This window comes from Phacochoerus africanus, chromosome 9, assembly GCF_016906955.1.
Source record: "Phacochoerus africanus isolate WHEZ1 chromosome 9, ROS_Pafr_v1, whole genome shotgun sequence".
Classification (NCBI taxonomy): Eukaryota; Metazoa; Chordata; class Mammalia; order Artiodactyla; family Suidae; genus Phacochoerus; species Phacochoerus africanus.
The window spans coordinates 119,528,593-119,816,950 of NC_062552.1; the positions used below are offsets into that span (position 1 = coordinate 119,528,593).

Sequence of the window (288,358 nt, forward strand, 5' to 3'; positions counted from 1 at the left end):
CTAATAAAGAATGAGTATTACTCTGGGGACTTGAGAGCTACTGTTGGCTCATTGTGGGTTTTCTATTTTCTCTTTCTGCTTCCTTTCTTCCTCGTGCACCTGCTCAGAATGGTCGTGTTGAGAAGGGTGGAAGGTGGGGGAGAGAGGTGATAGAAACAGGACTTTTCCAGGGAACTTGTTCACAACACAGAAACAGACTCGAAGATTTCAAAACCAAATCTATGGTTCCCAAAGGGGAACTGTTGGGGGGAGGAATTAAATGGGAGGTTGGGATTGACACAGACACACTACTATGTATGGAATGGATGACTAACAAGGACCTACTGCATAGTGGGGAAATCTACTCAATACTCTGTAGTGACCTCTATGGGAAAAGACTCTGAAAATAGAACAGATACATGTATATGTCTAACTGATTCACTTTGCTGAACACCAGAAACGAACACAACTTTGTAAGTCAACTAACTGATAAAATTGAAAAAACCAAAAAACCTATGACAACACCCCCCCCCCCGCAACAATAACACAAAAGGAGGGGATGCATGGGAGATAATCCATAAACCAAAGAAAAGTAGTAGATGCTGGAACTTGAAGCAAGAGGTGATGGGCAGATGTGTTAGACCTCACGAAATCCCCGGAGAGACAGCGACCTGTGATACGGAGGTGCTGGGGCTGGGGGGCGGGGTCACACCAAATTAAATCTCGTTTAAAAGGAGTGCGCCAGCTGACAAACAGAGCACAGCGAATACAGAGGATTTCACGATGATCCAGATGGGGTTATCAAATTATAATCAGAGCCTAACTGTTCTTCGGTAAAATGTGCTAAATCTGTGTGTGTCCCTTCCAGGATGAAGATTTACTCTGGTCATCCGTGATCCTCAGGAGTCCGAGGAGCAGTAGGAACGTCACCGAGCAGGACCCTGGGAGGCCTTCCCAGACTCATGCCCTCCACCTGCCTTTTCATCTATAGAAAAACTTTAGTCCAAGAACCAATTTCATCTGAGAAGTGAAAAAAAAAATGGAGAGAAAAAATAAAACATAATTCAGTCATTCGACAATGTCAAGGACCTTCAGTTCTTCAGACTATAGATCATATTCTGAGCCCTGTCCTTGGAGCTGTTTGGCAGGTGCTGAAGCCCCATCAGGTGGAAGAAGTCACAACTGAATGCTGCCCACAAGCACGCAGACCCCAGACCGGATGGAACCAGGTTGATGACCCTGGCTCCCAGTGACCTCACCACCCAACAATCACAAAAACTGATCACGAGGTGATCACGCCCTGCTCCTCAAACACGTTAGGACGCACTACCCCCTCTAAGGGGGGGCACAGCCCTCGAGGCACTGGCCCGCTGTGTTCCCCTCTTTGCCTGGCAATGAAAGCTACTTTTTCTGTTTTCTTCAACTCTGTCTCCGCACTTCTATCTGGCATCAGTGCACAGAAGCAGCTGATAATCCGGCAACAAGACTAAGACACTCAGATACTTAACCCAGTACAATCCAACCAAAAAGGTGGTGAAGTGGACACGGCTTCTCGGTGTGCTTGGTTGGTGGGCTGATGAGGCTGTTGTTGAGGGGAGGCACCAAGAGATCAAGACAACACCAACCAACTTCCCTAGATTTTAGGGTTTTGGGCTCTCCAAGCCCACGGGCCCAGGTAAGAGGCACCTTAACCAGTGAACCTGCTGTATAAAGTCCCTATCATCTGGAACAGATTCCAAAATTCAGCTTTATACGTTTGATTAACTGAGAAGCACAAAGAGCTCTCCTCCATTATTGAGATGTTCAGTTTAGTATTTTCAAAGGACTATTGATTTTTCATCTCAAAACTATGAATGATCATTACAGTAAAGCATTCGTGAGAGCATTTTTGTTGGGAAAATTTCTCACTTCAATTTGTAAATTGTGCCATAGGAGGTTTGGTCACCTAAACTAGGAGGATTCAGTCAATGACAATGACTTGACTAGTTCAGGTTAACCTGTTTGGTATAAAAAGATGAGGAAGAGGGGTTCCCATCATGGCTCAGTGGTAATGAACCTGATTAGTATCCATGAGGATAGGGGTTCCATCCCTGGCCTCGCTCAGTGGGTAAAGGATCTGGGATTGCTGTGTCTGTGGTGCAGGCCGGCAGCTGTAGTGACAATCTGACCCCTAGCCTGGGAACTTCTATATGCTGTGAGTGAGGCCCTAAAAAGAAAAAAAAAAAAAGAGAAAGAGAAAGAATCTTTTAGGATGAGTATAGTTCTAAAGGCATGTCCCCTTTGTATATAAAGTTGTTTTGTAAGCAAAATACAGTGACACTGACAAAGTAGCCTGAAAACACAATAAGGACGAGGGCGATTTGGTAACAGTGCCATTGTTTCCTTGTCCCCTCAAAACCCTTCATAAAAACCAGCAGAACAAGTGGGACGGAAGAAGAAAAAGTGTAAAAGGAGAAAAAAGTCAGTAGAAGAACAAAGACCAAAAGGATTTCAAGTGGAAGTGACAGTTATAAAGGACAGGCAAAGAAGATGCAACATATGCATAATAAAAGTGTCTCCTCCTCCCCCTGCCCCCCCATCTCAGAAAATTAAGATCATGGAAAAGAACAAATGTAAGAAACTTTTTTTAAAAAAAACTTCCAGAAAATAAAAACAAACACCCCCCCCCAGCCCCAAACCCACTTGAGCTGATGTGTTTATTTTACTTATTTATTTATTTTTAAGGGGCATATAGAAGTTTCCTGCCGGCTCGGGGTCGAATTGGAGCTATAGCTGCAGGCTTATGCCACAGCCATAGCAGCTCAGGATCCAAGTCCACACGGCTGGATCCTTAACCCACTGAGCAGGGCCTGGGATGGAGCCCACATCCTCATGGATACTAATCAGGCTCATCACCGCTGAGCCACAACAGGAACTCCTATCCAATCATTTGTGATGGAACATGATGGAAGATTATGTGAGAAAAGAATGTGTATATATATACACACATATACATGATAAATCAACAATAAAAAATTTTTAAAAATTTAAAAAATAAGGTACTTCAGCCAAAAAACAAAACCAAAACCCTTTGTGTGTGTTGGGGGTAGGGCAATGGAACAAGACTGGCGTGATATCGGGTTGGCTACAGTTCTTTGTCAGATGCCAACATCCCATTTGCGCCCCCAGGTCCATTCTTGCAGCTTCCACGAGAACGATGGTCCTTTGACCATGGCTCTCGGCTCTGCCTCATCCACTTGTCCTTTCTGCTGACACTTCCCTTCAGCAGCAGAGGCCCCTCACCTCCCACTGACTCCCCGCCCTGCCCGCCCCACTCCTCCAGCTCCCTCTGCAGCAAAGCTCCCAGTGATGGCTGCCCCTCCTCACAGCACCCCCCCCCCCCCACGCCCACCCAACTGGGCCTTGCCTCTCACAGCAAACTCTTCCTGATGACGATGCCACCACCAGCTCATGTCTGGCCAAACCCAGTGACCGCCTCCCTCTAGTCAGCCTCTCACCTGTGTGCTCCTTGGTCGGCCACGGCCCCCCTCTGGAAACCCTTTCTTCCCCCGTGTCAAAGACACCACCATCTCTCCACAACCTGCCACCATCAGGCCCCTGGCTTTCATTGCCATTTATATGTATATGTTTTTTAATTTACTTTTTATTATTATAGTTGATTTAGCCTTCTGTCAATTTCTGCCCTATGGCAAAGTGACCCAGTCACGCACACATATATTCTGTTTCTCCCACTATCCTCCATCACGTTCCATCACGTTCCATCACAAGTAATTTGATAAATGGTTCCCTTGCTGCCCAGCAGGATCCCGCCATTTATATTCGAACGGCTCGGACATTGACATCTTTATTTTTTGAAGAGTCTTATTTTTTCCACTAGAGTGGATTTGCCATGTTCTGGCAGTTTCTGCTGCACAAAAAAGTGGCCCAGTCACAGACATCAACATTTTCAGTCCTGACCTGACTTCCAGCTCCAGAGTCAATCAACAGCCTATCGACCCTCTGGCCGGAGGTTATCACAAGCAACTCAGGCCCAAAGCGGGTAAATCGGAAGGGTTCTGCCCTGAGCTCTCACCTCCCGCACTGCGACAGTCCCCCTATCCCCCTGGCTGTCCCAGCCACAACCCCAAAGCCATTCTTGTGGAAAACTGAGATTCTGCATCGAATTTATAGTTATTTTACTAGGGCCACTTATTCTCATTAAAGAGCATTTCTGTGAGGGAGAAGAAACCCTTTTACTGTTCTAATTTCCATAGCAAATTCAACCCGCCAGATAGGACTTGCTATCTCCTCAGTCTGGAACACTCATCCCTGATTTAAGAATCTGGTTCCCTCTTTTTCAAGGTGCGATCTTTTTCTTCCTTCCCTTCTTCCTTCTTTTCTTTTTCCTTTTTTTAGGGCTGCACCCAAGGCATATGGAAGTTCCCAGGCTAGGGGATGAATCAAAGCTGTAGCTGCTGGCCAACACCACAGTCACAGCAATGCCAGATCTGAGCAGCATCTGCAACTTACACTGCAGCTCACAGCAATGCTGGACCCTTCACCCACTGAGTGAGGCCAGCGATCAAACCTGTGTCCTCCAAGACAACCTCGGGTCTTTAACCCTCTGAGCCACAGATGGGAGCCCCGCTCTTCCTCTTCTTATAAAGGCACTCATTCCATCATGAGAGCCCCCATCCTCAAATCTCTTCTAACCCTAATCACCTCCCAAAGGTCCCACCTCCAAATAAACACATTGGCCATTACAGCATCAACAGAATTGGGGGTGGGGGGGGGACGACACAAAATGTAGCCCCAAATGAGGACTTTCTTCTTCCTGGGCTGTTCCTAAAACGAGGCAACGGGCTCATCTCTGATGATCCCTCCTGCTCTGAGGTGCTGATGCTCCGACAGCCCAAGCTCAGTCTGCCCAGCACTGCACAAGGCGCTAGGGTTATAAGGATAAGAGACGCAGACCCTGTCGCGGGTGGTACCCGATGCTTGTCCGTCTGGTGCCAGGGACACAGACTGGGATCAGAGAACAGAAGAGGAAAAGTGGCATTCTTCGTAGCTAATTCTCACAGTAGAGACCTAACTGCTTGAACGTGTCCTTACCCCGACAGGGCTCTGTGATGAAGAACCAGGGACTAAAGTCACACGGGGGGGTGGGGTGGGGAAGGGGCAGTCTTCCACACACAATGGATTCCTCTCACCCGAAGGCCTCCCTTTGTAACACCTGAGGCCCCGCCCACCTGCTCAGCCGGCAGAGGAGGGGTAGCGGATCTAGAGAAGGAAGCCGTAGGCTTCCGGTGCTGGTCCGTGTCCGTGACTCCAGGGCGTGGGAAGTAGGCAAGGGACTCTGGGTGGGTGGCTGGGGACAGCTCCAGGGCGGAGGGACCCCTGCTGGGCTGGGAACGACCTATCTAAGGACAGAGCCTGGTGGGCACCAAGGCAGGGAGTAGACAGGAGGTGAGGGGGACAGGGGATGGGGGCCATCCTGAAAACCGGGAGATGCTGACTGAGACTTAGAGTCACTTACGCCAGTTATGCCTCCAAGAACACTGGGGTTTTGAGCATTTGGATTATATGAAAAATTTAAAAAATTCCAGCCAATCTCCATAGCAAACAAAACAAAACCCTAAATTCATGAGTATTCTTTCCTCTTCAGTCTTTTTTTTTTTCTTTTTTAGGGCCGCATCTGTGGCATATGGAAGTTCCTCGCCAAATCCAAGCGGAGCTGCAGCTGCCGGCCACAGCCACAGTGGATGCACCACAGTTTATGGCAAGGCTCCTTAACCCACTTAGCGAGGCCAGGAATCAAACCCGCATCCTCACAGACATCACGCTGGGTTCTTAATCAGCTGAGCCACAATGGAAACTCCCTGTTTCAAACAGTCTTACTGGCAACTGTCTGTCCTTGCTTCTCTCTGCTAGAATCTAGGTCAAGGATAGAGTCTGGTTCTGCACAAACGTAGATGAATCGTCTTACATTTAATCAATCAACATTACGAAGCATTCAGACTACATACAACTTCATAACTTCCAGGTCTGCAGGCACCTGTAACACGGGGGACCTCCAACTTCTATTCCCCTACAGGTGGGCAACCTGAGGGCCGGGCCACAGCGCTCCCTTGCCCGGCCTTCTGCCATGTCCCGGGCTGGGGACTGCTGACCAGCAGGCTTCTAAGTCCTGAGCTTGTCCTGGTGACTGTCTCCAAGGCCGCTCAACAGGGGGCGCTTTTGTAGGCCTGCTGTCTAGGGCTCAGGGACCAGGCTCAGGGGAGCAGGCCCAGCCCCTGCAGACAGAAGGGTACAGAGCTGAGGGGACAGAATGGGAAGCAGCCCTGGGCGTGCAGGACAGGACACTGGGTGCTGGGAGGGACAGAACAGAGAGAGAGGCTGGGGACCAGGCAGCTGGAGGCACAGGGATGGGGGGGCAGCGGGGGAGGGGGCGCTGCAGGGAGGTCGAGCAGGTCCCAGGAAGGCTCATCCTCTGCCCATCCGTGCCCTCTGGACCCCAGGTGTGGCAGAACAGAACACACAGGGTTGGTACATGAAGGCGAACATCCCTGCCCCAGGCTCGGTGTGCGGGGGGCGGGGGGCGGGAGGCGATGGAGCTGCAGGACCTGGGCCAAAGAGAAAACAGGGTCAAGGGCAAAGGGAAGTAAGAAGGCGTGGGGTGCGGGACGGGTGGGCGTGGAGCTGCTGGGGCGCGTCTGGATTGCGGAGCTTGGTGGCCTGCTGGTCCCCAGAGCCTCGGCCGCATGCCTGAGCCAGGACCGACTGCGAGCAGAGGGAGTGACTTGGGGCCAGAAGACCCGGATGTGAAACCTAGCTCTGTGACTGGACACTTCAGTCGCTGGGCTGCCGAAAACTCATCTTTCTAACCTGTCAAGTTAAATACCACCCAGGTCGGCGGACGCGATGATAAGGAACTGGCCACTGCTGCGGAGCTCGGTACCGAGGGGCGCCCCCAATACGAAGGGGGCTTAAAAGGGATGGGCTCCCGAGCTGTCAAAGGAGGGGGCACGGGTCGCCAGTGCCAGGAACGTGGGACGGCGGCGCAGTCGGGTCGGGGTCTGCCCGGCCGTCGTGGGGGAGGGGACGTTCCCTCTTCCTGACCCGCCCCGCGGGGGGTGCTCACCTGGTCACTCATCCTCCGGGTCCGGCAGCTGCTCCAGAAGCATGTCCTCCATGCCGCTGAACTGTGAGAGAGAGGGAGCTGGAGGCCACGGCGGGGCCCAGCTTGAAGCAGCAGCAGGGGGAACCTGCCTTGGTGGGGGGCGGGGGGGAACTCCAGGGCCCCTCCCCCATTAGCCTTCACCCCCGTGACTGCCCCCAGAGAGGCCCTCCTATCCCCGAGGAGGCTTCTGGGAGACCTCGGAGGGTGGCAGGTCATTGTTTCCAATGTCTCTCCAATCCAGTCCTTTAAAACCTGCAGTTGTAAAAGTCCCAATGCTCTTTTGGGGGCCACACCTGCAGCATATGGAAGTCCCCAGGGTAAGGGTAGCATCAGAGCTACAGCTGCCAACCTACATCACAGCCACAGCAACGCTGGATCCTTAACCCACTGAGTGGGGCCAGGGATCGAACCGGCATCCTCATGGATAGGAGTTAGATTCTTAACCTGCTGAGCCACAGTGGGAACTCCCCTCCATTGTTCTTTTTTAGCCTCTGGTGTAGAAAAGGAGGGAACAGATAGAGGGCAGAGACTGGACATGGGGGAGGGGGCAGGGCCACTCAACGGTGGCCTGATGGGTCCCTGGGAGAAGCCCGCACTTGCCTTGATGTGGTACACTATGCGCCAGAAACTGGAGTCTGAGCCTCGGTACCTTCTGCCGGGGTAGAGCTGCCACATGAGGGGCAGTGGGTACGGGGTCAGCTGGCTGGGGCACAGAGCCTCCCCCAGGGGGACATCTTCCTGACGCATGAGTACTTGCAGGCCGCTTTCTGTCTGAAGAAGAGAGAAGGCCAGGGCACACCTTCAGGCCCCTGTGGGCACAAATATGTGGAGTCCGTCCTGCCCCCTGCCTGACCCAGCCCGCATCTGAGATGCTGGTGTCTCTGTTCCCCTAGGCTCCGTTCCTTAAGCTGGCACGCTCCCCTTAGGGACTCTGGCTGGACCAGGATGACCAGCACTCGAACGGGTCTAGAAATCCAGAGAGCGCCACAAAAGTTCCACTTTGTGAGAAATGTCTGCTTGCCCGGGCATGCCATGGGGCCCTGGAGCTTCTGGAACTCTGCAATTTGGTGCCTATTCCAGCTGATGTGGGATTTTCTCAGATTTTTTCTTTATCATATATTCTCTTTTATTTTATTTATTTTAATTTTTTAATTTTAATTTTTTGTGTTTTCTAGGGCCGCACCCACAGCATATGGAGGTTCCCAGGCTAGGGGACTAATCAGAGCTGTAGCTGCTGGCCTACACCACAGCCTCAGCAACGGAGGCTCCGAACTGCATCTGCGACCTACTTACCACAGCTCACGGCAACGTCAGGGATCGAACCTGAAACCTCATGGTTCCTAATCAGATTCGTTAACCACTGAGCCACGAGAATCAGGTGACGGACCACTTTCTGCCATCTCTGACCCTGCCTCTGTTCCATCACCTCTGGCGAGACCACTGCGACAACCGCCCAGCTTGCTGCCTTGTTGGTCCTACACCCCACCGTGAAGTCTCAGCACTGCAGCCAGAGTGTGCATCTAAGAATCATGTCACTTCCCTCCTGAAGCCCTCCAGTGCCTTCCAAATGCAGGCGGATGAACTGAAATCTTCATGATGGCCCACAGGCCCAGAGAGCCAGGCCCCTTCCTCTCTCACCTCCCACTGTTTCCTCCTTGACCCTCTTTCAATTCCAATCACCGAGGCCTTCTCCTCGCCAGGTCTGGGACATGCACACTCCCAGAAATCTCTCCCATCTGCTACTCTCTTCCTGGAACATTCTCCCCTAGATCCATACAGGACCACACCCTTCTTTTAGGCAGGTCTCTGCTCCAATGTATATCTATAGAAGCAAACATTAGCAAAATCCAACTCTATGATATGCTTAAGAGGCATGCTCAAAACAGACATTCAGGAAGACTTCCAATAAAAGGATGGGTGAAGTGTGGCTGGTACATGCAAATGAAGATTCTCGAAGCCCCCCCCCCCAACTCGTAACGGCTTTTGCCATCCCACTTTAGTTATCCTCCACAGCTTACCACTGGCCTCAATTATTTTGCTGTCCTTCCCCAACAGAATGTCAGCTTCACAAACAGTGGGATTTTGTCACATTCACTGCAAATCCCCACAGCCCAGAATCCTGCCTGGCATATAAACTAGGTGCTTATCTTTAGTCCATGAATTAGAACTAGTTCGATGACTCTTTTCCCAAAGTGCAAATAGCCTTTCAAAATTTTTGCCTATGAACTCAATTAGAACTCCCTGTTAAAAAATAATTTAGATCATCCTGCAAGGTATAAGTGTGGAAATCACCATTCTTGCCCTGTTTGTAAAGGGCCTTCCATATCCTTTAACCCTTTTTAGTTTGCTTATTCATCTTTTGTTGTTGCTATTGACTTAAGTAAATGTTTGCCTATTAAGAAGACCGGTCCTGGACTTCCCGTTGTGGCTCAGGGGTTAACAAATCCAACTAGGAACCATGAGGTTGTGGGTTTGATCCCTGGCCTCGATCAGTGGGTTAAGGATCTGGCATTGCCATGAGCTGTGGTGTAGGTCGTAGACCCAAGTTGCTGTGGCTCTGGCATAGGCCGGCGTCTACAGCTCCAATTTGACCCCTAGCCTGGGAACCTCCATATGCCGCGTGCAGGGTGCGGCCCTAAAAAGAGAGAAAAAAAAAAAAAAAGACTGGTCCTTTAAGTTATGTGGAGCAAACCCTGCCACATGGTTTGCTAAAGGGTGATGTTTTGTTGAGAATTTATAATGATTAGGTGAAAAACTCTACGCTGTAGTTTTGGCACCATGCTGAAGAAAATATTTCTCGACCAGACATTAATAAATAAAAATACATTCATTTAAATTTTCCTCAAATACTTAAAGTGAATATTTAACTTGACTTCTAATATATAAATTATATATACAGACATACATATAAATATATTTCAAAAATTTCAACACCAATAAAGATACACATTTAGATGGGCAGCCATGTCCAAAGCCCAAACTCTGGAGGGCCCTGGAATCCCAATCCTGTGACCTACTAGCAGCACTACTATGAATAGATTTACATTTTATGTCTGTTTCCTCATCTATAAAATGGGAACAGTCACTCTCAATAACTTTTTGCTGTTTTGCTATTATACACATATTTTAATTTTTAAATTTTTTAAATTTTTTGCTTTTAAGGGCCGCACCCGTGGGATATGGAAGCTCCCAGGCTAGGGGTCAAATCAGAACTGCAGCTGCCGGCCTACACCACAGCCATAGCAACGTGGGATCCAAGCCATGTCTGCAACCTACACCATACCTCACGACAATGCCAGATCCTTAACCCACTGAGCAGGACCAAGGATGGAACCTGCATCCTCATGGATACTAGTCAGGTTCATTTCCACTGAGTCACAATGGGAACTCCTAATATTATAGATTTTAGTTTTGCTTTTGTACTTTTTCAGTTTACATATGGACAGTTTCAACATTTTCTACCTCTGTTTCTTTGAGGAAACCCAAGCTCTGAGAGTGCTTGTAAGAGAATTGTATTTCTTTAAAAAAAAAAAAAGTTAACATTAACTGAAGATCTATCTTAAGGCGTCACATATAAAACAAAGGCAATATCTATTCAATACTGGCTTTTATACTATATTATTTTTGAAGCTCATTTCTTCCAAAACTACAGGAAGTATGAAACTCAGTTGATCATATTCTGTTGAGGGTCCTTTCAAAATACAGATTTCTGGGGCTCGCCTGTGGAGTTCTGATAATCGGCCATGTGCACAGATCGTTTACTTTAGAGGTACATTATTCCCATTTTATGGATTAGGACCCTGAATCCCAGAAGAGTCCTGTTTTACTCGAGATCCTAGTCATACACTCCAGACCTGCGCGCCTCTGTGTTTCTCTCACCCTCCTTCCTGGCCTGGAGAACTACTCATCCTCGAGCCCAGCTCAAAGTGGTTGCATCTGTGAGTCCTGGCGGCCCCGGGCAGCCCTGGCTTTCTGAGCCCCCCCGGCCACTGCGCTCACCCCGCGGAATCTGAGGGGTTCCTCCAGAGTCAGCACGGCCGGGGCGGGGGATGTCCCTGACTCCAGAGCCCGGGCCATGGGGATGCCCATGCTGCCCCGAACGCCCGGCCCCAAAGCGGCTGTACCTCGGTGATTATGGGCAGCCAGGTGCGCTGGTTCTCGTCCACATACACAGCCTTTGCCCAGATCCACAGGTGGTCCGGGTGCAAGGCCGCGTGCGCCCTGAAGAACGGGACCTCGCCCATGGTGCCTGGAGTCTGGGAATCAAACACTGGAGCCTCTCAGAGCTACTCGCTGGTCCACAGGATGCAAGGCTCGGATGCTTTATAGCAGGATGTGCGCGGGCGCCCCCAAGCGTCAGGGCGGGAGGAGGGCGGGGCGGGAGGAGGGCGGGGCGGGGAGGAGGGCAGGGCGGGAGGAGGGCGGTGCGGGAGGAGGGCGGGGCGGGAGGAGGGCGGGGCGGGAGGAGGGCGGGGCGGGAGAAGGGGATGGGTACAAGGCCCAGATGCAGAGTGCCATGCCCTGTGGGAAGACCACCGGGATCCGGAGCTGGCCCCGCACCCAACCTTGCCTTGTCCACTGAGACCCTGGCCTAGGAGCGCAGACCCAGGACTTCCACCAGACCCCCAGGCGGCCAGCCTCACCCTCCGCGCCCCACTCCCACTGCTGGGGAGGTGCTCAGGTCTGCGGCCTTGGCCTTTCCTTCTGTCAGGCGGCACCGGTGTCTTCCTCTCCGTCTGATGCCTGCACCCCACCGTCGGAGGCAGCCACTCTGGCTGCCCAAGCCACACCCCAGACTGGGACTCTGAGTCTCTGCTTGGAACTCACTCACAGTCGACGACGTTCGGGGACCCAGAGCCAGGGCCCCTCCACATCTGGAATCAGAAGAGACCGGTGCAAGCCTGAACCGGGCCTGGGCTTTCCCAGGTTCAAGGCACCACTTTCCGCCTGAGGATTTGGGTGTCAGAATCAATTTCCTTGGCAAACTGCAACTCTTGAAGCCCCCTCCTCCCCCGCCCCCCATTTTCCAGTCTTTGATGAGGCTGTGGTCACCTAATAGCTGTTGTGAAACACGGTGGTGAAGAAACATGGGTTTTTCCCTTTATAAGCTTTTGAATTAATTAGCGAAGACATCACTCAAAATGAACGCTTAAAAAGAAAGCCCCCCTTTCCGACTCCAAGATCAATGGATTTGAAGTCCCTGGGTTATAGGATCAAACTGGTCCTCTCTGTAAATTACATCCAATAAGGAAAAGAATTTCCCTTCATTTTGCAGTACCGCATGCCCATTAAGGCAATTAAGAAAATAAAATACAATGAGAAACATGTAAAAGGAACTGCAGCCTCCTTGCTCAAACATCAGCAGTGGGCAGGAGTTTGATGCCTCACGTTCAAGCGCTTTCTGACGAGGCACTAAGAAAATGATGTGTGATCTTTCGAAATGTCACAGAAATGAAAATGAGCTCAACACCTGATCCTCTGACAGCAAAGGTGTGTATCTGCTTCTCTGCCCATCTAGACAGCCTAATTCCCAGAAGGTGCTGAGGTGGCCTAAGGTAATAGAGATATAATTGACTTTACCAGGAACACAAAATAAAAGACAAAAGCCAAGTAAAGTTGGGAGTTGGGGGGGGGAGGGGTTGACATGAGCCCAGCAAACCTTTTTCCCACTGCAGCCCCCCTGGTGGTGCTATTTTTTTAATATTCAGGTTTGTGGCTTTCAGGCTGATTTCCTTGTGAATGGTTTTTGTGTGATTTTTTTTTGTCTTTTTTTTTGTCTTTTTTGTTGTTGTTGTTGTTGTTGCTATTTCTTGGGCCGCTCCTGCGGCATATGGAGGTTCCCAGGCTAGGGGTCGAATCGGAGCTGTAGCCACCGGCCTACGCCAGAGCCACAGCAACGCGGGATCCGAGCCGCGTCTGCAACCTACACCACAGCTCACGGCAATGCCGGATCGTTAACCCACTGAGCAAGGGCAGGGACCGAACCCGCAACCTCATGGTTCCGAGTCGGATTCGTTAACCACTGCGCCACGACGGGAACTCCTGTGAATGGTTTTTAATTCTTGGCCCAGGTAGCTACTGGTAGTAAGATAATATAGCCATGTTTTCTGTTGAGGAAGTCTCAGCCCAGGCTTGAGTTTTGAGGTCAAAAATGATAAGTCCAGCTTCCCAGGCCTCGATCAGTGGGTTAAGGATCCAGTGTTACCCTGAGCTGTGGTGTAGGTCACAGACAGGGCTCGGATCTTGCATTTCTGTGGCTGTGGTGTAGGCCAGTGGCTGTAGCTCTGATTTGGCCCCTAGCCTGGGGACTTCCACATGCCACAGGTGTGGCCCTAAAAAGCAAAAAAGAAAAAAAAAAAAAGAAAAAAGGGGTTCCCGTTGTGGCTCAGCACGTTAAGAACCCGACTATTATCCATGGGGACTCGGTTGGATCCCTGGCCTTGCCCAGTGGGTTAAGGATCTGGTGTTGCTGTGAGCTGTGGTGTAGGTCGCAGATGTGGCTCGGACCCCACGTTGCTGTAGTTGGGGTGTAGGCTGGCAGCTGCAGTTCTGATTCTACCCCTAGCCTGGGAACCTTCAGATGCCATGACTATGGCCCTAAAAACACACACACACAAAAAGACAAGCCTAGCTTAAACAGTGTTCCTGGGATGGTTTCTTGTGGCGAGAGAAAAGGATACCCAGGAGCCAGTGTGGCCACTACCCGGCCACAGGGGTGGCTCCATGACCCACAGTGACCCAGGGCCTGCTGACTTCATTAGCACTGGTTCTGCAAAAGGCCACAAAGGCCACCAATGATGGAGCAGGAATTGGACCCATTTGACTGGAGGCTTCTGAAGTTTCTGGGGCTATGACCCTCTTCCCCTACCATTTTGAAAGAATAATCAAATTCTGCAATTTCATATGTCATCTTGCGTAGGATTCAGAAAATCGTTTGAGTCGTCGAATCAGCAGGACTGAGGAGTTCATCGCGCAGCCTCGGTGGCGGCCTGAGCCTTTATAGAAGTTCTGTGAGAGGGGAAACAGCGCTCCTGTGTGGCCTCAGAGACCATGCTGTCTGCCCCATCTTAGGGCTCAGGGCCAGGCAGCCTGGCTTTAGCGCTGTGCATTCCTTTCCAACCCTCGCCTTTATTAGTCTAGCAGCTCCTCGAGGATAATCCAGACAGTGTTTCACATGGAAAGGAACACTAAGCAGTTAGGTTGACTCATCTTTTTAATATCATCCTTAACTGACGCTTTCATGTCCTGACTTGGAGCCAGTTTTGCCTTTGCCTCTATCAAGCCTGTGAACTTGGCCAATCCTTGGCTGCCTTGGCCCCATCGCCACACTTTTGCAGTGAATGGGCCAAGCCTGTTTCTAACACAATGGTCCCTGACCCTCCGATAAAGTTGCCTAATGGGAGGAGGGAATGGCTGAGAGCGGTTTTGAGCAGAGTAGCCCTGGGTACCGGGGATCCCAGTAGCATTCCTTCTTCAGGACTGAGGAAGCCATTCTTCTTGTTTGGGTTCCAAAGAAGGCCTTGGGGGTGAGCCATGACCATTAGTGTGTTCTAGAGCTATGCTACGGGAAGTGTGGTCCTGGACCAGCTGCCTCTCCAGCCCCCAGACCCACTGAGGCAAGAATCTGCATTGGCACGAGGTCCCCAGGGGATTAGCAGGCATGCTAAGCATTGGTCCCCACAGGGGCAGGACCAGGAGGGAGAGATGGCGGGTGTCTGTCTGCTTATGTCAGTTCCCTCTATGGATTCTCTAACTACGACACAAAGTTGGATACGTGGTGGGAGTTCCCATCAGCAGAAACGAATCCGACTAGTGTCTATAAGGATGCAGGTTCAATCCCTGGCCTTGCTCAGTGGGTAGGGGTTCCCTAGTTGCCATGAGTGGTGGTGTAGGTCGCAGAGGTGGCTCGGATCCTGTGTGGCTGTGGCTGTGGCATAGGCCGGCTGCTGTAGCTCTGATTTGATTCCTAGCCTGGGAGCCTCCATATGCTAGAGGTGTGGCCCTAAAAAAAAAAAAAATAATAGTAATAATTTGGATATGTGTTTATCACTTAGTTCTAGGCTCTTTTATTTTTTGTCACAATGACTTCTGACACGTAAAGGGTTTTTCTCTTACAATCCTGCTCATCGGTGGCATCCCATCATCCATGACTGTAGCAACCTGTAAAAAACCTCTTTAGGGCTGCTTAGGATCCAGGCCTCCGGGCCCTACCCTGAAGGCCCCCAGATCACTGAGCTAGTGGATCACAACCCTGGCTGTTTGTTAGCATCACCTGGGATGCTTTCATAAAATACCTGTGCCTGGGCCCCCACTCCAGACCAATTAGGTTAGAATCTCTGAGACGGAGGCTTTGTTTTGGTTTTCGGTAAAGGATTCCTCTGGTGAGTCTAATAGGCAGCCAGCGTTGCAAACTACTTCTCTCGAGATCTGAGTTACTGGTTTTGAGGGATGACCAAAATTTCTCAAACTAAATAACTGTGAAAGTGTGAAGGCTATTCTTTCGGCTATCAGCTCTCATTGCGAACCTCACCCCAAGCCGGCCCTTCGCCTTTTTCCCGAGGCTCTACTTTTCATTTGCTGCTTCCAATCTTTCATGTGCAGGGGACCATAACAGCAAGTTTATTAGGATTGTCAGGGCCTGAGGGCTCATCAATGTGTGAAGCACAGAGGCTGCATCTGTGCCAGTCGCCTAGAGTGTGTTTTTTTTTAATTCTTTTTTTTTTTTTTTTTTGCTTTTTAGGGCCACACCTGTGGTACATGGAAGTTCCAGGCTAGGGGTTGAATTGCAGCTGTAGCTGCCAACCTACGCCACAGCCACAGCAATGCCAGATCCTTAACCCACTGAGCGAGGCCAGGGATCGAACCTGCATCTTCATGGATACTAGTTGGGTTCACTACCACTGAGCTACACATTTTTGTTTTTTTAAAGTCTAACATCTGGCCCATATTTCAGATAATTAGGGCTGATGACCTAGTGAATTCAGGGTAAGAGGGATGTTACAGCCTTTTCCCATAAGGGGTGAAATTTTTTCTCTTGATTAATGGAGAATCTGGGAGAAGGATATTCTGAGTGAAACTCAGGGACCTGCATGGCTACTATCTCTCTTTTCAAACTTAACAGAGTTTTCTTTAAGTCTTAAGCATTTCTCAAACTTTAGTTTAAAAAAATTTTTAAATGATTTTTATTTTTTTCCATTATAGCCAGTTTGCAGTGTTCTGTCAATTTTCTACTGTACAGCAAGGTGACCCAGTCACACATACATTCTTTTTTTCTCACATTATCATGCTGCATCACAAGTGACTAGATATAGTTCCCAGTGCTATACAGCAGGATCTCATTGCTTATCCATTCCAAAGGCCATCGTTTGCATCTATTAACCCCAAATTCCCAGTCCACCCCACTCCCTCCCTCTCCCCCCATTTCTCAAACTTTCAAGTCTATAGGGCCATCTTGGTAAAATGCAGATTCTCATTGGGTAGCGTTGGGGTGGGATTCTGCCTTTCTAACAGCTCCAAGGTGAGGCTGATACTCATGGTCTATGAACTACCCCCAAGGAGCAAGGCCCTATACTCACCCGAGACACACACCACACAAGTGCAAAGGCAGACACGATAACTTCTACTCAAAACATACCAAAGAGCTGACCCTCCCAAACTGGGGGAGGGAGCAGCACGTGGTAGAAACGTAATGGACACTTAGAGCTGGAAATGAGGCTCCCCTTTGCCTGGAGATAAGCTGAGATTTACCAAAACATGTATCAGAAACCCTGGTCAAGCCTGGACTTCCTCTGCACTTGGAGTGTTACAGCTGCCCCCTCTCTGGGGCTGCTCAGTGGCTTGGCTTTTCTTCCTCCATCCTCTGTTCTAATTTAATTTAATTTGATCGCAGTCATTTGACCTCAGAAAAATATTTCACGTATCTCTTTATGCCTCAAAGACAAATGGCCCTTCATTTCATGCTTCTAAGATATCTAAGCTGAGGTAAATATATTAACTACATGGTGCTTTTAGCTTTCGTGCTGACAATGTCCCCCAGTACCATTCACCCAGTTACCTCCTGACCTAGCTTTTCATTTTTAGGATATTTTAAATGGAAATCTCACCAGTTAACAGCATGGGGGACTTATTTTTATATGACGTATATAAATAGAGTATGCTAGGAAGTCCCCATTGTGGCGAAGTGGAAATGAATCCGACTAGTATCCATGAGGGTGTGGGTTCGATCCCTGGCCTTGCTCAGTGGGGTAACGATCCAGCGTTGCCGTGGGCTGTGGTGTAGGTCGCAGATGCGGCTCGGATCCCGCGTTGCTGTGGCTCTGGCCTAGGCCAGCGGCTACAGCTCTGATTCGACCCCTAGCCTGGGAACCTCCATATGCCTCGGGAGTGGCCCAAGAAATGGCAAAAAGACAAAAAAATAAAAATAAAATTAAAAAATAGAGTATACTTTATACTAATATGTATATTTCTTGTGCTAGGTCAGAATCTAGTCGTTTCTTAATTTTTCCAATTTTTTAGCCAATCTCCCAAAGACGGCTGAATAATTTATCCTTCCACACGAGATTTCAGACACAACCACTATGAAATATGACATTTCCATGTACAAATGGGTCTGTTTCTGGGCTCTGTTCTGTCCCATTTGACTGTTGCTATGGTAAAACCACACTTAAACATTATTATGAATTTGAATTTGAAATTCATTTTTTTTTAATCTTTTTGCCTTTTCGAGGGTGGCTCCTGCAGCATAGGGAGGTTCCCAGGCTGGGGGTCTAATCGGAGCTGTAGCCGCCGGCCTACGCCAGAGCCACAGCAATGCGGGATCCAAGCCCAAGCCGTGTCTGAGACCTACACCACAGCTCATGGCAATGCCGGATCTTTAACCCACTGAGCAAGGCCAGGGATCGAACCCGCAACCTCGTGGTGCCTAGTCTGATCCGTTAACCACTGAGCCATGACAGGAGCTCCTGAATTTGAAATTCTTGATGGGAGAAGTCATCTCCCTTTATTTTTTTTTTGTTTTTTTCCAAAATTGTAGTTTTGCATTTCTGTGTGTTTTTCTTCATACTCTTGGGATTTTTGCTTTTTAAGGATACACTCGTGGCATATGGAGCTTCCCAGGCTAGGTGTCACATTGGAGCTACAGCTGCCAGCCACAGTCACAGCCACAGCAACACAGGATCCAAGCCACGTCTGTGACCTACACCACAGCTGTGGCAATGCTGGATCCTTAACCCACTGAGCCAGGCCAGGGATCCAACCTGCATCCTTGTGGTTACTAGTTAGATTTGTTTCTGCTGCGCCGCAACAGGAACTCCCAACATGAATATTTTTAATTTGCTGTAATTTTATTTAGATTTTTTGTATCTGCCTCTTGTCACTATGTACCAAATGAAAACATTCTATTTTCTCTGTGTTTATATCACTTAGATTATATATATAATTATGCCTTAAAAGTTGGAAAAGATACATTTACATTTACATTTTAAGGCATATAATTATGCCTTAAAAGTTGGAAAAGATACATTTACATTTTTTTAATTGATGCATGCATAACATGGCATGAAGGTATGCATGAATGCTATGTTTTTTCTTTTGAGGGCTGTACCTGCAGCATATGGGAGTTCCCAGGCTTGGGGTCTGATCAGAGCTGCAGCTGCAGCCTACACGGCAGTTTGTGGCAACACTGGATCCTTAACCCACTGAGCAAGGCCAGGGGTCAAATGCACATCTTCATGGACACTGTGTTGGGTTCTTAACCCACGGAGCCACCATGGGAAGTCCATGAATGGTATGTTTTATACTACCCTCTAGAATAAAATTTTCATGTTGACATTGCACTCAGCATCCTTGCTAAACTCTTGTATTCGTTTTGATAGTTGGTCTATCTGCAAATGATAAGTTTTTTTTCCTCTTCCTTCCCAATCTTTATTCTTCCTTATGTTTGTCTGTCTGCCTGTCTCTCTCACCGTCTCTCTCTTTCAGTCTCTAATTCTTTCCGTCTCAATGACTTTTTGTTAAAATAAGTTAAATACCAGGAGTGGTGGATGGCAGGTGTTCCTGTCCTGTTCCTGTCTATAGTAAGAATTCTTCTAAAGTCTAACCAGTAAGCATGACATTAGCTGAAAGCTGAGGTAGATATGCTCTTTCAGTTCAAGAATGTCCTACCATTCCTACTTCTTCATTTTTTTTTTTAACCATATGTGTTGAATTTTACTGGATACCTTTTCTGCGTCTATTGGAAGGATCTACATTTGTGGTGAGGCGGTAACTGCAGTGCTGTAGGTTGCCTACCCCACCCTCATTTCTCGTCTTCATGCTGCAGAAAACCTCATTCTGGGCTGGGGGTGGGGTGCTCTGCCTCTTAACTCTTCCTGTAACTGGGAGTAAGGATGACCAGCCTCATGAGTAAATCCTGATTTCTCCAAGGCCATTCTTGGTTTGGGGTGCCTCCGTGCCTTACATGCTTTCTTGCCTATGGAACCAAACTTGTTTTTTCCTTTAGATCTAGCAAGTTCTCAGCGATTAGGTCTTCAAATCTTATCTGTCTCACATTCTCCTAATTTTCTTCTTTTGTAAGGATTATTGAATATGTATTTATATTTCTGTATCCATCTTCCACATCTTAGCTCATTTTTATTCTTTCCTTCTCTTTTAGCTAATAAATCCCGGGAGCTTCCTAAGACTGATTTTTTTTTTAGGTCAGTAATTTACTATTTATTGGTATCCGTTATGTAATTTAGTTTTCCTATGCAGTTTTTCATCCTGGGAATTTTATTTTTATTTCCATAACTTCGTGGGGGTGTAGACAAGAGAAGAATACAATTTAAAATCTTCCTGGTTTCACTTTTTTTTTTCTTTTTACTGTCACACCTGCAGCATATGGAAGTTCCTGGGCTAGGGTCGAATCAGTGCTACAGCTACAGGCCTGTGTCACAGCCACAGGAACAATGGCTCGAAGCTGCATCTGTGACCTGTGCTGCAGCTTGCAGCAATGCCAGATCCTTAACGTAATGAGTGAGGCCAGGAATCAAACCTGCATCTTTATGGAGGCTATGTCATGTTCTTAACCTGCTGAGCCACAGTGGGAACTCCCTGGTTTCACCTTTTTTTTTTTTTTTGGTTTTCGGGGCCACCCCTGCTGCATATGGAGGTTCCCAGGCTAGGGGTCCAGTCAGAGCTACAGCTGCCGGTCTACACCACAGCCACAGCAACATCAGATTCCAGCCGTGTCTGCAACCTGCACCACAGCTCACAGCAACACTGGATCCTTAACCCACTGAGCGAGGCCAGGGATCAAACCTGCAACCTCATGGTTCCTAGTCGGATTCATTTCCACTGTGCCACGATGGGAACTCCTGGTTTCACTTCTTGCATGATTCCTCTGAGAACACTTTAAAGGAGAGCCTTTGGTAAATCTTCTAAGGATGTGCTATCTAATATAAAATGACTATTCACGTGTGATTATTGGGCACTTGAAGCGTGGCTAGTCTATATTGATATGTGTTGTGGTGTAAAATACACACCTGATTTCAGACGTAACACAGACATGCACACACAGTAGGCAATGTTACCCATTTCCACAAATATGCCATCTTCCCTCATTGCACTACATAAATCTTTGCTTTTAGTCTTTGTCAACAAAAAAAGTCATAAATTTCTCAGGATGCTGTGTGTGTACTATGCAAACTCATGGGCTCTGAGCAGGACCTGAGCACTCTGCTAAAGGCAGAAACGTGAGCTGTAAGATGTAGACATTAAACTATCCAAACACCACACAGAGAGCGTTTCACTGACTCTGGAGTTCTGGGAAATCATCTGGATAATCGAGGTTGCTGCTCAAGTGAGCCCTGGGCAGGGGTGATGTCACAGTGCCTCCCTGTAAAGGAGGACATTAATTTTATCTTTAATAAAAGACCTGGGATCAGGATATTTAGAAGGGAATTGGGGTAATAACCATGACGTGAGTGCCTTATGAGTACTCCAGGGTTTCTTTCTCATCTACCTTTTCAATTATTTTTCATTTTTCCATCTGCCTTTCTTCTTCCACCTTAAGCTTCCACTCAGCCAACAGTTCCACACATTGCAAAGAAAAGACAAAACAAACTAAAAAAAAAAAATCCTTCTCCCTAGCAAAACAACATTTGTTCAAGTTAGGAGAACTTCAAGTCATAGGAAAGTGATGCATCAGGTCAGCCCTTTCTTTGAGGAATTCAGAGAAGGGGGCCCGACAGTCACCTAAAAGGAACATCGGGGGCCCTGGGACTTGTTTGACTCCCCGGGTGGGGTATAAATGAGGAAAGAAGGCCAATTTTATGTGTCAACTTGACTGGCACAAGGAATGCCCAGACGGGTGGTTAAATGTTACTTCTGGGAGGTGGGCAGTCTGTGAGGATGGTTTCTGAACGATCGGCATTTGAATTGGTGAAATGTGTAAAGCTGCATCTGCCTCCCTCATTGCCTTTAAAATCCCTGTGTGGGTGAGCATCACCCAATTCATAGAGGGTCTGAATTTTAATGAACCAAACTTGGGTCCACTTGCCTGCATGCAGTAAAGCCAATCTATAGGCACTGTGGTTGTGGAAGAGGAAAGTACAGCATTTACTACAGGATACCAAACAAGGAGAATGGGCAGCTCATGCTCAAAAGGCCCAAATTCCCTGATGGTTTCCAGGGAGGGATTTTTTTTTTTCTTCTTTTTAGGGCCACATCCATGGCGTATGGAGGTTCCCAGGCCAGGGGTCTAATCGGAGCTGTAGCTGCCGGCCTACGCCAGAGCCACAGCAATTTGGGATCTGAGCCAAGTCTGTGAACTACACCAAAGCTCATAGAAATGCCAGATTCTTATCCCACTGAGCGAGGCCAGGGATTGAACCCACAACGTCATGGTTCCTAGTTGGATATGTTAACCACTGAGCCATGACAAGAACTCCTTTTTTGTCTTTTTTAGGGTCACCCCCATGGCATATGGAGAGTTCCAGGCTAGGGGTCAAATTGGAGCCACAGCTGCCAGCCTATACCAGGGCCACAGCAACACCGGATCATTAACTCACTAAGCAAGGCCAAGGACCCAGCCCGCATCCTCATGGATACTAGTCAGATTCATTTCCACTGAGCCATGATAGAACTCCCCAGGAAGGGATTTTAAAGGCAGTGTGAGGGAGGAAGCTGCAGGTGTATGAGCAGCTTGTGCACAGTTCTCAGATTGGTGGACATCTAGATGAAGTTTCAAGCAACATCAGCCTTCTGGTTTCCATAGGTCTAGTGTCTGTTTCTTGTGGTCAGCAGTGTTCACCTGGTGGGGGTCTGCTTCCTGTAAAAACAACTTAGGAATGTGTGTCAGGCCTTTATCTATATCATTCGGGAAACTGTGAGTTTGATGGTTCTGCTGTGTGGCACATTTCATAGCCTGCATATTTACTAGGGTCCAGGCCACCTGCTATTCTTTGTTTCTCCATCTTCATGTTTCCTAATCATGAACTCTTGAGTCAGCCCTTTGAGACTCAAGGGAGGCTTGGGAGACTAAAGCAAGAGCCTTGCATGTCCAAGGACAGGGACACAGGGGCTTGTAGATGGTTTCAGGAATAGAACAAAAAGACTGGTGTTTCCTGCCCTGGGAACTCCCAGTTTTCAGGTCTTCAGAGCTGGACTGAAATCTGCACCTTTGACGCTCTGGCTCTGAGGCCTTTGAGCAAACACCACTGTCTTTCCTGAGTGTCCAGCTTGCAGACTGAAGATCATGGGACTTCTCAGCCCTCAGAAATGCATGAGCCATTTCCTCATAATAAATCTTTTTTTTAATATATATCTGTATCTGTGAATTGATTGATGGATGAGTAGATAGATAGATAGATAGATAGATAGATAGATAGATAATCTCATATTGATTTTGTTTCTTTGGGTACCCTAATACAGATGCAGTAATGGAGGGTGGAGGCAGGATGCAAGAGTTCAACATTCAGGTGCCTCTGGGTAGCAGGCATGCTGGGATCTGGAAAGAGACCTGCAGGATGGAAGGAAGCTGAGGTCAGGCCAGATGTCTCCAGTGGGTGGGGCCTCTGGTGGTACTGAATAAATGAATAAATACTAGTCCTATGTAAATTGCTCAGCAATGAAATAGAGCTGGGGAAGGTTAGCCAAGATCACACTGTATTTATAAACATTGATTGTAAGCATATGATTATGAAAGAGTCTAACTGAAGAGAGGGCTTCCTGGAAGGGTCATTCACTTTGGCAAAGTAGAGCAAAAATAGCAACACTGTTTATTCGTGTTGCTGGGAAATGAGTCAGAGATTGCAAGCTGAAATTCAAAACTAGGCATGAGGGTCCTGGAATGGTAAGCACAATTTGGTTTGTATGGAAATATATGACTTTTTTTTTCTAGGAAGAGGATCCAGACTCTAAAGATTAAAAACTACCAGAGTTCCCTTGTGGTGCAATGGGTTAAGGACCTGACATTGTCACTTCAGAGGCTCAGGTTGCTGCTGTGTTGCAGGTTTGACCCCTGGCTTGGAACCTCAGCCAAAAAAAAAAAAAAGACAGCTACCAAACATGTGATTTGTTTTCTCGATAATTGAAGTTTTCCCTCTCCTTTAGGATAACTTAAAAATGTCATTTTCTGAGGAAAAAATTCTCCGTCCTCCAGAGTGTGGCATTTGTTCTTGAGTTCATAGAGAGGAGACGAAATATAAATAAACTTCCTCTTATTGGCTCACCAGGGCAAGCGATTAATGACATTAGGCTTTGGAAATAATCATGAGAAGTTTTAACACCCGGGTGGACCATCTCCTTAACTGATGGTACTCCCTCTGCTTCTGTGCCTTTTTGGTTCTATTTACTTCTCAAGGCATTTATTTACTTTTTCTTCTCTTTCTGTTTACCACTCCTTTACGATGGCTGCTGTGGCTCTTCATTCTCCTTCTCTGCTGTCTAAATTTACATGACATTATCTGGATGAGGAGCTCAGGATGCCAAAGGCTGCACAGCAACAATTTTTCTTAAAGCTTTACATCCACACTAGTTTTCCTGGTTTGTGTTTATGCCAAAAATCTGACCACTGCATTCATCTGGGCATTGCTGTATTTTGTTAAAGCTAAGCAAACTAGCTGTGGCTGTAACCTTTGGAGCCTGGAATATATTTCTGTAATATCAAGTCAAAGAGTTGCTGTTTTTTTTTTTTTTCCCCCTCATTCTAATTTACAACCCTCCGCTGCTGGTTCTAGCTCTTCCCAGGTTTCTGAGAACTGCTGGAGAAGGTCATAGCTTTTTTTCTGGTTTTATACATTCATCATGTCTGATCCCACGCAGCCCACTCAGCAGTCTTGCTGATTTATTATCTCACTCATATTGAGGATTCCAACTTATCCTTTTTCTAATTCTTCACCGGAACGTAAGCTCCATAAGGGCAGAGGCTTTGTTTTGTTTCCAAATATCCTGAGCACCTAGGAGAGACTAACACCTGGAAGACACTTCAGTGAAGTCAGTCAGAACGAGGAAGACCAATACCACATGATATCACTTATATGTGGAATCTAAAATACGGCACAAAATGAACCTACCTACAGAACAGAAACAGACTCACAGACATGGAGAACAGACTTGTGGTTGCCAAGGGGGATGAGGGAGGGAGTGGGATGGATGAGGATTTTGAGGTTAGTAGATGCAAACTATTACATGTAGAATGGATGAGCTATGAGGTCCTGCTGTTCAGCACAGGGAGCTATGTCTCCTGGGATAGAACATGACGGAAGATAATATGAGAAAAAGAATGTGTATCTATGTATGACTGGGTCACTATGCTGTACAGCAGAAATTGACACACATTGTAAATCAACTATACTCTAATAAAAATTTTTTTTTTTAAGTGCTTGAATGAGCAAGTGGGGTTCAGAAAACTCCTTGTGTTAGGACTTTTCCTACTAAGTAATTGAAACTCATTCTCCCATCGACTGTGGGCTGCCCAGAGTAGGGAGTGGCAGCAGCAAGAAAGTAAAAACCCACAGTATTATATTTATAACATGGACAAACTGTACACACCCAGAAGGCATGAAAAATTCTAACAAATTAATAGAAGAATGGGCAAAAGACCTGAAAAGACCCGTCACAAAAGAGGATATCCAAAAAACCAGTAAACATAGGACAAGGAGCCAAACCTCCTTCCTCAAAAGGGAATTGTAAATTATCCACAGAGAGATCCTGCCCACCGCAGCGGCTAAAATGGAAAATACATCCCAATCCTCCTTCCTAGAAGTGTCCTTTGCTTAAGAATGTGTGGAGTTCCTGCTGTGGCACAGTAGATTAGGGATGCGGAGTTGTCTCTGCTGAGATGCGGATTTAGTCCCCAGCCTGGCACAGTGGGTTCAGGATCTGGCACTGCCACAGCTCAGGTGCAGCTCGGATTCAGATTCAATCCCCTGGAACTTCCATATTCTGCAGTGCAGCCAAAAAAAAAAAAAATTTCTTCCTTATCCTGATGTCATAAACATGTCTACTTATATTTGATTCAAAAATATTAAAGTGTTGGGGGTTTTTTGGTTTTGTTTTTTGGCCGCAGCTGTGGCATGCAGAAATTCCCAGGCCAGGGATCGAACCCATGCCACAGCAGTGACAACGCCGAATCCTTAACCACTAGGGCACCAGGGAACTTAAAAGTTGTTTGTTTTTAATTATTTTTTTTTGTCTTTTTTAAAACCTCCAATGGCATATGGAGGTTCCCAGGCTAGGGGTCCCGGATCAGACCTACAGCCACCGGCTTACACCACAGCCACAGCAATGCCAGATCCAAGCCACCTCTGCGACCTACACCCATAGCTCACGGCAACATTGGATCCTTAACCTGCTGAGTGAGGCCAGGGGTCAAACCTGTGTCTTCATGCATGCTAGTCAGATTTGTTTCAGCTGAGTCACGACAAGAACTCCTAAAGTTTTGATTTTTTTTCCCATTTTTTTTATTAAGTTTTGATTTTTTTAACACTTAGTTTTCAATATGCCTAGAATCCATTTTGGGGGGTTATATAAAGTAAAAATTCAATTTTTTTCACATGACGTTTCTTAATTCCACTAAGCACATAGTGCATTCTCTACCCAGCGCTGTATGATTACTTTTGTCATATACCACGTTCTCATGGGTATGGATGTATTTCTGGGCTATCATATTCCATTTTTCTATTTATTTATTGTTGCATCAATACCACACTTTTATTTCCTATCTATGCATAATTTTAATATCAAACTTACTTTTCCTTTTACCTTACCTATTGCCTTTTGGAAAAAAAATTCTTTTGTTTAGCAGCCAGGGTCTATGCTAAGCTGGGCTTCAACCTCCTCTAGTCTATCCTATTAAATTTTGTTAGGGAGAAATCTAACAAAAGATGTGTGAGAACTAAACACTGGCTACTACAAAGTGTAGCTGAGAGAAATTAAAGAAGGCTGAAAAAATGGAGAGAAATAGAATGTTTATGGGTTAGAAAATTCAGTATTGTTAAGAAGGCAGTCTTCCCCATATTGATCTGTTGATTCAATGAAAACCTAATCAAACTCCTAGAAGACTTTAAAAAAAATTGGCAAGTGGAGTTTCCATTGCAGTTCAGCAGGTTGAGAACTTGACATTGTCTCTGTGAGAATGTGGGTTTGATCCCTGGCCTTGTTCAGTGGGTTAAGGATCCGGTGTTGCGGCAAGCTGTGACATAGATCACAGATATGCCTCAGATTAGGCATTGCTGTGGCTGTGGCATAGGCTGGCAGCTGCAGCTCTGATTTGAACCCTATTTCGGGAACTTCCATGTAGGTGTGGCCTTAAAAAAAAAAGTAAAAAGAAAAAAAAAGAATAAATTTGCACTATATTAAAATTAAAGGAGTTCCCGTCATGGCGCAGTGGTTAACGAATCCGACTAGGAACCATGAGGTTGCGGGTTCGGTCCCTGCCCTTGCTCAGTGGGTTAAGGATCCGGCGTTGCCGTGAGCTGTGGTGTAGGTTGCAGACGCGGCTCGGATCCCGCGTTGCTGTGGCTCTGGCGTAGGCCGGTGGCTACAGCTCCGATTCAACCCCTAGCCTGGGAACCTCCATATGCCGCGGGAGCAGCCCAAGAAATAGCAACAACAACAACAACAAAAGACAAAAGACAAAAAAAAAGAAAAAGAAAAAAAAAGAAAATTAAAGAAGTCTACTTACATGGTATACTATAAAAGAATGGAAAGTCAACTTGCCAAGTAGAAGATGTTTTTAGTACATGTATCTGACACAAGACTCTTATATAACATACATAAAGAACTTCTGCAAATCAATATGAAAACGAGGAAAGCCAGTAGATAAATGGGTAAAATGTTTGAACAGGGACCTCACCACAGAGGTTATCCAAATGGCCAATAGGCATATGAGAATAAGCTCAACATCATTATGCATCAGGGAAATGCAAGTTGAAACCAATATTAGACACCGCTGTGTACTAACCATAATTGATGATAAAAGGAAAAAAGTCAGAAAACATCAAGTGCTGGTAAGGTCGTGAACAACTCGATCTTTCCACCCTATTGGTAGAAATGTAAATTCGTACAATTTGGGAAACTATTTGACAGTTTCTGCAAGTGCTAAAAACACGTATACCTCATGATGCAACAATTCCATTCCTAGGTACACACCCCGCAGAAATGGGAGCATATATCCTCCTGAAGCCCTGGACTAGAATGGTCATTGCAAAGGTGTTCAAACTTGAAACTACTCAAAACCCCATCAGTGGTTGCATGGTATTCCTTCCATCATGGTGTTTCCACCCAGGGGACTACAACTTGGCAATGAGAGTGAACGAATTAGAGTTATGCACAGCCAACTGGATGAATCTCACAAACATAGGGTTAAGGAAAGTCAATCAGCCTTGGGAGAACTTCTGGGCCAAAGAAGCCAGGCTTGAAGGGGTATATACTGCGTAACTCCATTTACAATTGCATTTTTTCCCCCAAAGCTAATCTATACCTTCATGAGTCAGGGTATAGACTGGGTTGAGGAGGTAATGGTTGGGAAGAAGCACAGGGGAGCTCCTAGAGGTCTGGCCACATTCTCTTTTTCGAGCTGGGTTCTGTTTCCCAGCTGGATTCAGTTTGGGAATATGCTGTATGCTCACAATACTTGCCATTTGCTGTATGTACACTATACTCGTTAGACGCTTTCTAATGTTCAAAGGAAAGAGCCATCGAGTGTTAAATGAAGAGAGAAAAGCTGGAGTTCCATTGTGGCACAGCACGTTAAGGATCTGGCATTGTCACTGCAGCAGCTTGGATCATTGCTGTGGCTCAGGTTCCATTCTTGGCCTGGGAATTTCCATATGCCACGGACACAGCCCAAAAAACAAAACAAAACCAAAAAAAGAGAGAGAGAAATTATATGGAATCGTGATAATTAAAAACCAAAGGATCAACACAGGCTTAGATGCTTTAGGAAGTAAGGTGGTTGGTGGGGCCTGGATGGTGCCAGCAGTCTTTGCAGGAGAAGGGGTGCTGGAACGGCCTCAAAAATTTTGACAGGCAGGTTCTGGATGAAAGGGAATAGATCCTTTGGCTCCAGATAAAAAAAATTACCTTTGAAAAGTGGGCTGATGATTATAACCTATTCTTTCCATCCAAAGAAGTCTTTCTGACCAGCTCTTTAAAGGAAAAGATTAAAAGGGACTTTCAGCATGATACAGAGGGGCTGGAGAGAGGCAGACACAACTGCACAGTCTCAGTCAGGTTACTTTGCTTCTCCGAGTCTCAGTTTCTTCATCTGCAAAGTGGAAGAAAAAACTGTCCCTTCAGAGGATTATGGGAGCTAAACATGCTGGTTGACATAAAAGTGTTAGTTTAAAAAAAAAGATGGGCCCTAGATGGCTTCATTTGTCCCTAAAGAAACACTGCATTATAGTTTGGGTTTAAGCATCGACAAGCTTTTCCTGGACCTCCTCCCCATCAGGCGCCTGTAGGTGACCAAGACAAACATATAGACGGAGGACTTCAGACTCCCTGTGCCCCTCACTGGAGCTGCTGTTATTAGCACAGAGGCTGAGGGCATTGGTGCTGGGACGACTCACAGAGAGGGCTAGAGTGCGTCTAGCTGCCTTACGCAGTTTATTAATTTAATTCCCTTTGGCTGCTCCATGCCTGGCCTAGAGATGAAGCAGCACTTTTATTTGAGGACAAGAAGTCAGCTCACAGTGGGTTCTCGAGTCCCCTGATGCCAAATGTGCTTGATTTGTCAGACTCTGTAGAAATGTTCCCTCCCACTGACATCCTGGAGATTCAGTGTCATGAGTTGTGGGACTCCTGGGAAGCAGGAGATGGATGGTGAACTCAAAATGTATCTTGCCCAATCTCCTGCTTCAGGGGACTTTACCACCTCTTGCCTGGGCTTCTTGGGGAGCTTCCTAAATTACCTCCCCAACTCTAGACCCTCCTTAGCAGCCCCCTACCCCCTCATCCTCCCCTACCCCCTCATCCACACACCAGAGTGAGCATAAAGCTCAAACTACTGAGCTGGCTGTACAAGATCTTCTAAGATCTGGCCTTGTTCAGCACTGGAAGCAGGCAGACCACTGAGATTGCTGCTGTGCACGGGGGCAGGGAGGGTGGTGGCCTGCGTGAAGGCAGAGGCAGCTGGATGCTGAGAAACAAGCAGGTGAAGAGGCCTGCAGGAAGTGACATCAACAGGAAGTAAGGAAGAATCAACAGGAAAGAAAGTAAAATCAATAGGTAGGAGGAAGGAATCAACAGGAAGTAAGACAGAATCAACAGGGAGTCAAGTCAAACCAGCAGGTAGTAAAGTAGAATCAATAGAAAGAAAATCTATTTGGGTTGAGATGGGTTTGTGGGGGTGGGGCAGGGTGGGGGATGGGGGAGCAGAGACCCTCTCCCCAGATTCTCTCCTGGAACCTGTGTTGATGGGTGGCCATTCACTATGATGAGAAACACACGGAGAGGGGCCCTCCAGAAATGGACCCTAAGAGAAAGGCTCATGGTGGGCTTATTAATATCAGAGAGCAGGAAGGAGGGCCTGGGAAAGTGAAACGGGGTGAAGCCAATGCAAGGAGAGCTTATTAAGCTGGCCACCGCCTTGAGTGTCTGGTTGCTGGATGGATGCTACAGACCTTCTGAATCACTTTGTGAAACGCTTCTCAGGACCGTGCCCCGAGGGGAAGAAAATGGGCCGCCCCCCCCCATCCCATAGGTCAAGAGCTGCCCTTCGGTGTTGACGCCCCACACTTCCGGTTGTGCAGATGTGACTGCCCAGGAGCATGACACCCATGAGAGAAGCCCTGGGATGTGTGGCCCAAAGCTGAGACCAAAGGACACTTGCCCAGAGCTGGTCACAGCTCAGCAGAATGGCCAGGGCCACAGTGGTTGGAAAAGAGGTGAGACTGAGGGTGAGAGTGTTGTATTCCATCCGAGAGAGGCGTGCGGGGCAGTTCAGTACCCACTGCAAAGGAGGATGTGTTAAAAGAGAAAGGACGTGGCCCTGTGCTTGGGAAACCCAGAATCTCATGGGAAATCTCGTAGGAATGACGCAGACAAATTACCCGCATGGTGCTAAGTGCGCCTCTGCTGCTGGTCTCTGTCAATGTCTGTTTGCTTTGTGTCAGGCACCCTCGGAGTTAAGCGCTTTACCATGGATTGGTTCCTTTAGTTCTTGCTGCAGTCCTGTAGGGAGGTCCTAGTATTATCCCCACCTCCCAGAGAAGTGGGGCATCGTCTAAAGTCATAATCTAGTAAGTGGCAGAGCCAGGATGCGAAGGTTTTCGCCCCTTTGGAGTTATCAGAGGAAGCAGGGGCAGTGTCCGGTGGGTGGGAGGGGGCAGATCAGCCCCGCGTTGGTTGGAATAATATCTCCTTGTATTTTTGCACCCGTGATTTAATCAATGCTAATAATACAAAGCAGGACTCATTGTTATTCTCTTAATTTTACCGAAGGGGAAACAGAGGTGAAATATCTTTCTCCTGGTCACCCAGAGCGTCAGTGCTGAGGTCACTGCGGGATGTCGGCCAGGTGACTGTGGTGTGGCACCTTCCCTGCCTCTGCCCTGTACAGAGTGGGTGGCCTGCTTTGGGAGAGGGATGACCAGCAAGGCCTGGGCCCACTGGCATTCTGGTGCCATCCCCAAGTGATCCAGGCACCAGTAAGCAGACTCAGTTTTACCTCTGTAATTTCCTTCCGCCATAAAGATTTATTTGGGGGTTACATTGAAGAATGGAATCCTCAAAGCCGAGAGCAAATGCCACTTGATTTCACACCTGGGGGGAAATATTTCTTCTCCTTTAGACCCTACCTCCTGGGTCTTTCTTCCCCAATGCCAGCTGTGGGGCTGTGGGCCACCAAGCTTATGGCAGCAGTCGCACTCCAGAGAGCAGAAGCCATGTGGGTCCCCTTTGGTTTAAGTCAAAAGTGAGATGACTAGAGGAGCTTGGATAGTCATTGTCCCCAAGGCAGGTGGGCCAGTTCTGGGGTAAGACCATGAAAGGGACAAGCACAGGGTATATTAAATAGTACCCTCGAGTATCTGTATGAGTATACATAAGTATGTTTGTGTATATACACTCATATATGTGTATGTAGAGTCTCGTGCATATGTAGGATTCGGTATATAGTATCTAATAGAGCTCAGGAGGTGCCAGCCTCCTTATGATCCTCTCAGCTGCCCTTTGAAGCAGGAACAATTTATATCCCCATTTTACAGAGGAGGAAATTGAGTCAAGCAGAGGTTAAATGATCACCCAAAGTCTCACAGGTAAGCAAGAGAACAGGGATTCCAGCCCAGGCAATCTGGCTCCGGGATCATGTAGGTGTGCCGGTCACCTGTCTGGATGAAAGAATTCGGCTGGACATTGGATGGGAGATGGATTGAGCTGGACAAGATGCCCAGGTGCAGCTCATAGCGTGAGACTCCTATTGTTCTAATCCCTCCTCCCCACCCACCCCATCCCCTCAGTTATTCTCTAGGCAATTTGACCCCAAGGGGTACTGTGACCCATTGCTTTGAACCCCTCTTTGCATTTGGAGATGACACATCTGGCTATTTTAGTGACTCAGGTTATTTTCCCTGCAAGTGTTTACCATAAGCCGTACTCAACTCCTTGGTCCAGTCACCTTCTAGCACGACATCAGGCCTTCAGACGAGGACCAAGATCTGCCTCTGGAGGAGCTATGACCCCGCTTGCACTACATCCTGGGGACAGAGGGTGGAAAGATGCCTTCGGAAGAACCCAGGTGCTTTCACCTTAGTGGGGGATGCTTTGAGTGGAGCCTTTAGAACACATTGATCACCAGCTGGTGACCTTGGCCCATCTGACCTTTCCTGGAGCCTCAGCTTCCCCATCTACAACTTGAGATGATCCTCTTAGGTCTTTCTTATTTTAATAGCCTCTGAGCCTAACCACTCTCTTCCTCACAGACCTTCCAGTGGTGCTTAGATCCCTAGGGCTGTCTCTGATCTCTTTTCACAAGCAGGTAGCACGGCCGAGGTGATTCTTCAATGGAATGTGTATTGCTACAGGGAGGACCAAGGCTAATACCTTCTGCTGCTCCAGACAAAACAGCATTACAGTCTTTCATTATATTTTTAAAGAGGAGAATAAAAATGGAGAAGTACCCTGGAAGGATGTTGAATTTGCCTTCCTAACTGAATCTAGGAGAGAATCCTTGCAGAAAAAAATATGTACGTATGAAAATGTATCTTCATATTTTTTAGGTTAGGAGTGAAATGGTGCATTTTCTAAGCAATTGCAGCTTCAAGTCAAGGCTCCTACCTCCCCTGGTGGTCAGATGGCCACCCCAAGCCCCTGCTATCAAAAAGTCTGTGGCAACCACTGTAGGGATGCAAAGAAAACTTAGGGCAGCAAAGTCTTCCAAGTGTTGTGGTAAAGGTCTTTATACATTGTGATGGGGACAAAAGGAGAACTAGTTCCTCTTGAGGGGATGGTCGGCACACCTCTGATATTGTCAGGACAGGTAACACGACCTGCTGTAGAAAATAATGTCCAAAATCTCAGTAGCTTAACACAATATGAATTGACGTCTCCCTCCAGTGGGAGGGATGGTCGCTCGAGGATGGTCTTTCCACAGGCTATGCAGGGACCTGCGCCCTTCCATACTGTGGCTGTGACATTCCCTAGGGCCCCTGAGTCTCCTGCTGGGTCTGTGGTCTCTGGCTTAGAGAGGGGAGAGGAGAGAGGCCAACCAGGGGGTTTCTCGGGGATGAATGTTGCTCCTCACTTCCGGCTCTCATCAGAATGTGGAGACCCAGGCACGCCCAGCTGCAATAGAAACTGGGAAATGGCATCTAGCTGTGTGCACAGGCGGAAAGGAAGTAGGTTTGGAGCTGTCATTCTCCACCACCTGCCTCCACACCAAATCCATCTTGTTTCTCTGCAACTGCTTCTCTGCTGGTATGTGTGCATTCCCATCCGAGTGTGTCGTCCTGGGAGGGGAGGGGTCACATTGCTTCTCATTTGGAATTTCATGCGGGACCAGAAGATCTTGGGCATAAAAGGTGCTCCATACATACATACATTTCTGTTGGCAGGTTGATGAGTGCATAAATGCATGTGTAGGATCTTATTCGAATTTAATATAAGTTCACACTAACACTGTGATTTGCAAATATGATGCTTCCTTGTGTATATGGAGAGCTCTAACTGGCAAAGAAAAAACTCTTTGAACGTGAAGGACCTTTATCCCTCAGAAGCCTACCTGTCCTGACCATCAAATCTAGTCTCAGTGCTGTCATGCATGGGATAGCAGACCAGGTAGATGGCAGACAGTGAGTAGGATGGGTGAAACTAACCTGGATGCTATTTTAGCAGGCGTCTAAAAACCATTGCCGAAAATAGGGTGGTGGGGAGTTCCCACTGTGGCTCAACTGGATAAGAAACTGACGCTGTCACTGTGAGGATGCAGGTTCGATCCCTGGCCTCGCTCAGTGAGTAAAGGATGTGGCATTGCAGCCAGCTGTGGTGCAGGTCACAGAAGCCACTTGGATCTGTTGTTGCTGTGGCTGTGCTATAGATCAGCAGCTGCAGCTCCGATTTGACCCCAACCTGGGAAATTCCATAAGCTGCAGGTCTGGCCGTAAAAAGAAAAACAAATTTAAAAAAATAAAATAAGGTGGCAAACATCATCATTCTATGCACAAAAAGATGATATTCTCTTTGATAATAACTCTCATTTGGGGGATCACAGAGGTAACCATGATTCGTCAGGACCTCCCCCTCAAGGGCCATTTTCCATTAAGTAAATACAGGTGAAGGACAGTGGGACTAATAGCAGCTGCCAAGTGTTTAAGGAGCCCCTGAAATATTATCTAGACCAAAGTTTCTTAACTTCCACGCTATTAACATTCTGGGCTGGACGACTCTTTTTGTGGTGGGGTCTGTCCTGTGCTTTGCAGGGTTTTCAGCTGCATCTCTGGCCTCCAGCCACTAGATGTCAGTAACACACACACACTGTCTCCCTCTCCCTCCCCCTCCCCCTCTCACACAGACACACTCAAGTAGTGACAATTTGAAGTCTCCAGACATTGGAGTTCCCATCGTGGCACAGTGGGAACATTTCCGACTAGGAACCATGAAGTTGCAGGTTCGATCCCTGGCCTCGCTCAGTGGGTTAAGGATCTGGCGTTGCTGTGGCTGTGGTGTAGGTTGGCAGCTATAGCTCCAATTACACCCCTAGCCTGGGAACCCCCATATGCCATGGGTGCGCAACAACAACAACAAAAAAAACCCTTCAGACATTGCAAAAGCCTCTAGACATTGCCAAATGGACTTGGGGATCGGGTAGAGAAACGCTGATCTAGGGAGTGCCTGGTGACGAATGTAGACGTGTTGGCCACATTTCCTAAATCTCTCTGCTGCTCTCTAGAAGAAGGAGAAACACGCCCCAGGCACTATTGTTCCTGTAAGGTATCTGCATGCATCTCAGTTCTATAGGAAAATGTGATTGTGAACTCTGCCTGAGCTGTCACCATCCCTGGCCTCCTGAGCAAAATGTCAGAGTGGAGGGATGGGGCCAGCCGTCCAGGCTGCCTCAGAGGAACCACTCAGCAAGTTTGTTCCATGGGACAGGTCTCACCAGGCCGCATCACAGAGTCCATCCTGATGGAACCGAGAAGGTTCAGTTTCAGGGACCTGGTCAGTTTCCGGGGCCTCAGTCAGTTACAGCTACTCATGGAGAGAACTCCCAGCACCAGGAGGCACAAAAGCCACCTTCCTCCTGATCACTGCAGCTGCTGAGGGGCAGAGCCTTGCTCAGAGTGCATCCCCTAACCTAAATGACAAAGCTCGTCGAGGGGTTTCTGCATGATGACTCTACATCTAGTGTCTTCTTCCCAGCTTCAGCTCAACAGTCTGGGGAGGCTGATAGCGTGAAGAGCGTTAGCCTACCCCCCCCCCCCCATTTTGTCTTTAGAGCTGCACCCTCGGCATATGGAACTTCCCAGGCTCAGGGTCAAATCGGAGCTACAGCTGCCAGCCCACACCACAGCCACAGCAACCCTGGATCCCTGACCCACTGAACGAGGCCAGGGATTGAACTCACATCCTCGTGGATACTTGTCGGATTCATTTCCACTGTGCCACCATGGGAACTCCCAGCATTAGCCCCGTTTTGCAGATGAGGAGACTGAGACCAAGGGAAGGTGAGGACTTTTCCAATAAGGACTAAAACTCCTATCATTTCAATCTCAAATGATGGTTCCTTGAATCCAAGTCCAAGGGCTGTTTCTATTCTTGCAGAGCTGCTGTTTACAGAGTTAGGTGAGAACTGGGGGCTGCTGAGTCCCTGCAGTTATGAGCTCTAGGGGATGTGTAGTCTCTGTCTCTCTCCCTCCCTCTGGCAGATACCCTGGGGTGGGTACACAAGCCCTGCCATCCTGGCTGCGTTCAAGTCTCAGCTCTGCCAGGCCCCAGGCCCACACCTCCTCCCTCGCCTTGTATAAAGGGCTTAACCTGCCAGAGCCTCAGTTTCCCCACCTGCAAAAGGACGATAATAATCGTCCCTCCTCTGCTTGTTGTCAAGGTGACACATGGAGCCATCAGCACTGTGCCCACAACTGTCCTGCCCACTCCCCGTGAGCCGGGATCATTCCTTGACTGTTTTGTTTTCCTGCCACTAAACACAGCTGGCTCTGTTCTCCATAAAACGGGGCAGGGGGAGGGGGTGGTTGAATCCCTCATAGCAGGATGGGTACTGTTTTTGGTTTTAAGAAATGTAATTAAAACCTGGAAAGTGTTCACTAAATTCCAGAGAGAAGATAAGCACTCACAATGTGGCTTGCCCCCTACATCTATTCCCTCAGAGGCTTTTGTGGATGCCATTCATGAAAGGATTTTTTCTCTCCCTCTCTCTCTCTCTTTCTCCCAAATAATTAGCATTCATTAGTTTAGCAATTTTTAATGAGACAGGAGATTAGGGCTCCGTAAGCTGGCAACATAAAGTAAGTAGAGGGTATGGAGGATGGGGGTCCAGCCCAAAGGGAGCCTGCGGGGTCACCCACATCTTTTATTTTTTTTAATTAAAAATTTTTTATTACAGTTGATTTACAATGTTCTGTCAGTTTCTGCTGTACAGCAAAGTGACTCAGTCATACATATATATTCTTTTTCTCATATTACTTTCCTTCTTGTTCCAGCACAAGTGATGGGGTATAGTTCCCTGCGCTGTTCAGTGGGACCTCATTGCTTAGCCACTGCAAATGCAATAGTTTGCATCTACTAAACCCAAACTCCCAGTCCATCCCCCTCCCTCCCCCTCCCCCCAGCAACCACAAGTTTCTTCTCCATGTCCATGAGTTTGTTTCTTTTTTTGAGATAGGTTCATCGTGCCATATATTAGATTCCAGATATGCGATATCATATGGTATTTGTCTTTCTCTTTTCGACTTACTTCCCTTAGTGTGAGAATCTCTAGTTCCATCTGTGTTGCAGCACATGGCATTATTTTGTTCTTTTTTATGACTGAGTAGTATTCCATTGTGTATATGTACCACATCTTCTTAATTCATTCATCTGTCAATGGACATTTAGGTTGTGTCTATGTCTTGGCTGTTGTGAATAGTGCCGGAAAGTACACAGGGGTGTGTGTATCTTTTTGTATGAAAGTTTTGTCTAGATATATTCCCCAGGAGTGGGATTGCTGGATCATACAGTAGTTCTATATGTAGTTTTCTGAGGGACTTCCATACTGTTTTCCATAGCGGTTGTACCAAACCCCACATCTTTTAGATGGTCTTAGAGGTTAAGGATGAGCCGGACACTGGAACATGTGGATGATGGGGAGAGGGAGGGCTGGAAGCCCTGGAATTGAGCTGTAGGAATCACATTCAAGATCATGTTCAAGCCTCACAAACACCTGATGATGAAGAGCTACTGTTCAGGAAGGTTTGAAAACTCAGCCTGTCTTGACTTGACGAATGGATTCATGGGCTTTTTAGTGCTGAGGGCCTTTCACTGGACACTTACCAATGTTGTGCTTTGTAGATTATTATTCCTATTTGGCAGATGGGGAAATTGAGGCCCAGAGAAGTTAAATGTTTCAAACTGAAGTGGCTGTTTACTAGCAGAGTTTTATGGACACTGATGTCTGCCCCTTCCACGGCTCCAAGCTGGGTTTCAACCTCTATCCAAATAAGATGGGACAGCCAGAGATGTGGTAGGCCAGGGCAAAAAGAAAGGTATGTGGACTCTAAAATATGGTGCAAATGATTCTATCTACAAAATAGAAACAGATTACGGACTTGGAAAGCAGACTCATGGTTGCCAGAGGCGGAGGGGGAGGGAGTGGGATGGACGAGGAGTTTGGGGTTAGTAGATGCAAACTCTTACATTTGGAATAGTTAAGAAATGGGGTTCTACTGTACAGCACAGGGAACTATATCCAATCTCTTGGGTTAGAACATGATGGAAGATGGTATGAAAAAAAAGAGAATGTAATACATGCATGACTGGGTCACTTTGCTGTACAACAGAAGTTCAAGGAACATTGTAAATCAACTATAATTTAATTTTAAAAACTTCAAAAGAGGAAAGACAATGGCATCTTGCTGGGGAGAGTGGTTGCTGATGCATTCAATGTAGAAACAGCTTCACGGCATTTAGCATTCAGCATTTTGCATTCCTCCCATCTTGGGCAGTCCAAGGTTAGGGAGACAGAGACTAATTAATTAGATTGATGGGAATCAGAGGGGATGAGTGGAGGTAAAAGAGCAACGAAGCCAACAGTTGGAAGGAGGGCGTGATCCTCAGGGCGTGGGCAACTGAGTGAAACAGGGGGCAGCCAGAATACATTTGGAGAAGGAGGAATAGAAGCTGCAGATGCGGTCTAAGTGCCTCCCTCATTAGAATATAAGCAGAGGGATCGCAGAGAAAATGAGAAATGGGGAGTGACAGTGACTTCGGTAACTCAGACCGCGGTAAAGCTCAAGAACTCGAAATTCAGGCCTCTGAGAAGCCAGGAGAGGGAGCTGTTTGGATTCCTACTTACCTTCTGTTTCTGGGCTCTGTTTGTACCCTTTCTCAGAGCCACAAGGAGACTGTCAGAAGCCATCAGCTGTGTTAATTAGATCAGCAGGCCACAGCTTCCATTTGGCCTTTTTTTTTTTTTTTTTTTGTCTTTTTGCTATTTCTTGGGCCGTTCCTGCGGCATACGGGAGGTTCCCAGGCTAGGGGTCTAATCGGAGCTGTAGCCACCGGCCTACACCAGAGCCACAGCAACGCGGGATCCGAGCCGCGTCTGCGACCTACACCACAGCTCAGGGCAACACCGGATCCTTAGCCCACTGAGCAAGGGCAAGGACCGAACCTGAAACCTCATGGTTCCTAGTCGGATTCGTTAACCACTGCGCCACGAAGGGAACTCCCCTCCATTTGGCCCTTTTGATGCACTTAAATGGCCTATGTCTTGTTATAATTAAGACTCTTATTAACGATGTTTCATGTGAAGGAGAAATCACTTCCTGTCATTCAGGTTTTCTACCTTGGTCTGTAAAATAGAAACTTTTAGAGTTCCTGTGGTGGCTCAGCAGGTTAAGAACCCAACGTGGTTTCTGTGAGGATGAGGGTTCAATCCCTGGCCTTGCTCAGTGGATTAAGGATCCGGTGTTGTCGTGGCTGTGGCATAGCCCTGCAGCTGCGGCTCCAATTTGATCCCTGGCCTGGAAAATCTATATGCCACAAGTAAGGCCGTTAAAAGAAACTTTTAAAATAAAATAGAAACTTTTATTCTTTTGGAAATGTTGGAAAGTGGCCTCTACCCTTTCATCCACTCCTGTCAATTGACTATTTTCAGAAGCAGAAAGAAGGACTTCACTGGATCGGAAGGATGGGTAAAGGCACTGTACAGGTGTGTCTTGGACCCTTCTGGGCTCTGTCTATTGGCATAACCAGACTGTGAAGAAGGTAGCTTCCCTGTCCTCCATGAGATGGCAACCCTGTGTGGGGCCCAGGCCAGTCCTGGCAACTCACCAGATACTTTCTTGGCCCCTCTCTGATGAATAGGGTTTGAGTTGGCCATGACCTCTCCTCCAGCTACTTGACTCCCTCATTGCATGTATTCTGCGACCTAGGCTTCCTGGAAGAGGTGACAACTAGACTGAGATGTCAAGAATTATTAGGAATTAGTAACGTGACGATAAGATAGATGGTCCAAACCAAGGAGACAGCATGAGCAACAGCAAGGAGGTGAGAGACGAGATGGCAAAGGCAGGGTGGCACGTGTGTCTCCTATTCCCACAGCCAAGGAGGTGACGTAGGCGTTAGACTAGAGCTGTCGGTTGGTGGACATCTCAGGACTTTAGATGCGCAGGTCTGGAACTCTATTTTTATTATGTAACCCAATGAGTTCTGAAACATGTTTCTTAGAAAACTAGGCTTGTGACATAATCCTTAGGAAAAAGTCCCGAGGCCAAGATTGCGCGGGAGATGCTTTAGAGATGCCTAACAAATGGAAGGACATTAAGAACCAAAAAATCCTTCCATGAAGAACACTGTTCCATTTATTGACTTGGTAACGATTTGTAACTCTCTGAAAAGCCAGCATTTAAAAAAATCTCTTGGCTAATGCTGTTTACGGGCAATCGAGGGTCTCTGAAAGGTTTTCCAAAGGAGAGTGATACTGTAGGATTTATCTCTAACCGTGTAGAGAATAGTTCTGAAGAAAACAAAGCCATATATATAGGAGACTACCGAGGAGAGGGTTATAGGAATTCAGGGAGAGATGTTAGGGATATGTAACATACTGGGAGAGATTGAAGAAGGAAATGGGTTCAGAGATGTGTAGGCGGTAAAATACGTCAGAATGTGGAGATCTGTTGTATGTGATGGGTCAGGGGAGGGAGCATTGAAGATGACCTCCAGGTTCAACCAGGCAGCTGGTCATGCTGCAAGGAGAGAGAGTACCTTTGGCCATGATGAGCTGGAGAAGCCAGTGATGTGTCAAGGGGGAAGGATCTGGTACACAGACAGGCATGAGTCTGGCTCAATGGAAGACGTTCTCATTGAGGATACAATTTTTGGAATTGTCAGGATTTAGAGTATTTAGTTGGTAATTTGAACAATGGCAGTGCACAAGAGCCCCCAGGCCAGGATATGTGGAAAATTAAAAGAGCCACAGGCTGAAAGTAGAACACTAAGAAACTACATATTAGGTATGGAAGGAGAGGGAGCCTCTGAGGAGGCCTGGGAAAGAATGAAAGTAGGATGAGATAAACCAGAAGCTGTGATGCAGTGGAAGCCTTGGGAACAGGAGATTCAGGAAAATCCAGGGATCAGCTGAGAAAAGTCTAGGAGATAAGCATAGTGAGACCTGGAAGAAACAGGTCCCATTGGTCTTGGAAGCTTGTTGATGACCTTTCTGAGAGCAGTTTTGGGAGGACGATGGAGGTAAAAGTCAGTTTTGATGGGCTGAGAAATGAAGGAAAGTCAGTGAATGGCATTAAAGATAACTTTTGACAAGTTGGGAAGAAAAACACATGGGTGACAGACAGGAGGATAGCTGAAATGAAGGCGATCTGAGCATGGTGGCAGTTGAGAAGAGGAGGTTTAAGGAGCAGGTAAAAGAGGAGAATTTATGGAGCAAGGAGAGAGGAAATGAAGTGGGAGAAGGAGCCTAAAAAAAGGCAAGCAAAAGGTTTTCACAATGACATGGGTGGCCTGATCGAGGGAAAACCATGAATTTTTAGTGGCTTAATCAATGCAGCAGCTTCGTTTTTCTCCTGCTCAGCAATCCAGCCTGGGTGGGGAGAAGGTGGGAATTTGCATTGAGAGACTGATGGAGTTTTGCCAGCTGTGTGCAGTGCAGGGATGGAGGTACAAGGATGTTGACGAAAGAATGGCATCAACAGTCCACCAGGGAGTCAAAGCTGCATAGGGATGAAAAATGGGCACAAGGGAGCCCAAAGCCTAGGAAAAAGTGGAGAGGTTGAGGGCGTGCCAATGAGGCGTCCGTAGAATTGGGGGATCAGGACATGGGAAGATTGTTCCCCATTAGAGTGGGAAATACTAGAATTTATGACTTCAGAAGGAGGAAGTTCCCAGAGACTGAAAATAAAGGGAGCGGTCCTGTGGGTGGGTGTCGGAAGGTCAGTGGCTGTAAGGGAGTCAATGAATTGGAGGCTAAAATGTTGCTGTGTCTGCTGCAGGGCTGATAGGGTGGGAATGGATTGTCTCCAAAGCCCCCGCTGGGTCTGTACTGGGATGTGCCAAGACCTGCTGGACCAGCATCTCCAGTGCTTGACACTTACTGTCACCTGCCTCTGGGTGTTCCCCCTGGATGGCTCATGGGCACCTCAAATTCAACTGGACAGAAGTTGATCTCAGCAGGCCTTCTCCCCCTGGGTTCTCTCTCTCCACGGGTGGCCCCACCGTCTACTTAGTGACTCAGATCAGAAATCTCATTTCCAGCATATCTCATGTTCCAATGCTTTCCTCCTCTTATCCTCCTCTTCACTTTATCAACAGCTTTGGCCGAGCTCTTGGCATGAGGAAGTTCCTGGGCCAGGGATCAAACCCAAGCCATAGCTGCCCCTGGAACCACAGCAATGGCAACACTAGGTCCTTAACCTGCTGCACCACCAGGGAACTCCTGAGAGGTTTTCTTAGTCTATTGGAGCATGTCACCCCCCTGTTCAAGGACAGAAATTAAAATCCTTAGCTAAGCATCCAAGGCTTTTCAACATCTGTTTAACCTCATTTCCAGCATCATTTTCTGTCTTCTGCTCATATATCCAGCCAAATGAATCTGTCTCCTCTTCATGGCTCTTGAGTGTTCTACCTGTTTTCTTTCCTCAGGTTGTTACTTCTGCCTAGAGTCCCCTCCATTTCTTCTCCCCACCAATATGACTCTTAAAATCCCATCCTAGGAGTTTCCATTGTGGCTCAGCAGTAACAAACCCGACTAGGATCCATGAGGATGTGGGTTTGATCCCTGACCTTACTCCATGCGTTAAGGATCTGGCATTGCTTTGAGCTGTTGTGTAGGTCACAGATGCTGTTTGGATCCCAGGTTGCTGTGGCTATGGTGTAGGCTTGCAGCTGCAGCTCTGATTCGACCCTGAACCTGGGAACTTCCATAGGCTGGGAACTTCCTCTTCCATTGATTTGATTCCCCTTTGGCTTCCTCCAAGTGTCATGCTCCTTCTGTGACTCCTCAAAGAACTTAAATCTTCTTTTACCATTTGCATTTTTTCTGGGCTTCAGATCAATCCCATGTGTATCTAACCATTCCTGTCCAACTGTGAGCAATTGGAGAGTAAGGGTCTAGTCTTAATCTTGTTCCAAGCTGTTTCCCCCAAAGCTACCAGGTATAACAGGGACTAGAGTCTTGTTAGAGCCCAATGGGCCTCAGTCTCCACCACTTAAAGGCTGTGTGACTTGGGTACCTCTCTGGACTTCTCTGAGTTTCAGTTTCTTCCTCCCTAAGACAAGATTAATGATAGTGACCTCATGGTATCATTATGAGAATTAAATAAGGCAACAAGAACAATGCAGTAAGCACTTGCCTGGCACATTGTTAAATAAATACTTCTTTTTCCCTTCTTGAACATGTGAAATAATAGGTAGAATGAAGTGAATCAGATACTACCCTAACTCTATTTTTGAAAGCACATGTTTACTGGGAGTGGAAAAAAAGCAAAAGAGGAGAACTGAGAGGGATTTCTCCTCCTTTCCTTCTTCTCTTACGTTCAAAATTCTCTTTAATGAACATCTTTTATTGTAAAGTTAGAAAGCATTGTTATAAATGAATGTGTGTACGTAATTTACATTCATATTGAGAAATGCTATTTTTCACTGACCACTCCAGACATTTTCTGGGGTTGTTCTTGAGAGTTTCCATCCAAAGTCTGCTAGCAAGCTGTCTGTAAAATGCTCATCTCTCTGAACAATCCTGAAGTCACCCAGATCCCCCACAGAAATCCTTCTTTTCCCCCATTTTACATTTAATTTCCTTTCATTTGTCTCCAGGGTGACTCCTGCAATGAGACGTTTTAATTGTTGCTCTCCACCAGGGTTTGAAAGGGCACACAGGGCATGCTTAATAATTTGTTTTTCCGGTTGGAGTGGGTGATGGATGAGTTGCATTAAAGTGATATTTCCTCTGTGGATCATGTTGTTGCAGAAGCCTTATTGTCCTTGAGATGGGGAGAGCCATTGCGCCAGGAGTCCTGAGATATGCAGGGGCCACCCCAAATCCTAGAGAATGAGATGTGCTGGACGGGGAAGAGGCCAGTGTGATTCCAAAGAGTAGTGTAGTGGAAAGACCACAGGATGGGGAACCAGCCCCAGCTGAGTTAAGTCCCAGCTCTGCTGTGTATGTCCTTGTTTTGCGTCTTGAAGCCAATGTCTTGTTTTGTCTCTTTGGTCCTCAGTGAGGTCCTTGGGAACTTGAGAATATAAATACCTTCATCCCAGGGCTTTTGGAAGGTTAAGTGAAGGCCATTAAAGACCCCAGTCATAGTATCCGTGCAGGACATAAAAGTTCACCAGACGAAAATCCCCCCTTTGTATCTGTGATTCCTCATCTGTCTGGAGAAGATGTCTTTTCAGAGGATATTGACTTTCATGGGACATCCATTCTGAGCAAGCACCTACCATGGGCACCCAGATGATATGGAAACGTCTGCCCTTGCCTTCAGGGAGATGAGGCTCTAAGGAGATGCCTTGGGAAAGGCTGATGAGATATTTTTAAGTCTTCAAGTCCAATATTGTTAGTTGAACAGAGTGGGGTCCTAAGGCTGCAGAAGACTCCAGAAAGCAACAGAAGCCACTCATGCCCAAGACCTGGCTCCAGGCAACACAACCTCAGTCCCTGAATGCTGACACCCTTCCCTCATGGATGAAGAAACAGAGGCCTAGGATGGTTCAAGTGTCCCATTCAGACACACAGCTGCTGCATGAATGAGTGAACAAATGAGTGAAGACCATGACAGCCCACTGATCTTCAGAAGGCATCTGAGCCTTCCCACCCTGTCATAATTCATCCTCCCAACTTGCTCTATTCATTGTCCAGAGGAGCACTCCTGATTACTTCATGCCCTGGCTCAAGTCTCTAGAAGCCCTTAGCATGGATTTCAGGGCTCTGCAAAGTTCACTGTGGGCTCACCTGCACAACCTCATCCCTGATTATAGAGGTCTTCCTGGTGGCCCTAGTCTCTGGATCACTGTAACCTTTCCTCTCATCATCTTTGTGGCTTCCTACCTCAATGCCTTTGTCTACTTCGGTTCCTTTCCTTACCACTTCTTTAGCTCATTGGGCTCTGCTTCAGCATCTCCTGCTTTCAGAGTTCTAGTTGAACATGACCTTCTTGGAAAGAATTATGTCCTGTGCTCCCAAAATACTGCTTTTCCCTCTGGGTTGCTCCTTCACAGCCAGCTGTGGAATGGAGCCATTTGTGTCTGATACTCACTCAGTTGAGCTTTGCAAGGATGGGAGAAGGAGACTATTTGTCTCTATGGCTCCAACTCCCAGTTCAGGGCTTAGCATGGAGGAGATGCTCTGTATGCACTTGTTGAATGAATTAACACATGAATTGATGAGCATAGTTCCTGATTACATGTAAGGACCCTGGGACAAATGGTGAATGAAGTGGTTGTCTGATTGGGGGAATTGAGAGCCTAAGTGATACTGTGAGGAGTGAGCTACAAGGGCTGAGAAGGAGGCTAAGCTCAGACAAGATGCTTTGGTGAAAATCCTGAGCAGTCTGGGGTTGTATAATGGGTGCCATGTGGAGATGGTGGGTAGACATCCGAAAGTCTGTTAGCACGTAATGAATGCTTGTGATGTGCCAGAACTCAAGTTGAACTTATTCCATGCCTTACTTCATTTACTCCTCATAATAACCCTTCACAGCAAGTCCACTCTTACCCTCATTTATTATCATTCCCCTTTTGCAGATAAAGGGGTGAAGAAATGCACTCACAGATACCCTGCTACTGAGTGGTAGAGCTAGGAGTCCAGCCAGTTCTGTCTGGCACCGGAGTCTATGCTCTCAGCCACTTCATTATATTCATGTGACATCCAACAAATGGTGCCTTCACCTGCTATGAAGTCTTTTCTGGGCTAGTCTCAGAGCCAAGACCACAAAGTGGCCAATGATCTATGAGATGCTAAGAGAACAGATGTCATGTAAATAGCTTGGATCTCTGCATGCATGTGTGCATTTGGATGTGTTTACTAAAGACTGGTTAGAGTGTTATTTTACCCCATCGGGTTGCTATCACTGAATACGATATCACTGAGTGACTTCTAAACAACAGAATTTTATTTCTCACAGGTCTGAAGCCTGGGGCATCTGAGACCAAGATGCTGGCAGATTCAGTGTTTGGTGAGGACCACTTCCTATCTTCTTGCTCTATCGTCACATGGTGGAAAGGACAAGGGAGCTCTTTTATAAAGACACTAATCTCATTCATGAGGGCTTCACCCACATGATCTAATCATCTCCCAGGGGCCCCCCACCTCCTAACACCATCACATTAGGAATTAAGTTGAACATATGAACTTTGTGGGGGACACAAATGTTTAGTCTATAGGAAATGGTTGTCACAGTTTGCCAAGCTCTTTCCTATCCATTATCTCATTTAATAACCATTTAATTCTCATTTAGGGGTTCACCATGGTAACCACAATTTTTTAGGACCTCCCCCTCAAGGGCCATTTGCCATTAAGTAAAGATGGGCGAAGGACAGTGGGACTAACAGCAGCTGCCAGATGTTTAAGGAAATATTATCTAGACCAAAGTTTCTTCTGCACTATTGACATTTGGGGTTTGGACCACTCTTTGTGGTGGGGTCTATCCAGTGCTTTATAGGGTTTTCAGCTGCATCCCTGGTCTCCGTCCACTAGATGTCAGTAACACACACACACACACACACACACACACACACACACACACACACACACACACACACACACACGAGTTGTGATGATTTAAAGTCTCAGATATTGCCAAATGCCCTTGGGGATCAAAATCACTTGGGTAGAGAAGCACCAATCTAGGGCATTCCTGGTGATGAATGCAGATGTGTTGGCCACATTTCCTAATTTTCATGCTGGTATGCTTTCTCTCTATTCTACAAATGAAGCTCAGAAAGAACAAGGAGCAGGTCCATAGTCACAATCTAGGCAGCTGGGCTGAGAATTCAATACATGTCCACTGCTTTGTCTTATAAGTGCTGAGGTCCTTGAGGGTAGTTCATTAACGACACCCGCCTCTTGTCCAAAAAAAGGTGGATGGAATGTTGAGATTGGAGGACATGACTTTTATCCTTGTGTAAGTGGACTTATGAAAATTAAAGCTTAGAATTAGACTGACTTAACCACCCAGTCCTCGCAGCTGGCGTGAGACCGGGCACTGCATCTGCCCAGGTTAGTCTTAGGACATGGAGGGGCAGAGAGTCCATGCTTCAGTGGGGGAGGCTCCCTCTCAGGAGAAAGACTGGAGAAAGTCACTTGGGTTTGCCTGGCTTATTTTTCCATATTTGCAATTGGATGAGTCACTTCAGCCACCAGGGAGATTGAGGAAAGGGTCAGAGAGAGACCACTAACAAAGTTCCCCCACATAGAAGGAACACAATTAAAAGACCAGGAGTTACATGCATTATGTTCCTTCTTAACAGCGGAAATATCAAGAGTAAGAAACAGGTGTTCCTACATAACAGTAAGAATCTCTGAGAATGCTGGACCCACTTTTAATGTTGGACTGTTGTAAAGAAAAAGTTTATCATGACTGACTTGAAAGTTGTGCATGTCTAGGAACATACAGTAGCATATAGCTGGTGAAGGGGACACGCTTTCTCTCGCTGCCATTGAAACTCATCTTCAAATTTCCTCCTCTGAGCATCTGCCTAGTAAAGAATGTGATGAGAGTCAGGCAAAATTCTCTACCTGAGTAAATATGTCAGAAAATTAAAACAAGAGCTTTCCTGTAATTTGCAGGAAGTGATTACAGAAAACATTGTCTTTTTAACTTGAAATACAAAGCTAAAAAATGTAAGAAAATTCTTACAGAAGGATTTTTAACAGGATGCTTGTCCAAAGTTTCAGAACTCTATCTCAGCTTGACACGTTTGTCCTGAAGACAAATTTTTTTTTTTGGTCTTTTTGCCATTTCTTGGGCTGCTCCCACGGCATATGGAATTTCCCAGGCTAGGGATCTAATCGGAGCTGTAGCTGCCAGCCTATGCCAGAGCCACAGCAACGCGGGATCCGAGCCGCGTCTGTGACCTACGCCACAGCTCACGGCAACGCCGGATTGTTAACCCACTGAGCAAGGGCAGGGATCAAACCCGCAACCTCATGGTTCCTAGTCGGATTCGTTAACCACTGCGCCACGACGGGAACTCCTGGAGACAAAATTTAAAATAATTTTACACCTAGGAATATGTTACATTAAATTTAACTAATAATAATTGTTTGGAAAAATACCAAACTGTTCTGAGATGTTTATGCCTTAAAAAAAAGCTTTATTGAGGTATAATTTATATACTATAAAATTTACCAGTTTTAAGTGTATAATTTTATGGGTTTTGACCAAGGTAAATAGTCATGTAATCACTAGTAATAATTACTAGCTAGAAAACTGTCAAGTTCGTTACATAGCCATTTATGCCTTGGATAAATCTTCAAGGAATCACTTGTTGTTCTCCAGGACTTACTACATTTAACTAATTTCATATAGAATTATGTGTTTTATTGCGGAAGGGAGCCATGGAAAATTTCCCTTGCAGTCAGCATGCACTTTGAAGTTGAAGCCATGTAGGAAGCGCAGCAGAGTCAGCTGCAAAGGAACGTTATTCAAAAGGGGAGGAAAAAAAGATTCATTTGATCACAGCATTTATAAACCTAAATTCATATAGTAGCTGGAAACACTGGAGCAGACATTGCTGTTTCCAGCTCTGGCGTACTGCTACCCAAACCCCACCGACCCAACACCGTCTCAGGACAGGCTCCCACATCCTTCTCATCTCATATTTACATAACACTTTACCATCAGAAAGTACTTTCGCAACCATTTTACAGTTAGAAAGTGTTATCGCATCCATTAACTTATTTAATCTCTTCAATTTATTTAATCTCTTCCTGCTTGCCCCGAAGCTAAAGAGGCCCTCAAATGGATCATCAAAATTATTCATCTCTTTTGCCTGCATCTCCCTTGCCAAGCCCGGCTCTCTTAATGGCAGGGTGGAGGGCAGCACTGCCATCAGGCTGGAAATGAATTGGTGGCTATCCATCAGTCGGTGGGTTCCGTCCCTACCGAATGTCAAGCCTGATGAACTAGGAATTCTGATCCAACAGTTATTTGGAACGCCTGGCTCCATAGCCAAACCCCTGCTGCTCTAGCTGGTATTTGAGGACGTATAAAAGAGAAATTCAGGAGAAAGACTCTGAGTGAGTCTCAAGAAGAGAGTCTCTTTCGCTGTACAGAACGTTGTAAATCAACAACTCTACTAATCAACTATACTTTAATAATACTATTTTTTAATAATAATAAAAAATATGGAGAACAGACTTGGTTGCCAAGGGGGAGGGGGAGGGAGGGGGAGGGAGTGGGATGGACTGGGAGTTTGGGATTAGTAGATGCAAACTATTACGTGTAGAATAGATAAGCAATGAGATCCTGCTCTATAGCACAGGGAACTTTGTCCAGTCTCTTGGGATAAAACATGATGGAAGATAATATGAGAAAAAGAATGTATGTGTATGTGTGACTGGGTCGCTATGCTGTACAGAAGAAATTGACATGACATTGTAAATCAATTATGCTTTAATAAAAAAAAAAAGAAAAGAATGTTTTGTTAACGCCTAATTATGGGAGTGAGTGAACTCAGGTGAGTGAAGGTGGAAGCGAATACCCCTCCCCGTTTTTAGGATGTACGCTGCAGATCCAGGACACAAAAAGAGACAGACTGAAGGATGAGTGATGCCATTCCTCGTGGCAATGCCCACGTCCCTGGCTCCCAGGTGAAACAAGGTAACTTGCTTAAGGACACGTGGGAGCAAAGACTTAGGAATCAGGGAACCTGGATCCCTGTGCCCACTCTGGCATGTGGTTGGTGTTTGCCCTTGAACAAGCCTCTTGCCTTCTCTGACCTTGAATTGGGTCACCTGTAAAAGGAGGAGAGTTGGTGATGTGATTGCTGAATGTCTTCTAGAGCTTCGTATTAAGAAAATGCTGGTCCTTGGAGTGAAGAGTGTAGCGAGATGCAGGAACAGTGGCAGTGGTGCTGGAGTAAGTGACCAGTGGTCAGCGACCATGGCCAGAGAGTGAGATTCTTCACCTGAGGTTTCCAAGGGGATAGGATTACTGATGGTGACAACTCCTGGGTGTGATGATGGGGTTGGTGGTTTTGTGGGGATGAAGAAGGTTGTTGGAGATAAAGAGGTCAGGAGCTGATGAACCAATGGAGCTCAGTTATCTACACATATGTTATAGCCATTGAAGAGTGAGGTTTTGGGTAGAAGGGAAGATGGCGAGCTTGGAGTTCAAGTTCTGAATAAATGAAGGGATAACTGAGAGATCAGCAGCTAAGCAGAAAAAAAAAGGATGTAGAGCTGGACAGCACGAACATCAAAAGGGGAGGAGAAATGGTCTGGAAAGTGCTTTAGGAAGCAGAGGAAATGAAAGGATTCCTGGTGCTGAGATAAGAAGGGGCTTTAGGAATGGTACTGATAAATGGGGCTTCAGATTAGAAGCAATAAAGCGGGAAAGAGAAAAGACACTGAGGGTTAGCCCCATAGCAGGTGGGATTGCTGGTAATTGTGGTCAGGCTGATGTGTGTGTGGGGGGGGCTAATAAATGGCATAAATCACATGAACTCAAAACATAATATGGTCCTTGAGGAAATGATCAATTTTAGGGTTGGGGAAGGGAATATACAAGGGGAACCTGCAGCATCTTGGAGTGTCAAAAAGTAAGGAAGTGCTAAAAAGAAAATCCGCAGTGACAAGAATCTGCTAGAGGGATACAGGAGCCAACTGAAAAAGCTGCCAATGACCAGAGCCGAAGCATCAAGATAAATAGAATACTACTGGATTATAACCCAAAGCATCAAATACATTTCCAGGAGTCCATAATGAAATACATACATGATGGACTATATAAAGGAGATGAAAAAGTAAATCTTGCCTATGGAAGAATTCTGAATACTTTATGGAGATCTTCCACCTTAAGAAAGTAGAGCACAACTCTCCACTCCTCAAGAGTGGATAGGTCGGAGTTCCCGTCATGGCTCAGTGGTTAACGAATCCGACTAGGAACCACGAGGTTGCGGCTTCGATCCCTGGCCTTGCTCAGTGGCTTAAGGATCTCGCATTGCTGTGAGCTGTGGTGTAGGTCACAGACACGGCTCGGATCCCACGTTGCTGTGGCTCTGGCATAGGCTGGTGGCTGCAGCTCTGATTAGACCCCTAGCCTGGGAACCTAGGAACCGCAGGAGCGGCCCTAGAAAAGGCAAAAAGATGAGAAAAAAAAAACAACAAAAAGAGTGGATAGGTCGTAATGACCTCTGAAGCATGGCGGAATATGCCATGTCTGAATATGCTATTTTGGCATAAAGATTATTTTGAGCTGAAAGAAGATACAAGAAAACTCTGACTTCTATTTCTCAAAAAGCAGTGCATGAGTGTGCAAAGATGTCCCCATTCCCCACTCTAACAGGAAGGACAGTTAACTGTATGAGACAGCTCTAGTCTCAGCCCCAAGAGGGCACCAGAGGAATCTACATAACAAACTACGAACTAGCCCTTATCTTCCAGTGGCCACACATACTTGCCTTCCCCCAGCTGGCCATCCCCAGAAACTCAACATCATTTTCCTTTGTCCTGCCACGTCTCTACCAAATTCGCTGTTTTGTTAAGATGCTATAAAGACCAGGTTCTAATCACCCTGTTGAGTTATTCATCACCGAGTGCTCCCACTTGTGTGAACAATGCACATGTTCATAAGCCTTGTTTTTCTTTTGTTGATTTGTTTTTTGTCAGCCTGACTGGTGGAGCTCCAGCCAATGAACCGAAGATGGGTAGAATTTTTCCTCCCCTAAACTTCCTTCCAAAGAGTACAGCATGGAAAAGTGGGGGTGGGAAATAAGTGATTTTGCAGTGGAGAAACCCAGCAGGTGTGACCTTGGTCAGGTGGCCAAGGGCACTGTCCACAGTGATAAGTCATGTCGCTGGTATGCCCTTCCCCCTCATAGGAAGTGATGATCGCTGTGGCCTTCCTCCCACAAACCCATAAGCCTAGTCTAATCACGAGGAAAACGTGAGAAATCCCAGCTGAGTGACATGCTATAAAATGCCTGATGCCTCCAAACTGGCGGGGCCATCAAAAACAAGAAGAGTCGGAGAAACCATTGCAGCCAAGAGGAACCTAAGGAGACATGACAATTACACGTCATGTGGTTTCCCGGTTGGGATCTTGGGACAGAAAAAGATCATTAAAAGCCAAGGACATCTGAACAAAGTTTGGCTCATTGACTGTGATAAATGTACCATATTAATGTAAGATGCTAATTAGAGGAGAAACTGGGTACAGGGTGATGGAAATTCTGGTGGTGTCATTGCACCTTTCCTGTAAATCGAAACTAGTTCTAAAATTTAAGGTTTATTTAAAAAGTCAGCAGACTGAGTTCCTTCGGAAAAGGAACAAACAGCTCTGCACAGTTTCTTAGGATCCATGGATTTCTTTGTATTCTAAAATAAAAGATACTTCACTATAAAGTTTATGATTTCAAAAAGGTGACATTATTTTTCAGGTACTTAATTTCAGAGGGCAGGGACGAATGCAATACATTTAGGAAGATACGGAAGACATCTTTGGCTCTAACTATGGTTAAGAGGTCATTACTGGAGTTCTCTTGTGATGCAATGTGTTAAGTAAGTATCCAGTGTTGTCACTGCAGTGGCTGGGGTTGCTGCTGTGCTGCAGGTTTGATCCCTGGTCTGGGACCTTCCACACGATGCAGACATGCCCCTCCCCTGTCCACCCCTGCAAAAGAGAGAGAGGTAGAAAAGTCAATAGCATTGGAAATAATGTTTGCTGTAACTGTTGTAAGCCTGGGTTTGGCCTTGACAAACCTAGATTTCATTCTTACCTACTATCTGTGTAGCTTTGGGCAAATGTGCTCAACCTCTCAGGTCCTTAATTTATCCATCAGGAAAATAAGAATAAAGCATTTTGCATTCAACACTCATGTGAATATTTTTGTTTGTTTGTTTGTTTTTTGTCTTTTTTAGGGCTGCACCTGCGGCATATGGAGGTTCCCAGGCTAGGGGTCGAACTGGAGCTGTTGCTGCCAGCCTATGCCAGAGCCACAGCAACGCCAGATCTGAGCCGTGTCTGCAACCTACACCACAGCTCATGGCAACGCTGGATCCTTAACCCACTGAGCGAGGCCAGGGATTGAACCCGCAACCTCATGGTTCCTAGTCGGATTCATTTCCACCAAGCCATGACGGGAACTCCTTGTGTGAATATTAAAAGAGATAAAACACATGAAGGCTTTTGCAAAAACTGTAAAGCTTCTGGTCCCTATGTGTGCTCCACAAACGACAACTCCCGAGCTAGTCATGCCCAAGTCACCTCTGTGCCCTTCACGAACACACAGATCCCTCGGGGGTCTTAGTAAAATGCTGATTCTGGCTCAGCAGATCAGTGGGGTGTAGACTCTCCATCTCTCACAGGCTCCCAGGAGAGGCCCATGCTGCTGGTCCAGGACCCCATAATGACTAACTAGTGAGGATCCAGGGGCTGTGGACCTGGTCTTGACCGAGACTACTTGGGATTTTGGGGCAAGTGACCTTCCCTGCTGAGACTTGCTCTCCTGTCTGTAGAATCAAACAAAGAAGTGAAAAATGAAAACAAGACCCATGCATGAGTGATAGGTTTGCCTCTCCACATGATACAACTGGTCTACCTTGGCGCTGCCTGCCTGCTGCCGTGGTAAGCCCAGACCCAGGAAGCCCAGCCAGCGCCTGCAGTGCCTGCTCTCTCAGTAGGTTTCTCAGGAGCTGACTCTGCTTCCTGTCTCCCCGGCTGTGTAGGGTTTGTAAGGGTCCTAGCAGGGACCTTCCAAACGGCTCAAGGGGGAAAAAAGTTCTAATTGTACACATAAAACTAAATGCAACAAATTGCACTATTTCCATCTGAACTCCCTTCCTCACGGCTCATTTTGACATGCAGGAAATAAATTGCCATCACCCCCCCAAAAAACCAGCTGCTTCCAGTCAGAGTGAATGGATCATGATTTAATGAAGACAGCCATCTGTTACAGGGTAAAAATTCTAATTAACCAATATATGAATCAGAACAGAATTAGCCATCAAGTCATTAGCGTTCTGTAACTGCTGAATGGAACGTGGAGTTGTAACCACGCGGGGCAGCCTTCCTCCAAACTGAATGAGAAGGGAAACCCACCCTCACCTGCAGTGCTGCAGCCCCAACAGGAGGGGTCAGATTCCGGGGCATTCACTGAAATAACAGCTGCTTCCAGAGGAATCTTGATGTTCGGAGTAATGAATGTCACTCCTGTTTATTGGTCACATCGCATTGGTCACACCAGGAATGCCTTGAACCCTCTGCCGCTCCTCCGTGAGTAGGGCTGCGGGTCTCAGCCGCAGGGTGAGCGACTCACTCAGAGTTCACACCCACAAAGGAGCCAAGTCAAGCCCCAAATCTAGGTCATTGGCTTCCAGATCCTGCCATGGCGGCCGTATCCCCCAAGGTGCTTCTGTCATCCTAAATTATTGAGAGATTCCAGTTACCAGAGGCTTCTGGCTCTCTGCAAGATCAGACACCCTTTGCCTCTTTCAGATATTGGAAGGAAGACCCGAACACCTCGCTAAGCTGCTTGAAGTTCTTCTCTGTACAACGTTGGATGGAGGGGGCGGGCTGGCTGGGAGACCGTGCCCATCTTTTCCCTGCTGTATCAGAGCCCGTGGTTCTGTGCCTTGTACACAGCAGACCCTCAATAAAGGATTGTTGAATGGGTGAGAGAATAAATGAATGACCTTGACAAGTCCTTACATCTCTCTTAGTTTAGCGGGAGAGCTCTAGAGAAACATTCAGTTGCTCCCTCTTGCCTATGATACAAAGCCCTCAATGTATTATGTGTTTGTCAAGTCTTTTTAAAAAGACAAATTGTGGAAGTTCCTTTTGTGCTTCAGCATTAATGAGCCCAACTCTTATCCTTGAGGATGTGAGTTTGATCCCTGGCCTTGCTCAGTGGGTTAAGGATGCAGCGTTGCTGAGAGCTGTGGTGTAGGTGGCAGACTCGGCTTAGATCCTGCATGACTGTGGTGTCGGCCAGCAGCTGCAGCTCCAATTCAACCCCTAGCCCGGGATCTTTCATATGTCACAAGTGGGGCCCTAAGAAGCAAAATAAAAAAAAAGACAATTTGTACCACCAGATGATGTCTGCCCACAACACACAGACAAAGGAGCAGAAAGGTCTTTGCTCCATTCCTTGCCAGCCCGGAATTATCCCAGTTTAATGGCATTGCTAGATATAGACAGGACCTCATCCTTGTCTTGGCGTCTATTTTCTTTGTCACTACAAGAGGAGAGGATCATTGCCCCATGTGTTTCCCTAATGATCGTGACCTTCTTTGTCTGGGAAATTCTGTCTTCTACTCATTTGACTACAGAAAGCTCAACGTTTTTCTTGCTAAGGGATATGAATTCTTCATAAAGACAGGAACTGTTTGCTGCAAATATTTTTCCTACTTCTCTATCCCCCTCTTCACTCCACCCCCCCATGTGTAGAAACTGCATTTTGCTGGAGTCCCTTCTGCGCATTGTTTTTGCCTTGGGCTTTCAAAATTATTATTATTTTTTTTTCTTTTTAGGGCTGTATCTGCAGCATATGGAGGTTCCCAGGCTAGGGATCTAATCGGAGCTACAGCTGCCGGCCTGCACCACAGCCACAGCAACGCCTGATCCAAGCTGCATCTTCAACCTATGCCGCAGATGCTTAACCCACTGAGCAACCCAGGGATCAAACCTGCATCCTCACGGATACTCGTCAAGTTCTTAACCCTCTGAGCCACAATGCAAATTCCACTTGGGCTTTGTTTCTATTACTGTTATACTTAGCAAGTCTTTTCTCCCCGAGATGTTTGATAATCATTCCTTTCTAGTTCTTCCAGTGTCGCACTGATTTTCTCGCACTTCCCTTACGTCCGTAATCCATCTGGAATGGACTGTGAGGTGTGATGTGAGAGGTTTTCCCCTTGGTTCCTCACTTCTTCCTCCTCGTGGCCGCAGGGCCCTGGGAAAGCACAGGTTATGACTGGATGCAGCTAGATACCACTGTGAGCTGGACTGGATCCTGGGACTTTATCAGGAATATTGAATATCTAAAATTAGTTCTCCTTAGGAAAAGAAGTCTTAGTCATCTTAGCACAAGTGGAAAAGAAATAAGACAAGCAGTTAAATATGTTGTTTTTAGGTCCCACACTTCTACTCACTCACCGAGATTCGGATCCAGGGCCATTTCTCCTGGGAGGTCTTTTTTTCCTCCCCAAATATATAGTACGGTATTATAAACTGGAGTCGCCACGCTGTACACTGCATTCCCATGACTTATTTGTTTTGTAACTGGAAGGTTTTGCTCTCTGACCCATTCACCCACCCCAACTCCCACCCCTGGCAACCACCAATATGTTCTCTGTATCTATAAATTTTGTTGTTGTACTTTTCCGATTCCACATATATGATCATACAATATTTTTTTTTCTGTTTGACTTATTTCACTTAGCATAATGCCCTTAACATCCATCTATATTGTCTCTAGATGGCAAGAGGTCATTCTTTTTTGTGGCTGAGTAATATTCCACTGTATATAAAACTTACCATTTTGGCCATTTTTAGGTATGTGGATCAGTGGCATTAAGTATATGGCATTAAGTCTCGTTTTTTTTGTATCAGTTACCATCATTTATCTCCAAAACTTTTTTATTTTCTCAAACTGAAACTCTGTACCCATTAAACAGTAACTCCCCTTTTCCACCCTCTCCAGCCACTGGCAACCGCTATTCTATTTCCTGTGTCCGTGAATTTGACTATAAGAGATACCTGTTATAAGTGGAATCATCCAGTGTTTGTCCACTTCACGTACCAAGATGTCTTCAAGGTTTATCCATGTCCATAGCATGTGTGTGAATCTCCTACCCTTTTTTCTCCCTTTTTTCTTTTTAAAAATTTTTATTATTTTTATTATTATAGCATTTTTTATTACTCAATTACATTTAGAGTTATACAACGATCATTACAACCAAATTTTATAGCATTTCCAACCCAAACCCCCAGCACATCCCCCCACCCCCCAACCTGTCTCATTTGGAAACCATACGTTTTTCAAAGACCGCGCGTCAGTGTCTGTTCTGCAAAGAAGTTCATTGTGTCGTTTTTTTAAAATTCCACATGTAAGTGATAGCATTTGATGTGGGTGTCTCACTGTCTGGCTGACTTCACCTAGCATGATAATTTCTAGGTCCATCTCCTACCTTTTTAAAGGAGAATAATCTCCCACTGTACACACACACCACATTTTGTTTATCCGTTCTTCTGTCCGAGGACTTTGGGTTGCTCACACATTTTTGGCTATTGTACACAAGACTGCTCTAAACACAGGTGTACACATATCTGTTTGTGTCCCTGCTTTCAATTCTTTGTGGGTATATACCCAGAAGTGGAATTGCTGAGTCATGGGGTAATTTTATGCTCAAGGTTTTGAGGTTCCCCCAGCAGGTGCATCATTGCACCTTCCCACTAGCATTGCGCAGGGTTCCAGCTTCCTGGGAGATCTTTTCTATTACTCCAGTCCCAGTCTGGGTTTGAGGCCCCTCCGCTGGGCACCACAGCACCCTCTCTCACCTCCCATACTATTAACCACATGGATAGGTAAGGTTTCCATAGTGTCATGTTAGCCCGTTCACCTGACACCGGGCGTAGGCTGTCGAGTGTTGACTTGGCTGGCTCCACATTATCCCTGGGAGTTCTCAGTCAAGGGAGAGACCTTGGCTCCTTTGTTTGCTGTTGCTTCTCCATCCCCTACCATAGCCCCTGACCATAGAAAGCCCTCAGACAATGCATGTTTAATGAGTGTACAAACTCATGCATAAATGGCACTTGTAACGTTCCTTCGGGCACCTGCCGAGCGTCTTGGTGGGCATTATCTCCTTAGTACTCGTACCAAATAGAGGTGGCACTGATGACTGTCACTTCAGTCCCCCACCAGCAAACCAAGGCTCAGACGTATCAGAGACTTGACTGCAGTTTTTTGGGCCTTCCGTTTATGATGATCCTGTGTGTCCTTACCTTGTTTGGAGCCTTCTTTTTCAGATGAGGACACTGAGACCCAGGAAGAGCCGCAGACCCACACTGTCAACAGGCTCTTAGACAGACCCCTGTTGCACCTGGAACTAGGATGCTTTAGGGACTGCAAGATTTTTATCTCTTTTCAGCTGGCCTTCCAGTGTGCAGGCCAGGGTCTTGCTCTTGATGGGTTCTTAGGAAATAATGATTGATCTGAGTCCCTTTGAACTTGTTAAACAATTTGATACCAATGCCACTAGACAGGTCTATGGCAAATTTCCACTTTTACTGGGCACTTTTACCTTACTGTCTTGGCCTCATCGTTGAGTGTAATGAAATCTAAAGCAATTTATGACAAAACACCCTGTAGGACTGTTTGAGTAGCCAGGATTCTCAAATGTGTGTACAAAAGGAAAAGAAATGACTGACCTTGGAAATTCTATGTCCTTTGTTGTGATGGTTAATTTTATGTATCGACTTGACAAGGCCACAGAGTGCCCAGACATTTAGTCACACATGATTCTCGATGTGTCTTGAGGGTGTTTCTGGATGAAAGTAGCATTTGTATGTGTAGACCAAATGAAGTAGATTGCCCTCTCCAATGTGGGTGGGCCTTATCTAATCAGTTGAGGACCCAAGAAGAACAAAAAGGCTGAATAAGAGGAAACTCCTCCTGCTTGACTGCTTGAATTGGGATCTATTCTTCTTCTGCCTTCAGATCAGAATTAAATAATTGGCTCTTCTTGGGCTGCGAGCCTGCCAGCTTTCAGACTGAAGCCTTACACTGGATTGGATCTATTTCTCTGCAGAAGCTTGATGAATACATTAGTATAAAGAGTTGGTACCTCTCCAGCATCCATCAGGGGGACATGTTCTTTCCAACTGACAACTGGCTCCCTGTGCTCCGTGCTTGCTGTTTACAAAGTGCTTCCGCAGACACCCAGTACAATTTCCGCAGAAACATTGGGAAGAAAGGCACTGATATTCTCCCATTTATGGAGGGGGGAATTGAGTTCCCAAAAGCCTGTGACTGGCCTCTGGCCACCCCAGTTTCCTGACCCCAGGACCAGCTCTTCTCAGTGCTCTCATCGGGGTCAGGCCTGGTTGGTGGCCTTACTTAGGTGTGGGGAACAGAACCAGATAGAGGCTCCTGGTTAAGAAGCCGTCCCAAGACCTGGGGCTTAGCGCCGAGTTCTGTGCTTTTAGCCAGGGAATCCAGTTCAGCAGAACAGGAAGTAAGGCGCCTGGGATCAGAGGGATGTGGGGTTGAAGGGTCCTGGGTGACAACAGAGTTCAGGATGCAGCTGAACTGGGATGCTGAGAAGGACAGGAGTGAAGTCGGGGCAGGACAGTATGCATGCTGCATAGACAAATGATGCAGTGGGAAGGGAGAAGAAAGAGGGATGGGCTGGAGAGTGAGGCAAGTACTTGCATGCTTAAAGGTCTTGACCTTCTGTTATTAACTGAAGGTTTGTGGCCCTCCCCAACCCCCATTCATATGTTGAAGCCCTCATCTCTGGTGCAGCTGTATTTGGACACAGGGCCTCTGGGGAAGTCATTAAAATCATAGCGTGGGGCTCGAGCCAATAGAAATAGTGTCCCAAGAAGAAGAGACACCAGAGATTTCTTTCTCTCCCCATCTGCCTCCTCCCCCTCACTTTCCTCCTCATGCACGCAAAGAGCCACGTGAGCACACAGCAAGAAGGCTGCCATCTGCAAACCAGGAAGAGAACCCTCACCAGAAGCTGTTGGTACCTTGGTCTGGGATCCAGACGCCAGCACAGTGAGAATACAAATGTCTGTTATTTAAATCATCTAGTTTCTGGTATTTTGTTATGGAAGCAAAACCGAGCATCACCCATTCTCCCCCCCCCCCCCCCCCCCCGCCCCCGGCCCCTGGCTTTTTGGCTGCACCTGCCACATGTGGAAGTTCCAGGGCCAGGGACCTAACCCATGCCATAGCAGTGACAATGCCAGATCCTTAACCTGCTGAGCCACCAGGGAACTCCACATACTGCTATTTTAAAACAAAGAAATAAATGTGTGCAGGCTGCTCCAGCCTGCGGTGCTGTCCCAAATTGTCTACATTAGATTACCAGTTCCCTGCACTGGTTGGGGGCATTACCTATACTGGTTCCTCTCCTGGGAACAGCCTTCCTGCCATCTTTTTCTGGTGACATTGCAAATTAAGGACCATGCCCCCTTCCCAGAGATTTCCCCTTCACCTGCCTGAGCAGGACTGAGCCCTCCTGGGTATGGGGCACCCAGGATGACTGATAGAGAATAGTTCATCCTGAGACCTTGGAATTACGAAGGCAGGCAGGTTCCAAAAAAGCCACATCAGGACTGTATCCTGGAGGCAGCCAGAGCCACCTCCTCCCAGGACAATCCAGGCTGACTCCAGTCAAGCATCCGACTCTGAGTCCTTCTGCCTTCGGACACTTTGCTGGAGTCGAGTCGCCCAGCGGGATGCTCGCCAAGCACCGTGAGTGACATCTCCCTTTCCCGATGACCTCCTCCAGCCGCTTTGTAACTGGAGCTGAAGACAGGTACTGACACCAGCTCCTTGACACCCTGTCAGACTCGCTGAAGGAGTGTGGGACAGGCAGGCCCAGTGAAATAATGGTATTTTTAGACCCCAGCTTGTGGAAGCTTTTTTTTCCCCTTGGTTGTGATATGTTCCTGATAACCTCTGTTCACTCTGAAGGACTCAACTCATCTGTCTCTGTAGACGAATAGGATCTCAAAGTCCAAAGATACCTACGAGACCACCCTTCTCCAGCCTTGACATCGCACGTGAGAGGGGTCCCCGATGCCAGCCTTGCCTTCTCCCACCCCGTCTCCTTTCCACGTGGTCAAGAGTGATCTTTCAAAATGCCAATCGGAAGTCATCACACTCCTGCTTAAAGTCCTTCAGAAGCCCTTCCTCGCCCTCAGGATACAGAGGAACCTCCTCTGTTGGTAACAAAGGCCCCACATTACTGGGCCCTCATGGAGCCCCTGCACTGTAACTGCACTTGCGTAATTTTCCAAGCAGGATATGTGCCCCAAGCCTCCATGTGTTCACACTTGCTGGTCCTCCTGCCAGGAACGCTGCACCTGTTTACTCGCCTCCCAGGCTAAGCTTGAAGGACACACTTTCCTGGATGTGTTTTCTGACCCCCCCTTTCCCCACCCCGCCAAGGATGAAGCAGATGCTCTTTTTCCACATTCCTGTATCATCCTACACGGTCCCAACTTGGCGATGGGATGGAAATGCCTGTTTCATGTCTATCTTCTCCCTTCTCAACTCCCAACTCCCTAAGGTCAAGGGCTTGGTTTTTCAGCTCCAAGATCCTTGTGCTTGGGGCATAACTGACACTCAGAAAAATCTGTTCATTGAGTGGAGTGAATGAGCAGATGAATAAATGAATACAGCTTCTTACCAAAGTCTTGTACAAGGGCGTGCAGAAGCAGGGTTTCCAGGCCACTGTGAGTGTCCTATTGCCTTGACTGCCTGATGCAAAACTGTGAAAACTCCATGGATAAAGTTAGGCCACTGCATGCCCGGGGTTGCTCCTGTACCTTCAAAATGCAGAAGTGGCTTTTTAGTCTTAACAGGGCTGTCTTACTGCCCCAGCCACGCTGGGCACTCTCTGGTGGGGGGTGCGCTGCTTCAAATGAGACAGTTAAGTGGGGCATTACTTGAAGCCACATGCCTGATGGCATAAGCCATTTTGGGGTTGGTAGATGCAAACTATTAATTTAGAATGGATAAACATTGAGGTCCTACTCTGCAGCACAGGGAACCATATCCAGTCTCTTGGGATAGAACATGATGGAAGATGGCATGAGAAAAATAATGTACGTATATATATACATATATAACTGGGTCACTATGATGTATAGCAGCATAGTTATAAATCAAGAGCACTTTACTAAAAAATAATAATTAAACCAATAAAATTAGGGAGTTCCCGTTGTGGCACAGTGAAAACAAATCCGACTGGTATCCACGAGGATGGGGGTTTGATCCCTGGTCTTGCTCAGTGGATTAAGGATCTGGCATCACCATGAGCTGTGGTGTAGGTTGCAGATCTGGCTTGGATGCTGTGTTGCTGTGGCTGAGGTGTAAGCCGGCAGCTGTAGCTCTGATTCGACCCCTAGCTGGGGAACTTCCATATGCCATGATGCGGCCCTAAAAAACCAAAAAAAATAAATTAATTAAATTAAACAAAACAAAACAAAACTTTACAAAACGAAATCGTATAATCTTTAGGCGCTACGGAGCAGAGCGCCCTCTGTCGTTCATGTCTGGAATGACAGAGGGCCGCATCGATTTTCTCATCTTTCTCTCCGCATTGACAGACAGAGGGGGAAAACGGTGAGTATGAAAGACACAGACCTCCACCAACTTGCTAGGGAAAGCAAACACTTCAACAATCTATTAAAAGGGTGGTGAGTGCTCTTCTACGTGGAAATTCAGGGTGCTAAGAGAGCAAGTAACACAAAGATCTCCCCCAAGATGTGTGGTTGGGTGGGGTTGGGGAGGAAGGAAATAAAGCCTCTCCGGTTCAGCCAGTATTGACAACCGACTGTCATACGTCAGGCATTGTCATTATTCTGGGGACACCGAGGGAAGAGACAGAGTATCTTTTCTGAACCAGTTCAGAGCCCCATGGGAGGCGGAGGGCAGGAACCTTCAAAGCTCTGATAAACGACGACCACGAAAGAAGAGCTTTTAGGCATTTTGCATGATTGCTATGATCATTATAACAGCATAAGATCACCATCACGATAAGCCTGTGCTATAGGCGTGGCCCTGTGAGATGTCAGTGTCATTATTTCTTTTGAAGTGTGAGGACGTGGCATCTCTTGGTTGACCCTGAAGCCCCGTTCCTTCCACTGCATGATCCTGTTGCTCCAACCCAATTACGTACAAAATGGAAGGATGTTCTGGTGCCCGCTCTTCACCCAAACCCCATGGGACTGGTGTTCCTACGACTCTTTCTGGAGACAAGAGACCCAAGACCAGAACGGTCCTGAGCTTTGCCTGGGGTCCCACAGCTGACAAGAGGAAGCTGCTCTAGGTCAGGAGGTGCGGTAGGAGAGCTTAGCCGTCAGGCAAGCTGCTGTGGGCAACCAGGCATGTGACCTCTGGGCCCATAACCCTTTCTCAGTGTCTCCATCGTCTTTGTCACGAGATTGTCTCGGGGCATCAAGATAATACGCCTTCAGAGCCTGGCGCCTTAAGCAGTCAGTGCATGTAACTTATCGTCATCATTAGTGCTGCCACCCACTAGCTCTTGGCGGGACTGTTTCCATGTGGAGGGACTTCCACTAAGGGGACCCTCTCGGTGGGTCCCGCTCACCCACTCATGCCTCCTCAGGAAAGGGGCAGCCTTTCCCTGGCTAAGAGCCTGGGAGAAGGATCTACCAGGCGCAGCCGCCTAACTCAGAGGTGAAACTTTATGGACTCCCTTGCCTTAATCTCACTTTTCTCAGCTGAGGTTTGGATCTCCTCCTGCCCGGCTTCTCGGTCTTTTCTCTGTAATTTGTTCTGAACTGGGTGTGGGGGGAAAAAAGAGTATTATTTACCAACTCATCCAGATGCCCCCTTAGCCCAAAGTGAAATCCAGGTCTTTTCCTGCAAATTCTCACCCTATTTTGCCTCCTCTAAAAGGTTTCTTGGAGTTCCCGTTGTGGCTTAGCAGTAACGAACCCAGCTAGCATCCATGAAGACTGGGTTTGATCCCTGGCCTCGCTCAGTGGGTTAAGGATCCAGCATTGCCATGAACTGTGGTGTAGGTCCAGATGCGGCTCGGATCCCACGCTGCTGTGGCTGTGCTGTAGGCCGGCACCTGCAGCTCTGATTCCACCCTTAGCCTGGAAACTTCCAAATATTGCAGGTGCGGCCCTAAAAGACAAAAATAATAAAATAAAATAAAATGAAATAAAATAAAAAAGTGTTTCTTCTCTTCTTACCTGAAGATCTACATAAGCCTGGACTTGCACTTAGAATCACCTGGAAATTCTGGAGCCTGGACAGTCCTGGGAGGCAACCAGCCCCAGGCCATGATTCCTCAGGGATAGGAACTGGGACCAGGAAGGGACCGTGTTCCCAGGAAGGCAGGTGGTCAAGGATGGCACTGGAGGCTCTCGCAGACCCTGACTGGGTCCTTTCCCCCATGGGTGCTGCCTCCTGGCACCGTAGGGGTGGTGCTGCAGGCTTTCCTAGGCTTAAACTGGGGAACGACATGCCAGGGTGTCAGGCTCTCGATTAAGAGAACGAGGTCATTACTGGTGAGAAGCGCTGACTGGGAGGATGAAAGAGGTGGGAGATGGCAGGTGCTGAGGTCCCCAGGGGGCCAGGCCCTCCAGCCCAGGCCCCGGTGTGCAGTCAGCCTCGCCAGCTGGGAACAGGGAGGCACGGGCTTCATTGCTATGCTGGCCACGTCCCTCCCATCCCTCCCAGAGAAATCCCTTTACAGAAAGTGAAACGGATCTCTGACGGATATGAAGCTTGCAGCTCAGGCCTGCCTTGAGCCTCAGGGAGTATAAGGGAAGAACAGCTACTGTCCTCACAACAGATTCCTCCCAAGGCTGACCCCCCACCTACCCCTCCAGTTGCATGCCTGGCCCCCTAGGCTCTGTCCCCTGCGCAGCAGGCATGGGCGCTGTCAAGGCTCTGCTCCTTTGCTTGTGCTCTTCTCTCTGCCCATAGTGCCTTTCTTCCCGCTTCACCTGGAGGACTTATATTTAACCATCAATGAAAGTCACTTGCCCATGAATGCGTTCTCCAACCTTCCTTGGTCCAGGATTCTTTAGCAGGCCTCTAGAATCATCGTTTCACTTTGTTGAAATGGAACTAGGCCTTTTGGCCATATCTAGCAACAGATCGGTTTTGTTTGGCCAGCACTGTGATTTTAGAAACCTTCCACTTCTTTAGGTGGGGCTGGTACCCTTGAGTTTGCCACAGACTCCACCTCTGCCCTATTGCCTTTCTTCCTACCCTGCAATTCCTTGCCCAGACCCTGAAGGCATTTGAGTTACAAGCCCTGTTAGAGGGTTTGGCTGTAGTAGACCGCGAGCTCCTTGAAAGTGTGTTTGAAGATGTTTCCCTGTGCCAGTCAGGGTTCTCCAGAGAAACAGAACCAATAGGATGTATATATAGAGATAGATACTTATTATAAGGAATTGGTTCACACAAGTATTGGGGGGGCGGGCTGGGGCTGGCAGGTCCTAAGACCTACAGTCAGCAAACTAGAGATCTAGGAGAACCGATGATATAGTTCTAGGCTGAATGTCAGCAGGTTGAGATCTGGGAAGAGCCAATGTACGATATGAGTCTGAAAGCAGGAAAAAAACAAAACAAAACAAAACCCAATGTCCTGTCTTGAAGGCAGTCAGGTAGGAGGATTTCTCTTATTCATGGCAGCGGCAGCTGTTTTGTTCTAGTCAGGCCTTCAACTGATTAGACAAGGCCCCTCCACATTGGGGAGAGCAATCTGCTTTACTCAGTCTACAAATTCCAATGATAATCTCATCCAGAAACAGGATCACGGACATACCCAGAGTCATGTTTGACCAAATGTCTGGGCACTCCATGTCCCAGTCGCGTTGACACTTAAAATTAAGCGTTATAGCCCCAAGAGCCCCATCTCCTGATTATTTAATCAAACCTAAATCTAGGTATTGTTGCAGGTGTAACTGAGGTTAGAGATTTCACAATAGATATCCTGGGTTATCTGTGTGATCCAAATCTATTCACATGAACCCTTAAAAGCAGGGAACTTTCTTTGGTCAGAGGGGAGGTCAGAGAGAGTTCGAGTATGAGAAGGATTTAACACGCTATTGCTGGTTCTGAGCTATAAGCCCAGAGAAGCCTCTAGGAGCAAAGGAGACCCCCTGTTGATGGTCAACCAAGAAATGGGGACCTTGGTGCTGCCCAAGGAACCAAACTGGGCCAACAACCTGAATAAGTGCAAAGTGACTTCTCCAAAACCTTCATGAGAACACAACCCTGCAGACACCTGAATCTAGCCCGGTACTGAATTTCTGACCTATAGAAACTGTGAGATAATAAATGTATTAAGCCGCTAAGTTTGTGGTAATTCGTTGTGAGAACAATGCATAATAAGTGCAGGGGTGGGGGGTCCATGCCTTCCTCATTGCCACGCACCCTGTGCCCTAACAGGGTGCCTGACACACAGGAGGTATTGCTTTTCAACTGGCTGAATTAAAAGGCAAAGCCCAATTGACAAAACCTAACCCTGCTCACTCTTGGAGGGAAGACGTTTTGACTCTATTTTTGCATATGGGACTACAAGTAGGAGAAGCTGGTTGGCATGGAGTTGATGGACAGCCCAATTTAAATCTCTAGTGAGGAAAACTTGGGCGAATCATTGTTTTCTGCAGAAGATGACACCTCAGCACGTGTGTTCCGTAATTTGTGGAGCTGGGTTCCAGTTTAACTCATGTCTTACTAAAGGAAAGGACCTGTGATTTATCTTCACAAGGTTTTCTTTTTCTTTTCCTGATGATGAATGCCTGCCTGCAGCTCTATCGGAGGATGGCAGGTGAGACATACTCTGCGGGTTGTTGTGGCAGAAGAGTCCCAGTCCTCCAGGATCTTATAGTTTAGGAAGAATGGTGTGATACCCACAATGAATTAAACTACAAAGCAGAGATGCCATCACATGAAGAAGAGCAGGGCAAGAAGCCTAGCAGAGCATCATGAGCTGGGAGCCTGAAAACTTGGTGCCTGTACCACTCTTGCTTACAGGACCTCTGAGCCTCAGTTTCTTGTTTAAGTGAATCTCTTCTGGTTTCTTCCAGCTCTGAGATGTGATGATATTTATACTAGAAAATTCTGACATTGATACGTAGGAGGTCCCAGGGGGCTCAATCTGACAATATGGTACCAATTTGTACATCCTTTTAGAAGATATATATTTCAGAACTTTTAAAAGCTGGATTCTAAATTTAAAACTTTTTTTAAGAATTAAAAAAATTTTTTTTTTTCCTAGCACCTCTCAAACCTCAGTAACTGGGAAAAAAAGACTCTAGAGATCAACCAGCCCAGTGGTTTGTTTTGTTTTGCTTTTTTACAAAAACATTAAATGCTGAGAAATACTTTCACCAAGTTATCACCCTGCGGCATTCCCAAAGGCACTGAATAAGAAATTTATTTACTGGAACTCCATAAAATACATTTTGAAAATCACTGGTCCAGCCTATTTGGAAAACAAAGAAATGGAGGGCTGGAGAGGGTCAGGTGATTTGTACAAGGTGAGTGGCGGTCAGGACTGGGATCCTATGAACTTGACCCCGAGACCAGTGTTCAATCCATTGTACTACCTCCCCACCCCCTCCGTACCCCAACCTCCTCATCCTCTCCCCTCCCCCTCCACCACTAAGAAGATCAGACGGCTGGGGAGGGAAGCTTCTTCAACCTCACTTTCCTTTTCTCTTTATTTACAGGGAGAAAGAGACAGATAAGAATGTGGATCAGGGCCATTATCCCTCCACATATGTTGGTGCTAATAAGTGTGTTCTTTGCAGATTCATTAATCCGCCATTGGGACTGAAAATGAGCATTTCAGATGCTTAATGTGATATCCTAGATGTTCGGAGAACCAAGTCCCCCTGGACAGAGTGAGCTTTAATCTTTCTAAATGGTCTGTAATGGAACCTCTGGGTCTGGCATAGGGAGCACAGGCTGTTATGACTTATTGACAAGATTTTCTAGAAAAGTCCTCATTAAAAGAAGTGTCCTGAAGGATAGAAGTGAAATTTATTCTCTTTATTCCATGGTGATGTTTTAAAAGGTAACTCTAAATGGTTCTTCCACTGCAAAAAAAAATTTTTTTGAAAAGCAGATTTTTGACAAAATTAGAAAATATCTGATTTTTTTTTTTTGGCTGCACCTGCAGCATTTGGAAGTTCGTGGGCCCAGGCATTGAACCCTAACCACAGCAGTGAGGGACCCAAGCTGCTGCAGTGACAATGCCAGATTCTTAATCCACTGTGCCACAAGAGAATTCCTGATTTTAATATATATTTTGGTAATACAATTGAAAATATCGGTGATGGCTTACTTGAAATCTTACATACTATTAGATTTGTACAGAATCTTAGCTATTACCTGGATGGCATCTGTTTTCAGAAGAGAAAATTGGGACTCTGAGAAAGTCACTGACCTTTCCAAGGTTATATTGCAAGTCTGGGGCATAACTAAAACAAAAATCCAGCTCTCTTGGAATACAGACCAATGTGCAATGTCTTAGCACCTGACCAATACAGTTCTCAGTTCACTGCTGTAGAATTGCCGAGTTTAAAAGCAGTAATCAGGAAAAAGAAATGCTTTATTTATAGGAAATGCTTTATTTATAGGAGGCACAAGGGAAAGTGGTTCAGAGCATAGCTTTTTTTTTTTTTTTTTTTGTCTTTTTAGGGCTGCATCCATGGCATATGGAGGTTCCCAGGCTAGAGGTCGTCGAGTCGGAGCTACAGCTGCCAGCCTACACCACAGCCACAGCAACCCAGGATCCAAGCCTCACCTGCAACCCACACCACAGCTCACAGAAACGCTGGATCCTTAACTCACTGAGCGAGGCCAGGGATTGAACTTGCATCCTCATGGATAATAGTCAGATTCGTTCCGCTGCACCACGATGGGAACTCCAAGAGCACAGATTTTGTAATCAGGCAGTAATCTTGGGCAGATTATTTACCTCTGCAATCCTCACCTTGCTCACTTGTAGAATGAGGATAACACATGCCGCAATTTGTGGGACTATTGAGGTGTTTAAGTGGTATAAGGCAGGCAAGCATAGGGTTCTTGGCATGGTTGATGTTTTTTATGACTGTTGTAATCATTACCATATTGAGTTGTATATACTCTCAATATGAACGTTTGCCAAGAAACCTGCCTCTCCCTGCTCCTATTTCTTAGCCAGTCAAATGCTGGATTTTGTAAGATCTGAGAAAAACTTATATTCTCTTGCCCCCCAAAATCAACACCCTCTTGGTGAATTATTTTCTGTGTTTGAGACTGAAGGTTAAAAGCTAATTCCAAAGGGGCAGAAGAGTTTGCCAATTCCCTTCCACAAACATTTACTGAGCACCTCCTCTGCTCTGTTAGGTGGTGTAAAATGCAAAGACAGAAACAGGCATGGTTCCTGTCTTCCGAGGGCCCTCAAATCATGGAAAAGGCAGACATCTAAGTGTCTCTGATGCAGGTGTTAAGGTAAGTGTTCCCCTAGAAGGAAGAATAAAGCAAAGTGGGAGATGATCTTATGGAGTGAGATAATATTATTCTAACTGGACATACGGAAAGATCTCCGAGAGGTAGGGTTTGGCTCAAGTTTTAATGGGGTGGGAGAATTTAAATAAGTGTTGTGGCAGGCAGCTTCTAGGAGAGCTGCCATGATCCCACTTTCTGCTAATCAAAAGCCCTGTGTAATACTATCCCTTAAGTAATCTGCTTTTAATGAAAAGAATACCACAATATTGAAGGGAACCCACTTTGATGATCAGATTACTAAAGATTTTGACTTCCATTTTTCTGACTCCATTTGCTGATGATTTTGATGAATCTTGTTGCCATTTTGGTGAGACCCATGTGGCAAGGAACTGGGGGTAACCCCTGGCCAATAGGCACCTAGTAACAGAGGCCCTGAACCCAGCAACCCTAAAGGAACTGCATTCTGTTGACAAATATGTGGATGAACTTGGAAGTGGACCCTTCCTCTGTTAAGCCTTCAGATTAGACCCCGTCAGGTCTAACACCTCAATCATAGTCTTGTGAGGGATCCTGAACAAAAGTCCTAGCTAAGTTGTGCTGATTCCTGATCCACAGAGACTTAGATAGAAAATGTGTGTTGTATAAGCAGCTAATTTTGTATTCATTTGTTACACAGCAATAGATAACTATTGCAAGTGTCTACATGGGCAAAGGATGTTATAGCAATGAGACACCCTGATCAATGGTCCATGGAGCTATTGCCTTATCCATCACTAGCTTTATGGGATTGTCTTGATGTGAAGGTAAGGCTAAGGCAATTTGCATTTCCTGAGCAATGGATTTGTATAATAGCAACCAGACTCATGTGGCTGGACTCTAATGTTTGTGGAGAGACACAGAAGGGTATGAGTTTAGAATGAGAAGCTATGGCTAAATTGTAAAGGGCCCTGAATACTCAGCAAAAGACTGTGAACTATGTTGGGAAGCAATAGAGGAGCTAGTGAGGGTCTTGAAGCAGGGGAGTGACTTTAACAGAGTTGCTTTCCTGAATTAATCTGATGCTATGTGCAGGGCAGATCAAAGGGGGAGAGCTTGGAAATGGCTGCACAATCTCAGGGAGAGATGGTGAGGGCCTGAACACTGACCACAGAAATGAATCGTGTCCTGAAACATACTGTAATAGAATTCTCATTTGGGTTAAAAGTTCTCTGAACAGTCCCCTGGTTTATGAGGCAGGAGCTTTATCAGGCATTTATTTGACATTCAACCCATTTCCATTCCACACACAGTGACAAGCTGATATTGGGTCTAAAAATAATCACAGGCTTGACTTTGTGGAAATGGAAGGAAGTGTACTCAAGATGGGAAAGGAGGCGATAGAGCTATATATTTTTCAGCTTTCCAGGGAAGACCAATTTATAAACCTTAACAAGACTGCCAGCATCTCCATGCTGTGCCTTCTTTGCTTTCCAATGTCCAGGATCCCAGCTGCCTAGGGGCCTGGAAGGAGGATTTAAGGGTGTTCAAAGCCATCCTAGTATTTCAAAAAAATACATATCTATCCCTATAGCTACTCGCAATAAAGCAACCCCAGCTAAGACTGCATACCAAGGCTCTTTGGTTGAGGCTAGAAAGAGAAACAGAGCAGTGTTGCAGTTCTAGATGGCCAATTAGAATTCCTGGCTAGAACTTATACACCTTTAATTTAAAAAAGTGGGAAAGCTAATTGCCATTTCAAAATTGGAGGATATTTGCTGGTAGTAGCCTAAGACAATGGTCAGGAGCAGGATGAAGTTCTGGCCGTGTTGCTTGTCAGCTCTGTGATGCAGTGATTCCTCAGTGAAATGCATTTTTTTTTTCACCGGTAAGACAGGGCCATATACCTGCTGCATTTTAGAATTTTTATTTGGGATTAAAAGACATAATATAGGCAAGTTTCCTGGCACTCCATAAATGGTGGCTATTTTTAAAACAATTGAATAAAATACAAAATATTCTTGCAAAAGGAGAGTGGAAATGAAGCTGTCCATGGTTCTGAAAGGTGGAGCGCCCCATCCTTGCCTCTTTGTGCCAGGGGCACTGGTTCAACTGTCTTAATTTTTCTTGTGCACTCTTTTCTTCAGCCTCTCAGCCAGATTTTCTTATGCTTTTCTCACTTTGGTGTATCTCTCTCTATCCTTTTACTGGAGTGACCTCTTAAAGATCTGATCATCTCAATGCCCTTGGCAAACTCCTCCCATGACATAGACTTCAAAACAGAGTAGCTCCCTTCCTGTCCATCATCTTCTCTCCTTAATTCCCATCATGCCCTCTGTGCTCTAATCCCATTGAACCTCTCATCACTTTTTTCCCTGGATCTGGCCCTTTAATACCTCCATGCCTTGGTTCATGCTAGTCCCTCTGCTTATAATACTTTCCCTGCTTTATTTGGCAACCTCCAACTAATTCTCAAATGTCAGTCCAGATTCAACCTTTTCTGTTGTCCATTTTCTCCACACCCCAAAGAGATGTGGCTCTTCTTTCATCTGCTACCTTCCACAGACCTGATTATTATTATTATAATTATTATTTTTTTTCTTTTTAGGGCTGTACCTGCAGTGGCATATGGAGGTTCCCAGGCTAGGGGTCAAATCAGAGCTGCAGCCGCCAGCTTACACCACAGCCACAGCAATGCAGGATCCGAGCCATGTCTGCAACCCAAACCATAGCTCACGGCAACGCTGGATCCTTAACCCACTAAGTGAGACCAGGGATGGAACCTGCATCCTCATGGATCCTAGTCGGGTGCGTTAACCACTGAGCCATGAAGGAAACTCCCAGACTTGATTATAATAGCTCTTATCTTTTAACATTTCTATCTCCAGCCACAGACCAGGATCCCTTTAAAGGCCAAAGGCGATGTCTTATTTATCGTTGTGTCCACAGCACAGGTTAGTACTTGGTATTGATCAGTGAATGTAAGTGAAGTTACCTCTTCTCCTGGCCCAGCCCCTCTTTTGCCCAGTGGAGCCCAGGGCTCCCTTCATGACTTCTCTCAGTCACTCTGAATACACTGGCCTCTCCTGGAGCCCTTACTATTGTATTTTGTACCCACTTATTTTGAACACAGGTTTTGTCTTCCATACATTGTTCTTAATAGGACATTTTAAAATAAATTTGTGTAAAAAAGAAGAAAATAATTTACAACCAGCTTCTAATAGAAATGTACATAGTTGTCTTTTTGCTTTCTTTTTGGTCTCCTTTGCTGTGTAAAAGCTTGTCAGTTTGATTAGGCCCCACTGGTTTATTTTTGCTTTTATTTCTGTTGCTTTGGGAGACTGACCTGAGAAAATATTCATAAGGTTGATGTCAGAGAATGTTTTGCCTATGTTCTCTGCCAGGAATTTGATGGTACTGAGTGAAGTAAGTCAGAAAGAGAAAGACAAATACCATATGATACCACTCATATCTGGTATCTAATATACAGCACAAATGAACCTTTCCACAGAAAACAAAATCATGGACTTGGAGAATAGACTTGTGGTTTCCTGGGTTGGGGGAGAGGGAGTGGGAGGGATTGGGAGCTTGGGGTTAACGGATGCAAATTATTGCTTTTGGAATGGATTAGCAATGAGATCCCGCTGTGTAGCACTGAGAACTACATCTAGATATTTACAACGGAGCATGATAATGGGAGAAAAAATTATGTATACATATATGTCTAACTGGGTCCCCATGCTGTACAGTGGGGAAAAAAAGTGTGTTGGGGGGAATAACATTTAAAAAAAAAGAAATGTACATAGACTTAGCACGGGGGTACTGTCACTTCACAGGAGACAAAACAGAAAATGGAGAAGAAATAGTTCCCCCAAGTAACACAGTGGTGGGTGGCAGAGGCACAATTAGGACTCAGGTGTCCTTTCTGCAGGATCTTACTGTTCACCTTCACTAGGCTTGCCTCAGCTTAACTGTCTGTGCTAACCCACTGAGCGAGGTCAGGGACGGAACCCGCGTCCTCATGGCTGCCAGTCAGGTTTGTTAACCACTGAGCCACAATGGGAACTTCTACTGGTACTATTATTAGCAGCACTTAAAAATTATTTACCTCTTTAGAAGCCATGACAGGACCCTTGGATATCAGTGTTTCTTTCAGCTGAAATTCAACCCCAGGAGTCAGTAGAGTTTATTACCTTTGAAGGACCCATGAATAGTGAAAGTGACTCAACTATACTGATGTAGCTGGACACTAAGGCAGTATATAGACAATCATCGCTAAGACCCAGGGATACAAAACAACAGAACAGAACAAACAACATGTTTGGAATGGGCTCGGAAAAAACACAGGATCTGAAGTCAGATGAGCCATGTTCAGGCTTCATTCTGCCAACTCCTAGGTGTGTGACAGAGGCCAGCCCTTAACTCCTCCCAAGTCTGTTTCCAAATGCTTGTAATAAAAATTTCATTTGACTCCACCAGAGTGAGGGCATTTATGGAGATGCTACTTACTATACAATGCATGAACGATAGAAGGTGATTATCAGTGTAAGGTGCCGTGCAAAAATAGTCAAATGAGAGAACAAAACTCATCAGCCTTCCCCACAGACCTGCAGCCAGAGGCTCCCCTGAGGGCCTGGATAAGAAATGTGTTCTTGTTCTCACCTGCTCTCACAATCTGCACGCCAAACCCCACCATCATACCCTCTCAACTCCACTCCTACGTGGCTCCTCCTATTCTGGTTCCCACTTTCCCACCTGGGGCCGGGGGTGGCCATCAACTCCAGCCTGGACCCTTACAGGGCGTGATCTTCTGAGCCAGCCCTTCTTAAGATGCAAGGCACACAGACATCACGTGGAGTCTTGATGAAAGGCTTTCTGGAGAAGGGAGGAACTGGGAGTTTGGGATTAGCAGATACAAACTGTTATATATAGGATGGATAGACATCAAGGTCCTACTGTATGTCACAGGGGACTGCATTCAATATCCTAAGATAAACCATAATGCAAAAGAATATGAAAAAGAACGTGCATGTGTGTGTGTATAACTGAATCTCTTTTCTTTAAGCAGAAATTAATACAACTTTATAAATTGACTATCCTTCAATCAAAAAAGTACAGGCTTTCATTCAGCAGTAGTGCAGGATATACCTGAGATTCTGCCTTTCTAACACAGGGGGCCAATACTGCTGGCCCACGACCCATAGGTTCAGTGGAAAAGTCCCAATTAGTTTCCCTGAATCCAGTCTTGTACCTGCCTACCACCCAATCTCCATTCTGCTCCCAGAGAAATATTTTCGAGGTATAAATATGATCGTGTCATTGCCATGCTTAAAAAGTTCAATAAGTAGGCAGATTCAAGGTCAGGATTTTCAATACTGGCTGCAGATTTCGATTACCTGGGAAGCTTTTAAAAAATCCAAGAGCTCCAGCCCCAGCACAGACCAGCTAAATAAAACCATCCAGAGGTGGGGCCCAGGCAAAGGTGTTTTCGTTTTGTTCTATTTTGTTTTATGGCCACACCCATAGCATGTGGAAATTTTTGGGCCAGGGGATTGAATTCAAGCACCAGCCACATCCTATGCTGCAGCTCCAGCAATGCTGGATCCTTAACCCACTGTGCCAGGCCAGGGACTGAGCCCACAGCTCTGCAGAGACCTGAGCTTTGGCAGTCAGATTTTTAACCCACTGCACCACAGCAGGAACTCACAAAGGAATTTTTTTTTTTGGACTGCTTCCTGACATATGGAGCTCCCAGGCCAGTGATTAGATCGAGCCCCAGCTGTGAACTAAGTCGCAGCTGCAGTAACACCGGATCCACCTTGCTGAGCTGGGAATCAAACCCGCATCCCAACACTCCCAAGCCACTGCTGACCCCACTGCACCACAGTGGGAACCCCCCAAGGTATTTTTTGAATATCTCCCCAGGAAGGCCTAACATACAGCCAGGGTTAAGAACCCTGATTGCAAGGATTCTTCCAACATGAGAAATTAAAACTCACTCCATTATTTAACCATCATCATGAACCCCGATAAATCTCTTTTTTTTTTCTTTTTAGGGCCAAACCTGCAGCATATGGAGGTTCCAAGGCGAGGTGTCGAATCAGAGCTTGCAGCTGCCAGCCTACACTACAGCCACAGCAATGCTGGATCCTTAACTGAACAAGGCCAGGGATTGAACTCTCATCCTCATGGATACTAGTCAGCTCATTACCACGGCACCACAACAGGAACTTCCAATAGATTTCTTAATCCCAAGTGAAGAGACTGTAGCCTCAGCTGGTTAAGTGCCTCGCTTAGGGTCATCCAGTCTGTCAGTGACACCTGAAGCTGGGACCCAAGTGCTCCAGCACGTGATGGGTGGAAGGAAAGGAGAAAAATGTCGCCTGCAGGAGTCCCAGTTCCATCACTGCACGCATATATTTGCAATTGTTTCCATCTCTCCTGTTTATTCCCCCAAACACCATGGCCTTTGATGAATTCTGGAGGAGGAGATCGTTTGGCATTTTCAACCAAATGCTCTGATACTTGAACACGGCAGTGGATGGGGAGTGACAGCGCCTTATCAGTCACCACATTCCCACTGCTGTCACTGCTTGCTCCTCTCTGCCACAGCGTGGGCTGGGCCTCCCTTCTCGCAGAGCAGGGAGCAACGCTTCCAAAAGAAGATGCGACGTCTTAAAATGTCAGACTGTCAGTTGCCGCTGTTGGCTTGCTTGGCCCATGATGTTTATCACAGGGAAGCAATTAAGTCCCCAGATCTGGGGTCTGTCTCAGAGCTCAGATGTGTGGAAACAAAATGTATATGAGTGAGGTGTGTTTCAGTGTGTACTGGGCTGGGACCTGCCATCAGGACCTCCTCCCATGGGGAGGGCACCTCATGCATGTGACTATTTATACTGAATGCAGTGCCAAGAGCTCTGTCCAGGGTCCTCACTTTACAGGAGAAAACTAAGGCTCAGAGCAATGAGGTGACTTGCTCAAGGACACACAGATGGGAGAGGCAGGGCCAGAATTAGCCTGCAGGCTCATGCCAAATGTTTGGCCCTTCCATAGGCCATGCAGATTCTGGTACCCAGAACGGTGCCTAGCATAGAGAAGATGCTTAACCAACATTGATGAATGAATGAATGACTCGGTGAATGAATGAATACTTCATGCTATGCTGCCTTGAACAGTCTCCACCAGGCTATTAGGTCCAGCTCCTTGGGTAAGTTAACGTCGCCTGGCCTAGCGAGGGTGAAATACCAGTTCTTTATCATTGGCATTGGAGAGGGCCAATAAAATATGCTTAAATTGCTGATGCTGAGATCAGATTAAAGGGAGATATCCAGGTCCCAGGGTACAGTGGCCCAAGAGCCCTTTCCTTCTCTGGGCCTCCAGCTCCTCATCTATAGAATGGAGAGGTGGATGAGATGGACACTGAAATCCTACGTGTTCTGGATATTCTGGGATCTGGTAAGTCCAATAGTGCTTCTTGATGTGCAAACAGTAAAAACCTTGAGGACTTTCTCCCATGGCCCCCCTTCATCCTCATCAGAGTGCCTTTGCTTGTGCAAGGCCTGGATGGAACAAAAGAGGGGGAGAGCTGGTGTCTGGCTCCCTCTGCAGCCCTCTGGGCATCCTCTGCTTCTTGCTCTGGGCATTATTTCCCCTCCTTCATGGCTTAGTTCCCCTTTACCAAGCTCCCAGCCTGGCAGTCGAGACCCCAAGTACCCAGGCCCAAACTTCCCTTGCAGCACCATCTCCCACTGCTCCCCTTCCTGCCCCAGCCCAAGGCACCCACTCCCCACCTCCTCATGTAGACTGCATGTTCCCATGCCACGGCCCCTGCTTGGACTGTGCCCTTGGCCTGGAGTGCCATTTCTCCAGCTTTGCCCACTCATCAAATTCCTCCCCTCCACTGAGCTTCCCCACACCCTTCTTGTTCTCATAGCACTTTGCACCATATGATAGACTCCATCCATCCATCCATCCATCCATCCATCCATCCATCCACCCCTTCTTTCGCTTATGTATTTACTCTCGAGTCTCTTGAGCACTTGCTATGTGCCAGCCGCTATGCTATTATACACTTTTCATCTGTCATGTCGTTTAATCCTTTCAACCCAATGAACCAGGTATCATTATTATCTGGATCTTGCAGGTGAGCAAATGGGCACAGGGAAATCAAAGTCATCTGGCTCACACATGGCAGCACTTGTGAATCATGTAGTCGGATCCCAGATCTCCAGCCAGCCCCTCTGTCTGGCATCTCTTCTACCAGATCCTGGGCTGCCTCTGGACAGGCAATGTCACCCAACCTTCCTTCCACAGGCGTCCTCTGAGCACCTCCTATGTGCCAGACCCCATGATGGGCACAGCAGCCTTAATGGGTGCCATATGGCCTCCCACTCTTGTGAGATGCCTAGCTTAGGGCTTGGTCATAAAGGATGCTTCAAGTGTCCTTGCCAAATGGGATGGTTGGTAACACTAGGCAAGGGGCAGAGTTTGAAGCAGATGATGGCTGCAGATATGAGGGTGATCAATTAGGTGTGTGCTGTTCATCTGCGGGCGCTGCAGATGCCGGAAACAGGGAGCTGATGGGGGCAGCTGGGTGTTCAGAGAGAGGAGGCAGCCTCTCACTGGCAGCGTGGGGGAGCCCAGGTAAGGATGCAAGAAGATAAGCCTCACCGCTCCAGAGTGGCTCAGGGCTACCCCCATTGCCTGAATCCAGACTTGAATCCTGCCTGCCACAGAAATAGGGTTGATACTGTTCCCGTAGGTGGCCTGAGCCAGCCACCTGTCACCTCCACTTAGAGGCCAGCCTCCTTGACAAGAGCTTCAACCTTGGAGGCAGACACTGGAGAGATGGGCATGGAGCCAGGCTTCCTCCCCCCAGGCTTGGTTGGGTTTCTGCAATCAAAGGAGTTCCTGCCTGGCTCTTGTATCTTGCAGGTTGGTTCCTTCTAGAAGCTTCGATTGAGGATTCCAGAAATTTCTGTTGCTCCTTGCCCAGGCGAAGCAGAAGCCCTGTGATTTTGTTTCATGTAACACTCATTTTCTCGTTCTCTTGTGTGCTGGGTGTGGTCCTGGGCCCTGAAGCAGAGACTCTGCAATACTGCAAAGCTGAGGAAGAATCAGCCGGGTTTGGGCGATTTAACCAGTTTCCAAGTCCCAGGAATAGCAGCTGGCATGGGACCCTGAAAAGATCATGTAATCGGGAGCCAGGAGACACAGGCAGGGACTCCAGTTTTGCTGGGAATTGGCGGTGTGGTTATAATCACATCTATAGCAAAGTACCTATTGCAGCACAAATATCTTGCACTTGGTAAGGAGTCCCAAATTTGTGACTCAGACTTAGTCATGAGAACTGCAGTTCTGTGGTTTCCTACACCCAGAAGCAGCTGTTGAGAGCAGAAGTGATGGTCCAGCTAGCCCAGGTTTGATGTTAGAAAAGTGGTGGGGAACCCTTCTGTGCTGTTGGCAGGAATGCAAATTGGTACAACAAACTATGGAAGTACCTCAGCAAACTAAATATGACCCAGTGACCCCACTCTTGAGCATATATCTGGACAAAACTTTCACTGAAAAAGATACATGCACCGGTATGTTCACTTCAGCACTATTCTCAATAGCCAAGACATGGACACAACCCAAATGTCCATCAACAGATGAATGGATTAGAAGATGTGGTATATATATATATATATATATATATATATATATATATATATATACCACATATATATATATGATGGAATACAACTCAGCCACGAAAAAGAACAAATAATGCCATTTGCAGCAACATGGATGGAACTAGAGACCCTCATACTAAGTGAAGTCAGAAAGAGAAAGACAAATATCATGTGATATCACTTATAGCTGGAGTCTAACATACGGCACAAATGAACCTTTCCACAGAAAAGAAGATCACGGACGTGGAGAACAAACTTGTGGTTGCCAAGGGGAGAGGGAGTGGGAGGGACTGGGAATATGGGGTTAAAAGATGCAAACTGTTGCATTTGGAGTGGATAAGCAATGAGATCTTGCTGTACAGTCCAGGGAACTATACCCAGTCACTTGTGATGGAACATGATGGAGGATAATGCGAGAAAAAGAATATATATATTGATTTATAAATCAACTCTAAAGAGAAATAAAAATCATATAATAAAAAAAGAAAGGTGTTGGAGTTCCCATAGAGGCTCAGCAGGTTAAGAACCTGACTAGTATCCATGAGGATACGGGTTTGATCCCTGGTCTCACTCAGTGGATTAAGGATCTGGCATTGCTGCAAGCTGAGGCATAGTTTTCAGATGTGGTCAAGTCCCATTATGCTGTGGCTGTGGTGTAGGCTGGTAGCTGCAGCTCCTATTTGACCCCTAGCCTGGGAACTTTCATATGCTGCAGATCTGGCCCTAAAAAAAAAAAAAAAAAAAAAAAAAAGGACAAGTGGTAAGCAGATGATACAGCATCCTGTTATCACATCTGTTCACTCTGGCACTTTCAGACTTCACACCCTGCACCAGGCACAGGGCATCTCTTAGCCTGCCCTATTCCCATGCCTGCCTCTCCATCTCTTCTGCTGCCACAGTGAAGCTTTCCCTGCTCCCTCCCCATCCTGTCTTTTGTAAATTCAGAGCATCCCTCAAACAGATTCCATCAGTGTTTTTGGCAAACGGCAGCAGCCTTGCATTCTGGGTAGAGTCCAATGTACACACCTCAGGCAGTGGAAATTTTCACTTGCATTAGGGGTTTGCCCCCTGCCCCTCATGTCTCTCTCCTAGGTGTGCTGTGTGAGCCTGCAGCGCCCAGGGAGCACTTGCCTCCTGGCCCAAGAAAAGCAATCCCCTGCTGAGGACCCTGGGATGGGGCCAGGCCTGTCTGTGAATCCATCCATCCACAGGCGTCCACAGGGGGTGCAGCAGCTCCTGTCTCCACTCCAGCGAGTTATTAAAGTCTTGGGAAGAGGGGAAGTTTGGGAATATTTTGTGGCGCTCAGCATTTACTTAATTTTACTTGGCAGGAATCTCCAGACTTTGGCTTAAGAATGGCCTGCATTCTGAAAAACTCTGCCGGACAGACTCTGAAAGGAGCATGGGTCTCCTTGCACACCCTTGGTACCATCTTGGCTGTAAAGGAAGACCCAGGGGACTGCTCAGCTCTTTGGGATGAAAGAGAGAAACAGAGAGAGCCAGACAGACAGGATTCACGAAGAGAGGTTTCGCAGGCTGGAAAGTGCTGAACAGTCAGAGGGTGGTCCAGTGGGTGGTAGATGGGGCCTCAGAGCATCAGGATGGATCCTGAGCCCAGAGACTGTCTTGGTCAGAGGGTCTGGGGGAGGAGACTAGGTGAGGCGTCAGAGGCTGATGGCATGGGGGCATGCCCGGGATGCCAGTGTCAGGGCAGAACCAGAGGTCAGGATTCAATTCATGGCTTTCATCATCCCAGCAAAGAATAGACTCTCGGGGCAGGCCTGATGCTGCTCTGAGGCAGCACAGAGGCAAGCAGCAGTGTGAGCCAAAGGGCGTTCCAAACAGGAACCCCCGAGAGACCTGAAGACCTCACTGGCAGAGAGCCCAAAGCACCTGGCCCCTAGGGTTTGATCTTTCTACCTGTTCGTGACTCTGTATCTGCCTCTTCCTTTTGGCTTCCTCTGCCACCCACTGCCCTGGTTTGGGTCCCAGCATCCATCCTGTGGACTATTACAATGGTTCTGGCACTGGTCTCCCAGCCTGCAACCTTGGCTTCTCCAGCTTCTTTCCAACAGCTTTCAGTGGATCATTTCAAAACACCCATCTCCGTATGTCTCCACAGGCTGAAAATCTTCAAATGTGTCTCTTTAGAGACAGTTTCTGAAAGAGTTTCCAGGGTACCATCGTTCCTGCAGAATGGTGTTTCTTGGAACAAAGATTCTGTGCCCACATTATATTGGGAATTCTGGGCAGAGCAACAGAAAGCAAGCATCCACGTAGCTGGACCTCTCAGAGCCCTTTAAGGATGAGTGCTCCTTTGAAACTTCCAGAAAGGGAGAGTGGTTCCCTGTTTCCAAGCTCATTTGGAAACCTTCCCTTCCTTTCTGCTGTGGAAGAGGTGTTCCAGAGGTCACAGTGTGGGGAAAGGGAATCCGACGAATGAAGCCCAAATTCCTTAGCCTCTCACTCAAGATCTTCTGTGGCTTGGCCCTAAGGTCAAAGAGAATCATGTGCATTGTCTCAAAATGGGTTTTATGCAGCCACAAAAGCCTCCAACAGGAATAAATGAACTCAGGATTTCTATCCCACAACCCCAATGCATCCCCCAGCCCCCCAAACCATCTCCTTTGAATCATTGTACAACTATAAATGTAATAAATTCATCGAGTAATTTAAAAAGGGGAATAAGTGAACTTAAATTAGGTGGAAGTGATCTTACACCACTGCTCTCCAGAGGATTTGCATGCGTGTGATCCTCGTGGCCGACTTTCACAGATGTTGATTTGACTCAAGTCCTTTGTTTCATAAAGAGGATGAAGTGGAGGTTAAAACAGGAGCAGGACACCCAGACACGGCCTCACCATGTGCTAACATTGGGCCTCTAACTTCCCCCCCCCTGCCGGGGGAGTGCTGTCTCTCCCCCTCATCAGGGATGAGGGAGCCAGGGGGTATCCTGGGGAAATGGGGACTAAGGCATACCTGCTGGAGGTTGACCTTGAAATTTAATGGGATAAACACAGGAAGCAAATACAGGGGACCCTGAGGGGGTGGCAGCCATAGTGATTTGAACCAGCTGGTGAGACTGAATTGCAGAATCTCAGGATGGAAGAATTATGTCCAAGAATTAAAACCTCCAGTTGAGAAAGGACGATGACAAAATGCTTGTAGGGAGGTCCAGCCAGCTCCAGAAAGCCCTCACATAGAATATTTGAAGAATCAGCCACTTGCAAGGCTTTTTAAAAGAATTAGTGCTTACTTCCAGTTTCCTGGAAGCAGAGCTTGAGACAGGGCTTCTGGGACACCCAGAATAGTGCAAAAGGTGTCTCAGGACTAGGGGACTGAGGGAAGAGGAACAGTTCAGGGAAGGGAAGGAGGCAAGGATGTGTCCACTGCTGACATCTAACTTCCATCTGGTCCATGGGGAGCTCAGGGATATGAATTGTACCACAGAGCTGGTCCCAGCTTGAAGCAAAGTCTGGACTTTTGTGCCCTGGCATCTATCTGCTATTGGCTGCCCAACTCTGGGGAGGGAGGAGGTTTGGGACATAACTTTCCGGAAGAAGTGGCTTCTGTTAGCTGAAGGCAGTTCTCCCAAGAAAGGTAACTATGAGCTGTTAGCAGCCAGCACTCAGAGCAGGTGGGAAATGTAGGCTCTGAGGAAAGGGAGGGGACTTGGTGGGGTACACACAGCATCCACTGTAATTCCTTTTTTTGTTTGTTTTTTTGTTTTTTTAGGGCCGCACCTGCGTCATATGGAAGTTCCCAGGTTGAATGGGAGCTATAGCTGCCAGCCTATGCCATAGCCACAGCAACATGGGATCTGAGCCATGTCTTCGACCTGCACCACAGCTCATGGCAACACAAGATCCTTAACCCACTGAGTGAGGTCAGGGATGGAACCTGCGTCCTCATGGATGCTAGTTGGGTTTGTAACCTGCTGAGTCACAATAGGCCTCCAGTATCCACTGTAATTCAACTCCCGCATGCTACAGAGGAGTAAACTGGGGTCCAGGGAAAGTCAAGGGCTCGCCAGAGGTCACGTCACTCTACCTCTGAGGTTAGGGTCTATTGTCAAGATGTTCCATAGTTTCATCCAAAGATCCTTGAAGGCAGAGGGCATCTTCTGGTGGAATCTGTCTTTTGTCTTTGCTCAGCAGAGCTGATGACTATTGAACTTGAGGGCATGATACGAGCCATATCTCTTTAAACTGGTCCCATACTGATTTGTTTTCAGGAGGTAGACATTGCTGCATCTGTGGTGCAGACTGTAATGAATTATCTTCTCTTTATGCTGTGCTTGGTGGTGACTTTCTTGTAAAAAGGGCTATTTTAAAAAGCAAACAGACAGCAATATCCTCTCCAATATGTTTCCCTAAGGGATAAGAACGCATTCTCAAAGGAATATGAATGTTGGAATCATAAGATTGAGAGCTGGAAAGGGAATCTCAGAGATCACCTGGGGAGTGGGGCTGGGACCATTTTTAGCACCAACAATGAGACACCGCAGTCTCTTTTCACCCCATCTTCCTCTGGCAGATGTTGACAGGAAGTCTGCAATTAATTCTCCCCACCCCCATTCCATTAATCAGCCACTTATAGGCATTAAAATAATATCCAGTATATCCTGTGATATCACTTGCAGCCAATAAGAGCTTCTAAAGCATGTATGAGAATCTAAAATACCACCTGAATTGGTACTGTTCCATCCCAAAGTGAAGAAGCTTGACATTTTAATTAACTTGTGTGGCCTGATCATGGGAAAATGTAGGTGGTGATTTGAAATATGGAAACAGCTCTTGAATCTCAATTTCAACCTTCAAAGACCTCTAGGAGCCTGGGAATGCCCACTTGGACCTCAGTGGATATTTGCATATTGCAGATGGGGAGACTGAGGCCCAGGGCAGCTAAGTGATTTTCCCAAGGCCACACAGTGAAGAAGATGCAAAACTGAAGCTCATTCAAGGTCAGACATTTCCTCCAGACCCAGGGATACCCTCCATCAAAAGTGAGGGCCAGCAAGATGATGAGTGAACTTGTGCATTGCAAACAATAGAGTCCTCTACATATCAAGCACTGCTCTTCTGGAGTCCATCCTTTTGAAAGATTGCCCTGACAAGCAGTGAGACGTGAAAAGTCAGCAGGAACAGGGAAAAGCTCAAGACTTACAGATTTTAATGAGGAGAATCAGGACATTTTTGGCTGTGGCTTTTCTTGAAGGTGATCCCTGTAACGCTGATGGACGATCCCTTCCCATTTTAATGGCAGTCTAGTGGTGATATCATAGCAAATAAATTTAAGTGACACACAGAGTGCAATTGCAGAATTTAAACTCGAACCAAGCACTATATACATTTTTTTTTTCTGAAGATGGGACACATACATAGCTGATTGACCTGCATTCCTGAGTCATATTTATAGGACAAAAGCTTTCTTGGCAGCAATGTGAATCAGTTCATGATCTTCCAGACTAGTCGGATAAGTCACTAAGAAAAGCTGGGTATGTGTGGCTCTTTACATCTAGAAGGACCAGAGTCATTATAATTCTCCCTTGGTACCACTGAGTTCGCTGCTACCTTGGCTCGGGAGTCCCACCCAAGGCACTGTCCCCATGAATGAGAGTTGCCTCCACAGGTGCCAAGATGGTTAGGATGATGTGGGGTCTTTTGAAGGATGTTGCTGCATTCCTTCCTTCAAACCTCTCCTTCTGCTGATCCTGAAATGCCATGAGAGTGGCTCAATTCAACTTCATTGGTTGACCTCCAAGCTGGAAAGGATTAGAGGAGCATCTAAATTGACATCTTCCTTGGACAAATGGGAAAACAGAGGCTCACACCAGAAGTGTGTCTCGCCTGTGGTCACAGGTATTGTCAAAGCCAGAACTAGACCTTGGAATGGTTGGGGTTCCCTGGAGGTCTGATCTCGCCTTGTCCCATAGTCTTCCCAGCTGAAAGAACATATTGTAGTGTCAGGCTCTGCTGTGGATAATACAGGCATATATTCATCCTTTCAACAACTACTTTAGTGAATATCCATTAGATGTGAGGCACTGTTCTAAGCACTGGGAACATCGTGATGAACAAGATAAAGGCTTTGCTTTCATGAGCTTCTAGGGAGAGAGATGAGCTGATAAACGAATAAACAAGAAAACAGATAACATCCAGAAGTTAGAACCACTTATAAGAAAAAAGAAGCCGTGTAAGGACATAGAGGGAGAATGATGGTCTAGGGAGCTATTTTGGAGGGATTGGCTAGGAAAGACATCACCGTAGAGGTGACCTTTGTACAGAGACAAAGCAATGAGACAAGTCATATGACGAGCACTCCCAACAGAGTAAAGAGTAGGTGCAAAGGTCCTGGGGTGAGAATTAGCTTGATGTATTCAAGGAACAGAAAGCAGATCTAGAGTGGAAGGAATAAGATGAGAGTCTTAGGGTAAAACGGCTCAACTCGAATAACATTAGAAGCGAATCGCTCCTGAGTGATTTTGATATAAACGGGAGAAAGGAAGCAGGGGTGTGTCTGGAAGTGGGCGTGGTATCTAGAGAGCTGTTCTTAATTTAGGAGATATTCTAGCATGGCTGTGTACTGATGGGGAAGGTCCAGTAACGAAGGGGAGAGTGGTGACATAGGAGGGATAATGGACATTGGAAGAAACAAAGTCCTTGAGTCAGAAAGTGCTTGGAATGCGGGTGAGCACTGGGAGGGGCAGCCTGAGATGGGACTGGGACCAATTCTTCCATGATAACAGGGGATGATTGCAGAGAGTTTGGCGAGTATTTTTTGTTTTTTTTGTTTGTTTGTTTTGTTTTTATAACAGGACTATTGGTTTTATTTTTTAAGATTTTTTATTAGAGTTGATTTACAATGTTCTGTCAATTTCTGCCATACAGCAAAGTGACCCAGTCATATATGTGTGTGTGTGTATACACATTCTTTTTCTCACTTGATATAGTTCCCTGTGCTATACAGCAGGATCTCATTGCTTATCCACTCCAAATTCTATAGTTTGCATCTCCTAACCTCATTTCCCAGGTGGTTGATTTTCAAGGTGGGACATTTCAGTAGTTTTTTTCTCTTATTGCTCTTATATTATTTTCTCAGAGTAATAGTAGGTGGAGCCCACCTCTATGTCTATACCCAAGAAAAATAAAAACATATGTCCACTGAAAAGCTTGGACATGTAGTTCCCATCGTGGCTCAGTAGTTAATAAATCTGACTAGCATCCATGAGGATGCAAGTTTCATCCCTGACCTTGCTCTGTGGGTTAAGGATCCGGCATTGCCATGAGCTGCGGTGTAGGTCACAGTCAAGCCTCGGATCCTGTGTTGCTGTGGCTGTGCTGTAGGCCGGCAGCTACAGCTCCAATTCAACCCCTAGCCTGGAAACCTCCACATGCCACAGGTGTAGCCCTAAAAAGCAAAAAAATTAAAAAAAAGAAAGCTCATACATGAATGTTCAAGCACTATTCATATGAGTCAAAAAGTGGACCCCAATGTCCATTAACCAGTGAATGGCAAAATGGAAAGGTAACATCTGGTATATGGATATGAGGAACTATTTTTCAACAACGAAAAGGAATGAGGTATTGATACATCCCACAACACAGATGACCCTTGAAAACATTATGCCAGGTGAAAGAAACCAGCCACCACTGTGATCTTATGTAAAGACCACAACTTATATAATTTTGTTTATATGAAATGTCAAGAATAGGGAAATCTATAGAGACAGAAAGTAAATAAGTGGTTGCCTAGAGCTGAGATGGGGGTTGGAGGGAAAATGGGAGGTGACTTTTAATGGATACGAGGTTTATTTTGGAATAACGAAAATGTTCTAAATTCGACTGTGGTGATGGTTGCACAACTCAGTGAAGATACGAAAGCCATTGCATGTCAGACTTTACAAGGCTGAATTGTATGGTATGTGAACCATATCTCGATAAAGCTGTTAAAAAAATAAGAAGGAGTTCCCATCATAGCTCAGTGGTTAACAAACCCAACTAGTATCCATGAGGTCTGCAGATTTGATCCTTGGCCTCGCTCAGTGGGTTAAGGATCCGGCGTTGCCGTGAGCTGTAGTGGAGGTCGTAGACATGGCTCAGATTTGGCATTGCTGTGGCTGTGGTATAGGCTGGCAGCTACAGCTCTGATTCGATCCCTAGCCTAAAATCTTCCATATGACTTGGGCGCAACCCTAAAAAAAAAAAAAAAAGGGAAAAAGCATCATGTGCTGTCTTAGTCTACTCTGGCTGCCTTAACAAAATACGTTAGATTGGGTGACCTAAACAAAAGCAATTTAGTTCTCACAGCTCTGGAGGCTGGAAGCCCGAGACCAAGGTGCCAGCTGATTGATTCCTGGTGAGACTCTCTTCCCGGCTTGCAGACAGCCACATCCTTGCTGTGTCCTCACGTGGTCTTTCCTCTGTGCTGAGTGAGAGAAGAGTGAGCTCTGGTATCTTCTCTTATAAGGACGCTAATCCCATCCTAAAGACTGCTCCATCATGGCCTTGTCTGGCCCCAATTACCTCCCCAAAGCTTCATCTCCAAATACCAAATACCATTGCCCTGGGGAGTTAGGGCTTCAATATGTGGATTTTGGTGAAAGACACATATATCCAGTCTCTAAGAGCTGTGGATGGAGTAGGGTTTGGAGAAGAAAAAGACATGAAATGGCATCTTGGAAGGGGACCAGGAGTTGGCTGTGGACTTATAGTAGGATTGCTGGATGGTACTGAAGGCAGCTTGAAGTTTATGATCAAAATTTAAAGAGATGCTGCTCAGTATATTTAGCGTTTTGCTGTTAGTTTTTGGCCCCAACCCTCTGCTAGGATTTCTAATAATGTGAAGGAAAAGGCAGAAAGTTGAGTTAAGCAGGGCTGGAGTTTTAGCAGGAGAGTATGAGCAGAGGGAACTGAGACTCCAAGGGGGTCATCAGAGTGAAGAACCTTGGATTCTAAGGCGGGGAAGTAAGAATGTGAGATCAGAAGGGAACGGACGGTGAAAGAGGGGAGGGGCAGAGGTGTGGGGTCCAAGTGGGTCATTGAGATATGGGAGTGGTGGTCTCAGAACAAGGGAGCAGGAAGAAGGGAGGTGGTGGGTGGTCTCAGTATTGGTTTGGGGTCTCTAGAGACACAGAACTACTAGGAGACACATACATAGATATCATAAACTATTAGGATGAGTAATCATATGTATCCCATCATATCATATTATAATGAATTGACTCATCTGAGAACTCTCAAGATCCTTGGTCAGCAAGCTGGAGACCCAGGAGAGCTGATGGTGTGGTTCCAGGCCAAGTCCAAGTCTGAAGGCCCAGCTGGAAGGCAGTCAGGCAAGGGGCGTTCCCTCTTACTCTCAGGAGGGTCAGCCTTTTTGTTCAATACCAGCCTTCAGTGGGTTGGATGAGGCCCCCCGACACTGGGGAGGGCCATCTGTTTTACTCAATCTACCCATTCCATTGCTAACCTCACCTACCAAGGCCCTCATAGACACACCCAGAATCACATTTGATCAAATATCTGGGCTCCCCATTAAATCATCCAAGGTAAGCTTGAAACTGAGATTTGGGAAGTGGAGCATTAATGGGTACTGACAAAAAGAGACATAAAGTATGGGTTGGATTTGGTTTTGTCTTCTGGGAGCATGCAGTCTGGTAGAGGAGGTGGGACAAGCATACGGATGCTCTAACTCAAGGCCAAGAGTCCTAAGAATCACAAATCCATGAAGGGTCATGTTACGGGTGGAGCTGTGTCTCCCCCACTTCCAAATTCATATGTTGAAGCCTTCACCCCCAGGGCCTCATAATATGACCATATTTGGGCCTTCAAAGATGTGATTAAGGGGAGTTCCCATCGTGACACAGTGGAGGCAAGTCTGACTAGGAACCATGGGGTTGCGGGTTTGATCCCTGGCCTCACTTAGTGGGTTGAGGATACGGCATCACCGTAAGCTGTGGTGTGGGTCACAGATGCAGCTCGGATCTGGTGTTGCTGTGGCTCTGGTGTAGGCCAGCGACAACAGCTCCGATTGGACCCTTAGTCTGGGAACCTCCACGTGCTGCGGGGCCAGCCCTAAAAAGACAAAAGACAAAAAAAAAAAAAAGATGTGATTAAGTTCAATGGAATGCTACTCAGCCATAAAAAGAACAAAATAATGCCATATACAGCAACATGGATGGAACTAGAGACTCTCATACTAAGTGAAGTCAGTCAGAAAGAGAAAGACAAATACCATATGATATCACTTATATCTGGAATATAATATATGGTGCACATGAATCTTTCCACAGAAAAGAAGCTCATGGACGTGGAGTACAGACTTGTGGTTGCCAAGGGGGAGGGAGTGGGAGGGGCTGGGAATTTGGGATTGATGGATGCAAACTCTTGCCTTTTGAATGGATAAACAATGGGATCCTGCTGTATAGCACTGGGAACTACATCTAGTCACTTATGATGGAGCATGAATGAGGCTAATGTGAGAAAAAGAATATATATATTATGTGTGACTGGGTCACTTTACTGTACAGTAGAAAATAGAACACTGTAAACCAAGTGAAATGAAAAAAACAGAAATCATTTAAAAATTGTTTTAAAAAGGAAAAAAAAAAGATGTAAGTTAAAACGAGGCCTATAGACTGGGCCCTGCTCCAATATGACCAGTGTCCTTAGAAGAAGAAGAAATTTGAACACACAGAGCCATCAGGGGTGTGTGTGCACAGAGGAAAGGCCAAGTGAGGCCACGGAAGACGGCTGTCCACCAGCCAAAGAGAGAGGCCTCCGAGGAAACCAACCCAGCTGACATCACAGCCGGAACTGAGAAAATACACCTCTCTTGTTTAATTTACCAGGCAGTGGTCTTTCTGATGGCAGTCCTAGCAGACTCACACACATTGAAAAAAGAAAGACATTCCACCTGGTTGGAAAAGAAATAAATACTTCCTTCCTTCTTTTAAAAACCTACAAACAGAGTTGACCAAAAAAGATGATGTGGCTTCAGTGCTGAAAAGGTGTGATCACTGTGCTGGAGGGTCAGAGCCGAAGAGCCTTGGAGATGGAGGTGGGAAGTTTCACGGGTGTGTGGGCACACTTGTGTGTGTGTACGTGTGCGTGGGCACACGTGTGCGTGCATGTATGTGCACATTCATGGGGCAGTGATTACAAGAACAAAGGCATGGAGACAGGAGAGCATGAAATGGGTGTGGGGACGATGAGAGGCTGGGTTTGGTAGTGCCGGATGACAGGCTTACGCTGGGGTGGCGAGCTGGGGCCATGTTGTGGATACTGCTCCAGGGAGTGCCCCCCTTCTTCAGGGCCTGATGAAAATAAGGGAGGTGGGAGCTACTGTTTCCCCAGAAGTTACCTGGAGGGGAGGGTGAGGCAATGGGCAGTCATCTTAGCAGTGACCGTGAGCCTGGGGCCCCTGCGGGAGATATAGTTGGCAAAAGTCACCAGGGGTAGTTAGGAGCATCAACAAGGAAGGCGCCTGGCACCCTAAAGGCAGGGGAAACTTATCAGACGTGGGCTCCTTGCAAAGAGGACTTGCGTTTGGGGGTGGCTCCTAGGAAGGAGAAGAATGGAGGAGATCATGTGATGGAACCAAAATCTGCCGAGCAGCATCTGGGCGCCAAACACTGCAGGCCCTTCACGTGCATGATCTTGGCTCCTTCTCACAATGATGCAATGAGAAGGGTGCCATTGCCCTTTCCTTGCAGGTGGGGAAACTGGCTCAGAGAGGACAGTCACATGCCTGAATTAGAGGCCAACTGGAAACCCACACGTCCCTGCACTGTCCCTCTGGCCCACCCCGCCTCTGCCATTTTTTCTTTCTTTCTTTCTTTCTTTCTTTCTTTCTTTCTTTCTTTCTTTTTCTTTCTTCTTTCTTTCTTTCTTTTTTCTTTCTGATATTTCTCCCTTCCTTCCTTCCTTCCTTCCTTCCTTCCTTCCTTCCTTCCTTCCTTCCTTCCTTTCCTTTCTTTCTTTCTTTCTTCTTTCTTTCTTCTTACTTTATCTTTTCTTTTCTTTCTCTGATGCTTTGTCTTTCTTTCTGTTCTTTCTCTTCTTGTTCTTTTCTAAATTCTATTCTCTCTTTTTCTTGATACTTCTTGTGTTCCGTTTGGCTTTTTCTTATTTTTATTTTTGTTAATTAATTCCTTTCTACTTCTTATCTTCCTATCCTTCCATAAAGTGCCTGGAATCTCCTGTTCCTTCCTCTGCTATCCTATCCTTCCTGTCTTCCTTCCTTCGCTCACCGTTCCTCCCAAGTTCCTCGCCTTTCCTTCCTTCCTTCTTGCCGTTCCTCCAGCTCGCCATCCCTCCTCGCCTCACCCTAACCGCATCACCATCACCGCGTTCCTTTCTTTCTTTCCTTTCTTCATCTGATTCTTTTCATTCTTTCTCTTACTCTTCTCTTTCTATTCTCCGTTCTTTCTATAAGGGTTCCATTCTTTCTTTCTAAGCTAATCTTTCTTTCTTTCTTTCTTTCTTTCTTTCTTTCTTTCTTTCTTTCTTTCTTTCCTTCTTTCTTTCAGGTCACATCTGTGGCTTATGGAAGTTCCCAGGTTAGACGCTGAATTGGAGCTTCAGCTGCTGGTCTATGCCACAGCCACAGCAATGCCAGATCCGAGCCACGCCTGAGACCTACACTGCAGCTCACCCAGTGCAGGATCCTTAACCCAACGTATAGGGCCAGGGGTTGAATCCACATCCTCATGGAGTGTTCATAACCTGCTGAGCCACAACGGGAGCTCCTGCTGTCGTTTTTCTAAGGACAGACTGCAGGCCATTTGAGCCATTTGTCCAGTTCTGGTTGACAAGATTCTGCCCACCCCTCTGGCGTGAATAGGCGTTGTTCAGCCAAAGGAGTTGCCATACCACCGAGCCTTCCACCAAGACTGGCAATCAAAGGGAAGGCCTCAGGGGACTCAGAGACCCCATGTGGTTCCAGTTGGGTTTGGGGGATGTGACAGGTATGCATGCTCATCATGTCTTTGAACTCTAGCAGAGGCTGACCTTTCTGAGCACAGCTGATGAATTGGAGGACAATTCTTTCCAGCCGGGGACTCTTCCAAGCAGAGACAGATGACAAATTTCATGTGCCCCGCAGCCTGGCACTCTGAGCTTTAACCTTCAGCTCCAGGAAGCCTGGTGGGAGGAACTGATTTCATCTCTTGGTGCCTAATATGCACCTGGGTTCTACACATATAATCCCGCAGCTTAGAAGAACAGGGATGGCCCATCACCAGTCACCGAGGTCAAACGAACAGTAGGGCGAGAGCCTTGTCACATGTGCAAGCACCAAAGCTGTCACTGCCCTCACCCCCAGGCCCGTTGGGTGATAGAACAGATGGCAGTTCCCCTGGTTTGTGCCCCCCGCCCCTACCCTGTAGTCCATGCTGAGAGCATCACCGAGATACCGCTTACTGTCTGCACGCCTGGCGAGGGGCAGAACATCTGAGCTCCCCCACGTCATCACTGCCACTGCCAAGCCTCTTGGATGGTTTCTGCTTTTCTGGCAATTTCAAGCCTTCTCCCTAAGGGCTTCGTGGTTGCCTCTCTCCATCCTGAAAGGCTTTTGACTGTGAATTCAGCACAAAATCAAAGGCTGTTCTCCTCGATTTTTCTCCTCCCTTTGCTAGGAAATGTTCAGTTTCATTAGATCAGATTTGCACAACTGGTCCTCCACCACCAGGAAGATTTCGTGTGCACAAGGGATCCTGCTGGGCCAAGCCTCCAGATAGCCCTGATTTTCTGAGCTAGTGGTTCAATTGAGGGTGGCTTCTAGGAAATTGATTATCATGGAACCGCATGTGTTAGTTCCTATCTCTCAAATCAGTTGGCTTTTCTCTCACTAGTTTAGATCGCAGCCCTGTTCACTCTCCTGGATGTGGCATCTCTTCTCCATCTCTCCCTGTCACTCATCCGGAAAGGCTCAGTGAGTCTGGAGCAGGCAGTTTGGGAAAGACAACTGCAGATGTTGGGGGCAAATGTGAGAAGGCACCCTGGATACCAGGGAAGAGAGAAGGATAAAACTAGGACCTAGAAGGCTGAGGGGAGGGGCTGGGAGGTGGCAGGTGAATGGATTTCCTGAGAACCTGCTGCATATCAGATACCATCCTGAGCCTTTTAAGCTCAGCACCATAGGCAAGGCGACCCTCCTAAAACATAACTCTGACCCCACTGCTTTCTGCTTCAAACCCTTTGAGGGCACTTAGGAACCCTAAAATAAAGGTCCGAACTGCCTCTTACACCACTGAAGATGCCCCAGCTCTGGACCCTGCCTAGTCTTTCACCATCTTCCCCTATTACAGCCTGCAGCTTCCATGATTGCATACACAGATGGACACTGGCAGTTCCCCAAAGATCCTCTCATGTCTCTGAGCATCCACACATGCTGATCCCTTCCAGGATGCCCTTCCATGTCTTCATCTGCCAGCGAACACCTATGTGCTCCTTAAGTGTCTTCTCCTCTGGGCACATCCTCTCTTCTCCCCAAGGCTGGGACAATTGCTCTTTGGATCTCATGCGCCCCATCACAAGCCCATCTTACCCACATTCCCCACATGATAATCATTTGTCTTCTTGGCTCAGGGGATGAGCTCCTTGGGGGCTGGGCCTGGTTTTTTTCATCCCTGAATCCCCAGTGCCCTGGGCAGCGCTGAGCATGTGGTTGGCCCTCTGAAAATGCCTATATGGGGATGAACGCCTGAGCCCATTTGCAGATAGGTTGACAAGATGCCAGATTCCTTGGGAAAGAAACTAGGATCAGAAAGCTCCTAGTGGCCAGTTCCTTTTTGGTACCCATGTCTGGAGCACTTTGGGCCATTTGAAGCCCAGGGAGTCCTCAGAGGGCTTTAGTGGGTACAGACATGGAGGGACCCACATTCCAGCAAGTCCAGGAGGGGAAACAGAAAACCACTGGGAGATCTGGCTTCCAAGACATTCATGCCCGGGCAATTAGAAAGGCAGCAGAATGGTCCAGGCTAAGCCAGGATTTTTTTACTCTGCCACTCTCAGGCCAGCATTAATAATCTAATGGCTATGGAGTGGCTAGCTGGGCTTCCTCACTTGCACGAGCCCAGGGTGCCTCGCCCCTGGCATACAGACTTTCATTCATTCCCTCAAATCATTCATTCACTCTACCTATAACCCATGAAAAGCCAGCTCTTCTCCAGGCTCTTTTCTAGTGCCTGGCAATTCAGAGATGCTCAGAGACAGAGGACTCTGGAAGATGTGCTAAGAAGGTGTTCCATCCTGCAGGAAGAATGCCAGGGTGGATTTAAATGCAGAGAAAGGCTGATCACCTGGTCAGGGTTCAAAGAAGGCTCAGTTTCTCCATCTCACAGTGAGGGCTTGAAGCAGTACGTCTCTGGATTTCTATGCCATTCCAAAGAAAACAGGCGCCTGAGCCAAGCCTAGACAACCCAAGTTAAGGATTTTTCAGGACTCAGAGAGAGGGGCTGGAGCTAGTCTGGCTCCGGCAGGCCATGTTCCCTCCACAGGGCATGAGGCCTTCTCAGCAGCCCCAGCCTGGCCCTTCCTCCCTTGGCTGGCCGAGGCAGGGCTGGCCTCTGCCTAGCTTCCTGGAGGGAGAGGAAGGCAGGGGAGCCAGGGCTGAGAGGAGCACTGGCCTGATGATCTTCCTGGGAGAGTGCCTTCCCTATGCTCACAGTCTGGATTTTGCAGGGTGGCCTTGTCTCTGTCAAGTTCCAAACATGGCCAAGGACTGGCTTATCTCTGGAGAGCACTGTACACTCAGATGCAGTGAGGACCATTTTTTACTTTGACGCTATCAACCCCCAGCCTTTGGCTGCGTGAGCATATGCTGTCACTGCATCGCTGCATCCATTTTCAGACCAGAGACCATGTCTGCGAAGGGAAGTCAGCCCTTCCAGGATGCTGCATCTCCAGCCTCTGGCCCAGGTAAAATCCCTCCTCTTGGCCTTTCCCATGGGACAGAGGCAAGAGTGGCCCTCCCCCTTCATAACTAACACTAGGTGGCCCCAGTTGGATTTTGGAGGCATGTAAATGCCACCCTGATCCAAACTCAATTCTGCCTTCATTTGGGTGGTTCTGCCTCCTCTTTTCCATCAGCCAGTCCTCAAGAACAGGGAGCTGCATTTTTTCCTTCTCTTGCCTTCCACTCAAATTGAGTTCAAAGCCAGTGGACATCCAGGCAAGACAATAGGTGTCACCTGATTGGCTGTGGTCAGAAGAGCTGGGACATCTGAAATGAGAGATTGTGGAAAGGTGCTCAGCTTCTCCCACCAGCGAGGAATGGGTCCTTCCAGCTTCCAGGGGTGAGCTGGGGATGAGTCAAAGATAAGCAATGCAGCCTGGACGCCGCTGTCTGTGGCATCAGAGAGAGAGTGCTTGTGTATCAATCAGAGCTCCCCAGATAAACAGAACCAATAGGAGATGGATGGCTAGATAGATAGATAGATAGATAGATAGATAGATAGATAGATGGATTTATTATAAGGAATTTGCTCATTTCATTATGGTGTCAGACAAATCCCAAGATCTGCAGTTAGCCACCTGGTCTCCTTGGAGACCCAGAAGAGCCAAAGATAGAGTTGCAGCCCGAAAGCCAGCAGGTTCAGGACCCAGGAAGAGCTGATGTTTCTGTTTGAATTCAAAAGCAGGAAAAAGCTCAGTTTCCAGTTCAAAGGGAGTCAAGCAGGAGGAGTTCTTTCTTACTTGGTCTTTTTCTTCCATTCCAGCCTTCCACTGATGAGATGAGGCCCGCCCACACTGAGGAGGGCAATCTGCTCTGCTCAGTCTGCTGCTGATCCGAACGCTAATCTCATCCAGAAACACCCTCACAGGCACACCCAGGGTAATGTTTGACCAATTATCTGGAGACTTATGGCCCCGTCAAGTGGATGCATGAAAGGAATCATTATGGGGAAAATCTTGTCCTGGATTTCTCTGTATTGAGTTCTGCTCCTTACAGAGCAATTAGCCATTAGATGAGAGAAGAGTAGCAGAGCACAGGGCAGTCAGCCTTTCTTTTTTTTTTTTTTTCTTTTAGGGCCGCACCCACTGCACATGGAGGTTCCCAGGCTAGGGGTCCAATCAGAGCTACACCTGCCAGCCTACACCACAGCTACAGCAACCCAGGACCTGAGCCGCCTCTGCAACCTACACCACAGCTCACACCAATGCTGGATCCTCACTGCGTGTGGCAGGGATCAAACCTGCATCCTCATGGATACTAGTCGGGTTCGTTAAACACGGAGCCACGATAGGAACTCCAGCTTTTTTTTTTTTTTTTAATCACTTTCTCTCTGTGCAAACTGGGAAACTTGGTTTAACTTTCTGTGTCTAAGTTAGCTTCTCGGTAAGTGGAGCTATTAATAGAAATCGCATCTCTGTGTTGTGAATATGGGAAGAGAGTAACCTTGTGACGCTTCATTAGAACACTTGGCACAGTGTCTGGCGCATAACACATACCCACAAATTGTGAGCTATTATCATTGATGTTACTCCAAACCTCTCTCCCTTCCCCTCCCCTCCAGACTGTAGCTACCTCAGTACAGAGAAAACTGCACAGAGTTTGGATCCAGAAGGATCCAGCTGCACATCTCAAGGAAATGATCTATGTTCTCTGTGTCTCATGTCCTTTGTCTAGAATAGGGGGTTATGCGACCTCACTAGATTGCTTGAGGGACTAGGAAAAAATGCCCATACACTGTCCAGTGCAGGGGAGCCACTCAACAATCACTGGTCCCTTCTCCACCCCTGGATGGCAGAGACCACCCCTTACAATCCCCAGAGAGCACATAGTGAACACTCACAAAACAGGTTGAAGGCAGCGGCTTTGCCTGATGAAAAAACATAACCCTGCTCTTCCCCAGATACGACTTCTAGAGACTGGGCACAACAGAGGATGGGTATCACGTCATATCCGCACAGTCTTGGGGGTCAGTGATGCCAGCCCTTGGCAAGCTCTTGCTGATGCCAGACGGAAATGAGCCAATGGAAAGCAGAACAGACAGCTGGTAGAAGAAGAGCGAGGCCATCTCTCAGCTCCGGGGCAGCTGAAAGTGGACAGACAGAATTAATTGTATGTGGGAGTGATTCAGAACGAAGTGGAAGAATATTCCAGAGCCCTCAAGCCCAACTGTCTCCTGCCGTGGAGGAGATGGGTCCAGGGTGATGGGGCCGTAGATCCAGGCACTAGGTCTACTGGGTCCCGTGAGCCATCGCCCCACTGACCGATGGTCTTGTGGATGCCAACCTGGTGTGTTTAGCCTGTAGAGCTCCTGTACCTCATCACAGCCCTGAGAGGCAGGCACGGACAGGGCGATGACTCCCCGTGTTTAGAAGAGTAAACTGAAGCTCAGAGAAGTACAGGGCTTTTCTCAAGGTCACACAGCTAGTGAGCAGCGGTTCTTCTCATTGTCAGGTTAGTGTTTTTCTCCTGTAGACAAGAGCGGAGTCCTTTCCAAGTGTCCCTGGTGGCTGGCCAGGCAGAAAGCACGGCCCCACAGTTGTGTTTTGGGCTGGCAAACATCCCCAAGTGACTGGAGATGGAGGATTTCTTCAACAGCAAATTGAATCTAAGGCACTGTGACAGGAGCTGGGCTTCTGACTGCAAGTCTGTTCAAGTTGTCAGGATGCTTGTCTCACCCTCCAGGGGGTTTCTTCCCGGCGCTTGTCAGTCACTGGGTGCCAGGCCTCCTCCATGCCCTTCCCCCTCCCCCTCCCCCCCTCCCCTTCCCCCTCCCCCCTTCTTCCTCTTTATTATCTGCCCCTTCTCTTCCATCTTCTTCCACGATCTCTTTTCTTGGTCAGATGGCAACACAAAGCTTCATATTTTAAAGGTCACTGATCTTAACTATTCAAGGGATTTTTCTGGTCCCCTTTAAAGTCAGGGATTTTCAACCTGATGCCATGAATAGTGATTTGCTATTAAAAAAAATAAAAAACAGGAGTTCTCGTTGTGGCTCAGCTAGCATCCATGAGGACGTGGGTGCGATCTCCAGCCTCACTCAGTGGGTTAAGGACCCGGCGTTGCTGTGAGCTTTGATGTAGGTTGCAGACACCACTCGGATTTGGCCTTGCTGTGGTTGTGGCGTAGCCTGGCAGCTGTGGCTCCGATTTGACTCCTAGCCTGGGAACCTCCATATGCCATGGGTGCGGCTTTAAAACAAACAAACAAACAAAAAATTGAAGTTACATTAGACATTTTTGTGGTTATGATTTTATGTGAATTGCAGATGGAGGGCATACCACCCATTATATTCTCAAAATGGTATAAACCCAGAAAGGCTAAGTCCTTTATTAAAATCTTAATGACTCTTACGTAGCACATAATGATAACAAAGTGGTTTGATGTGGCTCTCTGGTCCACAGCAAAATAGCAGCAACTAAAGCAAGGAGGCAAACAGGAAGGTACAGAGTCAAGCAAGGCGATACCTAATGGAGAGAGTTTTTAAACGTCATTTGGTTCAAGATGAGTGACTCTTTCCCATTAGGGAGAAGCAAAAGCTCTTGGGCCTGATGGCTTGCTGGCCTCCTTTTTTGTCCCATCCCAGGTCTGTTCACACAAAGAACCGTGAGAAGTATGATCATTAGGCAATACCTACATGTGGTGCTAGTGGGTTTAATTGCCAGAAGTCATGTGTTCTGACGGGAAGGAATCGGGCTTCAAAGTCATGAAGACCTGAGTTCAAATTTTGGTTATGTTACTCATTGGTTGTACAGTTTGGGGCAAGTATCTTCCCTCTATGACATTGCCCTTCTTTGAGCCTAATGTGGAGATTAAGAAACTTATCATTTGGGTATAATGACTTAGCGAGCTAGTGTCCCCAAAAGTACCCAACTGATGCTCCTAAGCTTTAGGAACCCTTCAACTGTGTACTTAAGACCCTGAGTCCCACTGGATCTCTGCTGAGCTGACGTGCAGTCATTCAGACAAGAAAAATGATGAGGGCTCCTGGTAGGTACACATCCCCCCAAGCTAACCAGGGATGCAGACCATGCTCCCATCAGATGCTCAAAGGAGGATGCCACAAGGTTGCTGGCTTTCAGGAATCACTCTTCTTTAGGGGACGTGTTAACATGGCTGCTACTAATTGTTCACACTGTGCATCAAGACAGGAAACAAACAGCACCTGTTATCTGCCTCACCTGACTCGGCATTTACCTAGGGATCAGAGGCAGACTGGGCTAGTGGGCAGAGCGCTTGGAGAATCAGAAAACCTGGGTCCCAGGTCAAACTTCCTAGCAGAATGACCTTGAAACTTCTTGAAGGATCAGTTTTGTAATCTGCAAAATAGCGATCACTTCCACACGGGGTGACTGTAAATATCAAATGGGACGATGAGTATCGAAGTACCTTGAACACGTTAAGACGTGAAGTCGACGCACCGTGCAGAGTTGGTGCCCTCTCCCTGCCCTCGCCAGATTTCTCTGAGAAGCTGATGTGCCCATTCCCAGCTGCTGTCAGTGTCACCTGCTAAAAGACTTAGATCCTCTCTGGGGGATGGCTCTGGTTGCTGGGAGCTAGTGTGCTTAGAAATGCCTGGAATCTACAGCCAACCTCCTCAAGAGTGACCTATGGCCAGACTGACTGAATGTGCCTTATAACCGTCCAGAACCCCTTCCCTGCCAGGACAGCCTCCCTGTGGGATCCGGCGGGGGCTGGCCTCTCCCAAAACCACTTCTTTGCCCGGCTTCTCTCCCTTCCACATCCTACACTCCTCACGCCCTTACAGGCTTCTCCTGAGAGTACGCCCTCTGTGCATCACTCACACAAGGATATCCATCTGGGGTCCATCTTAGGGGAAACTGACCTAAGGCAAAAAGTGCTGTGCAAAGTCTCTGGTTGGTATTTCCATCTGCATTCTTTTCTCTTTCATCCTGATCTGACTTCAAGATCTTGGCGCTTACTGTCTGCTCTGCCCCTCATGTTCTTCCCGCAGCGCATCAGCCGCCTGGCTCCTTCTTGTCATTCAGCTGAAATGTCACCTGCGTGGAGAAGCCTTCCCAGCCACCGATGTAAAGTGGCCATTTAAATTCCCCACATCGCTCTCAGCACACGCTTCCTCTGGTGCATCTCTTTGTTTATTATCTCATCCCTCTCCCTGCCCCCTCTGGTAAGTGAGCTTCGGTTTTCATCTCCGCGACAGCACATTTGGGCTGAGCGGTCTCTGAGGGCCCTTCTCGCCCTGGCATTCCACTTTCTTTGTGCTGGGATCAAATACGAAGCAGTTAACATTCCAATAAAAACAGCCGACAGATGATAGCATGACAGTTCCATGGCTGCTGGGCTGCGAGACCAAGCACAGACTCCTGCCCTCCCTGGTTTGTCTCCTCTCCTGTAACCCAGAGGTGGGGCGGGGTGACCCTGCGCTCTCAGCCCGTGACACTTAATATCTATTGTTTCTGGAGATGCACCGCTCCAGCAGAATTGCTTGTGCGAGGCTTCGTTTTCTGTGCTCTCTTAAAGCAATTGCATTCGGCTGACATGAAGGTGTAAAATGTCTTTTTATTATTTTATTGTTTTTAATTAATTAATTAACTTTATTTATTTGGCACATGGAGCTCCCAGGGCAGGGAGCCGCAGTCCTGACCTAAGCCACAGCTCATGGTGATGCTGGATCCTCCAGCCACTGTGCCAGGAAATCGAACCTGCGTCCCAGCGCTCCCAAGACACTGCTGATCCCATTGTGCCACAGCAGGAGCTCCTTATTTTGTGCCTGCTCTTGGCTTTGCTTTATCACCATTAGCCCCATGTCCCTCAAACCGCATCCATTCCAGGCATAGATGCTGAAAAGAAACCTGTTTTTGCCTGTCATCCACAAGTTCACGGAATGAATGAAACATAATCCCCGCACCCAGGACCTCAGTTCCCAGGGAAACTCTCAAGTGACAATAATTACAGCACCCTGAACTCACCCATTCATTCCTGCATTAATTCATACATTCAGTCAGCAAATCTTTAGTGAGTGCCTATTATCTAGGATCCTAGGACACAACAGTGAAAGAAACAAAAGTGCCCACCCTTGTAGAGCTTATGTCCTCATGGTACCTGCCATCACAGGGGTATTTCAGGGCACTCTTCACAACTAAAGAGCAAGCAACCAGCTCTCTCTCTCTCCAGGTAGACCTTGGAAGTCTTTCCTGAGGAGGGAATATTTAGGCTGGATTTTGCAGAGTGCATAGGAATTCCTGGGGAAGGCAGAGGTGGCAAGGCATTGTGGCTGGGCTGGGAGGGCGGGGGGAGGAGGCCAGAGCAGTAGGTAGGCAGGACTGGATCTTGAAGGCTTTGTGAATTATGCCAAGTAGCTGCAGTTGATTTGAAGGTGATGTGGAGCCAAGGGAGGGCTCTGAGCAAGAGAGAGACATGATTCGAGCTTTGGGTTAGCAGCCTGGAAGTGTGGCTAAGTGTATTAGTTTCCTACTGCAGCCAGAACAAATTGCCACAAATTGGGTGACTTAAAAACAACAGAAATATAGGCATTTCCCTTGTGGGTCAGTGTTTAAGAGCCTGCAGCATATGGTCCGTCCCACACGTCTCCCCTAGCTTCTAAAGGTCAACAGCAAACCTTCGCGTTCCTTGGCTCACAGCTGCATCACTCCAACCTCGGCCTCTGTACTCACCATGGGCGGCTCTCCCTGTGCTCCCTGTTTTCACACGGAATTCCCTCCTCTGCAACCCTCCTCTTTTTATAGGGACAGTGCTCCTACTGGATTAAGGCTCACCCAGCATGACCTCAACTTAACTAATTCCATCTGCAATGACCCTGTTTTTAGATAAGGTCACATTTTGAGGTACTAAGGGACTTCAGTAAATTTTTTTTTTTTTTTTTTGCTGGGGAATACAATTCAACCCATATTGGAGTTCCCGCTGTGGCCCAGAGGTAACAAACCTGCCTAGGAACCATGAGGATGTGGGTTCGATCCCTGGCTCCACCCAGTGGGTTAAGGATCCAGCGTTGCCGTGAGCAGTGGTGTAGGTTGCAGATGCGGCTTGGATCTGGCATTGCTGTAGCTGTGGTGTAGGCTGGTAGCTGCAGCTCTGATTCAACCCCTAGCCTGAGAACCTCCCCATGCCAAGGGAGTGGCCCTAAATAGCAAAAAGAAAAAAAAGAAAAAAATTCAACCCATACCAGTAGGGAACTTGCTTAGGAGCATTCAGCCAGCATGAGTATAGGCTGCAGGGCTGAGGGTGGACACACGAGGCATCTCGCTTGTAACTGCACTCGAGCAGGAGTGGATGAGGGACTTGTGGGCAGGGGTGTGGGGCTGAGGCGTTCCCACAGTTATACCGGACTGGAAACCATCAGTTGTTCGTAACAAGGAAAGGAGGAAAAAGCTAGTGGAGTGATGGGAGATTAAATCCCACCCTCTGGTCTCCCCTGGGAACCACCACAGCCTCCCCCATAGACGGCTCTCCTCCTCTGAGAATGCACTTCGCCCCTGGGAACAACATGAAGAGCGCCTCTGCAGTTTTAAGTTCTAAATTTTGCGCACGCCCATTCCGATGACGACGCGGGCAGGCAGCCGAGGAAAGCCCTGCGCTCCAGTGGACCGCACCCGATGGGGCCACTTGCTCCTCCTGAGATTCACCCCAGCAAAATCTGGGCAAACAGCCTCTCGGTGCTTGGCCTGAGAAGTCGCTGTTGACTACAGAGTGGGGGCAGCTCAGCCTCTTGGGGGCAACAACGTCTCCAGCATCTCTAAGGTCTGGATTCCCAGCCCCCTCGAGTCCTGTCAATTTCCAGTCCTGCTCACTGCTCTGTGAATGGAGATGAGGCTACCCCAGCTCGTCTCGGGGAAGCGGGTGCGCAGATGCCATCAGGAAGTCACAGCTACTTCTCATTAGGAAGGTGGGCCCAGCCTCACGCCTTCTGGAGAGGCTGCCACAGTGCCGTGGGGATGGAGGAAGAAGTGGGGGTCCTGTCAAGCAGGTTGTACAGGTCCAGAGGGTCCTGACAGCCAAGCGCCTCCACCTGGCTGCTTACAGGGAGTGGAAGAAACATCAGATGCAGGAACATGTTCTGTCCCCTGCACAACGTTTGCACTCCCGGTGGTGACTGTGACAAGCACTAAGGTTACCCACCGTCTGGGAGGTGCCCCAGTCTGACTGCCTCCCCCTCTGTCACATCCACACGCAGTGCTGGCACTGGGAAAGAATATTAAATCGGCTTCAGAGGGGCAGGTTTTAGGAGGCTTCTTCTCCCCTCTGCATCCCTTTCCCCCTTACCGGGTGCTGTTCTGGCAGTGGAACTGCAATCTGCCAGCTGTTCTATTAGGAGGTCACCTCTGGAGAGATGGTGGTGCTGGCTTGGGCTCTGCTCCTCTGACCTGTGAGGGACGGGCTGGTTTACAGTATGAATATCCTCGTGGCCCAGTGACTTCCAGTTAGGAGAAGCAAGCTCTTTCCAGCACCTTCCATGGCCAGGGGTCTGTACTGACATTTCTGCTTGTTTTTCTGTCACTCTGCGCCCCCCCCCCTTTTCCTTTTTAGGGCTGCACCCGAGGCAAATGGAACTTCCTGGGCTAGGGGCTGAATCGGAGCTGCAGCTGCCAGCCTACACACAGCCATAGCAGCATGGGATCCTAGCCGCACCACAGCTCACGACAGCGCTGGATCCTTAACCCACTGAACAAGGCCAGGGATTGAACCTGCGTCCTCATGGATATTAACCTGCTGAGCCACAACGGGAACTCTGTCACTCTGCCCTTTTGAATGGGAGTTTGTAGAACAGGCTTCCCTTTGGAGACCTACTTTGGAGTCCCTAGGTCATTCTCTGATGCCCCATGCAGCCCACATTCAACCACTTGGTTGGTACAACCTTGTCTCAGAGCCAAACACCCTGGGAGAGAAGCAGGGCAAAGTCAGGGGCCCCCCTTTACTGGAGGAAGACCTAAGGGTCTATGTGGGGAAAACCTTGGTCCAAAGCAGATTTCTACTGATGAAAATTTAAGGATTTTTTTCTAAGATTTTTGCCACTACAAAAATAAATAGTGCTGCAACTGTTATAATTGTATAAACTTTTATATTTTGTGTCATACTTAAATAGGTTTTTCTCCTCTCTGACGTTATTTTTAAAATCTCAGTATATTCTCCTAGTATATTTACGATATTATTATTATTATTATTATTATTATTATTATTTTTGTCTTTTGTCTTTTTTGTTGTTGTTGTTGCTATTTCTTGGGCCGCTCCCGCGGCATATGGAGGTTCCCAGGCTAGGGGTTGAATTGGAGCTGTAGCCACCCGCCTACGCCAGAGCCACAGCAATGCAGGATCCGAGCCGCGTCTGCAACCTATACCACAGCTCATGGCAACGCCGGATCGTTAACCCACTGAGCAAGGGCAGGGACCGAACCCGCAACCTCATGGTTCCTAGTCGGATTCGTTAACCACTGCGCCACGACGGGAACTCCCGATATTATTTTTTAATGTAAATTTTTTACGTAGAAAATTTGACTTTGTTAAGAGTGCAACTCCCCCCTGCCCCAGATAACATTTTGACAGTCTCACACTGTTTACTGAAAAATTCATTTTACTCCACTGATTTAAAATGCAACTTTCAGGAGTTCCCACCGTGGCTCAGTGGTTAACGAATCTGACTAGTATCCATGAGGACAATGCAGGTTCGATCCCTGGCCTCGCTCAGTGGGTTAAGGATCCGGCATTGCTGTGAGCTGTGGTAGGGTTGCAGACACGGTTCAGATCCCACATTGGTGTGGTTGTGGCGTAGGCTGGCGGCTGCAGCTCTGATTCGACCCCTAGCCTGGGAACCTCTGTGTGCCACAGGTGCGGCCCTAAAAAGCAAAAAATTAAAATTAAAATTAAAAAAATAAAATGCAACTTTCATCTTATACTCACTCCCTGTATGTATTTTGACCTCTTTCTTTACACTCATCAGTTTTTCTCTTTGGGTACATGTACCACACTCTTTTAATGACCAGTCCAACTTTAAACTGGCACAATAAATATGTGCATTTTTTTATTAGATGAATTTATCACAATACATGCATATTTAATGTCATATTTATTTGATGAACAGTACGATTATATAGCATTATAGTACAATTACATAGCATTCTGTGTTTGGCTTTCAAGGCATTGGTTTGCTAAATGTATATATTTCAGATATAGCATAAGTTTGGTGACTAGAATTTAACTTTTTTTGTTTGTTTTGGTCTTTTGCCTTTTTAGGGCCGCTCCTGAGGCATATGGAAGTTCCCAGGCTAGGGATAGAATCAGAGCTGCAGCTGCCAGCCTAGACCACAGCCACAGCAATGCGGGATCCGAGCCGCGTCTGCAACCCACACCACAGCTCAGGGCAACTCCAGATCCTTAACCCACTGAGCGAGGCCAGGGATCGAACCCTCATCCTCATGGATGCTAGTTGGGTTCATTAACCCCTGAGCCACGATGGGAACTCCCAGAAATTAGCTTTTTAAAGTCTCTAAAATATCTATCTATGGTCTCCATTATCCTCTGAGATGCCCTGCCGGAAGATGGCATGATGAGAGGATGAAAAACACAAGGGGCTGATTATGAGAACCAAAATCCCTAAGGACAAATCCTGTGCAACGGAAGAGTGTAGCCCAACAAACGCTGGGCTCGGACCAACACCGGATGCTTCCCTCCATCCCTTCTACAGGTCCACCCTTGGCACTAGCAGGATGTGGCCCATAGGAGCCGCTCAGTACACTTAAGCTGATGCATATAATTCCTCTGGGAATAGAGGTAAAGTGTGATGACTAGGCAGGGTGCCCCCCGCCCCGGCATTTCCACTAGGAAGGAAACTGCTTGGTAATTTCCTCCTCATCTGTCGAAATGGGAGAGGTCCTGCCCTCTCTCTTTATTTCCAGATGATCTTTCTCACTTTTCAGAGCATTAAAGAGCCTGGTGACCAGTCCTGCTGTATGACGGGCAATTTTCTAGAGTGTATAGGGGAAGTGAAAACTAGGATGGGAACTGGTCTGAGTATGTGGCTTGCTGATGATCTCATCTGGGACAGGTAAAGCTTGGAGGTCACAGGGTTGGGGAAGTGGTATGCAATGCTGGGATCGGGGATGCGCTTTGGACGCATAGATATCTGAGCTAGAATTCACTTTTGGCCACTTATTAGCTATGTGACCTCTGTCATTTAATCTCTCTGAATCTTCGATTGCTATTTTTTTGGGGGGTAGGTATCAGTTCGATCTGCCTTCCTAGGTTATGGTGAAATTGAATAATCTCCTGTAGGTAAAATGTTTACTTACTTCGCAGTCATTCAATAAGTGCCTGTTACATAATTTAATGAAACAGACAAGAAATCTTTATCATTCAGGGACTGATTAGAAAGAGCATGGTTCTGAGTTAGACTGACCTAAATTTATATCATAGCTGCTATTGATTCATAGTATCCATCAGGATGATTTGAATGGTGTCCAACTAGATTGAATAAAATAAAGAAAATTGATTATCTGACAAAACAGGAAGCAGGAGGAAGTGTAAGCCTTGGGAGCAGTTGGCTCAATGACCCAACAATGTCATCAGAGACCCAGCCTCTTCCTTGTCTCTGACGCGGGCTCCACTCGAAGTTGGGGTGGGGTGCTCCCTCATTCTGGCTAGATGGCTCCCAGCAGAAACTGGGGCTGCATGCTAGACGGTAGCATCAGCTCAGGAGAACCTCAGATAAGACACGAGCCCACAGGGAACAATGGCATTGCTCTTGGCCCCCATGTGCTGCTTAGCTTAGAGATAATGCGACTGAATTCTGGATCCAGGGAGGTGGCCACCTTCTCCCGAGGCACGTGGGGCCAGAGGGTTACCTAGGTAAAATTTTGGTTCTATTAAGAAGGATGGCCTCGTTCTATTAAGAAGGTTGAGGATCTGGTGTTGCCATGAGCTCTGGTGTAGGTTGCAGAGGTGGTTCAGATCTGCTGTTGCTGTGGATGGGGCTGTGACTGTGGCCAGCAGCTGCAGCTCCAATTTGACCCCTAGCCTGAGAACCTCCATATGGCTGCAGGTGCAGCCCTAAAAAAAAAAAAAAAAAAAAAAAGATGAAGGTGGAAATGGATGCTGAGTGGATGCCCAAAAGTTTAATCAACTGTCACTGAAAGCAACTTTAACTTCCCTGAGATTGTTTCCTCATTTGTTAGAAAACATGATAATAATAATGAATCAACCCCACAATTCTTCATGGAGTTTTTGTAATGTCTACATGAGATTGTATATATAAAGCACTTTCCCCTGGACCTGGGATGCAGAACGTGGTGAATAAAACACTAGATTTAATTTTTTTTAAATTTTTATGGCCACACCATGGCGTATGGAGGTTCCCAGGCCAGGGATTGAATCTGAGCTGTGACCTATACCATAGCTGCAGCAATGCCAGGTGCTTTAACCCACTGTGCCAGGCTGGGTGCATCCCCAGGGACCCAAGCCACTGCAGTCAAGTTCTTAACCCACTGAGCCACAGAGGGAACCCCTAGATATTTTTTATTATTATTTAGGATACTGAATTATAGCTCCCAGAACACTTAGAGGCCTTTATTTTCCACCATGGAGATTAAATTTCTGTAGGTTGCATAGCTGGTAGGACGCAGCCGACGCCAGATTCCTAGACCCCTGGCTCTTAGTCCTCGATCCCTGTCCTCCAGCTCCCCCTCCTTTCAAGGACCCCAGGATGGAGTATGCTGCCACCAAAGGGGATGATAGGACTGCTGAACTTGGCAGGGAAGCCACAAACATGGACAGTCTGACTTAGCAGCTCTGAGTATCCCAGCCCCAGAAGTCCCAGGCCGCCCAGAGCTGCTGACTCAGACGGGCTGCCCACCACTTCCAACGCCTGCCCGAAGAGGAAAACCTCTGCCTAAGCATCTCACTGCTGGCTTCGTGTTCTGCTCAGGAAGTGGCCCTCAGGGAGCCAACTCCAATAAACTACCTTCAGAAAGTGCTGGCGACTGGGGGAGAGGTCACTGCACCTCAGGAGGACGTGCTGACACTGGGCTTCCGCTGGCAGTGAGAGCGCAAACCAGACACCACTGAGAGAGGGAGTTGAGCTGATCTAATTACAGATTCTCTTGTGAGGGCTGGCTTCCTGTTTGGGGCCAAGCCTGCAATTTCAGAGACTTGAACTGTTCTTGATGCCTGCAACACTTTCCATTACCCTTCATCATCACAGACACTGAGGCTCGCAGGGTGGAGAAAGAACATGAGAACACGAGTTTCAGACTTGAGGTCAAATCTACTACTTCTCAGCTGTGTGACTGTGAGCAAGTTACTTCATCTCCTCGAGCCTCAGTCCCCTCATCTCTGTGGTGAGGGTAATAAGTCCACCTACTTCAGATGCTGCTGTGAATTGAATGATGTCATCTGCCTCCTACCCTGTGCCCTGCCACAAATTCATATGTTGAAGCCCTAACCTCTAATGTGATGGAATTAGGAGTAGGAGCCTTTGGGAAATAACCAGGTTTAGATGAGGTAATGAGGATGGGGCCCTTGTGATAGGATTAGTGCCCTTATCAGAAGAACTATTGAAGATCTCACTCTCTTCACTCTTTCTCTCCCCCTCTCCCCCCTCTCCCACCCCATGTGAGTGCACAGTGAGAAGGCAGCTGTCTGCAAGCCAAGAAAAGAGCCTGCACCGAACTTGATTATGCTGCCTCTTGATCTCAGAATTCCAGGCTCCAGAACTGTGAGAAAATAAATAAATGTCAGTTGTCAAAGCACTCAGCCTGTGCTATTTTGTTATGGCAGCCCTAGCAGATTGGCAGGTATGTAAGTTGTTTCATGTGGTACTTGGCATTTAGTAGGTGCTCATTAAATAACAGAATTTTTTAGAGGAAGTTCAACATTTGATCTTACAATATGTATGTGTGTTAGGCAGAAAAGAAAATCATGAACTTGGAGAATAGACTTGTGGTGGCCAAGGGAGATGGGGAGGGAGTGGGATGGATTGGGAACTTGGGGTTAATGGATGTAAACTATTGCTTTTGGAATGGATTAGCAATGAGATCCTACTGTATAGCACTGGGAACTATGTCTAGTCACTTATGACAGAGCATGAAGAGAAAAAAGAATGTATACATGTATGTGTAACTGGGTCACCATGCTGTACAGTAGAAAAAAAATTGTATTGGGGAAATAACAATAAAAAAATTTTTAAAAAAAGCAGAAAATGTGTGAGTGAGAATGTGGAGAGATTGGACCCTCTCGCATTGCTTGTGGGAAAGTAAAGTGACATAGCCACTGCAGAAAATGGTATGTTGATTCTTCAAAAAAAATAAAACAGAATTGCCAACACACACACACACACACACACACACACACACACACACACACACACACAATTCATATATGTGTTAGGGATGGGAAAAACCTATTATCAATTTAACAGGTATTTACTAAACGCTTCTTAAGAGCCAAGCATCATACTAGTCATTGGGATATTATAAGCAAACAGGTGTGGACTCTTAGTTGCATAGAAGAGACAGGCATTATTTAAATAATATCAAGGTGTGTATTTTATTGGACAACTTCTTATATAGCACTTGCTATGAGCTAAATTTACCTTTCTTAGTGTTTTACAGAAGCTGTTTCACTGGGTCCTCAGAAAAATTCCATGGGCAAATATTATTTTACAAATGGGAAAGTGAGGCAGAGCTAGATTACGTAGCTTTCCCAAGGTCACCTGAATCAGCCAGCTATAGCTGAATAATAAACCAGCCCCAAGTTCAATGGCTTAAAACAGTCATTGAGTGTTTCTCCAGCTGTTGGCTGAAGGTTGGCTCTGACCGAATCTAGGCTTGGCTAGGCAGGTCTGCCATGGTCAGTCATGTACCTATGGCCACCTACAGCTAGCAGGGCCTTGGCTCTGTTCAACGTATCTCTTCTCTTCCGGGACCAGCAGACCAGCCCAGGTACATACTTACAGTGATGGCAGAAGTGCAAGAGAGCAAAGCCACAGGCAGAGGACTGCTCTGATGCGCCCATGTTATCAGTGCTGGGGGTGCTTCCATAACTACACCAAGAGAGGCGCTGTCCCCTTTCCCAGTTCTGGCTGGCTTCAGGGGGCTTGGCTGGTCTCCCCTGTCTGTCCCACATGAGAGAGTCTCAGGAGGTGTCCCTGAGAGCCAAGTCCTCCTGCACCCAGTTCTAGCCATTGAACCCATCAGCTCTCTGATTGGGGCCCCCTGGGCCTCCCAGCAGTCTGGTCTTTGCAAGTGCATGGAGGAAAATGGTTAGGCCAGAGCCCCTTGTCACAGTGAAAGAACTGGCAGGAAAACAGAGCATGTGCGTGGGCAGAGGGCCCAGAAAAGTCATCCGTCCACTTGTGCAGCCCCATGAGTCATCCTATTGTTATTAGTGAACACCTCCTGCACGAGGCCCACAGTGGAGACACGCATGCCACGGGCAATGTTCCCTGCCACCGGAATGGATAGGGTGTTACCCAAGCATTCACTCAGTCATTCATCAAACAAACAAGCCAGACTGGTCTCCCCTGGGCTGAGGACTGCCGGCTGAGATCACATGAGGGAGGGGTTAGAGCAGGCTTTGGTGTCACACAGGCTGGATCACTGCTCGTTTCCACCACACAGCCCCGGACTTCACATCGGTAAAATGGGGACGGTAACAGTGCCTGCTGCTGGAGGTCTGGGGGTGGGGCTGGTTGCCTGAGCCCCCTTATTCAGCCCCTTCCCTACCAAGGTTCCTGCCAGTGGAGTTTGTACACAGGATACTGGTTGGATGCCTTTATAAGACAGGAGGCTTCTTGGCAAACTTTGAAAGTGATTCAGTCCTGGTCAAAGTGTAACTCTTCCTTGTGAGCTGAAGACAGAAGGGCCTGCAGAGTAGCCTCCCTAGCTTACCTGCCTTCATGTTGGTAGAAATTTCGGGATCAAAATGGCAGATGCCTGGCTTTCAGCCCCTGGAACAGGAAAGCAGGTATTCTTATTCTAGGCAGACTGTGTGGCCTTGCACAAGTCACTTAACCTCTCTGAGCCTTAGCTTTTCATCAACAAAGGGAAGATGGCTATATGGGCTTCTCTGTGCATCTGCGAAGACAAGAAGAGGAGAGAAGCTAGATGCAGTGGGTGCTTGCCCCACCTCCTGCCCCCGCCTCCCACAAACAGATGCTCAGTGATTCCTCCCTCCCTCTCTCTCCAGAGATGCAGCCAGAGCCGTAGACTCTGCCGTGAAGCTCCCCTCCCTTCCTGGGCCCCTCCACTTTTCCTACCATGCCCCAGTTCTGACCCTGCTCTTTCTGCTCCAGGCCCATTCCCTCCCCCTGGGATGCAGGATCCTGGCTGGGGCCCTTCATCTTGTAAATGCTGTAATGAAAGCCCTAATGGCCCCGCTGGCTCCCTGGAGAGGGAACATTCACCAAATAAGAAAATGTGTATTAAGGCTGGGCTGGAGCTCTCATCACTCACAGGCATCATCCGCATTTAGCAAATGGGCTTGGGCTCCGCGTACAACCTTAACCAGAGTCTGGGGCGTAAGCAAAGCAAGCAGGGGCTTTGAGAAGCCATCTCCGAGTTTAGCGGGGCGGGGCGTTTAGTAAAGAGCACCCCTGGTGTCAAGTCCCCTGTGGGAGGGCGAGAAAGGAAGCAGGAGGAGGCGGAAGGAGAAGGAGAGATGGCCATGCATAGCCCCAGAGCACTAGTGCCCCTGATAGTGCCCCTGATAGTGAGACTGATAGGGCAGCCTGTCCACTGACAGCACACCCAGCGTTTGGACGACAAGTCTTTCTGTGAAAGGGTTTCTGGGTAGTGCATCTCCCAGCCCTTGATCCCCCTGCCCACAGTAATAAGTTTTCAACATCTACACATAGAACACATGACATCTCGGGGTGAACTAATAGCGCTGGATCATTCAGAGCTACTCCAAGAACACTAGGTAAAATCTGTCCCTAAATCTGAATGATCAAATGGACCGTCCACCTCGAAGCTTCCGGAACAAAGCTGGAATTCTACGCAAAGACAGGTTCCAGTTCCATGCCCAGAGCCAGTGAGAGCTGGAAGATCAGGAGTGTTTCTCTCCAAAGCTTTGGTTACCCAAGTAGGTGAGGGGAGGGCTGTACCCACACGGACCCTCTCAACTGTATTCCTATACGGGCTTGGGCTCTTCTCAGGCATTCTTCCTGGTGGCGGCAGCTCCAGGCTTACACTCTGTGTTTTAACCAGGGAAAAGAGAGAGGGTCGCTTTCTCAGTAGTCTAAACACCTGTTAATGTTTCATTAGCTCTGATTGGTCTGGCCTGGGTCACACGCTTACTTCTGAACCAATCACTATGGCCAGGGGAGCATGCGCTGCTCTGATTGGCCAGCTAGACTCGGTGCTATGCCCCCGGGATGGAGTGGAGAATGGCGCAAATGGAGTCAGATCCGGAAAGCAAAATCGCGTTTTAAAAATGGGGAGGGGTGGTTTCTCCAGGATATTTCTGGGTGCTGACACCAAGAAGGAGGGAGTGTGTGCTGAGCAGGCAGATACAAGAGGGAGTTACTCAGTGATTTGAATGCTCCGTGAAGACGGACTGCCTCAGGACTCTGTGCTCCTGCCCCCCAGTTACCCAGGCAGATCTCCCAGGGCCACCTACAGGCTCTGCTTCAGCCACCGTGGTTCTGGTTTGTCATCCTCACAGGCATAAGGCTCACCGTGGACTTTTGGAAGTTTCTGCTCCCTCCAGTGAACCCCCAAATTTTAAACAACTTGGTACCCGCTGGGTCTGCTAGCCTTGGGTGAGGGGGCTAGGTCAACGATTCTGTGGACTTGCGTCACTTTGCAGTGCTGGCATTCATCCACAGGCACAGGCATCGCTTGAGACGGCCCTGTTGGACTTGTGATTAAGGCAATCCAGTCATGCGGTCAGCAGGCTTGTCAAACGCTCAAGCAAGTGCCTTCCCCCTTGAAGCCTCAGTTTCTTTACCTGAAAGATTAAATGGATGGGCACTTTGTTTTTCCATCAGCTCTGCGATCCTCCGGCTAAATGGATCTCCCAGCTTTTGCAGCTGAGGAAACCGAGACTTAGAACAGTCTAAGCAACCACCCCAGGTTATAGAGCCAACCTTGAACTTGGTGTGCCTGGCTCCACCCAAGCCAGCAAGAGTCCTCTCAGAGTGGGGCTCTGTCACCTCTTTTCCCCAGACTGCTTTCTCCAGCCCTTGAGTCTCTTCCCACAAGAGAGAGTTCTGGAAAGAGTTGCTATGTGGAGAGATTTATGCCTCCCACCCTCACAGACTGGCCTCTGTCCCTCCCTAGGGACAACCACGTGCTTGGCTTTTCCATTTTCCTCCTTGAAAGCAGCCTTGTCGTATATGTTCTCATAAAGCTGCCTTCTTGTTCTCTAGGTCTCTTTCTCACAGCGCCGTTTATCCAATTCTTGGACATTGATAGCTGAACACCCGATAGTGTGAGTATCTGGGAGGCACCTAAGAAACCAGGTAACACCAGCCCCTCTTTTCACTCTGTACCTGACAGTGAACTGCTGGAGGGGGAGAGCCTTCATTATCATGCAGCAGGAAGGGGTAAATGTTCATTGATTGGTGATTAACTATGGACTGGATCCTTGGTGCTCCAACAGCCCTCCTCACTCAATTTGGCATATTGGAATATAGCTCAATAAGGGTAGGTAAGTGAACTGGCCAGGGTCCACACAGCTGGGATGTCAGAGCAGGGACAGCAGGAGGTCATCAAGCTCCTAGCACATAGCATTACATCAGAGATTGCTCAAGAATCAGAGTTGTAATCCTCACTTCCACCACAGCATCTTGGCATTTCGGCACAGGAAAGTAAAAGAACGAAGAAATACAGCCAAAGACTCCTGATTCAGAGAAGCAAAAGTCAACCCCAGACCACGGCAGTCTTTCTTCCCAGCATACACAGTAATGAATGGAACATAGGTCAAGGGCCTGATTGTCAGAAAGTCAGTCCGTTTACCTCCCACACCCAACTTTCCCTTCTGACCTAACTGGCTTTGCCCACTTCCTCTGCAAAGTCACATGACCCTGACCTTGCCACAGCTGATGGGCCCTAGCCCAGAAATGACTCAAAGATGGCTCATTTGTGGGCTGGGCTGAGCCAGTGAGACCCCCATAATCAGAACTGAGTCACAGAGTTTAGATGTGGTGGCCATTCAACAACGAGGTCTGGGGGATTCCAGTTGGAGTTGGCATCTTGCCCAGCTGTATGTATGGGGGATTGTGAGTGACAGAGGGGGATCTAGGGGGAGGAAAAGAGAAGCAGGATGAGAGAGAAGCCAAGCTGGGGGACCATAAGGCCCCACTGTGCTTCCTGTATCTCTGTCCATGAACACAGAAGGGGCTGAGTAGGTTCAGTGGCCCTCGTTGGGGCTGTTTGATTGATTTTACTGTAACTGAGAAAACTCTACGTCGTTTAGCCTACTCTGCATGAGGCCAAGCCAGGCAATGGCAAGGACGCTTTTCTTGACCAAACATTAGCTGGGCTGCTCTGAGCCCTCTTCTCAACTCGGTCTCAACCAGGATCTCTCGGGTCTTTCAGAGTCCAGTTTTATCAAGAATTCTGCTAAGTCAGTTTAGAGAGAATCACCCATCCTTGATCATTAATCACTCTGGCCTGCCTTCAGCAAAAATCTTTTTAAGTTGGTTTAGTAAAAATCCTACTCTTGATGTTTCCTTTTGGTAATTTTCCACCCACTGACCCCTTCACTCTACTCATTAGCTATCAATCCCCCTTGTCTTGCTGTATTTGAAGTTGAGCCTGATCTCTCTCCCCTACGGCAGTAGTCTTGAATAAAGTCCTCCCTACCACTTAACAAGTGTCAGAATAATTTTTTCTTTAACAGCGATAGTTGAGGGGTGAAGGCACTTCCCTTATCCGAGTGAATTACCAAATTCTCTTCAATGAGCTGTTTATGTGTCTGACTCCTCAACTGTCACCTACCTGACTTCCAAGCAACCATAATGTGGAGACATTTTTTCCCCAAGGTTAAATGATACACAGATTGTAGTATCTATGTACTTCTTGACCGTTCAGCATGTGTAAAACTGCACTATCAGTTTTTAATAACTTTCTATCTTTTACAGAATAGCATTTTTATTTTAGAATAATTTTAGACTTACTAAAAAGTTAAAATAATAAAGACCATTTCTATATACCCCTTGCCCAGTTTCCTGTTTATTAGCGTCTTACATAACTATGTTTGTCACAGATAACTGACCTTGATTGTTTCATATAAACTCAAGTCCATACAAATCTTCATCAACTTATAATGACATTATTCCCAATAGAACTGTCATAAGTTGAAAATATCATAATTTGGAAATATTATAGGTCAAACATGCATTTAATACACCAACCTACTGAATATCATAGTCTAGCCTAAACTGCCTTAAGCATTAGCCTACAGTTGGGCAGAACCATCTAACACAAAACCTGGTTTATAATAAAATGTTGGATATCTCATGTAATATGTTGAATGTTGCACTGAAAGTGAAAAACAGAATGGTTGTCCTGGTGCAGAATGGTTGTAAGTGTACTCTGGTGATCTTGTGGCTGACTGGGAGCTGAGCTCACTGCAGGTGCCCAGAAACACAAACAAGATTGTAACGTGTACCATTAGCGTAGGAAAAGATCAAGATTCAAAAACTGAAGGTAGAAAATCTTCAGTTTCTACTGAAGGCATATTGTGTTCGCACCAGCGTAAATTCAAAAAAAAATCCTAAGTGGAACTATTAAAAGTCCAGGACTGTCTGTATTCCATCTCAATTTTTACCTACTGTTCTCTTTCAGTTCCAGGATCTCATCCAGGACACCACATTACATTTGGTCATCGTGTCTCTTTAAGTCCCTCTGGTCTGTGACCGTTCCCCAGGCTTTCCTTGCCTTGTAATGACCTTGTTAGTTTGAGGGGTGCTGGTTAGGTATTCTATAGACCATCCTTCCTTTTGCGTTTTTCTAATGTTTTTCTCATGATTAACTGGGATGATTATTTTGAGGGAAGACTGCCGCAGAGGTAACCTGCCATCTCCATCACGTTCATCAGTGGTTCATGCAACCAGCATGATCACAGGGCTGAGGTCATGCCTGTCAGGTGTCCCCTCTGTAAAGTTACTCTTCCCCCTCTTCCCCCATTGTTGTGTTTTTAAAGATGTGGCTAAGCACAGCCCACCTTTAAGAACTGGGGATTTATCAAAGTTGTGATCAGGAAAGGAGAAACGTGGGGGGCGGAGGGACAAATTATGAGGTTAGGATTAACACATACACAGTACTGTATATAAAATAGGTAAGTAACAAGGCCCTACTGGACAGCACTGGGAACTCTACTCAATATTCTGCAATAACGCATATGGGAAAAGAATCTGGATGGAGGCAGGTATGTGTGTAACTGAATCACTTTGCTGCACACCTGAAACTAACACAACCTTATAAGTCAACTACACTCCAATCATTTTTTTTTAAAAGAAGGGTGATGTCATTTTGAATCACTCTGTTTTATGACCTTTTTATTCTTTCTGGACAGGTTTAGGACACTTTTTCCTTAAGAGTCTACAATTTCAATTCAGTAAATATGTGAGTAGGTAGAAAGCACGTCCGGGTTCCGTGGATAAATTGTGCCAGAGACACTCTGGTGTCAAGGAGCTTATAACCTAGTACATCTACTCCTTGTGCTGTAGTTATGTTACTTCATATGCAGCCACATGCCTTGCCCTGGATATGACTATTGCCTGGAGAAGTGGACAGACACAACCTGCTGTTCCCAGCCTATCACATTTGTGAGAAACTGATAAGAATAAACCACTTCCTCAACATTAAAAAAAAGAAATGTGGGCTTATGCCCCACCTCCTTGAAGGCAGAGGAGCTATATGTCATTTGATTTTTTTCTGCATGGAAGATTTGACTATTCTCTCCCATTTATTTATTTATTTAGTCATGCATTTATATCAGAATGGACCCGTGGATATTGATTTTATGTTTTGGTTATAGTCCAACACTCCATTACTATTTTGTTGCTCACACTGTTCCAGCTTTGGTTCTTTCTCTTGGATCCTGTGTCCCTTTGGCACACCCCCATCTTTCTGAGCATTTCCTTACGTTCTGACACTAGAAGATGCTTCAGGCTTGTCGTACGTATATCCAGCCCTGATGCTGGCCTCAGCCATTTCTCCAAGGTTACTTTTCCTGGAGAAGGTATTAGAAACCAAGATCTGGGTGCTGGGTGCTGTTGGAATATCTGCTGTTACGAGACCCTCTTAGCCAAGTGAGGAAGAAAATATGTGTGTATACTAGCCTGTGTATATAAATTATCGATAAACAGTTCTATATGTAATTGCATCTGTATTAAACTGACTATGAGTTCATTCTGATGGCTCCAACTCTAACCTGTCCCACATGAATCAGTCTAGTTTTCTCCCTTTGCTTATTTCTAACCTCCTTCCTCAACAGTCAGAAACCTGCCTCCTACCGTCTGCCGTTCATTGACCTAATTCTTCAATTCCAGTGTACCTGCAGTGTACTTGAAGAATTAATTGCTAAGCTCTACGTACCTGTGTGGGGGAAACTTTATCAGCTAGAGCACTGTGTTAGAGATTTATTTTTTTAGTTTGTTCATTTTTCAGATATAGTTGAACACCTGCTCTGTTCCAGAGATGCTCTAAAAATGAAGAAACCATGGTGACCAAGACAGCCAAGCCTCTGCCAAGTGGAACTCAACTTATCACTGAGTACCTATTTACCAAATGGGTCCCTAGATAGCCTGAGGGAGAGCTGGTGAAAACTTTTTACAGTGAGGGGTTGCTGCTGGTGACATTGCAAGAGGATTCAGGTAGAAGCAAGACTGGAGTTGAGGGACCAGCTGGGAGGCCACTGTAGCTTTCCTGGGATCCAAGGACTTGGGGCATAACAAGACACAGGGCATAGGGGTGACAAAGGCAGGACTGATGCATGTGGGGGTCTGAGGATGGGGGAGGAGGCCAAGGTGCTGGTGAGGTTGATGCAGGAGTGGAATTAGGGTGAGGTGAGTGAGGCAGATCATGAGAGGCAGGGTCGGATCCTGTCCTCACTTACCTTTTTTTTTAATATCTTGTTCATTTGCGGGTTTTTTGTATTATTTTGAGTTTTTAAAGAATTACATTAAAGTGGTGTCTATGTTGATCACCAGTCTTTTTGGCCTCCCTTTATATTTTGCACCTGACACAAGGGAACCACTTGCATGGTCCAGGCCCTGGGCCAGTAAGTGTCGTCATCAAAATGGCTCAAGATTTTTAAAAATTTTATTTTTATCAAAGTATAATTGATTTACAGTGTTGTGTCAGTTTCTGCTGTATAGTATAGTGACCCAGTCATATATATATACATTCTTTTTCTCATATTATCTTCCATCATGGTCCATCCCAAGAGGCAGGACATACTTCCCTGTGCTGTACAGCAGGACCTCATTGCTTATCCATCCTACATGTGATAGTTTGCATTTACCAACCCCAAACTCCTCGTCCATCCCACTCCTTCTATCCTCCCCTTTGACAACCTCCAAGACTGTTCTCTATGTTTGTGAGTCTGTTTCTGTGTTGCAGATAGACTCATTTGTGCCATATTTTAGATTCCACATATAAGTGATATTGTATGGTGTTTGTCTATCTCTTTCCGACTGACTTCACTTAGTATGAAAATCTCTTGCTGCACATGGCGTTATCTCAGTCCTTTGCATTTCACTGTCCCATGAGCAGGGCAATTCCATGGCACTTGATCACTGTAAAATGACCACAGCCTCCTGGTCCTTAATTACAGAGTTCACTGAGGACTTTTTTTCCCCTCTCCAGTTTGGTCTGACTTTCAGGTGCCATCCGGGACTCTGGGTTGAAGCGAGGCAGTGTGCCATGGAAATGCACACTCAGCAGAGCGGTTCCCACTTCCTTCACCCTAGTGTAGTCGCAGCTTCAAAGACACAGGAGTGTTCTCAGCTCCAACATAGCTCAGGGTTTGGCTTAAGACTGTTCACTATCCTCAAATTCAGATAGATTACATTCCTCTCCGTCTTCCTCCTCCAGTACGTTTGCCATGCCGAAAACAAAAGAACCATTTCAAAATGCAATAAACACGGCATGCAAATTAGTGCCCGAGTAATTTGTGGGCAATCACTTCAGAGAACCAAAGCTGCTTAGAATGCCAATTCTGGGCAGGGAGGTTTCCATGAGCAGAGCCATCCCGGGCGGCCCTGTACTGGTTTGGCGGGTCAGAGGAAAACACAAACACAGGGAGGTCTGGGCATTTCCTCTAAAGATGCTCTGAGCAAACAGCCCTGGTCTACAGGTTGATTTTATGAATTGAGGTGGGTTCCCATGCCCCAAGGTCTTATCGATGAGTATGATGTATGTTTGCTGATCCCCTACTATGTTCCAAGCACGACACCAGATATCATCACAATGTGTGTCTCATTTAGTCATTCGTGGAGAATGTCATTTGTCTAATCTACAGATGAGTAAGCCAAGTCTCTGAATTGTCAAGTAGAACAGGAATTCCATCCCCAGTAGCCCTAACAGAATTCCTTCTCTTGGGGTCTCTCTCAGAAGGGAGCTTTATTTTATGTTGTTTTTAAAAAATTCCTAGGTGTAGAGGGGACAATAGAGTGAGATGGAAAGGAGCTGAAAGGGGAGGTTGGAGAGTTGGGTTCTGGCACTGACATGAACTTGCTCTGAGCCCCTGGGGGTCATTTGACCTCCAAGTCCTCATTTTCTTCTGTGAATATGAGCAGATCAGCTCATTGCATCATGACCCTCCAAGAGCTGGCGAGACAGCATTTAAATTCCTTTGTGTCTTTCTGCTTCCCTCCTCCCATGCCTCTCTGACACACATTCTCCACTGTTGTAGCCATGGCACAGGTGCCAGGCCCCTTGGTGCCCCCGTGCCTTTGCATGCGCTGTTGCTTTTGTTAGGGACCCTCCGGCTTTTCTAACCATCAGCTCGTCTTCATCTGTGAAACTGCAGCTCAAATGTCCCCTCCCGCAGCAGTGTTTGTTGTTGTTGTTGTTCACTTTTTTCTTTTTAGGGCTGCACCCACAGCACATAGTTCTGGGGCTAGGGGTCTGATGAGAGCTGCAGCTGCCAGCCTACGCCACAGCCACAGCAACGTGGGGTCCCATCTACACTGTAGCTCACAGCAACGCCTGATCCTTAACCTACTGAGCAAGGCCAGGGATCAAACCTGCATCCTCATGGACACGCAGTCAAGTTCCTAACCCACTGAGCCACAATAGGACCTCCCCCACCAGCAGTTTTTGGACCCCCTCAAGGAAGGTCTGAGACCACCCCCACGACTATCTTGCATTGGTAAGAATCCAGTTCATGGTGTGCGCTCTCCCTCAGCACTTTGAAATGGTGGATCCCTTCTCTACTGGGTTCTGGAGAAGAGGGGCTCCAGCTGGGTGACCTTGGCATTCCCAACCTCAGGCACAACACCTAGCACATAGTAGGTGCTTTCTGGATGGTGATGGAATGGATGCCTTTCTAAGACAAACCTTATCTCTGGTTTTGAGATGGTATGAATTTAACCGTGCTCCTGACAGAGCAGAAAATGCAAAAGCGAGAGAAAATGGTATCTTTCTCATTCATTTCTGTCTCTCTGTGTCATTAACTTTCATGTCCGCACTCCACCTCCCCATCAGATGACAAGCTACCTTAGGAGCTTAAGTGCATTTTGATCTTAGCCGGGATTCTCTTCTGGCACTCAGAGCCCCAAGGAGCCTGTATTGGAACGTAGGAGCGCCTGATGCATTTGGAGCTAAGAAGATTATTATTTTATTTTCATTTTATTTTTTAATGATTTTTATTTTTTCCATTCTAGTTGGTACAGTGTTCTCTCAATATTCTATGGTGCAGCAAAGTGACCCAATCTCTCTCTTTTTCACACACACACACACACACACACTCTTTTTCTCACATTATCCTCCATCATGCTCCATCACAAGTGACTAGATATGGTTCCCTGTGCTATACAGCAGGGATCTCATTGCTTATCCACTCCAAATGCAGTAGTTTGCATCTAATAACCCCAGATTCCCAGTCCATCCCACTCCCTTCCCCTCCCACTTGGCAACCACACATCTGTTCTCCAAGTCCGTGAGTTTAAGATTATTTCAACATGGAGATCAAATCACCAGGAAGCCCTGCTGCCCCTGCACGTCCGTCCTGTTGGGAAACCCCGGTGTCTGAAGTCACACCATTAAGACCCTAAGAGGAGGAATTCTCTGTTAAATAAACATGCCATGTGGAAAAATATTAGAGCCACTAGCTGCCCTTCAGAAGTCTTTTGCCTCATCAGATCATCTACCTGTGTATTTATTTATTCATCCGTTCATTCACTGAGGAGTTATTATAAACTAGGCATGAATCATTTTAACTTCACCCTTGAAAAGATACAACTGTTCATTTCCTGTCCCTATGGTTAGTAATTCGTAAATATCTGATATTTACATGGTGCTTATCATGTATCAGGCGCTGCATTAAGAAATTCCCTTGTATATGTTATGGTATTTGACCTTCACAATAACCCCTCCAAATGGGTATCATGTGTTATCATCTTTGCAGATCTTAAAACTGAGGCAAAGGAAGATTTTTAATTAATTAATTAATTTCTTACAGCCGCACTCATGGCATATGGAAGTTCCCAGGCTAGGAGTCAAATCGGAGCTGCAGCTTCCAGCCCACACCACAGTTATAGTAATGCTGGATCCAAGCCGCACCTGCCTACACTGCAGCTTGTGGCAACACTGGGTCCTTAACCTACTGAGCGGGGCCAGAGATTGAACCTGAATCCTCAGGGGCACTATGTCGGGTTCTTAATCCACTGAACCACAGCAGGAACGCTGCAAAGGAAGACTCTTAACTTGCCCGAGACCTTGTATGTGGCAAGTGGCAGAACTAGGATTAGACCAGGACATCATCCTAACCTCTACCCTGGACTCATGGTGGGAACCTGCTCTACTGGGCAGTCGTTTCCCCAGGCATCTGGGAAGAATGGAAGGAGCATGAGATGCAGAGACTCAACTGCTGGATTCCCGCTGAAAGTTGAGTTTCAGGTTAAGCATGTCACCTGAGCAAAGCACTTAGCCCTTTGGACAACTTTTTTCTTTCATTAATCTACCAATATCAAAAAAGGGAGTTAGGTTAGCATATGACTAACGAAGCCAGAAGGGCTCTCCAACCTCTACAATTCCACAAATTAGATTTCCCCTCCATCATCAGTACTTTTAAAGTGACTGAGGTTTAATGGCTGAAATCGACATCAGCAGAGGACAGACTGTGCTCTGGGTAGGCAGTTCTCAGAGGACCTGGCATCTTGTTTCCGGGCCTGTAATGAAGATGTCTGTGGCTCAGGCCTCTGATTAAAGCATGTCCAGGTGACTGTGGGGAACAGAGGCCCCAAGGCCATGTCCTTGGATGAGACTATTGAAGCTGCACATGCTCCATTGTCACGCGATGTCCCCATAGCCTTGTTTCCCAGCTCTAAGGGGTGGCGCTCATGTCGCTTAGAATTGCAAGGGTGGCTGTAGCTCTTGCAAGGGCAGAAGTGAGTAGCCAATGGAATTCCCAGCAGACACTGGGCAGAGGGAAGGATAATGCACATTTAGGTCCAGGGAGAAGTGGGCTGGATACTGTCATTTTTTCAGAACAAGAGGTAAGGCATCAGGAAGTTCAGGGTTAAGCAAGGGTCTTCACACATCCTAGTGCTGCTGCAGAAAGGCTGTGTGTGAGAAGGAGGAGGGAAGACAGACATGTGGGTTTAAATCCAAGCGCTAATCTTCATTGGCTGTGTATCTGTGGGTAAATTACTGGCCTCTATGAGCCTCACTTTTCTCATCTGTAAAATGGGGGACTCTCTCCTCCTTTCTGGGTTGAGGTAATTAATCAGAAAGGATGTTAGTCAAACTCCCAGCTCCGTGCACAGATGTTCAATAAAGTGCAACCAGATGTCAGCAGCAGCAACTCAAAGTCACCCTATTCAGCTGAAGCAGCGGGTGTGTGAAGGGGAATGAGGAGGTAGGGCTGAAGACAAAGTTGGAGGCATTTTGTTCATTCATGTATCTTATTTTTATGGCTGCACCCACGGCATATGGAAGTTCCCAGGCCAGAGATGGAATCTGAGCCACAGCTGGGACCTACGCTGCTGCAGCAGCAATGCTGAGTTCTTTAATCCACTGCGCTGGGCTAGGGATCACACCTGCACCTCCACGGCAACCCGAGCTGCTGCAGTCAGATTCTTAGCCCAGTGTGCCACAGATGGAACTCTGATTCACTTATTTATTTATTCACTAATTCATTCATTCATTCAATACTTATTTTTCAGATACTGCTCATGTGCCAGGTAGCAGATAGGCTGGGGCCAGATACATGCAGATAACAGACACGATCCTTATCCCCAGGGGCTTTTTTTTTTGTCTTTTTAGGGCCGCACCCGTGGCATATGGAGGTTCCCAGGCTAGGGGTCTAATCGGAGCTCCAGCTGCTGGTCTAGTCTACGCCAGAGCCACAGCAATGCCAGATCCGAGCCTTGTCTGTGACCTACACCACAGCTCATGGCAATGCCGGATCCTTAACTCACTGAGCAAGGCCAGGGATTGAATCTGCAACCTCATGGTTCCTAGTAGGATTTGTTTCCCCTGCGCCACTATGGGAACTCCTCCAGGGACTTTTAAAAATAGAAACCTCTTCTTCATGCTCAGAAAATCCTCTTCTAGTTCCATTTTGCCAAAAGCTTTTTTTTTAAATCATAGTATCTATAAAATTTTATTGGCTGCTTTATCTCATCTATTGAGACAAATGTCTATTTTCTTTTAACTTTTTAAACTAAACTCTTAGACATGGAATTGTTGGATTAGAGAGATCAACCTGGACAGCTGCATGCAAAGCAATGAAACTAGAACACACCCTCACACCATGCACAAAAATAAACTCAAAATGGATGAAAGACTTAAATATACGACAGGACACCATCAAACTCCTAGAAGAAAACATAGGCAAAGCACTCTCTGACATCAACATCATGAATATTTTCTCAGGTCAGTCCCCCAAAGCAATAGAAATTATAGCAAAAATAAACCCATGGGACCTCATCAAACTGAAAAGCTTTTGCACAGCAAAGGAAACCCAAAAGAAAACAAAAAGACAACTTACAGAATGGGAGAAAATAGTTTCAAATGATGCAACCGACAAGGGCTTAATCTCTAGAATATATAAACAACTTATACAACCCAACAGCAAAAAAGCCAATCAATCAATGGAAAAATGGGCAAAAGACCTGAATAGACATTTCTCCAAAGAAGATATACAGATGGCCAACAAACACATGAAAAAATGCTCAACATCGCTGATTATAAGAGAAATGCAAATCAAAACTACCATGAGATATCACCTCACACCAGTCAGAATGGCCATCATTCATAAATCCACAAATAACAAGTGCTGGAGGGGCTGTGGAGAAAAGGGAACCCTCCTGCACTGTTGGTGGGAATGTCAACTGGTACAGCCACTATGGAGAACAGTTTGGAGATACCTTAGAAATCTATACATAGAACTTCCATATGACCCTGCAATCCCACTCTTGGGCATCTATCCGGACAAAACTCTACTTAGAAGAGACACGTGCACCCGCATGTTCATTGCAGCACTATTCACAATAGCCAAGACATGGAAACAACCCAAATGTCCATCGACAGATGATTGGATTCGGAAGATATGGTATATATACACAATGGAATACTACTCAGCCATAAAAAAGAATGACATAATGCCATTTGCAGCAACATGGATGGAGCTAGAGAACCTCATACTGAGTGAAATGAGCCAGAAAGACAAAGACAAATACCATATGATATCACTCATAACTGGAATCTAATATCCAGCACAAATGAACATCTCCTCAGAAAAGAAAATCATGGACTTGGAGAAGAGACTTGTGGTGGCCTGATGGGAGGGGGAGGGGGAGGGAGGGGGAGGGATCGGAAGCTTGGGCTTATCAGACACAACTTAGATTTACAAGGAGATCCTGCTGAATAGCATTGAGAACTTTGTCTAGATACTCATGTTGCAACAGAAGAAAGGGTGGGGGAAAAATGTAATTGTAATGTATACATGTAAGGATAACCTGACCCCCTTGCTGTACAGTGGGAAAATAAAATAAATAAATAAATAAAATAAAAAAGTACAGAATAGCATATGTAAGAGAAACATTAAGTTCTTAAAATAAAATAGCTGGAAATAGAAAAAAAAAAAGATCAAATGTTTATAATGTTGAGACATTTTGCTAAAGTGGATGGCGATTCAGGGCTGACTCCATGAAGGAGAAGGAGAAGAAAGGAGGTCTGGGGAGGCAGAGTTTAAGATGCAAGAAAGTTCTAAGAAAAGTTTAGCCAGGCCTGTGGCATTATCAAGCCAAAGTTCCCCTCAGAGGAGTTTCCTTCACACAGGAAGGGTTGCACCAGCATCTCTGCCCACTAAATCAAGGGTGTGTGAGCAGCCCTGGGAAGCGTGGCTTGGGGGGCAGATGAGATGGTAAGTTCAAAGCACAGTTGGGGCTGTCCAGCAAGGACACCCCTCCTCCCACCAGTAGGAGAGCAAAGGACACAGTCTTAACGGCTGCCCCTGGCTGTTTATTTAATTCTTAATAAATTTTTGGAGTTCCTTATAGATTTTGGATATTAACCATTGTAGACATTGCAAATATTTCCCACATTTATTGAATGTTTAATGACTGCATGGGAGAGAGGGAAAGACTATCATAAAGGAAGGAAATTCTAAATATTTAGACAGAAAACCTGCAAATTTTCTTCTCTCTCCTCTTTTTCTTTCTTTCGTTTCTTCCTTCCTTCCTTCCTTCCTTTCTTTCTTTCTTTCTTTCTTTCTTTCTTTCTTTCTTTCTTTCTTTCTTTCTTTCTTTCTTTCCTTCCTTCCTTCCTTCCTTCCTTCCTTCCTTCCTTCCTTCCTTCCTTCCTTCCTTCCTTCCTTCCTTTCTTTCTTTTTGGCATAGGGAAGTCCTTTCCCCACCCCACAAATTTAAAAAACATTCATTCATAACCATGGACTAAACCATATGGCCTCTACCGAGTGAGACTGCCAGCCTGCAGGAAACATGGATAGAGGAACATGTTCAGAGACACCAGGGGATGTAGTCGGCAGAATCCAGACTCTGGGAAACTGTGAGACTAGTGACCGAACTCTTTATCAGAGAAATTGCAAGGATGGAGGGAAAAGAGTTGAAGGTAGAACTGGGGGGGTTAGAAGAGACTTGAGAACCTTGTCAAAAAACCTCAAGAAACGGACCCCTCCTCCAAAGTGGGACAAATGGGAAAGTTTGAAAAATGATTGAATATTTGTTATAAAAAATTATTATTTTTAGAGTGATGATGGAACTGTGGTTGTGTTTGAAGAAAGCTGTTTCTGGCTTTTAGAACCAGAGGCAGAAATACTTTCACCTGCAGTGATTCGCAGTCTGGGATCTGTTTCCAAGTCAACCATGGTGGACAGAAATGGGTGGGGCTACGAATGAAGTGGGATTGGTTCTGATGGATCTTTCAAATGGGTGATACATCTTTGGAGACTCACTGTCCTGTTCTTTCTATCTTGTATGTATGTAAGCTTTTTCCATAGTAAAAAGTTTAAAAATATAATCTATCAGAAAAACACACATGTACACACACACACACACACATACACACAGGAAAAGCAATCAAGCAAGGGCTCCGGAGCCAGAACTTCAGTGTTTGAACATCATTTCCGCACTTATTAGCTGGGTACCCTTGAGGAGCTCTCTAACTCCTTTGTGCCTCTGTTTCTCATCAGCGAAATATGGAAACTATTATTTTCTATGTCACAGTCCTGACAGAAGGATTAAATAAGACATGCAAAGCGCTTTATGGAGGACCTGGCACACAGTCAGCATTGCATAAATTGATTTTACAAATGTTTAATGAGCATCTCAAATATGCCAGGCACCGTGCCCAATGCAGGGCTGAGCTAATATTGTTTTGTTTTTATTCCTACTATCACAGTAATCACTTTGTGATTCTATTTCTTATGTACCCATCTGGAATTTATTTTGATATAAAGAAGAATGTTGGGAACTTTTTCAGATGTTTTGCCAGTTATCCATCTAATGCATGAAAGAGTCTTTTTTTCCTTCACTGATATGAAATCCTCTCATACCAAATTCATATGTTTATTTCTGGACTCCCTGTGTCCTTTGATACTCTTCTAATGATATTTTTTTGTCTGGTAGCCTTTATAAATCTGTTTTTAATACTTGGCAAGCTGAGGTAAAGAAAAAATAGTAATTTTTAATATTTTTTTTCTAATTTAAGAAAGCATAATATTTTCATTTCCTTTTTACTTTTCAAGGACTTTTACCTTCTGTCCATTATGTCTCTCCACAAAGGACAGAGCAGGTTATAGGATGCTCTGCTGAACTCAGGATAATGGGTGAGTAGGAGTTCCTTTGTCAGGGCTGACCAGGAGGTTGGGGGAGGGGGGGGTGCTGGCATCTTGGTGACAATGAGCAAGGTGCACTGAGTAAGGGTCTGGATCTTATGCATCTTTTCCTAAGTTCCTTCCCACTTTCTGATTGGAATAGTTAAGGCCAAATCTTCCATGACTTAAAAAATCAAAGCAGTACATTATTGGGTTATTTTAATAACTTTTTTTTTTTTTTTGCTATTTCTTGGGCCACTCCGGCGGCATATGGAGGTTCCCAGGCTAGGGGTTGAATCGGAGCTGTAGCCACTGGCCTACGCCAGAGCCACAGCAACGCGGGATCCGAGCCGCGTCTGCAACCTACACCACAGCTCATGGCAACGCCGGATCCTTAACCCACTGAGCAAGGCCAGGAATCGAACCCGCAACCTCATGGTTCCTAGTTGGATTCGTTAACCACTGCGCCACGACGGGAACTCCTGTTTTAATAACTTTAAAAAAACATGCAACCCTGATTTTTACGCCTGGTGCTGGGGATCTAAAATTTCTGTGAGTATTTGTGACAAATGTTTTTTATCTTTTTTTTTTTCCAAAAACTCTATGAGTGGGTAAAGCTGACATTTATTGAGTGCCTCTTAGAAGAAAGATCCTTGACATGTGTCAATTGCCTTTTCCCCTCTTCCGCCTCCTGTGAGTGGACTTAATATTTCTTGGTTACTGCAAAGGGGAGGAGGGTAATTGGGGCAGCAAAACTCTGCAACTTCGCCAAACCACAACCACCACACAAACTCACATAAGCCACCGAGACCCTGCCTCTGCCTGCCCCAGCCCAGGACCCACGCTGGTAACACAATAAGCAGGGTGCAGGAGGCAATGGGGTTGAGGGACTTGTACTTTCCCCCCCTCCCCCCCCCAGATTGCCACCATCCCATGGAAGAATGAACAGGCAAGTTCGTGATGCTCTCTGACTTGTAGCTGAACTCTCTCTCTCACGCTGCATGTGTGTGTGCTAGTCCTTCTGTCTTTCACTTTTCTGCGGCGCCCAAACCCTTCCTCACAGGATCTCCTTCCCACATACAGTGTCCCTTTTCTTCTTCTAGCACATGCCCCTCAAGCTCTGCCCCCAATTCCAAGGAGGATGTCCCCAAACCAGGTATTCCTTTCTGTCCCTGTCACTGTTTATTGCATTTGCATGAGGAGGGACCCTGCATGCAGGGTGACTAGGGTAGGTACCTGCACACGTTTTTTGTTTGTTTGTTTTGGCTGTGCCTGCAGCATACAGATATTCCTGGGCCAGGGATTGAACCTGCGCCTCAGCAGTGACAATGCCGGATCCTTAACCTGCCGAGCCCCCAAGGGACTCCCCTGCACAACTGGTCTTAAGCAGACCCTTCGGGACCCTTGATTAACATCCTCCTGAGTCCCTGGCTCATGCCACTCATGAGGCCACAGGGATCCAAGCCTTCTCCTCTTCCTTTCCTGCCTGGCTTCTCTTGAATCTTATTGCCCATGACATTACCTCAGCCCCAACTCAGCACATGCTCTTCCCACCACCATTACACACAAAGTGTTTCCAGCATACGTCACAAGTTACTCAGCACAGGATTTTATACCCTTTTAACCAAACACATCCCATCGATTTCGTGTTTTTATTAAAGTATAGTTGATTTACAATCCTGTACCAATTTCTGCTATACAGAAAAGTGACCCAGTTTTATATGTGTGCGTATATATATATATATATATATATATATATTTCGTTTCTTATATTATTTTTCATCATGGTCTGTCCCAAAAGACTGGATACAGTTCACTGTGCTATACAGTAAAACCCTGACTTCTTTTTCTCCTTTTCTTTTTAATGGTCAAACCCAAGGTATATGGATGTTCCCAGGCTAGGGGCAGAATCAGAGCTGCAGCTGTGAGCCTGTGTCACAGCCACAGCAACACCAGATCCAAGCCACATCTCCAACCTATGCCACAGCTTGCATCAGCACCAGATCCTTATCCCATGGAGCGAGGACAGGGATTGAACCTGCATCCTCATGGACACTATGTTGGGTTCTTAACCCACTAAGCCACAATGGGAACTCCAGACCATCAACTTCTAACTGAACCCATTTGAGCCAAATGCATTTCTCTCTTCCAATGCAGTAGGTTTACTTCCTGCTCAGAAATACCCCAAATCTGTGTACTGTTTCATTGAGCCACCAGTCACTTCGCAAGGTGCCAAGGGGGAAAAAATGAGGCTCAGAGAGCTTAATTCAATTACTAGAGTCTGGGTGATAAATAATCACACGAGGATTTGAGTGTACAGATTTGACTCTCAATCTCCTCTTCTTCCTCTCCGGGGCTCTGCCTCGACTTCCTGCTGCTCCCACCACTAACATTTCCAGGGGATGGTGCGAAGGGGTCAGTAGCAGGGTTCCAGAATTCAGAAACTTGGTTTGGTGTTTTACTCTTTACAATGGTATCATCTGGGTGAGGTGTTTTGAATCTTCTGAAAAAGCTCAAGGAAATTTGATCAAGGGAGCTTATCCTAAATATCACTATTCAGAGATGTATCTGAAATACTGCATATAATCATGGAGCTAAAAAAAATTCACCCATTAGAAAAGATTTTGCATTATGAGCAAAGAAGTTGGATAACAGATCTACAGGGAGGTGAACGTAGGAAGTATTTCATCTCATTTATTAACTCATTTCTCTAAAAAAAACAACTAAAATGCACAGTTAGTGTTCTTATTATTTGTTTAGTAACTGTAGCTGAATGGAGACGGGGCAGATGAGGACAAGTGAAAGGCACTGCCCTGTGTTTGGGCTCAGGAGACATAGTCAAGTTTACAGTTTTGAGAATATTCTTAGTGTGTGACAGAAATTCATTAGGTAAATAAGAAAAGCACAGTAACTTGAGAGGGCGAGAAATGGGGCATCAACCTCAACAAGTCACTCCCTCTGTTCTGCTCATTCCTTTGGTACAAAACTTAACAAAATGCAGCCTGAGAAGTGAACACATGCTTACCTTTGAGCTGGACAAGTGACCCAGACATCAGAGAATGGGTCTAAGATGAGTGCTGCAACCAACCAGCCCCAGGTTGAGTCAGGTCACCTCTTTCCAGTGTCCCCATGCAGCGTTTGCTGTCACTGCCACAATAGATGACCACAACCTGGGTGACTCCAAACAAGAGAAGTATATTCTGGTCCAGGTCAGGAGTCCAGAAGTCCAAAATCAAGGTGCTGGCACAGTTGATTCCTTCTTGAGACTCTGGGGAGAATCTCTTCCATGGCTTTTCCTTCATTCCTTGGTGTTTCTTGGCTTGAGAGCAACTTGCTTCAGTCTCTGCCTTCACATGCCTTCTCCCTTGTGTCCAGATTCCAGTGTCCACATTGTCCTCTTCTTACAGGGACCCTCACCCTAATCCAATCTGAGCAGCCTCATCTTATCTTGATTACATCCACCAAGACCCTATATCAATGAAAATCACATTTACAGGTACCAAGAATTAGTATTTGAACATATTTTTGGAGGGATAGAACGCAATCCAGAAAACCATTCTTTTTTTTCTTTTTAGGGTTGCTCCTGCATCATAGGGAAGTTTCTAGGCTAGGGATCGAATTGGAGCTGCATCTGAGACCTACGCCACAGCTCATGGCAATGCCAGATCCTTAACCCGCCGAGCAAGGCCAGGGATCAAACCTGCATCCTTATGGATACGAGTTGGGTTCGTAACCTGCTGAGCCACAATAGGAATTACAACAGCATTCTTTACTGAAGGCATTGGAAGAAGTTTTATTACCATTGATGAGTTCTATTTTGCCACATAACCCGGCCATTTTATCCTTACTTTATGGCATTTATTAGAACAAAACATGCTTAGGAACTGTCAGAATCAGAGAGTGGGAGGTTTTTGCAGTCTGGAAGTGGCACTGCCTAGGTGGCACACATCACAGTGAGGCATGAATGCTGGAAAGGGCACCATGGAGTAATTACATTGTGACTTGGAGTCTGTTTAGCAGGATGTGTCATATTTGAACAGAAGGTTAGAAGTGATGTCCTAGCTAGGTAGTTTGAAATTCAAAAGGGTTCATCATTTTGGCCCAAGTGCAAATGTTGCCCTGATTGTTTAAAAGCATTTTCAAATGGCATCCGATAAAGGTCAAACACCTCATAGCGCTCTAACTTCTGCCAAATGGAGTTAGAAGAATCCGTAATTTTGTAGCATGACAGCAAAGGCCTGGATACTCTAGCCATCACCCGCTTCCAACCTTCTGAGTCAAGCCTCCTTACCTTCTGTCACAGGAAGATCCCCCTCATTGTTTGGGCTTCCTAGACGTGCCCCCATCTTTGTGCTTTGTTCTTGCTGTTCTTCTAGAATTCTATCCTCTCCCCAAATATCCCTCCCTCCACTGACCACCCTCCAAGCCCTGACTGCCATGGAATGTATATTTGCCTCTCTCCAAATCCATGTGTTGAAACATTAACCTCAATGTGATGGTTTGGGAGGTCATTAAGTCAGGAGCGGGGAGCCTCATGATGGGCATCATTGTTCTTGTAAGAAGAGACAGAAGTGGAATTTCTCTCCTTCTTTTCACCCCATGAAGACACAACCAACAGTGGGCAGTCTGCACTCTGGAAGAGGGCTCACCTTAGAACCTTGCCATGTGGGAACCCCAATCTACTCTTCCAGCCTCCAGAACTGTGAGAAGTGAGTTTCTGTAGTTTCAAAGCCACTGGGTCTAGGATGTTTTGTCCTAGCAGCCCCATCTGACTTATATACCATCTCACCCATCTTTCAAAGGAGGCCAAGTTCAAATGCTGTTGTTTTAGGCAAATGCTGTTCTGACCATTGCTGATATTAAGATCCTGATAGTAAGAGTCCCAGGAAGTCATCTGACAACCAGCTGCTGTGACTGAGCCCCTGGTTAGGTGGCAGCCTCAGTCCCAGAACCTCAGTGACCACAGAACACACCCCTGTCTCTGCTTGGTTGAGCAGAAAGTCCATGCAGACAGAATGGTCTCTGATGATTCCTGAAAGCCTTTTTTCACCTCTGAATGTAAGAAAGAGGCAGTAAGAAAATCATTGATTTGAGCTGCACTTTTACTATAACATTTATTTAACACACTTTTTACTGAAAAATTAATGTTAGTGAATTCCCTATGACGGCTATTACATTGTATTTTCTCAATTACAAGATCATGTCTTTTCAAATGTTGATGGGCCTGATATCAGGCTGCAGCTTACAACTGATTTGAAAAAGAACTTGCCTTTTGTGAAAGTGTTGTTTCTGTCTGTCTGGTGTTGTTACCTAATTTGAGTTATTTGACTTGGCAGCCCCACAAAGAGTTGGATTCTGTCTTAAATTGAATTCCTAATTGTCACTTGTGATGTCTTCGTAAAGATTACATTCTGGTGCGATGTTCGAACAAAAGTTAGAAGATAGAAGAGCTTGAGCATAGAGCTCCAAGTGGTGAATTTACTGAGAATGAAGCAAATATTTATGGCCAGGGGTGGGTGGGTGGGGGTGCCCCACACTGCCCCACACTGCCTCATGGTCTTGAAAAGCAGCAAGCAAGTATTTACAGAAGGTGGAAGGGAGAATGCAAATCCACAAGCTGAATGGCTGCAGTGTGTGTGTGTGTGTGTGTGTGTGTGTGTGTGTGTGTGTGTGTACATAATTTTGAGTTTTTCTTTTCTCCAATGTGGTTGAGACATAAATGATATAAAACACAGGTCATATTTGATGCGTACAATCTGATGAGTTTGGACCTATGCATACAACCTGATACTATCACCACAATCAAGGTTATAAATGTCTTCATCATCTCCAAAGTTTTCTTCATGTCCCTTTGTTTTTGTAGGTCTCTCTTTTTTCTTCGTCTTTTTTTTTTGCTATTTCTTGGGCCACTCCCTCGGCATATGGAGGTTCCCAGGCTAGGGATCCAATCGGAGCTGTAGCCACTGGCCCAGGCCAGAGCCACAGCAACGCGGGATCCAAGCCGCATCTGCAACCACAGCTCACGGCAACACTGGATCCTTAACCCACTGAGCAAGGGCAAGGACCAAACCCGCAACCTCATGGTTCCTAGTTGGATTTGTTAACCACTGCGCCACAACGGGAACTCCTGAAGAAATTTTCAAGTGGATAATATGTATGTTTAACTATGGACAGCTGTTGTAGAGCAGATCTCTAGAAGTTACCCATCTTGTAATTTTATATCCATTGAAGAACTAGCTGCTCTCTGCTCTTCCCATCACCTTGCAACCACCATTCTAGTTCCTACGCCTACTTCTACGAGTTGCCTATTCTAGATTCCTGAGTGGAATCATGCAGTACTTGTCCTTCAGTGACCACCTTACTCCATTATCATAATGTCTTCCAGTTTCCCGCGTGTGCTTGACAAATGGTAGGATTGCCTTCTTTTTAAAGGCTGAATAATACTCCCTTGTGTAGATAAACCACATTTTCTTTATCCACTGATCTGTTGGTGGACATTTGGGTTGTTTCTGTATCATGATGATTGTGAATAACTCTGTAATGCACATGCCACCACAGATATCTCTTCGAGGACTTGATTCTCATTCTTCTGGATATATACCTGGGAGTGGGATTGACAGATCACATGGTAGCTTTATTTTAAAATTTTTGAGAAACCTCCATACTATTTTCCACAGTTTTCCTACCATCTTATGTTCCTACCAAAAATATATGTCTTCTAATTTCTCCACATCACTGCTAATTCTTATCTTTTATTTAATTCATTCATTAATTAATTTTTTGCTTTTTTGTCTTTTTAGGACCGTACCTGTGGCATATGAAGGTTCCCAGGCTAGGGGTCGAATCAGAGCTATAGTTGCAGGCCTACGCCACAGCCACAGCAACTCGGGATCCGAGCCATGTCTGCGACCTACCTACACCACAGTTCATGGCAACACCAGATCCTTAACCCACTGAGTGAGGCTGGGGATTGAACCTGTGTCCTCATGGATGCAAGTCGGTTTCGTTAACTGCTGAGCCACCACGGGAACTCCACTGCTCACACTTATATTTATTTATTTATTTATTTATTTATTTATTTATTTTCAATAACGGCCCTCTTAACAGGTGTGAGTTGATGTCTCATTGTGGTTTTGACTTACATTTCCCTGATGATAAGTCGTGTTGAACATACTGGCCATTTGTATGGCTTCTTTGAAGAAATGTCTATGAGACATAAAATGATGGTACAAGTCAGGCGATGCTGCTGGCAAGAGAAGCTGACCAAGCCCTTAGAACCGATCAGCAAGCACTAAAGCTGCATTAGTGCTTGAGATTGATCCAAACTAATGAAGGAGGGTGACTTAGGAGTCATGAGCCTTCTACCTTCCAGCAACAGAAATTCAATTAAAGAAAAAAAAAAAAGAAATGAAACAAAATGTCAAGTTAAACCTAATAGGAAATTCAGACAGAGCATCAATGTTCTTCAATATGCCTTGAACTATGCTGTCTTTCTTAGGGTACTGAAAAGCCAGGGCACTTATGGAGAACAGCTTGTCTCTATAACAGCATCAAAGCCTATGGACCAAGGTGAGTGAAACTTAGGACTCTGACTAGGGTAAGTGGCCTCAGCTTAAAGTTAAATTGTGACACTAAACAAGAAGATGGTATAAATGAGTGGATTGTCTTCTAGGTTTTCTTTCACACACATGTAACATAAAGCTAGGGTTTTTTTTTTTTTTCTTCTAAAACTATGCTATTACTGAATTCGTGGATATTTAATAATTTTTGAAACTCACAGAAGCAAACACTAGAATGGTGGTTGCCAGGGGGTGGGAAGAGGAGGCAGTGGGTGTTGTTCCACGGGTATAAAATTGCAGTGACACGAGATGAGTGAGCTGTAGGGCTCTGCTGTACAATGCCATGCCCGTAGCAAATAATAGGTATTGTGCACTGAAAATTTGTTAAGAGGGTAGATCCTATAAATCAAGTGTTCTTGCCACAAGAACTTTTATAAAGCGGACATGAAGCAACTTTGCAGGTGATGGATGTTTATTACCTCTGTGGTGCTGGTATCGGAGTGTGTGCATATGTCCAAACTCATTGTTTTATACATTTAAAGTACACAATTTTATATGTCACTTATACATCAATAAAGCTGATAAAACAAACAAATGAAAATTAAATTAAATTAGGGTGAATACAAGACTGTTTGGTTATACTTGAAAACCCCAACTCCACCCAAGAAGGATCTGTGGCAATGCCTCTCCTATCTGTAGTCTACAGCTCTGGCTGTCCCCGTTCCTAGTCTGACACTGTACGGATCCACTCAACGAGAAAAGCACAAGTTATTTGGTTTAGTTCGTTTTCCCAACATGGGCACTTTTCTGCACAGCATACTCTGATGTCATGGAAGGAAATTTCATATACCCCTGGGTTTGGCAGGAAGGGCACAACTTTAAGAGTGCTCTTTATTAGCTAGAAAAGAAAATTTCTCCTTACTGCACAGAAACCAATGATTAAAAAATCCTTTCTGGAGTTCACACCTGTGGTTCAGCAGGTTAAGAACCCAAACAGTAGCCACAAGGATGCAGGTTCAATCCTTGGCATCACTCAGTGAATTAAGGATCCACTGCAGTGGAGGTTGCAGATGTGGCTCAGATCTGACACGGCCATGCCTGTGGTGTAGGCTGACAGCTGCAGCTCCAATTCGACCCCTAGCCTGGGAACTTCCATATGCTGAAGGTACAACCATAAAAAGAAAAAAAAAATCCTTCCTGGGTTGCATTATCCAATACCCCTCCTGATTATCATGCTTGAGGATTCTATCCTGCAACCCTTCCATTTTGGTCATGCCTGTGAATGAAATAGCTCTGTGCCATTTGATCATTAAGGCTCTCACTGGGTTTACAATAGCACGAGCCTCACTGTTTGGATTCTTTATTTCCTTTTATGGGCTCTTTTGTCTATTTGTCTGTCAGGATTTCTTTTTTTTCTGCCTTGTGTGATAATTTGCACATGTCTACATCCGCACTGAATTGTGGGCTCCTTGAAAGCAGTGATTTTGGTTCTCTCATACCAGCATCCCTTCCATAGGCATCTTGTGGATCCTCAGCAATACCAGTGGATAAAATGGGCTCCTCTTGTGGAGTAGGTCCTTGGCTAAGGATGCTGAGGGCCATCAAAGCCTCTCCTCTCTTCATCTCCCGATTTCTGTCATGTCCACCCATCCTGATGGCTAGTATGGTAACATCAGTAGACTAATGACCACCAAGGAAGAGGCCACAAACTAGGTATCTTGCATATCTTGTATCTAATACTCCTTCAAACTCAAGAGGCAGTGACAATTAAAGAGGGGTCTGATCCTCAGAGTAGAAACAAGAAGTCCCTTCACCAAGGTTGCAAAGTGAATGATTGGCAGATCGAGCCTTCGAATCCAGATTAGATTCCAAAGCCATGTTTGCTTGAACCCAGGATAGTGCAGCCTACATTTTAGCAGACTTGATGCTGACTCGTAGAGTGTTATGGGGGTTGCAGAAGAAATGGAGATGTTCAGTTTAGACCTAGAGCTGGAAATAATAGTGGCTTGGAAATAGTTACTATTTGTTGAAACACACCCCTTAGCAACAAATTCACACTATTTTCTAGAAAGAAACCTCTTGGATGCTACAAAATCTCGTGAAAATATTTTTGTGTGTCTCCAAAGCATATCAAATAAATACTATCGGATTTTATGCACTAATAGTGTGTTTCCTGGTCAGCAGAACTACCCAACTAAGGAAGGCTGACACGTTCTAGCTCTAAGACCTGATTGTGGGCAACCATGTGGTATTATGTGAAAATCACATAATAGGAGCACAACTAAGAGTCAGAAAACCTGGGTTCCAGGCCTGGCAGTGCTATGAGTTTGCTGCATGGTCTCGGGCAAGTTGATTTCCTTTTGGGAGCCTCAGTTTCTTCATTTGTAAAATGAGTGCAGTTAGATGATTTATAAAGGCTTCTGAGAGTCCTTCCATCTCTATGATAGTCTGTATTTTATGGCTTATATTTCTAGGCCACTTGCTGACCTTCCACTTTTGTTGCATAAAAGATACACATTCTTTTTTTTTCTTTTTGTCTTTTTTTAGGGCCTCACCCATGGCATATGGAGGTTCCCAGGCTAGGGGTCCAATCAGAACTGCAGCTGCTGGCCTATGCCAGAGCCACAGCTATGCCATATCTGAGCCTCGTCTGTGACCTACAGCATAGCTCACAGCAACACTGGATCCTTAACCCACTGAACGGGGCCAGGGGGAGAACCCTCAAATTCGTGGTTCCTAGTTGGATTCATTCCCGCTGCACCATGATGGGAACTCCCACATTCTTTTTTTTTTAAAATCCTTTTTCTTTTTTGGTTGCACCTGCGGCACATGGAAGTTCCCAGACTGGGGATTGAATCTGAGCCACAGCTGCAACCTACGCCACATCTGTGGCAATGCCGGATCCTTAATCCACTGTTCACAGCAGGAACTCTGCAAGATGTATATTCTTACAATGAGCTACTGGAAGGGAAATTTCTCTTCCTTTTAAGATGTTTCATCAAGTCTCCATCCCTGTTCACTTTCTTTTTGCACTAGAAGCACCGCGAGACTCTAATGAGTATTTCCACAGTCCCTGGCACACTTCTCCATGCTCAGTTCAAGGCAGATTCCTAGATGACTTATTTCTAGATTAAAGCATTGAACTACAGTCTGGCGCTGGGACCAAGCCCTGCTCCCTGGAGTGCCATATGGGCCTGCTGTCAAAGCCATCAGCCTCTGCGGAGCATCCCTCAGAGAAGGAATAATCTGACTGACGACTGTCGTGGTGGAGGCATAGACTTTACATTTCAGAAAGCACCTTGCCTCCAGTATATTTATTTATTTTCTACCCTTGAAAGGTGGAAACATCACATGAATAATAACAAGGCTGTTAGTTTGGGGTTTTTTTCTTCTGCTTTTTAGGGCCACACCCATGGCATATGGAAGTTCCCAGGCTAGGAATTGAATCAGAGCTACAGCTGCCTGCCTACACTCCAGCCACAGCAACACCAGATTTGAGCCATATCTGCGACCTATGCTGCAGCTTCTGGCAATGCTGGATCCTTAACACACTGAGAGAGGCCAGGCCTCATCCTCATGAACACTGAGTCGGGTCCTTAACCCACGATGGGAGCTCTATTGCTTTTCTTATATTCTTTTCCATCATGGTCTATCCCAGGAGACTGGATATAGTTCCCTGTGCTGTACAGTAGGACCTCATTGCTTATCCATTCTAAATGAGGTAATTTGCCTGTACCACCCCCAAACTCCCAGGCCATCCCATTCCCTCCCCCACCCCCTTGGCAACCACAAGTCTGTTCTCTCTGTGTGTGAGAAACCCTCCGTTCTTTATCTGACACTTCAGGGTCTGACAACAACAACAACAAAACACCCATGTGAACCACTTTTAACAATAAACTTGTATTAGTCTAGGTTCTCTAAAGAAACAGAACCCATTAGAGGTATATATCAAGAAATTTACTGTAAGGAATTGGCTCACATGGTCAAGAAGCTGAGAAGTCTAAGACCTGCAGTTGGCAAGCTGGAGATCCAAGGAAGCCAGTGGTGTGGGTTCCAGTCTGAGTCCAAGTCCAAAGGCAGAGGACCGATGACCCAGCTTGAATACAGACATCCCAGTTCGAAAATAGTCAGACAGAAAGATCAAATGATTCCTCACTCAGGCTTTGTGCTCTATTTAGGCCTCCAGGGGTTGGCTGCTACTTACCCTCATGGGGGAGAGCCATCCCCTTAGCCCAGTTCACCAATGAAAATACCAAATTCCAGAATTACCCTCACAGACATACCCAGAAATCACGTTTAACCAAGTATCTGGTTACCTTGATGCCGAATCGACTTTACATAACACGAACCATCACAGAAATGTAACGGGCTTGTGCACCTTAAAAGTCCAACCACTCAGGTGGCCAAGCAGGATGCTGTGTCTCTCAAAATCTCTAGATTCCACTTGCTTGGAATCTGCACCCTTCTCTGAATGATTCTTCTTTTATGGCTCCAAGAGGCTTTTTCTGGGGCTGCAAGCTTCCTTGTTCCTCAGAGCTGGGGCGTGGCAAGAAAGTAACTCTCTCTCTCTCATGTTAAATGTCATTGGAGCAACACAGGACATATGCTAAGCCCTGAGCCAATTATATGGTCTGGGGCGATGGTTTATGCTAATAAGTTGGGTCTAAGCCATGGGCCGCTCTAGGGCTGAAGCTGAGCCTGCCTCACTGAAGCATGGGCCATGCTGAGGAGGGAATCATTAAGCAAAAACTGGGCACAGATAACAACAGAAGGGAGTGGATACTGAGTGGCCTCAAATACTGTTACAATGGTGCAGCTAAAATGTTACCTTGAGTGGTGTACCTGTTCCCAATGGCCACCAAAAAACCCCCACAAACCCCGAGGGCTTGAAACAATACAAATTGATGCTTTTACTGTCCTGGAGGCCCTGGGTCTGAAATCAGTTTCGCTGGCTATCAGCTGAACCCTACTTCCTCCCACCCACCCAGGGAGAAACCTCTTCTAGCTTCTAGAGCTGCATGCCTTGGCTCAAGGCCCCTTCCTGCAGCTTTAAAGCCAGCTGCACAGCATCTTCAAATCTCTCTCTGCTTCTGCGACCACCTTGCCTTCTCCTCTCTCTCTCTTTCATCTGTTGCTCCCACCTCCCTCCTAGGAGGACCCTGGTGATGACATTGGGCCCACCCCCAAACCAGGGAAATCTCCCTAAGACCCTTAACTTAATCACGTCTAGAAAGTCTCTTTTGTGACATAAGGTAACAGTCACACTTTCCAGGCATCGACTTGGATAGCTTTGGGGGCCATTATTCAACCCTCCAGAGATGACTCTTCTGCTGCCCTGGGCCAATGTAAGGGTAATTTCCAGTCTCATCATGGAATCCTGTGCATATTCACAGGGCTGTTTCCTCCACTAGGCTATGAGCCTCTTGATAATGCGAACACTCTCTATTTCCTGAAATCACGACTGGCCCAGAGCAGATTCCCAAGGAATGAATGACTGAATCTCTTCACTGGAGCAGATATAAAGCAGGTTGAAGTCGCGAGGCCTGAGGCAACCTGGAAACAGAGGATGACTTAGAGACAACATAGGGTTAATGCCAGATCCTAAATCCCCATCCCAAGGCTCCAGCTCCCTTCTGCTGCCTCCATACTGACAGAGTTGGCCAAGCACATCTTATTTCCTGAAGCCTATTTTTAAAATCCCTCAGTACTAGCAGAGCAACATTGTGACTATAAATAGAAGCCATGGATTTTATGATCAGAGAAAATGAGTCCATCATATTAAAAAAACACACACACTATTTATAGCCCAAGGATTTCCACTGCCAAGCATACTCCCTGCAAAGCCCTGGCTGGTCCTCCTCCCAGCCGTACGGGGGTTGCAGAAATGTAGTGGGGGCAGGGGAGGGAACTATGTCATTCTAAACAGTGTTTATTTTTGAAAACCCACTTTCTCAGGGAGGGATGTATGCAAAATGTATGAGATGTATGAAACTGATGGGAGTCTTCTAGAAGAAAAGAAACACGTTGCTAGTTGTGGAGTAACTCAGAATTCTGAGGGGACCAACGGGGGCTGAGGATGAAGGAATCATGCAAAGATATTCAAAGAGAAACATACCAGGCAGGTTAGAAAATCAAAGAGCCAGTGGACTTTTCTGAAAGAGTAACACTAGCCACCCTGCTCTCTTAAATGTATAATTTCCCTTCATCTTCTCAACAGAGCACGTGTTGGTACTACTGTTCCTGATCCCATATTGCAGATGGGTAAACAGAAGCACTGTCAAGTGGAATAACTTGCTCAAGGTTTGGGCTAGACCTGGGATTGGAGAGGGAGCCAGTACTGTCAAGTGCTAAGCTAGATCGTCTGCACCACAGTTTCAGGTGCAGGGAGGACCTGGGATGGAGACTTGTGCTCCTGCCTCCGATGTGGTTTCCAAGGCCTTCACACTCCACCTTCCTCCACACCTGCAATGTGACCTCTTCCTTCTCTTTCTAACTCCTCCTCCATCCTTCCTCTCCTCTCCAGAATATACCCTTGCAAGGGAAGTTTCCATCTTAATGGCTTTTACCCATTGGAGCTCTTCACCTTATTCCCTGGCCAGCCTGGGATGCTGTGACCAATGACGGCAGTGGCTGACCCTAGGTAGCCACGGCTATCCTGACAGGACCACCATACAGTCTTGCTCTGGCCCCATTCAGTGGCTTCTCCTTCTCCTAATGAGATCCCTTCCCCATTGCTGCATCCTACCCACCCCACCTCCTCCTCAGATGGATTCTCTGATTATTCCAGGGCTTGTCACTTTCCCCCTCTGCCTCTCTGTCTCCTTAGAAGGCCAGACTATTAAAATTGCCCCCATCATAAGACCCTAAACATCCTTGGTAAAAGGAAATGCTGCAGGTGTCAGCAGTCAGCCTGCAGAACATAGACATTCACGGAGCTGATGCCAGAGGAAACTCAGCTCAAGTCTCAGCTGTGATTGATGAAGAAATTGGTCCAGCACGAGGGAGCATGCAAATCTGGCCAGTAGCAGAACCAGTACAGGGTCCAGCTTTCCTGAGACTGAGCCTCATGGGTTGTTAGGATACTTCTGATAATTCAGGGTCATGACCATGGGTGAGACTTGTCTCTTAACTTTCTCTTTTGTGACAGGGGCATGTAAAAGATTTTCTGATTCCTGCTCAGTGATATCCCCTCTATCTCTTCTGCCCTTGCTCTTTTCCAGGTCACCATGGCAGTTCCCGTGGTGACAGCAGTAGTCTCCTAATTTGTCCTCTCTGCTCTGCCCTCTCCTTCCCCAGTCCCATTTATTCTTCACTCATCAGCCAGAAAGATCTAAAATCTCAGGTTGGAAGATGCTGCTCTCTGCCCTAGCCCTCCTGCACTGACCTTCCATGAACCATTCTGCTGGTCATTCAGGTAAATCATAAGCATCCTATGATGGTCCTAAGGCTTTTCATGGTCTCCCACTTCTCCAGTCTCTCCTCCTGCTGCTTCTTCGCGGGGGCATCTGTTCTAGCCAGAGCAAGTTGCTTGCTCTTCCCTGAAGTCAGATGCTCTTCTGTGGCCCCGACCAAATGAATGAATGAAAAAGCATAGTGATATATTCCCATGGTCATACGGAGAATTAAAGAAAAGAGCTGGAGCTGGTGTTCATGCTTCAGGTTCTCTGTTTTTTTGTAACATTTTCCAGAGGAGATAAGAAGCCAGAGATTTTACTAGTTTTAGATATTTTTTCCAGGGCTTTTATCTAGTTTTAGATATTTTTTCCAGCCAGAGATTTTACTAGTTTTAGATATTTTTCCCTGTGTTGTATATATTATACAACACAGGGAATATAGCTAATCTTTCATAATAACTTTAAATGTATTATAAACTATATAAATTTTGTTTTGTTTTGTTTTGTTGTCTTTTTAGGGCCACACCCGAAGCATACAGAGGTTCCCAGGCTAGGCATCTAGTCAGAGCTATTGCTGCTGGCCTATACCAGAGCCACAGCAACACCAGATCTGAGCCGCATCTGCAACCTACACTACAGCTCACAGCAACATCGGATTCTTAACCCACTGATGGAGGCTAGGGATCGAACCCGCAACCTCATGGTTCCTAGTTGGATTCATTTCCTCTGTACCACGATGGGAACTCCCAACTATATAAATTTTGAATTACTAGGTTGTATACCTGAAACTTGTTTTAAAACATATTAAAAGAATAACAAAAACATTTTTAAAAGTAATAAAAGAATAATTAAAAAATACAAGAATAAAAAAATACCAAATACATATGTCCTTCTTTCCTTTTTTGGGCTTTTTTTTTTTTAAGGGCCTCACCCATGGCATATGGAAGTTCTCAGGCTAGGGGTTGAATCAGAACTGCAGCTGCAACCACAACAATGCCAGTGATCGAATCCATGTCCTCGTAGATACTAGTTGGGTTTGTTACAGCTGAGTTATGATGGGAACGCCCCCAGATACTTATTTATTAAAATAAGAGCAGAAAAGTAAAAAAAAAAAAAAGAAAAGAAAAGAAAAGAAAGCAGGCAATGATGACTTGGGAAGAAGGCTGTCAGCAGCATGGAAGATAAGACACGTTTTAAATCCTGGAGTAGTTGGGGACCGTAGCAAGAGCTCTAGAGAGGACATTGGATTTTATTCCCAACCCTGTTACTTATTTATTGTGTGACCTTGAACGAGTCACCTGATCTCTCTTGGCTCACATTTCTGTAAAATGAGGAAACCAAAATATACTTTCTCTAAAGCGTTTTCCCCGTTCTCAGGTTCTGTGGGTTAATGTCTGCAGAGCTCACTTAGAAAGACATGAAGGTCTCGGAGATTAATGATGAGGCAGAGTTTTTCCCATAAAGAGGTGAGTTTATTTCCCAAGCATTCAACAATCAAGAGCAAAGGTCATGAAAATAACAAGAAAAATAAAAACCTGCTAGAGTCAACACAGAATGATTCAACGTAAGAATCACTTGCAAGTAATAGTCTAACCATGATCCACCCTGTTACCTACAGATCCCATAGAAGTCCTCTACTTTCACTGATCCCTAGCCCTTCCTCTCTTGGAAATATTCTTCCACCCATTTTGGAGGGAAGAGATGGGGGATAGAAGCCTGGAACCTCTATCACACGCTTCCACTGAAGGAGAAATAGAAAGAATAAAAACTCAGGATCCGTATAGACCATTTCTCCCCTCCAAAACAAAATGAGGTTGAACCTCTCCCATCAGATAACAGCAATATAAGTCAATACTTTCAATTTACTGAGATATAATGAAAACAGCCAGCGATGGCTCTTTGCTTATGAAAGATGTGGTTCCATTAAAAACATTTAATTTAATGCCACACGGCATAATAAAATATGTGCCCATTCTTCACATTCCTCTGTAATGTTTCTTCTTCATGTCTGCCACTTTAAAGAGTTTCTTCTCTAAGTTACACTAACCTCTAATTAGCATTCTTTTGGAGTTTCGCAACTTCTGATATCTTGCAGAAAGCCAAAAGAAAAAGGGGAGAAAGCTACAAGATGTAATTTGGTAAAGAAAGTAGGTTCAGTCCTTATACAACATACAGAACTGCCTGGTTTGGGTGACTTGGCTTGGAAAGACATTCATTGCAATGCAGGGAACATTTGTAGAGAGTCTGGTGCTTCGTGTGGGGAAGGGGCTGACAGAAAGATGAATAGCACAGTTCTGGACTTCAAGGAGTTCGACATCTGCTGCGGGAGATGGACTCCACCACTGCCAACTCAAGTGTGAGCTTCACCGAATGAGTTCTGTGACAGACCTCACCCATCTTCTTACACTAAAGTCCAAAATTTTGCCCAGTTTGCAGCCACACTTTTTGTGGCTTGTGTGTCAAATAGAAAAGGTATCGCTTTACTCTACACCTCTTAATAAAAAATCCCACTGCAATAATACTATTATTAATAACAAGGGCAACTAGAATTTGTATAATGCTTGAAGGTTTACAAAACACTTTCCTACTCAATGTGCCTTAAAACCACAGAATCAGAGATGTTTAAGTTAGGCAATATTTTTCAGTTGAAAGTATTTATGTTCAATTTTCTACAACTAGTAAATTTGAGAGATTACCTTTTTCAAATATTGTAAAGAGAACTCCTTGCGGGCCATTTCCAGCTATGCCAAAGTGCCTGCTGACACCCTTCAAGTATTAAAAAGAGCAAGCAACATTTTAACTATGTGAACCAAACCAGTGGGGAACGCACATGACTCTGCAGAAACAAAGAACATTATTCAGCAAAAAAGATATGCATTCTGCATTAGGTTATAAAATAATTTTTTTCCTAGAGCATATTTTTAGATCATTGAGCTGCAAGAATGTTGATTTCTTTCTGAAACAAATTACCAAGAATTACTGAAACTGTGTTAAAAAATAGCAACTAATCTAAATTCCTTGTCTGACAAGCATTAAGGAAAATTATGTTCTCATAGCCACTAGAGGGATATGCTATATGATTCTCATACATATTGAAACTGTAAATCACATCAAAACTAATAATTTCACCCAGCTAAGTTCCTACTTGGTACATCAGATATTTTTATTTCAATCCTTAATGCATAGATTCAAGAAAATATTGGCCACTCTGGGCTGAAATACACAGAGGGACCAGCATATGTGAGCCACTGTCCATGGTCTTGAATCATCCATCATCTGACCTTAGGGTCTGGTTTTCTCCTCTTTCTGGGAAAGCCAGACTCAGAGCTGAGATTTAGAATGCTGTTCTGGCTTTACCACTCTATGACTAATTGTGTGATAAGGGACAGATTATTCACTTGTTATCTCTGAAACTTTATTTCTCCAGAATGTAAAATGAACAAATTGAACAAGGGGGCTCTAAACTCCAACATCTTATGTTTTGGAGGCTTAAAATTGCCAAAATATTTGAACAAGTGGCAGGGTTCTCAATTTAATTCAACATAGACATTATTAAGGGTCATGCTTTATATTTGATGCGCTGTGCTATGCACTGAAAATACAATGATATATTAGAACCTTTTTGTTTCAAATAGACAAAAACACACTGGCTTATATGGGGAAAAGGTACAGCTAGAATGAGGACCTGTAATGCCCTCGGGCCTTCTTATTTTCTTCTTTCTACTTTATTTGAAAATGAATTCTTCTACTCAGAATATGTGTGGCAGACAGAATCTAGGATGACTCTCAATTATACCAACCTCTGAACACTCACAACTTTGTGTAATCTCTCCTTGAGTGCGGGCAGGACCTGTGACTTACTTCTAACTATCACAATATGGCAAAAGTGATGGGATGTCACTTCTGTGATTACATTACACAAGACTGTAACGCCTTTAATAATAGGAGAAACCAATCAATTTAAAAAACGGGCAGAAGTTAGAGTTCTCTAATGACTCAGCAGGTTAAGGATCCAGCATCATCACTGCTATGGCTTGGGTCACTGGTATGGTGGCGGTTTGATCCCTGGTATGGGAAATTCTGCATGCCACAGGTGTGGCCAAAAAAATTGTCAGAAGAACTGAGTAGACATTTTTCCGAAGAGAAAATGCAGATGGACAACAGGCACACAAAATGATGCTCAATATCGCTAATCATCGAGAAATACAAATCAAAACCACAATGATGTATCATCTCACACTAGTTAGAATTGCTATCATCAAAAAAGGACACAAAAAACAAATGTTGGCAAGGATGTGGAGGAAAGGGAATCCTCATACACTGTTGGTGGGAATGTAAATTGGTACAACCACTGTGGAAAATACTATGGAAGTTTCTCAAAAAACTAAAAATAGAACTATCATGTGACCCAACAAGTTTACTCCTTGAAAATAAAGGAGTAATAATCCGAAAAAATAAAAACACACTAGTTCAAAAAGATACACACATCTCAATGTTCATAGCAGTATTATTTACAATTGCCAATATATGGAAAAACTTAAGTGCCCATCAACAGATGAATGGATAAAGAAGCTGTGGTGTGTGTGTGTGTGTGTGTACTCAACCATAAAAAGAACAATTTTTTTTGGTCTTTTTACCTTTTCTAGGGCCACTCCCGCAGCATATGGAGGTTCCCAGGCTAGGGGTCAAATCGGAGCTATAGCCGCCAGCCTACAACACAGCCACAGCAACGCGGGATCCAAGCTACGTCTGTGACCTACACCACAGCTCACGGCAACGCCGCATCCTTAATCCACTGAGTGAGGCCAAGGATGGAACCCACAACCTCATGGTTCCTAGTTAACCACTGTGCCATGACGGGAACTCCGAAAAGAACAGAATTTTGGCATTTGCAGCAATATGGATGGACTTGAAGAGCATTATGCTAAGTGAAAGAAGTCAGATAGAGGAAAATACTACTTGATATCACTTACATGTAGAATCTAGAAAATACAATAAACTAGTGAATATAACAAAAAAAGATTCACAGAGATAGAGAACGAACTAGTGGTTATGCGTAGGGATGGGGGAGGGAGAGGCACAAACTACGGAAGGTAAGATAGGCTCAAGGATGAATTTTACAACACGGGAATATAGCCAACATTTTGTAATAACTGTAAATGGAAACTAACCTTTAAAAAATAAAAAATTTAAATAAATAAATACATAAAAAATAAATTCTGTCAAACAATAATGTGGAAGAAGCTGGAGAGAATATTTCCCCAGTTAAGCCTTCAGATGAGACCCCATCCTTCCCAGACATTGATTGCAGCTTTGTGAGAGACCATGAAACAGAGGACTCATGGAATCCATACCCATAATTCTGACCTATAATAACAGTGTAAATAGCGTGTGTTTTTAGTCAAGGAGAGTTGTGGCAATTTGTTGCGCAATAGTAGATAACTAACGCAGTGTCTTCAGGTATGTTCTTATTACCTCTGATCCTTGGCTTTCTTCTCTATGAGGGAGTGTATACACGAACCACCTCTCAGTGGTAGAAGGATGAAACAAAACATGTGGAATGACAGCATTCTGTAACTCTAGAGGGAGATGTTCCATCAGTGGTAGTGCTGCCACCCCAACCACCACTGTCAACCATGCATAAAGGAAAAGATCCATCAATAAATTTGGACAAGCTGTGCATGTTTGCCACCTAGTGAAAGAATCAATGTGGCCCCATGAACTGCTGCCAAAAACTGATCTCCAGGATAAGGGTAAAAAAGAAAAAAAAAAAAAAGAAGGAGGCAAAAACCCCTCTAGATGCCTGAAGGAGTTGAAGCTCAGCTCCTTGGGTTGGCCCTACTGTACATGCCTCTTGCACCCAATAAATTCCTGGGCCCAGTAGTGTGGTTGGATTTGTGATACAGACTAATTAGTTTATCTTATGTCGGGGGGCGGGGAGGGCGTTGTTGTGCTAGTTTTTCAAAGCAGCGTTTTCCCCAGTTACTGTGAAAAAGATGTTTGCATTTCCTTTATTACTCTTCCATCATACTTAACCCCCAATACAGATTATAACCTTTGGATATTAGTCACTGTCCAGTTGTAATACTTAAAATTAACAGGGTAAACATGTATTTTGTACTGCTTTGCCAGAAAAGCTTGGCTGATCCAACAGAATTAACTCTGTAAGACAGATTTTGCTGTACTCATGCTTTCTTTTCTTTCTTTCTTTCTCTCTCTCTCTCTCTTTTTTTTTGTTCCATCTTCCCCAGAGAAGTATTAACTCAAAGTCATCATAAGAGACCCATCGCAGCATGCTGCTTTCTGTACTATCATTTGCCTCTCTCCTTCTTTATAAGTTCTCCAGCTATTGGATGTATCACCTCCACACTGTCTCACACACCCAAATAGTGGATGCCATCCACTTCTAAAATGGCAACAATTTGGGAAATGGAGAAATCATAGATGCATTTTCATTTTCACTGATTACACTTTCATCTACCTTTTCCGTCCTGCTCAAGCCAGCTGCAGGTCTTATTCTGTTAACATAAAAGCTGCTATGAAATGCGGTTAATGAGTGGTCTTTGAAAGAACTGAAGAAGACTGGAGTAGGTGGGAAGTCAACAGAGAGGTTCCCTCTAGAATTGCCTATTCAATGATGTCTAAAAATGGAATAGATTACTATGATGTTTTAACAAGGTTGTTGACACTTAAACCTTAGCAGTTTAGAAAATGACAGATAAGAAATGAAAGGACAGCTTTTTTTCTTTGTTCCAAAGTGGGTATAGTGATGAAGAGTTTTGAGGGGGCAAATTCTGAAAACAACAGTAGTTTAAAATGGTAGTCATGTAGAAGGCAGAGAGGTACGTCTTTCAGCCACTGCTTGTTTTGTCCCTCAGGAAAGGGAGAAATTATTCCTTGCAAGTTCTGCATTTGTGTTCATTAATGTGATAGAACACATTGCATGGTATTAGCGCTAGCTTTTGGCTGCTCCGATGTGGATATATTTTACTGTTACCATGAAATTAATGACTTCTAACAATTTGAAATATTCGTCAGCCAAGTCTATGTTTTTAAAGATGAAAAATCTTGAGCTTCTTCATCTGTGAAATGGGGATAGTCAGATGTACTTGCAACATTTCTGTGAATTATAGGTTGAAATAATGTATATGAAATTGCCTGGCACACAGCAGAGGTACAATAGATGCTGGAAACGATCCATAGCGATGAGGATGGTGATGGTAAGCCATGAAGAAGAAACTTCATCGGAGATTTGTATTCCTTTTGAAAGATGTCTTAATGACATATCCCTGGACATCTTCCTAGATGGGTCATTCGTGTAATCACCCCATTCAGCATGCATGTGTTTTATGAGATACCTTTTCCTAAGCATTCCAAAGCCCCTCCCTCTTTATTCATTTAGAAGGCCCTATGGCAAGAAAACCAGCTTGCTTGAACAGCACTTGGTTTTATGCAGCGTCTCAAACAGGCCAAGTCAGCCTCTGGCTGGTTTGTTGGAACAAATAAAAAGTCTTCTTGAGGATTTTGATTGGAAAGACAAGGTGGGAAACCCTCTGCCTTCTTTGTAGGCAAGAGATTCCTTCCTTACCCATGAAGGAGGTGACAGTATGATGGTTTGTTCAATGTTAGCAGCTGACGTGGTTAACGAGGTGTATGTGGTTGGGGGGGGGGCAAGTTCAAGAAGTGGTCTCTGATTCTTGATCAGCTCTGTGGCCTGTTATCTCTTCATGACCATGGCTTCCTTGTCATTGGGGAACATGTGTCAGCTTTTAGAGCAATTAATATCATGGCTAGTTGAGACTAAGGAAGAATGAATGATTTAAACAACCTTCGCATTTTTAGTTCATTTTATGGAAAAGTCTATTTTATTTTATTTGTGTGTCCCCAGCATGAGTAAATTACTCCATTAATATTAATCCTTGGAATAAGGTAATGTGTGCTTGAATGTACACATTCAATTCAGAGATTAATTTAACAATACTTTCCAATTTCACCTTGGGAGCTGAAACCAAGAGTGCTGACACCAGGTAACTATCAATAAAATATACAGGAATCATTTTTTTGTAATTAACTGGGGACCAGGCTGTGATTACCTCATTCCCTGCATTGTAACTTGTCATAATCATACACACACACACACACACACACACATGCACGTGCTCTTGAATCAACCCTCATTTAAAGATTTAATGCCATTCGAACTACAGTGAAGGGAGATGGTGAAAAATGGAGGAAAGTTGAGGCCTGGAATGAAGGTGAGGCTGGACTTGAGGACTCAGCATTGAGATTACACCATCCATATCACAGACGACAAAGGCAAAATAACCAGGGAGTCATCAATTGGCTCAGGGAAGCCCGAGAGGGCATGACACACGGAGAGTCTTTTCAGTGGCACTTCTTTTGTTTATCACCAGGTGGAAGTCTCAGTGTTTTCTGTGGTCTTTTAAAATTCTACGTAAACACTCTGATTCCCTCTCCCTGGAGAGCTGGAGAAACTTTGGTTCAAATACGGTTTGAGCATGATTAAGTGTCTGAGGATGGATGCGTCAGAGCCTGAAGAATATCCTAGTGCTTCTCCAGAGAATGCTCTTAGGGTGTCTGTCTCTTAGCTAGGGAACCCTGCCAAGGCCAACTTACAACCAAGTACCTTGATTATCCAACTGTCACCCAAAAACAAAAGCAGCAGCAAGAAAAATACGAAATGTGAAAACATTGAAAGGAGTTTGTAGCTGCTGTTGTTTTACTTTGATCGAGGAAAGGAGTGAAAACGCAAAGCCATGAAGGCTTTAGGAAGATCAGTACCTGGCACTTACCATGATGTGAAGTGAACTGGGCTGGGGAGGACCCAGCCACGAGGCACAGCATTAAATCAATTTAGCCTTTGTCAATGCATTTCAGAAAGGGATGTTCCCCTTTTTGGGCTGGAAAATCTTTGCTTCTGTACACAGGCTGTGGATTATTGCATGAGAAAACGTTTTCTTGTGTCCATCGTGGTGTTGGCAAGACAATCTCCGGTGGGGAACTTGACCCTATTATGTCCAGCCTAGCTGAGGACAAGATCGTGAAATGGCCACAGACTTATTTTTTTCCCCTTTCAAGAGAACATTTTGCTTTTCTTTGCAATTCCACTTGGAAAGAAAACAAATTCCTGTTAGCCGTGCTGTGTAGCAATGTTGCTTTGCTGGATAAACACACCTGGCTGAGCAAGTCTCTCCCTGCTTTGGGGATCGACCAGAGACTCATCACATTCTGGCCGAGTTGCCAGGGCCCAGGCCACCAGCTCTTCAAGGGCAGGTACTTTGCCCAGTTCAAGGTCTGGCATCGAGTTTGCTGAATGTCGTCCCCGGGGACTCAGACAAAAGTCTAACAAAGCTAAATGAGCTTATTCCATAGTTGATCCTTTTAAAACACACAGAAACGTGTGAGCCTTGTGGGTACGCAGGTGGCCCAGAAACAATCTGCACCCTCATTCATCAACGAGTTTTCATGTGAGTGCCTCTTCTTCGTGATCAAATACTCAACGCTGCTCCTGTAGCCTGAAAGCACCGTGGACAATACGTAAACGAATGGGCAAGCTTTGTTCCAATAAAACCTTGTTTCCAAAAGTAGTCAGAGGGCCACATATGGCCTGTGAGCCTTAGTTCATTGACCTGAATGCCATTCTTTCTTGTCCTAAAAAAAGCAACTGTCTCCCTAGGGGTCTAGTTCCCTTTTGTGACCACATAGAAGAGCAAATGCAAGCCTCTTGTATAAGAAATCCCTTCAGGAGTTTCCGTCATGGTGCAGCAGAAAGGAATCCGACTAGGAAACATGAGGTTGCAGGTTTGATCCCTGGCCTCGCTCAGTGGGTTGAGGATCTGGCTTTGCCATGAGCTGTGGTGTAGGTCGCAGACACAGCTTGGATCTGGCACCACTGTGGCTGTGGTGTAGGTCAGCAGCTGTAGCTATCTGATTAGACCTCTAGCCTGGGAACCTCCATATGCCACGAGTGTGGTCCCAAAAGAGACAAAAAGAAAAAGGAAGAAGAGGAAGAAGAGGAAGAAGAGGAGGAAGAAGAGGAGGAAGAAGAGGAAGAGGAAGAAGAAGAAGAAGAAAGCCCTTCAGCTATTTGAAGGTGATGATAACCTTCCTTCCAAGTCATCTGTTTTCTTTTCTCCCATGACCTCATCTGTCCTCTCGGGTGTCCTGATTCCAACTCTCACCTCCTCTTGAGTGCAGTCGACTTAATAATTTTATTTTGATACCCACAATAATATGGGTGTTGGAAAGGAAGAATTTGGACCCCAAACCTCCTTTTCTAGGCAAAAACAGGGTTTCATTTTCTGTGTGCTTTAAAACACAACCCCCCAACACACACACACACACACACACACACACACACCCTTTATTCTTTACCTACGGCTGTCCTGTTAGCCCAAACGCTGCTCATCCCAAAGGCTGCAGCCTGTCTGGATGACCCCAAAGTTCACCCTCCAGGCTCCATGCTGATGCCCAGGCTCTGTGGGGTCAGTGCCCCCTCTCTCTCTGGGCTGGCATTTTCTTCCTTTGAAGCTAGAGATGCTAACACAGTCAGATGAAGTAGACTCGGAGGTGAATGTACTTTGTGAAGCATAACATAAAGTAATGTAATGTAATATAATAGGATAGTATAGTATAACGTAACATAATACAAAATGATAAATAATATAAAATTATTAGGAATTTTCATGACCATACTACCCAGGAGGAAGCCCAGGTTCAAGTCCTGGGGTCTGCCAGGTAACAGCTTGAGTCTAAGAGAATCATCCCACCGGCAACCTTTGTCAATGCCCTGAATCCAGGGAGGAGCCCCTCTTTTGTGCAAAACCACATGGTCTGCAGGCTGATCCCAGGTCTTGCCACACAACCCTGCCAACTGCTCTTTCCCCCTACCAGACTGTGAGTAAAGCAAAGGCAGGGACCGCGGATGTTCACTGCTGAAATCCTGGAGCCAACAGAGGGCTGGGCACATAGTAAGTGCTCAATAAACATTTATTAAATGAATGAATGAGTTCTAGGAAAAGCCTAGTGATGTGAGAACTAGTCGCCCTTCTTGCGCATACCATGCACCCACTCCCACCTTGGCAAGCCCAACTCACACTCAGTGCCCCATGTGGTGGGCTTTGTCCCTCACAGTGGCCCTGCAAAATGCTGAGGTTGTCAAGGATCATGAGCCCCTTGTCCCTAAGAGTGATGGGAAGTGCCCCAGGCGAGCAAGGCCAGCAAATCTTTGCCTGGTGGCTGCCTGGAGGCTGGGTCCTCTCGTCCGGCTCTCTGCCCCCTGTCCCTCCCCAGTCACCACCCCATAGTCCCATCTCAGCAAATGGTCTAGCTAGAACCTTCAGGGAGGGGACAACACTCGCAGAGACCATGGCCTCCTCCATGCCTGTCCATCCTCCTGCTCTCTTCTTTTGGGGCTCATCTCTTGCCCACAGGAGCTGCTTAATCACAGCTTGGTGAATTTCCCCTCCATGTCCCTCCTGATCAGCCCGTTCCTGCTCCCACCCTCAACACCTACTCATGCCTGGAGACTCAACACAAATGCCACCTCCTCTGTGCAGGCAGCTGCAATCCTGCAGACAGACATCTGAACTTTTGTCTGTGCCTCCAAAAATAGTACTTGGTAATCCCTATAAGACAGCGCTTATCAATTCAAAACAAACTTGAAGGTCTAATGAGGTTAATAACAGCTAGCTTTTATTGAGAGTCACCTCTTCCAGGAACAATCCTGGTAACCTTATACACACATCTCCTTTGCAATCCCAAACGTCAGATAGGCATTTTCTATATTATTATCGTCTCCAGTTTTCTTTGGCCTGGCAGACCAAATAGAGGAATGGTGAGGAATGTGGGCTTTGGGGTCTAGATGTCCAGGCTGCAATGCCCAGGTCCATTCATTTGGCAGCTACATGACTTTAGGGAACCTATATAAACTTTCTGAGCATCCTGGGGAAAGGGTTAATGAGGCTCCAGTGAGCTTTGGTAGTCAAAGCCTTTAGTCCTGGAGGACCTGGCATGAGTTAGGCCATCTATAAATGTCCCGAGGAGGACCCAGAGGCCAGAGGGCTGATCTAATTCACCTTGCATCCCCAGTGCCTAGCACTGTGCCTGACTCCTGTGCACGCTCCTTAGAAATGTGCAAAGATGTTACTCCACTGCAGTGCAGATGGACATTCTGGAAAGATGGGGCCCTGCGGATTCCTGGGCTTCCTTAATCCTGATGTGCTCATACACCACCCCCCATTCAGAAAAGCATGAGGAATAGTAATGAGATGTAGCGGAAGTCCTACCTGTGGCCTTCTTGCTCCCCCTGCCCCAACACACACACTATGAAGGATGAACACGCTGGCTTTGACACGAGCCAATATTTTTCAAATCTTTGTGAAGTGTGAATGAAATGTTTGTACTGTCAAATCACATTTTCCCCACAGGCTGCCTTGTTTCCTGGAATCGTGGAGCCCAGATACTGGTTGTGCGTGGAACACAAACTCTGAGGTTTCATTTATTGTCAGCACTGTGTTTGTTGATTAAATCCAACGTCCAATTATATCTGCATCTTGGGAAGCAGGCTGAAGAAAGAGCTGCCTGCCCACACGGCACTGAGAAACAGTCCTGGAGTTTCCGTGGACCAGCTGCCTGGCTACCACCACCCTTGCAGAGTGGCTGGGAAATTCAGAAGGGTGCCTCCCCATTTCACTAGAAAACACTGGCTCTCAACTGTGGCATGTGGGCTGGGATGCAAAGTGTTCTTCTCAGAAAAGTGCTACCTTGGGGCCTTGGCTTCTTAAGATACAGGTTTCTGCTTGGATGGGTTTGAAGGGTTTTTCAACAAGAGTTACTGGTATCTCAATAAAAATAATAATAGGAAAATAAGGCAGTCACTGGGCCAACAAAACCCATTCAGGACCTGGTATTTCCCAAAGCCCCTCAGGGATGGGACCTGCCCTTTTGAGACCCATCGCCAGGATGTGGGGACTTCTGTGGGCAGGAAGATCCCCCTTCTCCTCTGCAGGGTCTGTCTTCTGCCTCTTTCTCTCCTCAGCCACACAGAGGGAAAGGGAGAACAGTAGGGTGAGGAAGGGGTGCAGGCTTGGTCCTGTGGGTGCGGTGGCAGGAATGAGAGCCTTCCGTGGAGCAGGGAAGGGGGGCTGTCTGCACCCAGCTGTTGAAGGAGACAGTGGTAGGGGGTGGGGAGCTTGGAAATCAGAAGGCCTGGGCCTTGCCCAGCTTTGAGGCACTCAGTGAACCTGGGCAAGCCAGTCACTCTCCTCCGGAACAGCAGCGGCTCCTGTCCATGAGGGATTCTCCCAGACCCCTGCCCCACTCTCCCTGGTGCACTTGGCAGAAAGTCCCACAGCTTTATAACAAAAGCATGTTCACATTTAAGGGGCACCTTATGTGCTAATACTAAGCCACCAGCTTTGGGGACCAAGACTCTATCTTACCGAAGTTGTGAGGTAGCTTAGGGCGCATTCTCCATATTGCAGGCAACTGGAGGGACCTCAAATCCCCAAATAGGAAGGCACCCTGAGTCAGATTATGTGGGCAACTGAATACAGGAGTGGGGTGGCGGTGGGGGATGCCAATATGGGGGTTACTTTGCTCGCAAGGATGCTGTCCCCGAGATCCCTGGCCACCCCTCTGATTTCAGGAAGGCAGGAGATGCTCAGAGCCAGCCGAAGCCTAGCGACCTGGGCTTCCATGATGAAGAGTCAGTACGGGAGCAAAATATCCAGGAGGGAAGGAGGCAGACCAGAGGAAGGAGGAGGCTCCCCCTCCACTCGCGTCCTCAGGTCCCCAAGTGCGACACGTGGGTAGGAGCGTGTCTCATACCCACCCACGCACCCACTGCCACATTCCTCGCACTCCCGCGCGGGCAGGGCCCATAGCCGCGCGTCTGTGGGCGCCGGGCCTCCACCGGCCACGTCGCCACCACCTGCTGCTGCTGCAACCCTAGTGGAGGGGGAAGGAGGATCCCCGTGCCTCCCGCATCCGTCCCAGTCCGGCGCCGGTCTTTCCCCTACCCCCATACCCCCAGGGCCGGGCTGTTGGACGTCTTCCCCGGGCCCCCTCCCCAGCGCAGAGAGGGCGATAGAGGGAGGAGCTCTGGCCGCAGCCACCCGCCCTCCCCCACCTCCGAAGCTCCCCCTCCCCTCCCCTCGGCTGCCGCAGCCCCGCTAGTGGTGCGCGTCAGCGTGGGCTCCCCGGAGCGAGTCGCTAGGTAACCGGGCTGGCTCCGCAGACCCGGGGACAGGGAAGCCCGCGTGCTTCGTCAGCAACCGGGCGCGGGCGGGGGGCGCACGGACCATCCCCCATCCGGGCCTGCGGACCCCGGCTCGAACACCGCCCCCTCCCAGGATGCCTTAACCCACGCAGCTCGCCGCCGCTGAGGTGCCCCTCCCTTGCAGGGACCCCGACGCCGCCAGCCCCTTCCTCCTTCCTAGCCGGTGCGCACAGCTCGGCGCGCGGCCGGGCGGGCGCCCCCACTGTCGCGATCGCTGCTGCCGTTGGTAAGCTGCGCTCGGGGCCGGGGTGGGGAGGGGGGGCACGAAAAGCCTGGCATCTCCCGCCACGGCAGCCGCCTGGCCGGCTATGTGCTAAAGTTTTTGGGGCTCGGCGCCCCACCCGGCGGGCGCGCAGCGCGGGGCTCAGCGGCGCGGTGGGTGGGGCGGCGCGGTCCTGCGGGGCGCCTGCCGCCCCCGGACCCGCGGGGCGCAGTTCTACACGCTCTCACGCTCTCTCTTCCTCTCTTTTCCTCCGCGTTGCCTCCCCGAGGTCCTCCCGCCGAGCCCGGGAGTGGGGCATGAGGAGCCCCCGGGCGCCGCCCGGAGACGACCCGGCTGCGCGCACACCTCGCCAGCGGCGGACCGGGACATGAGCCGCGCACACGGGGTCCGGCGCCCGGCAGCCAGCCCCAGCCGGCGGCGGCCAGCGGATCGGCGCTGCCCGGGAGAATGAGGCAGGAGCCGGCGGCAGCCTCCTCTTTTTCCTCCTCCTCCTCCTCTTCGCCTTTCTCCGGCTCCGGCGCCCGGGGCCCGGGCCGGACTGTGGCTCTGCTGCGTGCCCCGCGCGCCCCCCGCCCGCCTCCGGATGCGCTGCTCGGTAAGCCAGGCCCTCCGCCACGGGAACAAAGCCCCTTAGCACGGCCCCAAAGGCCGCCTCTGAGCCCCCTGCCCGAGCTCCACGCAAAGCCTGCGGGGCTTCGGATTGGAGCCCTAGATTCCCCCATGCCGCAAACCCTGCCTGGAGGCTGAACTGCCGGGCATCTTCGAGAGCTGGTGCTTTCCTGGGCCATCAGGAAGGCAGATGCGGGCGGGTTTGACAGGCAGGCGGGAGGAGACCTGTTTGGTCTAGATAATGATGAAGGCAGTCTGGGTTCAGACTCATCATTTGCGAGGGGGAGACGACGCACATATAGTGACCTCGTAGCGGATGTCCAGTCTGGTTTGTGTGCCTCCAAAGCTCCCGAGGAAGTGGGCTTCCCTTCTTCTCTGGCTCAGATGAGGAAACTGAGGCCCGGGGACCTAATCAAGGTCACAAGGCCAGGAGGTACAAACCAGGAGAGAGACCCGGATTGGAAACCGGGGGGGGGGGGGGTTCTTTGCACCCCTCCCTTGAGCTGATCCTTTGTAACAAACACACCTGTCCCAGTTATTCTACTAACTGCTCCTGTCTGGAGTTATCGTGTGTGTGTGTGTGTGTGTGTGTGTGTGTGTGTGTGTGTGAATGTGAATATACTTGTGCTGATGAGAATCTGCTCAGATGAAATAAATTGCTGATCGCATGTATTTTTTTGTCCATTCCTTCCTTTGTCACATTGTTGCCCACCCTTATGTGACTTGTAGGTGCCAGGCCACTTCTGCTAAGGTAGGGGGATTCTATGTTCCCCTGGATGCCTTCTTTCTTGGGATTCTTCCCAGGCCTCTTAAAGGATGCAAAGGGCAGCACTGGGTCTTCTCGTGTGCTTCTTCGGTGCTGTGTGTGCCCAGCACGTGCTCAGCCTCGGAACCAGTCCCAAACCAAGTCCCAAACCGAGTCCCAAACCTTGCTATGATGTGAGGGCTAATCAAGGCTCCTGGCCCTGGTTGTGTAAGTCTTGGTGATGGTTACTTAACAGGCTGATCCCAGATGGCCACGGTGTAGGAGCCGACCCTGTCGGAAATTTTATCTTGGTTCTTACTTGCCAACCATTGCCAGCAGATCTTCATCCTTCTCAATCCCGAGGAAAAGGAGAGGGGATTTTAGTGTAGACGGAGGGCTTAGTTGGCCCCCAGCCCTCTCTTGTGCAGCTTTTCACTGTTTGCTTAAGTGCATTTAGGTCTATCCTGAAAGAGGAAGCCACACGGAAGCATTTGGTCCTGGTCTGAGTGACTTGTTTAATAGGTTGAGGCATCGAGTGTTGGGCTTGGTTTCTGCAGGACTTGGACAGTGTTGGTGTCAGTGCAGAGAAAGGCCGTCAGTTTCTCGTTAGTAAAAGGACAGGGACACACTGGATGAACTCTTAGAGCCCCTCCAATTAAATGATTCTTTGAATGGGGAGAAGAATGGGTGACAGGCGTGAGCTGGTCGGACTGGTACACCTGGATGGATAGGTCCACAGTGAATGGGTCATTGGTTTCCAAGAGGAGGACGTGGTGCCCGAGGGAGCTGCAAAAATTCAGGTTCCACTCAAAGGAGGTGAAGCCTGGGCCAAGCTTGAGTGGATTATTTACTGGGCTAAAGCATGGTGGCTATAAAATGTCCCAAGGTGCCAGATTGGGGTTGTGGGGACAGGTTAGGCATTTCATTTGATGAGATGACATGGACCCCTGAGAACTGATGAAATACAATGCGTCAACTAGATGTCCAGCCGGCTTCAGAGCAGCCAGCTGGTGAGCCTGCTTGTTCCTTCCAGAAAGAATTCATCATTGTGGCATAGGTGAAACCTCCTCAGCCTAAACAATTAATGCAAATGAATCAAGTGGTTTTAAGACCCTCATCTCTCCATCATTAGCCGATTCTATCAGTGGCAGGTGGAGTTGGCCTCAGCGGGAATTCGGAGGATTGTCACAAGGAGCCGCAAGGATGTTTAGCCCCCGACGTAGCCTTTGCCCGTTGATTGCTGCTAAATTCATCACCCTGACCTGTGGGCCCTTAATGGGGTTGTCATAGGTCTTTTAAAGATGGGGATTAATGAAACCTCTTAAAGCGTTGCTGAATCTCAGATGAAATGGGGCATGTTCCACCTTTTTCCCAGAAACTGAGCTCCCAGCAGGTTTTGTGACTTTTTGATATTCACAGAACCAGAGCAAAGCTTTCATTTTTGACAGGCTCAGAGGGTCTGCGAATGGCAAGTCATGCATCTTGTGTGGGCATATTAATCTCCCAGCATTGTGTGTTTTAGCTCCTCATAACCAACTGGTGAGGTTTTGAATAAAAATGCATGCAGAGACACAAGCTTCATGAAGTTACTTTTGGAAAGGATAATGTAATCCTGAGAGAATGGTTTGGATGTCCTCTGTCAGACACTGTTGCGACCCACAGCCGGATGACACCCAAAAACATCCCTCCTGTTCCTCATATTTCGTTTTCAGTTCATCATCAGGTCTCTCCCCTTTTTTGCTCTTGTTTATCCTCCTGGTGTGAAAGCCTGCTGTGGGGAACAAATTCTCCTTTTTCGCTTCTGCTTTGTCTTAAACCCACTTTTTTTTTTTCCAGGAAGATCTCTAAACCTCACCTTTTCCTTCACATGCATATAACGGCCTCGTGTTCGGATGTACTCTAGGTACCTCATGTTTCTCTTGCAAGAGCAGGAGAGACCTGCATCATAAAGAGATGACACCAATGAGATATTTCTCTGGTTGGCATTCATTTCTAACTCCGTAGTCTAGCCCGGAACTCTTTTGATTGGAACTGACAAGCCCCATATCTTGAGAACCCCATTCGGATGCTGTGGCTTTTGTTCAGCTTTCAGGATGTATGCAGGTATCTATGGGAGGGTGTATAGAAAAAGGAATATCCTCCAGAGGCCAGGAGACCTGGGATTTAATCTGGACTCTGTTGTTAATGGGCTTTGTGACCTTGGACAAGTCACCCCTGTTCTCAAGGGCTTTATTTACATCTGCGCAGTGAGTGTATCTGTCTGTGTCTCTGTGTCCACAGCATTATGTGTGTGCTCGTGGCAGGTGCTCCCTCCAACTCTAAGCTTGACGAGTCCTCAGAATTTGGATGCAGCTGGTTATTAATAGCTCCAGAATGCTCTGCACTTTAAGGTTACGTAACATTTTCAATTAGGCTTTCATATAAACAGTAAGGAACCAGTTATTATAAAAAAAATTGTATCAATTACCCTAAGCAGGGGCTCTGCCCTGAAGGTATGATGATAGGACTTTCATCCTAAAGGCGGCAACGCCAGCTTCCCCATCAGGGCGCCTTACGCAGTGGAATCTTGGCACACAGCTTTGAGGGCTGGGATGAGCCAGGACCCTCTCTAGGGTCTGTGTAGAGCCGTTATATAATTGGGGTCAATGGGGAAGAAGAAAGGTGACGTCCAGCTGGGTAGCTTCATGTCCAGGGGACGTGGAGGTTTTGCCTGAGTCTCCGGCTGTTCCTGGAAGGTAGGAGAGGAACTATGTAATTACTGTTTGCAGTTGTTTTGGAAAATGGAAAGTACTTTAATTAGAGCCTTGAATTCCGCTGAAGCTGAAAGGTGGTGAGAAGTTTGTCGACTTGGCAGTGGTGTTTTTGCCCGGTTCTCTCTGCAGGCTGACTCGTCACACTTTCAGTAGTCTCGGGTCAGAGGTCAGGTTCCCTAGCAAAGCTGCAGTTGTTGTCAGATAAAGAGCGTGGGAGAAGGGACCTGTGGGGCCTTCAGTGGTCCATCCTCACAACTCTGCAAATCATAGCCTAGGAACCCCTGCTCTCCATGCAAAACCTGAGCTCCGCTGAAGTGTGCGGCAGCCTCGCCTGACTGTGGAATGGCAGGACCAAGCATGATTTCAAGTACACTCCACTAGGGTTGCAAGCACACACACACACCTGCCACAGTTCATTTCCACCGATGCTACAGTGTGTCTGGAAACTGAATTGTGTCCTTCCTCCCAAATTTCTAGCACCATGGGGCAGAGGGGGTGCAGATTTGATGTAGATAATATATGGGGGGGGGATGTGCCTCTTGAGAGACTTCTGAATCCCAGGACATTGGATTTCTTTGCCCTCTGTATCAAATATACTAGATTGGAAAGATACTCAGAAATAAGCCAGGTATTACCCCATGATGGTTAGTGTTGGTGATTCTTCAGGGGAAGCTGACATCACTGCTTGACGTCCCGTATCACGCTGGATGCTGTGGGAAGCGATCACAGGTTGGCACGTGGGGCATTTTGGAAGGCATTGCCAGCCCGCACTTTGCACGGAAAGGGACACAGAATCAAAGTTATGTAACAGAAGTTTTCGAAAAGAGTGGGACTCCTCCTCCAGGATGCCACGTGGGTTAATCCTCCCCCACACAACACGCTAGAGGAGGAAAGAGGAAGAACATATACAAGAACTTAAATATTCACTTTTAAGGGAAGCTAGCGTTTAAGAGTTTCCTGGACCTAGAGGACGAAACATAGGTCTTGAGAACTTTTCAAGCCCCGGAACAGAGATGCTGTCATAGCAAATGTTGCCTGGGGCCTGTGGAAGCCCCACCCATGTTGGTATAGCTGCCGCTGTCTTTGCTGCTAGCTCTGTTGAGCTAGATGACTGTCGTCCATACCCAGGACAGGAGATTCCAGAATCCCACATGCCGTATGCAGTTTACAGAGTCTAAAGGGAGGTCATTGAACAAGAATGTATCATTACTGACATTCTAGTAATGATACTCAAGCCGTCTCTCTTCTCCAGCAGTGTAAAATCCTTCCAGCGCCGATGTTAGCCCTCTGCCCCTGTCATAGGACTGATGTCTTAACACACAGGTCCCTCCCCCCACCTCTCCTGGATTACAAAACAGCTTCCGTGTCAAGAGCTTCAAGTTTCATGATCGGTGATTAATGAGAAAAAGCAGACAGGATGAGTTGGAAAACTCAATTGAGATTCATCTGTCATCTGTGAAATACTGAAACATCTTAGTAGCTAGCACCGCTGTTTGATCTGGAGAGTGAGAAATTACATTGCATGGCCCTGGCGAGACCCATAGAGTTAGGACCCTTTGCCCCTAAACCTTAATAGTTTCCTGGTAGCTCTAGTTCGGGGCCCGATTTTGAGTACATGTGGCATTAAATGGCCCCTTCGGTGGCAGAGAATGCACAAGTAGGCAGCAGGGGTGAGGCAAGAAGGCAGTGAAGTCCCTGGTCTCTGATTTGTGATTCTTATAACCAGTTGTTTGGGGCGTGGTAAATAGAAGTGACTTCACATCCGTTTTCAGCGTCAAGAATCACAGAATAAATTTACTGAAGAATTTTAGGAGTTCCCATTGTGGCGCAGCAGAAACAAATACGACCAAGAACCATGGGGTTGCAGGTTTGATCCCTGGCCTTGTGCAGTGGGTTAAGGATCCAGCATTGCCATGAGCTGTGGTGTAGGTCGCAGAGATGGCTTGGATCTGGTGTTGCTATAGCTGTGGTGTAGGCCGGCAGAAACAGCTCCGATTAGACCCCTAGCCTGGGTTGAATTCGACTCCATGTGCCGTGGGTGCAGCCCTTAAACAAAAAAATAAAAGAATTTTAGCTGTCTTGTGCTATCTTCGTGTGTGTGTCATGACAAGCGTAAATGAATGTAAATGAGACTTTACATGGAGTTAAAAGGCTATGCCTTCGCAAACCCTCCTGGTGGACTACAAGAGCATGTCTTAGTATTTGCTAGGCTGAATGCTTCTGCCATCAGCATCATTGAAACTAGAATCACAGGGCAAGGTGGGGTATTTGGGAAGGTCCATGTATGCTCACTTGCTTCGGTTTCTTATTAAATTGTGATGAGCTTCTCTGTGTACCTCATTTAACACCCCTAAGCAGAAGAGCAGAAGGCCCTGGGCCTCCTGTCTTGCCATCACGCCAGGGTTTCAGCCTCTCTCTGCGAATACGGTTTGGGATCCTGACCAGCACTGTTCCGTGCTGCCACTCAGGTCTCATTGGCCTTGATGTGACCCCTCCCCGAAAGATTCTTGATTCCTTTTAATTCAGGAGATGGATGATAATGGCAGTCATCTTCTTTTAATGATCAGTATTGACAGGTCTGTTTTTAAATGAAGTGAATATGCCCAGAGAGCATAATGCAAAAGCTTAAAATGATTTATGAATGCCTGCAGCCCCGTTAACTTGTGGTGAGGGCTTTATCGAAAACTTCTGAAAGAGTAAGCCTGGCTGTGTGGCATTAAACTCTAAAGGTAGAAATGGAAGCCTATGGTCTCCTCCTGGAAAGCAGGCATGGAAGAATACACTTCTTCTCTAAAGGGGGATGTTGAGACTTTCCTCAGTTTTCCCAACAAGATGAACATTGGTCTGCGAATTTCCTGTAGATGCTGAGGCTGTTTCTCCAGGAGGCTGGCTGTCCAGGACATCCCTGTGGTGTCAGAGAGCTGGCTCTGTCCATCTGTCCAGGCCTGGTACCATTTCCTCCATCGGCCATGCCTCTCTGGTCCTACCTGATCGCTGGCATACACCTCCATCATTCTTCCATCGGACCAATGCCCAAACGAAAATCCATTGAACACCAGCTCTGTTCTAGGCGCTGATGGACTTTGGGGCCACACGGGTGGACCAGGGATAGCTGCATGGCTCCTGTTCTCATACACCGGGGACAGCACTCCTTCAGGGTCCCTTCTAAACCTGCAGGAGAGCAAGGGGGCCAGTGGGCAGAGCCCAGGCTGGGAGTCAGGAGGTCTGCTCCCTTCTGTCTCATTCTACCTGGACACCTGGGAACAAGTCTCCACCCTACTCTGGCCCTCTCTTGGCTTCCCTGGCTCTCAAGTGCAAAGCTAAGCCACACGGCACAGGGTTTTTTCAAAGTTAGATCCAGGGACCTCTTCCATGCCAGCATGTAGGGAGCATACTGAAATACAGATTCCTGGTCCTTGTTGCCGACCTACTGAGTCAGAACCTCTGGGAGTGGGGGCCCAGAATCTGTACTTTTAGCACCCTCAAGTATTTCTTATCTCAGGAGCAATAAAAATTGGAGAACCACCGATTCTTAGAGGTAGTTGATCTCTAATGCCCCCTTTTGCTCCAAAATACTCAGAACGTGGCGCCCCCTCTCGGGTGGCCACCTTCTCCACCTCCACCCAAGCCACCCTTGTCTCTCTCCTAACTGCTCTTTCTGCTTTTCCACTGCCTTCTACAGTTTGCTTTCCAGAGGAGCCTTGAAGGATCGTGATCATGCCCTTCTCTGCTCAGAGCTGCCAGAGCCCCGTGGGCCCCGAGGGGAGTGGCTAGCGACTTTGGGAAGAAGAACTCCAGGGCCTGCCTGATTGAGGTCCCACCTCCACGCTTACCCTGCCCCTTGCTTCTCCCCTTCTAGCCACAGTGGCTTCCATGCTATTCCTAAAACCCACACAGCTGCCCAAGAGCCCCGTCCCTCTCCAAAAGCCCATTGTCCTGGGGGCTGATCAGGAAGGGTGCTGAGTGGGTGGGGAGTGGCCTTGAGGAGCTATGGTTCGGTTCTCTGTCCCACCACTGCTTTGAAACCCCATACAGGTGCGTTTACGCTTATTGGGGCCAATCTCAGTTTCAGGCTCTGCATCAAGTATAGGTTATTTTTAGGGGCAGCCCTTTAATTCTAGGCACCATATTATGGGATGACTCATCACTGAGTGAGATTGTCAAAGTGGGCCTAGAGATCTCTTTCACAGGAATTTTCTAGAAAGAGTTTGAACCTCCTCCCTTGGGCTGGATGTTCCATCAGCCACAGTTAATCCTGGGAGCTCTGCCGTTCCTCCTTCTCTTCCTTCCACAAACATCCCCAGAGCCCGAGCTCTGTCCAGGTGCCCTTGCAGGCCTGCTATACACGGGAGATGTCGCAGTTCTGGGGCCCGCTTGCTTTTCCAACTCCAGCTCTTGCTTTCATACAATGAGGCCTGTGCAACGTTCTCCTGGCCTCTGTCTTCTCCCACCAAGGAAGAGAAGCTCTGGCCCATTTATCAGGATGGCTCTCCTGGGGCCCAGCCAGGTGATGCAAACTGTGCTCAGAAATTCTTATTCTTGGAGTTCTCATGGTGGCTCAGCAGTAATGAATCTGACTAGTATCCATGAGGAGGCAGGTCCACTTCCTGGCCTCGTTCCATGGGTTAAGGATCCGGAGTGAGCTATGGTGTAGGTCACAGACATGGCTTGGATCCTAAGTTGTTGTGGCTGTGGCATAGGCCAGCAGCTGCAGCTCTGGTTTGACCCCTAGCCTGGGAACTTCCATATGGCATGGGTGTGCCCTCAAAAGCAAAGCAGAAAAAAAAGAAGGAGAAGAAAAAACCTAATCCTGAGTCTTCTGAGTAGGAGGGAGAGAGGGACCATCTGGTAAGGTTTGCCTCCAAGGAGGACCTTGTGCATATCTTGGTAAAGAGAGAGAAGATATAAAGCAGGTCTTAGTTGGGTCAGCACATGGTGCTAGTTCAGGGTCCCTTGAAGCCAGCCTGCTCAGCAGTATAGCCATGTGAGAAAGGCCATGAAAACCTTAGCCCCTTCTGGGTCTTGGCCACGGTAGGCGCTTCTCCTCGAATCTTTTGGAAGGAAGCATTTTTATCCTTCGCATCCATCTGCAGATTCTGGCCATGGACGCATGGACCAGGTCTTCAGTGGGAGGCCATCAGACAGGATGGTGTGGAGATAAAATAAACAAGATGCTTTGTGTCTTCAGTGGACTCAAAGACGGTTGGGGAAATATGTAACTACCTGTAGCTCATTAGAGTGGTGGATGTGCCCTGAGAAGCAGAGCGATGGGTTTGGGTGGGGGTACATGTCATGAGTCTTGAGAGATGAGTAGGAATTTGTCAACCAGAGATGAGGGCAAAAGGCATTCCAGGCTGGAGGGAAAGTATGAGCAGAGGTGAAGGCTGGACCATCGTGGGTGGAAGCGCAGGTGGTGCTGGGCTCTGGTGTCAGGCTTCGGGAGCACGGGTGTCCCTGTGGGAGTGGGTCTGGAGTGCCAGGTGGAGGAGTGTTGTGTCTTACAGGTGGTGGGGAGTGCTGGGAAGTGCTTGAATGGGGGTGGAGGTGTTAACAGGATAGCTGGTGGTCTTGTCTCATGCCCCCCCGTAATGTCTCTGTTATAACGTCCTTGTGTACAATGTATAAATGTGCACAGAGATGATAAGTGTTTAAAAGAAGGCATGGTCTGTGCAGGATGAGCATGATTGTCTGGGACCTGGGCTCTGATCACACTCTCTCCATTGAGGGATCCTCCAGGCCCCGCTGCCCAGACCCCAGCTCCACCGACCCTGCTGGACTTGGAGGGAGAACGAGGTAGCCGTTGGCTCCAGCACTGGCTGCCCAGCCAGCGTGGACTCTGGCCAACAGGAAATGGAGCGGGCAGTGTCCCAGCTTGATTCACCGAGCCGTGGGTCTCCCTGCGCCTCTGCAAAAGCATTCAGGCTGCGCCTGGCCTAAAAACAATGCTCCCAGACCTACATCTGCAGCCGAGGGAATTCAGGGCATGTGTTTGCCGGCCAGCTTCCCTGAGCTCCCCCCAGCGACGGGCTCGATGGGCAGGAAAGGGGTCAGGTCAGGAGCCGAAGTGTGTGCCACTCCAATCATCAGCTTTGAAATCAACATGCTTGACAGGACAGGTGACTTCTGTAGAGCCGTGGGGCAGACAGGACACAGGAAGAGGGTCCCAGGGGTTCCTAGTGGTTATGCCACCTCTGTCCTCCACCTTTTTGTTGCTAAGAGGAGAGGAAAATCAGAAGTAGGTTCCATAGGCCAGTGGGCAACTGCTTAGCTGTTTCTGGGGAGTTTGGCCCTGGCAAAGAGCCTTCTTCCGGAAAGGCTGACCGCCCAATCATGCCAAGGGCAGAACATCCTAGGCAGTTTGAAGAGCTGCCACCCACTGGAGAGCTCACCGCACCAGAACGTGGGCTCAGGCAAGGGACGCAGTTCTACCCTCTCAGCGGCCCCATTTGAAGGTCAAAAAACTGAGGCCCAGGGAGGTTAAGCAACTGGCTCAAGGTCACACAGTGGGAATGGAGCCCAGCGGGGCATCAGATCCTTCTGGAGTTTGTCATGACCTTTGAGGCTGGCCAATGCCCAGTGTTGGCGAACATCCAGGTGGAAACGGACAGTTTGTCCTCACGCCACTTTGCCCCCAACCGGGCACAAGGATGTGGCTTTCTCCCTGTTCCTTTGCCTGTCCTGGAAGCCTCTGGTTCTGGGCAACCAGAGTTGGGGACTGGGAATGATCCTTACATTTCTGGCCCTTTGTTACTCATTTCATTTCTGAAGCTTGTGTGGGTGTTTGATGCAAGGAGAGAGTTGTACCGGGGCAGAGTGGGGTGCTTCTTAGCGTCTGGGTATGGGGAGATGGGGGCTGAGGTCTCTCTGGAGCTCTGGGTATCATGAATAGCCCCAGCAGTCCTCCAGGAAAGCCTGCCACCCGGACTCTCAAAGCTCCTCAGACGTACTGGAGTGTGGCCCAAAGGGCCTTTGGCATCGGCGTCTCTGTCTCCACTCAGCTGTCTGGTCCTGCATCCCAGCAGCACCATGGACAGCGTTCGCTTAGTGCTAGGCGTGGCTAGGGGGCCCCTTCGTGGCTACAGGAGGGGTGCAGTGTGGAGAGGGACTTGGCTGACAACTTCTGGAGCCACTTGGCTCTCCTGGCTGTGTTTCCCCTTATCAAGTAGGTTCTCCCGAAGGCACGAGGAGCTGATTGATGGCAAAATCTGCCGGCCGACTTCAAAACAGTAAAACCTTCACGGCTTTATTAGGCAGATATATAAGTACAGTTCCCGTTCATAAAATGCGTCTGTCACAGCCCTGAGGAACGTGAAGGAATTGTTTGCAAACTTTCCCAGGTTATTACTCCCAAACTTGGTAAATATATGTATTAGATAAATAATCCAGGGAGGCCCATTGGTTATTATAGTTCAGGACAGAGATAATCTACCTCCTGGCAAATTTCATAGGTTTTGCCACCTTATTTACTCTCTCTCTCTCTCTCTCTCTTTTTTTTTTTTTAAGCAAAAGGGGAGAGGAGAGCTAAAAAGTATTAGCCTCATGGAGAGGGAGGCTAAATGTTTTGGGAAGGGTGTGGGTGTCACGCAGGTAGATGGGGGTGGTGATCATGAGGGCATTTGGAGTGTCTGCCTGTGTCCCTCTGTTTTTCTGGCCAGGGACCTTGCCCCTTCTGGGTGGGACTGGCAGTTCTTCAGTGGGATTTTGATTACTGTCGCTGCCCCTTCCAGGGGGCACACTGGCTGGAACCTGTTCTGGTTGAACCTGTTCTCAAAGTCAAACCAAGGAGCATCTAACTCCTGTGTGATTCTTGGGCAGCTTGCTTTAGCCTCTTCAAGCCCTGCTTGCTTCTGTGCAGCGGCATCCTAGTAGCAATGAATGTTCATCACAGCGTGTATATCCAAAGTGTTTACTCTGGGCGGAGACCTTGTGCTGAATTAGGACTTTCCACGAACTCTTTCCTTTAATCTGAGCAATAGCTCCATGAAGCAGTAATTTTTATTTCTCCCATTTTACAGATGGGGAAACTGAGGCTTAGAGCATGTTTATGGCTGCATGTAAAACACCTCCAATTAGTGGCTTCAAACACTAGCCATCCTTTGTTTTACTCAGGAGTCCAGAGGCTTCCTGGGCTCAGCTAGTTGCTTCTTGCTAAAGACCTCACGTGGGATCCCAGGCAGGAGGTGGCTGGGGCTAGAATCATCTGGAAGACTTCCTCATTCTCATGCCTGGCACCTGGGCCGGGAAGATGCACGCAGCCTGGGGTGGAGGCGGGGAAGCTGGCAGAGCTGGGGCTCCTCAGATGTCTGTGCAGCCTCTTCATGGGCTTCCTCCCGCAGGGCGGGCCGGGCCAGCCAGACGTCTTACTCTGTGGCTCAGGGCTCCAGTGCACGTGTCCTAAGAGGGAGGGGTGGCGGTGGGAGGGCAGTGTGTGTCTCCTTTTGTGGCTCAGGCTCGGAAATCACACTGCATCATTCTGGCATGTTCTGTCCCTTAGAAGCAAATCACTAGAGCTGCCCACATCGGAGCCCACGTTGATGAGAAGAGCGTTGAGGAATTGGCGGCATGTCTTAAGCCACCATGGAGAGCTCAGGTGGTGTGTACAGCACGTGGACTTTGGTAGGTGGCAGAGTGTGGTAGCAGTTAGATCCGTGCACTTCCGGTCACCCCAGTGAAACACAGGTGCCACACTTGCTCCACCTTTCCGGTGTCCTCCTTGAAGAAGCAAGCACAGCTGCTGAGAGCCCAGTGTCTTCTATTTGGTTCAAAGAGGTGCTGGTGCAGACCCAGCATGGCCACCCCCTGTGCGCCCCGTTTCGTCCCCCCGCCTCCCTCCCCCATACCAGGGCCTCCTGCTCACTTTCTTGGGCCATTGGCATTTTTGCCTCCATAGGCAAAGTTAAAAGTTCTATCTCATAATTGAGTCAATATCAAGAGGAGTATTTTCATATTTCTGTATTATATATTAAAGCATTTTCTTCTAAGTAAACATTCATTTTTTTTTTGTCTTCTGATTTTAAAAGAAATGGAAACATTTTCGTTGGTCCTGGGCCCTGTGCCTGCTGCATCTGATGGAGAAGTCAGGCCTGCCTGCCCCTCTGCTCCCTGACCACTAACTTCCATTCCCTCCCCCTCTCTCTCCTCCCCTCAGCGACAGTGCTTCACTCTTTTTTTTTTTTTTCTTTTTCTTTTCAGGGCTGCACCTGCAGCATATGGAAGTTTCCAGGCTAGGGGTCGAATCAGCTGCTGATCTATACCACAGCCACCACAACTTGGGATCTGAGCCTCGTCTGTGACCTACACCACAGCGCATGGCAACGCCAGACCCTTAACCTGCTGATCCAGGGCAGGGATCGAACCTGCACCCTCATGGATACTAGTCAGGCTGGTTACTGCTGCGCCATAATGGGAACGCCCGTGCAGTGCTTCACTCTTGGTGCTGGTCCCCACTCTGCAGGTTTTCTCCTCTCCTGGACCATGAACCCCCAGGTTCTTTTTGCATCCCCTGGGCTAGAACCAGAGCTGGGGACAGAATGTTCCCGCTGACTCTGGGCCCCCTGGCCCTGCACTGGGGACGGACCTTCTGTGAGCAGGGGCTTCTTCCCCATAAGCCCACGGTCAGTTATCTCCATCAGGTTCTGGTTTCAGGCTTTCTCCCTCGTTTCCCTGAAAGCTTTAGAGATGTGGCAGTACAGAGAAGTGACTTTTCTTGGGCAGTTGCGAGAGGTCCTGCATCTTGATTGGCACATGGGGGGCAATAATCAGATGTCCCCCACCCACCCCCCCAGCAGGCTTATCATAAGCCTTTCATCCACCCAGACGCTTTTATTTTTTTTTTTTTAAGGGCTGTACCTGTGGCATCTGGAAGTTCCCAGGCTAGGGGTGGAATCAGAGCTACTGCTCTGGCCTACACCACAGCCACAGCAATGCCGGATCCTTAACCCACTGAGTCAAGCCAGGGATCAAACCTGGGCCCTTATGGATAGTAGTTGAATTTGTTTCTGCTGCGCCAGGATGGGAACTCTCATCCAGACCCTTCTTGTTGAACAGCTACTCTGTGCCAGCAAGACCCACCCAGTCTCTGTCCTCATGGAACCCAGAGGGGCAGAAAGACAGAGAGAGCATCCTGAGAATTATTATAAGTCCTAGGAGATTGTGGATAAGGAGTCAGCTTTTCATGGACACCAAAGCAGGAAGTGCCGTCCGGCTTCACAAAGGAGAACCAGTCACGGGAAGAAAATCATCCTCAGTTGTCACATCGTCTCCCTCCTCCCTGTCTGGAGCCCCAGGTCTCACCATCTGGTAACTCTCTCCTCCCCCATCCCTCAGCCCTGGCTGCTGCTTCCTGCTCCTCTGAGCACATGGCTCAGTGATGGTCACCCCACAATGACCGTCTCAGCTCTGCATCTGTAGGCCCTCACGACTCCTCGGGGCCTAGATTCCCAGGAGAAAAGCTAAGCGGCCTGGCTTGGGTGGCAACCTTCTGGTCTGAGTAGCTGGTGGGGCCAGGTGGGGTCACCTGATGGAGAGAGCTGACCCTTCTCACCTGTAATGGGGCCTGTTCCCCAGAAGGGTGTGCAGACAGAGGTCTGCAGAAATGGTCTGGTGTGCAGACCATTTCACAGTTTAGGGTTGCACTTGCCGACTTTTGAATGTGTGCCGGTGGGGAGATTTGTTGAACTGAGACATCCGCCTGAGATCCCCAGATTCTAAGTCACTCTCTGTTACCACCATCATATGATGGAAAACAAGACAAAATAGGAAGGCCCCAATGTGGGAATTTTCAGCAAGTAATTATTTTTCATTAATTCGTATAAGCGAGTCGTTAACCAAGGGACCTGCACTGTTCTTGGTTTCTTCATTTTACCAAAGAGAACTAAGAACTTTGGTCATAGACCTGATCTGGTCTGTGGACCCACATTGGGAACCCATGGACATTAAAGAGCCCACGCAGGTCACTTAATGATGTCCACAGAACACGGACCTCCCAGCCCTGGGCTCAGAGCCCGAGGTCGTGCACCATTTAATGCAGAGCCTCCTCCAGGCAGCGTCACTGCCTCCACCTTGTGAGCTGGAGGCAGTGAAGCTCGGGGCCTTGTCCACAGTGCTCAAGAAGGAGTGGGATTTGATTCCAAGTTATTGGCTCCTTCAGGAGGGTCCTTTGGGGTGAGGGAGATGGATGAGGCGCCTCTAAGAGAGGCAAGCCTGTGTCACGGGTGTGCTAGTGGAATGAACAAGCTGTTCAGAGAGTAACAGGACTCTGGACAGTTCCCCAAAGAGAGGTGTTTCCTAAGTTGGGCCAGGTGAGGTCACCTGATGGAGACGGAAGTGTTGGCAGAAGGCAGGGGTGGATGCAGAGCCCAGGCCAGACTTTATAGTCAGGCAGCCAAGCTTGGGCTGCAGGGAAGCAACACCAGCCAGTCTGTATTTGAGAAAGACAGCCTTATTTGGGAATGTGGAGGTTGAACCAACATTTGCAGATTAGAAATCTGTGCTGGAAGACACTTTCAAAGAGAGCAAATGTTTGGCGTATGTGGATGGACTCAAATTGACTGATTTCTGCAAATGCATTCCTGGTCACAAGCTACACTAATGTTCCACCTCCCTGGGGGCAGCCATGGAGCGACCTCGACTTTGAATGTTAATTCCCTTCATTGGAGAAAACCGCTGGCTTATAAAAGAACTTCCACCCTCTTCATGAGAGTCCCGTAATTTATACAGTGGCTTTGTTTATAGAGCCCATGGAGAGCACAGTCGAATTTAGCAGCTCTGTGGGTGGTGGGTGGGACCTAATGGCCCGAAATGACAGATGAGGAAAAAGGCTGGGGCTGCCTTGGGAACGTGCCCAGGGTCACACGGGTGGAGCAGGAAGGAGGGCCAGGGTCTCTGGGCCTCCGAGTCTTACCCCAGTGGACAACTTCACTCCAAGTCCAGAGCCCTGCAGTTAGGTCGCACCTGCACGTGGGAGGGTCCTTCTGCTCTTGGCTCTCCCTCGGCACAGGTCCTTGTTGACTGCTGACTGCTTCGTTTCCTGGGCTGCAGGGACAGTAACACAAGCTGGGTGGCTCCAAACAACAGGAATGTGTTCTGGAGGCCAGAAGTTTGAAATCAGGGTGTCAGTAGGGCCGTGCTCCCATTGAAGGTTCTAGGGGGACATCTAGCCCTTGCATCTGCAAAGCTTCTCCTGGCTGCTGGTGGCCCTTGGTGTTACTGCTCCAGTCTCTGTCTCCATCTTCGCGTGACCTTCTCCTGGGGCGCCGTGTGTCTCTCCATCCTTTCTTTTATAAAGATACCAGGCATTGGATGTAGGACCACTTTAATCCAGTGTGGCCTCATCTTAACTTGATTAATCTGCAGAAACCCAAAAAGGGTCATGAGTACCAGTCTCTCAGTGTAATGGGTTGAATATATCTTTTGGGAGATGACCCTGAGACTGCCTGGTGGCAAGGTCTCTAGGGGACCGTGTCCTCAACCAGAAGGTTCTATGAGTCGTCACTTCTCTCTGGCCTGTGGGGGTCTCACCTGTCCCCCAAGGAGCCCTGGGTCTTCTGGCCCCTCTGCCAGGATGGGGCATTAGGTTGGTTCTGCCAGCTTAGAGCTCGGGGGGATGGGTTGTACTGCTCTGGCGTCTGTTTGGGATGCTGCCAAAGGCTGGATGCGGTGAGTGGGTGTCTTCGTGAGCACATCATGTTTGGGGGAGCCAGGCGGCCCCAGGCTGTCTGGGGCCTCCTTCCTTGGGGTCCTGGGCGGCAGCTGGCTCTTCACTCAGTCTGGGTATCATTCTGACTTCAGGGCAGCCGTGTTTGGGGAGGTGGCTCGGTGGTTAGACATGCGAGCTAGCCTGGTTCCTGCCCCCTCCAGGTGGCAGACATCTCCAGGGCAGGGACGTCTGGTCATTTTGGTTTTCCCTCCAGCAGAGTTTTGGACCCTTGGGAGTTGCCATTTGTTTACAAATGCACTCACCACACAGCAGGCATCCTGAGATACCCCTGGGCGGGTCTCTTCACACCGTGCGCAGTGCAGGGCTGCTGTGGGATTCCATGAGCTCGTGTACATTAATTAAAACCGCACACTCGAGAAATGTCAACTCTGGTTTATAACCTCGGGGATGTTTAAGGAGGAAGCGGCAGGGCTGGGTTGACAAACAGAGCGTCATCAAAGATGGCTCCTCGCTGTCTGGCCGAGGGATGGGTGACAGCGAGGGTCCCGTGGAAACAGATCCTAGGAGAGGATGGCGGGTGTGGCTCCCTGCAGAAACTGTTGCACCTGCACGTGCAGCATGTGGATGAGGGGTCCTCTGGGTCTGTCAAGTCTGCAGCCACCGTGCCCACCCACCGAGTGCCAGCGTTTTGTCACTAGAGGAGACCAGAGAGGGGAGGATGGGCAGGAACCTTTCAAAGATTTCTTTTTTTTTTTTAGGGCACACCCTTGGCATGTGGAGGTTCCCAGGTTAGGGGTTTAATCAGGCCTATGCCACAGCCACAGCAACACCAGATCCTTAACCCACTGAGTGAGGCTAGGGATCGAACCTCCATCCTCATGGATACTAGTCGGGTTCCTTAACCCCTGGGCCACGATGGGAACTCCCTAAAGAGTTCTATGGGGGATCTTCTGTCAAGGGCTGGAGGAGACTCTCCCAAGAGAAGAGGGGACATAGGCAGGGGCCGGGTTGGGGGGAGCAGAGCAGGAGTTCCGGCAGGAGTGCCCTGTCCCATTGGAAGTGCAGAGGGCAGCCTGGGATGTTTAGGTTTGGAAGATGGGAATTCAGGGTCTTAGGAGACGGGAGCCTGGGGCAGCCTCGGGCTGGGGTGGGCATGGGGTTGGCCAACCTGAAATTACTGCCTGCCTGGCCCTTTAAGGAAAACTTTGCTGCAAAGAGTCCAAGTGGCCCGCAGAGCAGGGGCCGTCCTTGTCTGCTCCTTACAGCTCTGACGGTTTGGATCTGTCCTCCTGCTTCTTTGTGTGGCCTTGATCCCTGCAACTGCCTGCATGCTCCCTGAGGGCAGGGGCTGCTTCTGAAAGACCGCCAGCCCCCCTCGCAGCCAGCAGAGTGCCAGATACATAGTAAGTGGTTGCGTGTGAGAAGCCTGGACCTGAGGCAGCGGGTTCAAGGGCCGAGTCCCCAACCCCGCCTGTCTTTGTGGGTACTCTCCCTTTCCCAGGGATCATTTGGAAAACTCTGATGCCTGGGCCTCCTCAGTTTGCCTTAGGGTTCAGCTGGTCTGAGCTGGGGCCTAGGCAGGAGGACTTTTGAAAGCTCACCGCCCATGCTGCCTCTGGGGCTCAGATGTGCTACCGATCACCTGAGGAGCAGCGCGGCTGGGCAAACGCCTGCCTTGCTGGGCCCGTTTCGTCTTTCACTCTGAGGCCCAGCCTTGCAGACATGATGCCTGTGGTGGGCCCAGCCCAATGCCTGGTCCATAGACACCCTGGTGATTCAAAGCCAAGAGCCGATTTTCGCCATGCACAGCCTTGGCAAACTCTGCGTTGGGCAACGGCGGGTTTCTGGAAGAGGAAGAGGAGCAGCCAGTGCCCGATGGTCCAAAGCTGGGTCAGTGGTGGTGAGCGCCCGTTAAAGGGTGAGTAGGGGAGTTCCCATTGTGGCTCAGCAGTAATGAACCAGACTAGTATCCATGAGGATGCAGGTTCGATCCCTGGCCTTGCTCAGTGGGTTAAGGGTCCTGCATTGCCATGAGCTGCAGCGTAGGTTGCAGAAGCGGCTCGGATCTGGTGTTACTATGGCTGTGGTGCTGGCTGGCAGCTACAGGTCCAGTTCGACCCCTAGCCTGGGAACTTCCACATGTCGCAGGTTCAGCCCTAATAAAAGGGGGCCAGTAGGGACGTTCCCTTTGTGGCTCCACAGGGTAAGAACCTGACTAGTATCCATGAGGATGCCTATTCCATCCGTGGCCTTGCTCAGTGGGTTAAGGATCTGGTGGTGTCATGAGCTGTGGTGTAGGTCGCAGACACACTCAGATCTGGCGTGGTGTGGCTGTGGCTGTGGCCAGCAACTGCAGCTTCAGTTTGACCCCTAGCCTGGGAACTTCCATGTGCTGCTGGTTCAGCTATTTAAAAAAAAAAAAGCCAGCGGGTTGGAACCGTGTTTAGTGGAAAAAAAGTTTATCTCCTTGGATGTGGTGTCCTTTTGGGGTGAAACAAATGCCATTTTGTCAGAACTCGTCTCCTTGGGGACACAGCAGTGGGGTTCTCCTTAATGAGCTGTCATTGAATACACGCTCTGGGCCTCGTCTGTGCAGGGGGCTGGGGACCCCTCAGTGAATCAGATGAGGCAGTCACAGCCTGCCGGAGCCCAGCGTGCTTTGGGCTCCCCACCCCCTGGGGGGTGCAGCCGAGAGCAGGGGAGGGAGAGAGAAAGGCGTCCAGCTTCTCAAGGACCGGCTCGAGGCTGGCGGGAGCCAGGCTTGGCGGGGCCTCCGGTGGCCTTTATGCTCATCGAAACATTTTTTTTCTTAGTATAAACTGTTCCCAGTTGACAGAGAAAGGAGATTTGGAATCGGGCCCATGACCTTCTGCAGGTGCTGAGCTGTGAGTCTATAGATTGTTAGGTTTTTACATTAAAAAAAAAAATCCCTAAGGCTGTGCCTGGAAGAACGAGCTTCTCTGCGGGTTGACTTGCTTCTCCTTGCACTGTGGTGGAGCTTCCAGAGGCCTTAAAGGGAGGAGCCTGCCGACCTCCTCGGCCAGCGCAGATGGGACAGGAGAGTCTTGGCAGCCAAGGTTGAGAGGTGGTCACCGGTGGGGTGGCGGGAGTATCCTCATTCAGGGGGGCTCTGTGGGAGAGGCTGGGATGCTGTGTGGCATCCGTTGGGTGGACCGTTTATCCACAGGAGGGAGCGGTCCTCACTCTGAGCCCCTGGAGGCTGTCTTGGGCAGCAAGGTTCGTTCCCACCCCATCTCTTGGGACGAGGGTACCGCTTGTCCTGTGTGGTTCAGAATAAGCTGAGACTTCCGGGAAGGGGCTGGAGTGTGCTTGAGTCAAGCCAGGGGCTGCCTGAGGCCCTCCTGAACTCTGGAGTGTTCTGAGCCTCAGCTGTGTCTCTTCATGAAAACAGAAAGACCTCTAAAGCAGTTGCCTGACTCTGCAGATAACATAAGCATGGGGGTAGCGGTTTGAATCCCACTTGCAAATAGTTTTTCAAAGCCCGTGAGCCCCCCAAAAGGTGTGCAGACTTATATTTTTGTGTCTGTGTTATTTGAAAAAAAAAATACTGCTACTTATGTCAATATAATGCAGCAGTAGAGGTCTCTCCAGTTTGCAGACAGTTCAGGAGTACAAAGAGCAGAATCTCCTTCCAGGCTTCAAAGCCCCTGTCCCGAATGTTCCAGGCACCCCTTAGCTCCCAGCACGAGCTGCTTGCCCTGCTTGTGAAGCAGCCTCTAAAATAGCAGCCTTTTTACACTTTATGCCCTGATTCAGATTCCCTTTTGCATTCCTTCCTCCCAATAGCTCGGCTTGACATAGCCTTTCATTTACCATTTCAACTCTTGTTTAATCAACGCACGTACTATGTTGTAACAGATGGGATTGGCGTAGGCGAGAGCGTAAGAAAACGCCTGGTGTATTTTGAGTGCTTATTCTGTATTGTGCATCGTTCTGCGGGTGGTACTCAAACCGCGTTTAATCCTCATCTCGACTCTTCCCACTTTTTTCCTGAGTGAGGATTCACAACCAGGCTGTGGATTTGTCACCGTTGGGCCATGGCTGTGGACATTCTGAAGTGAGAAAGATTTGAGTCTGCCTCTGCCCATTTTTATCTATTTTTTTTTAAGTGCTTCTGTCAATTACTTCATCTTTCAAGGAACATCTTTCCCCATCATTCTCATACACTGCTTCTGTCTCCTCGTTTGGGAAGAGGAGGTTACGGGTCTTGCCATTTTTCCTACTTCCTTCCCGCATTTGGCATCACACGTCTTAGACGGTCGATGTGACACTGGGCTTGTTTGTGTTTACCGCCTGCCTGTATTCTCTGTCACATACTCTGTCGGAGGATGCCTGGAAAAGGCGGAACACGGCAGGTGACCCGGGTACAGTTCTTGCCCTTTCGCAGGTGTCTGCTGCGGGTTAAACTGCCTTCCGGGGTTACGTTTCCCCCTCCGGCTTCACGACCCTTGCCTGGGTCCCCAAGGCAGGATGTTCTGTAACAGACCGAAGTGAGTCCTCTTTTGCACGCCCTCCGTTGCTTCATCTCATGCTTGTTTTAACTTGGTTCATGTTTGGATCGTGACATTACTATGTAGGACTTTGTTTTCATCCCCCCTCCCCCACTGGACTTTCTAATTGCCTTTCTTTCTTCCTTCTTGCTTGGTCTGCCTTTAGCCTATCTTCTTTTTTTTGTATTCTTTTTTTATAGTGCCTGTTCTGTGGAGCCCCCTCCATGGTTTTTTGTTTGTTTTTTTGTCCTCTCCAGGTCCGCTGTTCCTGAACCATGCTGCTTCCTCTCTAAACCCGCTCCCTGGGGGTCATCCTGGGTTTCCCTTCATTACTTTCCTAGATTGGAGCCTCCTAAGAGAAGAAATGTGGAGAGTAAATAAAAATGGGAGGGTTTTGTTTTGTTTTGTCTTTTTGCCATTTCTTGGGCCGCTCCTGTGGCATATGGAGGTTCCCAGGCTAGGGGTCTAATCGGAGCTGCAGCCACCAGCCTACGCCAGAGCCACAGCAACTCGGGATCCGAGCCACGTCTGTGATCTACACCACAGCTCACGGCAACGCCAGATCCTTAACCCACTGAGCAAGGTCAGGGATCGAACCTGCAACCTCATGGTTCCTAGTCGGATTCGTTAACCACTGAGCCAGGACGGGAACTCCCAAATGGTTGTGTTTTATACTCACACTGAGGGCAGAGTTCCGGGTTTAAAATCACTTCCCTTCCTCCAGGATCTTGACAATTTTAGAGCTTTCCATGTTGTCGATGAGAAGTCTGATTCTGTGCCCCTCATATTTTCTGTTTTTCTTTCCTGGCAGATTTTAGGAATTTTTCTTCATTCATGGCATCCGTGTATTACTTGAGGATACCTTGCATTAATTCATTCTCCTGGGCACTTAGGGGATCCCTCTAATCCGAAGACTCTCATCCTTTAGGTCTGAGAGATCCTAATATATATATATATATTTTAAATCTCCAATTTGTTTCCATCCTGCATGTCTGAGTCTCTTACTTGTTGGCTCTTTAATCTTCCAGAAAGGGTCAAGGTACTTCTATTTTTTTCCCCCTTATTTTCTTATTTCTTTAACTTTTTTTCTTTCTTTCTTTTTAGGATCTAATCCTCGGCATAAGGAAGTTCCCAGGCTAGGGGTCGAATTGGAGCTATACCTGCTGGTCTACGTATGCCACAGCCACAGCAATGCAGGATCCAAGCCTCATCTGCAACCTACACCACAGTTCATGGCAGCACCAGATCCTTAACCCACTGAGTGAGGCCAGGGATTGAACCAGAGTCCTTATGGTTACTAGCTGGATTTGCTACCACTGAGTCACATTGGGAACTGCTGACTTTCCATTTATTCTATATTTTGTTGACTTCATTTTCCAGTCCATCTTTTTAAAGAAATTATTTTAAAAAACATTTTGGCCCTAATATTTTTAGTTCCTAAGGACTTTTTCTTATTCTCTGATTGCTCCTTTTCCTCATAGGAAATCTATTTCTTTCTTTCTTTCCTTTTTTTTTTTTTCTTTTTAGGGCCACATCTTTGGCATATGGAGGATCCCAGGCTAGGAGTCGAATCAGAGCTGCAGCTGCTGGCCTACACCACAGCCACAGCAATGCCACATCCAAGCCACGTCTGCAACCTACACCACAGTTCATGGCAACCCCAGATCTCAGACCCACTGATTGAGGCCAGGGATCGAACCTGCATCCTCATAGACACTAATCAGATTCGTTTTATCCTGTGCTACAACAGCAACTCCAGGAAATCTATTTCTGTTTCACGGCTATAAATATACTGAGTGGTGGGATATGAATGAGAGCTTTTTGTTTATTTACTTTAATCTGTTGAGGTATTTCTCTCTCCTCTAAGGTCAGTTTTTGTGTTTGTTTATCTGGATCTTTCTCTTCATGTTGCTCATTTGCTCATGTGCCCATTCATCGGAATTGAGAAAAGTCCAGTGTCTCTCCCCCGTTTCTTCCTTGGCTAAGAAGTGATTAGATTCAGAAAGATTAATCGACCAAAGTCACACAGGGAGGAAGGGCACAGCTAATCAACCCCGGCCCTCCGAGTTCTCATCTGCTCTTCTCTCAAACTCTGCCTTCTCAGTAGCTGGGGGTTGCTTTCTTTTTATAAGTGGCTACTCCACCCCCACCCCCAGGAAAAAGACCAGCTTTTTCGTGTCTGGCCAGCCCTCTCTGCGACTCTCTCAGTGTCACTTATTGTCTTCTGCTGCCTCTGGCAGTGCTATTGGACTTGGCGCTTCTCAGGCCATGCAGACCAAGTCAGGGTGTGGAAAAACAGACAGCAACGTTGGGGCATCCACCCGGGTGCGTTATACCTAGGAGGCCTTCAGTCCCCGTTTTCCAAAAGACTTGATTGATTTTAGATAGGTTTTAGGTCCAGATTCATCCTCTTTGCTGACAGTTGAGCACTGGAATTTTCTGCTTCTAGGCAGCTGTGGGAGGAGGTGTGTCAGTAAGAGGACAAGCGATTTGATCCTCAAAGCCCTGGAAACACCACCTCCGAGGGAGGAATTGCAGATACATCAGCTTTTCCATCATCTTCCCCTTTTGCAATTCAACCATTTTCTTTTCCATTTTGAAAAGGGCAGAGATAATATTAGAGCAAAAGCAGAAGGACTGTAGCAGATGACCCCCAGATGTACTGACTCAGACACAGTTGAGGTCTGTTTTGCGTACATAAATAGTCCCCGTGGGTGGTCCTGGTTGGGGGTAACTCTCTTCCACGAAGTGATGCAGGGACCCAGCTTCCCCATCTTGAGCACCGCCATCCTCTGGGACCTGGTCATCGCCGCTACCAGGCTGGAGGAATGACAAAGAGAGTGGCGCGACCTCTGGGCCTCCCAGGGCCCTGGCACACATCCGTTGGCTCACATCCCTTTGGCAAGACCTCAGTCGCATGGCCACACCTAACTGCAAGGCAGATGGAAAATGAAGCCTGGCTGTGTGCCAGGGAGAACGGGAAGGTGGCTTTGGTGAGACACTCAGCTGTCTCCACCACAGAGGGTGAGGTGAGCCATCCTGGAGAGATCTGCCAGGGCCCCACCCATCCGTCCGGCAGGTGTTATTGCGTGCCCACAGCGTGCCAAGCACCGTAGAAGGTGCTGGCGATCAGAAAAGAGGAAGACAGATTTCTCGTTCTGTAGTGTGCAGCAGGGGAGGCCAAGTGTAGTCAGAGAGCATCAGTGAGATGCCCCGCTGTGTGAAGCACCAGGGGATAGCAGTTGGCCCAGTGTCTTTGCAAAAGAAGAAGAGTTATTTCTGCTGGTGGATGCTGGTGCCTCAGTAGATGCCTGGCTTTCTGATCCTGCTCTGCATTCTCATCTGTTTCTTGAATAATGGGATGTAGGTGTGGGAGGCAACCCCAGAGATTGTCTGGTATCTTGTCCACCCCACCTGATTTAAAGATGGGGACAGTGACACCCATGGGGGGGAGGGGCCTGCTGAAGTCACACAACCGGCCACTGACACAGCCGCACTCTTCCCACACCTCATACAGGTGCAGACCCTCGTTTTTCCCTCCTTTTCTCTAATGTCCTTTCTGACTGGTGGCAGAGTTCCCATCCACTTGTCTTTGCTGCCCTGGTAGCAGGTCTGCTTGCGTTCCTTCTGAGTTCTGTGGAGGTCAGGGGACCTGCAGCTCAGTCCCAGGCTGGTTGCTTCTCCTTGGCAACCAATGTCCTTTGCCCAAATGCAGAGACCTGCAGAGTCCACTCCCAGGCCCCCCACAGCTGCTGGGAAGGACCAAGGTGCCTCCCTCCCAGGCCAGGAGACCCTCCCATTGGGGATGCCAGTGTACCAGCCTACTGCCTGTGGTACAGCACCCCGTACAAGGATTCCTGGGTTCCCCGGGCATTCCACTGCTGTAGGGAAGACTTCAAAGGGGTTTATGATCACAGGTAAGGTGCACAAGTAGGAAAATGTGGAATACACATTAACCGCAGGTGTTTTAGTTCATTTACCCTCATCTTCTGCCGTTGAGAATTTTCTCCTCTGAATGTGCTGACATGCAGAGAGGAAACAGTAAAATCACTTAAAGAAAATTCACAGCTCGGGAAGCTCCTCAAATCCCGCAGAATCCGAGATGGAGGCACTTACTGGGAGGTGTAGCTATTCCTTGATGGCTTTCATTTATTCAGCAAATATACACGAGGTCTTTCTGTAAGCATAAGACTGTGCTGTTTACAAGGGGTAGGGGAGGGCAGTCTTTGCCTTCAACAGGTCTCAGCCTCGGCTCACAGCTTGACTTGCATGTTACAGGTGAGGGTGCAGGACACGGCTGAGGTTGGAGCAAGAGCCAGGGGTCTGAGGTGCAGAAGGGCGAGGCCCATTCCAGAATCGTGGGGTCCTGATGGGCAGGAGCTCAGGGCATCAGACAACTGATTTCCTTCCATCCTTCCATCCTTCCCTCCCTCCTTTCTTTCTTTTTTCTTGAAGCATAGTCGATTTACAGTGTTGTATTTCTGGGGTACAGCACAGGGATTCAGTTATATATGTGTTCTTTTTCATATTCTTTTCCATTATGATTTATTGCAGGACATTGAATAGAGTTCCCTGTGCTCTGCAGGAGGCCCTTCCTTTTATCTCGTTTATATAGAGGAGCTTGTATCATGTTGATCCCAAATTTTAATTTATCCCTCCCCCACCCCTCCCCCCTTTGGTAGCCCTAAGTTTGTTGGATGAAGGGCACAGGGCCTGCCTCTGCCCAGGGCTGTGCTGGGGAGTGAGTGGGCCGGCCTGGACCCAGTAAGCGCTTGCTCCACCTTAGCTGTTACCCTGTATGACCAGGTGTCTGGGGTTGCAGGCAGTGAATATTTCCAGAGAGCAGCTGGTGCTGGATTTTTGAGTCCCATCAGCATTAACAAGTAGCAGCAAAAGAGGGGAGAGCACATGCCTTTGGAAGGGGCGAGCCTACCTGGCCCCAAGTCCCATGTTGTGGACAGACAAACAGAGTTCCTCGGAAGGAAAGGAGGTCTGGTCCATTTCTATGCAGTGGCAAGAGGGTGGTTTATAAGTGCTTTTTTTTAAATTTTTTTGCCCTATTTATTTATTTATTTATTTATTTATTTATTTATTTATTTTGTCCTTTGTCCTTTTAGGGCCGAACTCGCGGCATATGGAGGTTCCCAGGCTAGGGGTCGAATCAGAGCTGTAGCCGCCGGCCTACGCCAGAGCCACAGCAATACGGGATCCAAGCCAAGTCTTCGACCCACACCACAGCTCACGGCCACACCGGATCCTTGACCCACTGAGCAAGGGCAGGGATCAAACCTGCAACCTCATGATCCCTAGTCAGATTTGTTTCCGCTGCTCCACAATGGGAACTCCCTGCCCTCTTTATCTTTTAAGAGCATATTTCCCCCAGCTTTTTATCTTTGGTGATCTTTTATTTATTTATGTATTTATGTATTTAGTCTTTTTAGGGCTGTACCTGCGGCATATGGAAGTTCCCAGGCTAGGTGTCTAATCGGAGCTACAGCTGCCGGGCTACACCACAGCTACAGCAATGCCGGATCCAAGCCATGTCTGTGACCTCCACCACAGCTCACGGCAGTGCTGGATCCTTAAGCCACTGAGTGAGATCTGGGATCAAGCTCACACCCTCATGGATACCAGTCAGGTTCCTTACCATGGAGCCACAGCTGGAACTCCTCTCTCTTTTATTTTCTAACATAATGATTGAGGTGGGTAGGAGGCGACACAAGGAATAGCTCCAGGAGGCGCGAGCACTTAGCAGAGACATGAGCAGGCACTGCCTGGCTGTCTGGCTGGTATAAGAACTTTCTGACAGGTGCTGATGAGCAGTGGCTTGGGGGAGTGTGATCCTGTATCCCTGAGAAGCTCCAACAGAAACTGGGCGACCATGCGGGGAGATTATTTGAGGAGAGATTGAGTGTTCAGTGAGTGGCTGAGTGGGAAGAACCGTAATGCTCCCATCACCCCCCCACCGCCCCCCGTGAGAGTCAGGGGCTGGGGATTCTACTCAGGCATTCAGATCTCCTTCCACAAACGTTCTCTGAGCATCTTCTCGGCGCCGAGCCCTTGTGGATGGTATTAGAGACGTCAACGGAGCCAGTGTGCTTGAACTGAGTCAGGAAAGAGCACTTATGCAAATGTGGGATGTAGGAGTTAACCCAGTAGGTTTAGGCTCATGGCATCGTGAGGGCTGATGCTCTCCCAGGTCCCTGCAGTGGCGTCCTGGGCACCTCACTTCCCCCCCCCCCCCGGTGAGTCGCCACTTCCTCTTCTGGAAAATGGGCCGTTTATACATTCATTCAAGACAGCGTGTTGAGTCTCTGCCACACAGAATATGTCTCTGACATTATTCTAGGCCGGGGGGCTCCAGGGGAGGACAAGACTGCTGTCACGAGGTTTATCTTCAAAGGGAGGAGGAGGGATGAAAAATAATGTCTTTTCAGGTAGCGATCAGTATTTTGAGGAAAGTGAAGTGGCACATGGATGCAGAGTGAAGAGCGAGGGCCTTTACAGACAGGGGGCCAGGAAGACATCTCTGATGGTAAAATAACTGAGTAAAACCTGGATACTGTGCAAGCAGTTCAGCGCAAAAGTTTGGGCAAAATGTGTTCTGATAGCTGAAACAGCACATGCAAAGGCCCTGGGGTCGTATCTTCAAAAAAGGTCAAAAGTGCTAGTGTAGTTGGTGTAGGATTGACTGAGAGGGAGGGTAGGAGGAATCAGGACAGGTAGGTGGGAGCTGCATCATGTATACTTTGGGGAGGTTGACACCTTATAGCGAAATCCATTTTTAAAAATTGTCCCCATTAGTTTTGGACAGGTATTGGATCAGAATGGCAACCTGCCTTTTCTCTCCCTGTCGGTAGCAGCTTCTTCAGAGAAGCTATCATTCAGGTGGGTGCTATTTCCAGCCAGGACGCAAACACCCTTGGAGCCATCCGTATGCAGAGATGGGATTTTTGTATCTTGGTGGATGGTAAAACCCACCCAGCTGTCTGGCCGTGTAAAAAAAAAAAAAAAAAAAAAAACATTAAAATGCAAATGCTCCCGAGCAAGTGAAATGTGGATGGGACAGCTCTCCAAAGAAAAATATTCATGAAACATGGCTGTTGATCCACAGCAAGCCGCCATGCTGTTGGCTTAGCAAGACCTTAGTGCTAAGAAATCTCTATTACAGACCCTGTTCCGTGCAGGGGCCTTTGAAACCCTAGGTCTCCCCAGGGCCATTTAGAAATGGGGACACATAAGTGCTGTGTAATTATGACCTGGGGAGTGGAAGCCTGCGTCTTGAAAGAACTTTCTGGCCACCTTCTTTTCTCATTTTTTTTTTTTTCTTTTTAGGGCTGCACCTGCAGCATATGGAAGTTCCCAGGCTAGGGGTCACATCGGAGCTGCAGCTGCCACCCTACACCACAGCCACAGCAACACCAGATCCAAGCCGCGTCTGTGACCTACACCACAGCTCACGGCAGCGCCAGATCCTTAACCCACTGAGCGAGGCCAGGGATCGAACCTGCATCCTCATGGATACTAGTCAGATTCGTTTCCCCTGAGCCATGACGGGAACTCCACCCTTTCATGTTGTAGCCCGACTTCTCAGCTTGGACTGCAGGGGCCAAGACTAGAGACTGATGCCTCTGTCTTGCCTGCAGGGAGCGGCCTCGTTCCTCTGCCCTCCTTTTGGCCTCTTCTGTTTCTTATCTGATCAGGATCTTCAGGTTAGATTTTTCCTTTTTTTTTTTTTTTGACTTATTTTTTAGTTATAGTTGATTTACAGTGTTCTTTCAATTCCTGTTGTACAGCAAAGTGACCCTGTCATACATATGTGTACATTCTTTGTTCTACACTGTCTTCTATCATGTTTTAACCCAAGATACTGTACACAGTTCCCTGGGCTGTACAGAAGAACACCATTGCTTATCCATTCTAAATGTAATAGTCTACATGTAACAGTTTGCATCTACAAACCCCAAACTCCCCATCCATCCCATAAAAAATGTTGGATTTTTTTTTTTTTTTCTTTTTTGGCCACCCTGCAGCATATGGAGTTCCTGGGCTAGGGATCAGATCTGAGCCACAGTCAAAACCTAAGCATCATCAGATCCTTAACCCCCTGTGCCAGGCCGGGATTCGAATCTATGTCCCAGCGGCTCTCAAGATGCTAGCAATCCTATTGTGCAAGTGGAAACTCCAGGTTGGATTTTCTTAAGAGGGTTGTCCTTTTTCTTGTGGCTTTGAGGGAGACAAAGGAACATACGTTTTCCTAGTAAATACCCCTTATTTGCGACCTTGAGCCGTAAAGAGCGGCAGTGGGGGGAGAGGGTCAGATGTGGGCTGGACACGAGCATGAGCGCGTGTTTAATCCATACAGAGCTCTGCAGGTGGGGGTTATCATTGCATTTTGTACACGGAGAAACAGGCTCAGCGATGAAAGAAGAGAGGGAGGTTTGTCGCCCTTTGCCAGGAAGCAATAGGACAGGGCACTTGGGAGCGTGGGCTTGGGCCAGATGTGTGGGTCCAGTGCAGCTCTCACACCTGCCAGCCACGGGTCCTGCCTTAGGATGATGTCCCTTCCGCTCACTGGCCCGACGTGGCTGACCTGTTCAACAGGGTGCTCGCACCTCCCCCTCTGCAGTTGTCGTGAGGGTAAAAGTTGTCGGTGAATGTAAAGAGCACAGGCTGCCTGGCCCCTAAGAAGTGCTCCATAACCAGGGCTCCATGACTGTCTCAGGGTGTCTGCGGTCCCTTGGCCAGCAGGAAGCAAGAGATGCTGGCTCTAGCCAAGCGGGATCGTCCACAGGAGGGGCAACCAAACTTGATCCCAGAGACCCTGCTAGGGGTCTGTTTGAACCAAGATTCACAGATTCCAGAATGAATGCCCTCCCCACACACCCAAGGACACACACTGGACACGAATCTCAGATGCAGGCGGCTTGGTCCGTTATCCTGCTCACACTCTTCTCATCCGGTGCCTGAGGAATTATGACTCCCACTTTGCAGATGAGAGGATTGATGTTCATAATCTTTGCTGTGCCCCCAGAAGGCTCTGCCTCTCTGTCTGTCGTGGTCTGCTGGAAGCTCACGCTGTTGCTTGAAGAAGAAAAAAAACCTTCTTTTGCTGAAAGATTGCAAACGAAAGCCTCTTTTAGCTAGTGTTATCCATTGGTGCACAACAAGCCAGAACTTAGTGGCTGGAACCAAAGATTCGTATTCTCTCCTTCTCTCCGGAGGTTCCGTGGGTGGACTGGGCTCGACTGGGTGGTTCCCATGTTGGGCTGTCCTGCGTTGGAGTCGCGTGGCTCCGAAGGCTCTTCCAACCACGTGTTTGGTACTCAGGCCAGGCTTTTAGGCCTCTTTTCCCTCATTCCCCGTGCTCCCTGCCCCACGGGGCTGGCTTGGGCTTCTTGGCAGCAGAATGTTCTGGGGTAGTTGGCCTCAGGTGTCCCCCAGAGTGGGATTATCCAAGGAAGTGGAAGCCATCAGTCTTTTAAGGCTGGGCCCAGAAACTGGCACGAGGTCACTGCCACTGTGTGCTGTCACTCAAGGGGAAGGGACCTGGATACCCACACCTCCATGGGGGAGAGTGTCAGAGGCTTCGTGGTCATCCGTAATCCCCCATAGCTGGGAAGAGGGCTTTGGGGTCGCTGTGGAGTCACTTCCATGTGAAATGAGCTCTGGAGGTTCCCTCAGACTAGATCTGGGGCCTTGCCTGACACAGCTGGAGACCTGAGTGGCGGGCCTAGGCCACGGCCAGCCTCTTGGGGGAGCTGGGAAAAGTCAGTCTGGCAGACAGACTGAGGCCTGGCAAGCAGTTGACACTGGGGTCTGTGGGGCACCGGGCAGTGGGGGACATGCCAGAAGATGGGCAGCACTGGGGGGCAGGGAGTGGGGGAGGCGGGCACAGTCGAGACTCAGGGACGCAGGCAGCCTGACCCTCAGCTTCAGGAGCAGAGCTCTAGCCACCAGGCAGCTTCTGCAGCAGAACATCCTTTCCCGGGAGGATGGAGACAGACACAGAAGAGAGCGGCCCAGGCCCGGAGTGGCCAGGTGGGCTCCAGACAGAAACCAGGAGTCTGAACTCAGCCAGGGGGCTGGTCCTAAGACGCGCAGCCCAGGTGTGGGCTGGCCTCGCCCAGGTGTCAGCGCTGAAATGAAGAGTCTGGAGTGACCGGAACCCAGGGCCCGGAGACTCAGCCCCTGAGAGATGGTGGCCTTGGGTCCTGCTTGCTCCTGAGAGCAGTGTGGGCAGGGTCTGCAGGGGGTGGGAGAGCTGAGCGACAGCCCAGCCTGGGAACCCTGTGGGGCCGGACTGTGGACCCCTTCTCTTCAGAACTCCAGCCCTGGCTGAGGATATTGCACAGAATGTTCTGTAAGTTCCCTTCAATCCTGAAGCTCCTTGTAATAACCAAGGACTGATCCATTAGCATCTGTCACTCTCCCACCTCCACAGTGATTGACGCTCAAACAGATCTTCATGGAGGACGCAGCGAAGGCCTGGTGAGATGGCTTAAGCAGTAAGCATTTGTGAAATAATTCAGTGATGACTAAGCATTATCTCTTAAAACACAGACACACACACAACTAGTTTAGACTTGCACAAAAGTTGCAGAAATAGGGAGTTCCCATTGTGTCTTAGATGGTTATGAACCCAACTAGCATCCATGAGGATGAGGGTTCCACCCCTAGCCTCGCTCAGTGGGTTAAGGATCCGGCGTTGCCGTGAGCTGTGGTGTAGCTTGCAGACATGGCTTGGATGTGGCGTTGCTGTGGCTCTGGCGTAGGCCGGTGGCTACAGCTCCGATTCAACCCCTAGCCTGGGAACTTCCATATGCCGCAGGTGTGGCCCTAAAAAGCAAAAAAAAAAAAAAAAAAAAAAAAAAAGAGAAAAAAAGAAAAAAAGTTGGAGAAATAGTACAGAAATATTTCCTCTCAAGTTCATGTCTTGCGTGACCAGAGAGCAGTGAGCAAACCCCAGCAGTGAACATTTGCATGCACTAAGTAAACCTCAGACATCCCCAGGTTTGCAGCAAGTATTCTTTTTTTTAAATTAAATTTATTTTTTATTCAGATGTAGTTGACTTACTGTGTTGAGTCAATTTCTGCTGTACAGCATAGTGACCCAGTCATAAATATATATATTATATGTGTGTGTATATATATATATATATATATTATATATGTATATATATATATATATATATATATATATATATATATATATATACACATTCTTTTTCTCATATTCTCTTCCATCATGGTCCATCCCAAGAGACTGAATAGAGTTCCCTGTGCTGTGCAGGAGGACTTCATTGTTTATCCATTCTAAATGGAATAGTTTGCATCTACCAACCCCAAACTACGTCCTCGTTCCATTCCAGCCTCCCATCTAGGATCCCACATGGCTTTAGTCGTCCTGGCCTTAGTCCCCTCCAGTCTGTGACAGTTTCGTGGTCTTTCATGATCATAGTACTTCTGAAGCATACTCATCAGTTAGTTTGTAGAAGGTCCCCTCATTTTGAGCTTGTCCGGTGTTTTGTCAGGTTTGGACCAAAGTTGTGCGTTTTTGGAAAGAATCCCTGAGGCGATGCTCTGTCCTGCTTGGTGCCTCATGTCCAAGGTTTGTGGCATCCACATCTCATTACTGATGGTGCTGACCTTGGCCACTTGGCTAAGGTGGCCTCTGCCAGGCTTTTCCACTCTCAAGGTCCTATCCTTCCTTAGTAATTAATACCTGTGTGAAGGAAGGGACTTTGAACCAGGCAAACTCTGTTGCTTCTCAGGCTTTCACCTGTTAATTTTAGCATCCATCAGTGGATCTTTTCTACAACAGCTGTTACTGTGATGTTTGCTTGATGGTAATTTTCTATTTCCCTTTTTCTTTCTACATTTACCGCTTGGAATTCTCTTGTAAGAAAGAACTGTCCCTTCTCCTCCATTTATCTGTTTATGTGATTATCTAGAGCCGTAGAGACTCCTGGATATTTGTATTATTTTGTGACTTATAATATGATAGTGTCATTATTTATTGTCTTGCTGAAGTTGTCCCACCTTGGCCCGAGATTAAGAGTACCTTCAGTTTTGCCCTGATGTTTTTGACCAGCCCTACTTTTTTTTTTTTTTTTTGGAGCTCTCAAATTGCAAGACATTGAGAGCTCATCTTGTATTATCCTTCCCCCAGCCCTTTAATCAGCCACTTTTTCAGGAGGTCCTGGTTCCCTTCGCTGGACAACGGCATATAGAAACCAAGATCTGGGTGTTGGGTGTGCTCACTGCTACTGAGGTGTCATTGCTCCTAGACCCTCCTGGGGACACAGCTGGGAATTACATGGATGTGCACTGACACATGCATACACACTCATCTATATTTTTGGATCCTCCTGCCTGTATGTATATTAAAAACTGTAAGTCTGTATTCATATCTCTCATTCCACTCCAGCAGCACACAGTTCATTTTAACCTTCTCTCCTTTCCTCATTTGTAATTTCTTTCTTCAGCATTAGCTCAGGTATATTTATTAGCGCAAATGTATTTCTCAAATATATTTAGTTCAAATATATTTATGTAACTCCAGTATAATTTCAGAATTGCTACCCCACATCCCTGTGAGAAACACATTCAGTAGGTGGTGACAGCATTTGTGTACTGACCTTTTTTTTTTTAGGGCCAAACCTGTGGCATATGGAAGTTCCCAGGGTAGGGGTTGAATCAGAACTGTAACTGCCAGCGTGAGGCCAGGGATCAAACCTGCATCCTCATAGATATGAATTGGGTTCATTACTGCAGAGCTGCAGTGGGAACTCCCTGTGTACTGACGTTTTGTCTTCTGTCTCACACTCCTCGTTCAAAACACTGATTTGCAAAGTCACTTTGGTTAACGCTTTTCTTTCCCACCTCTTTCAGGGTGGTTATGTTACTTGTTTGTCATGGTTTGGTTGATTTGTTAGTGTTTACAATCTATTTTGGGTTTCCCTCCCATCTCGGCTATTTCTAGCTGCGTTTTTGTGTGTGTGTGAAGTTCACGTGAAACATTGCAGTGCTTCTCCATCAGGTCTGTACCAAAAGCTACACTAGGAGACATGTCACTCCCTCCTTGTTCCTGTCTTCTCTCCACCTCCTCTTTCTTTCTCACCTCCCCTAGGTAGCCAGACTCTTTGATTTTTAATATACTCTTCCTGTGCTTCTTTTGTACACATGAGCAGTTATAAACTTTATGGCTCCACTCTCACTCTTCGCTTTTCTAATTTAACCGTATGCCCTGGAATTATTTTTAAATTAGTTCATGTCACTTTTTCCCCTCCCTCTTCACAGATGGACAGTACTCCACAGTGTGGCTGTCCTAGAGTTTACTCAGCCCTTCTCCTGTGTCTGGGCGTTTAGGTCGCTTGTCATATTTTTGCATTTTCCAATGATTCTGCAGTGAATAAGCTCACATGTGTGTTTTTGTAGTGCTGGGGAGTATTATGTTCAGAGCAGCATCCAAGGAGTGAACTTGCCAGCTTGGAGGGTAAGTGCATGTGCAGTTCTGGTAGGTGTTTTGCCAGCTTTCCTTCCAGTAAACTTTTGGAAAATGCTTGTTTCTTGAAAGTCAAGGTTTGTGTCCATCTTGAGTCAGTTACAGATGAGGACTGGAGATGGGGAAGGATGTATTTAAGGTGAAACAGTTCATTGGGGGCCAAAGTGGAGCTCAAACCCAGCTTGCCAGTACTTCCTGCTGCCCCTAGGAATTGGGAGTTGGATCTGCTGGCAAGGGGGGTCCATGGCCACGTAGGGTCCATGGCCCAGTGGAAGTAGCAGGCAGGTAGATGTGATGTTGCTGGTGGGGCTGGAGGACCGCACGCATGTCTCATTTCCACTACTGGGTTTAAGCAGTCTCGCCACAGAGCTGCCTGATGGCGTGTTCCTGGGGGAAGTCTAGGCTCATATAATTCATTTTTCCCACAACTGCAAAATGTGCTTTCATCTGAGCAAGAGAAATACTAATTAATTTGCTCTTAAGTGTTAGTACAGGGAGCTGTTTTTTCTCTTTATATCAGTACTTAAACTTTTCTTCCCTTGCATATAGTAAACTACACCTCTCTTTCATCAGACTTCAAGGTGGGAATGAAAACAAGCACATTTACAGAGGGACCCCGTACTTTATTGTCTGGACCTACACTCTCCTTGGTCACGTGGGCAAGCTGAGCCCAGGGAGATTTTTCCCAGGCTCTTTCCCAGGTAGGAGGCTGGTCCCAGTCTTTCCATTGCTCACTCTGAGTGCACATGGGGTCACCATTTGTAGATGGTGCACCAGAGAAGGAAGATGCCGGGTGCTTCTGGAGCAGGAAGGGTGACTCTCTGACCTGATGACCCCTTGCTCTCCTCACCGTGCGTCCCACGATGCACACACTGACCAGCCCCTGCTTGCAGGCTTGGGAAAGATACCCTGCTGACTTGACGCAAGTTTTCCGCCTGGCCTGTCTCTTTATCGTGTGGTCCAGCTGGGTGGGCTCGGCTGCCCCATCACCCATTCAGGTGTCTCTGCTGACTTTCCCTCCATTAATGTGGAAACTGCCCCTCTCCCCAGCTCCTTGAGGTCCATCTTTTCAAATTCATTCATTTTCTGTCTCAGGACACTGAGCATCCTTGATCACTGGTAGTCCAGGCCAGGTGTGGGGGGTGGGGGGCATGGAGATGAGTCAGGTCCAGCCAGGCCCCCCTAAGGAGCTCCCAGTTTAGTGAGGAAAGACCCAGATAAAGGGATGGTTGCAGAATAGGGCCAAAGATGCTCAGACATGGTCTGCAGCGGGCCTCCCCACATGGAAAAGGGGTCCTTGGAGATGCTGCTGAGTGAACTGAGCCTGGAAGGAGGAGTTGTCTGAGCCAGGAAGAGGGGGTTACAGATGCACAGCAATTAGAGAACACGATGGGCACTGGGGGGCTGAAGGTTGAAGGACTGGAGTGAGGGGGTGAGAGGCAGGCAGCAGTACATTGACTGCCAGTTTCAGTCCTGATTCAGTTTTTGATGAGTTCTTTGTTTTATTCACTGCTGTATCCCTGGTACCTGCGACAGTGCCTGGCAGGCTGTAGGTGTTTAGTAACTATTTGGAGTCCCAGTTCCCTATTTCTAAAAGGGGACTAGCACTACTCTTTGTGCTGCCTGCTGCTGTATCCCGGTACTCTACAACAGGGCCCGGAGTATAGTAGGTGCTCAGTAAATACTTGTCAAGTGGCTAAATCGCTGGGTGACAATACAGAGCTTGGCCCATACCTTGTACATACTAATTAGCCGCTACGATGGTTTTCAACATGTGCAGCTGGAGAAGTAGTACTGTTCCCATCATGACAGGCCTCATGTGCAAACCTAGATGCAGCTGTATCTTGGCAGTTAGTAAGAGACAATGCTCTGCTGGTTAATAACAATAATAATGTAATACAGAAGAACCTTGGCATTTTATAACAGCTTAATCACCAAAGGGATGTTGCCAATAAGCTTATATTATACATAATGGCCCATCTCTGGGAACCCTCCCTTCCAGGTAATGAGCAGTAAGCTAAAATCCCATCCTTGAGCTCGCAGGAAACATGCTGAGCAGACCCAGGAGTGAATAACTGCAGGAAAGAGGAAATTGACACACCCCCATTGGAGGGTGATGGGAACCAGGAAATGTTGGACTTGACTCCCTCCCCTTTGAGTATAAAAGAAGCCTGAGTTCTAACTTAAGGTGAGATGGTTCTTTGGGACATGAGTCCACCATCATCTCGGTCTGCTGGTTTTCTGAATGAAGTCACTATTCCTTGACCCAACAACTAGCTCTCCATTTATTGGCCTGTCATGCAGTGAGCCGTAGCAGCTTGAACTCAGTAATAATAACAAAGCAACAACAGTGATAATTACAATTGTGAACGTGCATTAGGCAGATAGAATGCTTTACAAATGTTCTCTCTTCAGTGGCTCTTTGGAAGTCCTGGGGACAGAGTCACAGGGCCGTGCAGGCTGCCATATCCCTTGAGCAGCATGTAATGAAACCCTGGCCGTTCTGTGGCCTCCTGGGCTGGGCCTGGGCCCATGGGGAGGAGTTTGACCCTTGGAGACCCCTTGCCCAGCTTCTGCAAAGGACCTTGCCTGGCTGCAGGGTGTCTGTCACTCAGAGAATGGCTCCTAGCTAATTTCTTAAGGCCTCAGAAGACAAGGCTGGAGCCCTCCTCACGGAATGTTGGCAGAGCTGGAGGCCACCTGGTCCAAACATTTCATCTTGGAAGGCAGCTTACCAATTTTTATTTACTGTGTTCTGGTCGTAGAAGCGAAATGGTTTTTTTTTAATCTACTATGAAATATATATAAATAGTGTATATGTATGGTTGAGAAAATAAATATGACATGACCATCCCTGTAACCATTGTGTGGTCTACTGGATCAGTTCCAAAGCTCTCTGAGGGGCTTACAAGAGCCCCTGTTCTGGCCTCGTCCTCCCCCTCCGCAGTTTCAGCTCTCTCCATGCTCACCATGATGCTTCATTGTCCAGGCTCGCTGCATGCAGCCTTCTGCACGGTCACTTTTTCTTTGCACCTGTCAATCTCCTAACAATTAATTCTCTCCCACCATGGGCAGTGTTAATCCTGCTAGCTTTTCAGGTCTCAGCTTAGCAACGCCTCCCCTCACCCCATTTTCCCCAGAGAATTCCCTGAGTACTCCCAGACAAGTCAGGACTCCCCCATTCTGTGCTCCCCTGGAGCCCTGGGCTCACATCCAGATGCCCATGGCTCTGTGGATGCTCAGGGCACACTCACTGGGAGCCTGGTCCTTGGTTTCCCGAGGGGATACTGTGTTTTAAGTGACCACTGAGGTCTCTTCTTCAGGGAGAAGTTGATGCTTCCTTGAGGCTCTGGCATCATCCGCTGGATTTGTCACCCAGCGTTTCTGAATTTCCAGGCAGGGGCTCATCCTTGTTAAATAGGATCGGAATGAAACTTTTCACCCCACAGGAGACAAATGTCCTTGAGATGGAGAAAAATTTGGGATTACGATCGAGCCCCTGCCACTCCTGAGAAGGCAGTCCGTGAGGCATGGAAAGAATTTGGATGAAATAGTCACTTTCCTCCTTGTCGTGGGTGTGTGGTACCTTTCAGCATCTGGGAGCACAGATTTAGTCCCAAGACTGGCATTATTTTGAAAAATGTGTTTCTGCTAACATGAAGAATCCTGCAGCCAACCCTGTTCAGCCTGAATATCTCTGCTGTAATGGAAAGGCTTTCAGAATCTTTATCACTTGTTGCCCTTTCCCAGCTCGAATTCCACCCTCCCCGCCGCCTCATCATTCCCAGCAGAGGCAGATGGTCACAGAGGTGGCTGCTTACAGGCCGGCATCCGATGCCTGTGTTCTTACGACCTGGGTGGTGATGTCCTCCACGAGTTGTAGGAAAACAGAAGTACTTGGAGTCTCCATGGTTTTATTTTTGTATATATGCGTTTGGAAGATACAAATAAAATAATACAACCGACTGCATTACAGAAAACTTCTGAATATTCTCCCTCGGCCATTTTTTCCTGCACTCGCGAGGTTTTAAACGATTATTTGCAGTCCTCAATAGACCCGAATTGTAATAGCTTGTGTTTTTCCCCTTCTTCTCTCCTAAGCATCTGTCTTTATGCCACTTGATCTTCTCACCATCATTTTTAACAGCGGCGCAGTGTTTCAGTGGGTCCTAATCCTGCATTTTTTTGTTTTTTGTTTTTTCACTCCCTGTTTGTTTTTGATCGCTGAGTGGCTTTTGAAGGAAGATCTGTGACTCTTGTAAACAGTAAACTCAGAAATCAGGTAGAGAAGGGGACCCTGCAAGTGAGTCAAGGGGGCAGAGGGTACCAGGACCGTCCCTAGGGCTACATCTCTCAGCCACGTCCTTCCGACAAGGTCACTGGCCTGGTGGACCTAGAAGTCCTAGCTGGACTTCATGGCACCTTATAGAAAAAAATGGAGACAAGTGGGCAGGGGAAGAAGGCAAACAAGCCATAAGGCTTATTGGCGAACGAGCATTAACTTGCAAACCTGCTCCAAAATCAGGAAATGAGTCATCTAGACAATAGCACAGAGGGTGTGCACATCCAGTTGGGGGATGAGCTGAAGCTGGAGGACTTTGACTCTGTAGGGAGAAGGGGTCACCCAGGAGCCCAGATGCTGAACTGTAACACAGTCCAAATACTCAGTCCTGTCTCTGGGTTCAAAACACTCACTTCCCTCTACGAGGATGGGGTGAACTTCGCAGCACCATGAACCCACAGTGCCCTGCATTGGCCCAAAGCCAATGTGGTTCTGGGCACCATTCAAGGGTGAGATGCCTCAGAATGAGAGAGGGCACAGCTCTGCCCCGTCTGGGCTGGGGGAACCTTTCCTGGAATCATGTTTTTCTTGTCAATGCTGTGATTTGATTTGAATTTTTTGCCTTTTTTTTTTTTTTTTTTGTCTTTTCTAGGGCTGCCCCTGCGGCATACGGAGGTTCCCAGGCTAGGGGTCTAATTGAAGCTGTAGCTGCCGGCCTATGCCAGAGCCACAGCAATGCGGGATCTGAGCCACGTCTGTGACCTACACCACAGCTCACAGCAATGCCGGATCCTCAACCCACTGAGCAAGGCCAGGAATCGAACCCGCAACCTTACGGTTCCTAGTCAGATTCGTTAACCACTGAGCCATGACAGGAACTCCCATGCTCTGATTTTAGGATGGGCCTTTCCAGGAGAAGGATTGCCATTAGGAGGGACTATATGGAAAAGTGGAGGACAGCGGGGGTGCCTAGCTGGAGAAAAGGGGGCTCGTGGGCCATGAGAAGGAGCCTCAATCACCATCACCATCATCGTCATTTAATCAGAGTAGTTGCCAGTCCTTGAACGAGGCGGTTCAGGACCATTATATTTAATTGGGTAAGCTAAGTATTACCCCCACTTTACAGATAAGAAAACTGAGTCAGAGAGGGGTGAGGCGGCTTGTGCGCGTCACACAGCTGGTAAACCACAGAGCCAAGACTGAATGTCAAATGTATCTGAGGCCAGAGTTGTCATTTCTCCCCACTGAGTATCAATTTTTCAAAACAAAATGAGGCGTTGGGACTTCCCGTTGTGGCTCAGAGGTTTAAGAACCCGACTAGTATCCATGAGGGTTCGGGTTTAATCCCTGGACTTGCTCAGTGGGTTAAGGATCTGGTGTTGCCATGAACTGTGATGCAGGCTTCAGACGTGGCTCAGATCCTCCGTTGCTGTGGCTGTGGCGTAGGTTGGCAGCTGCAGCTCTGATTTGACCCCTAGCCTGGGAACTCCCATGTGCCGCAGGAGCAGGCCAAAAAAAAAAAAAAAAATGGAGGTGTCGCCTTGCAAAAGATGAAAAGGACTTATTTTTGCTAGTTTTTAGGGACAAAAGTAGTTAGTCCCAGGGGCTGGAAGCTACAGCGAGGGTATTTTGTCCTAAAGTGAAGAAGAACTTTTCCTGACTGAGCTAGAATAATAAGCTGTCCTGACAGGTGGGAAGTTCCAGAGCGATAAGAGGAATTCAAGAGGAGGCCCAGTGAACACTTAGTGGAGTTCTTCTTCTAGGGGGGAATTCGAAGGTCAAATGAGGAAGCAAACGAAATAAACTTGAATGTCGCTGCTGTATGAGTAAAGCTTCCTTGGCTGTTAAGCAGCAGGTGTCGGCAAGAAACAGGTTCTGACTGCCTTAAGCAAAAACATACTATTTTTATAGGGATATGTGATAGTTCGTGGGGTGGAAGGAAATGTCACATCCAACTTTAAAAAAAAAGCCAGAAGTCAGGCTGGCTCTAGGCACCCAGGCCACCATAGCTGATGGAATCTCATTCTGTGTTGTGGCTGCAATGAGCAGGGTCTGGAGTTGGGCCACCTGCTGTCACCTTCCCTAAAACTGAGTTCCAGAGAGAGCATCTCATGGGCTTAGCCTGGATCCAGGCCCATCTCCTTGGCACCTTGACTGACAGAGGTTAACCTTCCAGAGGGAAAATGAAATAGTGATGCTGAAGAAAGGGCACAGGTGCTGGGCATGCATGCTGTACACTGACTCCCGGAGCCACACTGAGCCCTGACTTCTGTTCAGGGCTTCAGGGCTCGCCCCTCCTGCCCTGCACCCTCTGAACTCAGGCCATGCCCAGCACCCTGTACTCACAAGGCATGCTGAGAAGGCAGCCTTTCTTTCTTTTTTTATTTTTATTTTTTGCTTTTAAGGCCCACTCCTCTGGCATATGGACGTTCTCTGGCTAGGAGTCAAATCGCAGCTGCAGCTGCCGGCCTACACCACAGCTCACAGCAACATCAGATCCTTAACCCACTGAGCAAGGCCAGGGATCGAACCCACATCTTCAAGGATACTAGTTTGTTACTGATGCACCATGACGGGAACTCTGTAAGTAGTCAAACTAGTAAAAAGTCTCAAGTGTGTTTATCAGAAGCAGCCCTGCAGAGGACCAATTTACTGAGAAGCAGGTTCAAAACCGAGTTGTCTGTCACCTTGGTGCTCTAGAGATGCTCTGTCTTCGCAGAAAGGGTGGTGCTCTTTCTGCTTGTGGAGCCCAGAGCTCCTCCTGGCATTTTGCCTGGCACTTAATACCCCTAGTCTTTAGAACCTTATTCTGTTTTTTAAAGTTTTAATAAATTATTAATTTGTTTTTATTATCAGCATTGTTTTATGAAGTATTCCATCGAAATAACTTCATTCATTCATGGGTATATTAATTATTGGATCGACAGTGGAAGCCTGTTAAGAAAATTTAAGCTATAAAGAACAAGCATCTTTGTACCCTCCACCCATCTTAAAAATATTACCTGTATTTCAGGGGTTCCTGGAGCATCCCTCCCCAATCCCACTCACCTCCCCTCGCCACTTGGCAGTAATTGCTCCCTTGGCTTTGGGGTTTATTATTCTTTTTTAGCCAATTAACCTAATTTACTTATTTTTTCTTTTACGGCCGCAACCTATGCCACAGCTTGCGGCAACACCAAATCCTTAACCCATGGATCGAGGCCAGGGATCAAACCTGCATCCTCACAGACACTATGTTGGGTTCTTAACCCACTGAGCCACAATGGAAACTCCTGGGTTTCATATTCTTATCCTCTGGCTTTTCTTTGTAATTGTATCACATTAATCTCTCTAAACAACACATTTTTAGATTTTCTCTGTAGATGGAAACATCCTTTTGTTAGTAGTTTTCAGAGGTGTGCCTTGCCATGCAATGTTGTATTGGGTTCATTCATGCAGGCTGCAGCATTTCATTCCTTTTCCCGCTGTATAGAATTGAGTGTACGAATATAGGACAGGCCACCATGGATGGATATTTGTGTTGTTCCCAGCATGTCTCTGACACTGACATTGCTGTCTGTCAGCATTCTTGGCTGTGTACCCTGGTACAGTGGTGCAGGTGTATCCAGGTGTGTGCCCACAGGTGGCGTGGCGGGTCAGCAGGATCAGAGTATGTTCATCTCTGTGAGATGATGGCTTCCTGTTTTCCAAAGTGACAGTAAGCAAGTCGTCCTCCTGCAGCTGGTGAATAAAAGCCCCTGTTGCTTTACAGACTCTGTCAATGCTGAGTGGTTTTCTTGAATCTTTTAGCTTTTGCCAACCTGATCGCTGTTGGGTGGTAACTCACTGCGTTTTAATTTGCATTTATCTGATGATGGAGGTTTAGCTGCTTTATGGTTATTTATTCTTTTGAAAAGTGCCTGGGCATGGTTTTTGCCCAGTTTTCTACTGGAAGTTTATCATTTTCTTACTGCCTTGACACTAACAGGATATGTATGCTGTATATAGTATATATAGCATATATATGATAAATACATAATATCTATACATATATACACTTATACATATGTACATTTAAGTATATATAAAAAATGTGTGTGTGTGTGTTATATATGTGTGTGTGTGTGTATTCCCCCAGTTTGTGGCTTAACTCTTTACTTTTTATGACATTTTTAAATAAGCAGATATTACATTTAATGTTATTGAATTTATTCATGTTTTCCTTTACAATTTGAGCTTTTATATTTTATTTTATTTTATTTTTTATTTTTGTCTTTTGTCTTTTTTTAGGGCCTCACCCACGGCATATGGAGGTTCCCAGGCTAGGGGTCTAATCAGAGCTGTTGCCGCTGGCCTACACAAGAGCCACAGCAGCGTGGGATCCAAGCCCCATCTGCAATCTACACCACAGCTCACAGGCAACACCAGATCCTTAACCCACTGGAGTGAGCCCAGGGATCGAACCCATAACCTCATGGTTCCTAGTCGGATTCGTTTCCACTGCACCGAGATGGGAACCCCCTAGTTCTGATTGTCTTTTATTAAGGTATCCTCCATCCCAGGGTCATAAAGCTATTCACATACATTGCCTTATAAAAGTTCTGAAGTTTTTTCTTTCATGGTTGTCTGTAATCCATCTGGAGATGGTGAAATATTGCTTTTATTTCATTTATTTTTCCATGTGGCTCCTCAGTTATTCCAGCACTGTTTACCCAAAGGTCCGTTTTCCCCCGGTGATCAACAAGTCCATTTTGTGTAGGGCTGTTTCCATCCTTTTGGCTTATTTGTCTAAGGGGTAACAACTAAAGCAGTACAATGATTCATTCAAAAGGCTAGTTCCCCTACCTTATTCTTCTTTAGAAAATAAATTGGCTATTATTATCCCTTTTCACTTTGATAAACACTTTATTTTATTGTCTTTTTGTTTGTTTGTGGGGGTTTTTTCCTTTTTTTTTTTAGGGCTGCACCCACAGCATAGGGAGCTTCCCAGGCTAGGGGTCAAATCAGAGCTGTAGCCGCCAGCCTACACTACAGCCACAGCAATGCAGGATCTGAGCAGCATCTGCAACCTACACCACAACTCATGTCCACACCGGATCCTTAACCCACTGAGCAAGGCCAGGGATCTAACCTGCATCCTCATAGATAGTAGTCAGATTCATTAACGGCTGAGGCACGACAGGAACTCCCTGTTTGTTTTTTAGGGCTGCACACATGGCATATGAAAGTTCCCAGGCTAGGGGTCAAATCGGAGCTGCAGCTGCTGGTCTACACCACAGCCACAGCAAAGCAGAATCTGAGCCACTTCTGTGACCTACACCACAGCTTACAGCAGCGCCGGATCCTTAATCCACCAAGTGAGGCCAGGGATCGAACCTGCATCCTCATGGATCCCAGTCCTGTTCGTTACTGCTGAGCCATGACGGGAACTCCCTGATACACATTTTAGAATCAGTCCGTCAAGTAGCACCAAAGACCGTGCGGAAATTTTGACTGCAGTCTTCCTGGATCACCTTAGGAAGAAGTCATGTTTTCCAGATCTTGCATCTCACAGTCCTTGAAGGTGGTATATCTTCCTTTTTCTTTTTTTCTTTTTTTGACTATGCCCATGGCATGCAGAAGTTCCCGGGCCAGGCATCGAAGGCACGCCACAGCAGTGACCCGAGCTGTAGCAGTGACAACACCAGATCCTTAACCCACTGAACCACCAGGGAGCTCCCAAGTATGTCTTCCTTTTTATGTAGGTGTACCTTTATGAAGATTTCACACATTTTTATTGGATTTTTTCCTAGATAATTTATACTTTAGCTACTATTGTAAATACTCTGTCTTTTAAAAATAAACATCTTTTTGAGATATAATCCATAAACCACAGAATTCACCTATTCAAAGCGTACGATTCAGTGAGTTTAGTGTATTCACCGAGTTAGGCAACCATCATCAAAATCTTCTAGAACATTTTTATCACCCCCCGCCCCCCCGCAAAAGAAATACCTTTCCCACAAGCAGTTAACTCCCCCTCCTCCCTGTCCCAGCCCCTGGCAGGAAGGAATGGGGGTGTGAATGAGTGAATTTATACCTGTGCAGCAGGGGCTTCATGTGGGACATTGCCCAGCCCCAGCCATTGCTTTCTGTCTTGTTTTGGTTTTATTTTCCCCCTCCCATCTCTACGACTGGTCTGGTTTCCAAGCTCGTCTCTGGCCTCTTGCAGTATCCTGCCCACTCTTTGTTCCCCACTCCCCAGCCAAACATATTTTTCCCAAGAAAACAACGTGCCAACCCTGTCTCTCCTAGGAAGCCCCCCAGTAGCTCCCAACATGGTTTCTTTGGGGAAAGTCAGGCCGATGACTCAAGCACCTTGGAAACCAGATTCTGGGATGCAACTCTTGTATGAGTCGGAGGAGGCCTCTGCTGGGCTCTTGGTTTGCTGCCTAGTCCTCAGAAAGTAAACAGAGTTGACCTGATTAAGTGCCTCCACTTCCTCCTGAGTCAGAGCTGTCTCGGGTTAACACAGGGAAGAGGCTAAATTAAGCCTTGAAACCAAGCGGCCTCCGTGACAGGCACTTTGTTTTGCTTGAGTGACCGCGATGATGGGTCTTTGGTTTTCAGGGCAGCACTACTTGTGTCTTTTTAGACTAACCTTGATGCCCTTTTCTTTGCCTTGCAAAGATGGGCGAGTGCACCAGACCCCTCCACGGTACCCACGCGTTCATCCAGCATGCTTCTCCCAAGTGCCTGGTCCATGCCAAGCACTGTGCTTGGAGATGGAGATTCAAGAGCTGGTCTTCTCAGGGCTTGGAGTCTAGCTAAGCAAACTACAAGAAACAAGAGACCCATTAGAGAGATAGCTGGGTAGTTGTCTGTCCAGGGCGAGGAGGAGGGAGTGGATTTCTCAAGTACCTATGCCTTCTTGGGACTTCATGCAAAGGCTTGGCCATGGAATCACCAAAACAAAAGAAAGGACCAAATTAACTCACTCAAGCAAGCAATTGGATCCAGCCACTTTCATGAGCATACCCTATAACTGAGCAGTTCTTCTCCTGGATATCTGTAGCCAGTAGGAAATTTCACACATGTAAATTTTACATCAAAAGAAAACAGTGCAAAAAAATACTGAGCTCTAGTTATCGTGTGCATGCTGCAGTAATAGTATTTGCAGTTGACCTTGAAATACACCCCTCCCCAAAAGATGGATGGATAGATACACGGATAGGTATCAAATAAAGCAAGTATAATAGCATGTTAATGGCAGCATTTAGTTGCTGACTGTATGGGTGCTCATTGTAAGTTTTTTTAAGACTTTATTCTATGTTGAAAATTTTCATTTAAAACATCGAGGAACATGCATATGTGTGTTTGCCAACAGAAATGTTCAAGAATGTTCGCAGCAGCACAGTGGCCTCAATCTGGAGGCACCCCAAATACTCATCAACAGTAAAATAATTACGTAAATTTATATAAGGGGGAACTGTTCACAGTGAGAGAGACTGAGCCACAGCTACACACAATGTGGGTGCATCCCACCTACATAACGTCAGGGGCAAAAAAATAGACTCAAAAGAGCACATGCTGTGTGATTCTATTTCTATAAAATTCACAAACAAGCAAAACTAACCTAGGATGTTTAAAGACAGGATAACAGTTTTTGAGAAGGAAGAAAGGGATTGTGAGTGAATTGGGGAGCCATAAGGCTTCTTGGGGTACTGGAAATTCGTTTCTTTCTGTTTTTTTTGGTAAGATTTGTATTTTTTCTGTTATAGTTGATTTACAGTGTTCTGTCAATTTCTGCTGTACAGAAAGTTACCCAGTCATGCATATATATATGTATGTATACACACACACAGCAGGACAGGCTCTCATTGCTTATCATGGAAGGTTCTTTCTTTCTTTCTTTCTTTCTTTCTTTCTTTCTTTTTTTTTTTTTTTTTGTCTTTCGTCTTTTTAGGGCTGCACCCGCAGCATATGGAGGTTCCCAGGCTAGGGGTCTAATTGGAGCTGTAGCTGCTGGACTACACCAGAGCCACAGCAATGCCAGATCTGAGCCACATCTGCAACCTACACCACAGCTCACGGCAACGCCAGATCCTTGACTGGCTGAGTGAGGCTGGGGATCGAACCCGCAACCTCATGGTTCCTAGTTGGATTCGTTTCCTCTGCGCCATGATGGGAACTCCAGAAGGTTGTTTCTTGATTTTTGGTAGAGAGCTAAACAGATGTGAACGCTTCTCCAACCATACGCTTAAAGTCTGTGTGCTCTTCTGTATGTGAATTATATATGCATCATTACAAACTGTGCTAGGAAGGAAAAGAAAAACAACCAAACACATCCAGAACTTTGCCTAACCAGAGTTTTTTTTTTTTAATTTTAAACATAATTTTAATTAGAAATGACTTCCTACATGCAGGTGTTAATTCCAAGGAGTTTCATTCCATTGGCTTAGACAGAGTGGACAGCTCTGAAAAGACGAAGTCTGGCCCTGGGCGCTTCAGGGGGAGGAACCCGCTCTGAGCCTATCAAGTAAACCAAAGTGGAGAAAGACATAAAACTTCCCTTTAAGACATGCTCACATTAATTCTTCCAGCCTTCACCGACTCTCTGACTCTGCTTCACACAAGCAACTAGCCACATATACTGTGTTCTGAATCGGGACTTGATCTGCAGGGCGAGATCAGGGGGTTCTGCCCAGAGGAAGAGACGTGTAGCCGTTTCACCTTGCAGCTCCACACCCCACTGCTTCAGGTTCCTTTCTGTGCTGCTTCCCACGTATTTATCCCGAGAGATCCTTTGACCCCTGAACTAATTAGTCAGGGGTCTCCAGAGACATGGAACCCATGAGAGAGAGAGAAAGGGAGAGACAGAGATTAAGGTCTGTGAAAAGAACGCAGCTTATGTGATTATGGAGGCTGGCAAGTGTCAGAATCTGCAGGGTGAGTCAGCAACCAGGAGACTCGGGAGAGCTGATGGTTTCATTTCAGTAGGAAGGCCTGGAGGCTGAAGAGCCAGAAAGAGCCAAGGTTTCAGTGTGAATTCAAAAGCAGGAAAAATCTGATGTCCCAGCTCAAAGGCAGGCAGGCAGGCAGGAGGCGTTTTTTTCTATTCAGTCCTTTTTTTTCTATTCAGTCCTTTTTTTCTATTCAGGTCTTCAACTGATCAGTCAAGGCCCACCCACACTGGGCAATCTGCTTTGCCCAGTCTGCCAGTTTAGACATTCATCTCATCCAGAAACACCATCACGGACACGCCTAGCATCATATTTGACAAATGTCTAGGCACCCTGTGACCCAGTCAAGTTGACAGATAAAATTAACTGTCACAACTCCAGAGCATGAAACACCTAAAGGCACAGCTCTTTAATGGAAGAGTCAGAGCCGGGGCCATGGTCCAGGCTGTGTCACATCCCATCAAATAGGAAGGCTGTCACTACCTCACCTACCCTGGTCATTTCTTACATATTGTTTGGATAATCCATGGAAAAGAAGGCTTCAGCTGCCCACCGGGGCCCCTCAATGTCCGTGCTTCGTTATTTTAAAGAATAAAACGAAGAGATTTTAGTTACTGCCAAATGTATCATACATACCAAAGAATCTAGGAAACAACTTCAAGGATAAGGATCAAAGTGAACCCCCCACATACGCTCCACTGAGCTTAGCAAATGGAAAATGGCCAGTCTATTGAAGGCCTTTGGTGTCCCTCCCCATGGCTTTCCACTTGGTCCTTACCTATAAGAAGCCACTCCCCTGAGTTTTCTGTTAATCATTCTCTTGCTTGTTTATAAAAATCAAAAGTATATATAGTCTCTAGACAGTGTATTGGTTTGGCCTCTTTGGAGTCCCGTCCAGGCTGTCACATGTAGCTTCAGTGCATTCATTTCACTGCCATCGTATGGACCACGTGTCCATCTCTTCAACCCTTGGTGCCTGTCTGGGTAGCTTCCGGTCCTCTGCTATCACAGATGAGGCTCACAGAAGCATTCCTGTCCCCACCTGCAGGTGCACAAGTGCAGGGAGGGTTTTTAGGTTTATACCTAGGAGAGCAGGTCCTCAGCCCGATTGTAGAATATGTGTTTCTTTGCTTCTCCAGGTAATACTGCAACTGAGCCCGACCCTGTGGGGCCCCTGGGCACAAAAGCCCTTCTGTGACCCTCCATGTCCTGTCGGTAGGAAATAGGCCTCATTCGGCCTCCCTGACCTTTCAAACGGTTGCTAATCAGGGAAGGGAGGGGATGCAGAGACTGGAGAGGAGCGGTCTGGAGACCGCAGTGCAGCCTGGGGGCAGGGACCTGGTTCCTCCTCAAGGAACCCACGTAACAGTAGCTTTGAGCTCTTGTGCAGAACTAAAACCCTCAACAAAGCAAAGACATTAGCTACTTGATGAAGCAGTCTTCCTTCCTGAAAGAAGGACCCCCGAGCCAGATGTGGGGCCGCTAAACATCAGCTTTTAGGTAGAAAGCGAGCTACCATCTGCTCTCATCCTAATTCGTGGCCCTATTTTCTACTCCCCAACTATAAGCCCACTTCCTCCCTCTCCCAAGGGAGGCCACAGTCTTTAAGGCATCAGCCTGCTATGGCTTCCTTTGCCTGGCAGTGCAGGAAAGCTATTTTTTTCTCCTTCCCCCCAAACTCAGTCTCTGCATTTCTATTCGGCACCATTGGATGGACACAGAGTTTCAGCCACAATACCAGGGAACGTTGCAGAAGGATTGCACCAACTTGGCTCCTGCTGGAGGTGATGCAAGTTGCCTGTGACGCTCTCCCCACCCCCTTATCGTCCTCTTTGGTGGCAGTAAATCACCTTCTCTAGGTTCAGGAAACCCTGCCCACAGAGCAGCGTGTGACCGTGACATCCTGCTACACACTTGCGTGCACAAGCAGGACAGCACTTTTCCAGGGTGGAATCCACTCTGAGAACCTGTGTCAGAGTCCCCGATGCTGTGGGAGAGCCCACGTGCTTTAGCTGGACTGCTGGGCAGCTGTCTCCATTTCTGCTTCAAGGAAAAGGGCTGCAAACAAACTCAGTAGAGTGCGTGGTGCCCAGGCTGGATTCCTGGGCTAATCTCTTTAATGCCAATGTCAGGACATTCATCCTTGAAACGCATCCGTCATACTCTGCTCCATGGCCAAGAGCAATGCATCCTAAGGTTGGCTCCAGGAGTGACTTTTTTGCCCCCCTGCCCCCCCCCCCGCCCCCCACACCCGCTGCCCCAAGATCTAGTCCCCAGGTATGAAATCACTGCCCTACCTCATCTCCCTGGTTACGGAGAGGATGCTTATAAACCATCATCTTTTGTGCTGCCTCTTTCCAATGACAGGTTAGCCTGGGGAGGAAGATAAAGACATTTGCCACCAAGATGGTAATCACGAGTGGAAACGATGAAGACAGAGGAGGCCAAGAAAAAGAGAGTAAAGAGGAGAGTGTCTTGGCGATGCTGGGGATTATTGGGACCATTCTGAACCTCATTGTCATCATATTTGTATACATATACACCACGCTGTGAATGCCCAGCGGGTCCTCAGGCCTCCGGATGGCCGGAAGACGGGAGTCCTGTATGTCGGCAGATGAGTGACCGGACGCTGCGCCCACAAGCAGCCTTGACCTCCTCACACCGCTCCATCAGATGCACCTTCGAACTTGCTCAAGGGTCACCAAAATAAACGGATCCTTCTGCGAGGAGCAGACACTAAAGCACAATGAATCCAACAAAACTCACTCGCCCAGCAAGGAAGTCAGCAGGGGACCCGGAAGAGCGCTTGGAAGCCCAGCCTTTGATGCCATCAGGGAGCAGATGGGTGCAGAGGCTCATTATCCAAGAACCCTGACAGGTGTCTCGGACTCCAAAAGAGGAACGGGGCAGACGCAGCTCAGGGCGCATCTCCCAGGGCACGCGTGTCCTCCTCATGCCATGAGCTGTTTAGTACAAAAAAACCACAGGGACAATCCTTTGACAAGCATCCCATTCATCAAAAGTGTCTGACTATTTGATACCGGGAGATAACTTATTTTTCTTTTTTCATTGGCTTGATGTGTGTATCTGTTCATATCAAGGTTTATAAATATATATTTTTAATAAATGTGCTCTATTTTTTAGCATGAACCAAATACTTGGAGAGGCGCTCCTGGATCCATAGAGCTTTCCTTGGTTTAAGCTGCTTCAGCCCCTAGACTGCAGATGTTCTGTTGTGCATTCACTCTCGTCCTAACTCTCTCATCTTGAATCCTTTGCCGACTCTCTCCCTCTCGCTCTTTTCAGTCTGAAGGACGTTTTCTTCCCCCGTCATGCCAGCCGGGACCTTGGTTGGTGCATGTTTTAAGATTGTCCGTTGAGCGGCTCTTTGTTGTTATATCGGAGATGTCGAGCGATCGTGGGCATGTGGACCTCGGATGCACCGTTTCCTTACTGAGAATTACGCATGAACAAGGGCTGAGGGATAGATCAGCTTACATTTTTTTTTTTTTTTACAAGAGGACTGTGGAGGAAGAGTGCAACTACGTTGGCAGATCACCTCTAGGACAGAGCATAAAGCTTCTTATTGGCAGCATCGTGATCTCCTTCTTGTGACCGGTCATTGATCCGATTTGATATTGATCAGATTTGAATCGAATGGCCACATAACCATGAGAAGGATGGGAAGGAGAAGGGTGAAAGCTCAGCCTTAGGTGCATAATTCCTTCCTTAGTGAGCTGCCTGGGGTCCTTTTCAAGGCAGGTGGGGTGTGACTGGCACAGGAACTCCCGTCAGGCTTTCAGGACGCCCGTGTGACAGGCGACTTTTAAGGGCACCAGAAGGGGACGCAGCAGTCCCCCTAAAGGATTGCTGCATTTCTTCAAGCTTCTGGTTTACACCTACATGAAGCTTCTTCCTCCCTGGCAGGGACAGTTGAATAGATAGGAATTTCCCCCCATTCTCCTGGCTCCCTGAGGTAGGCCTTTGACTGGCTGCGGCGACAGGGCCTTAAAAAGAGGGTTAGAATTCCTTCTGCCAGTGCCAGCCTTGCCGTGGCGAAAGAAGCAGCGATCTGCCTAGTTGGTTTCAGATGATGCCCAGGAGGTCTTCCTCCCTTCAGATCTCTCCCTCCTGATGTGGTGGTGTCTGAATCCACCATTAGAGAGTCATTTCTTAGGCTCTGCCAAGGGCCCAGGCTTTTTTTTATAAGGCAAATGCCCTGAACACCTGGCTCTCATCAGGTGTCTTCTCTTCCCCACCAGAAGAAAGGAAGTTGATGTGCATTCAGGGCATGCTGTGTGTCAGGCGCTGTGCCAGACACTGTATTCCTTAAGTCATTGAATTCTCACGGTAGGTGAGAGAGGGAGTCTTCGCGCCATTTCTGGAAGAAGAAAGGAGGTCTCCGAAAGATCAGGAAATTTCCCTGAGAGCAGGTGGCTACCAGTGGTGAGTCAGGATGCAAACGTCCAATCTGTCTGATTCCCTGGCCCTGCGAAGGTTGGCCGAATGCTGGCAAAAGAGGGACTGGACCCAGGAAAGGGCCCTCAGGGGTCAGATGCAAACAGATGGCTTTGCTGAGGGCCAGCTCTGCACCCCCGCCCCCCATAAAATAACTGCTCCTGGAAACTCCTTGCACCCTGACAGAAGGCCATACATGTAAAGGTGAAAAACAAGAGGACGCTGCTTAGAAGAATAATGGACTGTCGGGGGAGGGAGCTGTCTCACAGGTTCTGTGTGCTTCTAGAAAGACTGTATGAGAATTCTGAACAGTGAACAGAGTAAACAATAAAGGTGCAATGGAAAAAAAAAAAACTATCGATGTCCTTTTTTTCCTTCCCTCCTTCACCAACATTTTGGTGTTTTTTAATTTTCTAATTTTTTTTGTTTTTAGGGCCGCACCTGTGGCATACGGAAGTTCCGAGGCTAGGGATTGAATAATCGGACCTGCAGCTGCCGGCCTACACCACAGTCACAGCAACGCCAGATCTGAGCTGCATCTGCAACTTACACCACAGCTGATGGCAAAACCGGATCCTTAACCCACTGAGCAAGGCCGGGGATGGAACCTGAAATCCTCATGGATACTAGTCGGGTTCTTAACCCACAGATCCACAACAGAAACTCCCCTGGTATTTTAAAAACTACATGTCCTTCCTTTACCTGTACATATATTTATTTTTTTTAAAAAATCACGCAAAATTGAAGGTGACTCTGATAAACTGAAACTGCTTTGTTTGGACTGAAGAAACCCCAGGGATTTTCCCAGTGTACTAGTTTGAAATTTATTGAGGAGAAAATTCGCCTTTCCAACCCTCTCAACAGCTCCATGATGGTTCTTAGAGATGGTCCGAATCCACAGCCTAGAAATAAAGCAGCCCGTTTGGTGACTGCCAGCCAAAGTGCAAGGAGAGTCTTGTTTCTATTCTAATTTAGCAAAGCCCGAGAACATGCACTGGGCAGAGCTTCCCTCAGGATCCCAAGGCATCCCAAGGGGGTGCGGTGGGGTCAGCTGGTGGCCTTGGGTCTTTAGAGTCCAAGTGCACTGAGCCTTGCCTTGGCACCAGTACAACCAAAAGGACACAAGGGCTGTACACCTCCCATCCATCCTAGGGACCCTCACAATCAACCCCGTGAGACTGGTGCCTGTCCCCAACTTACAGGATGAGGAGAAAGGCTGGTTGATTTTTCCAAGGTCACACAGCTGGAAACCAGCAGAATCAGACCTCTGGCTCTGTGTCTGTATGCCCTCCACACCACATAGGGTCTAAGCTGTGGGTCTGAGCTCACTGGAGCTATCTAGCTCCCACCAGGCCTGCCTCGCCTTGGTCACAACACAGCTGGCCTGTTCAGCCTGGCTGCGTCGATGCCTTTAACCTCTACCCCAGAGAGAACCAGGTATGAGTGCCAGTCTGGCCTGGTGGTCTGGGGCTGCAGGGTGCTTGCTGATGGCCAGAAACAGCCTGGGCCTGAATCCCATCTCTGCCTCATATGATCTAGGTGACCACAAGCAGTTCACACCAGCTCTGTGAGCCTCGGTTTTCCTCATCTGTAAATAGGGAGTGCTAATGCCCCCCCCCCCCAGTCCCATCAGGTAGGTGTTTTTACCTCGCTTAACTGATGCAGAAAGCGTGGCCTGGAAAGGTGGTGAGTCGACTTAGCAAAGCCCCTGGGACCATGATGTCATCGGCCTGGGTTGCAGAAGCTGCTCCCTTCACCTTTGCAGCCAAGAGGGTCACTTAAAGCCTCAAATGAGGATCCTCAGGGGGTCTGAGTTCCAGTGGTGGGGAGAGGATGCCCAAAGACCTTCAAGTCCAATGTGAGGGCCTTGAATCGCAGGAGGGTGGAGGAGGGCTCGGGGCCCCTGTGCTGCTCCAGGATGGAATGAGGACCAGCAGAGGGCCATGCTCTAGTATTTTTTTTTTTTTCTTTTTATGAACCAGTAGCCAACTGAGGCCTAGACAAGACCAAGTCCTGAAGTCACATAGCTCGGTAGTCTAGGGGTCTCAACGGTAGCACAGGATAGGAAAATGAATAGAGATTTATTCCAGTAAAAAGGGCTTCCAATTATTAGGGGCTGGACCACAAGCCCTTTCCCATTGCTTGTTTCTGGAATTTCTGTGCAGTGCAGATGGCTTCTCAGAGAATCCGGAGCCCTGTCCCTGCCTTGTCTTCAGGAACATGACAGCCTGACCCCAAGGGACCGGAGAGGCCCTTTATGCTAGTAACAGAAGAGGGCTGATGGACACAGCAACTCAATCCTACTCCTTCATTCTTGTCTTTTCATAAATCACGCATGTATGGTTATAGTTGAAAAAAATTACAATTATAAAAATTCTACAGAATTAACTTTCTAAGTCAACTATACTCCAATCGTGTTTATTTTTTTAAATTCTACAAAATTGAAATGAATTCTAGAGAATTAAAAGAATCTCCAAATACCACCACCTTCAGGCAACCACTATTACTATCTAACATAGAAATTATAGGCCAGGTGGCCTGCATATCTGTTTGGTGGGACCATTTTCCTTGCAACTTTAAAATACTGTTGCCTTTAGGGAGGGACACTTTAGGCCACTGTCCCCAGGTTCCCTGGGACAGCAGACAGCTTCCCTCATTTCTGTTCCTTGCTGGCTCCAAAGACATTCCAGACGGCCATCCCCAGCAGCCCGACGGACAGTTCCCCATAAACAGGAGGTCGAATATAATGATTTTTACAAACTGTGCCATGCTGTGAACGTGGCTCCCAGACATTTTTTCATTAACAACTGTGAATGCATTTCCCTACCCAGCAATCTGTTTAGGCAAACCACGTGTGAGGGCCGCTGGTATTCTGTTGTTGAGATGTACCACCTTGTATTTCTCATCTTCTTCCTGTTGGGCCTCTAGGTGATTGTCGGTGTTTGCTGTGAACCCTCAGCCTTGCCCGTTAAAGCATCCCAGATATTGCCTTCACCTTCCCTGGGACCCCTTAGAGAGGTCTGTGGGGTATCCTTTACAACAGGCTTCCAGGGCTGCATCTGGATAAGTCCTTGTTTCCCAGCCTAAACTGACGGAATCAGAAGGATGCTTATTAAAGGTGCACATCTTCAGGCCTCTCTCTGGTTAATAACTCTTGCCTGGAGCCTGGTCTGGGGTCTTTCTACTGGGTCTCCCATATGAGCAGGCATAGTTGGAGCTGTTGATCCAGAGGAACCCAGGTGCCTGATTCTGAGACCCGGGAACTCTGGTGGTTGTGCTGGTCTTAGGCATTCCATGTCCTTTCACCTTTGTTTCCTCATCTGTAAAAAGCCCATCTTAATTTCTGCATTATGAAAGTCGATGAGACCAGGCAGATACAGCTCCCAGCAGAAAGGAGCAAAATCACAGTTGGGTAGGCTCGTTATGTCCACTGGCCATTACATCTCTGTGCTCAGGGAGTTCCCATTATGGCTCAGCGGTAACAAATCCTAGTAGTGTCCATGAGGATGTGGGTTCAAGCCCTGGCCTCACTCCTTGGGTTAAGGATCTTGCATTGCTGTGGCTGTGGTGTAGGCTGGCAGCTGTAGCTCTGATTCAGCCCCTAGCCTGGGAACTTCCATATGCTGTGAGTGCGGCCCTAAAAAGCCAAAAAAAAAAAAAAAATGTGCTCAATGCAGGGGAAAGCAGCACTGGAGTTGCAGTTCTGATCAACAGTTCTCTACATGCGTCACACACTGGCTCTAAGTACCGTTTACTAAAGAAACACTGGGCCAAACCCTTCTTTTCATATGGCTTCTAACAAACAACTATGTTTATCTATATGGAAACAATTCTCATCTGTCTGTCTCGTTCTCTCCCACATTCCCCTCTCTCCTTCCTTCTCTCTTTCCCTTCCTCAGTCCTTTCTCCTTCTCTCCTTCCTCAAAGCCCCAGGGCCCCAGCTCACTTTTCTTCCCCTCACTGTGGCCATTGCCCATGTTTAGTCTCGGGGCTCTCTGTTTGCAGCCCCCCGCAGAACATCAGAACGCCTACCCTCCTCCTTTGTTCTTCATTGTTCTTCATAGAAACAATCCCATGGGCCATTTAAGCACTTTCCTAATAGCTACTTAGGAGCCCAGACTGTCAATGATAATGTCAGGTATGGAAAGAGAACGTTCCAGAGCCACAGCTCCTGCTTTCTCTCCTGAGAGAACTCTCCTAGAAGACCCTGTGGCCCCCATCCCCAGGGGGTGAAGGACTTCTATATGGGATACTCCCAGAAACCCTTGTGGGCTGGGCTACCCTCTGGCTGCATAGTGATTCTTCCCTCCTGTGGGAAGCAGATGGAATGAACAGACTGTTAATATTTTCTGTTGTTTATAAGCAAGTTATACCAAACTGTGTACACTTTTCACAGAAGGGCTACATATTGCCAGGAGAAATGAGGTTACATAATATCTAAATTTTCCACTACGAAAGTCTTTGTTAAGAGGCGTACTTATTTGCCCTTGTCTATTGTTTTCTTCTTTTAGCAGCCACGCCTGCTGCATATGGAAGTGCCTGGGCTAGGGGTCAGATCAGAGCTGCAGCTGAGGTCTGTGTCAGAGTCACGGCAACAAGGGATCCAAGCCGCATCAGCAAGCTACGCTGAAGATCTTTAAACCCACTGAGCAAGGCCAGGGATCAAACCCACATCCTCACAGAGACTATGTTGGGTTCTTACCCTGTTGAGCCACAACGGGAACTCTTACCCTTGTCTATTTCTATTAGACAATAGCAGGGAAACAGTTGCAGAATGAGGTGAGTCCTGATTGGAGGTCTCTAAAGCAAGGTGATAAATGATCAGCACACCTCTCCCTACCTGGGACAAGCAGCCTGCCAGGTATGCAGAGACCTGGCTCCAAAGCTTGGATGTTCAACTGTGTCTCCTGCTCCTAATCATTCAAGGATAGCAAAACTCAATGCCCTATTCGGACAGTTGATGCATCCCACCCCCACCCCCAGCCAAGGGCAGGAAGCCAAGGGTAACAGCTGAATAGTCCTAAACATTGTAGCTAGTAAGCAATAAAAGGACAACGTTTTAAACTAGTACCTGTCTCACTGGGACTAAAGGAGTCAAAGGTAGGTCAAGTAGGGGGTTCCTCTTGTGGCTTAGTGGGTTAAGAACCTTGCTACTATCCATGAGGATACAGGTTCAATCTCTGGCCTCACTCAGAGGTTAAGGATCTAGCATTGCCATGAGATGTGGTGTAAGTCACAGATGTGGCTCGGATCTCGTGTTGCTGTGGCTGTGGTGTAGGCCAGCAGCTGCAGCTCCAATTTGACCCCTAGCCTAGGAATTTCCATGTGCCACAGGTGCAGCCCTAAAGAGAGGGGATTTAAAAGTTAGGTCAAGTAGAGGTGAGACAGCCTTAATTATGACAGGATCTAAAGGTTCTTCCTCCTCCTCAAATCTCCCTGACCTGTAAGCTGACATCTTTCTCGTAATCAGGAAGATGCTTCTGTCCTGAAAGGCCAAAGGCTGGACTAATGACCCATTGGTGTGGACCAGCCACAAATCAAGCTACTGGGATGCTTATAGGTCACTGAACCTCTGGGACCTCCAGTCCAGAAAAGGTGGACCTCAGACACTTCTTATAAACCTGCATCTTCCAGAATAAATGCATAGTTTCCATGGGAGTCCATACCTGGTTACCTTAGCTAACCCCTTGGTCAGGCCCCAGAGATCCGTTCTTAGAAAGGAATCAAGCCACACTCCCCACTGTGGTTGTCCTTCCCTTGGTTGAATCACCTTCTCACCATCTGAGCCCCTCTTGTCCCAGCCTCTGAGGACATGACAAGGTTGGCCATGATTTTTCCCCCCCTTGGTCACTTTGTTTTCCATTCTAAAGAGTCCACTTTAGTGTTTTTAGTTCTGAAGACTCTGCTGCAGAACTTTAGGTTCTGAAGTTCTAAAGATTCTGCCTCTGGATTAAAGAGACGTGACTTCGGCTTCAACGTGGGGTTCTGGTTTGATGTTGGCTTGGTCACCCCTGCTGCCTGATAGTTCTTTCGTCCCACACTTTCCCCCAGAAAAGTCAGTGGATCATTCCATTGCCTGTGGGTATTTGAGCAATAAGCATGCACAGAAATCCCATCATTCACTCCTCACCTTTCCACCTTCTCATGTGTTTTGAGGGCCAGGATGTCATCCAGAAATGGAAACAGGGGTTTAAAACCTGAAACTCTGCCGTAAGTCTTTTTTTTTTTTTTGTCTTTTTGCCATTTTCTTAGGCAGCTCCTCTCTTAGGAGGTTCCCGGGCCAGAGGTCAAATTGGAGCTGTAGCCTCAGGCCTACACCAGAGCCACAGCAATGCAGGATCCAAGTCGCGTCTGTGACCTACACCACAGCTCACGGCAATGCCTGGTCCTTAACCCAATGAGCAAGGCCAGGGATCGAACCTGCAACCTCATGATTCCTAGTTGGATTCGTTAACCCCTGAGCCACGACGGGAACCCCTGCCTTAAGTCTTAATTCTGGCACCAACTGACTATTGATCTTGGACCCTCAAGATTTCATTTTCACGTCATGCATTGAACAAATCCAGTCTCCCAGCGTAGGTGTGCAGATTACATGCTTATGTAATAGCACTTGGGGAACTAAGGCCTGTGTGCTACTATTCGCTATTAATAACAGCAATTAAAAAGTCTGTGTTTAAAAATCTTTTTTTCCACTAAGGAATAACGATAAGAATATAAGAATCAGATTCAGTGATGTTTCAGAGTCCTTTTACTACAGCTCTGATTCGACCCCTAGCCTGGGAACCTCCATATGTCGCAGGCGTGGTGCTAAAAAGAAAATGAAAGAAAGAGAGAGAGGGGAGGGAGGGAGAGAAGAAGGAAGGGAAGAAAGAGAAGAGAAATTTTATTAGGAAGACAAAAGGGTGTGTGTGTGTGTGTGTGTGTGTGTGTGTGTGTGTTGTGAACAATGGCAGGATGGGAAATTTTATTTATTTTTATTTTTTTATTTATTGTTTTTGTCTTTTTTGCCTTTTCTAGGACCGCTCCTGTGGCATTTGGAGGTTCCCAGGCTAGGGGTCTAATTGGAGCTGTAGCCACCGGCCTACACCAGAGCCACAGCCACTCGGGATCCGAGCAGCATCTGCAACCTACACCGCAGTTCACAGCAACGCTGGATCCTTAACCCGCTGAGCAAGGCCAGGGACCAAACCCACAACGTCATGGTTCCTAGTCAGATTTGCTAACCACTGCGCCACAATGGGAACTCCCAGGATGGGAAATTTTAATAGTCGGCACGTGTAGATAGAACTTGCCATGTACCGTGACCCTGTGTATTCCAGGTGCTCCTCAGTGGAATCTTCGTGGACTGGAGGAAGCAGATGAAGACCAGCCATGAGTCTCAGTCAGGAATTAGCACATCCTTCCTGAACTCCGGCCAGTGCTCATGTCCCTTCTCCTGCCTCTTTACTTTTCCAGGAGAAGACAGAGCCGTAGTCTGGGCTGCTGGAAGAGGTCATAGGGGTCTTTGTCTCCACTACCTTCCTACAGTAGATGGCATTTAAATTTCTGAGGTATGTCATTTCCGTGCACCTCAGCTTTCTTATCTGTGAAAGAGGAGGCTGTCCTGCAAAAAAATCAGTGAGATTTACACATCATGAGTGTCCAATGCCTAGCGTGGAGCTTGACACAAAGAAGGTGATCACCAAGTAGCAGTTATTATGATTAGTTCCCTAAGACAAGGGAGTCAAGGGCTCCACTCAGCTCCTCTAAAGTCAGCCTTAGTAACCACCTCACCCAGCACGACAGCCTAGACCCCTCTGGCTAAGTGACCCGACATTGGAAAGTGGAGGACTTGAAGCATCCTGTTACTTACTAGTTGTGTGCCCATGAGACAAATTACTTGTCTGAGCACTTTCTTCTCCTTCTTTTTCTTTTTAGGGCCACACCTGCAGCATCTGGAAGTTCCCAGGCTAGGGGTTGAATCAGAGCTGTGCTGTCAGCCTACACTACAGCCACAGCAACACTGGATCCGAACAGCATCTGTGACCTACACCACAGCTCACGTCAACGCCAGATCCTTAACCCACTGAGTGAGGCTAGGGGTGGAACCCACATCCTCATGGATCCTAGTTGGGTTTGTTGCCACTGATCCATGATGGGAACTCCTGAGCACTTTTTTCTTAGAGGCAGTGATATCAGAAGAGAATCCCCAGGAATGTATACCAAGACTTATTGTTCCTTCTTAAATGAAAATACTTCCGTTGTACTGTATATAACTCTAACTCTGTCTCCAATAGTTTGGATGCAGGATAATTTGAGAGTCTCATTCTAGAGCCTCCCTCCTGTTTCCTTGCCTCCTTCCAAAGCTGGTCTTTAGCTGGTGGACACCAGTATGGATGGGGTGTACTTGCTGTTAGGGCTGACACCTGTTTGTTTGTTTGTTTGTTTGTTTTTAAATGGCCACAACTGAAGTTTATGAAAGTTCCCAGGCCAGGGGTCAAATTGGAGCTACAGCCTGCCAGCCGATGCTGCAGCCACGGCAACATCAGATCCGAGCTGCATCTGTGATCTGTGCTGCAGCTGGTGGCAATGCTGGATCCTTAACCCACTGAGGGAGGCCAGGGATCAAACACACATCCTTATGGACCCTAAGTTGGGTTCTTAACCCCCTTAGCAAAAATGGGATCTTCCTGACACCTGTTCTTATTGGTTGGTATGCCATTCTCATTAGCTAGTTCTCGTGCCATACAGATGAGTAGGTAAGTTATGTTACAGTTAGATTATTTTGGCTGTGTCCACAGCATGAGGAAGTTCCCAGGCCAGGGATCAAACCCAAGCCATCGCAGCAACAATGCTGAATCTTTAACCATTAGACCACCAGGGAACTCCGAGAAGGTATTTTAAATAGTATTTTGCCTCAGGCTTCCTAGAAGAGGTCAACATACTCCTTCCTTTGCTATATCCTCTCCCACTATCCCTCAACCTCCATCAGCCTCCACCACTTCCCATGTTTCCTGCCAGGTAGAAGAATCCTTCAGACAAACCCCATGGCAGAAGTTTACCCACTGTTGCTCCCTATCACAAGATGTACCTGTGAAGAACCAATACTGACTCACAGGCTTTGAAAAACTTATGGTTTCCAAAGGAGACAGGTTGGGGGGTGGGGGGATGCACTGGGGGTTTGGGATAGAAATGCTATAAAATTGGGTTGTGATGATCATTGTACAACTATAAATGTCATACAATTCATTGAATAGGAAAAAAAAAGGTATACCTGTCATGATGCCATCCATTCCTAAATTCCCCTTCTGGCTGAGGAGGCCTCACAAATAGTATTCTGCAGGAAACACAGTGTCAGGCTCTTCTCAGCTCAGAAAAAGCTTCTGTTTGGTCCAGGGATAAATGATTGACCCAAGGGTGGCCATTCCATTGACAAGCCAAGGACCTTGATGTATGCAACCTGGCTCAAAGAGATGGCTTAGGCCAATGCAATTTCCAAAAGATCTAAGTAGAAGTTTCCAGGAAGGAGCTAGGTCAAAAGGATAAATACATTGAAAGCTTCTGTGATATACAGATGGCTGGGCACAGCCTGAAGCCTCAGGGAACAGAAGAGGCAAATGAAGTATATGGACAGTGTGATGGACTGAATTATTGATTCTAATTTTTTATCCATATATAGTGGTAACATATATTCTCCTTCCTCTTCCCCCTTCTCATGGTTAATTCTCCAACCTTTACTTTGAGTTTGGCTCCATAACTTGTTTTAGCTAAAGAAATACTAGTGAAGGTGATGCAAATAGCAGTTTAGAATGTGCTTCTGCATTTGGGTTTTCTCCCTTAAGCTTCTGACAGAATCATGAGAGAGTATATTCTGGGTACCTGCCACCATGGCCACCTGAGAATGAAAATGAGCTTCCAGCATCAGAGTTTCCCCAGCCAACCTACACCTGCAGGCTGAGCCTCTTGTCATCTTATAGACAGGTGATTGAGGAATAAATTGTCATTTCTGTATACCATGGAGATTCTATGGTTGTTTTTCAGCTATAGCTAATACCAGCAAAGTGAGCTGAAAACACCACGACAGGAAAAATTTATTTCTGATGCTTCCAGGTCTGAGTTTTCCTGAACCCAGCATGCCCCCTTTCCTCCTCTTGAGTTTCTGTTGAGTTATTTTTGTTTGTTCAATAAATTCTTATTTTCATTCAAGAAAGTAGTCTTATCAAGAGACAGATTCAGTTTTGTGGGGCCAGCCGTTCCTACAATGTGGGGCCCTCCTGAAGAAAAAGAATACAAAATTACAAATGCAGAATTAGGCATGAAAGTGAACCCTTATTTAAGATGATTGAAAACCTCACAATGAATTACTTTATTTTAAAAATCTGAGCAGACCTCTATTTCTGACGTTGGTGGAGTAATTCATACCAGATCAGCCTTCTTGCTTAAACAACTGAAATCTAGACAAACTATATGAAGCTACTGTTTTCAACATTATTTGTCAACAGGCAGCACAGAACTTTGATTCCTAGAGAAGGGAAACACATGAGATGAGCCCCAAAATCTTTCTGGTTTTCTGACTGTAGGAAGTATCTGGATCATAGCTTGGGAGAAAGAGCCAAAGCAGAGTATAAAAACTCAGTCTCGGAGTTCCCGTCGTGGCGCAGTGGTTAACGAATCAGACTAGGAACCATGAGGTTGCGGGTTCGCTCCCTGCCCTTGCTCAGCGGGTTAACGATCCGGCGTTGCCGTGAGCTGTGGTGTAGGTTGCAGACACGGCTCGGATCCCGCGTTGCTGTGGCTCTGGCGTAGGCCGGTGGCTACGGCTCCGATTCGACCCCTAGCCTGGGAACCTCCATATGCCGCGGGAGCGGCCCAAAGAAATAGCAAAAAAAAAAAAAAAAAAAACACCTCAGTCTCACTGAGCTGAAGAGGCAGAAACCAGAGTTTGGAGGTGCTGAGGTACCTGTAATCTGCAGTGCACCATTTGGAGACAGGGGAATTGCCTAGGGAAAGAGCTCCATAAATCTGCATGGGGGTCCACTTTAGTCTTTGCCAGATTATATACTATCCATGGGAAGGGTGGGACTCTGCTGCTTGACAGAGAGTCTGACAACAACCACTGGAACTTTGTAAGCTGAACAGAAACCCTGCATGTCAAACAGAGCTGGGATATATAGCAATGCCAATTCCCCAGAATAGAGAAACTCTGATAAACGCACCAGGCATTCAACTGAGGGCCAAAAATTTACACCATAGGATTAGGGTTGCTCTAACTCCCAAACAAATCTTAAAAACAAGTCTATGAAAACAAGCATGCCAGTGTCTCAGTAAATTAACTGTCAGATAGGACACAATGTAACACTGTATAAAGATCGATCTATCTATCTATCTATCTATCTATCTATCTATCTATCTATCTATCAGCTGTGGCAATAAAATTTGGATTCCCAGCAATGTAGTATTCACAATTTCTAATAAAAGATTTGTACAAATACAAAACAAGAAAATGTGAAAAACAATCCCAGAGATTTTGGAATTAGCGGGAAAATACTTCAAAGCAAATGTTATGTAAATATGTTACAACTTTAAAGGAAAAGATGGATGTAATGAGTGAACAGATGAGACATCTCAGTAGAGAAGTAGAGTTATATAAAAGGACCAATTGAAAAATACAAAATCTAAAGTAAAGATTCAATGGATAGGGTTAACAAGAGTTTGGACATATGTAAGATCACTAAGCTTAAAAACAAGGTCATAGGAACTATGGGAACTATACAAACTGATATAGAAAGAGAAAAATGGCTGAGAAATAATTACAGAACCTCACTGACCTGTATAACAAGATGAAGAATTCTAATACACAGGTAATTGGGGTCACAGAAGGAGAGGAGAGAAAGATTAACACAAAAAGTTTTTAAATAATGGCCAAAAATATTTCCCATTTTACGTGAAAATATTTGCCTCAGAGATCCTAAAACTCATCAAATCCTAAGCAGATTAAACACAAAATCATACTAAGATTCATCATAATCAAATTACTGAAAACCAGTGATAAAACAATATTTTTTAAGAAACTGGGGGTTGTGATAGAGAACACATGAATTCCTTCAAAAAAGAAAAAAAATAATGAGAAATAACATTGACTTCCCTTCCTATAGAATAAAAGATAGATGACAATAAATTATATGTTTAAATGCTGAAAGAAGAGACAAAAATGGGCAACCTCAAATTCTGTGCCCAGAAAAATATCCTTTAAAAATAAAGACAAAAATCAAGAATTTTCAGAAAGTCAAAAGCTGAGAGAATGCACCAGAATCCTATTAGAAGAACTACATTATACCAAAAATGTTAAATCCTTCCTGCTGAGGGCATATCATACTAGATGGAAATGGACTCACAGGAAGAATGAAGATTCCCAGAAATAGTAAGTATAAGGTAAGTATTTTTCTTAAAACAAAATTTTCCCTTTCTTAATCTGTTCAAAATATAATGCACTCTTTAAATAAAATATAATAACGATATAGTGAGAGGACTATGACACAGGTAGAAGTAAAGTGTATGAAAATGAAGAATGTGAAGAATTGAATGGAATTACACTGTAGGTAAGGTTCTTACCTTACATGTGAAGTGATGTAATTTATACATGATAACCTGTGATAAGTTAGAGATGCAGATTGCAATTTCTAAAACCACAATGAAAATTTTCTTTAAAATAGATATAGATAGAAAGCCAATAAATGAAATATAATAATATCCCAGCTAGTGCAATAAAGAACTAAAAATAAATGAGTTGTAAAGATGAGATCGGAAAAAGCAAAAACCATCCTCACTCACAAAAACTACAATTGTTCATAGAAAATCCGAAGGAATTTGCAAAATAACTACCAGAACTAATGAAAGAATTTAACAAGGTTGTGGAATATAAAGTCAATATACAAAAATAAATTTTATTTTATATGCTAGAAATGAGCAAACGGAAAATAACATTAAACATAACATTACCATTGCATCATAAAACTTGCAATAAGCGTCTATGGAAAATCAAAGCTCTCACATAATCTAAGCATCCACACGAAGAAGCTATACAGAGATGAGCCAATTAAAAAAGTAGAAAGAAGGAAATAACAAAGGTAAAAGAGCAAAGTCAATGAACAGAGAACAGAAAAATAGGAAACGCAGTCAATGAAACCAAAAGCTGGTTCTATGAAAAGATCAATAAAGTTATAAATCTCTAGCAAGACTGACCAAGAAAAAAAGAAAGAAGACACAATTTACCAGTATCAGGTATGAAAGAAGACATCACCATACACCCTAGAGACATTATAATGATAATAATGCCATGTGATAAACAATTACAGGTCAATAAATTTAACAACATAGAAGAAATGGATACATTCCCTAAGAGACACAAGTTATCAAACCTGATGCAAGAAGAAATAAAAAATCTGAAAGCTTTGTACCTATTAAAGATATTCAATTTGAAATTTAACACCCCCCCCCCAGTAAGAAAACCAGATAGCTCCTTTTGTAAAGTCTGTCAAAGACACAAAGAAGAAAAAAAAATACAGTATGCCAAGAAAGAATATAATGTAGGTAGGAGCATTTACCAACTCATAAAACTTTCCATATGAACCAAACTCAGACAAAGACATTTGAAAACAATAACAGCAAAACAGCAACAAAAACCCACCCTACACACCGTTACTTCTCATGGATATAGAGGCAAAAATCCTTTTAAAACTAGCAAATCACATTTAGCAATATATAAAAAAGAACAATGTGCTGTGACAAAGTGAGGTTTATTCCAGATAGGCAATAATATAGCTCGATGCTAACAGAATAAAGGAGGAAAACATAAGATCATTTCATCTCAATAGATGCAGAAAAAGCATTTGACAAAATTGAAGACAATTTTTTTAATGAGCAAAAGAGTTAAATAGAAATTTCACAAAGGAAAATATACACATGACTAATAATCATAGCAAGATTTCATTGATCATCAGGAAAATGAAAATTTGAAATGTCAGCTACACAGTCACATTTAGAAAAAAGGTTTTTCATTTGTTGTCTTTTTTCTTTTTTTTAGGGCCAACCCACAGCATATGGAAATTCCCAGGGTAGGGGTTGAATCAGAGCTGCAGGTACCAGCCTACACCACAGTTCATGGCAATGCTGGATCCTTAACCCACTGAGCGAAGCCAGGGATCAAACCTCAGTCCTCATGGATACTAGTTGGGTCGTTACTGCTGTGCCATGACAGGAACGTCACAGAATAAAATTTTTGCGTGTGTGTCATCTCAGTCTCAAAACATTTGCTAGGCTCTGTAAGATTGTCACCCACAATGCAAGGCTTAAACAGTTTTGTAATACACACATCTTCTCATTACTTACAGTCTAAAATCCAAGTTGTCATGTGTGCTTAAAATCTTCCAACTAGGAGACTCTGGAAGCTTGAAGGAATCGGAAAATTTCCAGATAAACTCCTTCCTTGAATATCTCTAACCTTATTGCTCCTCTCCATTAGCTCTGTATTCCCAGGGCTGGGAGCCATAGCTCCTGTTCATGTTAAGAATCCGTCTATGGCCTTGCACTTTTGTCACAAGGCCAGTTAAACCCGTTAAATGAGTGACAACTTTCCTGGAAGCTCTTTCTGCACTGGGCAAGCTAACAACAGCTTCACTATATCTGAAAGTAACTGACTGACATCCATTTGTTCCACAAAACTAAAAATAAATGTGTCCCTCACTCAGCATCCTTGTAGCCAGATACTGAAGATGATCACAGCCACTCCAGTGTCATCTGACACAAGGGAAAGTGTGATGGAGGGGCAATCAGATTGGTAAGACAGCTGTGTTAACCAATTGTGGTTTAAATATTTCATTTTTGCCAAAGCTTAGGAGCCTGTGGATGCATTGCTAGTGGCCTACGGAGGGCCTTGTGAAAAACACATTCAGATCTGAGAAGTCCTGAAACGTTGGCTTTGTTGGATTGGGGGGAATCTGCTACTGGATCTTGTAGTGGGTACCCACAGCCTTGTTTTTGCCAAAACAGAGCTCATTCTTCTGCATGGTGCTCTTCTCTTAGTTGACATGATTCTAGTAAGGAGCTGTCATCTTCTTCCAGATCCTACTCTCTGTACCTTCCCTTCCTCTTGTGGCTTATTGGTGAGTCAACCAGAGTAACCTCCTACATAGCCAGCTTGAATGGTCCAGGGATAGTCATCAGCACCAAGCTGGGACAATTAGGCTAAAGATTAGGAAGGAGTATCTTCCCCTTGAATGACAAAGCTATGACATCATCATCATCGTCATCATCATAGCTAAAATTTACTGAACACGGAGTAGTATTTGCAACACTTTATGGGGTAGTTTCCAATATCATCGACATTTTACAGTTGGGAACACTGAGGCTTGGAGAGAGTAACAGATTTGCTGATGGGACAGAGCCAATAAGTAGAAAAACTGCAGTTTGAGCCCAGGCAGGTGGACATGCTTAACTACCCTCCATTGCTCATTTGATTTCTGGCTATGGAAGGAAGCTGGTCTAGGAGATGGGAGCTACATCCAGTAAAACACAAAGATGTGTAGGAGTCCCTCAGACCCAGGGCATCACTTCCCTTCCAGAACCATGGTCCTGGGAACTTCAAAAAGTTTGTGTTACCTGTCACTAGCAATCAAAAGGGCCTGACTCAAAACAACTCAGAATATGTTCTCACACTCTTTCTAGGTCTGTGTACAATAGGATAGAAGCAAAGGACATAAACCTACTCTGAGATCCTGAGACCCCAAACAATACCTTCCCTCCTGATTATCCTTTACGTAACACACCTGATTACAAAATTCTGATTTCCATCTTGCTTGCTGACCTGTGGATCTTCCTCAGCATCCAACCCCCACAATGTGCAGCATGCATGGATCCATGCATTTACAATCACACATAGCCAGGGGGACCTTCGATATCCTCTAGCTCACCCCTCCCTCTGTTTTATAGTTGGGGAGACAGGCTCAAGCATGGGAAGTAACTGGCCCAAAGTCACACTCAGAAGAGGTGGTATGGCCAAATGAGAACTGCCAGCCTCCCTAATGACACCAGGTGGAAGGGCCAGACCTGCATGGCTCCTACATTTTGGGCTGCTTTGGGCTACAGCCTGTCTACCTCTCTAGAGGATGTGGCTGCCAGCTGGTGGGAAAAAGACACAGCCTATTTTCCTGATGTCACTTGGAAGTCTGGCCCTTTTTCTGGCCAAGTAGTGTGGTATATTTGTTTTCTTCGTTAACAGCCAGCCACTGGGTTTATCTCCTGAGAATCCTTGTCCAAATAGAGACTATTTTGGCTTCATAAATCTGGCACACAGAATGTCACGTATATAAAGAATTGGATTTGTTCCAAAGTCCAGATTTGTGCAAACTCTTCCAAATGTCCATCCATTGGCTGTAACTCCAGATTTTGGGCATTATCAACCCCACAGGGCTGTGCAACTTGTCAAGTGACAATGAAGATGGAACTAGGTATGGACCACATGGCAGGGAAGACTGGGGCAAAGCCAGCTGAGTTCAAATCAAGGGACAGGAGCAAAGGAGCTGTAACTTATTGGAAGATTGTATAGCACAGAGATTAAGACCAAGGTCCTAGAGTTTAGCTCTCTAGGTTCAAACCCTGTATTTACTAACCAGAAGACCTTGACAAGTTCCTCAACTTCTTTGTGCTTTAATGACCTTCCCTGTGAAACCAGTGTTAACAACACAGCCTGCTACATAGGCTTGTTGTCAGAGTTGACTGGGTTTTCACATGTATAAATAACCAAGAACAGTGATTCACTGTTAGGATCAAGGACATGCCATGGGTCTGTGCAAATCACTGCCTCACTGGGTCTCCATCAAAACCCCCGTGAAGTGCTTTTGAAAGCACATTGGTGAGAAAACAGAGAATTGAGGAGGAGATATCCTTCATCCCTCAATCCTATGGACAGAGCTTCCAAGTCTTCATCGTCACTCTGGTCCTTTCTAAGTTAGCTTTGAGGTCAAGCTATCTTTAAGTCAGTTTCCATTTCCAACATTCCCCTAGAGCTACACAGAAATTACACCACGGGATCTCTAATATCTTGGACTGAAGCACCAAGATACAACAGATATTAGATATCAAATGGGTGTTGGGATAGCCCCTTGCTCACATTGAGGGTATAAATGCTTATGCCTAGAGCTTGGGGAAGGGTTTACCAGGGTATGTCTTTGGAAAAGACTTTGAGGACAGGGACTCCATCTCTTTTTGTTTGTTTGTTTGTTTTTTGTTTGTTTTGTTTTTGTTTTTTTGGGGGGGCTGCACCTATGGCATGTGGAAGTTCCCAGGCTAGGAGTCGAATTGGAGCTGCAGCTGCTGGCCTACAGTACAGCCACAGCAATGCAGAATCTGAGCAACATCTGTGACCTAAACAGCTCACAGCAATGCCAGATCCCTGACCTACTGAGCGAAGCCAGGAATCAAAGCCACATCCTCATGGGTACTAGCTGCGTCCTTTACCCACTGAGCCACATTGAGAACTCCTCCCCTTTCACCTCTAAAGATGAGTGTCAAGGAGATGACTCCGAGAGTAAATTGGGTCTCCTATGGGTTGGAAGCTGGTAACACCTGCCTCAGCGTTTGACTCAGGATCCCTTAAATTTAAAGCAGGATCACCATGTAGAAGAAACCTATAGAACTGACTTATCTGAGTCCCCTGATTCAGCCACACCTGATAACAATGAGCTTCTGATTTTCATAACTGATACATTTCTTTCTTTAATTAAGTCAATTTTCAATGGGTTTCTGTTATTATTATTCCAGATTCTTGGCTGCATTCTTAGAAATAATGATATATCCCATTCTAAGATGGGATCTGAGAACTTTTCAAAAATTCCTCAAGTTCTGTGCTGTCATCCCTGGGGACGGGAATGAAGGGGTGCTGAGAAAATAAAGCCAATTAGCACAATGGATTTTTCATGATCAGGATCCCCCCGAACCAATCTGGTTTATAGGTGTCAGTGTGAAGCTGGAATGTGACGTGACCTGGAATGGGATTCCAGGGTTCCTTTCATGTCATTCAATGCAGCAGCATTTATTTAGCACCAACTGTGTTCAGGACATTGTGCATCACACTTCAGGGTGGGGTGGGGGTCATAGTGATGAATAAGGTATAGCCTCCGATTCTCAAGGCATCTCTCTGTTGTGAGGGGAGTACATCCCCGTTGAGGCAGCCTAGGATGCAGGCCACAGAGGGAAATGACCATTGCAGGACAGGATGGGGAGGGCAAGTAGCAGGGGTATGGGGTGGGGAAGTGGTATCATTCCAGTCAGGGAGAGAATGACCATCACCTTAGGCGGCCAGGCCCTCTCAGTCCCAGTCTTTATGGGGATGCTAAAGATAACACTTCCTTATTTCCATCTCAGCAGAATTTATTGCTACAGAAGTTCAAGTGCACACGGTCTCTCTGTGTAAGACGGCAGCTCTGTGCTTGATCTGTGACACAGTAAGAAGCCTCCAACCCTGGGCAGGAGGGCCCCTCCTGTGGGGCCAGGTTCTTCTCTCCTTAAGGCCTTTGCCTTTGCCCCTCCTTCATCTGAAACTACCCCCCTCCTCTCTCCCCTCTTTGCCCCCACCCATCAATCCTGTATTTCTAGGCTGCATCATTTTATGTGCCTCTAAGAAAAAATGCTGCCCATTACATATCAAATGCCATCATTTATAGATGCAACCCCCCCCCAATCAGGAGAAGTTATAATGTGGGGAAATGAGTCACTTAGAATAGATAAAAATTTGGGAAAGTTAACACCGACTTGGCCCTCTGGCCCTGGTCTAGACATCATATCCTTTGAGAAGCCTCCCCTGCTCCCAGCCCTTTACTGGGGGCGCTCCTTTGTACAAACACAGCCCTCTGTGCTGACCCAGTGATTAAGAGTTGGGTTCTGAAGTCAGAACAGGCTCAGGATTAAATCTTTCTTCACTCCTTGTGACTCTGTGGCTTTTGACTGATTGTTCGATCTCTCTGTGTCTCAGTTTCTTCATCTCTACCATGAAGGTAAATAATGGCATCCAGCTCCTAGGTTGCTAAGATAAAGCACTTTACTTTCTGAGAGTGATGAGCAATTGATAGATGTTAGTTAGACAAGGCTACGGAGTCCTCTCTCCCAAGAGCCATGGCCAGTGACTGTGTTTGTCTTTTCACATCTTTCCCCAGTGCCTGTAAGTGCCTGTCACATCATAGGCACCTCATAGATGATCACACTGAGAGCCAGCAGTTGCCAAGTGAGCATATGTATCAGGAAAATTGCTCCGACTGATCTTCATGACAACCTTATCAGATTGGTGCTGCTACTGGGTTTGAATCTAAGCCACCTGACCCTGGGAGGCTTGCTCCCACCTTGCTCCCAGGGCCACAGGCTGGCCTCACCACTTCCAGTCTCTTCCCCCACCCGTCCCATCTTGGTCTCCACTCCAGGCCATTCTCCTTGATACCCAGCTCTGATCTTGTTGTTTTCTTGATTTGAAAGCCCCAGTGATTCTAAAACCTTTGGCCAGCACACAAAGTTCTCTAGGACTTGGTCTAGCCCATCTTGCTGACCCTCTATTCCTCCTTGGAGCCCCCTGGTGCTCCCTCCATGCCTTTGGGGTGGGGGACAGGGACGTGACACATATGCCTTTGTCTGTCAAGACTTGTGGACTCACTTGGTCCTCGACAGAATGAGGCCCTGTCAGCACACCCACCTCAACTTCCCTTTGTGGCCCTCAGTGTCCATAACACTGCATGCCACATAGTAGGTGCTCAGTAAATGTTTATTGAATGAAATTAATTTGAAACAATGCCTGAGGGAAATCCACTGTAACCACCAGGCATCCATTGACTTCCTTTCCCTGTTCATAAATTAGCTCCCACTGAAGGAGAGTTCTTTTTGAAGTCAGGGACAGAACACCCAGATACCTATGTATCCAGAGCCATATGAGATGCTCTGCTAAGGGCTTAGGCAAAGATGCAACGCTAGGATTGCATTAAACTATTTCCTTCCTGGTTGAACTTCATTTCATTTAGGGAGTGTGGGCTCTTGCTCAAGGTACCTGAGACAGTAACCATTCTTTCACCTTGCTAAATCTTGGTGCTTGAAAAGCTTCAATAGGAAATAACTTAGGGAACCCCCTCTTCCTCCAGAGTGAAGCTACTTATATTCTTCACTATTAGGTGTTACACTATTAGGTGTTTACTATTTCACTCATCAAAAATGACTGGATAGGAGACATAAGAAATATCATAACCAAGGATCCAAGCAATCCTCAGAACTTGCACTAAACTATAGCCTCCCCGCTTCATGAATTTCCTAAAAGATATGAAAGATGGGGAGCAACTCCAGACAGGAAGCAAAATAGCAATTCTGAGACCCAAAGGCCCATGCAGAGGATAATAATCATAGACTCTCACATACACTTACTTTGTGCCAGGTGCTGTGCTAAGTACTTTCTACTCATGATCTCATTCCAAACTACAAGCTCTCTGTGAGGTGGATGGTTCATTATCTCCATTTCACAGAAGAAGAAAAAGAGAATTAGGTCGTGCGACTTGACCAATGTCATATAACTTATAAGTAGCAGAGGCAGAACTCAAACTTAACTCTCTTGTTCAAACTCTGGTGTGCTAGTCAGGGTAAGTAATACTATCTGCAGTAACAGATAAAACCCAAATTCTTGGCTTAACATTAAATAAATTCTATTCCTGGAGTTCCCATCATGGCTCAGTGGTTAAAGAACCTGACTAGGAACCATGAGGTTGCAGGTTCAGCCCCTGGCCTTGCTCAGTGGGTTAAGGATCTGGCATTGCCATGAGCTGTGGTCTAGGTTGTAGACACGGCTTGGATCCCATGTTGCTGTGGCTCTGGTGTAGACTGGCGGGCTACAGCTCCAATTAGACCCCTAGCCTGGGAACCTCCATATGCCGCAGGAGCGGCCCAAGAAATGGCAAAAATACAAAAATAAATAAATAAATAAATAAATAAATAAATAAATAAATTCTATTTCTTATTCCCATCATAGTCCAAAGCCAGTTCTCCTGGTTCTATATGGCCATTTTAGGACCTAGGCCCCTTACCTCTTATGACTTTGTCCTTCTTTTGGGCCTGATAGCAGTGGCAGAAAGAGAAAGCACAAAGGTTGTGTGAGGGAGAACTTTATTAGCCAGTCCTGGAGGGGGCAGACATGCAGTGATATGCTGGTACATGGCTAAAGACTGGCTCTTCTTAGGGGGGAAAAATCTGATTTGTAGCATTTGCCAATTTTCATGGTATACATCCTCCACCATGGTTGATTTCAAGCTAATAACAATTTCATAACCGGTTCACAAAATTCCTGGAAATTTAATAATCTGCTCTTGGAGCCAGAGTAAGCCACTCTATAACGTCAATGTACCACAACTACCTATGTTCCATTGGCTAAAAGGCAGCCACTAGTTCAGACCTAGCTGCACGGGAGTCTAGGAAGATTCCAGCTGAGGGCATGATGAGAGGGGAAAGGAATGGGTTCAGCTAAGCAGGTATGTAGCAGCATCTGCCACCTCTGGATGGGCTGGCCCTACCATCTAAACTTGTTGGCCTTAGTGCTTCAGGTCAAAAGCCTACACCACCAACCTCTTGGAGCTGAGATGGACGTGAGTGCCTTCATCCAAACTGGTCTGGGCATCCAGAACCATGACCCAGCTCCACTGTCCCAAGGGAAGAAGAGAGAGATGCCAGAGAGAAAGAAAAGAAGCTGACCCCTTGGCCCCATGGAAAAGAGGCCTTCTCCCATGACCGCAGCATCCTGTGGAACAGAAAGAAAGCCAGGCATGTGTGCTGATTCATCCACTCAGTGTCTCCAGCTAAAATCAGCCCCATCAGTTTTATGGAGCCTGGATAATCAAACTGGTGAAAGAGCAAGGAGAGGGTACAGAAAGGAGAAAACATGGGAGTTTCACTTACTTGTGGGCTCCCAAACCAGGGAACCATAAGGGATTAGATACAAGGACCATACAGATGCTAACACTGCCCTCGAGTGTCTCTGTGCTGAGAAAAACAGAGAAGACACATTTCAATAGTTGCAGTAAGATGTTTAAAGGAAGAGGACAGTGACAACAATGATGGCAACTATAGCAAAGGTGGTAGGGATGGTTGTCTGAATTAGTTTGAGCTGCTGTAACAGAAGACCACAGACCAGGTGTCTTAAGCAACAGACATTTATTTTTCACAGGTCTAGAAGTTGGGAGATGAAAAAATTAAGGCACGGCAGACTCAGTATCTGATGAGGGGCAGTCTTCCTTGTACATAGAAGGCATCTTCTTGCTGCGTCCTCACATGGCAGGAGGGGCTAGGAATATCTCTGGGGATTCTTTTCTAAGGACACTAATCCCATTCAGGAGGGCTCCACTCTCAGGAGCTAATCACCTTCCAAAGGCCCCACCTTCTAACACAGTGGGGGTTAGGATTTCAATACACGAGTTTGGGGAGGACACCAACATTCAGTCTACATGGCAGTCGTGGTGGCGCTGGTGGTGTGTGTGTCACGGAGAGTAACAGAGAACCAGGTTTAAGTATCAGGGAAGGGAAAGATCACCTCCAGTTCTAGTTATCTTTTTTTTTTTTTTCTTTTTAGGACTGCACTCGAGGCATATGAAAGTTCCCAGGCTAGGGGTTAAATTGGAGCTGTAGCTGCCAGCCTACACCACAGCAACGCCAGATCTGAGCCACATCTGCTACCTACACCACAGCTCACAGCAACACCAGATCCTTAACCCACTGAGCAAGGCCAGAAATCAAACCTGCAACCTCAAGATTTCTTCCTAGTTGGATTCCTTTCCACTGAGCCACAACGGGAACTCTCATCATGGAACTGAATCTTGAAAGACAAGTTGCTCTAGGCATGAAGATGGTACCAAGACCATTCCAGGTAAAAAGGTGCAACAATAGGAAAGGGTCAAAAGTGGGATAGGCAGAATCACCCAGAGAACAGAGAAATTTAATTCTTAGAGCACCAGGTGAGTGGAGAAAGTAAAGCAAAGCAGGGAAAGTTGGATCCAGACATTAGAAAGGGCTGACTGCTCTCTCAGTGAGCCTGGGCTCATTTCAGTTCAGAAGGAGGAGACATTGCTAGATTTAAGCTAGATAGTGGCTTGGTCTGAGCTGTGCTCTAGGAACACAACTCTGACGGAAGTGTGTGGGGGTGGATTCAAGTGGTAGAAATCAAGCTGAGGGAGGTAAAGCAGCTCAGGACTAAAGTTGCAATGAAAGGGATATAGATCAGTAGCAAGGCAATAAGAAGGGAAAACATTAAGGGAAGTGTGAGAAACATGCAGTAGCCTGTTGGCTGGTGCTCTGGCAATCTGCTCCACATTGCCTAAGCAATGGTACCATGTGAATGATAGAGATTTTAGGTAAAACAGCCTAAAGAGGAAGCATGGAAACATCACTCATTGTTAAATATGTGCCCAACAATTTGCTTATGTCTTTTCACTTAAAATGTACAGTAGCCCAAAGGACTAGGTATGATTATATTCATGTTTTTGACAAGAAAACTAAGGCACATTGAGGGTAAGTCCTCTACAAGTGAGGGACGAAGATGAAACTTGAACCAGGATTGTCTGACACTAAAAGCTTTGGACTTAGTCTTCATGCTGCTGAAGCATTTCACCAGTTACTCCCTGGGATGGAAAGTAAGGATAGACTGACCTCATGGGACTAGAATCACACACGCATTCTGGGAACAAACCCAGTATCCCAGTGCACATATCACTTGCATAGTTGTTGCCATTGTCAGGCACTCAGAGTTCCAGCTGAGGCTCCTACCGCACCCAAAGAGCAGATACAGGAGTTTTCCGTGGAATTTCTTGCAGAATTTTATTGAGCCATTCCTCAAACACTGAAGATAGCTTCTTCTGAAACTGTGTCCAGTATTAACTCATTCACGCATCCAAAGTGTGTTGTGCACCTGCTATAGGAATCATGCTAGGCTAAGTATGATTGTGACATGATCTCTGACCACAAAGAGAAGTTAATTTAGAGTCTGGTGGGGGAGACAAATAGGAAACTATTCTATTACCCAAGAAGTTTCACTGTCCTTGGGGTGAAATGGAAAATGAAAGCCTTCCTAGAAAAAGTGACAATTGAAGAATGAGTAATATTTGACCATTATATTAAAGGTGGATGATGTTACAGGCAGAAGAAAGATCAAGTGCAAAGGTACCAAAGAGATAGAGAGAATAGAGCCACTTCCAGCCCCCAGGCAGACCCACTGGCACATACACCAGAACACACACTCTCATCTTTCGGCCACTGTCTAGATTGTCCCAGAGCCTGATGTTTTGGTGGTTTTCATCTCCAAATATCCTCAAAGCTTGGGATTTCAATTTCCAGGATCATATGTTTCTTCCCAGAGTCTGTATTTTGTGGTCTGAGTGAGCTGCCTTTAACTGGTTAGATGTCATCATTGTTCATAAATGGACCAGCATGTTGATAACCAGCCTCAACTTCTAAAATATTTATGAAACCTGGCATGGGCCCTTATCCACTGTAAAACATTTAACTGCCAAAGGTGAACCAGATCCACCAAGAACGGGATGTAGCCCTGGGCTCAGATTGGCTCCCTTCTGCACCAAAGCACTCTTTAAGCCAACTCTTTTGTTAAAAATCAAATATTAATATGAATGGTGAATACTTCATTGGTGAGGGCTGGTGCCTGAGGAGCCCAGTGGAACACCCCATGAGGAGCTTTTGGTGCACCAGCAACTCTGTAGGCCCAGCTCTTCCCCCACTAAGTTCAAAGTGAGAGGTGCTGGTTCCAAACATGGGCCTTGGAATGAGGCTACCTGCCAGGCCCACCACTTATCAGCAGTGCCGATTGTCTTCTGTTTGTCTCTCCAAATCACTCACTACCTTTCTCCACTCTGCTCTGTGCTCCAAGTGGCTGACCTTGATAGACTTCTGCAATGGATGGCCTTGCAGGCAACGGGGTGTCCAGGGCAGATTGCGGAATTGAGAAGACGCAGGATGAGGAATTTACTCCCCTAGCTCCCACCCTGGTGGGCCACTATGGGATCGTCCAAGGCTACATCACCTCTTGGGCAGCTTCTTCATACATCTCTCTCTGTCCCTCTCTGGACTCTGGTGACCACCCTCTCCTCTCACTTTTTCAGTCCGAGGGGTGTTCGCAGCTCCCTGAGTTGCTGGCTTCGGGGTTACCTTCGCTTATTGTTTTCCTTAGACTCTACCTTTACATTTGCATTAGGTTTAATCTTATAAAATTGCCATTTTGAGGGTCCATTGAAATTATTGACAGTTATTCGAAATGCTGTAACAAATGATCAAATGTTGGCCATCTCCTGTTTCAACCAAATAAATGATTCTTTTAGTAAACCCTCCTCAATTTGCCAGGCTGTGTGTGCTATTTCCTGCCATAACATCAACTGATACCGAAGATATGTGACCTTGTATTGGTTACTGAGGTTTTTGGAACTTCATTTTCCTCATCTATAGGATGGTGATGATGCGAACAATAGTACCTACTTCAGAGAGTTATTCTAAGGATAAAATAAGCCAGTGTACACAAGGGGATAAAAGAGTACCTGGCCAGCAATACATACTCAGTGGATGTCAGGGAAAGCAATATTCCATTCATTTGAAATAGAAGAGTCAGGAGAATGAACTTATGACTTGAGGGTGAACTAACTGAGCAAGAAGGAAATGAGATCCTCTGCAGCCCTCAGTGGAGAAGAATAAAAATAACTTATGTTTATGTACTTGTAGAAAGTTCATTTGTATGTTCTATTTTAGCTAGTCAATTAAAAATCTGTTGATTGCCTACTATACGGCTGCAAGGCACCATGGAAATACAGTAAGAAGCACATCAGGGAGCCTCATTTTCCCCACCACCATCTCCTGGGAAAGACATACACAAGGAAGCCAAAAATTACATTTCAGGGTACTAAGGAAGGCAATGGTGATGGAAGTCAGGGGGAACAAGGGATCCCAGGAAGCACTGACCTCTAAATTCAGGAAGATAGAAGGAACTGTCTGCTGTCTGACCCGAAGGAGGAATAGGAGTAATCCAGGAAAGAGTCCAGGTGATAGAGGAAACAGTTTCCCCACAGGGGGAACAAGATGTCAGAAAATTAAGAAATGAGAGGGTGTGACATATATAGGGAGTAGAAGAAGTTTAGTGTGGCTGGAGCATCACCTTGGTGCCTAGGTCAGTCCCTGGTATAAAATAGGTGCTCAACAATTAATGATGTGAGAAGTTACAGCCATGTCTCTAATATACATGTATAAGGAGTAGAATATTCTCTAAGTGGAGTATTTTTTCTCCCCACAGGTTTATTGGACCCTGTTGTTCATCTCAGTGAAGGACAGCTCCCTGTGCCCCTTGGGTAACTCTCTTCCTTCCTGTCCACACACCCACCTTGCTTTCATCAGAATGTCAGAAACAAAGAGACAAGATCTCTGGAGCTCAGAAAGCAGGAAGGGATGATGACAACTGCAAGAGTTTGAAGGCCAAACCTTTGGGGAAGGGCTTTCAAAAACAATTCACTCATTCATCCATTCACCCACTCATTCATTTATTCAACAGATACTCATGTGCCTGCTATATGCTTGTACCCGGCCAGGGCTACCCTAGTAAAGTGTATATATACATGGTCCATTCCCATGAAGGGTTATGTCCATTTGGAGTGGTCCCAGGACAGTGGCCAGATAAGGGCAACAGAAGATGAAGCAGTGCAAACTCCTGTTTGACTCAAACAGCCAAGGTGCGTTCCTATAGGGTGGCTCTTGTTCATGGGGCCCGGGTAAAACCTACAACAGGCTTCTGAGGGAAATTTGAAGTATACTGATATTGCATAAAAAGAAGGCAATTTTAAGTATAAAAAATTAGATTTAACCCTGGCTTTCCTATTTCCTAGTTGTATGACTAAGACTATGTGGCTTTTCCCTCTGAGATTCAGTCTTTACATGGGCAAAGTGGGAAAAATCACACTCAGCTTGCACATATGAAAAGTATATGGCACACAGAAACCACTCCACATATTGAAGTTGTATCATTATAGAGTCAGAATTTTAATTTCATGTCCATTCACCAAAAGCCCATATTGTGGTGACTGAAGGAGCTCTCCATGGTGCTGAATCTGTTTTATGACAGCTGGGGGCCTCCATTCTCTGTCAAGGAAGTCTTTGCAGCAATATTTACAGTTGCAGGCAACACACACATGTCCTCAACAAGACACTCCACCAAGGATTTTCCCCATCACTCACTGCTCAAACTGCAGGGAGAGAATGGTGGGAAAATATCAGTCACGAGAAGAAAATTCTTGAAAAACTCATCATAGATGGGAAACATCACAGGGAGAATAATAATAGTAAAGAATAATAACAAGAATGTCACAACAGTAGGAGTGATACTAAACAGCAAGAGGCAGAATACTATGATGGTTAAGAGGGCAGTTTCCAGAGGATTTGGCTTCAAATCCTAGCTGCGTAGACCTTAGATAAGTTACTCAAATTTCTCTGGGCTTCATGATCCACAAAACAGAGTCAAAACTGTCCCTATCTCAAATTGTCGTTGAGATCATTAAATTAACTGATATATGAAGGCCATTAGAGTAGTGTCTGGCACAAAGGAAATGCTCAATAAACATTAGTTCTTAGCACAGAAGTAAGTACATTTTAGCACAACTCTAAGCAGCACCAAATGAGACAATTTACATCATTACCGCTAAGCACCCCAACAACTTGTAGTGTTAATTACTAAAATAAATTGTACTTACACTGTGCCAGGCACTATCACATGATCTTTATATATATCATCTCAATTAATACTATATAACAGGTCCTCTTTTATCTTCATTTCACAGATGAGGCCCATAGAGAATAAATACCTGATTTTGAATCCAAACCTGTCTGACTCCTGAGCCTCTTTGCTTGAATGTTTTGCGTGAAGCTGTCACTGTCCAAGAAAAGTCAGGGGCTTCTTTTCTTGTCCTTCCTATTCCAGGTTGTTTCATACAGGTTTAGGAGCCCCAGGCTCCTGCCCAGTGGACTTCTGACCACCTCTCTCTGCACCTCCTCTTAGCCCTATGACCTAAAAGGAAATGGGGGTACAACCTCAGTTGATATTATCTTATCAATAACTAACTGGGAGTCCAAAAAAGAAGTATTGAGAACAATTCATACCTCTTTAGTCCCTCCTAGAATAAACCAGCATCCATTTGTCATCTAACATTCCCCATTCAAAACCTCCCTTCTGCTCCTGGCATCTACCTGAGTCCCTGGTTCTTCTCCTTAGGTTGGTTCTGCTATTGCTTTCTCTGTGACCTGCACCAAATCATTTCCCATCTCTGAGCTTCCTTTCTTCATCTATGAATTGGAAACTATGACCACTGCCCTGATTCCTTCTGAAAGTGGTAGCGACATACAAAAGAGGCTTTAGATGTATTTCAGTGAACTGTAAAGTTCTGTATAGATAAGACATTATTGCCATTGTCATTCTCTTCAATGTCATAGAAGAAAAAAGAACTATCAGAAGGACCATTCTAACATGTTTAGAGATCCAAAAACAAAGGAAGGTTGTTGCTTTTTTCCCCATCCTAGATGCCACTTCCTACCAAAAAACACACTTTCTGGTTGGTTTGTTCCAGTCAGACTATTGTGGTTTATTTCCTTCCAATATGCTGCTGCTTCAAGAGTATAGTTGCCTAAGACAAGCTATTGGAAGGTTGGAAGAAAATGTAAATTTCTATATATATATATATATATAGGCCACCCTGCAGCATATGGAGCTCCTGGGCCAGGGATCAGATCTGAGCCACAGCTGCTAACTAAGCCACAGCTGTGGCAACGCCAGATCCCAAACCCACTGTGCTGGGCCAGGGATCAAACCTACATCCCAGCACTCCCAAGACACTGCTAGTCCTGTTGCATCACAGCAGGAGCTCCTAAATTCCTATCTTTTAAAATCAAATTTTGTGTATGCTTATGTGCACATAAATGTTACTGCAATAGTAAATGTACGCATTGAATAAATAATGTTTATATGTGTAACACATAAAGAAAGATGACACAGCATGGTGGCTTAGAGTAGGGGGCTCTAGAGCCAGGCTGCCTGAGTTCTAACCATTCTCTGTCATGTACTTGGCTTCACCAAGTTGTTTAATCTCTCTGTGTTTGTTCATTTGTAAAAAGGCAATAATAAATGCCTTACCACAGAGAGTTGCTATGAGCATTAAATAATTTTATAAATGTAAAACATGTAGGATGGTATTTGTTTTTTTACTATTCTGTAGAGTGTCCCTAGCGGGGAGGAGGAAATATTAGTTTAGGTTTTTGCGATTCTGTGATTTGGGCTTTCATGGTTACTCCCTCACACTGAAATAGCCTTATTTACCCTTCCTTTAATGCTAAGCTTCTCTGTCTCCAGGAAGCCTTCTTTTCCTTCCCCTCCACCTCTCCAAGTAGGGGAACCGACCTGTGCAAGGCACCTACAGCCCACACCCACACTCTATTGGAATTGCCTGTGCCTAGGTATCAGAATCTTCTCCTAGCTGACAGTGGAGTCCTTGGAGCAGACAGGACCTTCCTGATGTACTTTGACTGTTCCTGGCACAGGGTATGGCACACAGTGGATGCTTTCAGTACATGGGCATTAAAATAGACTGAATTTATCTGAATTAGAAACAAAACTACCTTCAAATACAAAGCAATTTGCCAGCACAGCCCATGTGCCTGGGGGGAGAAAACTTTTCCAGCCATATAGAAAGAAAATTAGCAAGATCTCATCCCCACTCTCTCCGGAAGAGGCAGCTGAGATCCTTCCCTCTAAAGAGAAATTAATTCTGCCCCCAAATAAATCCCCAATGAGGCTCCCAAGGAGCCCATTAGTGAACCACAGTTACCCACTGGCAGGAGTTTCTTCCTGTGAAAGTCCCATTGAGTCATGCTGAATTCTTTTCTCTTGCACAGCAGTTTGCCTGAGCCTGAGGGATGGCCAACAATTACAGGAGAGTAAATATTTCAGCAGCTCAGAGTTAGGCTTCTAAATAGCCAACAGGAAGCTGTTTCTCTTTCCTTTAAACTGTTTATTAAAATACATAGTTAACTCCTGCAAGGGAATACATTTTTATGCCTCCTCCTTCAATTAACCAGTTATTTCAATGCTGAAGTTTTTCTTGCTTTTGCAAAACCTCTGCAAAACAGCAGGGAGAGTGTTTTCCCCTCAGGAGACCATGGTGGTTCCAAACCCGGAATCAGATTCTAATCCCAGCTCTGCTACAACCAGCTGTGGGACTGTAAGCAAACTACTGTTAAACTTTCTGGGTTCAAGTTCAAGACAATGGGGATAGTAATGCTTGCCTGCCTTTTGCAAAGAGGCTGATGTGATGAAAAGAATATGGAAAAAGTCAGGTCAAGGGCTAGCATGCTGGAGGCAGTCAGCAAACTTTGCAGCTTACACAAAACCATTCCTTCCTCTTCTCTGCAACAAAGCACCCATTTTGTTATGGTTTGGCAGGGGAAGGTAAGACATTTCCAGTCTAGGACATGATTCTTGATTGACGTATATAACATCATGATAATCTTATTTTCTTTCTCTGTCTGGTTTAACAAAGAAAAAGGACCCAGTTTATTGGCAAATGAGACATGTTGGGAAATATGCTTCTGGCAGTGGATTTCCCAAAGGGACACCACAGGGAGTGGCCAATCAGTAAGGGGGCCAATTACCCTCAGCAACAATAATTTGTCAGCCATCCATGACAAAAGTGCCCCTGTGGGTACTTTGAGATCCAGGGAGGAGACTGTGAAAATCTGAGAGAGCCCAAGACTGAGGAGGGTTGTGTTGCATATGCAGATTCTTGCCCAGGTGGCACTCACTGACCCTACTCCCAATTACATACCCAGAATCAGCCTAATCCCACTTGTAGACTCAGTTACAGACCCATTTGGCTATGGCCTTGCCACCAACAATATTCAACAAAGGACTCAACAGGATTCACACGAACCCGTGCCCCAGGTACGGACACATTAACCTCGGCACTCTAAAGCAGCATATGACCTGTCTCTGGCTTCTCTTAGCCACCAATCCTGCCTGCCCAGTGACCAGGCTGGAGACACATCTATACATGCCCCAGAGGCAGTCTGGGCACAGTCTCACTGCAGACTCTGCAACAGCCTGTAACCTGGCTCCAGCCCCTCTCAGCTGTGATCTGGGCTGACCTACAGCTCAGATTCTGAAGTAGCCTCATGATTTTATTCAGCCCCTCTTGACCACAGTCCAGGACCAATTCTCTCTGCCTGGTACCTTCCCAGTGATGCGTCAGGAAACTTCCAAGGCACTCAGAGGGAGCCATACCCATGTGTGCACCAGGTAACACCTGTTTGTAGGTGAAGTAGACCCTTGTTCTAGCATCTGCCCTACCAACTAAGGTCCTGGAGGCGGTCTCATTCATATAGAGAGAACACATGTCTGACATGCTCAGGTAACAGGCCCACCAACTGCAGACCCCATTGTAGCCAAATGATCCAGCTCCAACCCCACTCCACTGCAATCCCAGAAATGTACTATAAGCCTAAGTACCTAACAGAAGAGGTCTTTACCAGCTAAAACTAATCTATAAAGATTGGAAGAGTTGTTTGTTCTTTTAAATGAATGGCTACCAAACCAAGATCACATGGATCACAAAAAAATCAAGCAAATGTGACATCACAAAAAGAAATTAATAAAACTATAGTAACCAGCCCCCAAGAAATGGAAGTTCACATATTGCCTGACAAAGAATTTAAAATAACCATCTTAAAGTAGTTCAATGAAATAGAAGAGAACATAGGTAGACAAAACTGCATGAAACTGGGAATAATTCATGAGCAAAATGAAAACATTAGTAAAGAAATAGAAACCACAAAAAAGGACCCAACAGAAATCCTGGAGCTGAGGAGTGTGATGTCGCAACTGAAAAATTCAATAGAGAGCTTCAATATCAGGCATGAACCTGTAGAAGAAAGAATCAGTGAACTTACAGAGAAGTCATATGAAATTACCCAGTTACAGGAAGTGTTATAATTTTGCTAAAGTAATATTTGTTAAGTGCAACACAGGGTGCCAGATGGTGAACTGCAGTTCAATGAAAGACTGCAAGAGAAATTGAAATAGAGAAGTGTATTACTCACAGGTCCAGAAGGAAGTACACAGCATGCCTTGAGGGGCCACTTGAGAGGTTCAAGGCAGGGAACATGCAGAAAGAGAGCAATAGGACTCAGGACACCAGCCTTTAAATAAGGTCTATGGGTGGAGTACTTTGGGGCTCCCAAACTAAGTCTGGATTGATCAATTCACACCAAAAATACCGAGGTTTTTGTGAGCTCCATGGGGTTCTTATCTAAGGGGTGCACAAAAGAAGGCCCTGGGAGGTGGGGGAGATTGTTGAGCATAAGAGCTTTTGGCAAGTCATACCAAAAATTACATTATTTGTGATTCTGTGGGCTGTTATCTAGGACATGTGCTTCCATCAGGAGCTAGTGTCAACTTAAGGCCCCTGCAGGCTGCTTGTTCAAACAATGGATTCTAAGACAGCAATACTATGAAGTAACTTAGCTAAACTCTCTATAGGAGCAAAATAAAAAAGAATGAAGAAAGCATGCAGGGTCTATTGGACATCACCAAATGAACTAATTTAATACACATTAGGGGAATCCCAGAAGGAGAAGAGAGAGAGAGAGAGAGAGAGAGGAGAGAGAGAGAGAGAGAGAGAGAGAGAGAGAGAGAGAGGGAGAGAGAGAGAGGCAGAAAGCTTATTTAAAGACATAATTAAATATTGTGGCTCAGCGGGTTAAGAACCTGACATTGTCTCTCTGAGGATGCCGATTGGATCCCTGGCCTCACTTCATGGGTTAAGGATCTAACATTGCTGCAGACTGCGGCATAGGTCACAGATGTTGGTGGCTTGAATCCAGTGTTGCTAGGGCTGTGGCGTAGACCTTAGCTACAGCTCCTATTCAACCTCTGGCCCAGGAACTTCCATGTGTTGCAGTTGTGGTCATTAAAAAAAGAAATAAAGCAAGAAAAGAAAGAAAGAATGACTAAAAACTTAGATCTCCAGAGAAATTTAGACCTCTATAAATATTGTTTTTAAAATTATAGTTGATTTATGGAGTTCCCATCATGGTGCAGTGAAATGAATCCAACTAGAAACCATGAGATTGTGGGTTCGATCCCTGGCCTTGCTCAATGGGTTAAGGATCCGGTGTTGCTGTGAGCTGTGGTGTGGGTCGCAGATGTGGCTCAGATCTGGTGTGGCTGTGGTGTAGGCCGGCAACTTAGCTCTGATTTGACCCCTAGCCTGGGAACCTCCATATGCCATGGGTGCATCCCTAAAAAACAAACAAAAAAAATTATAGTTTACAAATTTGTGCCAATTTCTGCTGTACAGCAAAGAGATTCAGTCATACACATGTATACATTTTATATATATATATATATATATATATATGTACATAATATAGTATATACTATATATTATACATATATAGTATATAATATTTTTCATCATGGTCTATCCCAGGAGATTGGCTATATAGCTATAGCTCCCTGTGCTATACAGTAGGTATTAGACATCCAGATTCTGAAGCTCAAAAACAAAACAAAACAAAACAAGAAAGCTCAACCTAAAGAAAATTACCCTAAATTCAGTATAATCAGATTGGCAAAAGACAAAGAGGAAACCTCAAAAGGAAGTGTTTAAATGTAGTAGGTGCTTTGTATTAGCAGATGCTTGTATCTATCTGTGATGTCTGGAAATGCTGCAGTAAACCTGTGACCATGAGAGGATACACTTGAGAACAAAATCTATCACACAGAGATGACAGAGTAGAAAGAAGGCAGGCCCTGATCGTGTCACTGAGCCTCTGAATTAGGCAGTGCTGACTCCACCCTATTTCTGGTTCTACTCTAATTTCTGGTTATGTGAAATGATTAAGGTCCTTTATTGTTTAATCTTCTTCTAATGTAGTTGTCTATTAAATGGAGAAAAAAATCATCCTAATAACAACTCCCACCAGTAATGAAAGATGAGACTTGTGGCATGTTTTATCATGGAAATTTCATCCATTTCTCTACCAAACTAGCCAGCACCCAGCAAATTATTCATAAACACTTACAATGCATGCACAGCTTGCTGTCTCAAGGTCTTCAATGTCATATAAAGAAAAACACACAAAACAGTTTTTTTTAAGTCATTTTAAATCCAACTTACAAATCACAACCATGTTGTTGTTTTGGTTGTTGTTGTTGATGATGATATGATGATACTTGTGCCAATTAGGATTTTTAGTGGCAGATAAGAGCCCACTCTACTTTTAAAGAGAAGTGGAATTTATAAAGATGATTAGGAACTCATAGGATCTTTAAGAGAGCCAAAGACTGGAGCCTGGTGTTTTGGGACCCAGGAATAGCATCCAAATGGCCCCCTGTACTGTCCTCAGCTCACCCAGATCTCACGACCTCTGGATTCAGGGCCCAATGCTGAGCACAGGGTACAGCGGCTGTATCCTTAAGATCTGTTTGTTCTGTGATGTTTGTTTCTGTGATCGGGATGCTCCCTCTGCCCCCAGTTCTTGGCCATCCTAATCAGGAAAGGATTCCACGTGGAGTCTGCTTCCTATCTTTCTTTTTTTTATTTATTTTATTTTATTTTATTTTTGTATTTTGTTGTTGTCGTTGCTATTTCTTGGGCCGCTCCCACAGCATATGGAGGTTCCCAGGCTAGGGGTTGAATAGGAGCTGTAGCCACCGGCCTACGCCAGAGCCACAGCAACTCGGGATCCGAGCCTCGTCTGCAACCTACACCACAGCTCACGGCAACGCCGGATCGTTAACCCACTGAGCAAGGGCAGGGAGCGAACCCGCAACCTCATGGTTCCTAGTCGGATTCGTTAACCACTGCGCCACGACGGGAACTCCCCTATCTTTCTTCTAAATTAAAGCCTTACATGGATGCCTCTGAAGTTCTGAGTCTAGGCAACATTTGTAGCCTTAAGAAAAGCTAGGAAATTTACTTTTGGATTCCACATGGGGAAGAAAGACTCAAAATGTGGCAACTTCTTCAAATACAGAAAAAGAATTGAGTGATACAATGCAAGTCCATTGTACCATCTCTTCAGAACTTTGATTTACCTGGAAAAGACTTTTTGGTCAAATGAACTGTTTGTGGGGCTTTTTTTTTTTTTTGTCTTTTTGCCTTTTTGCCTTTTCTTGGACTGCTCCCACGACATGTGGGGTATAATCAGAGCTGTAGCCTCTGGCTTACACCAGAGCCACAGCAATGTGGGATCCAAGCCGTGTCTGCAAACTACACCACAGCTCACGGCAACGCCGGATCCCCAACCCACTGAACAAGGCCAGGGATCGAACCCGCAACCTCATGGTTCCTAGTCAGATTCATTAACCACTGCGCCAAGACGGGAACTCCAACAGTTTGTGGGGCTTATGTATAGCTTACTTAGGGGTAGTAAGTGATTGGGTTCTTTGACCAGAAACCTGAAGACCTGGGTTAGTGTCCCAGCTCCAGCACTAGCCAATTAATGGTGACCTGGTGAGACTCCCTGAGACCCTCGGACCCTTGTGCTTCCTGTCAAGGGCTCATATTCATGGGAGCTGGGTTTCAGTCTTGGCCTGGCCATTAACTAGCTGGATGTTAGTTGAGGATGTTACAGAACGTTTTGGGACCTCGGTGTCCATACTGTCTAAATGGAGGGTTGGACTAGCTCATGTCTCGGGGTCCTTTCTGCTCAATTCCTCACCTCTAAAAAGGTGTTGTCATATCCGATGACCCTCCAGAGCAACTTTGGTTTGTGTAGCAATAATTATCATGTAGTGTTTTTCCCTTTTGCAGGAATCACCAAAAAAGCAGCTTCCCTGCACCCCCACCCCAGTTTGATGTTTGGGCATTAGTAAACTTGCACCCAACATCTTCCAAATTAAAAGTGACAAAGAAATGCTTTGCAAATGGAGTACCCCCTTCTAATAATAAAAGAGGCAACACTTTCTAACAGTAGTATAACCTCTCCCCAAAAGATGTGCCACTGACCTCTGGCAGGCAGCTCCCCTGCTGGCTCATCCATTCTGGGAAGATGGATGGATTGGCCTTGAATGCCAGCCTCTGCCAGGCCCTCTTGCTCCTGCCAACCTTTATATAACACTCCATTCTACCCACCCTAATGAGTCCAGGGAATACTGTCCACACTGGCTCCCAGTGAAAAGGGGTGACTTCTTTCTCTCTCACTCTGGAAAACCCAGGTGCTATAAACATAGCAGTCTGTGTTCCTGTAGAACTTGACCTCCCACCTGTCACGTATCCAACACAAACACTCACGCCTTCTTTCTCGCTCTTAGGATGAGCTTGCAGTCTTTCCAGACCCTACTGCTTCCATCCAGTGGCTGGAGCATGTCAGTTAGCACTGGCATGCCTGATTGACCATGAACAAGCTACTGGCTCTCTTTATGAGCCTCAGTTTACCCATCTGGAAAAATAGGGGCAAAAATATCCACCACAAAGGATTAGCAAGTGAGTATATTCTGAAGCTCCTCACTGGTGCTGGGCACGTAGTAGCTACTCAAGAGGGTATCTTCTCTTCTTTTGAAGCCCTCTTGTTACCTGGATCCCTCCCTCTTCACAGGACTCCCAAATGAGCTCCCACACATTGTACGTACCCCTCTGTTCAGACTTGTCCTCTAGAGCCTTAGGTTTCCTCCCAACATCAGCATTATAGGAAGAGACCCTACTCTGCTTTCACACTGTCTTTTGCTCTCACCCCCACCCCAGAACCCTCGCCCTGCTTGAAACAAGAGCAATGAACCAAGAAGGATTGTCTGTTTAGAGAACTAAAAGGATAGTGAAAGTTGATTACTGAATTACAGCAGCATGCATGACATACATAATGAATTACACTAACTTCCACTGACAAAACCTCAGCTCCAGGGAGGTGGTGCTGTGGGCACCATAAGAGGGCTCCTTGGGCTTGTGGTTCCAAATATTCATTCCCTTTTCCCAGATGGGAGCTCCCTGGCAGTGTGTTCTTTGTGTCCCTGTTATACCTATGACTGGAGGCTGGGCTCAGCGTGGGTGAGGGTCTGTGTGCACCAGATGTGTGAGTCAGCAACCCCATGGTGAGGGGAGCATCACAGTCACCCTGAGAAGCAGGAGGCTGACTTGCAGTGGGACTTTGGGAAATCACCCCTCCTCTTGGTTTCCCTTCCTTTTCCTATAAAATGAGTGTTCAGTAAAATGGTTTATGTCTGTTGAGCATGTGCCATGGGCCAGATGCTCCAGTGAGGTCTACATGCATTAGTGCATTCAGTCACTGCTACAGCCTTCTGAAAATGTCCATGAGCATCTCCACTGACAGGAGAAGGAACTGAGGCAAAGCCCCAGGTCATACACCTGTTAAGTGGCGTGCGTGGGATTTGACCTTCAGAGCCCATGCATTACCCACCCCATTGATTCTACCCTTTCCCATCACAGGCAATCCCATCAGCTCTAAGAGGAGAGAACATTCAGTGCATCCAAGCCACAGGAAGCAAATGTCTTTACATGGCCTGTGTCTAGGATTCCCACCCTGAAATAACACTTGAGAAGGATGAAGAACATTAATTGTGACATCCCACCTACCTATCCTGGGTTACACCACAGCAATTTGGCAGAGGTCAAATTAAAAGTCACAGACTCTGGAGGCAGACAGACCTGGGTACCAACCCCACTCTATTGCTCTGCTGCCCTTACCCAAGGACACAGACAGTTATCCTATCTGAAGCTCAGTTTCCCCACCCGTAAAACAGACTTAATCCTCTATCTTGAAGGCATTCATAATGAGGATGAAACGAATCATGTGTGTCATGAGCTGAGCAAGGAGCACCACACAGAAGCTGGTTGGTCGCTACTGTGGTTGTTGACATTTACTGCTGCCTTCAAATCATAAAGCATTCTCATAGGGTTTGCTTAAAAAGAGATGGATTTTCTGAGTTACCGTCGTGGCTCAGCGGAAATGAATCTGACTAATATCCATGAGGATACATGTTTGACTCCTGGCCTTGCTCAGTGGGTTAATGATCTGGCGTTGCCGTGAGCTGTGGCGTAGGTGGAAGATGTGGCTCAGATCCCGAGTTGCCGTGGCTGTGATGTAGGCTGGCAGCTAAAGCTCCGATTCGACCCCTAGCCTGAGAACCTCCATATGCCACAGGTGCAGCCCTAAAAAGCAAAAACAAAAGCAAAAAAAAGGATGAATTTCCTTACCGTTTCAAAGGTGAGTTTTGCCCCCACCCTGAGTCTCCCTTCTGTTTGGTTTCTCTTCCCCACTAACTCCTCCTCCTCTCTCCTTTGCAGAAAGAAAGCTGGTCATTTAAAAGAAGAAGGGAAACAAAGACGCTCTCAGCATCCTCTGGCTGCCTTTCCCACCAGCTGCTGTTGCCACGGTAACCCACAGGCATCTGCCTGCCACTTCACGCTAGATGTGTGGCTGGTCTTTCCCCTGCCCTAGAGGGTCCTCGAAAGCCACATTTAGGGACCCCCTGTTTGTTCTTAAATTTCCCAGCCAGTCCTTCATCCTTCCTGCTTTCTCTGTCCTTACACTTAAGAGGTAGAAAGGACAATTCCTCCCAAACAACTGTCCCCAAAGAGAGTGATAGTCTTTATTCATTCACTTTGTAGATATCTTTGGCTGCCCTGTTGTGTGTAGGCCCTGTGCCAAATAGAAATTTGCAAGTGCCAGAATAGAGGAAGGGGATCCCTCATTTTGCAGAGGTAGAAGCTGAGACCCAGAAAGGGAGGAGATTTCCCAGGTCTTACAGACAGCAGCAGAGCCTGCTTTAGAACTCTGAGTTCAGAACCCAACAAGTATTCTGCATTTTTTTTTCATTAGGCTTTTCTAACAACCAGCCACATGCTGGCCCCCACTTTCCATCTTTAAATGCGAGGGAACCTTGGAGCCCTGCTCAATGAGTAGAGCTGGCCAGTGTCCCCAAGATTCCACTTTGAACCAGCTGTACCTGGTGGAGTTAGAGCCCAGACCTCCTTAGGAACATCCTAAACTAATGCCATTTGCAGAGACATGGATGGGACTAGAGATTCTCATACTAAGTGAAGTAAGCCAGGCCTTCCCCCACTGCCGCTCCATACACTGCAGTATACATTCAGGTGTGTGTGGAACCGCTCCTGTTTCTCCCACCTCATCTGGCTCCATCCCACAGCACAGCTGGAGCTCTTGTGGCTGCCAAGCCAGCCTGTACCTCTTACCTGCCAGCTCCATCTGGGCTGACGTCACCTGAGCCTGTAGCTGTTCCCCCCAGTGTTTTTTGCTTATTAAAACGCACAGGCCGTCCTCCTCTGCTGCACCATTAAGAGGTTTGCTCTGCAGCGCAGACTCAACCTGCTCGGGAAAGGGAGGGAGCAGAGGGAGGGTATCCGCACAATGTAAAAATGAATGTGGAAGGAAACACCAGCTCTGGCTCCCCGTAAGGGCCTGCTTTGAGAAGCAGATGGACCTCAAAAGGCTTTGATTACTTAATACAGAATCCTTAAAAAAAAAAAAAACCAACACACCCATTGCTAATTGCTTGACCTTCAAGGAGGGAAATACTAAGTGAAAACCTACTATGGGTCAGGCACTGGGTGCATCAAATCCTCATCGTTGTCGTTGCCATGACTACCACTTATTATTGAGCAGTTACTATGTGCCAGGTACTTGACCAAGCTTCCTAATTCTCCTTCTTCTTTATACATGCTTTCTCCCCTTTCCACCCCCCTCTCCCTTCTCTCATTGTTCTGCTCTGCAGAGGCAACCCCTTTCAATTCTTCTTGCTGACTCTTTTCATATCCTCCTCCATGCCTATAGGTAACATATTTCCATTGCTTGATTTGGGAACATTATCTCTTCACTTTCCACAGCAGAATCAGCCCTCCTTTACCCCCTTCCACATCCGTCACATGTACATTTCCTGCCTTCATTCTCCCAACGTGGTGATTTTGGCCATTTTATTTAGATCAGCAGCCAGGGTTGCATCATTATGATGGCATGAACGCAAAACCAAGCCAAGCCATGCAGTGTATGCACGTGCGTGCGTGTGTGTGTGTGTGTGTGTGTGTGTGTGTTTTCCTGGGTGCTGAGTGGCCATGAAAAGGCATTACTCAGATCTCTTGCTCCTGGGAGCATAACTGACTGATGGTCACAGCTGCTGCCCCTCTGGTCCATCTTCATGTTCACTCCAAGCTCCAGCCCTCCGGCTCAATGACTGAGCACAGGCCCATTCCCGCAAGGCCCAACACTCCTTTGATGGGCACCGTTTGGCTGGAGAACTCCCCATCATTCTGGCTGCTTCTTTCCAGAAACTGCATGGCTATCCTGATTCTTACTACCCACCTTTGTCTCTTCCATCTCTCCTTCACACGTGTCCACACTGCATGCATTCTGAGGGCTCTCCTGCCTTCTGCTTCCCCCTCCTCCTCTGCACTTCAGATATTCCCCCAATCAGTCTTGAACATCTCATTATATCTTGGGGTCCTGCTCCTCAAAACAGAACTGTCCTTCACTGTTTCTCCTCCATACTCCCTGCTTAGTTTTTTAATGTGCTTATCAGCTGTTCAACCCTGGATGCTCCTGGTAGGTAAGTCTCCTTCCGAAGTGTCCCAACACACCAGGTGATCCATCAGTTTTGTTATGAATTAGCTTCTCCTGGAGCCTTGTGCCCCGCTCCGACCTGGACTGACTTCTCTCCATCTGCCATGCAGCTGACCCCCAGGGATCCTCCTCTACCAGCATCTGGGGCATCCTCCTTACATCCCCTTTCTGTTGCACCCCATTTCCTGGTTTATGCGCCTTGCTCTCCCATGACTCTACCCCTCATTCTGATGCAACACATCCTCCAGTAGCTTCCCGAGTAGAATTACAAGGGATGTGAATTCTGGTACCATCTGTAGTCTATCCTCACACTTGATAGTCTGGCTGAGCATGAACTTGTAGGTGGAAATCATTCTCCTTCACAGTTTGGGAAGCGTTGCGCCACAGTCTTTTCACATACAGTGTGGGCATTAAGACGTCACAAGCTATTCTGAGTCTCCATCCCTCCTGTGAAAATTGTTCCCCCTCCCTGGAAGCACGTGGGAGTCTACCTTGCCCACAGCATCCTGGAAGTTCATGGCCATGTACCTTACTGTGGCTGGGTCTATTTTCTGTAGTTCTCTTCAGATGAGAAACTCAGTTCCTCCAATCCTAGGAAAGTAAATTGATTTTTTTTTTTTTAGTGGATGAGTTCCTTCTCTCTGTTTCTTCTCTTTTCTTTTTTTGAACCACTTTTATTTAAGTATCAGTGCTCCTGAACTGGTCCTCGTGTTTTCTTACTTAAACGCTTATGTTCTCATCTCGTTGTCATTCACTCTACTTTCCAAGAGATTTCCCATCTCTATCATGCTACTTCTTGATTGAATTTTTCATTTCTGCTGTCATGTTTTTAGATTTCCTTTTGGTCTTGGGATAGTCCTTCTTACAGCATTTCCCTCTGTTTAAGGCATCCTTCTTTATAAGAGACGATATTAATGATCCTAATTATGAAGACTTGCAAGGATAGTTTATTTCAAGTTTACTCCTCTCTGCAAAGCTTCCATTTCTTTCAAGTGCTTTTTTGTTTGTTTTGGTGGTTTTCATAATGAGTGCATTCTTAACATTTCTTGGCTGATGGGTGGTATTCATTATCAGTCATTAAAAAGCTGACTGGGAGTCTGGGCACAGTGGTGGGGAGCTTATGGTTGGTGCCTATATTGAGTGACCTGAAGGGCAATCTCCTGGGAAATCCCAGATCTTAGTACTGTTTATTCCTTTCTTTTGAGTATGTCAAATTTCCCATAAAAATTTCTAATCTCTTTCTGGATGCCAATGGACATTTTCAACTTTTAGTGGAAACACACTCAGCCTCCTTTACAAGTAGATTATACATACAACCTCCTCTTCTATAAGAAAAAAAAATATTTTCTGTAAGGATCAGCATTAATCACCGTAAATTTCTTCTTTAGTTTTAAAATAAACTATTAATGGTTAAAACAGAAGAATAAATTTCCAAGGTGTCATGCAAATTCAGTAAAACATTTCAAATAAGAACTAAACCAGCACTTATCAATCAAATGTGCTACATTCTATTCATGTTCCAGTTTACTGATTGAAATTTTAAACATTAATAAATTCCAAGTGGTCACCTAGAATGATAAGGGGCAAAATAACTCAAGTTCTGTTTCTTTGTTTTTTACAATTATGTGTTCTTTTTGTTGATGTTATGTCTCCTTTATAAATGCTGGAATATTCAGACCGGAGACCTACCTCGCACCCCAAGAAGATGAAATAGATCTGCAATGTGAGCAGCTTGCTCTCAAACAGTGCATGTTGCCGAATCCACATGTGCTGGAGATTCTTCTAATTAACTTCTATGTAGAATAAAATATTAAAATGTGAACAAAAGTGCGCTGTTTTGGAGCTTACATCTATCACATTGTTGTGTACCAACATTCATTCCCAAAACTTTTTGTTTTCCGAAACAGTAACTCTATACCCATTAAAACAATAATTCCCCACCCTCTCCTGACAACTTCCATTGTACTTTATCTCTACAAAGTTGACTACTCCTAGTACCTACATAGAATCTTACAGTATTTGTCCTTTTGTGGCTGGCTTATTTCACTTAACATGTCTTCAAAGTTCATCCATGTTGTAGTCTTTGTCAGAATTCCCTTCCTTTACAAGGCTGAATAATATTCCATTCTATAGATGTACCACATTTTTGAAATCCATTCATCCATCCGTGGGTTGCTTCCATTTTTTGCCTATTGTGAATAATGCTCCTGTAAACCTGTGTGCACAAGGATCTCTTTAAATCTCTGCATTAGCTTCTTTTGGCTACACACTCAGGAGTGGAATTACTGGATCATATGGTCATCCTCAGATTAATTGTCTAAGGAACCACTATACCATTTTCCACAGCAGCTGTGGAACCATTTTATATTCCCACCATCAATGCACAAGAGTTCAAATTTCTCTATCCTCCTCAATAGTCATTTTTTCCTGTTTTTTTAGCAATAGGCATATTAATGTGTGTGAAACATGAGACTTACTTCTAATTAGCTTTAAAATTTTTGTGAAGTTCTGTACTGACAATGTGTGCCTTTGGTACACAGAGGACCTCCAGCATGCAGTGTTCTCCAGCAAATCACCCTGTTTTCCAGTATGGTACCCTTGACATTCCAAGTCAGAGCCCCTCTTTTTACTTTCCCTAGAGCATAAGGCTCCCATCTGCTGGAGTGGGAAAGAGGAATGTCCAATGACATGAAGTGGCAGCAGGAAGCTGGAAATCAAATTGCTTGTTGAACTTGAACTTTCAACCAATCCTCCTATTTCTAGCCTTAAATCACCCCCAGTTCCAAAAGTATTGTACACCCTTCTACAATCCATTGTTTCAGCTATTGTACCTCAGGCCCATCTGACTTGGGATTTATTGCCTCTAATTTGCTGGATCACTCACATTTTGTCCATTTGTTTTCGAGCATTCCGTTCCAGATCCCCAACTTCGTACTGCCTCCTCCCCTTCTCCCTTCAGCCTTGATGATCTAAGTCTTCTTTAAAAATCACTTCACTATAATTTTGATGGGATTTCAGAAGGAAGAACAGCTAGACAGCTGTCTTGAATCTATTATCTTTAAGTCTTTACCGGATTTTAGATATATAACAAACATTTTTCTATAAGAGATGCAGTTAAAAATGAGGAAACTGAAGCCCAAGGTCACAGAGCAGGAAGTGGTAAGGCTAGGATTCAAAACCAAGTCAGGGCACACTGCCCCTCAGGTCGCACACCTGTGGGCTCAGTCCTGGGAGACTGAGCAGGACCAGGAAGGTCAGGAGGACACAGACGCCATGTAGGATGAACCCAGAGGGTCGGCTAGGATCAAAAAGGCCAGATGATGGCTCATTATCAGCAAGGTCCAGAGTTCAGGAGTTCAAGGAAATAAGAGCTGAAAATCATATGATACAGTGTGCTCATGCACTTAGAGTTGAGGATTTTGGCTTCTGCCAGTTGATCCAACAGCAGTGGCTGGGGCCATAATGACTTGAACAGTCAGGGGAAAAATCCACAGCTTGATTCTATGTATTCAGGACAAACGGTCCTATGAGCCATTGAACCTTAAACCTGTAGGGGCCCCCACACAGCCACAGCTTCCTCCAGCTCTGCCCTCACTGTAATGTCACTGAACATACCAAGATTAACTGCCTCATCAGTTCCTCTATGTTGCTCCCTCTTCTCATTCACAGGCCCCACTTGGCCTGTGTTTCCAGTGTCCTCCTGGCCCCACTGGGACTGTTACTTGCTTGCACATACATACATCTACCACTGCTCTATACCAAATTGCTTTATTTTGTTCACTTGTGTCTAGTTTTCATTTCCCTTTATTTTCTCAGCAAACATTTACTGGACACCTATTATGTGCTGAGTCCTGGGTAGGCACCAGGCACGCAGAGGTGAATAAGACAGCCCCGGCCCCCAGAAACTCACAGTCCTAGAGAAACAGGTGGGGGAAGGGACAATCTCTGTGCAGTGTGGTCTGAGCTGGGATGGAAGTGAATGGGGTGTGTGAAAGTTCAAGGAGGTGTCCCAGTGCAGCAAGGGGAGTCATTGAAAGCTCCTCAAGGAGAATTTTCAATGTAAACTGAAGCATGAAGGAAGAGTAAGAGCTTGCTTCTTACCCCTGCTCCATGGTGAAGACTAAGGCATAAGTTTTGACTCATTTATTCACCCATCTATCCAAATGAATATTTAATAGTCCTGCCATGTGCCAGACCCCTTATGAATGCTAGTGAGTATTCAGCACACCACACCAGCCTGGGATCTCCCCTTGAGCTCTTGGCTCTCTGAAATTCCACTGTCAGAAGTCATCTGCTTTCTGAGGCCAGCTTCAGACCCTGATGGGGCAGTTATACCACCCGGCACCACCTCTCTCTGCTTCCAAAGACTAGTGGATTTCCCGGACTTATCTGATTCTCCAAGAGGACCTTATATAACAAAAGCACTATGATCCCACGTTCCAAAAATTGCTGGAAAGTTTCTCCCTCCTCCTACAAGCATGGGAGTTTACCCAAGGACTTGCAGAAGATGCTCAAATGAAATAGCTAGATTGTGTGGCATTCATTGTTGATGACTGCCAAGTCCAGATAATCCTGGAAGAAGCTTCAGAACTGACTTGAATCTCTGCTCACAGCTAGGGGATCTCAGAATTTAGAGTGAGACCTTGAATAAAACTTCAGCTCACTCCTGGACCGAGCATCAGCTCTGCATAATTAATCGGGAACATTGTCCTTATGACTGACAGGCTGGCAGTGATTAATTATCTTAGTATTTGCTCCAGGTTCTGGAGATATGCAAAGTGATTAAAGAAGGGGTTTTGGAAACAGTGACTTGTTTGTTTTCTGTCCCTAATTGTTTGCTAAAGGATTCTCCATAATTACATGTAACATTTCCATGCTCCCCCAGATAATACTTGCATAATTTGGAAGCAAATCTGAAATTCCCAAAGTATAAATACTGTAGGGATTGAGGGTGGGCTGAGAGATTCCAGAAAGCATCACATATGTCACTTGTCAACAGCCCACATGAAGTTTTAGAGAAGGGTTATTTCGCAGTAGGATACTGATGCACGGTTAAGATGCAGACGTGACGATGGGTGAGGGAGGGAATTAGCTTCAGTACCATCAGGAAACCTGGGTTCTAAATCTGTCATTGCCACATTGTCCCTGAGTGTAGGAAAGGAATCTGGGACACAGAGAATCTGATTGAGACATCATGTGTCTTCCTGAGCCAACTGCCTCAACTTCTCAGTTGCTGGACCTCAAGTTCCTTTGAAGAAGAGGAGAACAAGTCTCTACTGCTCACCCCTCCCAGGAACTGCTGGGCTAAGAAGAGATCCATTCACTGGGATGGGGAGAAAGAGAAAGATCATCCAAGACACGTGTCAAGACTCCCCAGTTCCCAAAAACCCCTATCCTGATTTGCTTTCTTTGCAGGTCAGCACCACGGACAGCAACAGCTCTGGTTTCAGAACATGGAAACCGAAAGAAGATTGGATCTGTGGTGACCTGAAAGATCACAAAGCCTAGTGCCTTACATATGAGGACTCTGTGGCCCAGGAAGCAGAATGGATTTTCCAGCATCGGGCTAAAATCCAGTTGCAGAGGACAGGCATGGTTTGGCTGTTCACGCTGCATGCCACACTGAGGATGTGACCACTCTGCCTGGATTCTGGTTCCCTAGGCTGTCCCTAACTCATCTGTATCTCCAGAACCCAGCACGGCCAGCCACCAGGGAGGTGTTCAAGGAAGACACTTTTAAATTCTTTGCTGACCCAAATCTTCCCAGGAATATCACCGTAGGCCAGGCCAAGGAATGCCTCCCTGGGGCCATGGTCCAGCCATGGTTGAGAAGGTGCCTGTGCTTACAGCTTGCATTACTATTTTACATGACAAAACTTCTCTGTGTTATTGTGGCTTCTTTCCAACTATGTAAGTTCTCAGCAATGAGACTAGGAATTATAAATTCATATTCCCTGAATCTTTAATAATGCATGGTAGAGATATTTGTAGGATAATCTCAAGAAATGCTGCAGAGACACAGAGAGAGAGAGATAGGTGGAGGGACAGAGACTTAGAGAGACAAAGCAAGAAGAACTCTAGGCATCACTGAGTCACTACAATTGTTCAATGGCCCACAATACAAAAGAGGACACTTTTGAGCAGGTAGGGCTCAAGGGTCAGAATAAGACTGTTCCTTACTTAGTCCAACTATGAGGAGAAAGTAAACACCATGATTCACTGTTGGTTTAAAATCAGCTCTCCCCAAACCCCAACACAAGACAAGTATTGATCCTATTAATCTTCCTTCTGGTGTATGCTCTGGGCAACACCTTTGCGTCCACACATTAGTCATCGGCTGTCACTTGCTTGCAGTGGGGGAACATGCTGCTAAGTAAAGCTTTGCAGCAGGAAGCTTTACATCAAGTTTGCAGAAGAACCTGTGTGAGTCACAGCCTGGGTGTCTGGGCCTCTCCTGCAGATAAGCTACTTGGTGGATATGTGCAAGAGTTGACTGACTGAAGGATGATAAAGTCATGAGAGATGAACCTTTCCCCACTTTTAGGTGACTCCCACCTGGATGGTTAAATAGGGATCTTCAAGCCCCAACAAGGAAGTGTGGTTTCATAGCAACACTGATCTGACCACATTTGGTTACTATCAGAGACCACATGGCTCTGCTTGGCTCACAAATCAAGCCCAGGATGCTTAACTAAATAACAGGGCATGAAGGTCTGGGTCATCCTGCCATTTAGACTTGCCATCTACCCATCCTGATCCATATCCTTGCTCTGCACTCACTGAACTTCTCAGTTAGGCTTATGCAGCATGCCATTCAAATCTCTGTACATTTGCCTCTGCTCGTCTCTCCTAGATATGTCTTCCCACCCTTCCCTGTCCCCCTTCAGCTCCCCAGTCATCTGGGGACTCTTTTTAGGACCCCAGGCTGAGTCATCCATCATTCCACACCCCAGAGGTGGGCCTTATGTGTTCCTCCATCAGCTCCTGTATGAGAGGAATTTACTTACTTCCTCCATTGAGTTGTGAATCCTGAGAAACAGAGATTCTGTGTAATGGACATTGTGGCTGATCCCAACAGCTCTACCATTCCCCAACACATTATTTTACAGCAGAATGAAATTTGAAAAATTAACTCTAGGTCCAGAGATGTGGATGCATTAGTCCAAGATGTTGTGGTAACTTCATCCTCATTACTGATGATTGGTCATGAACTCAGGGATAAGCAAGTCAATGCAAGGCATGGATTGCCCTAGAGATGGTTGTTGGTTCAGGTGCAGGCATAAAAGCTGGTTCAATAAGAAGACAAGATTACCTGTAGATTTAGCAGAGATTCTCTCCCTCTCCCTCTCCCTCTCCCTCTCTCTCTCCCTCTCTCTCTCTCTCCTCAACCTGAATTAGCCACTAATGAGGAAGATCATTGGCCCAGTGGCTCCTTGACCATGAGAAAAACCATCCTCAGTGTGTACCCAGCTTTGCAGAGGCCAGAAGACAGAGATGGGAGAAAATGTATCCTCCATGGTGCCATGGACCCTCCAGATCTTCCAACCATGTTCTGGGTTCCTAATTCTGCCAGCAATGCATTTCCTCACTGTATGAGCCAGTCTGGGTTGGGGTGTCTGTTACTCATAGTTGAAACCCCCTGAATGATCCAGTGTCATCACCTTTGTATCCCAGTGCCTAGCACCCTGTTAGCATCGTGTGCTCACATTCTGTTGCAGATTAGGAAAGGAATGTTTAAAATAGATGAGTAACCGAAACCCACTGTATAGCAAAGGAAAATCTACTCGATAGTTTGTAACATGGGAAAAAAGAATGGATTATGTTTATACGCTGTACACCTGAAACTAATACAACATTGTCAACTATACTCCAATAAAATTACCTTTAAAAATAAATTAAACAGTGGACTCAAAAGTAAAAAGAAGAGAAAGGAATGAATGAAAACGAGGAGAGAAGTCAGCTGAGTGCAGCGTGTTCACCAGCCACGCGGTTGGGATGGATCAAGGGGCAGATAATAATAACCACTTCACACAGATTTGGTGGTGGAACCAGCACTCATCCTGTGTCTCCCTGGTTCCAAGAGCCTGGCTGATCCCTACCTTAGGTCCTTTCTGGGGTGGGTGGAGGTGGGCAGAGGACATGAAGAGCATTATTAAGACATACCATGTATTCCATACTCGAGATGTTTTATCAGGAAATTTTTTCAGGGCATACTTATTACTGGTCCAAAGAGCATTTATTTCATGATATTCTTTGTGCATCAACAATACAAAAAAAAAGTTATCTTAACAAAACAACAGTCATACCTCTCCACAGCCTCTGCTGATCCTTATCAACTGTCAACATTGTTTTTATGCCTTTATGTCTTGGTAATCAGTAACTTTTCCTGCTTCCTAAGTTTTTTCACTTAACTCTTTTGTTCACAGGGAGGTCTTTGTGTAATCACCATATTTATCATTTTTAATGTCTCTATGCCCTTCCACCCTGGTAATAGCTTGACTTTGCAGCCTCTCTTGTTGGGCATGTGGACGGCCCCTGCTTTGTCTCTGGAATGATCCAGCTGTGCTTCTAGAATGCCTACCCAAGATGCTAACCCTCCAGGACCTTTTTTAGGGACTGCCAGAGGGTAGAATGAGAAATAGTGATCCTGGGTCCCTGTCACCCATTGGTTTCAATCAGGGTACATTTGTTTGCAAGGACTGAAGCTCACTCAAGTTGGCAGAAATAAGAAAGGGGGAGTTTAGTGTAGGAATAGAAGAAGACCCTTGGGAACCAAGAGCCAAGCTTCAGGGGAGCAGCTAGGAACATTCTTTGTATTTTTTTCCTGTCTTTGCTACATCTCTCACTCTCTCTCCCCTTTACCCACCTGTCTATCTCTCTTGATCTTCCTCTCTGTCTCTAGCTCTGTGTCTCTGCATCTCTCTCTCTCCTCTCTCTGCATCTGTCTCCCTCTGACTCCCTCTATCTGCCTTTCTCTCCTCTCTTCTCCTTGTTTCCATCACATTCCTTGTCAATCAGTCTCTATCTCTATCTGTCCCCTTTCCGTGTCTCATTCTCTCTCTGTCTCTCTGTCTTCCTCTGTCTCTTTCTCCTCTCTTCTCTCTCTGCTCGTCTCTCTCTTTGTCACCCTGTCTCTCTCTGTTTCTCTATCTCTGTCGCTGTCTCTGTCTCTTTCTTCATCTCTCTGTCTTTGTCTCTTTGTCTCTCCCTCCCCACCCCCCCCTCTCTTCTCCATTACCATCAGGCCCCAGATCCTCTGCCCTCCTGGTCCAGTCCCAACATCACTTGACCCTGGGCTGAAATTCCTAGGGGATTGTGCTTCTCTGTGACCAGATGCATGATGATGGCTGTCATGTGTTACAAACCTGCCTACCAACTTCTGTTTCTTCTGCCAGTACCAAAGGTAAGGCAGTTACTTGAAAGGCAGGCCCCTCGGATTTTAACCTGGCTCTGCCACCCGCTTCTCTCTGACCTTGGGTAAATTGTACCTCACTAATGAGCTCCTTGTCACTGGACACAATGAAGCTGAAAAATATGGACTGTGCTCAGCTGACATTAATTGAGTGTTTACTATATGCCAAGCATAATATAAGCACTTTACAGGAGTGGACTCGGAGAATCTTCACCACCTCCTATGAAGAGGAAAAAGAGGCACAAAAGGCTAAGTAATCAGTTCTGGATCAGACAGCTAGTGTTCAGCATTCAAAGAAATGCAAATCAAAATGGGGTACCACTTCCATGCCTCTAATTGGCAAAATGAAAACATTGGGTGATCTGAGTGCAGGCTTGGCTGTGAGCAAAGTGAAGCTCTCATGTGGTGCTGATGCGAGTGGGATGTGGAATGCCCCCCTTTTTGTCTTTTTAGGGTCACACCCGTGGTGTATAAAGGTTCCCAGTCTAGGGGTCTAATCGGAGCTACAGCTGCCAGCCTACACCACAGCTACAGCAACACCAGACCCTTAACCCACTGAGTGATGCCAGGGATCGAACCCACATCCTCATGGATACCAGTTGGGTTCATTATCTCTGAGCCATGATGGGAACTTCTGGAATGGCCCTCTGTAGAACAGAAGCCTGGAGGTGTTCATCCTGGGTGAATTTCCACCAATGAACCAGCAAGTCCACCTTCAAGTTCAAACCCCAAAGGAACACTTCACAGCTGCTCAAGGAGACAGATTCAAAGATGTTCATTGCACTAATGTTTATAGTGACAAAGGACTGAAAGTAGCCCAGACTTCCATCACAGGATGATGTCCACGGCACACGCCTACCTAGAAGTTGGCTCAATTTCTAAACTAGGAGGTAGAGTGAGAAAATGTGCAGAAAACCAAATCTAATGTATTATCTACTTCATGAGAGATATACCTATGTTACTGAAATGTTGCTATCTAATTTTTATGAGTCCTACAAGTAAATAAATGTTTGGAAGGACATCCAATACATGAGAATGAGTGTGTATGAAAGGAGAGGGATATAGAGGATAAAGGGGGATATAGAGGATAAAATGGGAAGAAAAGTTGAAATGGCATGAAATAAAATTTTAATAACTAGAAATCACCCCAAAATTCAACTGCCTAGAGCTTCGGAGCATCAGCCCAGGCAGGTGCAGAGAACTGCTGTGGATGCCAGATTATTTTCTCTGAACTGGAATGTAAGGTGCATCCTTGACTCTGCCCTGCCATCCCTCCATTCTTCTCTGAAAGAGACACCTCCAAATCTCCTCGCCATCCGTGGGTGCCACATCGCATTCATTCTGGACTTTTGCCCATGTTTGGAATACTTAACAAACACTTAAAAATCAACTTGGTATTTTGGAGAGGATGGAAGCAACTCATTTTTCACATTTTATTTCTCCCTTAGGTCTGGTGGGAATGAAAGCCTAAGGGGAAAATGAGAAAGTTTGAAAAAGAATTTATGGAGAGCTCTGTGCTGCTCACACCCAAGGGACACCTAGCACTACGAGGAACATTGTTTTCAGGATGCACTCTGTTCTCTTCCCCCAGGAGGCAAAGCACGGCCCTGCCCCCAGCTCCACAGCATCCACTAGCACCAGCACCTGGTCCAGCCCCCACGGCACGGCTGGTGGAAGTTGAGGCCCCAAGAGGGGATGGGGGCTGCTGTGGGTTGAATGGTGGTCCCTTCCCTAAAAGCTGTTTCTACCTGGAATCTGTGACCTTCTGAAGCCCATTCATGTCTCCAGTTAAGCAGAGAACAAAACACCAGGGTAAAGGGTCTCCTAGTGTCCAGCCCCACCTTCTGTAGATGTTGCTCACCACATGTCTGCAAGGTCCCCATGGTCTGGAGAGTCCAACCCTCAGCTTGGGGTGCAAAGCTCTGCAAATGCTGAACCCACCCCAGCCCATACCCTCTCGCTTCCCTACAGCTTTTCCTGAGAGGATCGAGGGCCACCTTCTGGCCCCAAAGACACCTCCATTTCCTCTGGTCTCTGGTACCCTGTACAAGGGCAAATGCCCCAGAAAGGGAGTACAGACCAAGGCTAATTCAAGTGGGGAGTCTTATGAGCATTGCTTATGAGCATTAGGACCTTGGAGGGGGTTAATTACAGAGAGAAAAGAAGGCATCTGTTTAAATCCAGTTGTTCCCGCCCCCCGCCCTGCCCCAGCACCGCCCACAGTGAAGGATGCTACCACAGGAGCTATCATGCTGGTGGCTTCACCACTAGGGAATCTATTCCCAGGAATGGGGTTGTGAGGTTAGGGTTCACATGAATTTTTAATTTTACCAGATGTTGGCAGATGGCTTTCCTGAAAGGTTGTAACAACTCACACTTCCACCAGAAATGCATGAGAACCTTTCTTCGCAAATGCCCTCTGGCAACAATTATCACTCTTTTAAATTTTATCAGGCTTTGGGGGATAAAGTGCTACATCATTGTAGCTTTAATTTGCATGTTTTTGACTGCTGGTGAATTTCCACATGATTTTTGCCTGTTTGGATTTGCTGTTGTAGATAATGCTTCTTCACAAAGGGGACTCTTCTTTCCCACTGTGTTGATAGATCTTATCAGATTTTAAGGACTGTGTATATATTGTATGTATTGACTATCATCTGGGCTACATATGTTTTTTTTCCAAATCTACCATTTGTATCTTGACTTGGTTCAGAGAGTTTTTTTGCTCTGTATGTTTTAGATTTTATATATCCAAATATGTCTGCCTTTTCTTTTATGGCATCCAGTTTTCTGGTCTTTGTTCAGAAAGTTTCTCCTTTGTTCAGAAAGTACGCCTAGATGATATGTATAGTTTATCTTGCAAATTTTTAGTTTGTTCGTTTATTTATTTATTTATTTATTTATTTATTTATTTATTTATTTTGCATTTTAGGGCCACACCCGAAGCATATGGAAGTCCCCCACCAGGGATTGAATCAGAGCTACAGTTGCCAGCCTATGCCACAGCCACAGCAACTTGGAATCTGAGTTAGGTCTTTTACCTACACTGCAGCTCAAGGCAACGCTGGATCCTTAACCCATTGAATGAGGCCAGGGGTCCAACCTGCATCCTCATGTATCCTGGTCGGTTCGTTACCACTGAGCCACGACAGGAACTCTTGGTTTATCTTTTAAAACATAGTCTAAAATGCTTTGCATGATCTAAGATAGCAATTCAATTTTGTTTCCTTCCATGTGGATAACCAGTTGAGTCAACATTCTTTGTTCAAAAAAGCATTTACTCAACTATACTGAGCCATGCTTTTATTATGTTAAAATTTCCTACTAAAAGGGACTTATTTTTCATGCTCAGTTCTGTTCCCCTGAACACTTTATCTAGTCCTTACCCAATATCAGATTGATTTGGTCACAGTGGTTTTGTAATATATTCTGACATTAGGTAAGATGAGTCATTCCTTCTTCATCTATACCTTTAATATGTCTGGTGGGTCAACACTCACACTCATTTGGTGTATGTGTGGAAGCATTATCAGGTATTATTTTCCCATATAAATTTATATATTATTCAATAACGTACCCCAGGGAAGAGGGAGATGTGAAATTCTAATGGAAATTTTGTATAATTTACATATGTATTTCAGATGGACTGACACTTTTATGATGAAACATATCCTTTTCTAACTATATATATATGTATATATAATCTTCTGTCTTTTTAGGGCTGCACCGTGGCATAGGGAGGTTCCCAGGCTAGGGGTCTAATCAGAGCTACAGCTGCCAGCCTACACCACAGCCACAGCAACGCCAGATCCGAGCCATGTCTGCGAGCTACACCACAGCTCACAGCAATGCCAGATCCTTAACCCACTGAACGAGGCCAGGGATCGAATCCACAACTTCATGGTTCCTAGTCAGATTCGTTTCCGCTGTGCCGTAACTCTGTAACTCACTTTTTTTTCATTTGATCAGCTCTTGGTTTCCTATACCTCAATGAGATTTCCTAATGACCTTCACATAGATCTTATCCTTTCTTCGTATATTTATTTCTAGATAATTTAGAGTTTTTATCACTATTGCAAATGAACTCTTTCTCCCTATACCCATTTCAAGTTGCTTATTACTGTAAGAGACAAAGCCTATTGATTCTTCTATTTTCATCTTGTAACAACTTCATCTCTGCTATCCTCTTTATTTTAAATATTATTACTGGTTTTATTTTATGTTATTTAAATTTTTTTTTAATTTTATGGCCACACCTGTGACATATGGAAGTTCCCGGGCCAGGGACTGAATCCAAACCACAGCTGTGACCTATGCCACAGCTACAGTAATGCCAGATCCATTTACCCCATTGCTCCAGGCCAGGGATTGAACCCACATCTCAACAAGGACCCAAGTCTCTGCAGTAGGATTCTAATTCCACTGCACAGCAGCGGGAACTCCTAGATTTTATTTTTTTTAACCCAACATGAAAGCCTCCATCTTTGAGTGAGAAAATCCAACCATTCGCATTTAGTGTAATCACCAACAGACTTTATTCCTTACCGTTTATTTTATGCTTATTATTTGTTTCACTCCATTTCATTTTTCTATTTTCTTATATGAAGCCACATGAATAAGAAGCTATTATTCATCTTATTTCTTGCCATTGTTAATTCGGAAGCTCTCTTATCTTCTTCCATTCTATCAGTGCCTGTTTATCTGTTGCCTGCGCTCTTCACCGGGTATATATTTGCTGAAAAATATTTGGAACTAAGGTGGTAACTAATCTCCTTCCCATCAAAGATGCACAGTGTCCCCAAGATGCTCTGTCACCCACACTTCCTTGCCACCCAGTGAGATGAGTGCTGGAAATACTTTTAATTTCCTCTTCTACTTTTCTTTCCACTTCACATATGCTCCCGAGGATGCTTTTACTCTCCCCCCTCCCCCCACCCCTCCCAGTGCCTGATTTTGATGAATCAGTTTAACGTACAAATGTGGCTAGTCCTTTCTATTTCAACAGTCTTTATTCGGTAAACATATTACACACCCCAGACAGTCCAAACTTATTTGTTTATATTTAATATATCTTAACATACATATTAAGATATATTAAATATATGTTAAAACATATTTATATTATCCTAAATATATATTAATATATATTTAATACATTTTATTACACATCACGGCTCACCTTGCTTCCTGCCTCTTCCTCTCTCCCACCTTGAGGTCTTCCTCTGAGTTCACTTATTAGTTAATGGGCATAAACCTCAGGTCATTTTTCAGATGGAGCATGTGGATATACCCTCCTGCAGAAGGGTGTCTTTGGTGGAACCCAGGATATGATGTCTCGGTCCTTTGCACTCCGCTGTCTGTAGATGGTAATTTACTGTCTTCAGTCTTCTAGATGATGCAAAGGAGAGGTCTGATATCAGCTGGATTGATTTCCCCTTGTAGTTAATTTATTATTTCTACCACAAAAAAACTTGTAAGAGCTTTTCTTTATCCTTAGAATTTGGGGGCTTTAGCAGGCTATGCCTAAGACTGTGACTTTTCTTATTCATCCAAGCTGGAACCTGACAAACTCCTTCCATCCACAGTCTCAGGGTTTTTTCCCCCTCTGGCTCGTAAAAGTGGTGTTCTGTTACTTGTTCATTGATGATCGTCTCTCCATCTATCCCATGTTCATTTTTTTAAACTTCTCACTGTTTGTATGTTAAGGTCTCTGCATCTCTCCTCCTATTTCTTATCTTTTTTCTCATGACCTCCAAGTCTTTATGATTTTGCTCTGCAATTTCAAATAGTTCATGCCCTTGCCTCTCTGAGACACTAACTTGGGTCTCAATCATGACCAAAACCTCCTCCTTGGTTTTTAACTTCAAGATGACTTTTTTTCAGTCCCAGGGGGTCTTATTTGTACTATTACCTGAACTTCTTCATGTTACTTTTTGTTTTAAACTTCTAGTTGTTGTCCGTTTCCATCAGCGTCTGTTTCACTAGGCGTCTGCTCCTTCATGACTTACCTTCCTCTCTCTGACCCTGGACCCCCAGATAGGTCATTTTTTGTCACCTCTTTAGAGCTCCAGTTTAGATTATTAATGTGCCTTAAGCAACAGCAGTTTTGCAGGCGAGAAAGTAGAGCTGGTGGTAGACCAACAGGTAGCCTTCTGGTAAGTGAGGATTCTGGCTAAAGGAGTCTGCCTGACTTCAAGTCTTCAGAGCCTGTCCCAGCATCAAGGGCAGGGGGAAGTTAATCCACTGTTCTATTGATTCTTCAGGACTTGATGGCCAAAAGGACTAAGCCCACATATATAGGTGGATGTCAGCCTTTCCTTCATCCTCCCAAAGCCCTCAGGTTTCAAAGGTCCAAACTTTTCCCCTCGGGCATTTTAAAATGTTCATTTCTCACCCTGGAACTCCCAAGAGGAAGTCTCTGGGTCCTTGCTCAATTCCACAGGGAATCACACTTGTAATTGCCACAAAACCCTTCTAAAATTCAGCTGCCTCTGGACCCTACAGGTGAGGCAACTTAAACAGAGAAGAAAGACAAGGGCCTGGTCAGGTCAGATATTTCCAGACTCTACCTCTATCTTTATCTGTATTAAATCCTGGGAGGGTGGATGGCACACGAAGAACCATCTTTCAATTCATCAAGGTGTGAAGGAATTTGGGACTAATATTTATTGTGTACCTACTATGTGCCAACAAGTGCACATCAATGATTTTGTATATTATCTCCTGTCATCCTCCCATCAAACTTAGAATTAAATAATTCATCCCAAGTTATCTTAGATCAAGCTGCTTTAATAAAATATTACAGACTGTGTGGTTTAAACAACAGACATTTGGAATTCCCGCTGTGGCACAACAGCATCAGTAGCATTTTGGGAGCTATGCGACGCAGGTTTGATCCCTGGCCCTGTGCAGTGGGTTAAGGATCCAGCGTTGCCACAGCTGTGGCTCAGGTTGCAACTACAGCTGGGATCTGATCCCTGGCCCAGGAACTCCATATGCTGTGGGGCAGCCAAAAAAGAAAAAACAAAAACCCCAGATATTTATTTCTCACAGTTCTGAAAGTTCCACAGTCCAAGATTAAGAAGCTGGCAGATTCAGTCCCTGGCGAGAGCCCTTTTTCTGGCTTGCAGACCTTCAACTTCTTGCTGTGTCCTCACACAATAGAAGAAACTCTGGTATAAATTCTTCCTTTTTTTATAAAGGCACTAATCCCATCATGGGGGACCCACCCTCACGACCTCGTCTAAATCTTATTACCTCCCAAATGCCCACTTCCAAATACCATTGTATGTAGGATTAGGGCCTCATCCTATGAATGGGAGGTAGGGGGAAAGATAAACAAACTTTCATTCCATAACCCCATATAGCATTATAAACAAAAGACTCAAGTAGATTAGATATTTCGTTCAAAGTCCAGCAGCTAGAAGCATCAGTGATGAAATTGACACCAAGATCTCTCTTATTTCAAGGATCGTGATCTTTGTACTACACCAGACTGAGCACAGACCTTCTTTTTAAATTTTTCTTAAAAAAAAAAACCACAAAACAAAAAACACTCTGTCCAGGACTGCTGGTTATTTTATAAGGTTTTATAGCATTTTCTTCTCCCTGTGGTGACACTACTTGGAATGAACTTGCTGTTCCTGAGCAGAGGCGGAATTCATTTTCCTCCTCTAGAAACTGCCAGAACTAAGAATAGGCCAGGGACGATCTGTGTATTTAATAACATTCTGAGCCGCGAGCGCCAGCCTGGTGAAGCATCACCTTGGCTAATGGGATGCGACTGGCAAGGGAGGCAGGGAGATGCCTGTGGCCACTTTGCTAAAGCAAGGCTGGGGATCACCTGTGCTTGCCTCTCAGAGATGCTGGCCAGGCACGCACACACACACACACACACACACACACACACATGTGCATATATATGCGTGCAAACACACATGTCCATGAATTCACACACGTATGCACGCATACCCTCATGCACACAGGAACACACAGATAGGCACACATACACACACAACACACACACGCAAGGCATTTTAAGTACCTTCCCCAACTTGACTGTATGCTGGACTCTTTTATGAAACAAATTTAATATGGAAGTAAAGAATAAGCACTTTCTAGCTAACACCTTTGTATCAAAAAAATTCCTTTTTTTCTACTCCTGATTTCTATATCTTGCACAAGCAGCTGTATGCTACAATAAAGGAAATGAGAAAGAAGCAAAAACTACTCAACCAGAATTCCTCCAGTCCAACCTCACCCTTTGTCTTAATTCCCCGATGTTTTTCTGCTTCTCTTATTTAGATGAAGATGCATTTTTACAAAGCTCCAATCCTTTCTCAGTATTCTACTTCTTTGCAAATGACTTTCAGTTACCTTTGTTATCAGCCAGTTTATCCCATAGAGTGGGATTCCTAATTTACTTTGTTGTACAAATATCTTTACTGCTGTATCTTTTTAGTTGTTTGCAAATTTTTGCCACCATAAATAACAGCACAGAGACTATTTATGTGAAGAAGGTTTCTACTGGGTTCTACAGTTTTGTTTTGTTTTTTTTTAATTAGAGTATAGTTGATTTATAGTGCTGTGTCAGTTTCTGCTATAAAACATAGTGACCCATATATATATATATGCCTTCTTTTTCTCATATTCTCTTTCATCACGGTCTATCCCAAGAGACCAAATATAGTTCCCTGTGCTGTACAGAAGGACCTCATTGCTTATCCATTCTATATGTAATGGATTAAGAAGATGGAGTTCTCCTGTTTTTGGAGTATGTCTTAAGGATGGATGAGTGGGTCGGCAGGGCTAAAGCTGTGTTTTATAAGCCTCATCTTAGTGGAGAGACCCAGAGATGGTGCTTGCTGAGTACAGGCAAGTGAGAGGCCAAAAGATGGGCTGAGCTGGGAGTGCCTGGGCAACCCCACCTCCACTTGAGTCAGAGTCTTGCTCTCTTGCTCTCTTCTTCTGTGTGTTGGGCTCCAGCAAACAATCTTATTTCAGTAAAGAGTGGTACTGCTAAACATATGTTTGAACTAGAGGTCAAAATTATTCATTAGAGTAGTATTCCATTGTATATATGTACCACATCTTCGTAATCCTTTCATCTATCGATGGACATTTAGGTTGTTTCCATGTCTGGGTTATTGTGACTAGCGCTGCAGTGAACATAGGGGTCCATGTATCTTTTTCAATGGACATTGGAATACTATTCAGCCATAAAAAAGATAAACTGATGCCTTATGCAGCAACACGGATGAAACTATATTCTCATACCAAGTGAAGTAAGCCAGAAAGAAAAAGAAAAATGCCATATGATATCAGTTATTTATGGAATTTAAAATATGGTACGGATGATCCTATCTACAAAACAGAATCATAGACAAGGAGAGCAGCCTTGTGGTTCCCAGGGTTGGGGGGTGGCAGAGGGGCAGGGAGTGTGATGGACAGACAGTTCGTGATTTTGAACACAAACTGTTATATTTGTCATGGATGGGCAACGGGACCCCACTGTACAGCACAGGGAACTGAGTGTGATGGGGTCACTTGGCTGTACAACAGAAACTGAGGAAACATTGTAAGTCAACTATATTTTAACATAAAAAATTATTCCTAAGCTTTCATGTGTGAGCGAATGCATATTCTCATTGATTTAATAATACATGGGTGGGCATTTGCATTTATTTAATCATTCAGCATTTTTGAAGATCCTTTATGCACCAGGCTAAAGTTCAAAGATGAAATATAATGAGCAAGTCCCTGCTTTCTACGGTCTACAACTTACTGGGAGAGAGAGTCACTGAATGCTGATCCTGACGAGGAAAACTCAGGGGTCACCATGGCATTAGCTAACTTAATTCTCACAAGAGCCTTCTGGAGCAATACTTGTGATTTCCCCATTTCACAGATGAGGATATTGAGGCTTAGTAAAAAGTCAAAGATCATGCAATCCTGTATTGCTTTAGAGAGATGACTAATCAAACCACATAGCAAATACTGTACAGTAAAAACAAGAGGTTATGAGAGTTCTAAGAGGAAAGGAGGCAAGTTGGGGAGGCCCAGAAAGGGTGAGTGACTCCAGCAACACTGCACAGCTAAGTTGAGAGGGAGTTGAGGATGAACCCTCCGCAGAATCAAAGACCCTACTTTGATTCTCAGTCTAGTGCTCCTGCCTCATCAGTGAAGGCTGGACCCCTGGGTCCTTGCCCGTAGGTAGGGTGGGAGGGTCTGAGCCACTCCACCCTACCCTAAGCCATGGAGGTTCCTGAGACGTGATGTGCTGTCCAGGGCAAGGACAGCAGAAGTGACAACAAGGGGAAATTTCCCTGACAAGGGACAAGAGACAGGGAGGATTTTAAGCACAGCAAATGCTCTCGGGCTCTTTGAAAAACTGGGTCAGCTCCCAGTGCTGAATGCCCTCTTTGCCTGGAGATTTCTACCTGGAACAGCCTTTCACGCACCACAGATGTCATTACAGCCCCCCAGGGGACTGAACGGTCTGACTACACTCCCCAAAGTTAATGACCAAAATTATGCAAAATCGCAAGGAAATGAGAATCAGGGAAAATGTCCCTCACTCTGCACCCCCCTCTTTTCCTCTGAGACATGAAAACCAATCCACTTTAACACAAACCCCGTCGCTTCTGCACAGGATGAAAGGGTTCACTTGAAAGGGGATGGAAAAGAGGCAGCATGGGGGTCCCTGTGGCTCAGCTTTCTCGCTATTACAGGTCTCAGAAAACGATTCATTTGAGGACAAAAAAGAGCCCAGAGCCAAGGCTCAGGATACCTGAGATCTAGCTCCCGTGTCCAAGGGTGACCTTGGGCTCGTCACTTCCCCTCACTGACCCTTAGTCTCTCTTCCCTGAAAATGAAGAAGAGGCATTAGACCAGGTGTATCAGTCAGGGCTCTCCAGAAAAACAGAATCAATAAGATACATATGTCTTAATATATGTATGTATGTTTTTAAGTATATGTAAGTATCCTTACATATATCTTTTACATCTATCTACATATGTGTGTATATACCTTATCCATATATGCCCATGTATCTCTATCCTTACATGTATCTTTATTATATATCTATCTACAACAGTATCAATATCATATATAAAGAGATCTGTTTTAAGGAACTGGCTCACAAGATTGTGGAGTCAACATTTGTAGTGTATGTCAGCAGGCCAGAAACTCAGGCAGGAGTTGATGCTACAGCCTGAAGGCCGAATTTCCTCTTCTCCAGGAAACTTCAGTTTTACTCTTAAGGCCTTCAACGGATTGGATGGCATGATGCAAATGATGGCATGACGGTGGTGGGTGGTGATGGTGGTGGGATGATGATGATGGTAGTAGAGGTGGAATGATGAAGAAGATGATTAAAATGATAGTATGATGGGAGTTCCTGTTGTGGCGCGGTGGTTAACGAATCTGACTAGGAACCGTGAGGTTGCAGGTTCGATCCCTGGCCTCGCTCAGTGGGTTGAGGATCCGGTGTTGCCATGAGCTGTAGGTCACAGACGAGGCTTGGATCCCACGTGGCTGTGGCTGTGGTGAGGCCAGCGGCTACAGCTCTGATTAGACCGCTAGCCTGGGAAACTCCACATGCCATGGGAGCAGCCCTAGAAAAGGCAAAAAATAATAATAATAAAATAAAATGATAGTATGATGGTGGTGGTGGGATGATGGTGATGGCAGTGATAGTGATATTGATGGGATGATAATGGAATGATGTTATGTACCTACTCGTGGATACTTCTCTAACAATGCCCAGTTGAGACAGAGGCAAAGATGGGCATTGAAAGAATATAAACTTGATGTGATCATGTTTGAGGTCTTATTTTAGTTCTATCACATTATAAAAAGTGGTTTAACCTGCCCCAAGTCTCATTCATCCAAGCTATTTAGACAAAATTTACCCCCAAGAACCAAGAGACAGACACATTCCGCCTCTGGCTGCCACTCCCCAGGAGGTCTTTGAGGACAATTTTGGCTCAAAGAACCATCAGACAGAGAAGACTTTATGACCAGCTGGGACCCTCAGGAAGAGGGCGATTACTGTCACCTGCTCCCAGTGAACTTCTTTCCGGAGCTAAGCTGGCTTGATTGACTTTGAATCGACATGGGCAAGGAGGAGTGTCCTGATCCCACACCCACAGGCTTGTATCTGGGTTCACTTCCCTGCCTTCCCTGACCTCCCCTCAGACCCCATCCTTCAGAGAAGCCAACCGCAATCTTTCTCTGCTTCCCCAGCCTCTCAGCTTCCAAAGACAGTGCCCAGATCCTTGCAGTGGCTCTTTTCTCCGATTCCTTTTCTGCGCTGTTTCACCTGCATAGATACTTTAATGGTTGAATTACAGTGAGCTTAAGATTTCGAATTCTGCTTTTCCACTCTGTCCATTTAACATCCTCACTTGTGTTTGGTAGCTGCGTGTTATTATTTTTTTATACCTGTGAATGCTCTGGCAAGAGGGCCAATTACCCCAAGCATCCACACTTACTGAAAGTCAGAAGCGGGCACTGTGCTAGGTACAGCCTGGCTTCCAGGGAGCTTGCAGCCTGGCGTCATATTTTCATGCCCACACTTCCTCAAATATTCCTGTTATTGGATGTTTGGGTTCATTTTGATTTTCCCTTTTGTAAATCATTCTAAGATTAATACCTTTGGGCACAAAGGTTTCCCAGTTTGGGGATGATGGATTTCTTGCACCATTCATGGAGCGCCTCAGCACTGAGAGGTGTTCTAGTTCAGCTGGATGGCATCCCCGTTTCCTTCTGGATTCTCCACTGCCTCACAGGGGAGATCCACAAAACCAGAATTCCCAGAATCCTCTTTCAAGACGGTTCCTATGTAATTTCTGCAAAAGAGAGGCCCTCACTTGGGAATGGAAGGAAAAAGAGAAGAATCAGTTGTTTGAGGGAACCTGGACACAGACAGCTGGGATCAACAGTTTCAACTGCTCTTCACTTCCGGGTCCCCTGGAGTTGACCTGCTCCAACTCCAGTGCAGGTAGAGGCCGTGATGGTGCCCCACCTGTGACACCAGAACCTTTGTCTTTTTTCAGCGGGACACTATGGTGTCCCCCGCAGATCCTCTCTTCAGGGATGATAAACGTAGCTCCTGGATGCTGATGGCTTACAGCTGTGCTCCTCACTGGGCATTATCCTCCATGTGGGGTACAACTATACCCGAGTTTATGTCCTCTGCAAGGGGATAGCAGTAGCCAGTGACCGGTGGTGCCTGGATACAAAGGCCCAACTCTCTTGCTCCAGTTTGGGACAATGCTGAAGGGCCATCCCAGCTCCAGAGCTCCCCATGGGATTGGCTTGTCCCTCCACCCAAGCCTGCCCCCCTCATTTCCTTACAGGTGTATTTCCCCAAAAACATGCTCAATGAAACTCCACATACAGCTCATTCTCAAAGCCTGTTTCTTGGGAACCCAACCTAAAACACTGGTTTATGCTGCCCAAGACCTTATAATGGTCATGTAAGCTGGGCAACCTCTGGGTTTCTTGGTTGTGGTGACTGGCACTAATTATCCTAACTACAGCAGAAATTGGGACAGGAACTGGACTTTTGCTGGAGCAACAAACCTAAAATGTGTGACACTTCCTTCATGGTAGGGTGACAGGCATTGAGGAAAATTAAGACTTAGGGTGGAAATATGTCAGTTCATTGTATTTTTAAAAAGCACAACATAGGGTCAAACTGTTTCTTGCAGTTACTCTGGAGGCAGACAGTGAGCTTATTGAAGTGGCAACTCCAGGGTAAGGATTAGAAAAATATTCGAGTTCCCATTGTGGCTCAGTGGGTTAAGAACCCAACATAGTATCCATAAGGATATGGGTTCAATCCCTGGCCTTGCTCAGTGGGTTAAGGATCCAGCATTGCCGTGAGCTGCAGCACAAGTCACAGATGTGGCTCAGACAAGGTGTTGCTGTGGCTGTGGCTGTGGTCGGCATTTGCAGCTCCAATTCAACCCCTAGCCCAGGAACTTCCATATGCTGCAGGTGTGGAGCTGAAAAAAGAAAAAGAAAAATATCCGTTAGTGATGGGTATTGGTTGCTATTAACTGGATTTGATAAGATATTATAAGAATAGATGAGCTCAGAGAGAAAAGGAAGAACTAGAAAGTCTAGAAATTTGGTGCCTTGAAAGGATAAAAAACAAACAAAAAAGCCAACTCTTTCCAGATAAAGACTTTTTAAAAAATTATTTTATTTTTATTAGAGTATAGTTGATTTATAGCGCTGTGTCAATTTCTGCTGTGCGGCATAGCGACCCGGTCATACATACATAAATACATTCTTTTTCTCATACTATCCTCCATCATGTTCTACCCCAAGAGACTGGACAGAGTTCCCTGTGCTGTGCAGGAGGACCTCATTGCTTATCCAGGCTAAACGGGCTTTGATAGGGTCTACCCAGTGGGATTTCAGAATCACGATGGACAAGGACTGCTGTGTGCTTCCCATCCTCTCTCTCTCCCAGCAGAAGTGCTTTTTGAGGTCCTATCATCCCAGTTCCATCATTATATCCTGAGCGTGGGATTGATGAGTGACTAGTTTTTTCAGAGATCCCTGAGCCAAGAGGAGTCATGCAGACCTGATGGGAAGATGGGCGAATATTTTTAGGAAATCCTGGAGGGTTTAAAACTGGAAGTAGCGACTGGAAGAGATTTGGGGAAAGGGGTTAAGTGGTCTGTGCATGGGGGAGGAAGACATCAAAGGGGTGTTTGGAGCTCAGACAGCGTACTTGGTAGAGACGGTGCTCACCAAGTCTTCTGTGTACATACCTACACTCCCCAGCTGCCCTTGTGGTTAGATTGGCGCCATGGAACTCATCCTGGCCAATGGTTGGTGAATGAAGTGGCGTGTCTTTCTTGTAGAGGGGTTACATACCAATGACAAAGCTGCAAGGCGCAGGAGGGCCTCCTGAGCACGCTGAACTTCCCACAAGAAAGAAAAGTTCTTAGTGCATTGTTATAGAGACTCCTAGGTTTATTGGTTTCTGTAGCAGAGCCTAGTCTGTCCTGACTAATATCCTTAACTATACGTTACTTTTCCTCATGTCACTGAACAGCAACAAACACCAGATAACAAAGTAATGCATTTAAGCAGTTATGAAATTATCAAAATCTTATAAAATCCTTGGACTTCTGGAACATCTTCCTAACTAGTCAACTGGTTTAGTTGGAGTTGTTTTTTCTGCTGTTATTTCTGAGATGTGAGGGAGGGGCTAGGGGACTTATTGATACCCTCCCTCCTCTATCTGACTCCAGCTCTTCAGTAAGTTATGTGGTCAGACTCCCCCATGAAGGCCCCTCTCCCACTGCTTTCAGTGGGTAAGAGTGGCAGGTGCCCAGAAAGTGATTCTCACCCTTTCTGAAGATGGTGAGCCTAGGAAACAGCCCCCTCCTTGCGTCCCCAGCTCAGAGCCAGCCTTCTTGTGGCATTCCTCTCCACACTGTGGCAGCTTTATTCCAGTGCATTTAGGCCACAAGAGTCTAAATCTTTCTGAGACATAGAGCCCTTTTTTATTTTATTTTATTTTTTGTATTTTTTGCCCACACCCACAGCATTCGGAAGTTCCCAGGCCAGGGATCGAAGCAGCGCCATATCAGCGACCAGAGCCCTTGCAGTGACAATGCTGGATCCTTAACCCACTGCCCCACAAGAGAACTCCTAGAGCTCTTTGAAAAATATCCTGTTCCTCATTCTAAGGGTCTCTTTTCCCAAAATCAGGAATCACAAGATTTAGAGCCATAAGAATGAAATCCTGGAATGCCGGTTGTGGCTCCGCGGTAACAAAACTGACTAGTATCCATGAGGACGTGGGTTTGATCCCTGGCCTCACTCAGTAGGTTAAGGATCTGGTGTTGCTGTGAGCTTTGGTGTAAATTATAGATGCAGCTCAGATCTGGTGTTGCTGTGGCTGTGGTGAAGGCCAGCGACTACAGCTCTGATTCAACCTCTAGCCTGGGAACTTCCATATGCCAAGGGTGCAGCCCTAAAAAGACAAAAAAAAAAAAAAAAGAGAGAGAGAGAAATCCTGAAGGTATATCTCCTACTTCTGATATTTAGGAATGTGGAAATCCTAGGCAAATGATTCAGACTCAGTTCCAGAAAATGCCCAGGTTAGGGTCCAGGCTCCACACCTCTGTATCTGGATTGGGAACCCCTCTTTAGTTCTGTGAAAGACAGTTTCCCCCTGAAGGCAGCCATCAACCAGCAGAAAGTTAAACAAGACTTACTAGTTTTTTCCCTGGTAAACTTTGGCTTTTGAAAGTACAAAACCATCTAACTTATCCAGTAGTTCTTTACCTGCATGTAAACTGAAGATTCTGCCTTTGGTTTCAGGATGTTCAAAGGTCTCCTAAAGTGCTAACATGGGCATCTTGGAGATTAGAATCAATCCCCCTAGAGGGGGGGAGAACTTCCTATTTTAGACTTCTTGTTAAATATGTGAAAGATCCTCCAAAGACTTTCTTAATGGTTCCCACTTTAGACAACATTTATTATTTATTATTAAGTGTACGACGTTCAGTCCATTAAACTTGGGATCATTGTGTTTCAGCAGTAGAGATGCTATTACAGATCAACTAGCCCTCGGCCATGGTGTGTCTGAAGGAGTTGCAGCAACCTCAAAGCCGTAATGAGGTACTAAGTAAGCTGGGAGCCTCGTCCTCCAATTATTTCGAACAACTGATATATTTTGATCTTTTATCTTATGGAGGACTGCAAAAGTTTCCCTGGAGGAAGGGGTGAAAATACAGTTTGGCGGCTAGAACAATTAAATTATTGATCTTATCCAAGTGACCTTTGGTGTACTGATAGAGAAACTGAGGCCCAGACTGGGCTCTAGGATAAAGTAAGCCCTATGTTTTAGGCCTACTTTGTTTCACACTTTTTACTTATTAGAAATACCATTTGTTTATATACAAATAAATGTATAAATATATTTATAAATGCTATTAATTTTAAAGGCAAACCTAACCTAGTTTTCATCGTATTTCCATTCCCACACTCGGTCACAGCCAGGTTGGAGGTTTCCCGTGAAGGCATATTGTCTCATTCCTGAACTTTGGCCACACTACTTCCTCCATTTGAATGCCCTTCCTGACATGCACTTCCATGCCTCTCCATCCCCAAAACTCACCTGGTGCACACCTGTCCATTTTTTTCAAACTAGGCTTTCTCTCTGCTCCCATGGAGCTTTCTGTACACCTGCCTGTCACCAGTGTTGCCTCCCCTTCTCAGCTGTGAGCTCTCTAGCACAAGATCTGTTTCATGGTTTCCATATCCCCTGGACCAGAATTTTTGAGTTACTCATCAGCCTTGGCTTGTGTGACTTTAGCTTTAGGGAAAAGAACTCTTATTGCCTAAAGATTCCTGGTTTGTTGAGAGACCGTGCAAATTAGGCAGCTGGAGCTACACTGGTTCTCAGGTCTAGGCAACCAACCACACCTTGCTGTATCTCCCTGCTCTCAGGGAGTCTGTCCTTAAAAGTAAGGAAGCCTAGGAGTTCCCGTTGTGGCTCAGTGGGTTAAGGACCCATATTGTCTCTGTGAGGATACATGTTTAATCCCTGGCCTCACTCAGTGGGTTAAGGATCCAGTGTTGCTACAAGCTGCCATGTATCTTATAGATGCAGCTCAGATCCGGTGTTGCTGTGGCTGTGGCATAGGCCTCAGCTGCAACTCCTAGCCCAGAAACGTCCATGGTTATAAAAATATGGCTATAGAAATAAAAGAAAAAGAAATTAAGGAAGACTAAACATCACACTTCTAACACATAAGTGAAAAAATAAATCTCAAGGGAAATTTTAAAATATTTTTAATTAAATAAAAATGAAAGTACAACGTACAAAATTTACAGGATGTATGAGTTCCCATTGTAGCTCAGTGATTAATGAATCTGACTAGGAGCCATGAGATTACGGGTTTGATCCCTGGCCTTTCTCAGTGAGTTTAGGATCTGGCGTTGCTGTGAGCTGTGGTATACATTGTAGGTGTGGCTTGGATCCCATGTTGCTGTGGCTGTGGCATAGGCCAGAAGCTGTAGCTCCGATTCGACCCCTAGCCTGGGAACCTCCATATGCCATGGGAGCAGCCCTACAAAAGGCAAAAAGACAAAACAAAACAAAACAAAAAATTTACAGGATGCAGCAAAAGCATCTCTTGGAAACATAGATTGAATACAAATGTTAAAAAAGAAGAAATTTTGGAGTTCTCTCTTTGGCACAGTAGGTTAAGGATCCAGTGTTGCTGTAGCTGTGGTGTAGGTTGCAGCTGTGGCTCAAATTTGATCCCTGGCCTTGGAACCTCCATATGCTGTGGGTGGGGCCAAAAAAAGAAATATCTAAAATTAATAATTCAAGTTTCTACTTTAGGAAACACTAAAAAAGAAAAAAAAAATTAAATCCAAAGTGAGCAGAAGGAAAGAAATAATAAGTATTAGAGGAGAAATTAATGAAATTTAAAATAGGAAATCAGGGGAGTTCCCATTGTGGCACAGCAGAAACAAATCTTACTAGTATCCATGAGGATGCAGGTTCAATCCTATGTCTTGCTCAGTGCATCAGGGATCTGGCATTGCCATGAGCTGTGGTGTAGATTGCAGACACAGCTTGGATCATATGGGACAAGTGTAGCCCTAAAAAGCAAGCAAACAAAGAAAAAGCAGTAAATCAAATGGGAAAATCAATGAAACCAAAATCTGGTTCTTTGATCAATAAAATCGATAAGCCTCTAGCCAGTCTAACTAAAAAAGAAAAAGAGGGAGGGAGGAAGAGACATAAATTACTAGTATCAGAAAAGAAAACGGGAACATCACTACAGACCCTATGGACAGTAGATCCCCAGGAATACTATGAATAACTCAGTGCCCACATATCTGATAACCAAGATGAAACGGACCAATTCCATCAAATATACAATCTGATAGAACTCACACAAGAAAAAATAGGCAGTCTGAATAGGCGTATATCTATTAAAGAAATTGAATCAATAATTAATAATATTCCAAAACAGAAAGCATCAGATCCAGATGGTTCATTGGTGAATTCTACTAAATATTTAAGAAAGGAATTATACCCATGCTCTACAATCTCTTTCAGAGGATGGAAGCAGAGGAACTATTTCCTAACTCATCCTATGATACCAGCATTAACCTATCACCCAAACAAGACAAAGACATTACAAGAAAAGAAAACTACAAGACTATTATCTTTCATGAACATTGATGCAAACATCCTCAACAAAATATTAGCAAATTGAGTCTAATAGCATATAAAAAGAGTTATACACCACAACCAAGTGAGATTTCTCCTGGGCATGCAAGCCTGGTTTAACATCCATAAACAAGGGATGGGATTTCTCGTTGTGGTGCAATGGAAACAAATCCCACTAGGAACTATGAGTTTGTGGGTTCGACCCCTGGCCTTGCTCAGAGGGTTAAGGATCCGGTGTTGCTGTGAGCTGTGGTGTAGGTTGCAGACTTGGCTTGGATCTGGCGTTGCTGTGGCTCTGGCGTAGGCTGGTAGCTACAGCTCCGATTGGACTCCTGACCTGGGAACCTCCATATGCTGCAGGTGTGGCCCTAAAAAGGCAAAAAGATAAAAACAAACAACAAAAAAATGAGGGAGCCCAGAAAGAAAGTTGGGGAAAGAAATCTAAGAACTAAAAAGGGAAGATTCCTTGGGTGATTCTCTCATGGAATAGGACAAGCCCCAGAGGACACTAGTTCTGCCAAGTTCAGGCATCTGAATGGTGGGCATTCTAAATTCATGCTCCAGTTGTCTCTTGTTCCTTCTAGACATTCCATTAAATCTTTGGAATTTCTTTTGGTCTCAGGTCAGGTATTCAAGAGCAGGAGCTTAGTCTTATGCAAGCTCCATTACCCAGGGGTGAAGGCACTCACGGGGGAACCTTAGTAATCAGAGAAAAGCTACCAGAGATGGAGCAATGGCTGCCAGTTGGGCTGTCACTCCTGTGCACTTGGGCATATTTCAATAAGGAAATCTTTCCCACCAAAGGCTCTTACAAAAACCTATATGAAAGCAGAGCCTGGATGCACACTGAGCTGTGCCTACCTCATGTGTGGAGGCTATAATATTTCCCCTCACGTCCATACACACAGAGGAGGTTCTCCAGAGGGACCTCACATACCAATGGCTACTGTTTCCTGAGCACCTACTCTGTGCCACACACTTCATAAACATGTTCCAATCATCCTAGTGATGGTTGAGATCCCCAGCTCTGTTCATGGAGGAAAAATCTAAAGCTCAGAGAGGTTGAGTGACTGGCCCGAGAGCCACAGCAAATAGATCTGGGATTTGAACACAAGTTTGCCAAATTCCAAAGCTTAGTCTGCTTCCATTTCCAGCTTAGCTTTGTACCTGCTGCTCTGTTCCCTCCCTATGAAAGTCAGCTCTGCACTATTCTAATTTCCTTACTCACTCATCCAGCATTATTCTGCTGCCTACTGTGCACCAGGCACCGTGCACCATCAAAAGTCTGGGATGACCAAGGCATGAGTGACAAAGGGCAGGAAGACCAACTTCCTGAAATTTGCACCATCCAAAGTGCCAAAGTAATCTCAGCTGACTGTGAGATTAAGTCCCAGATGATCAATGTCCCATTCCCACTTTCCTTGTCACATAATTTTCTTGACCTGTCCTCTGTCACCAGTATCCTCAAGGTTCCCTGTTGGCTTCTTCACCATCCTCTGGTAAGGATCTTACTCACCCTTATCAAATCCAACCTAACCTCTATCCATTCTCCCAGAACTCAGCAGATTGCATGTCATACTCTCTCTTCTCAGGAACTCTGTAGACAGCTCATTCATTCACTCCTTCATTTATCCAAGACTTACATAGTACTTTCTAGGTTCCACCCCGGAGTAGACACTGAGGTTACAATGACAAATAAGACAGCAGTCCAGCCTTTGTGGAATGCAGTCTGGGAGGGGCCAGGTGGACCCACAAGGACGCCAAAGTATCAGGTGAGATGGACAAGAGTCTGGTCATGGTAGAGGGGGCATAAGGGAAGGTGGAATGGACGTATTCTGAATGAGAAGCTCCAGGGAAGAGGTATCAGCTCAAATGAAACACAAAGATGAGCAGCTGATCTTGGGTTGGTATAAAAGCAACATGTAGGAGAAGAACCAATGTGAGCGGTATGAGCAAAATCACAGTAGTACTAATATCCAGGTGCCTTCTCCACATTCCAATTAGGGGAGAGCCGGGTATGGAGTCTCTGGTACGGGTGTGAGGTAAGTGTGTGTGTGTGTGTGTGTGTGTGTGTGTGTGTGTGTGTTGTTGGCAGAAGGACACACTGGTCAGGGGCCAGGTTCCACAGGGCTTGTACTCCATGCTGCAGAGAGGCTAGACTTGATCCTGTGAGTAGCGGTCTCACACTTTGCTACGCATCAGAATCCCCCAGGGGTTAATTACATAATGGTTTCTGGGTCCACGCTAGCAGCTCTGGCTCAGCAGAACTGGGCAAGGGGCCAGGAGTCTGCATGTTTGACAAATTTGTCAAACTTAATGGTCTTTCATTCCACTGATCCTGGTAGAATGGTCCTGGTAGATACGCCTGCTCCAGGAGAGGTGGAGCCTGTGACATCACCTTGACCCAACCCGAGCCAGGCTAACCGCGCCACAGAGCTGCAGTGTTCTTGGTGGTGTTCAGACCACCATTGCATAAAATCATAGTGCAAGGCCTTTAAGAAAATGCTTGGCTCTCGCTATGCCCTCTCTCACAGATGAGGCTCAGGCTCAGGGAGGAAAGGAGCGGGCAGCCTGTGTCTGCCAGTGACAGAGCTGAGACTAGAAGCCACATTCCTTCCCTCTCCACACTGCCATGGCCATGGCCAATTATCTACAAAAGTGCAATGACAGAAAAGTCATCTCCAGCTCCAAGCACTAGGCTAAACATCAAGGCGCAGGACCGGTCAGCTGATGGGGCTGCTGCTGTTCCTCCTACAGAGCATTGTAACTGAAAAAAGCACTCTTGGGACCCAATGGAGTAAATCCTTGCTGGTGTCAACACAGGAGCTGGGGTGAGAGAGAGTTGGGGGCAGGTAAGGTCCTTCTGTTGAGGCTCAAATCACAGCCAAAAGAGTTACTGGGTCATTGCTGAGAAAATTTCATCAAATAATGTCATTAAGGGCTTTGCATTTTATAAAATCAAGCACAGTTGCTTATATCAAGGCACCCTGGGGAGACATGGACTGTTGGATCGTGTTTCTGAAAGGCTAATAGGGGCCTCTGTTAGAGCCCTTCCAACAACAGAAAACTCACTATTTAAGACAGACTATTCTGTATGGGGCTTCTTCAGAGTGCAGGTCCATCTCCTCCTCCACCAGACTCTTTTTTTTTTTTCCTTTCTTTCCTTTTCTTTCTTTTAGGGCCACTCCTGAGGCATATAGAAATTCCCAGGCTAGGGGTCCAATTGGAGCTATAGCTGCCAGCCTACACCACAGCCACAGCCACACCAGATCCAAGATGCATCTGTGACCTACACCACAGCTCATGTCAACGCCAGATCCTTAACCCATTGAGCAAGACCAGGGATCGAACCTGAATCCTCATGGATACCAATTGGGTTCTTAACCAGCAGAGCCATTGCAGGATCTTCTCCCACCTGTATCTTTAAGCACCATGAGCAGAAAGGGGGGGCCTCTCTCCACTAGGCCCCAGCCAGAAAATGGAATAGTCTATCTCTTTCTACATCAGAGTTCATTTTGTTCAGAGAAAGCAAATTTGGGGGAGAATTTAGCCCGTTAGCAGTGGCCTTTTTCTTATGTCCCAGAGCCCCCTGCTGGCTGCATATGAATCTTCATAGTCCTGCCTAAATTGGCCTCTAAAGAAATCTCCCAAGTTCAGGATTTTTACTTGAAATCTGTGGAGAAGAGAGTGGTTTATTCCATAATGAGTCCTGATGGTCAGTGTAGGAGGGTGGTATTTAATTATATTCCTCTTCATACATTAGAGATGAATTAAGAAAGAGCAACATATAGGAGTTCCTATGGTGGCTCAGCAGTAACGAACCTGACTAGTATTCATGAGGACATGGGTTTGATCCCTGGCCTCACTCAGTGGGTTAAGGATCTGGCGTTGCTGTGAGCTGTGGTGTAGGTCACAGATGTGGCTCAGATCTGGCATTGCTGTGGCCGTGGCTGTGGTATAGGCTGGCACAAGGAATTACACTCAGTATTTTATAATAACCTATAAGGTAAAAAATTCCGAGAAAGGGAGTTCCCATTGTGGCTCAGTGGTAACAGACCCAACTAGTACCCATGAGGATGTGGTTTCAATCCCTGGCCTCACTCAGTGGGTTAAGGATCCACTGTTGCCAGGAGCTGTGGTGCAGGTCACAGATGTGGTTCGGATTCCTCATTGCTGTGGTGCAGGCCATTAGCTGCAGCTCCAATTGGACCCCTCACCTGGGAACTTCCATATGCTGCAGGTGCGCCCCCCCAAAAAAAAATTCTGAAAAAGTATATATTCAGATATATATATATATCACAATATTGTGAAAGAACTGTATTTCAACTTTAAAAAAATTAAAGTAAATAAATAAATAAATATTTAATTTAAAAAAGAAACCATGAACTTCCCTGTGGTTACAGCCATTGAATTTAATTTCACAGGTGACTATTGAGTATCTGCCATCTGGATGGCACCAGGCTAGGCGTCAATGCTTGAGGCCCACATTCCTCAATACAGCACTCAGGGGCCTGCCACTCTAGGTTCTTCTCTAGCCACACCCACCATGCCCTGGAAAGCGCAGCCATGCAGGACCTTGAGATGGTCCCAGACATGTGCGTCCATCTCCCTCTGTCTGTATCTGTGGATGATAATCCCGCTCATATCCTCTTTCTCCACATGGTTAACTGCTTCCGAGGCCTCCGGCTGCAGCCCAAACCCCGTTTCTGTTCAAACTGTTCTCTCATCCTCTGTCCCCAGCAAAGTACCTCTTCCTTCTCTAGGTTTCCACGGTTCCTTTCCTCAGTGTTTGACAGTTGCTCTTTCCCACCACCTATGAGGCCACAGATTCTTTAAGGCGAAGAGTTGTGCCCTCCAAATGGCGTAGTGTGCAGTTAGCACAGATTTGTGAACGGGCCTGTGAACAGACCTGGAAGGCAGGCAGTCTTTACAAAATGTTTTCATGCAGTTGAGGAGATTTAATTATCACAGCAGCCATGCAGGCTCGATACTCTGTGATCCCTTTTTTTTTCCCCTTTGGAAATAAAAAAGTTGAGAGAGAGAGAAAATTAAATAAGTTTCTGCCCTTAAGGGGTTTATCGGTGAGTGGGGAAAACAGATATTGAAACCACTTAAGAGTAATAGATGCCATCCGGACAAAACTCTACTTAGAAGAGACACCTGCACCCGCATGTTCATTGCAGCACTATTCACAATAGCCAGGACATGGAAACAACCCAAATGTCCATCGACAGAGGATTGGATTCGGAAGATATGGTATATATACACAATGGAATACTACTCAGCCATAAAAAAGAATGACATAATGCCATTTGCAGCAACATGGATGGAACTAGAGAATCTCATCCTGAGTGAAATGAGCCAGAAAGACAAAGACAAATACCATATGATATCACTTATAACTGGAATCTAATATCCAGCACAAATGAACATCTCCTCAGAAAAGAAAATCATGGACTTGGAGAAAAGACTTGTGGCTGCCTGATGGGAGGGGGAGGGAGGGGGAGGGATCGGGAGTTTGGGCTCATCAGACACAACTTAGAATAGATTTACAAGGAGATCCTGCTGAGTAGCATTGAGAACTTTGTCTAGATACTCATGTTGCAACAGAAGAAAGGCTGGGGGGAAAATGTAATTGTAATGTATACATGTAAGGATAACCTGACCCCCTTGCTGTACAGTGGGAAAATAAAAAAAAAAAAGAGTAATAGATGCCTAAATAAGACACTGCAGAATCAGTCTTGGAGATCAAGAGGCAAAAGAGATGAATTTCAATTTAAGGGAAAAACAATGTTCACTTTGATTTCCCTCTGGGAAAAACCCTAGCAATAACTTAAGCACACCACACAGGGGCAGAAGCAGCTTGTTATAATTAGGATGTAATCCTCAATGCGTTTGCACCTGTCTCTACTTGTATGCCCAGTAAAAACATGGAAAGATATTATGTCCCCCACATTTTTGAGTGCCTACTATGCACCAGAAAATTTACAGTTAATTTTCTAGTGCAACTAATCCTGTAAGGAAATCTTATCTGTGCCTCCAATGCACCTTTTCCCTGTTCCTACACACCCCTCAGCCCCAGAGGTGACGTGACCTGTCCAAGTTCACACATATGGTCAGCAGGGGAGTTGAGATTCAAGCCCATGTTGGACTCAAAAGTCTATTTTTATTCCTTTTATTTCCTTTACTTTCTTTCCCTTTTCCTTTTTACACTTTTTAGATTACACCAATAAGACAAGAATACATTCTCACTGTTAATAAAAGCATTCAAGACAAAAAACATATGTCACTCTCAATGCCCACTCAATCCCACTCCTCGCTCAAGAATAAATGCTTATATTAATCTCCTCTATCCCTTTCTAGAATTCTGTCTATGCATTTGAAAACATAGAGATATTTATTTTAACACACAAATGAGTTCACACTGAATTATTTCACTGCTGTGATACATTGATCAACTTAAAATGTATCTTATATTGACATATTACGTTTGAAATTTGATGCCGTATAGGGTTTGCTGTAAAATAATCCCCCAGAGCATTATGACTTTGGGGCATGTGACCTGTGCAGGCACACGGAGCCCATGCTTGGTGAGTCCTGCACTTTAACATTCTGCTGTTGCCATCTCAAAATTTTTGGCTCCACATTTTATTTTTTCACTAAGCCATTCAAATTGTGCAGTTGATCCTGCTACCAGGCTAATGAGTGTCAAGTATCAAGTAACTGGTAGAATAAACAGTAAACTTCAAGATAGTTCCACTGATATTATCTATTCTGAAGAAAAGAAAGAAAAATTTTTTTTTTAAAAAAAGAGAAATTTTAATAAACAGAGTTTCAGAGACCTGTCATCAGACATACCAATATACACATAACGGGGGTTTCAGAAGAGGAAAGAAACAGAAGGGCAGAAAATATATTTGAAGATGTAATGGACAAAAACTTGTTAAAATTTGAAGAAAAACATTAAGATGCCCATCAGAAAAACTTAACTCCACAGGAGAGAAACTTTCCGCACCTAGACCCCTTATAATCTGACTTTCAACATCCAAAGACAAAGAGAAAACCTTGAAAGCAGAAAAAACAAGCGACCCATCATGTGCAAGAAAGAGTCTCAGTAATTTTAGCAGCTGATTCCTCATCACATATATGGAAATTAAACAACCTACTCCTAAATAATTAATGGAGCAAAGAATAAATCACAAGCAAAATTAAGAATTACTTTGAGGAGTTCTCATTTTGGCTCAGTGGATGATAAAACCGACTAGTAACCAAAAAGATGCAGGTTTGATCCATGGCTTCATTCAGTGGGTTAAGGATCTGGTGTTGCCACAAGCTGCATAGTAGGTCTCAGATGCGGCTTGGATCCCATTGCTGTGGCTGTGGAGTAGGCTGGCAGCTGCAGCTCTGATTTGACCCCTAGCCCCAGGGAAATTCCATATGCCACAGATGCAACCCTAAAAAGAAAAAATCTGTTTTGAAAGGAATGAAAAAGGAAACATAAGACCCCAAAATTTATAGGACATAGCTTAAGTAGTGCTAGAGGGAAATTTATAGCTCTAAATGCCTATTTTGTCAAAAAGAGAGATCTCAAGTCAATAATTTATTTACACCTGAAGATGCAAAGCCAACTAAACTCAGAGCAAGTAGGAAAAAAAAAAAAGAAATAACAAAAATTAGAAAGTTAGTGAGATACAGACTAGAGAAACAATAGAAAAGTTAATGAAACCAAAAGCTGTTCTTTGAAGAGATTAACAAAGTTGACAAACTTTCAGCTAAACTGATAGGGAAAAAAGATGAATTACTAAAATCAAAAATGGCAAGAGAGGAAACATTATTGCTGACTTCTGAGAAATAAAAAAAGAAAACTTAGATGGGAATACTACAAACAGTTTTATGCTAACAAATTAGATAACCTAGGTGAAACTGACACAGGTTTAATCTTTGCAGCCTTGGACTAGGCAATAGTTTCTTAGATATGATGCCAAAAGCACAAGCAATAGAGAAAAAAATAGATAAACATGGATATATCAAAAGTAGGTACTTCTGTGCTATGAACGATACTATCAAGAAAGTGAAAAGATAACCCACAGAATGGGAGAAAACATTTGCAAATTATATATCTAATAGAGGACTGTAACTAGAATAAATAGCTTTTGCCATTCAACAATAAAATGACATTTTAAAAGGGGCAAAAGAGGAGTTCCCGCTGTGACTCAGTGGTGATGAACCCGACTAGGATCTGTGAGGACTCAGGTATGATCCCTGGCCTTGCTCCATGGGTTGGGGATCCAGAGTTGCTGTGAGCTGTGGTGTAGGTCGCAGACATGGCTCAGATCCTTTGTTGTGATGACTGTGGCCTAGTATGGCAGCTGCAGCTCCTATTCGCCCCCTAGCTTGGGAACTTCCATATGCTGCAGGTGTGGCCCTAAAAAGGAAAAAATAAAATAAAAAATAAAATGGGCAAAAGATTTTAATAGGCACTTCTCCAGTGAAGTGGTCAAGAAGCAGATGAAAAAGAGTTAACATCATTAGCCATTAAGTAAATGTAAATCACAATGAGGTAACATTTCATATCCATTAGAATGATGAGAGTCAACAAACAGAAAATAATAAGTGTTAGTGGGGTTGTAGAAAAATTGGAACCCTTATGTACTGCTGGTGAAATTACAGAATGGCACAGCCACTTTGGAAAACAATTTGGCAGTTCAAAAAGTTAAGTATACAGTTACCTTAAGAGCCAGCAATTCCACTCCAAGAGACCTAAAAACATATCTCCATACAACAATTTGTACATAGACTTCAAAGCAGAATTATTTATAATAGACAAAAAAATGAAAAAACCAAATATCCATCAATCGATAAGGTGGATAAACACAGCATGATGTATCCATACAGTGGAATAATTTTAGCCTTAAGAAGGAATAAAATAGTGATACCTGCTACAATGCTGATGAACCTTGAAAAAAAGTAAACCAAGTAAAAGAAATCAGACACAAAAGACCACATATGGTGTGAGTCTATTAATATGAAATGCCCCTGAATAGGCAAGTCCATAGAAAGAGAAAATGGATTAGTCATGGACACACAATGGGAGAGAGAGAAAATCAGGAATAAGTGCTAACAGATATGGGGCTTCTTACAGGTATGACCAAAATGTTCTGGAATTAGATAGTGCTAGTTATTTCTCTGTAGATGCACTAAAAAAAACACTTTAAAAACATTTTAAAATGGTAAAATTTTAAGATATGTGAGTTATAGCTCAATTTAAAAACCTGTATAGTGACTTATTTGTTATTAACAAAAAAAGATAAAAAGAAAGCAAAAGAAACTACCTTGAGCTGGGCATGGGTAAACAAACTGGTAATACATGCAGTGAAACACTCTGCAGCACTAAAAAGAAAGTGAACTGTTGAGACACACAACATGGTTTATCTCAAATGTGTTATGCAAAGTGAAAGTAGACAGACTCTGAGACATAAGGTATTGTATAATTCCATCTCTATGACAGCCTTACAAATACAAAACTTTTTAATGCAAAGACTTGTCTCCAGCATCATTGCCCCGTTCCATGCCTTGAATTGGCTGATATATATCCTTTGGGGGGCTCTTTTTTCTTGCTTTCTGACAATCTTTTTTCAGGAGGTGGCTGATAGATTTTGTGCTAAAGCTACCCAGGATTTTTTTCTTGGCACAATATTGATATTTTTTGAGCAGTGCTGGACAGCCTCAACTATCCCAATCGATGGCTTTCTTGACTGATTCATGCAGGGGTTTTTGGTGTGTGTATCTAATTGGAAACCCTCGGGAAGCACTGGTTTCCCAAAGTGCTGTAAATACCTTATATATATATATATACATAGTTAGCTGTGGAGTCGTGAAACTATAAGGGGAGAAGGCGTGGATGAAGTTATTGAC

General features: G+C 46.2%; 1 protein-coding gene across 1 annotated transcript; it reads right to left on the bottom strand.

Moving 5' to 3' along the window:
* Window positions 1-7,103: 7,103 nt before the first annotated feature.
* On the bottom strand, window positions 7,104-12,421 carry TCL1A (TCL1 family AKT coactivator A). Its single transcript, XM_047797555.1, has 5 exons — window positions 12,417-12,421; window positions 11,970-12,012; window positions 11,263-11,394; window positions 7,739-7,909; window positions 7,104-7,160 (listed from the first exon to the last, which is right to left on the bottom strand). Exons 1-5 carry the CDS (start codon window positions 12,419-12,421, stop codon window positions 7,104-7,106), a joined length of 408 nt encoding a protein of 135 aa, XP_047653511.1.
* Window positions 12,422-288,358: the final 275,937 nt, after the last annotated feature.

Excerpts from the sequence above, each read along its gene's own strand:
- TCL1A (XM_047797555.1), bottom strand. Across the intron at positions 7,910-11,262 it reads GGCTGCCCATAATCACCGAG|ACAGAAAGCGGCCTGCAAGT; the intron begins GTACAGCCGCTT and ends TCTCTTCTTCAG. Across the intron at positions 7,161-7,738 it reads GCATAGTGTACCACATCAAG|TTCAGCGGCATGGAGGACAT; the intron begins GCAAGTGCGGGC and ends TCTCTCTCACAG.